We start from the raw sequence: 288,358 nt of genomic DNA, 5'->3' as shown, positions 1-288,358 counted from the left end.
AAAAAAATAAAAAAAAAATAAAAACAAACACAAAAAAAAGTGTGGCAGATAATAGCGGACAGACTGAATGATAGTCTAAAAATATACATTTATGAACTACTGCAACTACTACAACTGACACCATACAGTTGTTTATACCCCCACATCTATATGCTCACTTGTACCGTATAACTGTATATGTTACAGAGGGCTCTTAGATCCCTCTGATATGATTCAGAAGAGCCGGCTTCATATAGACTTCAGTGTACTCCCAGCACAGGCCTGGCAGTGTTGGAGAAAGCCTTGTGATGTGTGTCAGGTGTCTGACGTGTTGCTTTGATAGACCCTCATGGGTGGCACCGGAGGAGTCCTCCTACAAACCAGAACAAACAAACTGGCAAAAGCAGCGCAAATGTCAGAAGTGACATAATGAGGACGATGGGAGTACGTCTCTTACAACTGAACTACTGGATGCTGTCTGTGTTCATGAGACATGGTCGGAGTGTTGAAATTGTACCCCCTGACCTTTGTTACTTTGTAGTAAAGGAAACAAAACAAAGTGCATTGACAGAATCCTGGCTACGATCTTTGTCATAGACTGTTAAAGGGGTGATAGAATGATTATAAAGGGTATTTCACACTGTTCATTAAGGTCTCCTAATAGGGTATGTAACATTGGTTGGGCTGAAAATGGTCCAGGTGCTGTTCTATGCGCCCTAATGCAATCTTGTGAAATAGCCATAGAATGAAACGAGAGGTTTTGTCCCTTATATGGTATGCTCATGAATATTTAGATGAGCTGCGTGCTGATTGGTTAGTTTACAACGAGCAAAGCTGCACAGGGCTGCTGCACATGAAGAGAGAGGGGAGGGACTGTTCCTCTGCTCCTCAGTCACAGGACAGAAGAGAGAGGTGAATGTTTTGGCAACCAGAGGAGAGAAATACATTGCGTGCTCGTTGGACAATACTGGCGTCTTTTCTACAGAAAGTCGCTGTCTTTTGTACAGAAAGTCGCCAGATTTGTCACTAGTCGCTTTTGTGAAAAAAAAGTCACCAAGGGGGTCTGAAAAGTCGTTAAATCTAGCGACAAAGTCGCTAAGTTGGCAACACTGTGTGACAGTGCGCAGGCAGGTAGAAAGGGGAGAAGGGACAGGGGGAGGGGGCCGGTGTAGGTAGGAGAGACAGCAGGACGCGACGGGAGAAAGACGCCGCAGGTCAGGCCTTCTCAGCGCCACCTTTCCCTTTTCTTTTTTGGCTTTCCATCATTAGACTCACACACTGTCTGTTAACGTTACCAATAGACTTCCAAACGTGCGGCCGGGCAGCTGCCACTACGCCGCTTGAGCAGGAATGGCTGGAGCAGCAAAGGCCTGAGAAAATATCCCCGGCTGGCTTCAAACTTCATTTCTGCTCCGACACATTTAAACTTATCAACTAATGTTACTGGACAAAGCACCAGAGACACAGTTTAGTTACAGTTTAGTCATCCTCCAGCACACGCACACACACACACACACACACACACACACACACACACACACACACACACACACACACACACACACACACACACACACACACAAATGCAAAGTTTCGACACTTTCATTACAACTAGTGTTAGTGTTAACCGTTCCCTTGGGACATAAAAAAGCTCCACTTCCAGACAAGGAATCACAACTCGCGCTGTAGCTAGTTCAGTGTCTCAGCGCAGGAACATTTAGCAGAGAGTGAAGCCCACATGGGACAGTATTCTGTTGCACAGCCTGGAACACTGCATTTACAACCGTGGTTCATTTTCAATATCCTTGAAAAACTTCCAAACTTTCTTCTTTGTAATTTCCATACAGCTACATTCAGTGGTCTGTATGTAAATTTTGGGGTGTGACAAAAGGTACAGACCAGAGCCAATTAAGGTACAACCACCAAGTTAACGTCAACTATTAGCTTGGTTGGGATTTGCCCGTTTTCAGCAGCAGTTTCAAATTGTGAGATTTGCATAGTAAAGAGGTGTCAATGGGACTTTGAGGTTCTATGTATTGTATGTCCTATTTACCCACAGAACTATCGTTATTCAACTATGACAAGGTAAACTCGGTTTTGCATTCCATCACCCCTTCAAAACTAGATCTTTATATGATGTTGAATCAAGTACAACTCGACCATGACAGATAATTACAGTTTAGTTCTTTGAGGTCATTAGAATGACCATTTGTGTGGAAGACTATGGATGACTATATTAAAAAGGTGCTGGCTCAGAGCTCAGAGATTGTGAAATACAACTCATTTTTGATATTAACCGTCAAACATTGCCCAAGTCTACAAAGTCATTCATTGTCTGGGGAACAGCTCCAGTTTGTGTCTAACGGAACATCTGTCCGGTTTGATTCTAGCATCTGAGAAATGTCTTCATGTTCACAGGTTTAAACGGTCAACGATAATTGGAAAAACCTTCTCCATGTAAAATTTCATTACAATCTTTATTGTATGTGAAATCGCCATCGGCATGTTTTTTTTTTGTTTTTTTTACACAAATGCATCTCCTTCATGCTCCATTTTTTTTTCTGTAATTACACACAAGGGTTAATTGTCATGACTAATGCTCCATATTATTAAGGAGGAAATACAAGTTATATTCAAACCAGTGCTAGCAAGTGGATTTTAGTTCCATTGGTTATTAGAATATTGTGGTAGCGACAAAATAAAATAGTCTCTGCACAGCTTTCAAATAGCTCATTTAAAGATGGAAATGGTAAATGTGTGTATAAATTAAAACAACTAGGCCTTTATTAAGATTTTAAGTATGGAGTAATAATGACCCTGAGCAAAAATGAGTAGGGACCTGGGGTCTCATTTATAAACGTGGCGTACGCACAAAACGGGGCTGAAAATGTGCGTACGCCACTTCCCACGCAAAGGTTGTGATTTATAAAAAACAAACTTGACGGGAGAATGTCGCGTCCTCCACGCAAACTCTGACCCATGCGCATTTACATTTTGGAGACAAAATAGGAATTGGCGACGCAGATGGTGAGGTGGTGAACTGAAGTCAGACTGCAGAAAGTACATGTGGGAATAACGATTAGGCTACTCTTAATATGTTTAAGTATTAATGCCTAACGCACATTTCTTCACACCATAAAATGAAGATTGTACTGAGTGATAATTGTTCCATAACCACCTTCAACTCAAATCTTAAATAGAAATGTATTCTTAATATTTAATCGGCGCTGTCTCACCGTCACATTGTCCGATACGGAGCGCAGGAGGAGGAGATGGCCCAACTGCATGGAATACAGGATATCATCAAATACCCTACCATTAGATAATGGCAGAACACAGTGTAAATAACTAAATATCTGTCTTTAAAACTGTGCATATATCATCAAATGTCAAAGTCTGGAAATACAGCCGTTAAGCTCTCGCGCAATCGTTACGCTCTATGTCCTCGTTATCGGTCCGAACTTTAATACCATTAGTGACAAAACCTGCATGAAGAAAAGTGTGTTTGCCTATTACACTTTCTTTCGTCTTCAAATTGTATCTCGGGGTGGGGGATACCACTAGTTGATGCTGTGATTTTAGCAAGGTGTTAACAATCACAAATTGTTGTAGGCTAAACATATAAATACTGCAGTGAACCAGTGCGTAATGCTGCATGATGGCACTGCTGGCCCTGCAAGAGGACAGCAATGGAAGAATCAGGAGAAAAAGAGACTTCAGGGACCATGACGATGACTGGCTCATATGCCGATTTAAATTCCCTAATGTAGCTGTAATAGTAATATAGCTGCGCTCTTGGATCTATGTACTGAATTGGGTCCAGTAGAGAGGGCAACGCGCCGGAACCGTGCCATCCCGGTCCAAATACAGGTCCTCGCCACTCTGGGTGAAACCGGCTGTTTTCAGAGGGAAATGTCAGACAGCTAAGTGTTTTTTTAAAATAAATATTATATATAATCTTCAACTTCATCACTAAGGCTTGTTTGGATATAATATATAGTTCTGTTAAATCTAAAAAAATGAGTTTTTTTTTGTTTGTTTGTTTTCACTGCCAGTCGTCATGATTCGGCGTGTTTCGGTGTAACGATGAACAGCTGCCAGTGTCATTAACATACTGATCAGCATTCACGAGGTGCTTTGCATTGACTATTTATGGTTAAAAATGGGCGTGTACAGGGCGGAATAAGAGGTTGATCCATGTACGCACACTTGTAGTCAATCTGTGATTTAAAAAGGGAACATTGCTTACAGGTGTGCGTACACACGGTTTTATAAATCAGCCTTTTTTCCGGCGTACGCCAATTTGGGCTTTTGGGCGTACGTACACTTATAGTAAGGATCCTACGCACAGTTTTATAAATGAGACCCCTGGTCATACAGTAAAGCAATTGTTCAGTGGAAAGAGAGATTTCACCAGCGGCAAACTATAATAACAATTCACTCACCAACCCAGACTGCCTCGATCACATTACATTGGGTCAGAAACCAGTAAAGGTCGCTTTTAACTTTTTTTTAATATTCAAGCAAAATAGGCAGCATGTGTTTCCATTAAAGGAGAATTCCAGACAAAACATACAATGGGTAGACCTATAAAAAATTAGTTCCAGGTTGTAATAAGCAGAAATTATCCATTAATGAATTATTGAACACCAGCTGAAAATCTTGTTTTTGCTGACCTTCACTGGTTTAACTTCTCAACTTGCTGCTGTGATGAAGAAGTGTACTCCAGGGTGTGTGAGTACACAGACATCACATTGGGTGTGGTTACAGCGTAACTTTTAACCAGAGCCTCAAAAGAAACTTTTAAGGACACAATTTTTTTTTATTTAATGGAATGTGACGTGACTAAATAATGATAGTCTTTATTGTCCCATAGAGATAATCATTTCCACACATCATCCTCTTCTTTCCATAGCATAGCACCACATATAGAACACATAAAACATATAACACATATACAAAAACATCACATTAAGACACCCATATATAGACATATCAAATGTGCAAACTTTGCAAGGCAACTGAGATGGTGAGTGTAGTATTATAGTTTATTCAGCATTGTAATAGCAGTGGGGACAAAACCTTTTTTGAAATAGGCTGTAGTCCAGTTCAGTGCTCTGTATCTGCGGCCGGATGGAAGTAGTATAAAGAATGGATTCAGGGGATGGTCTGTGTCAGCCGCTATGGTACGTGCAGGGTGTGTGATGGCTGTGTCATTCATGTGTAATAGGCTGGGTGTGGGGAGACTATGTGTGATTTTAGTAAATGAAATAACAACGAACAAATTGATTCCAATCTCAAATATGAAGATTTCTGTGAGAATTGTCTGTAAAACAAATTGGACAATCATTCTAAAAATACCAGTAGATTGGATTTAAAAAAAAAAAAAATCGTTTAGCAATCGTTTATTGCAATTATGTAATAAAAGGTCACAAAAAAAGTATACATTTTCCAGACAAAATGTTTCCACATAATTTATAAAAACTATATATTATAAGTTTTATTTTTGGGTGAAAATTTTTTGTTTGTGCTGCATCACATCCAAAAGTAAAAGGAAACTTTCATCAAAGCATAGTTCATCTTTTAATGTTACAAATGGCAGTAATATTTTAAAATAAGTGGACAATTGCGAAAAAGAGGCTGGATCTGACAGTGTGCAGAAATAATAAAATAAAAAAATCCATCCAACCTATACTAGTTCCTTTCAAACTTACAGCCTTGCACCCAGCATTGTGTTTGTGAACTTTTGAATTGAGTGGATTTTTACAAGGCAGAGCGGCAGATGAAAATGGACTGTGTTTTGGGTTAAAGCTTGATAAGGCAGAAATTCATGTGGGGATACAGGAGGAAGGTGGGAGAGCAGTAGTGTGAAAGTTATGTTGTCAGGTAGTAGAACAACTGGAATGGACAGCGGAGGCAGGGAAGATAAGAAGCACAACAAAAATCATCATCTGTTTGTCAGGTTGCCTTGCTCTAACGCTCCACTAAAATGTATTGGTTTTTCTCATGTTTCTCTGCGAGCAGAGGTGAGGCAGGAGAGAGGGAGGGCAAAATAGAGCAACACTTTTTTTTGGCATTGACATCTACAAATAACTTTTTCGCTCTGTCTTGCCATCTGTGTTTTTATCATCAAAGACTCCCAGGAGTGCAAAACAAAATCCCCATGAGCTGCAACATAAACATTTATGCAGCATATACAATTATTACATCATCACTTTATTGAAAATGTGTCGGCATGTGTGCACATTTCTGATTTAGTACCCAACTCAACACAACCTTTATCCACAACTACTATGATTAAAACCTCCAACCAACCCCACATGAGACCACTTGATTGGATTGAAGTGGTGATGTCAGTTTTGGTTTCAAGGAAGGATGTCTTGACTTTGTGTAGGGCAAATTGATGTCAAGAATGGTGGTGGTAGTGATGGTGGGAGGGGGGGGGGGAAGCAGTGGTGGTGGGGTCTCCTGATGCATGCTAAAGTGCCAGTGAGTGGACTGGCATCTATTATTTATCTCACCTACCCACCATTAAGCCTGTAATGAGCTGGTTTAATTCACTGGGCAAACAGCCTTACAGCAGTCATGTATCAATAAATGTTAATTATCCTGGCTCCTGGCCGCGTCTCGGAGTGCCCCAACGCTACAGTCCGGGCCTGATTGCTCCAGCATGGAATCCAATATTTTAGATGTCAATGCCGCATCAAATGAGGAATGCAGTGTGTGTTGTTTAGACAATTAGGGCTACCCTCCCTAGTTTTGGTTTAGCATAATGGAGCAAGTCTTCTACTGCTACAGCAACGCTGGCTTATCTGGTTTCTCTGTCAACAGGGCTATTAATCTGGCGATAGATCAGTGTCAAATCATTGTCTTATTGCACTGAATTATGGATCATGTATTTTACATCCCGTACCAGGAATCCTTGAATTACTGGTGGAATGATGAAAAATTTACTAAATGCAAATAGTGTAATGTGTTTCTAAAATCAAACAAAGTATTTATTGGTTGTGAAACTGAGCAATCAAACTTAAGCTGCTTATCAAGATGCTAAGAGATCCTTTTTTTCCACAGTATGTTGATTTATGGCATAATACAGAGTGGATTATAATAAACCACTGCATTTGACAATACCTCACAGTCTTATAAAAGATGTTCAGTACATGTACAAACTGAATCACAATTGACACTTACTGAATCACTAGCATTTGGCCTTGGAGCTCACATCTGCTAAGATAAGGTAACCAGCTGCAGTCTGGAGGCTCATATGATACTGTAGAAGACAGATGAGACGGGTATCAATCTTCTCAACTAACTATCGGCAAGAAAGCAAATAGTCTATTTCAGAAAATGTCGAACTATTCCTTTGATCTGTACATTTTGAGCCTCATTGCGAACAGACCCTTGTGATGACACTGTCTTGCATTTTTTATTTATTGGTGTTTTTAGCAGATTGTGCAGAGTTCAAGATTGTGATTGTACAAGTATGTTCAGCATTTCCTTATAGAAAACAAAGGACAAGGGGTATGTGTATACCAGCACCTTGGCATAAAGCCTTTGGGTAAATAGCAGGGCAGTGGTTGCACACAAGGCACTTAAGCATGAAGTTTGTACTTATAAATACACAGAACACCCCCCTCCCCCAAAACAAAACAAAACAATAACCTCTTGTGTGGAAAACAATAAATCCAACTCCCAGCAGTCCGTTGAAAGAAGGACTCAGCTCTTGAGTCAGTCAAGATTCACAGCTCAGGGCCCTACAGATCACATGCCTCCGATTTATTCAGCTCCATGTAATTTAGTTTAAAAAGAACAATGTGTTTTGACATTTTTCTCACTCTTTGGGTGAAGACTTCATGTAGCAAGGCGTCACTTCTGAAACAGAATGTGAGAGATCTGTGCCCAACTTGCCTCTGTCAGGTTGAATCAGCGAGGGTGGCCGTTGGGAAAGAAAGAAAGAAAAAAAAAAATGTTTTGGATTAAGAATATACTTCAGAAGGAATAACATTACTTAAAAGGCAAGCATATCCTTTGGACTGTATTGCCAAGGTTCACAAGGGCGTAAATCCCAAGGGTTGGGGGGGGGGTCAGGACTAACGTTACCACGGCGATAAGCCTAACATTATGTGTGTGAACTGATATTAGGGTTATTATTAGGGCTGCAGCTATCGATTCTTTTTGTAATCGATTAATCTAGCACTTTATCGATTGATTAATCGGATATTTTTTTTTTTTTTTTTTTAAACAACAGAAACTAGGGGAAAAAAGCAACATTTTTGGAAAAAAGCAACATTTGTATTGCCTACATTGCTTAAAATATCATCTCTCAAAAAACTAAACATTAAGTGCATTTAAGTGCCATATTACGTTGTTTTTAAAGAATTTTTTTTCAAATGATATCAACCTCAAACTAAGGCATACATTAAACATACACAAACATTACATTAAGTTGTGTAACTTAACTTTCAGAACTACAAGTTTCAACCTGAGACTGATCTGTATATACAGTAGGCCTATATGTAAATATTAGTTATACTCAACGTATTTTCATTTATATATTTGATTATAATGTCACACAGCTCTGTTACACTTATGCTTTTAGATTGTTGATCAGCTCTTTCTCCGTAGAGAGAGAGAGAGAGAGAGAGAGAGAGACAACAATCAGCTGTTTTTCCGAAGGGATAGTCAACGCGCCAGCTCTTTAGATCAGATCGTGGTCACCACTACGTATTTTCTTGTCTTTGATTTTGGTAGTTGTTGTGTTTGGTGTAGTTTCATCGTTGGGTCCTCTTCGTGGAATGGAGGATTAAGTTAGACTCCATGTTTTCTGTTGAGATGCTAAAGCACTGACGTCGTGCTATTATCGTGCTAAGCTAGTTTGATTTTGCAGTAGACACACTGTACAGAGTTTTAGTTTTAATTACGTTTGAACGGATTCCAAACTATGGACACTTTCTGTCGTTTTCTCCAGCCTGTCTCTGGTCGTGTCGTAAAAGTGGATCTGTACCGTTAGCCCCTCGCTATTTACGCTCTGGCATGTGTCGCCAGCAGCAGACTGAGCCGCGTCTGTGCGACAGTAACCAGCAATTTCCACAGGATGCGGAACGTCGACGGAGTCATTATGTTTCCATTAAAATCAATCTGTGTATTTCCACTGACTGCGGAACGTCTGCGTCCCTACTCCGTCCCAGTTCCGTCAGTCCGCAGCCCTCCGGAGCAGATACGCAGAGCTTCTATTTTTGACGGACGGCGAAGAGCTGCGCAGCAATTCAGCACACGGCAGATAATGCGGGACAGGAAGTCGAGCACAGAAACAAAATAAATATCCGGTTAATTTTCAAAATAAAATACACAGTGCTCACGGCGGATCATATTTCCCTGCACTACACCTTGAAAACACAGCACAGAGTCGTTTCCCCTCTACTCCTCTGGATGGAAACAAACTGTTGTTGGTTTTGTGGTTCTATTCTACGTGAATTCGCGAGAACTTGTGGGTCCTCGTGACTACAGCTGTCAGTCACGGCCACAGCCGTTCCGCAACAAATCCGGACCCGGTGGGTATTGACGGACGGCGGAGCACGCAGCAGACATGCAGCGGAGCCGGTCCGCAGCAGTTACGCATCCAGTGGAAATCCCTGGTAATAATGCTCCGTGCGGAAACACCGTCCGTCAGCGATACAACGTTGGTAACATTGATTTAACGAAGCTTCGAGGCAAGTCATTTTGCATTGAGGATTTTTTGTAATCAAATTATTCGAGTTATTCAAGGAATCGTTTCAGCCCTAGTTATTATCATAGCTAGACTGTATATTGAAGATCTACAGGTGTGTTTTGTTCAATATGATGTTAAGTGGCTGATCAGTAGGTTTGCTGCAGACAGTGTGGCTCATGTGGCTGTCAGGGTGAGCAGATGAGCTTTACCAGTGGCTCACTAATTTACATCATGATCAGCTAATTTAACAAGTGTACAAATCATTGTATTTCTTTTATATGGGGACACTTTTTCAAAATAAGACATTATGTTTTAAGGTATTTTTGTGGCTTGATTGTAAACTTAAAAATAAATACATGGTTTTAAAGAAGAATATTTTGGTCAATTTAGTCAGCTTTTTCATTGAATCAAGAGACCCACTGAAAAGAATGATAATGGTACAGTCTCCATGCTACACTAATGAAAGTAGTAAGGCTTTCCTCTGTGTACACATGTCCTCTACAAGTATAATTGTGGCTGTATTATTTGTGTCCCCTTCAAAAATTGCTCTTCAGAAATGTTATGTTTATTGTCCCCCCCTACTGTTGGATCAGATTTACGCCCATGCTGGTGCATTCTTTCCAGTTCAAGTGCAGTTCAGTCCTCTTATCCCCTCAGCACTCCCTGAGGTTCGTCCAGTGACAGACGCATGACATGATTAATGCACAACAGAGGTGGTGGATGGGAAAAAAAGCCACAAACAGCATTAGGAGAAATTATAGACGAGGGTAAAAGGTAGAAAGTCAGTACAGGTGAAAAATGTCCCTCATTTAATTCTAGTTTGTTTTAAGATGTATCCATTTCATATTTTGGAATAAATTATTTTACTCTAAGATGGCTGGTTGAGAGTGGGGATTTTTTCGCTCTGTGTAATGTCTGCGCATGGTGGTTTGGTTAAAGTTGGCAGTCAGGTCTTGGAGTAGTCTGGCTATCACCAGACCAAGCTCAATCTTTTAAGATTGAAAATTAGTCTGGGGAGTCTGCACTGTATTTTCTACTGCACAAGAGGCGTGATCAACGGGCATAGTTTAAATGACTCTGTACGCAATTGGATAGTCCTTCAACCAATCAGACCAACGATACGAGTGACGTAGCAGCGACAGCGGCATCAACGGGTTGCTGAACTTTGGTGGCCGAATGTAAACAAGAAGCTGTTTGGTCGCTTCTCTATCGTCATCGTGTTAAACCTGCCAATAGTGCGCCAGGTGGATAAGCCAGTTTGTGATTGATCCACGCAAAATTGTAACGGAAGCAGGATAGATAAACGTACGGGTTTCCAGCCTGAACTGCAGGGCGAAATCAAAGCAGATTGGGCTGGGTTTACCCAGTCTAGTCTTGGAGAGTACTACAGCATATGTGAAATTAGTTGTATAAAGCCATTTATCGTTGCAGAAGAAGCCACACAAAATCTGATAGATTGCCTCATGTGATGTCACTTGAGTCAGCATCGGTTGGGGCTGAAGACTACGAGTTTGAAAATGGAAATTTGTGGGTCCACTCCTTATCTCTGATTGAAGCTAGCAGCTCGAGGCTACATTATCCGCTACTACCATATTACACCCAAATCTCTAACTAAGCGGTCGGTGGTTTAGTAGCATTGTGAGCACCAGGTTTTGTCAAAAAGACAATATCTCTGGTTGTGCTACATTAATTTAGATTTGTTGTAACTGTCCACTATGAGTCTAACGATGATATAGCAATGCTACATCTGTGCAGTACAATTTTAAGGTATGGTTAGGGCTAGGCAATAAATACATTTGGTTGAGGTTAGAAAGATTGTGGTTACAGTTAATAAAAAGGTGAACTGCTGGTCTGTGACAAGAGGTGAACTCCATGCAGACAGGCTACATGCACCATGTAGACCTTGGCGTCAGTGGCGGTTCTACACTGAATTACACCCATGGCGAGACTCCTTTCACTTAAATGTGCCAAAAATATATACAATCAGATATATAAAAAAATGTAACAAGAGCAGAGAGCAACAATAATATAAAATATTAAGAATATGCAAATACAATATAGAATAAATATTCTAAATAGCACAAATCCTTCATCACACAAGTGTGAAAACAGAATCAAGAGAATCTAATTATTACACTATAGGACTAAGAACAGAAAACGCAAACAAACTAAAACCTGACCTTTCTGGCCTTCCTTGATGCAAAATCATCAATAATGTTATCGTATGAAATCTGGTCCCCTATTGAGTGACTGATACGGACGGAAAGGCCAGTGAGCTGTTCCTGGGACATGGTTGACCTCAGGTATGACTTGATCAACTTTAGTTTTGAAAAGCTCCTCTCTGCTGGAGCCACATTGACTGGCAGAGTAAGTGCAATCCTGAGAGCAGTCCAAAAGTTGGGGTAAATCTCCAATAGATCCTTATCCCCCGTAAAAATAACAAATCTGAGTTCATGTTACCTGATCAGTACATTTTTAAACCAAAAATGAGGTGAAATAACCTCGCAAACATGACATCAAATCCATGTTCCATTCTCCTTGATGTAATTTGAACCAGCAGTGTCGTCACCATATAAAGAGAGCCAATTTGTGAGCATCTCCAGCACAGATATATGTATGCTTTTAATGGAGCATATTTCCTCTGAAGCATCATGAAATAATGTTTCCTGTGTATCCTGTCAAAAAGCCAACAAACAGGTATAATGGTGGTGGAGCAGAAGTTACGGGTAATTTCAATGGCCACCTGTAGATTTTGCACAGTGTTCACACTGACTTGTCACTGTTGTTGCATTATGTGTGTGTGTGTGTGTGTGGATGTATGTGTTTTATGTGACAGAGAGAAAGAGACAGGGGAGACTAAATGTGCCCCTCTAGCCTTTGTAATTATCTGCCAATTTTCTCTGCGTCAGTTGCCTTTATCATCCCTTTCAGATCTCACCTAGGGGTCGGAGACTGTCACTGTGTGGCACCTCCATCCCTCAGTGTGCCGGATGAAATGTAGAAGTCCTCCCATTGACCTCTGCCTGCCAGATCCCGCTTTCCTCTCCCCTTATTTGTTTCCTCGTAACAGGAGACATTTAGAGATAAGGATAATTATCAATCAGCAATCTCAGCAGCTATTTATGCAGCCACTGAAGAGGAGGCAGTGGATGGGTGTTACTTTCTGACACAGACTCAAGATGGCATCTGTATAAATTAGATTTTTTAAAGTATAATTGATTATTGATTGTAGTTTATTTTATTTGAGAGGAAGGGAATGGGGGTGAGGGACAAGGGGTAGAAACAGTTAAAATATGGAAAAAATTGATAGAATTATGAGCAATGAAATAGATAAGATATATTGAGTTCTTATATACTAATTTTGTAGGAAAAATGGATTAAGTAGGTATAAAGAAGAAATGAAAGGGGGGGGGGGCTATCTATTACAAGCTGATAAAATAGGGTATGTACATGCTTACATTGTTGGCTGACACCCTGATCTTAAAGATGTTTATAACAACAGTCACCTTGAGATATCACCCTGTTGTGTGGTGGTACAGATGGAACCTAATTTTTCTGTGTAGGTTTTTCTTATTTTTTGTGGTCCTTTTCTGTTCTTTTTTTTTTCTTTTTTATGTGTAATTTGAATGACGGTTTCATGGTTATCACACAAACGTATAAACATTTTCAAACTTCAAAATACATATAGGTGCATAGGTGTGTAAATGTAGGCACATATACACACACACACACACACAGACACTTGCACACCCTATATCTGCCTATACTATGATGTAGAAGTAAACCAGTTTTATATACTTAGATTAAAACAAAGAATAATTTTCTTCAAGGTTTATAGAATGTTTATCTTAAGGATTTGTAGTAAACAAAATGCAACAGAGAAAATCTTTGGTAGTCAGCCCATAGACCAATCAGATGTTTCATGTGCACTTTAAAGATAATATCTTTGAATGTTAATGGGATAAATAATGTCATAAAAAGAAAAAAAATGATGTTAGAGATGGAGAAAGATAAAGCGGATATAATCTATTTGCAAGAAACTCACTTGGAAAAACAGGAACATGAGAAATTAAAGAAAATAACAAAAAGCCATGTTTATTATAGCTCATATAACTCAAAGCAAAGAGGAGTAGCCATAATAATTAAATCTCATGTAGGTTTTGAGATAGAAGATTGTTTTACAGATAAAGAAGGGAGATATGTCGTAGTGGTTGGTAAAATAGAAGGAATGGATTTTTCTCTTCTAAATATTTATTATCCACCTGATATTGGTCTTGAACTTATGATACAATTGATAGATTTATTAGTTACAAAGACAAAGGGAGTTGTGATAATGGCAGGGGATTTAAACTTGGTGATGAATTCAAAATTAGATTCATCAAGCACTAAGTTACACAGAGCAGAGAAAAATGCCAGTGTATTGAGGAAAGCATGTTTGGAAATGGGGCTCATAGATATATGGAGAGAGTTACATCCAGATAAAAAAAGAATATATTTGCTACTGTAGGAGACATTCAGTTTATAACAGGCTTGATTTTTTTTTTTTTTTGTAGAAAAATAATGCAACATTAGTTAAAACATGTAATATTAGTTCAATAAACATATCAGATCATGCAGCCATCTCCCTGATAATAACATTACAGTCTAGTAAGGGCAAGTCCCTGTGGAGATTAAATAACTCACTTCTGTTAGAAACGGAGTTTATAGAAAAAATTAAAACAGAATTAAAAGTTTATTTGGAAATAAATGATACAGAAGAAATAGACCCAATTACATTATGGGAAGGAGCCAAAGCTGTAATGAGAGGACATATCATTTCGTATTCTTCAGCCAGGATAAAGGCAAGACGAGCGCAACAGAAACAGTTAATGGAGGATATAAAAGCAATAGAGAATAGACATAGTAAGACAAATAGTAACAAAGACAAGTTAGAACTAAAGTAAAAACGAATAAAATTAGAAAAAATACGTATATTTGAGATTGAAAAGCTAATGAGGTTTACAAAGCAAGAAAGTTATGATAGCGGGTGAAAGTCCTTAAAAATATTGGCTTACAAACCCAAGAATCAAATGAAGAAAGTACATATAACAAAATTAAAGACGGAACAAGCTGAAATAATAACTGATAAGGATCAGATTGCGGAAGAATTTGCTAGTTATTATGAAAAATTGTAAAAGACAGAGGTAAGCGTAGATAGAGAAGATATTCAGGCTTATTTGAGAAATTTTGAGCTACCAAAAGTAACAAGAAAATAATGCAATGTTAATAAAACCAATAACAATACAAGAGGTATACAAGCAAATACAGGGATTGAAAAATGGAAAATCTCCAGGTGATGACAGTTTTACAAATGAATTTTATAAAGTTTTTAATGATCAAGTAAGTCCTTTGTTGGTTAGAGCATATACAGTGAGGAAAATAAGTATTTGATCACCCTGCTATTTTGCAAGTTCTCCCACTTGGAAATCATGGAGGGGTCTGAAATTGTCATCGTAGGTGCATGTCAACTGTGAGAGACATAATCTAAAAAGAAAATCCAGAAATCCCAATATATGATTTTTTTAACTATTTATTTGTATGATACAGCTGCAAATAAGTATTTGAACACCTGTCTAGCAGCTAGAATTCTGACCCTCAAAGGCCTGTTAGTCTGCCTTTAAAATGTCCCTCTCCACTCCATTTATTATCCTAAATTAGATGTACCTGTTTGAGGTCGTTAGCTGCATAAAGACACCTGTCCACCCCATACAATCAGTAAGAATCCAACTACTAACATGGCCAAGACCAAAGAGCTGTCCAAAGACACTAGAGACAAAATTGTACACCTCCACAAGGCTGGAAAGGGCTATGGGGAAATTGCCAAGCAGCTTGGTGAAAAAAGGTCCACTGTTGGAGCAATCATTAGAAAATGGAAGAAGCTAAACATGACTGTCAAGCTCCCTCGAACTGGGGCTCCATGCAAGATCTCACCTCGTGGGGTTTCAATGATCCTAAGAAAGGTGAGAAAGCCCAAAACTACACGGGAGGAGCTGGTCAATGACCTGAAAAGAGCTGGGACCACCGTTTCCAAGGTTACTGTTGGTAATACAGACGTCATGGTTTGAAATCATGCATGGCACGGAAGGTTCCCCTGCTTAAACCAGTACATGTCCAGGCCCGTCTTAAGTTTGCCAATGACCATTTGCATGATCCAGAGGAGTCATGGGAGAAAGTCATGTGGTCAGATGAGACCAAAATAGAACTTTTTGGTCATAATTCCACTAACCGTGTTTGGAGGAAGAAGAATGATAAGTACCATCCCAAGAACACCATCCCTACTGTGAAGCATGGGGGTGGTAGCATCATGCTTTGGGGGTGTTTTCCTGCACATGGGACAGGGCAACTGCACTGTATTAAGGAGAGGATGACCGGGGCCATGTATTGCGAGATTTTGGGGAACAACCTCCTCCCCTCAGTTAGAGCATTGAAGATGGGTCGAGGCTGGGTCTTCCAACATGACAATGACCCGAAGCACACAGCCAGGATAACCAAGGAGTGGCTCTGTAAGAAGCATATCAAGGTTCTGGCGTGGCCTAGCCAGTCTCCAGACCTAAACCCAATAGAGAATCTTTGGAGGGAGCTCAAACTCCGTGTTTCTCAGCGACAGCCCAGAAACCTGACTGATCTAGAGAAGATCTGTGTGGAGGAGTGGGCCAAAATCCCTCCTGCAGTGTATGCAAACCTGGTGGGAAACTACAGGAAACGTTTGACCTCTGTACTTGCAAACAAAGGCTACTGTACCAAATATTAACATTGATTTTCTCAGGTGTTCAAATACTTATTTGCAGCTGTATCATACAAATAAATAGTTAAAAAATCATACACTGTGATTTCTGGATTTTTTTTTTTAGATTATATCTCTCACAGTTGACATGCACTTACGATGACAATTTCAGACCCCTCCATGATTTCTAAGTGGGAGAACTTGCAAAATAGCAGGGTGTTCAAATACTTATTTTCCTCACTGTAGGTACGCACTGGATACTGAAAAATGGAAAATGGGCGCAAACATGGGCATCATCTATAGCAATACTTATAAAGAAGGGAAAGATGCCACAAAATGTGCATCATATCGACCTATATCATTACTTAATACAGATCATAAAATAATATCAGCAATATTAGCCAATAGGTTAAAAAAGGTAATGATAGATATAATTACTCCTGATCAATGCGGTTTTATTCCAGGAAGGGTTTTGGCAGATAATATCAGAAGAACATTGGATATAAATGATTATGCACAAAAAAAGAATAAAGATCTTTTGATGACATTGGATGCTGAAAAAGCCTTTGATTTAGTTAGCTGGCCTTTTATGTTTGAGGCCATAAAGAGTTTTGGTATGAATGAAATATTTTGCCAATGGCTGCAAGCACTTTATAGTAAACCGATTTCAATAGTTAAAACAAATGGTACTCTGTCAAGGAGATTTGCTATTCAAAGAGGAACAAGACAAAGAGATCCTCTCTCACCACTCCTCTTCGCAATGTATATTGAGGTGCTGGCAATTGCCATAAGACAAAACACAGATATTAAAGGGATAAAGATAGGGAAAGAAATACATAAATTTGGGTTATATGCAGATGATATAATGATTTACTTAACATCACCTGATCTTTCAATGCAACATTTAATGCATGTGATTGATCAATATGGTACAGTTTCAGGATATAGAATAAATGAAAATAAATGTGAATCTATAACTATTGGAATACAGATGAAACAATCTTTCAAAAAATGTTATAAATTTAAATGGGACACAGAGCTTGTAAAATATTTAGGTATTTACATAGGCACAAATTTGGAAGAATTATATAAAAACAATTATTATACTCTAGAAAGAAAGATAAGACAGGATTTAAACAGGTGGAAACTAATACCAGACGAGTTATATAGTAGAGTGGACAGTCAAAATGATGGTACTCTCACAAATTCTTTTCCTATTTCAAGCATTACCACTTAGGCTACCAGAAACATATTTTAATACATGGAATAAAATGATTTCAAATTTTATTTGGAATAATAGAAAACAGAGTTAAATTTAAACTATTAACTCAACAGAAAGAGGGAGGAGGTTTAGGTGCTCCAAATATACAAAATTATTACTATGCAACACAAATTTTAACAATAATGAAGTGGATGAAATGTGATACAGAGGTAAAAGGGATAAACATAGAAAGAGAGTTAACAGCAGGGTTAATTGGAACATTGCCCTTTTTAAGAAAAAAATACACAAAAACAACCACCACAAGTATTTTGTATTGAGAATACCATAATGAATTGGAGGCAACTGTGCAAACGATTAAAAATACAAAGTGAGAATGTTCAACTTCGAGAAATGATTCATGACCCAGATGTTATACCTAATAGAACAGATAGGATCTTACAAGGGTGGGCTAGTAAGGGATTAATTTCATATTCACAATGTTTTACTAAAAATACAATGGACACATATGAAGCCCTGGTTTCTAGATATGGCTTGGAGCAAAAACACTTTTTTAAATATTTACAGGTAAGGAGTTACATTAAACAATATTCAGAAGAGAAAATGGGAAATGAATTACTATAATATTTGGCAGAAAATAGAAATAAAAGGCACAGGAAAACTTTCAGAGGTTTATAAAATATTGCAAAAACTAACAAACGTCGAGAGTAAAGCAAAAGAAAAATGGGAAATATAATTATCCATAAATATTTCAGGCGAGGCTTGGAGAGACTCCTTAAAAGATAATTTTAAAATAACTCAGTGAAAACATTGGAAAGAATTTGCTTGGAAAATAAGTCACAGATTTTTTTATTACACCTCATATCATGGGAAAAATGTCTCCAGCAGCAGGAGCTGGTTGCTGGAGAGAATGCGGGGAAAATAAAGCAAATCATACGCATATATTCTTTACATGTCCAGTAATAAAGAGCTTTTGGGAAGCGGTAGAAAAGGCCATGAAAGAAATTATAGATATTAAAGAATCCCTGACGTTAGAAAATTGTTTAGGTATTAATATACAATGTAAGATAAAAGCAAAGGATTTAAATATTTGTAATATGTTACGTTTAGAATTATATCTATGGTATAACACAATAGAACAAGTATTAGAAATGGAAAAGCTCACTTTCATAGCTAGTAATAGTAGGGGTGTGACGAGACGCTTACTCCACGAGACGAGACACATCACAAGATTGGGTTCACGAGAACGAGACTTTAAATTTTTGAATGATGAAATATATGAATGGAAAATAGTTTTTTTATTCAACTGAAAAATCACAAAATGCAAAACAATTTAGGTGCCTTTTGAAATCAACTATTAATGATGAATGTTATTTAACTTTTTTTTTACTATTTTAATGAATCATATGCAGTAAAGGACATGCAAACACTGCAAAATGTTTTGTATAAAATCTACCAACTGGCTTCTGCCCTGTGAAATCTAACTCCTTTCCACAAATCGAACATAAAAAAATAAACAGTATAAATAAAATAAATGTGTAAACAACAGAAAATGTTTAAATGCAAACAGTAAGTGTATCAATAACCAAAGTACTGCTCTCTCAAAACTACAAGTGCAAACAGAAACAATTTTTTTTTATAAGATAAACTACACAGAACAGCCTAAGATATGGTCATGTTATTTTCAAGAATATAAGCATGTCGACTATTTCTGGCAGCAGTTGAGACCTTTGGGCAGTAACTATGTCTCCTGCAGTAGAAAAAACACACTCACTTGGAACTGAGGTAGCAGGGATGGAAAGGTATGCTTTGGCAAGTGGAGACAGCAAAGGATATTTAGGAGTTGCCGAAATCCGACATTTTCCACCACAGAAAATGGCCTCATATCAGCTGCAATGAAAACGCCTATGTCCCTCGTTATTGCCGTGGCTCTTGCACTTACCGGTGGCAGAGATGCAAAGGCTTTTAGAGTTGTTTGGCCTTTTAATGTTTTCGTCGCGGGTGCTGTAGTTGGTAGAGAGCTGTGGTGGTGCTGTAAGTGTTTTTGCATAGTGCTCGTGTTAGCCGCGGTATACGGCATTTTTTTCTTACAATATTTACATATTGTGTTCGTCTTGTCTGTCACTCTTTCGCCGTTTATTATTTCCGCAGGAAAACCAAAATGTTTGCACACAAATGATTTAAAAGTGGCAGGGGGATCTTCAATAGTAATTTCACGCTCCATCACGCTGACATAACATCGCCTCACGAGACAACTTTTCACCTCGACGAGAAGTCTCGTCACGTTTTAATCTCGCGAGATCTCGTTTTACGAGATCTCGTCACACCCTTAAGTAATAGCTTAGAAAAGTGGAAGAAAATATATCCCAAACACATGTTAGATAAAATAACGAAGTATTTCAATGGCTTGATATAGGTTGTAGTGCATCCATATGCACATGCACGCACACACATACACATACAAGAGCATACACAAGCACACACGCACGTACACACATTCACATAACGTCTTTTATTTTTTATTTTATTTTTTTTTTAAGTTTTGTTTCTTTCTTTATGGGTTTCTTTTTGTGTTATTAAATAATATAAGACTGTAAAAAATTTAAGTTCAAAAGGAAAAAATATGTAACATGTGATTGGATATGAAAAGCACTACAATAAAGTAATAAAAAAAAAAAAAAAAAAAAAAAAAGATGGCATGATAGATTGTCTCTTCTTTTGTACGCAGGATGTCTCCTCCACATTTTCTTGTAGGAGATTTGACCATTAGGAATAAGCTGAAAATTAAGATTGTAGAGTCTTTTCACGTTAAGAAAAGCATGTGATGGCAATTTGAAAACAATCAAACCACTGTGAAAATATTGGCTTATGTCATTTTATCGTTTTGTTTTGGGTTCATTCTTAAAATTGCCAATAAACTTGACATTTTGCAGGCAGACTTTTGGATTACAGTAATGTCAGTGGCCTTACACTCATGCGGCAAGCCACTTTCACCCCAGCACTCCCTGACACACAAAACAAAACCCCCAATCTGATGTGACCTTTGGACAAGCAAAAGAAAGCATATGAGGCAAGAATTAAAAGCATTATCACTGGGTTGTGCATCGAGAACAGATTCCTACTTGGAATCATTTCAAAAATTACGATTTCATCGCTATTGTTTCTTTATTGGAATCGTTTGGAATAGTTTAGAGGATTTGGTTTCAAATCTGATTATGAGTTCCTAATTTAACATGCGCAAGTTTGGGTTTCTGTAGCAGCCAAGCGCTTGTTGTGTTGCAGCCATGGAGCACAGTAAGCGGTGCTCTAGTGTGGCTTTATTTTACGTTGAAAAAGCCCCGTCAAACTGCAACCCACCATTGAATCAAAATAAAACTTTCCTCTTATTTGTGAAAATAGGCACGTGAACCGTTTCAACTCCACCACTCAAAGAATCGGAATCGAGAATTGATAAGAACCGGAATCGAAAGGAAGAATCGGAATTGGAATCAGAATCGTTAGTATCCCAACGATGCCCAACCCTAATTATCACTGGGTTGAACATAGCTTTCCTTCCCATTATGCATCTTAGGGTCATACATTTGGAGGCAAACCCACTATAAGCCTTAATTGTCTGGCATCCCTCATTTTAACATGTCACAACTTTATTGCGCACAAAACATGTCTGTCAGCCAAAGGGGACAGGGCATAATTAGAAAATATGTTCAAGCTCAGGAAAACATGATTGAGCAAGATGCCTCTCGAGGTTTTCAACAGCATTGTTTTCCAAGACTCATTCAGGGAATAATGTCTTTTAAAAACAGCAGTTAATTTCGGGGGTAGCTCATCTGGCTTTTTTTCCTTTTCCTTTTAAACATGCTAAGATTTGAATAGCCTTGAGGATTCGTCTTAGTTTAAAGTGAGACAAAAAGTGGTTTTCTTGGAAACAGACATTGACAAACCAATTAGGTCAGCCTTGCTGCATGGTCAACCAAATGGGGCCCAACTGTCCCTATTACAGATGATTGATTCCTGCTTTGGCAGAGTAAAAAGACCAATTACATTTAATAGTTTGTTGTTGTTGTTGTTTTCAGACCCCAAAGGCAGTGATCCATACATATTAACCACTGACTAGGGCTGTGTATTGGAAAGAATCTGGCGATACGATACGTATCACAATACATGGGTCACGAATCAATATATTGCAATATATTTCGATATGTGCGTGTATGTACATATGTGCGTAAGGCGATATATTGGAATTTTTTTTTAAAGTATAATTTTAGAAAAACTAACATTAAAAAAAAAAAGACATGATGTTCATAAAAGTCAAAGATTACTTTAGGTAAACAATTCAGTACACAGAAAACCAAACTGCCAGTTTGGGATTGTGGTTCTTAGTGAGCAAATGTTTATATGCTAAAGTAGGCCAAAGTTCAGCCATAGCTACGTTGTTAGCTTCTAGCAAAAAGTCAGGCACTGCTAGGCACTGTTAGGCGGCGACACTAGTGGTACGTCTCAGCATAGCCATCTAGCGGTAGGGGGTTTACCACATAGACAGTATATAACGGACCAACAGACCCCGTTGCTCTGGACGGAGACCAGTGAAGGCTATTAGAAGCACTTTTCCGGTGATGGAACAGCTTTACTGCGCAGCCTCCAACTGAGAGAGACAACATAAATGTGACGTGAGCAATGTGTCTGAAAGTTGTAAGTCTTCTGGTAGCTGTGCCAAGAGAAATCTCAATCATTACCAATCTTGCAGAGACGGAGAGCGTAGGTATATGTAAGGAGATAACATGGGCACAGGCTAATTATTGCTAACTAAAATGCTAGTTAACATTAGTAATTAATCCTAAACAGCTCATGTAAGTCGAAACTGCCTGCAAGCTTAGCCTGTACTAATTCCTAGTAGTAGGAATTCCTCTACTAGTAATTCCTCTACTATGTGACACAATCGTTAGCCTATTTTTACAAAAATGTTTGCTACGGAGCCATAACGGGAGATACAAGGTAATGGAGCCTTTTATACATTGTCGTGTTTCTTTAGAACTAAACAATGGACAAATAGAGTCTTTAAACGCTTCAGATGTAAAGTTATTTGCTGTCAAGTGGCGCCAAAATGAATGCTAGTCAGTGGAATGCTAACGGGAGGTGAAGGCCAGGTAGCAACAAAATGACGCCATAGTATTGCTGGGCAATATGGACCGAAAGTCATATCCCGATATAATTTGGCTGAATATCGATATACAATATATATCCCAATATTTTTTTCCGCAAAGTGAGAGCAAATGTTCAGTCAAAGTCAAATATGACCTGTCACAAGTAGTTTCATAGAAACTGGCTATTTCAGTGAACAGTTGCAAAATCAAATTAATAAATAATAAACAGGTTTCTTCACCTGGTTCAATGCTCAGCTGTTCAAATAACAATAAAATGTAAATATAATTGATTAACTGATTAACCCTTGTTTTGCCTTCCCGTCAACCTTTGACGTTTTTAACGCCTTTTTTTCAGTTTATTTTAGTTTTTTCCAACGTTTTAAATTGTTAAATTTTTCTTCTACACATTTTCAGCGCTTATTTCTACGTCCCATATTTTCTGATATAGGGCTGGGCGATATAGAGAAAATCAGATATCACGATATTCTTGACCAAATACCTCGATATCGATATTGCGACGATATATTCTAGAGTTGACAGTTGGTGCTCTTGCAAAATATCTTCACACTTAGATTTTAGATAAATAATCATTAATAATAGAACAGCTAGAACAGTCAGGGAAGTTCAGAAAAGTACATCACTTCACTGTAATGCAGCCTTTAAAACCAGGAAAAGACACTTATGTCATATCACGATATTACAATATCCAAAATCTAAGACGATATTTAGTCTCATTTCACGATAGATATTAATATCGATATATCGCCCTACGCCATAGGAGGTTCGAGTTCTGAGGCGAAGCTTACGCCCTTGGTTTAAACACAAAATAAACTTGAACCACTGTATTATGTGATTATTTAACGTAAAAAAAAGAAAATTCAATACAGTATTGCAAAATAAAATATCGCAATATTCAAGTGTATCGATTTTTTCTTACACCCCTACCACTGACCATCATTTCTCCTATATAGGGTAAAATATAATTTGTAGTCAAATTGTATTTAAATAGCCTAATGCAGATGTGAAGTGGTGATAATGTGTGGGAAAAGTCTCTTTTCCTGAGTTATTCTGACAAAAAATGTTAAAAGTAGTTTGTAGATATTCATAACGTTTAAATATGCAACAAAATGTCAGCTGATATCTTGAAGGCTTGACAGTTAATGATGCAGTAGCAACACCTAAATGTTTATGTGTCACAATTCTGACAATTTTGTTCGGTCAGTGTCCTACCTGATGAATTTCCATGATCTTCTATCTTTCTAATAGAAGTTGAATGCTTGAGATTTAAGTGGAAGGGATTATTAAAAAGGTTCACTGCCTTTCAGGCAGAAATGCCTGTCTTGGAACTGAGACAAGCCAGCAGGGATTTAGACAGTTTGGATTACAATGGGTAGGTGTAGTCCATGTAGAGAGGGGTTATTACAACTAACGTTAGAGCCACATCTGCCTACTGCATGTCAAGTCAGGGTGACAAACTCCAGGCCGCAGAATTCTGGTTTTTAATTATAGTTTGTTGAAAGAAAGAAGCTACACAACTTTCAAGTATTGATAACTTCAATGTTTAAAAGAGGTAAACCAGAGCTTTCTAATCAAGAGTCAGTTTCAGTCACAATTATGCCTTTATTTAATTACAAAGTCTACAGTATAATGTAACAACTTTGCAATATATCTTTGTAATTGCTTGCTTTGATTGCTGTACATCACTTTCCACTTGATGTTTGTGCCAATAAATGCAGACGTTAGTTGCTTCTAATTTAGTTTTTAAAAAAAGGCTTCGTTTTTAACTATTATCCAATTAACCTGAATTGTTTGGGTCTATTCTAACATGATGCTGTAACCTGTCGGCTACAGCATGAAGATCTCGGTTGCCTCCACAATCCATTTTTACATCTGGAACCCCAGTTCCTTGTAGAAAAGCTGTCGAACATTATCTTGCCTATAGTTAGCATGGCTAATATCAACTGGTGTTGACATTCCCTTCTCTCATTACACTGTTATCACAACCTTGCAACCTTTGAATTAATTAGTTGCTGCAAGTCAATTAGCTTCCTCTGCAAACGCACCCTGCATGTCAAAACACCCTTCAAAGCTCAGAGCTCCAAATAATTTGAAATAATTACTTAAGGGTTTGAGCTTGGAAACTTTAATTTGTTTGTGAATTCTTAGTTTTGCTCACTGTGTGTGGGGCTCACCACAAATGAGGAGTAAAAGCATTTACTCTTTGCTGGCATTGAAAAAATATACACACAAAATAAAATACGGTTTAATTATTTGAAACGGTTAGTAATTGTACATCTAGCTCTGTTTTTGTTTATAAAACATGCATCACCATGCAGAATGCATATAAGATACTGTATATTCTCCTATTTTGATATGCGTGCATGGGTTTGGAGAAAGCCCCTGCTGTGAACTTGCAGCTTCTCCTGCAGTGAACTTTCTCTCAGAGGACTCTTCAGGTGTCCAGCTGTGTCCTCAGGCACTCTTATTAAAGACGGCGCATAGCAGTTACCCATTTTCTTCTGCTGCTAATAAAAGATTCAGTAGTCTTCAGGTTTTTTTTCAGCAGACCACACTTTATACTGCATGTATACAGTGGCTTCAAAAACACTCTTTGAAAAAGGTTCACAGAGAGAAACGGCATCATTTATAAATAAAACTGTGTCAAGGACGTGTTTCCTTTGTGGTTGACTTTTGTGTTTTCGCATTGTTTTTCATCCCATATGGATGTAATAACACGCTCCAACTGGGTCACTTGTGAAAGTCAGCATCACGAGGTTGATTTCTGTGCAGTGCGCTTGTACCCATTGGACTTGGGGAGTCGAGTATTGACCTTGTAAGTAATTAGTGAGCAGTTAAAAATTGTGGTGGTGGGGGAGGCAGAGGGAAAAACTGTGAAACCCCACACAGAATACAGAATACAGTTCCTCCCAGATCTTATAGGGGTACCGAATGGCTGCTTTGGCTTTCAGGTCATGCTTGCAATGGATTTATTTTCTGGCTGTTAAAGTCACTGACAACATGCCTCAACTGCCAAGAGCTGGATGGGAAATGGCGCCGTTAGACCTACAGCATGAAACAACTATTTATATCTTCACTGGTTTCACGGCGGGATTTATGATTCTTTTAACTTGTCTCTCCAAAAGGCAGCGCTGTCTGAAGCCCAGACATTGTAAAAACACATTATACTCTGCCGGAAGTTGGGGATGGGCACAGATAAAAAGTATATAAACTGCAACAATCTTTATCAGTCTGCTATTATACTGTATATTACAGAATACTCTATTGATAGTGTAACTTGAGCGTGTTCATCATCAGTTTTATAGTTACCAAAAATATGCATATCAGTATACTTTAATGACAGTAATAATTCCTCAAATGCATGGCAACATTATGATTCTCTCTCTCACTACTCTAATGCTTTGTCTCTTTAAGTTGCGGAATGTAACTAAGTACATGTACTCAAGTACTGTACTATAGTAGAAATTTGAGGTACACTACATTCCAGAGGGGGGTTGTCTGACTACTAGTTACTTTACAAATTAAGATAAAAAAAAAACAACATAAAAATATATAAAATATGATGCTTTGTAAACCACCCAATAGTATACACAATTGGAGATACAACAATTAGTTGTTTAATCTATTAGTCGATTGACAGAAAATGAATTGGCAACTGTTTAGATTTGTCATTTTCTATGCAAAAATGCCATTTTATTGTTCTGCTTTTCCTTGTAATTATGTTAATAGTCTTATTTTATTTAGTTCACAAGTAATGTGAAGGTGTCAATTTGGGCACTGGGTAGTTGTGAGTAACATTTCTCACTATTTACACATTTAAAGAAAAAACAATAAATCAATAGATTAATCAAGGAAATAATACGCAGATGAATCCATATTGAAAATAATTATTAGGTGCATAATAGTACTGTATAACAGTCACATGGGTTTTTCTGCATTGAGTACTTTACGTTTAATACTTTAAGTAATTTTTCCTGATTATACTTAAATACTTTTACTTTTCAGTAGAGGTGTGAATCTTCACTGATCTCCCGATTCGATTCCGATTATCATGTCAGCGATTCAATTCAATTCGATATCTCGATGCATCACGATGCGTCAAATACATTTTTACTATCAAAGCCATGTAGGATATTCAATTCATAGCTTTTCAAGCTCTAAAAACAAAACATTCTGCAGTGCTCTAATACTAAATAAATTGGATACATAAAACTACAGCACTGAGCATATGGCACTTCCTGAATGTGCAAAACATAACAGAATATGTAAACAGAAAGGTTGTTAGGCATATATTAAATTGTAAACAGAAATAATCGATTATGGCCCGGCCGATTATCGATGCAGCATCGTCCATGACCACGATTCGATGCATCGATTATTTGATCAATTTCAACACCTCTACTATTCAGTGCAGGACTTCGTTTTTGCAAAGTACTATTTTATTTAAGTAAAGGATCTAAATACTTCTCTACCACTGGTCTCTTTTCACTGGGCTTTGCACATGATGTCATAAATGTAATAAGTATATAACTATACAGTATTTTTGAAATGACTTGTGATTATAATCCAGACTTCTCAGTGTATTAATATAAAGCAACATACTATACTTTTGATACTATAGAGTGTCTGTGATTAATTCATTATTTCTTTACTGCACTTTTATTCTCTTAATTGCACCTGGTCAACGTATTACTGCACTATAACTGCATGTCTGGTCTAGTATTTTTTTTGTCCTTTTGTGCTTTAATGCATTTCTTCTCCCTATGTAAAGCACTTTGAATTGCCGCTGTGTCTGAAAGGTGCTGTACTTATAAACTGGCTTTCCCATGCCGTACACATACTGTATATATTCATCACTTAGAGTAAGGAGAAAGTATAATGTGGAAAACAGTGGTGGTGGGAGTGACAGACAGTTAAAGGTATTTATATACCTCCCGGCAAAAGCTAAAAAATCTTGACCTGCTGTCCAGCTGTCAAAACAGAACTGCTTGTCTTTCTACGTGGCTTTCTAATGTGCTTTTGCTGAGAATCATAGCCATAAAGACTTGAAATTCAACTTTTTGTGTGAGCAAATTCAATATTTGTGTAGTGTGGGGCTTGCCAGTAGACTCGTCTGTGTGCATGCATTGGTGCATTTTTGTGCAGAGCCATTTCTCAAGCTCGCACCTCATGCTGCTTTTATTGAATACATTGTCATATGAGATTCATATCCATTCCTTTCCCACACTACCAGGTGCCATCTGAATGGCTCTTTTGTATAAACAGCAAATCTGTATCCTGAAATATAGATCAAAACAGAGAGAAAGCAAAAGAACGGAGATGAAAAAAATGGCGCGTGAAAAGAGATGGATTTAGTCATGAATTTGAATAAGTGTGGAGGGAAATGGCACAGGTTAATAACAGGGATAAATCAAATCTTTCTCACAGCTTGGGGCTGTGGCTTGTCGATCCTTCGGTGTCGTTAGTCATCCACTCTCAAAGACCTGACACAAATACAAACGCATAAATAGAGGAGACAGAAATCTCTGGCAGCAAGTCTGACCTTGCTTCTAACAAAATCAAACAAACAAAATGGCTTAGATTTAAAAGCACACCGAGCAAAGGGGTTTTGCTCATAATATCGTAGCAGTTTTGTCTGTTTTCAGGACATTTTTTTTTAGTTACTTCTGCGGAGCAAAATGAGGTCCTCATAAAGAATACAATGTATTAAAAATACATTTTTGTCTTATTAATGAGAAATGCTAGCCTGACAAGCCAGACCCACATCAAGATGTTGGGTCTGGGAACTCACCGTTGACGGAGCTCAATCCGAGGGGCGGGATAAACTTCAAATTGTCTTTCAAATTCCCTCTGCACGTAATAGGATAGCGCTACAACCAGGCAGAGCAACGAAGAAGGTAGCGAAGCTAGTTGATAGATTAAACTTTTGCCGTCGGCAAAACTCCGAACACATCTTCCTTTTTTAAGAATAACTTCAGTGCCGTTCTTTGTTCTTTTCTCAAAAAAAAGCTTAACTCCAAGTCTTCCAGAAGACCGCCGTTCCCAGCAGCAGCAGCCATAAGCCCGCCCACCAACTCTATACACGATGTGATTGGCCTGACCAGAGTTTGGTTTTTCCAGCTCGCAAGTCAACAGAGAGTGCCTAGACCCCCCCTGGCTACAAATTAAATTTGCTGCCACTAGGGTGAGTCTAGAGGTCTAGGCTATAGAACTGCTATTTTTGTGAGAGAAAAACTTCAGAAAAAAAAAAAATTCAGAGCAACACTGAAAATGAGACACAAAACAAACTGCAAAGACACTCTGAGGTGTAGCTATCTAACTACAATTATATAAATACATCTTTAAATACTGTATGATTTCTTCATGTTCCAAAGTCAGATGCTACCTAGGTCAACACTTGACTCCCCTATTAATTTTGCATGACCAAGGATTCACAGGTAGCAAATTTCACAGCTCATCATTGCAAAGATTGTGTTTCAAGGAAACACAATAGCTCTGAAGAGATATGATATCCTCTGGGGTAAAGTGAGGTTAATAATGATAAAATGCAGTGGCTTTCTTGTGTCTTGGGGTCAGACTTTGTGTTCTCAAAGTGGTTAGAATCCGCTACAACAGATTCATAAGCCAGAGGGAAAATTGAGTGATTTATGCGGGCATATAGCCAATACTGAGGACTGTGTGCTGATATAGAAAAGAAGATTTGATGCAACATCCTGGGATGTTGTTATCTATAAGACCTCTGTGTGATTTCTCACTCTGAACCTCGTGGTGCAGCTATAGCCTGATTTACTGTCAGACAAAACTCAGAGCTGCGACAGTCAAGGTTTCCTTGTTGAGGTTTGCACTGAGCAGCAGAAAACTTCCCAGCGCTGTATATATCTCTGACATGCTATATGTTTAGCTGGTATTACCAGTGCTTATTAATTTAAGGTCAGCCTACAACATATCAAGATGAGATGCCGTCATCTGTGAAATATTAGCATTACTACTGTAGTGGTAAATGTCATTAATAGTCACAACTTATATGAAAACATGCAGCAGCTACACTTGAGCAGTGGAGGCTGTTATGCGTCAGATTTATAGCTAGTCTGCATTGCGAGAGTAAGCTAAACTCTCCAGCATACAGTACATCAATTATCTGGAGCAACTCACAGTAATTGCAACAGTACAATAAGGGGATTACCACTGCCAAAAGGTGAAGCAGAATGAAAACAAGTGTTGCACCATTCATAATCACAAGAAAACTAAGACAGTGCTATCTAGATAACAAAGCAACAGCGTGGATTGCATATACAATCTACACTAGGGGTGGGAGATATTGACAAAAATGAATATCTCGATATTTTTTTTCATTATCTCGATATTGATATTCAGACGATATTTTTGAAATCCTTCTAGAAGTTAAAAGAAGCCCTGTTCGGAGGCTATTTTGGTGGTTCTCTTGGGAAAATGTACAAGCAAGATGAAATCATAACAATAAACAAAGGGCTCTGTTGTATTTCCTTATTGGAAGCAGTCCTGGAGCTGGGACAGGGCCGGGTCAGACTAGGTTCTGATAGTCCTTGTACTTGGCTGTATAGTCCTTCTGACCGGGATTTATGCTGGGATCAGGAGTTGGATGTGAACTGACTGGCCCAGGTGAGGGAGAGGTGCAGTTCTGTGTGCTTTTTTGATGTTAGAGCATACATGGTCTAGTGCAGGGGTCGGCAACCTTAGGCACGCGTGCCACCATGGGCACGCGGGACCTTAACCAATGGCACGCTGGCAATATGTGTGCAAGAGAGTTATTGATGTGTTGAAATCATGGTTGAAATGCTGAAGCACTCATCCGCATGCCAAATTCCAACGTTCACAGTTGCCGACCTCATAGGTGGTGCCGATACCGTGGGTGCTCCGGAGCTTGAGCACCCAAACTACCCCAAACTACCCAAAACTACTGAGCACCCACGTGTGCCAGACTGCCAGTTCATTTTTATATTAATTTAATATTAAACATTGCAGGTGGTGCTAAGTGGAGCGTCTTTCATAGTGTGATTGGTCATGTCGGTGGCATTGATTTATAATTTCCCACGAAGCTGATTAAACTTCTCATCTCCAATCCTATCTGTGAGAAGTGGCGCTGTCCTGAGTTGAAAGCTAGCTTACTTTACGGCGTGTGTGTTCGTGTCGGCCGCTGTCCATTTCCTAAGGTTCTGAAATGCAAACATTGTTGACTACTTTTTTTTTTTAAACTGTGTGCGCGTGTGAGCACCCACGGAGGAAAACATAAATCGGCACCTGTGCGCGACCTGTTATTTACGGTAGTTTGATCGACCCATATCTCTGACTGGGAACAATACAAAGAGGATTACCAACGGCCGCTGGGGCAGATGAACTAAACGCTAGTCTCGTTACTGTAAGGAGGCTACAATTAAACCTTTGTTAGTTAAAAGTCAATACTTATCAATGCACTCACCTGTGTAGACCGGCATCAACATGTATAAAGCGATATTTCAATCTGCTCTGTCTGCTCAGTCCACTCTTGTCCACCGCACTGTTTTACGCAAACACAGCTCTACTCTAGTCTGCAAATAGCTAATTTTTACAAAACAAGCTAAAAGAAAAGCTGTCGGTTTGTAGTCTATTTTTCTTAGTTTGCAGGGAATCTTGAAATTTGGACTAATTCTTATAAACTTAAGCTGTCTGAAGAAACCATCCTCTCCGCTGGAGCGGTAAATATGGATGCATTATTAGACCAAAACAAATACATGTGGCTACTTAATATGCACGTGAATGACGCAATCGTTATGTTCTTCATTCTTGATAATGATGCTGGTTGTGTTATTATTTTGCCACAGCATCGTTTCATTGAAAATGAGGCTTACAGGACCTGCTAATCAGTCCATTCATCATTAAAGCTGGGCTTTTCCACAACTTTTCGCTTCAGGCTCTTTGACAGTGATATTTTTGTCAGCCCATTTTCCACCAATCAGGACTGCATACTAAAACCATGTTTCCATAATAATAATAATATACAATAATAATAATAATTACAAGGTCCTGATTATTACAGATTTCCTGGATATTACATTTTGATGTGATGTCATAAAAAAAATTAATGTTAACATGGCACACTAATAAACAAGAAATTTTGAAAAGGGCACTTCATATCAAAAAGGTTGCCGACCCCTGGTCTAGTGTGTTCTTCCCTCTAGTAACACAATCTACATGTTGGGAGAAAGCTGGAGGGGAACAGACTTTAAGGACGTCTTGTAAAAGTCCCCTGTATCCCGTATCCAGGTGATCGCGCTGCAGTTTGTTCACAATGGTTAGCAGTGAACCAAACTTTTGCTAACGTTTGCATCGAGGGCTACGTAGACGGCAGTGTCCTGTTTTCGTAGTAAATAAAATGGTCAGTATATTACCGACAGGGCTCCAGGTCAAGTGAGCTGTACTGGGCAACGATCCTGCAGTTGGTACTCCATTTATTGTTAACAAAAATGCAGTCCTCCGCCTCTGGTCGTGCCGGAGTTATTTTCTCATTCTGCCGGTAGATAGCTAGCTCGGCGTGCTAGCGCCGACAACAACCTGGAGGGCTCGGTCAGGCTATATCCTCCGGGATGTTATGAGCCGCCTGGAAGGCTCTCGTAACGGCTGTGTTGTATCGTGGTCCTGTATTGATTAGTGCAGTGTGGCTGTACGTACTTGTATAAATATACACCGACAGGAGAGCCGCTGGACAATCGCGCACCACCATCTTTGTTGACATGAGTGAACGTCCTAACGCACAGGTAAGAACTAGTAGCCGCTTACTCTCGTGCGGGACGATCGTGATTTTGTACAAAAAAATACAGTCAAACAAACCCTAAAATCGCTACATATAATTGTTTAGAAGGTTATAGTGTGCATTATTTGTTTTCTCTTTAACTTCCTTCAGCTCTTTTCATGTTTGGGGGGTCGGATTGTACAAATTATGAAATATTTGATATCCCAATTTTGCATATTGTCCAGACAACAATTTGGATATTATTGTCTAAATGATATATCGCCCACCTCTAATCTACACCTGCATAAGGTGTTAATTGACACATTTTTCCCCAGACCTTTAAAAAAAATGTACGTGTCTACGAGTTCCACGCTGGCTAAAAAGAAACGTCAAGCACATTGATTGGACGTGACAAGAATAATGGCGATCAGGCAAAAAAGTGGCACAAACTTTTAACGAGCAAAGAGTGTGAGTGTAAGATGGAGCTCCAGAATGATGTTTGAGCCATCGTGCATCCAAGACAGACTCAGCCACACACACACTGGCATTCACAGTTTCCATAGCAACACATCTTGGATTTTTGTGGTAAAAATATTACTTTTGGGGGTGTGTGTGGGGTGGGGGGGGGGGGGGGGACTGATAAAAATAAAACATAATTAATGCTTCAATCAATAGGAAGGATTATTTGAAATGTTGTATGTTTAAAAAAGTCACAGTCTTTTGTCACAGAGAGATTTGACAAAGTGACAAACTTCAAATGGCTTCGCTGGATGTGTCACTCTGTTCACTTTGCATTGCGGCTACACACTATACATTCAGACTGTATTACATCACAACATATATAGAAATACAATGATGCAGCCTGTATATACTTTCCAAGAAGTTACCCTCTACATGTGAGTTATATTTTCTTCTGCGGTAACATATTTTGCAAAGGTTGATTGTTAACAGGCATTACCAAGCTAAACTTGGTGTGTGCTTGGATCAAGATCATGATCCAATGTCGCTGAACTTTTAAAATCCCTGTAACACCAAAGAAAGTGGTGCGATAGCACAGTTGTGTTGTAACAGAGATAATCACTTAATGAAACACATCATCAGTGGAACTTCTACCTGCTTTATGGGTGCATGCTGTGTTTTCCACAGTGCTTTGGCTCAAAGCTGTGATCTCTAAGATGTGTGCGTTGCATAAAGAGTCGTGCAAACACATACCAAATAACACACAGATCCGGGCTCGCCAGATGTTCCTCCTGAGCAGCCACACTTTTGTTTGCACTTCACAATTATTGTGAGATTTCCAGCAACTTTCAACATCAGAATTTGACTATAGACACAGCAACACATGGATCCACTGCAAAACACCATTTAAGCTCCTACACTTGCTTGACAATTAACATTTTTACTTCAGGCATCAGCTTCCATTCATTGGGGATCACTTTCCTACACACCAACTGTTTTACAATCAATCAATCAATTAATATTCTTTGTCTGCACCCATACTGTATAAATAACTGGTACTACAAGTACAGTATTTCTAAATATATCATATTTTTATTTTGTTACCGTTTTCTTACTACAAAAAAGTCTTGTGTATTTTTCATGCATGACAAGAAGCATCTTGTAATTCCATGTGAGATGGGCCAAATGTTTGGCATGACAAAGAAATAAAGAGGTTGATTTACTATACTAATTAATATTTAGTGCAACTCAGCGACTCATGTATATGCAAGTGTGATAACATGCGCCTGTGCTAATTGAATTACTTAAAATTGCTAAAATGACCAATTAATAGTTCAGTGACAGATATTTATGCACTTTTCGCTACTCCTGTGAGGTTGCCTGGCAACCGACAAAGACTCCAGGACTTTATTGCACCTGACCGAGAAATGCCACATAACCCCTTGTAACGCAACAACGTGTAGTTTGTACACGTCTGTTACTCATCAAACAAACAAGATATTACATGCTAATTAGTGAGCTTAAGCATTGCTGGTAGGTGGATTGTGTTACCTTGTGACAGAGGAGCCAGGCTAGTAATTACACCGTTTGCAGTCTGTTTGTGCTAAGCTAAGCTAAGCTAAGCAGACTCTGGCTGTGTAACTTCATATTTAGCGCACAGACGTGACAGTGGTATCATTCTTCTTTCCCGACTCGGCAATAAAGCAAATAAGCCCCAAAATATCAAACTATTTCTGTCTTTGTGTGGTTCATGTTGGAAACAAAATGAAGAATTAAAGTCAACAGGGGCAGTTTTAATCGAAGCTCATATGAGGCAGGAACGAGGAGAGTGACAAAGTGTGATAAATTCTAAGCGGTGATGTTTGATTAAACAAATTAGACGAATAAGACTGCAAACAGACCGCCTGTTCTCTTCCAAGCTGCTGTTTCACCTCATGAATATCAATGAGGAGGTGGAAGGGGGTTATTTTATAGTTGAAGATTGAATGCAGGGTCTGTCCCTCTGCCTGATAATGCCCCTGTTTGTCTTCATGTGGCGATGGAGAGATGTTTACGCATACAGCTACAGAGCCCTAGCGTCACACCCAGCACCCGACACAGACAGAGGCAGAAAGGATAAAGAGAGCGAGAGTTATATTCATAGGCGATGCCGGATCAGGGGCACATAGACACAAATAAACACAGGCGCACACACAGACAACAGAGTGCACGTTAATGCAAGCCACAGTGCGTGGGCCATGCCCTTCTTGTGACGCCAGCTCAGTGGACACACAGCATGCAGGAGTCATCGCTGGCTGCCATGGATAATTACCACAATGAACGAAAACGGAGAGACACACAGACCCGGCCGCAAAAAATAGCCCACAAGCATTCACAAGAGAACAATCCTGACTGTCTTCTTGAAATAAAAATGAGGCATGTCAGGTATGAGGGTAATGTGACACACAAAGATTCCTTCTCAATAATTCTGCCATCTTATTGACATTTGGTATATTATTTATGGTTTAAACTGATGATGGAAAAGCTCTAAAATATAATATATATTGTGAGCGCTTAAATTTACAAAACTTGTATCTCTTCTCAAATGCTGAGATATTACCACTGGGCTCCACAGGACGTGCCTGCAATTGCCCTGCCAATGCTTTTTCAAAGTGTAAATAATCTTAAAGCGTCACAGATCTTACAGCGTTGTTGAATAATGCATGCTTGAAATTACAGTTGCTGTGATAGCCGCCTCTGTTGTATCAGGGCTCTCTCTCTTTCTCTGATTGATCGCAGCCCATAATTCCCTCTGTCTAAAAAGTGGGATGTCAGAGAGGACTCCGATAAGAGCTTTCTGCTTTGTCACCCTGAAAAAGGTCCCTCTATTTGTGGTCGCACTGCAAGCGGATATTGCACACTCCACCAATCCAAGGGTGTAAGGTTTAGGAATAATGCCTTTGGAAAAGCCTGAAGTAACCACTCAGAGGAAATACATATTGTTGCTGCAGGGCATTTCCTCTCTATTTAAAGTCTGTTTGCCTTATTTACCATAGATTGATCAACCAGGCATTTTTCTCCATGTAATTCGACAACTTCCTGCAAAAAAACAGTCCATAAACAAACCTATATCTTACCACTGAGGGCAGATCATGACCAATTCAAATACATGGGAGGTTGGCAGCCACCTTTAGTTGTGTATCTCAAAATTATTGGAAGCAGAATAACTGAAAAAGGTGACATCATAGCTTGAAACTAGACAATGCTGTGTAGTATTGATTCTTGTGTCCGTGTCTTTAATAATTTTCACTTTCATTTACACTACAAAAGTGAAAGAGAGTTAGAGCTGGGCGATATGGAGAAAATCAAATATCCCAATATTTTTGACCAAATACCTCAATATCGATATTGTGGCAATATTGTAGGGTTGATAATTGGTGCTTTCACAAAATATGCACACAATGAGATTTTTGATAAATAAAAATCAGTTATGTTGATATAATAACTATGTGGGTAAAGGCAAATAATTGAACAGCTAGAACAGTCTGGTATGTTCAGAAAATTACATTACTCTACTGTAATGCAGCCTTTAAAACCAGGAAAAGACAACACTTGTGTCATATCAGGATATTACGATATCCAAAATTTATGACGATATCTAGCCTCATATATCGATATAATATCAATATATTGCCCATCCCTAAAGAGAGTATAATTAGTTTGGCTCTTCAATATGATTTCTCCTAATATTATATTTATAATTAGCCTAATTGCTTTTTAGCAGCCATGCTTGAAAAGTCTTTCACCTTGATATTAGCAAACAAATATTTCTAACAAATTGTATTTGCAGTGCTGTCCTAAAATTCCACCTAAAATTTAGAAAGCAGCTTTAGTGCAATTCGTACTGAACAGACTTATTAACTTACTAACTATACTACTTACTAACTATACTTTAAAGTTATAATTCTTAGGATTTTCATATTATTTGTAGTCTGTCTTTTTTCAAGCAATGCATTCGTCACAAAGGTTAGCACTGACAGTGGTATGCATCTACAAAACAAGACAGTGGTCACATTTGGCAAATGTTTGACCGCTGGCCAGTTTTAAATATTGAAGGGAGTGATGTAACACGAAGGGAAAAAAAAGACAGACCTCCAACTCCTCAGCAAGATAACAAACTCCTTTCGCTGTGCTCCTGAATAATGTGGCAATTACTTTTGGGAAATTAACGTGTTACTGTAATTGCACTACTTAAATAATGTGTTGACACTATGTGCAGGACTACATGATGCCCCTGTGACCAAAGTAGTGATGAAGATTTGTAATTGTGTTGAAGGCTCTGGAAAGTTTTCCCGCTACTCTGCAGAACAGAAATGAGAGCGCCACAGTACAGACAACAAATTTCTCTGATAGTGGTGTGGTTTTATGACCTGCTGTGTTGTTTTCTGATTATACTCCACTCAGTGGCATGGACGCTTTCCAAAAACTGTATATACCGCTGAGCTACCTACTGTCTGGGGAGAGAGAAACACATGGTCCTTCAATAAAAGATAATAGAAATGACAATAAGATTTACCATCTTCATTCATCTTATTCATTACCATCGTCGAGATACTGGGAAGAAGCCAACCCACAAGCCTCACTAGCCCACCAGGTCTAGTGGAATACTGAGCATGTAAGGCGGCTGGTAATTCATTACATTTAATAGGATGCTACACTGCAGTTGTGCTTCAAGACTACTACTTATTCAGTCTTTGATAAGAGTTTTAAAGTCTTATGAATTCTGTGAATCTTATACAGCAAAATCTCTTAAGAACTCCTCGGAAAAGAAGCTATTGTATAACTAATACTCCTACTGTACGATAAATCAAATATACTGCATGCTTACACACTAAAACAAAAATATGTACTTTCATATATCTTGCGAACTGGGCTTATTTCCCTGTGTTAGTGTGTGGTGCCAGAGAGCAATGCCACCACAGTAGCCCTTCTTGTTTCCTACAGCACTCTACAGCAGTCAGAAGAAAATTGGTCCCCGCGGACAAAAGCAGCTTTCATGTACTGTAACTAATAAAATAAAATAAAAAATAAATAAAAAAAAGGTGTAGTGTATAGTGAAGTGTCTTTCCAAAAACATGACCCTGTCAAGGTGCTAGTAGCAACTGACACATAAATGCCAATCTTCTGGAGCTTTGAATGATGTCTGAAAACGCTCCCTCTGTCCAGGAATCATCACCAATGAATGATTACCCCACCTAGGTGTGACAAAGGCTGGGCGATATGGACAAAATCAGATATCACGATATTCTTGACCAAATACCTCGATGACGATATTTAAGGGTTGACAATTGGTGCTTTCACGATGAGATTTTAGATAAATTATCATTAATAATGCTGATATAATGACTACGTGGGTGAAGGCAAATAATGGAACAGCTAGAACAGTCTGGTAAGTTCAGAAAATTACATCACTTTACTGTAATGCAGCCTTTAAAACCAGGAAAAGACAACACTTATGCCATATTACAATGTTAGGATATCCAAAATCTAAGATGATATCTAGTCCCTTATCATGATATAGATATAATATCAATATATTGCCCAGCGCAAGGTGTGAAAGTAGAGCTCTTTACTGGAGCATGGAGCAAGAAGAGCTCGGCGAGAGGCCAATGATACTGTACCTCTTGATTTTTCCTTCATGTCCTGGCAAGGTCTGTTGGCTTAGAATGAGGGTTTGTGTGTCAATCAATGCAGAGCCACACAAACATGTTCTTTAAGTGTTCATACACACTCATTCTTCTTCTTTAGGGGCCTTTTTTTCCAAAGAGGGGGGAAGAAATGATTGACTGAAAATGGCTGTCTCGTGCATGCAACATACATATAGAACTGACTGAATTTCACACCCCGCCTTCTATAGAGCAGAATTAGGCTTCATCACAGCTGAATAAGTATGATGAGAAAGGACAGTGAGAGGCTTTCTAGTAATCGTGCATGTCTGAGGAGATTTCTTTCAGGCAGAAAATGTGGAGTTAAGAAGAAGGTGAAGTGCGAATAAACGAGGTAGGCAGGACTTGATGAATTCCAGAAGAGGATGGCTGACCACTAATTGAGCAAGAGGTGCCCCTGCTGTGTCTCGCTGCATGTCACCAAGACAACGGAGGGCAAATTAGGTTTCTTGAAGTCATACGGGAGATATAAGGTGTGATGGAGTATAATGGAGGCAAATGAAATGAGGTGATATAGACTGAAAGATGCAGAGGACACAGCTCCTTAGGGAAGCTTGCAACCACTGGAGTGTGAAAATTGGTATGAACTTAGGTATTATGAGCCCAGACAAGTCAAACTCTGTGTCCCTAACTTCTTATCATGGACAGTTGAGATGTCTCATCCAACATTACAGGTAAAGTTTGGCACGGAAGCCAATTCCACCTAGTCCACGCAATGTCAACAGTGGCGGGTGAACAATCAATGTCAATGTGTGTGTGTGTGTGTGTGTGTGTGTGTTGCATAATAAAGACAAGCAAAGTTAATTTCTATAGCCCCAAAATGTCTCAGTGGGCTTTACAGGTTTAAACAGCAACATATCCTGACCCACGCAAGAATAGCTAGAAAAGATTCTAAGACAGAAACTCCCCAACTGCCTTGCACAGCAATGAAAAAATGTCAATTATGAATAATGACAATTAGGAGTAATACAAAAGGTCAATGCTATTATAATCCAACATTATGATGATAACAGTTCAAATACCAATGCAGTTAAACCACGAGAAATTCATAGAATTGAGTTCAATAAATAAATAAATATGAAACTGTTTTCTGATCTTACACAATTATGGTAAAGGTTTGGTGAAAAGTGGCATGAACCACCACACCCCCTCGCCCATGTCCAAACCAACAATACATGTATATTCCATGTCTAGATGCACTTTGCAGCCTGAGCATACAACTTTTATCGATGATACAATTGGCTTCCTCAACGAAAACAAAACTGACAAACAATAAATAAAAACAGCTGCAACGTTATTAGAGCGTTACTAGGCAAAATTACAGAAATGAACATAGCCTGACTCAACAGCAAAATAAAACATCACCAAAGCAGACAATACCAGACTTCACAGCGAAGGTAGCCACAGTCACACACATACTGTATATAAGCAAAGAAGCAACTGCGGGTTTTATACACACACACACACACACACACACACACACACACACACACACACACACACACACACACACACACACACACACACACACACACACACACACACACACACACAGAGGAGTATACAGTGAGTTACAATTACCAGTTTGTTCTTGTACTCACCTGTTTTTGCAAGTCTTCTGCACCGTGAAGTCCTCCTCAGTCTGCTCCAGGTTCTTCTCAGCTCTTCATTCTCAGAGCATAACGTTAGCCAGTCCACTCAGCCTCTCTGTCCCAGTATAACCAGTCCTCAACCTTTTCAAACATGTTGAGCTGAATGAGGCTGACATGTGCATGTTAGCATTTCGCATGTTAGCCAAATCCAGAACGCACCTGTTAGTGACGCAGCGTCGTGGGTTTGTTTGTTTTGGGTCACGTGCTGGTGGTGCAATAAATCAATAATTAATTAAGGTAAATGCTACCTTTCTTAAATATACCGAGGTGCAATCATGCTAATGCTAACCAAAACCCATAATGATGTTATCCTTAATCTATAGCATTGTTGTGCTTTTTTCTTTTCTTTTCTTTTCTTTTAATATAATTAAAAAAACTTGTGTAGGCCTACTGTTCACTTACTATAAAATTCCGGCAGGGTGGTAGGGGAAGACTCAAGAATATTCATTAGGGAACTCATCCCTGATTGGCTCGCCCTGACATTCTTACCCTAACCATAACCAATCCCACTCCTCTTGCCTAAACCTAACCTAACCAACCCAACCAGAGCAGGCAGAGTACTAGCCATTCAGGGATGAGTTCCCTAATGAATATTCATGAGTCTTCCCCTACCACCCTGCAAAAAAATAAATAGGCGCCCCGGCCGCGATATTTTTCCCCCACTATGGCCACGCCAAGACCCGCCCTTCAATAGCTAATATTGGCTAGGTGTCCATGCTTACATGAGATAACGTAACCAGATTTGTTCAGGTCCTATCCCCTGACCAATCGGCTATCCTAACCTTAACCACTCAAAGTCAAATGCCTAACCCCAGAGCCATATCACTCTGCCTAACCCCAACCAATCGACCACGTGGGTCTTGGCGTGGCCATAGTGGGATTCGTAATTTTGCCCCCGGCCCGGGTGCGACCCGTGCGACCGCCCTACCCTCCTGGCTGACAGTTGGTGAGTGTCTCCTCTGTGGAGGTCTGCCCTCCTGCGGCCGCAGACACACCAGCAGCCTTTTCTATGCTACAGCTGCTGATTTATTTCTGGTTATCATGGCTTTTTCAGGTGTGTAACGTTATATAAACGTAGTCTAGACCAAGAAAACGTAGCTAATTTTTTCCAACACTATGAGGTAGCCGACTTCAATAACTCCATAAGCCAAAAACCCACGGATGTATTAAGAGAACCCCAAAACCCTGCCCAAACCATTCAATTGTCACCTTTTAGTGTCCCCTGGAAACAGTTTCTGTTGTGTGTGCTAGTTGCAGCGCGTTTCTGTATTTGGTGCTATGAGTTGTCAATTCGGTGAAGATGTTTTCTTCATTTGCTTGTGTTTTGTCTATTTGGATGTTTTTTTTTTTTTAATTATTTGCAGTTGAGCTCTCAGGGGCCAACATAAAATGCCTGTAAAGCAGGTGATGGAAACACAAGCACTTCCAAAAAGAGAGAAGAGCAGCAGGGAACCCTGGGAGTAGAGAAGACACAACTAGTCTGCGGTGTAATATTACAATTTATACACATTTTTCTATATGAATTATATACATGATCTATAATTGTAACAGAAGATTTTGACACCCAAACAATAGATCTCTCTGAATAATTCAGAGACATCAGATGCTGTCTGTAACCTGACTCCGCCAGATTGATTGCGTCGCATTTGCTCGGCATATCCATCTGGGAACTTTCTGTTGGAGAACTTTTGGGAAGGGGCGGAATACTGGTTATTTGATTGGATGAACCATCTGTCTATCACCTATGTTGGTGATAGACGGGCCAAATCAACCAATCAGATCCACAAAGCGTATGAAAATACAACCACAAGCCCGCCCCTGCTGCTGCAGGCAAAGCATAGCTCGTTAGCTCAGCATGCAAGCAACATGTCGGTAAAGGAGATTTGCCATTTGTGCAACAAGAATTTAGGAATGAAAGTCACCATTTCAGGTTCCCGGACCATATTCCAAAAGAAGGATCCAAGAGAAAAAAAGCATTAGCGAGCGGCTAACAGAATTAGGGCTACCTGGCTGATAATACTGGTTAGCTGATTGGATAAACCATCGGTCTATCACCACCTAACCCACCTCAAAACCAACGCTGATTGGCCCGGTCGTTTGGCTAACAGCTCCAAATTTTCTCTGCCTCAAGATGCCAGACTGATCTGCGAGTGGAAAACTGGACGGTCTCACGAGGCTATGCTGTCTGCGCTCTAACCCCCAATCAACTGTTAGCTGCTGCCATTTGTTTAAGAGTTTAGTTAGTTTAGTTAATTCCAAAATGTTACGAATGATTGTCCACGTGTAGCAGCAGTGCAGCAGCATTTTACAGAGAAATCAACCAAAGACACAAGTTTGCCGACAGTATTTAACCATGCTGTAGTACTGCAACACAACATACTCTACCACTATCAGCCTGAGCTTCTAACAGATAGAAGTATTTGAACGGTGCCTTCAGGGAACGTCACGATTATAATAAAGATAGTAATAAAGAAAGACAATGAGAGATAGAAACCCTCACTAAACACATAATACCCATCTGTGCTTATTGCCCCAGTGTGTGTGTGTGTGTGTGTGTGTGTTTAAATGCTTAGCAGTAATGGTGCACAGCATGCAAAAGGATCAAGTACTGTCATGGTGTAGAGCAGGACAAAGCCATTACAGTAATCAGTCTGTGTTGAGTGGAATTGAAAGAACCAAATATGCAGGCTTTCATGTTAGTGTTCCAACAGGATTTAAGAGTCGATTGTGTGATTATCTCTGGCCAAATGATGCCTTTTGCACCAGTTCTACTTGCCATTTTCATCCATTACGCTCTCTTGCCTTTTCACAACACATTGTGATGTAAAAGGACAATAAAATTTGGGTAGGGGGAGACATCAAAACCCCACAAAAGCACATTGGGTTTTGCCCAGGACTACAATATTTCTGCTTTGTAAAAAGCCAAAGATGGACAGCTCGGGGAGGAATCATCAAAAAACAAATCCAATGACACAAAGCAAGTGAAAGTGGTCTAAATCAGACATTGTTTTTTCCTATAATTCCAATCTCAGAGTGTGACGACCATGAGCAACTAGTCCTAAAACGCAGAATTTGTAGCAATGCAATGACTCCAATATAAAATTATGGAGATCAGCACAAGGACAGTGACATATTGGACCACATTATTATATATATGGTTAACCAAAGCAAAACTCCAAAACACATTATTATATTAAATCAATAAATATTTAAAATTAAGCTCTATATGTGATGACTTTTTCATACTAAAATATTAACTTCTATTATTTTTTTTCTTCACTTATGACATCACTTATAAATCAGTTATTCTGATGGTGATCGTTCCCTAGCAACCCCAATTGTAGTGCTTGACAGTAAGCGATGCATTTAATTTTAGCCATGCTAGAGATGGGTCGTAATGTTGGTTGGTCTCTTTGGTCCAGACTGCAATTCTCAACAACTATTGAATGGATTTAGGTACAGATATTCATGGTACCCAGAGGATGGAACATACTGTCTTTAGTGATCCCTGGACTTTTTGCTCTTTAGCTTGCCAAGTTCAGCTCACACAGCACACAATATTAGATCAACAAGTTATTGTAGCACGACTGCTTGTTTTCCAAGTTCACTATTATACATGACTGTATATGACCGTCTTATCACTGTATTACATCAACATGTAATGCTTTTTTAGTACATTTCAATGAGTGAACACTGCAAAACATGTTCACGCGTGTTGATATGGACCTTTCTGCAGAGTGCTAAGCATATCTCTCGTAAACAGCCATGAGGTTTCACAGCCACCAGCAGCATTTAGCTGCTGAGAGGCTGCCCATGAACCACTAAACCTACACTAATGGATACATGGCAAGTGGAATCGGTGTCACATACGATACACATTCTGTCCGACACACACAGATGAACATGGCTCTTACTCAGAATCTGGCTGCGGCAGGTGGCAACTGAATTCACACTTGATTGTCCCCGGTTAGAGCTACCATATTAATGAAGTTCAGCTGCAACTGTGTTTTGGACACGGTGGCGGTTGGTTACACCTGTCTTTTCAACGTGGCTTTTATCATTCAATCTGTGCTCATTAGCCTGATTGCTGCAACCAGGGAGGAACAACCAGGAAAGCATTTAAAATATGATGGATACTCAGATGAGTGTGTCTGGGGATAGATCTGTGTAGGATTGCAAACTGCGACTGAAATTAAAATGTAACAGAATTTGCTCTATCATGTCAGATACATCTAGAAACCCACATTTGACAAACAGTTGTCATTGCCTTCATCAAAATAATTATTGTAATATATCACAACACTGTAGCTTCTCTGGAGAAACACTACGGTCCTCCAGAATCATACTTTATCATACTTTATTTATTTCTTCAAGTGGGTTATTGCACCAAAGGGGTCCACTCTGACCCACTTACATCTGTGCATGATACTTTTTCATCTCAAACTTTAAACTGAGAGGTTTATTGGTTTATTTTGAGACATTTAAAGTCTTCCATGTTGCTAGAGCATTTTGGCCAGTCCAGTTCTGTAATGAATTATTTGACATGTACACCAGGATCAAAAGCCCTAATGCATCCTATGTGTGTTATGCAAATGGGTGTTTTAATGAAGGCACAATGAATAATTCAAGAGTGGTATTCCACGAGAAATGCACTGCAGGAACAAATTCATAGAAAAGAATTGCTTTGGAAAAACAAAAATTGACGTTGAAGTAGCTCTCCTTTTTGTTTGATATCCAGGGTGGCTCATCACTTGCTCATTAACAAACGTCCACCAACTGAAATAACCCATTTGATTAGTTTGTAAAGCACAGGATATGCACTCACTCTTTGTCCACTTCTCTCCTTCCGCCACCAGCCTTTTGTACTCTAATAATACTATAGCCGGTTTCAAACTCAATTTGTCTTTTTGGGGGGGGTTGTTTGAACAATACCAGAGTTTGAGATTACTGCCCAGAAAGAAAAAGAAAAGAAAGCCACACACTCTGCTGCACTTTGTTTTCCTACATTTTTTTTTTTTTTTTTTTTAAATAAACCAAGGATTTTGATGCACTAAAAATAACTTCACGCAGGTGGAGTGTTCAAACATGAACAAATGAGAAAGTCATTTTTGATTATGTTTCTTTAGCTGTGTGTTAAGGATGCCATTTTTCACGAGGCTCTGTCGCAGAGATTTCGAGCTGATTTACTTACAGTATATTGTGGATTGTGGTCTGTGCCAAGTTGTTGCTTTGACAGCCCCCGGCTAAGAAAGGAAGGTGAGAATTATTCACCACCCACACAGAACTTACAAGTCTCTTATCTAATCCTCCAGCAGTAGTTTTGATGAAATCCTTTGCTGGATCAAACTCAGACGCGTTGACTTAAAAGGGCCCAGACTGCATTTCTTAATGATATGAACACCTTGAGTCAAATCATCATTCATAAAGCTCCATTTTTGTTGATGTAAGTGTTGTCATTATCTGAACGACAGCAGAACAGTGCGAGCATCATTTTCACCACCTGTACTCGCTGCCACTCACTTACAGGTAGTAATGAAATGCAGACAAAGTACAACTGAACAACTCAGTGTCCACTTTGTCCTGTGCAGATGTCTCCAATGCCCCCTCCCCCGGTCTCTGACATAGCCAGGCTGACTTTGTAATCATATTACCAATGCATGTCTCATTAGTTTCTGCCATGGCTGAGTGTCCCTGCCTCATCCTGCTCTACTCATACCCTATTTCTCTCTCTCTCTCTCTCTCACACACACACACACACACTCAATTGCTGGCTGGCATTTGAGAGTGTCTGGGCTTGCATCTAAAGCAGTTTACCAGGGAAATAATAGTCCTCTAAAAGGATTCTCTGTATGCAGAATCATCCCATTCCATTTGCATTCTAGTGAGACAAATTAAATTTTAGCAGAAGGTGAGTGTAGCACTATGTTGAGATGACAAAAGAATGAGCAGGAGCGGAAAGAGCACGCCTGAGACTTACATTAGATGGTAGTTGTTCTGGGAGTGACTGTGCTTGGGAGAATTTTATTTCAGATATTGATGTATTTAAATTTTTTTTTAAGTGGAATCAATAGTAGTTAGGTTAGGAAGATGAGCGCGTCTAGATGTTGATATCCCGCGCGACGGCTGTCTGCTTTGGCTTTCATAAAAAAAAAAGTAAGCCCGGGCGTTCATCCCCACATCCACTTACAAAAATGCAGACAAAGAGTAAAAGCAATTGCCAGGAATATGTGAGATAAAACACTTTCATTCAGGTCAAGGTCATGAGCCGTCTTTCTGAGCTGCTTTTCTTCATCTGCAAAGTTGCTGTAGCAGGTTAAAGAGCCGCCAGTCAAATAACCTTCAATATGCAACCCCTCTTTTCTCCACCCACCCTTAACCTTCTTTCTGTGGTAAAGTGCTCAAATTTTGTCCTTGAGAGCGTTTGCGTGTGCTGCTCTCAATAGGCCCGACAGACTGTTTGTTTGACGCCTTGTCTTTGAGAAAGCGGGAACTGTGACATTGGTTTAACTATTGATGCCGATTCCTCTGCAAATGCATCCCTTCAAAAGCAGCCAAAGAGAAGAAGGTCCATAGGTCTTCCATTCCAGGAGCATCTTCCGAAACACCCATCACACTGACAGTGTTCATTATTGATGAGATCTTCATGGCCATAGTGTTACCTTCTTCTTTACTGGGTAGCTACAGCGTAAACTCCATACAGTATCTCGCACCTTGAGAAAATGTAAATCTTCCCTGCGTGCTACAGTGTCCTGTCCTTGCAGCATCTTCAGTTGGTATAAGGTTGATGCAACGCCAACGAGTAGTCACAGCCCATGGTTACTGGGCTGAACTCACAGTATGTGTCAGTATGCTATTGATTTCCTCCCAGCAGGCAATTTCCAGGGTACTAAATATCAGCTCCGATCAAATTGACTGAAATGGAGTGAGCTCGAATCTATGAGTTTGTGTGCAAGTGTGCAGCGATAACATGAGCAAAACACCACGCAAAACAAGGCTGTTCCATTTAACATGGATCCAAGTGATGTAGATGTCCCTACCCTTGCTCGTTCCAAAACAGGGCTAATATATTTGACTTTTATGAAAGGGTCACCTGCACGTCCTCCAGACAGATTTAGCAGAGCAAAAAAGCTGCTTGTGTGACACTTGGGTGGGGGGGACGGGAGTAATCTTTTGTTGTTGTTTAGAGGTTTTAACGTTCCACGGAGAAAGCAATTTTAAAACGGATGAGGGCATAATCCCCAACAATACAGGGATTATGTCTTTAAATGACCTTTATCTTGCCATGAAGCATTGAGTGCTTTTCAACTCTACTATCCCAAGTCTGGTTTGATTACAGCTACAATGCCTAGCCTATTTATAATCACCAGGCTATAGACAGACTATACAGCTGCAGGGAGACTGCATTCAAAATGGAAGATAAGGACCTCCAATTTATCTTAGAGATAGGCAATAAATCCATTGACAAAAGTGAGAGGAAGCTGATGTGAAGTAAAATAAGCATTTTATAATAGTTTTGTCCTTTAAGAAATGCTCAGACTCTGACTGAGATTTCTTCCTGCCTTTGAATGCATGATAATTTGAAATGTTTCATTTCACTCACAGTTGTTCACTTTGGTTTGGTTTGGAATTTTGGGACAAACAAATATGGTAAATAAGGGGGAAAAAAATCTTCCTTTTGAACCTCTGAGCTTTTTTTATGACAAGGCTCAAAAGTAATGGAGTGAATCAGAAGGGTAGTTGAGCGGTTTTAGAAGCTCCCACCAAATGATGGATGAGTCGATCATCATCTTTGTTAGTTGGGATTTCTGCCTCATCAAAGGTGCTATATTTTCTCCTCGGAAATTGAAGGGGAGAGCTGCTTTGTTTCAGATAACTGGAGCAATGTGACCTGGCTCCAATTATTTAAACCAAGTAATGGAAAACAGATTGACTTCAATGTTGACTATACTGTATATTTAATAGCTGAACTTTCTCGTACTTTTGCTTTTTGTCCTCAGTATCTTCAAAGCAACAACAAAATGCAGTTTGGTTGTTAAAGTTTCTCGGGTTTGCATTTCTATAGACCAAATGTCCTCTTACTTAAATATGAAATACAATATGCTATGTGGTTTGACAAAGTTAAACATCTAAGAATCTTCTTTGTTTTTAAAGAGGGCTTTGTATTTTAAAAGAGTCTAGTGGTGAATCTTTAAACATAAAAAATAAGCCTTGATAGCCAATGAAACATTTATTACTTTGTAGCTGGCATTGCTGCTGTATTCGGCATGGTTACATCTGTTTAAGGAAGATTGTTGAATTGGACAAATCTCAAATCTCAACATCCTTGATGAATATTTTAGCAACATTCACTATACATGTGAGGATTCATTGCATGTATTGCGACAAACTGCTTTAGTTTCAAAACCTCCTCTTAACCTCCTAACCCATTACTGGCGCTTTAAAGTGAATGCTCACCAATTAAGAGTTTAGATAAGTTGCTTAAATACATGTATTCATATTTCCTATCCAGAGATAAATGCAGCAATACACTTATCACTTTGACCGTCTTGCTAATTAATTTATATATCCTTGATGTAATTCCCCCAACTAACCAGGGGCATGGTTGGTTGGGCGAATTACAGCAAAGGAATTTGATACTTAAATTTGTTCTTGTGTCAATGTTATTTGTTTTAGTTAATGTTCTTATGTTTACGTTGTTGTCTCCTGATTGATAAAGCAATAAAAAAAGTTCCAAAATATGTTCGGTATAATGATATAAAATGTATCTTCAGCATGTTGATAATAAACAAACTATCAACTTTCACACTTTTGCATATCAACATGCATATTAACAAAAGTCAGAAACATAAAATTACATAAATAAAATAGACAGTAATGGACAGAAAATGACTACAGTAGATATTGATTCCACTGTGTGTTAAATGAATGAACACAGGTTGTACATGCATGTGTATTTATACTGCATGTGTCTCATCCACTGTGTAAAAAAAATACATACTGTACTGGACATTTTCATTGTTCAATATACACAGCTTAAGATCATGGCTTATAGATACAAAAACACTTTATTTTCATTAATAAAATCTTGAAAAACTCAAATGATACAGGTCATTCTCTTACAGTATGTACAAAGACTTACATGGTTTAATATGTACTGTATGGTGGGTGTATTCTTTCCTTTCCAGTCCCTGGGCAAAACTTCTGCACATTTGAGTCATTTTTATTTCCCCATATTTGGCTATTCAAGTTATATGTAATGCCAGTGAAGCTACATTTTAACCAGTATCTTGAAAAGAGTTTGAAAAGATTTGAAGCAGACTGTTTTCTCTGGAAGTAGGTTTTATGCAGTGACTGGTCTGGGTCCACTAGGCTCACTAACAGAGCCTCTGTGCTTGCGTCCGGAATATTCTCCAATAAATGAACCATCCTCACTGAATTCTCTTCCACCATCGGCATAGTCAACCAGGCTGTCTCTGCTGATGCTGTCTCCCAACGCGTCATTCAGGGAACACGAGCTACTGCCCTTCAGTGGCTTCTCTTCGCTGTCACTGCCATCAACAACAACAGAGAGGGATGGTCAGGGTCAGTGGTGCACTGCTTATGTTCACAATCAACGCTCATGGCACTTAGACGCTGACACACAAGCACACATACACAATATCATGTATAACCACACATAAACACCAGCATACAGAGCCAGTACAGTACTATTAAATGATAGCCTTCACAAACACACACACATGCATGCAGAAACGCGTGCACGCACAAACACACACACACAGACACACACACAAACGCTCCAAGTCACAAAGCGAGTTCTTGTGGTTTCAGTACATCACTACGGGTGGTAGGCAGGGGTGGATGCGGTGGCTGCACAGCAGGAAAGGGAGCACAAGGGAGGCGGGGAAGACTTGCTACAATCACTTCACTAATTGCTAATTGCCAAGGCTTCAAGACCAAAGGCAATTTCAAATCTCTTTAGAACCAGCAATGGAAATTGCCAGAGTGCAGTGAAAAAAAAAGACAAGTGGGAGGTTTGTGTGTGTGTGTGTGTGTGTGTGTGGGAGGTGGGGGGCTTAGATTGAGAAAAGGGAGAAAGGGGAAAGAGGTGGAGCATATGCAATCCCAGACAAACAGCCTGTCATTCCTGGTATTCCCGAGGGGCCCACACGCGGACCGAGGAGATTAGATGCCAATTTAAGGCTGGGCAAGTGGCCAACTCGCAGGTGTCTCACTATAAGATGCAGGGTCACCTCAAAACACTGAGGATATTTTCCCTCCCTGTCCTCTTTTCTAATTCTCTCTCTCTCTCTCTCTCTCTCTCTCTCTCTCTCTCTCTCTCTCTCTCTCTCTCTCTCTCTCTCTCTCTCTCTCTCTCTCTCTCTCTCTCTCTCTCTCTCTCTCTCTCTCCTCATAACACAGAGCATCTGCGTTCAGAGACAACACTCAGGTGGCTGGTATATGATAGTGCCATTTGAGGCGTACTGTAGTTGACACCTATGTCAAATACACGATTAACATTTTAAGAAGTGTTTCAGAGCAGAGACATGGTTCAAGCTACGATTACAAATCAGGTCTCCTTCACAGGGATTTTTTATAACCAATCTTATCTATCCTATTTCATGAGGCCCTTTACCATGCAAGCCACATATGGTCCGCATTTCAACTCTTATCAAACCTTTCTCTGACGACTCTCGCGCTGAAGATAAGTGGCCGTTATCTAAGAGCAGTGGAATGCCATAGCCGCCGCAGCACGCCCACAGTGACTTTGAATACAGTGATAAAAATGAGGCTGAGGGCTTTTGAGCCACAGCTCTCATTCAGGACCTTGGTGAGGATCCAGCTCAGTCTCAGCGGTTGCTGTGAAAAGGCTTTCCTTGAGCCTCACAAACAGGAGAGAGATGGAGGCACATCGCCAGACAGAAGGTAATTCAATTTGTCTTGCCATTGACCCATGCCGACTTGGTTTGGGGGCAGCACAGAAATGTCAGGTGGAAGGAGGATTTCTTTCCCCCTCTCTTTGCACCTGAAGTTGTATTTATTTTAGTTTGAAGGGGTCTATAGGAAAACCTCTCTGCTGCCATCTCCCTAATTGCACATGGAAATGAAGATGAGAGCTAAGATGAGAAAAAAGGAGGAGCAGGGGTAAAAATAGAAAATTACAGATAAATTAGCTGTGGACAAAATTGCATCACACTGTTGGCTAACAGCTAGGACACCTGCTGTTCTTGCAGTGGACAGAGGGGCAAGGCGGCAGAGGGCTGTCTCCAAAGAGAAATAATTTGAAGCATAATTACCACTTGTCAGCTCCACAGACACGTGACATACCAATGGCTGGTCTATTGCCGTCAGAGATTCAAAGAGCACAAGAGAGCCTTAAATGCAGCTCTTAAGCCAGGAGAACAACATCATAGTAAGGCTAAGGGCACTCTGGGGGGACAGTATTCAGAACAGCCTCATGAAACCAACCATGAGAGGCATCCTAAGTAGGTTGCTGCCAAACATATGCATCAGTTTACAAACTCACATTAGCATACATGTAGCTTCTTCTGCCTCATGCGCTCCAATGTGAACTTGGTATCAGAACTACAATCAAAAGTATATAAATTAATTTGGACAGCAGAATTGTGTGCTTTCCTGGGTCTTCCATCAGTGTTATAACTCATAGAAATGCTTAAAGTGTGTTTGAAAGCCACTTTAGCATTGGCTCGGCAATTGAGTCATTGGTATCGATCAACACCCTCTCCATTTACAAAAATATAGTAGTTTTAATTTATGGGACAGTAAAAACGTACTGATTACATCTTTAAGCTATATACAGTAATCTATAAAAAGGGCTGCATTATTTTCTGTTCAACAGAATTATAGACTTGGCAAGAATCACAGGAGTGCAATTGGCAGCAACCACACATTTATGAGTAATCATGTTCTAAATAATATGATGACGAGCAGAATCAAAGCGGACAGAAGAGGCTATTTTAAGTGATTTCTGTTGCGTGTGCACAAACAAACACGCCACTGTCACACAGTTGCTGCAGTGCTGTCAAGCAAAATAGGATTGAGCCGGTTTCCCTAAACTGTCACTGTAGCAGCAAAACAACGCAAACAATGGGAATTCAACAGCTATTATAAAGTACAATAGCTGTCTGCTTCGGGCTTTAAGGCCCCATTTTTCCACCCATTTGCCATGCTAACTTTGTGCCCATTTCATTGAATGTAAGACATATTAGAGGTACTTAAAACATAACCTTAATAGGTTTAGTAGGCAGCTGATATAAGAGTTTAAAATGTTTAATAGCATTACAGCTGTTGTCTAAGAACAGTCACACTTCCCTCAATCTTTTTGCTCAATCCTATCATTCACTTCAAGCAAAGTCCATGCAACTACTGAAAGTTTACTGTTTTGGTGCGAGCTTCAGCATTCCAGGAAACACAACATGGACAATAAAGTTAGTAAGTAATTAACTAAACTTACATGTCAAAGTTCACCTTTGTTCAGTTTTGACCTACGAATTGGTGGCATGGTTGGCCACTAGCCTGTTTTGTACAATATTACTGTATTGGCCTGAATGTAAGGCAATATTGTTCTAAGGTTTGGTGTTAAAGGTCCCATGGCATGAAAATTTCACTTTATGAGGTTTTTTAACATTAATATGAGTTCCCCCAGCCTGCCTATTGTCCCCCAGTGGCTAGAAATGGCGATAGGTGTAAACCAAGCCCTGGGTATCCTGCTCTGCCTTTGAGAAAATGAAAGCTCAGATGGGCCGATCTGGAATCTGCTCCTTATGAGGTCACAAGGTTACCTCCCCTTTCTCTGCTTTGCCCGCCCAGAGAATTTGGCCCACCCATGAGAGAGAGACATCATGGCTTTCAAACGTGCAAAGTGGCAGTTGGTCAAGGCCCCACCCCCACCCTCCACCTTGCCCCCCCTCTCTCCTCCTCAATAGCTACAGACACAGAAATGGCACATACTAAGGAAAGCTCATTGTGGAACTGGCTCTAGTGGCTGTAATTCTGCACCAAGGCTGAATTTCGGGAAAGAGACTTCAGATACAGTATTAGGGGACCAATAAGGTTTATATAAAAGCATCCAAAGATCACCATGTCATGGGACCTTTAAGGCCATAGTGCGTAGTTTCTGTGTCCCTCATGAGGAATTGTAAATAATGTTTCTGTGGTCGAAAGTCGCCGGATGACACCAATTTCTGAACATAGCCATACTGAGAAATACAGAGAGTTGTGTAGAGTGGATAGTCTAATTAGCTTTGTATCAACTCTTTTGGCAATGGATTGATTGTAACGGACGTTCATTTTTATAAAAAAAAGTTACGCACTAAAGCTTTAAGTGGGGGTTGACTAGACAATTACATATTTGTGGCTATGTTTTGTGATGATGTTTATCTCTGTCTGTCCGTCCTAAACATCAGACATTTTACATCAGACATTATCTAAATGCTAAAAAATACTAACAGCCAGAGAAAATCATTTTGACTGCTTCCAAGAGCCTGAGAGTGTGTGTGTGTGTGTGTGTGTGTGTGTGTGTGTGTGTGTGTGTGTGTGTGTGTGTGTGTGTACACAAACACGTGTTCATTATGCTTTAATTTTCATGTTTCACTTTTATAAACATATGCAAGCATTGTGTGCTGAAGTAGTTAGGTTTATATTATATCTGACATAATGTGTGTATACAGCACCATGTATTGGCTTTTCTTTCTTTTTTGTTTTCGCTTGCCTCTGAAGGTAATGTAAGTCGTGTCCTGTTCGCCCATGTGGGCCAATATTCATTCATTCATATATGTAGCATATGTACTGTATACACATGCAGACGCACACACAGTAACACACAAAATAAGCTAAAGCCAAGCTGACTCACTCACACACACACACACACACACACACACACACACACACACACACACACAATGTGATTGGAATATGACAACTAAATAATAGCACATATTTCCAACTAAAGGGGAGCAAAGCACATGTTTTTGTTCCCCACTACTCCTAACTACACCGTGTGATTACCTAGCCCATTAAATGATGAGAACAATGGCTTCTAGGCTGATCCTGGTAAAGCCCATGAATGCATGGTTTGCTTTTGGGATGGGAGAGAAAAACATTACTGTGACACATGACAAATGACTTTCTCAGGCAGAATATATTTAACATATGGTTGTTAGATTAATATTGCTCCAATGCAATGCATTTCAAGGAGATAAAAAAGTGGCATTTCCTTAGCACACTTTGGCACTGCAGCTCTCCTCTGCAAAGCAGGAGTACAGCTCACCTGTATTCACAGAAGGTGTCATCATTCATCCCTTGTGACTCTACGTCAGGGTGGAGGTCCTCCTTCTCTTTCACTGCAGGGGGAGCAGGACAGACATTTTAGTACCATTGTTAAAGAGCAGCACTTTCATCCATGGATGTAATTACAAATGATGTGTGGTAGGATTGTGTCTTTAACATTTCCAAAGGGAAACAGTAGCATCCGCCTCTGTTAGTTTTAATCGACCTCAGTGATTTTTGTCAGACGATTCTTGGCAACAAGAGCAACAGCAAACTCAACATTAATGCATAGATGTACAGGAATAAATAATCTGAAATGTCACTTGTGTGTATAAGAGTTGAAATTTAAAAGTAAGAACTGAAAAGCTTTTGAGAACAAGTCTACCACACTGAAAGCCTCACTTCTGTGCTACACAGCAGCTACACAGCAGCTCTTTGTGTAAATATGCCTTAAAAAAATACCAGTTGCTTTCAAGAGAGACAAAAGAAGGGTTCCATGAGAAGAGTTGTATGAGCAAAGGAGGGAATCCAAAGAAGCTGATGAAAAATTCAGTGCTTCATGTCAAAAGCTACAGGCAAAGAGGGGGAGTGGTGGGGATAAGACGAGAAAGCAGGTTAAGAGGAGAGAAACTGAGTGAGAAGACACGTCACAGGTAGGTACCAATGTGAGAATGAATTTGGCTCTGATACAAGACAGCACAAAGGTGCAGGAGAAGGTCTTCACAGGTGAGGGGTGGAGAGGTGTGGAACAAAGCCAACAGGTTCCCACTCGTCTGGCTTGACAAGGTAAGTAATCAGAGGTACAGGGCAAAACTAACCGGGCCAAGCAATGTTTTTGACAATGCAGTAAAGCCTATGGTAGCTGCATGCGTCTTGTGGACAGTTTATTTGCGGTTAATGATGTGGGGCTTGGCAGGGTTGGCATGCGTCATTGTCCCACATGCATGCATAATGCATTTCCAAATGGGGTTGGTGTATGGGGGGTCAGGGTTGAGGCCCAATGCACATTTTCATTCTTTTAGGAGGTCAACCAAAATTCTATCAAAAGTCAAATCAAAGCGCCGTCCTGTAAAACTGTTGATGTTTAAAGATTTTAGAGATAATTAAATTGCTTATAACCAAGTCAGACGGATATTGGCTACATGTATGCATGTCATGATTTGAATTTTGGTTGGCTTCCTGAAGCTAGACGACAAGGGGACCCAACCCTGGTCAAAGGCTAACTGACCTTTTTCCATGGAGAACATGTCTCGTCGCTGGGTCGGCGGCGGCGTACCTGCATACTTGCCACCTTTGTTTCTCCGCACAAAGCAGGCCATGAGTGTGACGAGGGTGAGGAGCGCCACAGCACACATGGTCCCAATGAACCAGCCCTGGGTCGAAAAAGTCGCTCCGCTGACCTGTTGCGCCTGCGAACAAAAACAGCAAAGAGACGCGCTACTTCAGACGCTGGTCTATTTGAGTATGATAGTCCCCTCAAGCGCTCCTCATACAACTTTATCTTTGACTGAAAACATGATGGATTCTAGTTTGAGAGGATGTTCTCACGTCGTATTTGACTCACATTCCCTTCAGCTACAACACTCTATCTCTTCTGAAAGAATATTAAATAGGAAAAAAACAAATGAACTCACATTTACCACAGTCAATATCAATTTTTCAATGGTATCCTTGTATTGTTATGACAGGTCAGAGCTCCAATCACTAAACTCTATTGACTGCGCCGCCTTTCTCTTCTCTCACCTTTGACTTGAGTCTCGATAACGTCTTCAAAAATGCTAGCGTTATCGAGCAGCCTCTTGGCCATGAGGCGCACGGTGTACATCGTCCCAGGTTTGAGCCCATCAATTACGTGGAAACTTTGAGAAGTGTTAACAGCCTCTGAAATCCGCCAGTTACCATCACCTACACAGCCAAGCACAAGGAGTGCACAAGCAGCAAGTCTGTATTAGCATTCATGGGATCGAAAAAGAAGATAGGATAAGCTATGCCAATTAATAAATAGTTCTTAAGTTATGAAATGTATTTGTTGTACTAAATATAACTTCAAATACATCTGCATACATTTTGAAGCAATCATGGGAAATGATGGAAGTAGCCATGTAGATGCTAGGCTTATAATATAATTTTAGATGTTTATATAAAAGCTTCTAGTTGTACACATGATGCACACTAACATTCCTATCTAATGTTTAGCAAGACAGGGACAGGAAAAGTAGCTTACGGTTATTCATATAAGCCACATAAAGCTCAGAGTCCTGCTGCTCTTCTCTGGCAGTCCAGCTGATTTTGGCAAAGGTGTCACTCACATAAGAGCTTATGTTCAACAGGGCTGGAACTGATAAGGAGAAGAAATAGTAGGAGGAAAATAAGGAGGAGAGGAAAACACAGACAGGCACAGAGAAAAGGAGAAAGAAGGCAAGGAAAGAGGATTAGCAGAGGCAAATAGGTTCCCGTGCAGTTTGAGAACAGTGCAGCTAGCAGAAACCCTTCAAGATGACAGTTCAAAAGGGAATGCTGGGCCCCAGACTTAATTGAGTGGAGCTGGATTTTGGCTCATAAAGGGTAGATATAGAGATCGTGGGCGGGAGTGACATCTAGTCTTCACTCTCTCTTAAGCAAAGCTGGCATTTCCTGACGCCTCCCCCACTATGAGCGAATATCAGAAAAGAATGAAACGACTCCCTGTCTCGAATCCCATTGTTAGTTTAAAGTTGAAGGTACATCAAGATGAGATCACAGGGATATAATTTGCTGTACATGTGTGAGTGTGAGCTATATACCTAAAGAAGGATGAGTAGAATTGCCTGCGATAGAGCTGGGAAAAGAGAGAGAGCAGTTGTGGCCTGAAATGAAAGAGAAGCCTCAGATGTTAGATTCCTGCAACAATGCTGTCGGGTCTAATACTTTAGATTGTGCAACAAGCAAGCTCTATAGACTACATGAAGGCAGGATTGTTAGAGCAACCGGGAAAACTTGATAAATGGAAGTAACTGCACAAGGGTTCGGGTCTACATAACTGAATTGCACATTTTAATTGCAATTGTCACATCATGACAAATCTGTAGAACTACATGTATAAAGGACAAACCTTACTGATGCTACAGCCAGATACACCAACACACCTACAACCATGTCTATCTCTACCACTACTTCTAAGTTAGCGAGCTGCAGCGGCTGCAGCAGGCAGTGATACATACTGCTCTGAACAGGGGCCACAGCTGGAGTCGGGGACAAATCTTCAGAGGGATAAAAAAGAAAATGAAATACAGCAGAAGATTACAGATATATGGAAAGCCAGCTTTAATGTTTATAGACCTGGCACAAACACAAACACACACACACACACACACACACACACACACACACACACACACACAGGTTTGTGGCACTATCTTTGTGGGGACAAATCATTGACATAATGTATTCCATAACCCCTTACCCTAACCTTAACCATCACAACTAAACGCCTAACCTCAACCCTTACCCTAACCATAACCTGATTCTAACCCTAATCCTTCAACCAAGTCTTAACCCTCAACCTTAACAGCCCTTTAAACTTGTGGGGTCCACCATTTTGGCCCCATAAAGCTGTCGGGACCCCACAACTATACTGGACTCCCAGTTTTTGGACCCCACGAATATAGTTAAACAAGCCCACACCCACACACACACACACAAATATGTGGGCGGTGCATCCTCACAAGTCCAACCACACAATGTCTGCACAAGTGATCTGTTTGTTCGTGGTATTTTGGATTTGGTGAATGGTGGGAAAGCTGCACCACCAGACGGAACTATGGAGACAAAAGATTGTCTTCGCAAATGAATTGAGTATGTAGTGTATTTCATGACAAATGCAGTACACTCTATTGATGTCAGTTGATTGGTTGTCATGTTGGTAGACAAAAATACCCCACAATGTAATGTATAAAAACATTAGGAAGCTACTCAAAAAATAACCCAGGAATATATTGGAGGTTTGGGGATCTTTGCATTTTTTTTCAATTTAGCATTTTGTTCACCAAAATTCCAAATTTGTAATTGTCAAGTTCTGAAATCAGATTGGATTGGATATCCACCGTCACACACATATCGTTTCTTAAACCTGCAGTAACTGGGTTATGCTTTACCACCTGGGGGCAGCTACTGGGTTTATTTGCCATTTGGTGCTGAGCAGATAGTATACTGAGTGTTTTGAGAGCTTTTTCACTCAAAAACAGCTCTGTGCTTTGGGTGGAAAAGCATGTGAGGGGTGAGAGTGATATACAACAGTAAATTTGCAGGCCAGACAACGAAGAGCTAAAACTTGCTATGAAGCTCCACAAAGAGGAATGTAGCTGCAGATTTAGGTGATAATGATCCATTTTTATATTGTCCCAGTGTTTGTTGATTTCATTGTTATTCCAAAAATATTGAGCAGCTTTAAATTAATTTCTTGCATACTGACTGCCAAACAGTATAATGTGCGGTATATAGTATTCATATATGCACTTTAACACATAAAGACAAGTGATTATTAAATAACTATTTATATACTAGAGTTTGGATTATTTGTCACTTAGTTAGATTTTTTTTTTCACAATGTTGGAGTCTGATAAACTGAGTTGGTATAATCCACACTCCTATACAGTGACAGACTCTTCTGCTCTGATTGCTGAATCCTGAGCTAACTGCAGTGAAGATGGATCAGCTCTTGACTATTATGTTTCTAACTAAACAAACATTAAGTCCAAGCCATTAGCAAATACATGTAGGCTTTGTCAGCGATAACAACTTGGGCGTTCAATGCAGGGAGCAAATAATTCAGTCTCTGGAGGAGCTGGTTATTTTTGTGTGACTTAAGAGGTATATGCTCCTCTGTGTTTTTTGTCATGTTTGCAGTCCGCTTTATCTCTTTTGCTTTATCTCATGAGACCTGATGGAGAAAAATAGATATTTGTTCTCTGTCTGCCACACTCTTCTGCTATAGCTATTTGCTGTTCTCTATCAGTTTTTCCTGCTTTCTCACAGATGCTTCACCCCATCCTTCTGTTTTTTTTTTTTTTTTTGTCTCTCACTTCAGCCACTCTCTTTTCATTATAAGCCTTTCAAACATAGAAACAAGGTCACACATCTGCTGATACCTCTATGGCTGTTTTTTTGTTCTAGTGTGTCACGCTGTCCAGATAATGTTAAAGCTACTGTTGTAAATGGCGATAAGCATTAAAAGCTTCTTCTGTCACAAAGGTGAAATCTAAAAGAAGCACTTCATAGACTGGGCTCACTTACTCACATGCATTGATTTTTTTTCAGTGTCACTCCATCACTCCCCATCAGCGAATCTAAATCATTGTGCCTCTGCTCCGTGTAATTGGCATCCATAAATCTGCTCTGCTGCATTGTGACTAGCATGCCCTGAGGATGGCGCTCCGAAACAGAACCATTTTATCCCCCCACCGAGCCGCTACTCAGCCACATTTACAAGCAATGCATCTAATGGCTCTCAGGCTGGACATCCACAAGATGCAGAGCCTCTCAAAGGAAATATAAAACCAGAGAGGAATGAATAACTTTTATTAAAACATTTAGAGATAGTGGAAACATATTTGTTGCATGCGTTCATATTTTCTTGCTTGCCGAGTAATGGATGGGGAAGTTTTCCAGGAACTTTGAACCGTTGGGAAATTCTAGCACAAATGTTCACCGTTTATAGTGAGGGCTGAAATAAACACCTGCCAAAAGCAGCTAAACTTAATGGTGTTAGGTAATGTTTTCAATGTTGTCTGAATTAAGTGTTAATAAAGAGCTAAACTAAAACAGACAGAATCTGCATTGCTTTGATTTATGAAAGACATAAATTAAAGTTACAATTTGTGCAGAATTTGAAAATGTTTGGCTTTGACACACCCTAGTGGTAGAATGCATATGCTGACAGCAAGACATACAGCGGACTGCACCAATTTGGATCAGGATTGTCTTATCCTTCTACAAAAACAAAAAGAAAACCCATTAGAATTATTAACATGATGCTGTAATCACATTTGACACATATTCGCTTTAATCTATTAATGTTTTAACAAAGAGGGATTGGCATGTAGTGGCTTAAAGCTGAAAGAGTATCTTTTTACTGTTCAGAATAGGATCAGAGATGCTCGAGCAGAGGTTTTGTTCTCTGAACTTATCAGCTCATTAATTCTCTCAGCGAGACCGAGCCTGTGACTGAAATGGATGACACCCTGAACAACAACCTGATAAACAGTCAAGGTCATTAAAGAGCTGTGTGACAACATGATTGATCAATTCTATTTGAGTACTAAAGAGATTGTGTAGAGCCACTGACAGGAAATGCAGAAAAGCTGAACTGGAGGTCCATGTTCATTTATAAAGAGCCCATAATTACCATATGCACTGAGAGCCTATTCTTCTGAGATAATCAGAGAAACAGTGGGAGTTCCCCAGGATTGCTCTATATGATAGATCAGCTGTTAAAACATGTCCCAACCTGTGATATTCACCATCCAGACTTGGCTGCAAAAAGTGAGATATTTGATAATTTGAAAAAGTAAGGTCCTAATTAGTTACAGGCACAAACCTCCCTTAAGTTATCTTTAAATCATCAGATTTATGAAATTAAACAATATTCTGGAGAAGTCCCAATCAGATTTTAGGACAAACCAAAGCACATACAATAGATACAATGGATCTAAATGTCAAGTTGCACAACACTGGCATTACCGTCAAAAATGTCTTTCTGATGTTGTTTTAAATTTGTTTTGTGCATACATCACTGGGAGGAATTTTTACATCTTCACAGCTATTTGGAAGAAACACTTCTTTTGTTGTAGCACTGGGAAGCTGCTTTGATCATGTCACTTTTAATGCCTCCTTTAGGTGATGTCTTCAGAGTGTCTAATGTCTATTTTCACAGCTTTGCAGATAACATATGGTCATACATTTCAGTAACGCCAAATGAAGAAACTGCCTTTATCTCACTCACATCCACAAACAAAAACTAGATTAAAAAATGATGGCTCAAAAAACTCCTACTAGGCCTCAATGCTAAAGTGATGCACTTTCCAAGAATCTCTGGTTCCCCAGATTGAATCAGAAGTCATTCTTTAAGTTTCTTTAAATCCAAACAAAGCTTTAAATCGCATGTCAGAGAGTGGCCAAAATAGCATTCTTTCATCTAATCAAGTTTATGTATAAGCCAACATCTCAGACAATGTGAGAAATATTGCAGGCACTCCTACGCTAGCAAGATGCCACAAAGCTTATTCATGCTTTCATCTCAAGCAGAATATTGCTACTTTTCACTGGTCTTCTTTAAAAGGGTATTTAGAGGATAAAAATGATTCACAATTTTGCTGCTAGACTTCAAAACAAAACTATAAAGAAGAAGCACAGCACTCCAGTTATAGATGGGCTACACTGGCTCCCGGTATCTTTTAGAAAATGTGAAAAAGAAAGTCCTCTAGTTTTTATATAAAGATTAAAATGGCTCAGTACCAGCCTAAACTGCAGAATCCTTGTTGTTTTATGCGACTTCAGGTTCACTTGAATCCTCCGCTGCTGTGGTTTGTTAGATGTTCACAGCTACTGTCATATGAAAACTGGAGATGAACCTTTTTATATGCTAACTGTAGAAAAGCATTTGCAAGGATATTAGGGAGACAATCTGAGCATTGTAAAGCAACAGCATGAAAGATAATATAGTTATTCAGTTAGTTCCCTATTAATCCTGATGTTATGCTATGCTTATTCCATTGTTACATTAGTGATGTTACTTTGAGTTTGTTTTTGCTCAACCATTTTCTTGTTTCTTTCCTCATTGTCTCTCCTGATTGTGAAGCAGTTTTAAACCTTTTTTGTGTTAAGGGTGCAATTGAAATAGTTTATTACCATTTCAAGAACACTGATTTGACAAGTGAAATGAATCCAATGAGGCAGGATTATGTGACAGAGAACTAATGCAAAGACCAATTCTTTACATCAGATGAAAAAGAAAATCCTTACTTTATTCAATGTGGCCCGAGATCCAAAAACACTGGTCCTATAATTCCTACAATGCAGTTCAATTGAGTCTTTTCATTTAACCATCCAGGCCTTGTAAACATCCAATATTTTAAAAACTCCATGGCACACTGCCTTTACGTAACACAAAATGAAGTTTCCAAACCCAGATAACTCTAATGACATCATCAAGGTTATTTTCTCAGACTTGATAAACTGTCCTCCAGAGCCACAGAAGACATGATACAAATGCTTTCAAAAGCCTGATTAGTACTTCCTGTAACTATATAAAGTTAATTTATGGTACAATCAATCATTATTATAAATATCTCAGCTTCGTATAAATTATTGCAAATATTGCAAAAACCATGTCAGTAGTAGGTTTCAAAAGGTGGTGGGACTTTCATACCCAAACCAATGCATATTATATCTTATGAGCCACCTTACCACGACAGAGACACTGATTTCATCCACTCACGTGCTTGAGCAACGGTGCTGCTCTCCTGAGCCAGCGCAGGTCCACAACCTGCTCGAGTGCAGGCACTGAGGTGGAAGCGGTAGAGTCTGCCCTCCTCTAAGCCCTGAACCTGCCACTGGGTGGTGTCAGCCTCAGTGATGTTCTTCTCCTGGGAATCAACCACCTCCAGTGTGGTCTCATTAACTATAGAGGAAGGAGAAAGATGTCAGGTCAGTTTACAAGGCATAAGTGAGCCTACGACGGATACACGCAGAAAACGTCATCGCCGTTGGTTCACGTTGTATGTTAATGGAACACAACTATAATGATGGTTAATGGTTAAGGGAGGGGGGGAGATGAAGAGATGTCATGCTAGCTCATGCAGAAAGTGAATGTAGCAGATACATGTCGTGACAGGTGAGGTGAAGAGGAATACATTATGAAGAAAGGGGTAGAGGAGATGAAAGGAGGAGATAAAGAGCTCAAGAGGACCTGGGGGGGAGGAGGGGATGAGTGGCAAGGGTGAGAAGAGGAGGAGGAGAGAGGAAAGAAGAAATGCAGAAGATATGAGGAAGGAAATACTGAAAAAAACATTGGTGTAAAAGAAATAAAACATTACAGTACAGGTGGAAAAAACAGAAGGCATACAGAAAGACAAAAGAAAAAAAATTAAACATAAGGCAGAAGCAGTAAAAAGGAAACCAGAGGAGTAGCAATCACAAGCTGCATAATATATCACCAAACTTGCATTATAGATCAAAGTACAGTTAGACTGAAGAAAGCAACACACTTTTCCTGAAACCCCCCACGTTAATGTCATTACTGTGCCAATGCTGAAATGCAGGTGAGAACTGAATATGTGCCAAGCCCATGCTGCCACTTCGGAAAATTGATTGTTTGCAGCACAGAAAACTGGATACTTCATGTGTTTGTGAACACCATCAGAAATATTCACTGACTGCATTCATGACTCAACTGCGTGTGCAGACTGTGCATATACTGTAATATGACATAAAATGGAATCATAGAATTAACAGAAAACTAAATTTAAAATATGCTAAAGTTACATGGTAAATCAATTCAACAACAACAAAAATACAGACAAAGTCTGACATCTGATATGGGAAAAGCAGAGGGGGACAGAGTGTATTGAAAAGCTGGCCAGACTCCATGGGTGCTGGTGGAGGCGGCCAGGGCTGACTCTGCCTTCACATTTATACACAAAAGATTTCAGAAATGTCAGCCAACAAGTGTGTAGGCTTTGAAAACAGAGAGGGCGTAAAGAAAAGCCCCTCACTCAGTTGTTCAACCTAAATGTTCTCCAGCATAAAGGTGGGTTGTTGTTTTGTTGCAAGATAAAATACTTCTGAGTGATAAATGCCAAAAAAAAATTGACAAGGGGTACAAACAGCATTGACTTAAATGATCCTTTTGGAAGAGAACCTGCAGTCCGTGAGGATACGAGATAAGGAACACTGAGGGAAACTGTCAAACCACAATGTGAAGATGCCTTGACAATCGGGCTGTTGCAGAGCATTGTGGAATGGGTCAATGTTAAACAGTGCAACCTAGTGTTTGGTATTATAACACAAGAGAGGAGAGGAGAGGAGAGGAGAGGAGAGGAGAGGGGAGGAGAGGAGAGGAGAGGAGTATAGATGATTGTGTGTAGTAGGTTTTCAAGTTTTCAACCTGCAGACTCAAAGATAAACAGTTGTATCTCAGATCCACCCACTCCACACTTCCTCCCCTTCGACCTGATCTTATCTCACCTACACACACTGCAGCCACACTTCGCCCACAGCGCCTCACACAACAGACAAAGCACTGCTCTACAGCAATGAGAATTCTATTAATGAAAAACCTCACATAGGGCCAAAGGTCTACATCGTTTAAGTCAGTGAGTAATTAGTCAAACAAGATTGTGTGTGTACATACTGAGGTGGTACTGCAGGAGATAACCAGTGAGGATGCCGTTTGTCTCCAGCGGTGGGCCCCATACCAGCAAAATGGAATCTTTCTGGGCATTGGAGGCAGTCAGGATGGGCAATTGCGCAGGAACTATGAAAATGACAGTAATGTTAATGCTCCTACTGTATAGACATGTTTCTCTTGCAGCTTGTTATTTATTTGGTGGTGGTTAAACATTAAACCAAAGTGCTGGTTTGTTGTAGTGTTAAAAAAAAAAAAAATTCAGTCATATCCAAATAAGTTAAGATTTCTCTCTCTCTCATGTCAAGAATATTTTTATTCTTGCTATATCGTCAGTGCTTTAAGCTTTCTTTTCCCTTTTGTTGAACAGATAAAAAACACATCATGTAACATTTGACAGTTTGCCTGTTCTAAGCAGCTTTTTCATTTCACAAGGTTGTAACGTTGAGCAGCCTTTAGAAATACTACCTTTGACAACTTCTTTATCTCCTGGTCTTAAAGATAGCATTGTATTGTAGCTATAATTTATTATTTCAGACATGCTTTGAAACATATACAAATACTTGAATTATTAGTTATGTCTATATTGTTTTTTCCTACAAAAAGTTCAATTACCTGGTTAACTTTTTAAAATTAAATACTCTTTCTACCTTATTGAAAAATCCAGAATATCTGAATATGTAAATTGTTTTCATTTCTAGAGTTTAACTACTGGACACAATGTCTCCTACTTCACTGAAAAGTCCATTATCAGTGTCACTGGAGGTTTTCAAGTGTCCGCATCACTCTGGTGTAAGTTGCATAATGGACCATGAACTAGTTGTGATGCCACAAATCATACTTGTAGGTACAAAGGTATGCTGCAACGTGAAGCTCAAACCTCCAGGTGAAGTAACTTATTTTGTAAGGGACTTTAATGTAAATGAAATGTGTGCTTTTGTTAAAATGCCTTGTTGCCCAAGTTAAATGGCATTACTGTATTGTTCTGCAAGCTTGAGCGTATAGTTTTTGTTTATTTAGCACAATCATTTCTAAATGTGAAAGAAGCACCCATTTGTTGTGTGTTGTATGTTTGCGTCACCTCACCTCCCTCTGGAGTGTTGAAGGTGACCGGGTCACTGTTGGGCCCATTGCCCTTCTTGTTGAAAACATTGACAGTGAGTCTGTACTCAGAGAAAGGTTTGAGGCCCGGTACAATGGCATGAGTCCTCTTCCCAGGAAAAGACATGGTCTGGCGCTCATCTAAAATCTTGTTGGGATTCAGCAAACTCCGTTTCCTTGACCAGTGAACCTGCAAGAGGGAAGTAATGGATAACGGTGATAAGGAAGTCTGAACAGAGACCACAGATAGGAGGGAGGGAAGAGAAAGACACAACAGTGAAATAAAAAATGTCGAGGAGCAGCAATTAATTGCTGGTTTACCATTTAATGAGGCAGAAATCTGAAATCAGACATCATATGAACTGTGAATCAGAGATGCACCTTTTGTTACCAATCACCTCAAGTGATGGTGTGTGACAGAGTAGCTGACACAATCCTGTTGTCATTGTCACTCTGTTAACCTCTGTAACACCCATATACTACCCAACACCTACACAGGTGACACAGTGAAGTTAAAGCTTAAGTGCGTAACTTTTTGATATTAATGAACATGTGTTATATTCAAGTCCTTGCCAAATGAGTTGCTACAAAGCTAATTAATTCTATCAGCTCCACACAACTCTCTCTGTATTTCTCAGTATGGCTATGTTCAGAAGATTGTGACGTCTTGTGACTTTCCTGTGCAGAAGCTTGAGTGAAGATAATTACCTCTTCTACAGAGTCCATTATGTTTTTTTAATCCTCCGTGTCCTTCTTGGCTATTTGCAACTGCGTCCACAGACAGACAGACAAACTTAGCACAAAAAGTAAGGAAATCTGTGTTTGGTAGATTATTTCTCTGTGGTAACAATGCTTTTTGGCAATAAATCTTATACTGTTGGAAACCCTGTTTAGTTCCCTTTCAAATGGTGCCCGATTTATAAGGAACATGCATTTGTGGGATGAGTAATGCCAATGCCAAACAGCTTATTCTGCCATTGACTCGTTTGGTGTTTGGTGGATTGGATGATTGAAGTTTGAAGGAACAAGACATATTGGCAATTTAACAACTTATTCATTTCACAAACAGGAGCCTCAGTAGCGTGTGGAAGAACCATACACAGCCACAACAGCCTGGCACGTCCTCCTCATGCTGGTCACCAGCCTGGTCACACACTGCTGTGGGATGGCATCCCATTCTTCAACCAGCATTTTATCATATTACAATTTCAGGGAATAATCTTTCTCTATGTGCTCATTACTATAATGGTTATGTCACTACCAGATATGCATTTGTCAAATTTAACTGACATATGCTTTTATTTTTAGGAAACTGTGAGTTTTATTGCTTTACAAGTGATGTCAATGTGTCACCCGTAATGTTTTGTTCAACCATAAATCAGCATCACATATTCACACTACTATGAAAGCTTGGCTTTAAAAACATGTACAGTACAGGCCAAAAGTTTGGACACACCTTCTCTTTCAATGTGTTTCTTTATTTTCATGACTATTTACATTGTAGATTCTCACTGAAGGCATCAAAACTATAAATGAACACATATGGAATTATGTACTTAACAAAAAAGTGTGAAATAACTGAAAACATGTCTTATATTTTAGATTCTTCAAAGTAGCCACCCTTTGCTTTTTTGATAACTCTGCAAACCCTTGGTGTTCTCTCAATGAGCTTCATGAGGTAGTCACCTGAAATGGTTTTCACTTCACAGGTGTGCTTTGTCAGGGTTAATTAGTGGAATTGTTTCCCTTATTAATAAAAAAGCAAAGGGTGGCTACTTTGAAGAATCTAAAATATAAGACATGTTTTCAGTTATTTCACACTTTTTTGTTAAGTACATAATTCCATATGTGTTCATTCATAGTTTTGAGGCCTTCAGTGAGAATCTACAGTGTAAATAGTCATGAAAATAAAAAGGAAACGCATTGAATGAGAAAGTGTGTCCAAACTTTTGGCCTGTATTGTATATCAGGGCTGAGTCTGGGACTATTGGGATAGTGAGAACATAATATTCACGGTTTTAAAATCACATAACAAACATTTTTGTATTAGCCATAGCCTACCTATTAAAACATTTGAAAATGATAAAAGACAAAACAGTGTCTCTCTCCTGGGGAGCTGCCTTTGGTGATGACACACAGAAGACAGACAAGTGAAAAGGGGTAAAGACCGGAAATATCTATTACAATAAGAAGACCTAGAATAAAGATCTAATTGCTCCAGGTAACCCAGGTAGAGGATGTTGACTCTAATTACCCCTTTGTATATTTCTCATGTAAACAAAGAGTAATTACTTTATTGTAAAATACTGTGAAGTGCTACAAAATTATTTCCGTTCTGAGTTCCTCTGTTGCCATTGAAGGTCCTTAGTTATACAATGTAGTCTGAAAGTCTGGTCCATTAAACTTACATCATAGCCCCCTAGATGACCTCTCGCTGTGGCAGGTGGAGCCGGGGTCCAGCTAACTCTCAGAACAGTGGTGTTGATCACCTCCACTGCTACGTCCCGTGGTTCGGCAGTCGGGACTGAAGAACACAGAGAGGAAGGTCAGGAATACAAACATACGGCAAACAACAGGCTACCTTTGCTTGCAGGTACAGAAATTGAAAGAAAAAAATAACCCTGTTGGACACAAACAGCCTAATTTGATGGTCTGAACGGTTATGTTAAAGGCGGAACAAAATGGTTTTGCTTTAGACTGTGCAAAATGATCTGTTGCTGGTTATGGTTGTAAATAAAAGCAGTGATGCTGGTAGATCACCATAAATGTGCACAAATATATACTCATCTGGACACCAAATGAGGCAGCTTTCTTTTTTTATTTGTGGTTTTCATTAGGGACAAATACAACACCAATCATAAAATTAAATTGCTCTTAATGTTTTTGCTCTACATGTTACTAAACTGGAAGTAGGAAAGGATAGAAGCACAGCAGACACAAGAGAGATAAACAGCCATTGTGCTAATAAGCCTACAGCAAAAAGTGTGTTGTGATCGGTCAAATCTCCCACAGCTTCTGAGACAGAAGTGGAAATTTGACATCGCTCTGCTCTACAAAGGTTATCTGCCACCTGCTGGATTGAGCAAAGGTGTTTTTCTTCTTCTTCAGGAGGGGAGGAAAAGTCACTACAGCACACCTGCACTGGGTTAAAAAACCATAGGCAAAAGGAAAAAAAGAAAGAACTTAACCTGACACATTTTCCCGCAGACAATGCCAAAAGACAACTGAAGACATATGGGTGGGATATGGTAACACACAAGTTCACAGTTAGTCATAAACAAAACAACAGCTACATGTGCGTGTTCAGCCTTAGGATATGTTTTAATGAAACAGTACAACTCAAGTGAGTTGCATATAAACACATATGGAAATATATTGAAAATTATTAATAGCACATACAGTAAAGTCATATTAAGTCTTTAACTCACCATCTTCACCAGAGTAACCAGTAACAACTTTAGGATCTGGTCCCCAGCCGTGGCTGTTCCTGCTCTGAATTTTGATCTCGTAGGGAATAAAAGTGGACGTGTTCCTCACGGTAAAGGAGTGTCTTTTGACCAGATGCTCCCTCCAGTCATCTTCCACCCCCAGTTTCCTGTAGCTCACCTTGTACTCCAGGCCTGGCCCATTGTGTTCAATAGGCAACAGCGGCTACAACAGGAAAGTGTACAGATGACTGAGAAATATTGAAATACGCCTCCATACTATAATGGTTTCTTGTTTTTGTTTATTTCAATCTTAGATAGATCAATATGCTCTTTCTCTTACCTCCCAGCTAATTTCCATTTCATGAGGAAGATGGCCTTGAATTTTGATGTTTTCTGGGTTCCTCTCAGGAGCTTTGAAGAGAGGTTGTATAATATTTATAAATGAAAAAAAAATAGCTAAACATGCAAAAATGCAAATATCTATCCATATTGTTCAGCTGAAACACTCTTTGACAATTGTAGTACAAGTCATTCATTTCATACATAAGCATATTCAAATAAGAGCCACGCTAATACTTTAAAGCCTTCGGAGACCTGGAAATATCCATACCCCCTACTGCTACAAAGCCCTGTGGCCAAAGGCTGGCCTCTCCACACTTTCGCTGCACATTTCAAAAGAAATGTTTAAACTTTACATGCTTTCACAATCAACAGGTAACCATAGCAGAACATGTTCATTAAAGGGAGCGAGCCTCACCAGCAGGGGGTGTTTTGTATCTCTCAGTGGGCTCACTGGGGGGTCCAGGTCCAACAGCATTAACAGCATACACTCTGAACTGGTAGTTAAGGTGTCCACGTAGTGATAGCTCGGCTGTTGCCTGGTTACCGGGAACTTTCTGTAGCTCCTTCCACCTGCCAGGCTCCCATTGGTTCTCCTCGTACTCCACTATAAATTCTGTGCTCATGGAGGAGACAAGAGACATGCACATTCAGTCATCGCCTTACAACAGATAATATTAATAATAATAATAATAATAATAATAATAATAATAATAATAAAAATTTTATTTATATAGCACTTTACATGGTACTCAAAGACACTTTACAGTAAAACCAGCACATTAAAACAGATAAGCAATAAAACCAACACATAAAACAAGCATATTAAAAGCAATTAAAAACAATAAAACCAGTAACTATCTGGTGAGAAATGTAAGACTATTGTAAGTGGAAAGCTAATCTGAAGAGGTGTGTTTTGATTAGTGTTTTGAATGTGTCCAGGTCAGTACAGTCACGGATGTGTATAGGTAGGGAGTTCCAGAGGGAGGGGGCTGCAATGGTGAAAGCTCTGTCACCCCAGGTACGGTGCTTGGTCCTGAGTGGTGAGGAGAGCAGGTTTGTGTCAGAGGAGCGGAGGTTACGGGGGGACTGTGGCGGTGGAGCAGGTCTGTGAGGTAGGAAGGAGCCTGTTTATGGAGGGCTTTGTGGGTGAAGAGGAGGACTTTAAACTGGATGCGTAGGGGAACAGGGAGCCAGTGGAGGTGCGATGTGATCATGGGAACGGGTGTGTGTGAGGAGACGGGCAGCAGAGTTTTGGATGTATTGAAGTTTATTTAAGGCTTTTGCAGATGAACCATAGAGGATGCTGTTGCAGTTGTCAATTCTAGAAGTGATGAAGGCGTAAATCAAAGTTTCGGCAGCAGAGAAGGTGAGTGATGGGCGGAGACGGGCAATGTTTTTGAGGAGTTTATGAGGTTGCTGTCGAAGAGACAGGGTGGAGTTGTTGACAGTGAGACCGAAGTTATGGGTGTTATTTGTGAGGGATTTCGGGCCGATGAAGATCAAGTTGGATTTACTGTAGTTGAGTTGGAGGAAGTTGGTTTTCATATAGGTTTGAATATCAGTGAGGCAGTTGGTCAGGGTGAAGGATTTAGCTGTGATGATGGATTTGGTAGAAATGTAGATCTGGACATCATCGGCGTAGCAGTGGAAGTGAAGACCACGTTTGCGTATGATATTTCCAAATGGCAGGATGTAAAGGATGAAAAGGAGAGGACCAAGCACCGAACCTTGGGGGACCTTGGAGGAGGTGCAGTTGTTGTGTATGAACTGTTGTCTGTTGGTGAGATAGGAACGGAGCCAGGAGAATGCAGTGCCAGTGATGTTGCAGTAGGTTTCCAGTCAGGACAGGAGGATGGAGTGGTTGAAGGTGTCGAAGGCTGCAGTGAGGTCGAGCATGATAAGAATGGTGAGGTGGCCAGAGTCAGAGGAGAGGAGGAGGTTTTGGTGACTTCCTCCTCTCACAATTTCTGAGAAAGCATGCCATTAGATTCCTTTTATTTGTTTCACTAACTGCACAGTCCACTATACATTATTGATACATTATCTACAGTACATGTTCAACACTTTCACTAAACTAATAAAGGAACAGTTCAACATTCTGAAAAAGTTTATTTAGATCATAAAATAAAGTGAATATTGGACAGGTGACCAGAAACAAATTAATGATAATATTGTTCTGTAACTGCAATTGTTCCTGAGATGTGTGAATTCGTTATGCCACACTACACCTGTAAGTGTGTCGAAATGATAATGATTCATAGGTGTCCAAAATTGGAGTTAAATACTTGCTAAGAGTACCCAACTGAATGTCAGGAATGTCATTTATCATAACAAATGAGTAAACACGGGAGTGATTTCAGGCACAGCCATAGCTTTTGGCAATTTCCATGGCAAAATAATTAAAATGAATATTTCTACACACACACATCCACCTGGTGCTGAGCCAAACTGATCCATAAATATTGAGAAAAGAGCTGGCCTCACAACCCATGTCTTTTGCTCCAAGATGTTTAATTAAACAAATAAAAATGACAGCACATTTCGGCCGCACAAAGGATCTTCTTCAGACATTTTTATTCTAATTTCTGATCATAGATAACACATTTCAAAGCTAATAAACACTACAAGGATACATCAACTGATGTAAATTCTTATCATCCTTAAGTTCCAAAAATAAATTAGTCCTTTTTTAAAGCATAAATGAGACACAAGCTTCCCTGCCAGGATCCTCAGCACTTCATATTTGCAGCCATCACTTGTTAAAGAACCTTAGTTAGCACTCAACAGTGATCACAGCAGCAGAATCAGAGGAGACATGACAGTGTTTTGTGATGTCAGTTCAACCTATATCTGTGTAAGAGATCTTTTATCCACACAGCAGTCACTGAACAAAATCAGCTGAAAGTGCCAGGTTCCTAAGCAGTGTGTGCATGTAAAGTATATTCTTAATACACTATGAAGTTGTGTATTGTCTACGGTGAGTGAAGAAAACTTCCCAATGGATAAAAAACTTGGATCTATTCTACTGTTCAGTCTGGGTGTTTCTTAGGGATGGTGAGAGTTGGCATGGGCCCACAAGCATAATTTCCTCACTCTAATTATTTTGAAATTACACCATCATTACATCGTAATTACATCATTATGTAGGCTGTAAACTTAAGTGTAACAACTAACAGTCACAACAGTATACAAGCATAGAATGTAAAAAATAATATATAATATGTTTACAGTCTATGTATACAAGCAACTGTTGACGATCTCTGAGAAGATGTCATTTCTCTTTTGCATTATTAAGCTTTATCTACTTCATTAACTTTTACCTGTTACAGAGCTGTTGTGATCACTCCCAGGTATCCAAGACAGGTGAACATTTCTCGGACTCTTGAGTTCAGATATCTTTATATTTTTTGGAGCATCAGGAATGTCTGCAACACAAAATACATACAACAACATTAGATGCTCAGTAGCAACTGCTTTTTTAATATCCATAACATCTGGAGAGTTTAAACGTGATAATGATACCTAAACCCAGGGACTGAAATGAACACCCGACCACGCGCCAAATGCGGGTGAAACTGTCAATCTATGTGCCATGTTGGTGGGAAGCCAATTAGAATTGAGTGATTCATTAGTTGTTTTTTGCACATTACCGGGGTAAAGATGCCGGCTGAAACAAGCAACCAACAAAAAGATGAATGATTCAAAAAAAAGTAAAAGGCGTTTTAATACCAAGTGGACAGTTGGTGACGACAACAAGGTCCGTGAATGGCTGATTAACAGCAGTACAGAACAAATGTACTGCAGTGCAGTATTGTTTTTAGTTATATTGTTTGTATATATTGTTCCATATAGTGCAGTATTGATTTCCTTAATAACTTAACAGCACTTAAGTGTGTATTTGGAACAAGTTCATGAACGATGCCTGGGCATTTCCTGTATTTCACCTTTATGAGGCAAAACAAATTTGGCTTGTAAAAAGCCTCTGTAGCTAGAGGATTTTAAAATCAACCTGCCACAGTGGCAAGTGACCAAAAAAAAACTTCAGGCCCTGTCCAAACCACAAGGCAACACCCTGTTTTAAATCATTCATATACCTGTCTATGCTCTAAGTCCTTTCAAAGAATTATTTACAAAAGAAATAATTGGTTATTTACAAAACCAGCTTACCCAGCACGGTGAGTAGTGCAGTAGCATTGTCCTCGTCTATGCTGGTTCTAGCAATGCATGTGTATATTCCCTGATCGCTCTGGTTCACATTCATGATCTGCAGCATGCCATCGTCCACAAAGTATCTGAACGTATAAGCAAATTCGTTAGTATGAAGCTGTAATATATATTTAATCAATCAAGTAAGTAAGCATAAAGTACCTCTGCCAAAGCTGCACAATCCTCTACATTGCTATTGTGCCAGTTTTTCCTCATTCAAATGAGTGCAGTAGTTTCTGCTATGGCCTCACTTTCCAACAACTGTTACTGAAACTGTAGAATTTTTTTTTAGATAATCGGGCAATAATCTATAATCAGGCAAACAAAAATATAACATCCTTGGCAGAGGTAATCAGTCAATTCATTAAGCATACAAAAGACCAGCTGGATAAGACACAAAGCTTTTGGGACTTTTCATGCATTTATTCTTCCCTAGCATTAGCATAGAGATAATGCCACTGAACAAAGCCATCTTAAGGAAAAACACACCTGAAAACTAATGGAAGCACTATCAAACGACAGCAACCTACCTGGAATGTTCCTCAAAGGAAAGTGGGATCTCCTCACCATCCTTCCTCCATACCACCTCAAAGGCACCCCGCAGGCTTTTATCATACTCTGCCTGGCACTTCAACTGGGCTGTGGTCCCACTGATGATCTGCAAGTCCTGAGGTGGAATTACTATTTTTGTAGGGTCTAAAGATAAAAAAGAAAACGCCAGGGACAAAAGTGCATACATAAAACAGATAAGATAATATTTGTCTTAAGTAAGTCTGCTGCAAAAGAAAATAATTATTCATAATTCCTGCAGGATTCAAATAAGATGTGAATATTTGAAGTTGAGCCACATTATTTACTTTATAAATGAGTCCCTCTCACAGTAACTGCCTCTGTGATTTGTGAAATGAGTAATCAAAATGGAAATGTCTTGATATTGCTCAATAAATTTCCATGGTGATTTGCATTTACAAAAACATATCCATGAAAAAATTATTCTTAAATGTGTTTCACCACATTATTATGTATTCTGCAGCTCTTCATAACATCAATGATTCTAAGATATGTACTGGCTGTTCAGCATAAGCATGTTTCAAAAGGACAGAGCACCTAGTTTTACTTTAATCAATCACAGCAGAGCGTGTTAAAAAGGATTCAACCTTCCAGATCTCAAACTGTTTTTGCTATGTGGTTTTGCATACAAGCCAAAGCCTTCTATTGAACAATTGAACTAAAAATATGTTGCCTCCACCCGTAATCTAGCCAAGCAGATAGAAACATTTTAAAACTGTTTGTCATTTGGGTGAAGTGGCACTGGAAGAGGAATAATCGTGTGCAGTGACTAATATATAGAAAGGACTTATGTTGCTGAGATACCTTTCACATCCAGATAAGCAGTGACAGCTGACTTGCCCTCTGTGTTAGAGGCGACACACACATATTTCCCACTGTCGTTTTTTTCTGCACCAATGATTTGCAAAGATCCACTCAGAGCAAGAAATCGTTCTCCCTCGATGGCTTTATCATCATTGGACCTAGGAGAGAAAGTTTTTACACCTCTTTTAACATGTATACAACTCATTCGATATGAATCGCAAATTGTAGTTTGCCAATTAAAGCTATAGTGCGTAGTTTGAGGAATTCTAAGTATGACAACAACACTGGACAACACAATCTTCTGAACAAAGCCATACTGCAAAATACAGAGAGTTGTGTGGAGCTGATAGTCTTGATTAGCTTTATAGCAACTCATCTGGCAATGGCTTTAGTGTAACGGACATTAATCTCAAAATGTTATGCACTAAAGCTTTAAGATGCAACAGTTTCTTGTTTTTATCAACCAAGTACTTGGTTTAGGTCAGATTTATTATTATTATTATTATTATTATTATTATTATTATTATTATTATTATTATTAATAATAACTTTCTACATAGCGCCTTTCACAAAACCCAAGGACACTCTACAGAATTATTGGGGAACCAGAGCTAAGTGAGGTTGTAGGCTGTGGTGAACAGGTGGTGTTTCTATTTGATTTCTCTTCCATATTGTATATAATCTTCAGTATATCATATATTATTTATCCATACTTAATTGTGTACCTTTGAATTTAAATTAATTGAAATAACAATGTTGCCAACTTCTTTTTGAAACAAGGTGGAATATCATCTAATAGAATCAGAAGAAGTATCCTCATGTTCTGAGGGTCTTTGTAAAAATTAAAATTAATTTTGTCATGGACTGTGAGATCCTATTTCCCTTTTTGTAAAACTGTAGCAGAGCTGCAGTGATTGTTCATAGATTTAAGTAGCCCAATTTCAAGGAACAGAAGAGGATCAGAAGATGTCTCATTAAACAGACATGAAGTGTCATAATTTGTCATGCAGACACCTGAAGCACTGTGCGATTACTAGCATGAGTTACTACGCTGATGCAGTATGTGCTCTTGTTTTTTCTTGAGACAACAGCACAAACATCTGTAAATTGCACAGGACTATTACCAGAAGAAAACACATTACACTGAATAAAAGTGTGAAGTTCTCCTGTCTTATGTGTCAAATGTTCAAAAACTTCTCATAGACTGAAAGATGTCACCAAGACTACAAATATACCTGCTCTTATCACTTACCATGATATGTTTGATGGTGGAGAGCTGAAAACACTGCAGTTCATGATGACATCCCCTCCTAGTACTACAGCGTACTCTTGGTTATCCCTTGTCAATATCCGAGGAGCCATATCTAAGAACAAGGGGAGGGAGGAGAGATTACAGCTGCTCAAATGTCAACTTATTGCCCATGAAAAAAAAAAAGAAATCTGACAGAAGAGCAGAAGACTAAAAACACAGATATAATTCAGACGCTCTTGTAACGCAGGAGATATAAGATTGAATAAGAATAATATAACCTCTTGAATAACTTGAATGAGAATAAACCACCTCAAAAGCAGACACAAACTACACAACATTACCCCGAGCCAGGTGTACCTGATAAAAGTGGCCATTGTGTTTATTAGGTAGTAACTATGTACTCACTGGCTGTGCAAGGTTTAAGTCTTGCTGTAATACTCACTTATGACCATGATGTTAATGTTGGCCAGAACACTGCCATGATCATTGGAGGCTTCACACTGGTAGACAGCACTGTCCTCTGGTCTGGCATTATGGAGCACCACAGTGTCATCGAGCACTCGCCTGTTGTTCTCTGGGTCATCTGACAGCAACATACATAAATAAAAACATCTAAATTGTTCCTCAAGGTCTACACTATATTTAAAAGTTTAAAAAATCTGATAAAAATATGAGCTTAAATGATAGTTGATTGATTAGCTGATTGTCAGAAAGTTGGCAACAATTGTTAGAATCAGTCAATTGTATAATGACATTCTCTAGTTCCAGTTTTTTCTTTTATATGAAGATTTGCTCTTTTTCCCGGTTAGGAAATTGGCATGGGCATTGTTCATTTTTTTGACAAGTGATTAATCATTTAATGGGGAAAATAAGCGGCAGATTGATAATGATTAAAATATATATTAGCCAATATTACTTTTTGACAAGAACACTTTACATAAAGAAAGACACATACAAGTACTGAGGCAGGAAGTTTTACAGCAGAACAAAAGGCGATACTATCACATACGGCCTAACAGTAAATATGAGGTGATGGTAAATCTTGAACAGTAAACTTCAGTGGAAATCAACCAGATTGTCTTGCATTCTCTGCTGAGAAATGTAATAATAATTAGAATAAATCCTTCTTACCCTACATTTCTGCAAGAAGACATTGTAAAAAGTACTTATAATTAACTAAAATTACTTTTAATGGAATCAGTGTCTAAATTGTGGTAAACAAATCATTCCCTGTCAAGGAGTCAAGCTTGTCTCAAAGGACACTTGGCAGAACAGCTGCTTTTCGACTTTAACTTGTGTGGTTGAAGTTTTGTGGTTGAAGTTTTGTGTCTCTGTCCTCCTGCCCGTTAGACAAAGATGCATAAACCACAGCTAGAATTATTCCCACTCACCTCTGAAAAACTCTCCATTCCTCCTCCATGTTATCTCTGGCTGTGGCTTTCCACTGACCGAGCACTTGATGTAAACATCAGACCCGATCACGGTCAGCTGGCTCGGAGGAGGCTCTGTCTGCCACTTTGGTGGCTCTGGGAGATATTAAGAAGACAAGTGTCGGTCTGAATAAAAAAGAAAAAAACTCCACAAAACGCCATCTCAGCTTTCTCTTTGAAGCAAAAACAAAAACATAATTAGCTCCTACCTTCCACTATTACATCAAAGTAGTGAACAGCCTCTCCAGCAGAGTTTTGGGCTTTACACAAGTATTTCCCAGCATCTCTCTCATCTACACCAGATAAGGACAACACCTTTCCAAAGTTGTCATATTTTGTCCGTGGAGGCAGCTTTTCTCCCATTTTCATCCAGCTTATCTTTGGAGTGGGACTACAACATGAAACAACATGTTATAAGCCCCAATGGCAGATAAATATGATACTATACATATACACACATATATATATATATATACACACACACACACACATATATATATATATATATATATATATATATATATATATATATATATATATATATATATATATATATATATATATATATATATATATATATATATATATATATATATATATATATATATATATATATATATATATATATATATATGTGTGTATATATATATATATATATATATATATATATATATATATATATATATATATATATATATATATATATATATATATATATATATATATATATATATATATATATATATATATATATATATATATATATATATATATATATATATATATATATATATATATATATATATATATATATATATATATATATATATATATATATATATATATATATATAGTGATAATGTGACGATACCGCATGTATACATACTATCCCTGTGGTATACACTCAAGCTGGAGATGCTCTCCCTTCAACAGCACCATCTCTGTCTGAACACCAGAGGGCAGCAGCAGGCCAGGCATTCTCAGTGCAGGGGCTTCAGCTGTGTTGAACATAGGGAATGGTCTTCCTCAGCCATATTTATAATTTTAATCATGGTTAAAATTATCTAAACACAAGTTTATAATCTGTCAATCTGTTACCGTGCAAACCAACTATGCTGCTGGTTCACATGATATGAAATGTGTTTTAATTTATACTGTGAAGGCTTTGATGTGTGGATATCACTCACTGGCATTGTCACTGTCAGCAGATTCATTGCCACGTTTCACTAGAACAAAAACAAAATACAGTGAGAATGATACTGGTAGTGATGGTTTGTCTTCCCCAACATGTATTGCTCAATTCCGTGTCATAACAGAGTTTCCTTGAGCATAAACATGACAAGACAAGCCCTGCTTCTTTGTATGCAGTAGAGGAACATCTTCAATATAACAGTAAAACTACCTGGATTTGTATAAACATTTTCTTTTCACTTTTCGGGGATCTGTCCTTGATGTCATTTTCTACAAGTGAACTACAGCAGTACCGCTGGCTGGATATTGGTTCAAGCCACACAGACTATTTTGTAAACCTACAGCTCTTGACCACGACAGCCATGGCGGTTTTCTGGGCGATGGTGCGTATTTTGGAGAAGGCAGCAAAGCAACAGTAGTCCTGACGAGTGTCTTTCTGTAAGGCATTAGAGAAGTACAGGTTGCCATCAATGCCCATGGAAACCCTCTCATCCTGCTCAATGTGCTCGAGACCTGGAAAAGAACACATTTGTATCAATGACATGCTACCAACGTAAACAATGTCTGTTTTTCAGATTAATTTTGGCTGGAAAGAAAGCAGGAGAGTTAAAGGTAAAAATGATTTTATCAATAACCAAATAATGATACTCAGGTCTCAATACAGTGTAGCTTAATATACACCAGACATTTATGGAAATGCCCTGAATAGTTTCCTTGTATAGAGCCAGTGGACTCATAAGTGCACTGTGACAGCATATTTTGTTTACATAGAGCAATTATATATGTCACAAGTCAATGACGCTCCTTGGTCAGCCCATTTTTCACAGCTTCACGTAAGACATAGCCTTTAGTCATTGGTTGTTTAGTCAATGATCAAGACAAACTGATAAAAAAAGGATCTTCTATCATGTGCAATGTATTGATTGGTGTGATAATATTTGGAAATATAAATGTGTGAAAGTAAAACTTTGAGTGAAAAACAAAGATTTTAAACAATTTTAAACAAGAGTGCACAAGTGTTTTCATTCACTCTTCTCCATGCCTCTAGGCCCCATCCACCTAAAAGCACATAAAAAAACTCTGTTTTCTTTCTGACATCAGTCAGGTTTGTTGCCGGTTGAGGAGCTCTCGAGGGGTTGGACCGAAAACTCAGCCCCTATTGACAAAGCACTTCAGACAGAACTGAGGTGACTTTTTTCACAGTACATCACTTTCTTTGGGAGTGGTGGGAAGAAACTTTGTGGGCCTCAAGTGTGTACCTTTCCCTGACTGTCCTTCTTATTGTCACTGCTAAGATCACTGATGCCCATGGGAGGGTGAGGGCAGCCACGTGCCTCTTCCAAAGCACATGGTGTGGCCAGCTAGTTTTTTTCATCTGTGAGAAAATTTAGTAAGGTGGGACACAGACAGACCTTCACACTACCCACACCACCCCACCTGAGAACCCTGCAGGGCGCTATAGCGCAATGACATGAACGTGAACCCTAGTTACTGCCGAAAACTGCAGTAATTGGGGAGTGTTTTGCCCCTTCATCCCCTTAACCACCAACGTAACAAAAACAACTGAAAGTTGTCTTTCTGTCAGCGAACCAAACAGACATGTCCACCAAATAAATTACAAGCATAAACATTTGCTTCTTGACTTACCAAGGGTCATCCAGTAGATCTTACGTGGGGCCACGCCTTCTGGAGGGTTACACTCCAGGGTGATTGGCTCTCCCTCCTTAACAACAATAGGGGAATTATACTCCTTCGGAAATTTGGGGACACCTAATAAAAAAAAAAAAAAAACAGACAATAAACAAAAGGAAATCCTTATCATGAAAAGGAAATTGACCTATATGGTGACTTTGAAAAGTATTAGTCAGCAATTTCACATAACAGATGAACTTCTTATGTATGGTTTACTCACTAGGAACTCTCAGTTCAATCTCCTCAGTCATGGCAGTTCCCAGCTTGTTAGAAGTGTAGCATCTGTATTTACCGCGATACTTTTCAAGGTGCTCGATTTGAAGCACTAAAGTTCCATTTGTGTGGTCTGTTTCTTTGCCATCTTTTGTCCATCTGTATCTGTTGGAGCAAAATAAACAATAGGTTTCCATCAATCCATCAATGATATACAGAATGTTATGTGACACAGATATGATTTTTTTTTGGTCAAAGTTTATCTTTAGTCAGTGATTTTATTATTATGACAGAGATCATGTTGATGTCACTTACTCTGGTGGAGGGTTGCCCCTGGCTTCACACCTGATAGTAATGGTCTTGTCAAAAGGAAGGGCAATAATGGGACCAGCTGTGTGAGTTATTATAGTTGGAGGCTGCTCCACTATAATATGAAGACACATGCACATAAAATTATCACAAAGGTGTTAATTGTTAACATTGGTGATCACGTTTCTGTTACAAGATCACACTGCAAAAGAGAAAATAGCCTACAACTCTTTTGTATTTTTCCTCTGCTCTCCTATTCTTTCCTACTGCCTTGTATGAAGCGGAGAAGTCAGGGACACAGCACAGTTGTACACCAACAAAACTATTAACTAATCTGGACAAATAAGGTGCCTTAGATAGACACTAAACTATAACAGCACACCATGACTGATTGATTGCAAGGCATTCAAAGCCCTAAACAAACAAAAAAACTCAGCTGCAATACTTATTTGTTAGTCATAATTTTACAAAGCTGTTAACATTTGCACTCAAGCGGGATGGACAGCATAAAAATATGAACACACACTTTTGAAAAATGTAGAACAAAGACAGAGGGGAAATTAAAGATGACATATTGAGCAATCAGTTCGACTTACAATTCCTTGTAATATTCCTTGTAAATGGACTTCATTTACAGATAATCAGATAAGTACTGATTAAGTAAGCATGCCCTTAATCGGTATTATGAGACTCCTACCTTCCAGAGGGATGTTGAGGTCTGTGGCTGTGGAGGTCAAGGCCAAAAGCAGAACAAGCTGCAGGCTCCCAACCCCCCTCATCTCCCTCCACTGGTTGATGGAGAATCTAGAGATCAGGAGAATGTGTTGATGCAGATCAACTGGCGTCACTTGGGATTTGTAAGGCACAGAAGACCTGGAAGAGTCAGAATAAAAACTAAATGGATATAGTCATTAATTGACTAAATCAACTTGGGGGTTGGAGGGGAGACAACAGATTGACCAACAATGGTAAAGTCTTCTTCTTCTTCTTCTTTTGCAAATGGAAACCAACTGAATACCTCTTCCCTCATCCCTCCCTTTCCAAGCATGTAGTAGACTTTAAAACATGAAAGGCCCTCTCTAGAGCCAGCGTTTGGTTTGTCTGTAAAAACATGCAGGCTCCGTGGAAGACGACCCACTCACTAGGAAGTTATGAAGGGCTCATTCTAGCTAATGGGTAGCATTGTTGAAAACAGGCCACTTCATAACGTGGCTGACTGCCAAGTGAAAGTAACAAAAACCCATAGATAAACAAAATCTGACAACATGAAAACCTGTCAAACCCATATACTTTGCAGGGTTTTCTGTGATAATCCCAATTAAAATCCATTAAAGATTCATTCTGTTCTGTTTTGATGATTTCCTTTTAAAAGTGCTGGGCCTCAGGGTAAGAATAATGTTCTTTATGAGGTTTTGCAAGCAAATGTAGATTACCTAAAGGGCATTTTTTTAACGCTCAGGAACCTAAGGCCATTTTTACAATTACTTTTCCGTCTGGTTTTATTTTCTAAAAAAGCTTGTAAAACATCAACCCTGTTGTCCACAGTCAATCAATGTACATCATTTTTTTCAGGAAAAACTGGGCTTTTAGAATATTTGTGCTGTAGTGAGGTCAATTGAATGTAAAAAAAGGTTGTATGACCTTAAAAACAAATAAATAAATAAAACGGAAAATGATTCTCACAGATATTTATTGATTTCACACACAGAACAATAAAAGGTAAGCCAATCTCCTGTCTAAATCAGTTCCCATATGTCTTGGGTGTCAAACTGTGAAGAAATAAACATTATAACTTATAAAGTTGACAAAATATATAAATTTTTTCAAAAAAAGTCCAGACGCTTTTGCCAATAATCAAAATAATAATGTCAAATGTATTGATATCACACACAGAGAAATGGTACACAAGAATTTGTGTAGTCTATAACAGTTCTCCTATATATTTGGAGTCATCCAGTGCAAAAATAAACATAATGAACGTTATAACTCATATAAATGACAAACTATTTACATTTCTTCAAAAAAAGGCCCAAATGTAACATCTCACTTTACTGTTTGTTCTCGCTTGATTTTCGAAGACGGTCAAAGAACATCCCACTTTCTGTGACGGACGTCCATTGATGAAAAACGTAAACACACTTGCAAAGCATCATGGGAGATTTATACTACACGGCAGCACCCTGTAACAGAGACCCAGCTGCAGAAATGACCGAAAACGAGATGAATTACGGACATCAAGTGGATAAATCTTGGATGTAAGAGTGTGGATTTATTGCTGAACAACTCCGTAAAGAGGCACAACTTCCAGGCTGGATATAAAACCTTCTGTAAAGGCTACAAAGACACCAAAGACACGTTCGCGATGCCTAGCTTCTTAGCTTGTAGCAGAAAAAAACGGTAAGCAGCTACATTAAAGTGTTATGAAATTATCTAAATATTAATCGGAGGTGCCGTGGCTGGATCGTGCATGATCTAGTCGGTCTCTGATATGAAAGCTTAGCACTCAAAGGCAGAACAGTCACAAAGGAGTAGTAGAGAGCAATGGACATATTAAAGGTGCCGTAGGTAGGATTGCGAAAATCCAGGACTTAGCCAAAAAATGTGAACATCGACAACTTCTCAGTCCCTCCCCCCTTTCCGCTAAAGCCCAAAATGGTCTCCTAAGCCCCTCCTCCCACAAGGGAGAATGAATGCGTGTGCATGAGCAGTGATTGACACGCAGTTAGACATCCCCCTCTGGCCCTGATCGGTGCATCTGAACAGGGAGCTGTGGATTTTTGCAAATCGCACTACAGGCTGTAGGTGGTGCCAGAGGAGCCGGATTGTTGTTTTTATTACCTGCTTCATGTAGTTCTACTCTAACATAGGGTCAGTTTCAGCAAATTTGACAGAAAGTTAGTTTTATAAGTCTTACCTACTGCACCTTTAAGTATTTAAAATCCTTAATTTTTACTTTAATTAGATTAATCAAATTTCAGCAGTTTGCATTATTTATTTTTATGTATGAAAAAGAAGAAACGTAAAGCTCTATAAAAAGGGCCATTTAAAATGGTGCCTAATGTATGCCAAAATAACCAAGTCCCATTGAGGGCTATTCAGCGTTAGTTGTCCCTCATTGTTGTGATGTCGTAGCACAACACAGCAAAACACTTGTCTGGAGATTACCCTTTGAACTGTAGAGCCTGGCTGGTGGCATCACATGGCATGCTTACAGTAAACCTGACTGGCACAAAGCTGCTGTCTGCTACGATTGCTAGATCCAAGATGGCAGACTATAAATTGGTCTAAGCCTGTCAGTTCACGGCTTAGTTCTCACAGTGCTGAGACTGTGGCGGCAGCACTGGCAATGCCAAATGGGTTCACCCTAGCTAATCCTGCTATCAAGAGAATGAAGGCGGGGAGCTCCGGCAGTCTTGCTTAACAGTGACAGAGTGCTACTTAAGGTTCTTCTAAGGACGCAAAGCTGCATGTGTTGTCCCTTCTTAGTGGGAAAGGTTAATGTGGTAATTGTTGTAGACTAGATGCATGATTAAGCTGCTTAAATTTAGAATCAATTAAACAAATTGAGAGATTGTGGCAGAGTATTATTTGCAATAAAGGACTTTTTGTGATTATCTTCCACTGGATTGAATGGTAAACAAAGCTGATTAGATGTTTGTTCCAGTGGAGTAAACATGCATTTTCCACTTGTCATAAAGTTGGACGTCTCTCTCATTCTCAGTCTGGTGCTATTGTATACTGTCTTTCACACACAGAGACACACGCACATGCCCACATGTGCACGCCCGCACATGCCCACATGTGCACGCCCGCACACACAGTTACAGCTTTGCTTTAGAGATCACCTACATAAGTCAAAACTTTAGTGACAGTGTTGTGATTTATTTATCACAGACAGAAACCCACATCAGAGCAGGCAGAGACCTTGTTAGGTAGGAGGCCTACAGTCCACCAGTGACATGAGAAGTGGACCTTTTATTGGGTTGATCCTGGCAACACGGCAACAACCAAACAGGCAACTTTCATTCATGCGCAGCAAATCTCCTGCCTGATGCACACCCAAGGAACCTTTGTGGGTTAGGCAGATTACAAAATGTTATATGCACGTGGAGATCTGCAAACCTGCCACTTTAATAACTCAGACAAAGCTGACAGAGTCAAAGAGTCTGTTTAAAAGGCGAACTCTTTAGAGCGTAAAATGGGGTGGAGTCCCTATGTAAACAGATAACAAAGCATTTGTTTTGGGAGTCCAGGGATCTGTTACCTGAACGCATGGCAGATCATAGCCACAAATCTGCAGGGATTGTGTATCCTAAACCAATAGTTGGCCAGGGCACTAAGAGTGTGACTACTACATGACTAATCCCTGCCAACACACACAGTGTGTAATTGTATACAGTATACAATTACCCCCGCCCTCTCTTTAAACTCAAACTTTGTTCAACCTCCCTCACGCAAGCCAGCGCCCCTACAGACTTTGAATGTGTAGCTGCAAAGTAATGCAGAAATGTTCGGCACACATTACTCTACTCAATTACATACAGTAAGTACAGAAAGAGACTAATGACAATACACTTTTCATGAAGTAACCAATACTTACTCCTTTTTGAGTCATTCTACATATTAAGTCCAGCTCTAGCAGAGGCCCAATGCAGCTGCACTACAAGTCCATAAAAAAATAGTACGAGACAGAACCATCAAGGGATCATTCCAACAACTCTCTCTGAACTAACATCTGACATGTCCTTCCTCCTCAACCTCACGTTGTTCCTCTCCTGGTGCACAGGCACGCCTCCCTGCCCGCCCCTCCACTCAAGCGGCTAAAAGGAGCGACAGGAGACTCACTGAAGTGACATATGTCGCCAAAGCCTCTCACTTGGCAAAGAGGCTCTCTAAGCCTGTGACAATGACTGGGACAAAGCCTGCACTGCGGGGCTACTCAGTGAGCATTAAAGAATGGGCGGAGAGGAAGTACCGGGATGTCTCTCCCTCTCTTTCTTTCTTACTCCCTCTCTCTATCTGTCTGTCTTTAACTGGATCCCTCCATCCTGCCTTCGACAAACTATGCATGCCCATTTACACCCAGCTCCATCTCAATGATTTTAATCATTGAGAAGGGAGTCATTTTCTCTCAGAGGACCAGAGCTTTTGTGTACTTTCATTTCTATACAGTGCTCCAGGGTATTGATTGATGGAGGCATGGGAGAATATGCCTGAAATAAACATGATGTTGTTGATAGCATGCTTATAGGATCTCTATGATTTGGCTTTTCCTTTCCATTTTCTTTCTTGTAAAGATGTTTAACGTGCAAGCAGAGTTTCTTATCTGGAGATATGTAAAGAAATGACTCAGTTTAATCTGTATTTCTCCTGAAACTATTCAAACAACTTAAATATCCCTTTTATGCATAGGTCTCCAGATGTTATCTGTCTGAAATTCTCTCAATCGGTACATTTATATTCCAAGAAGTAAAGCCAGGATTTGTGATGCATACAGGTGGCTCAACAGACACCGTTCAGAGTCTCCAGGTTTGCATTTTATTTAGGAATAAAGTAGATTGTATCTACAACATCATTTCTTAAGCCTAATGGAGACATAACTATCACACCAATAGGGTAAGCAATGCCAACACTGCCCTGCAGGAAGAACATTTTGTACATTTTAAAGTTACATGCATCAATCTGGTGCACTTTAAGAGCAAAATTAAGAGGATAGATTTATGTAGAATCTGTGCTCTTGTAAACAATGTTGTGTTCTTGTAAGCGATTTAACCATAAACACATTTTTGTGTAGCATACATTTGAGTCATAAAAAAGAAATTAAACAAACCAGATTACCTGTGTTGAACTACTTTATTTTCTATTTATTACGGGTAGGCTAGAGGACAGGGTAGGGATCAACTTGAAAAATAAAAAATGACTAATGTATTCTGTTCTAATGCTCCCTACGTCAAAAGGACAAGCTTTGCACGCTAAATTTGGACATTTAATTTTATAAATACTTATTACATATAGAGCATCCAATCTGTACATTTAATATTAATTTTGTGAAACAAGGACCTTAAGCACTCGAAAAGTACGTGTCAGGATGAAATCTGAAGGAAAGCATTTCATTCTCACGTTATTAGACCGTTCTGTGAGACAGCGAAGGCAAGAGGATCTGCAGCTTAAGTCAAAAGCATCACTTAAACCTAACAGACATCCATTAGACATAATTTTTAATCTCAGTCTATTGATCCAAAGTGCTAGCCTAGAAATCTAGAAGCACCCTAGCGGCAGCAAATTTAATTGCAGCCAGGGGGGGTCTAGGCACTCTCCGTTGGCTTGCAAGCTGGAAAAAACAAACTCTAGTCAGGCCAATCACATCATGTATAGAGTCGGTGGGCGGGCTTATGGCTGCTGCTGCTAGGAACAGCGGTCTTCTGATTCTGTTTTGCCGACCACATAAGGCAAAAGTTTAATCTATCAACTAGCTTCGCTACCTTCTTCGTTGCTCTGCCTGGTTGTAGCGCTATCCTATTGCGTGCAGAGGGAATTTGAAAGACAACCGTTTATCCCGCCCCTCGGATTGAGCTCCGTCAATGGTGAGTTCCCAGACCCAACATCTTGATGTGGGTCTGGCTTGTCAGGCTACCAAAGTGCAGCAGATCAAATAAATTAACAGCTATTGAATTAAAATAGTTTCTACTAGATGATCCCTGACAGGTCATATGGTGAAAATAAATTACAAATGTACTTTACTTGGGCAAAAGAGTAAAGGTAATCCAGTTCACTGTCTGAAGTTAAACAGACAACTTATGGTGGACAATAAGATATATTATTTTCTAACTCTCCCTAACTCCCTTTTGACAAACGTTGCACCCTAATTTTGGACATTTAATGTTACTGGGCTTTGAGAAGAACAGCTCAAATGCCCTCTGGGCTCGACCCAGTGTAATTTAAGGTAAATACAGTTAGCTAAATTAATGGAAAAAGGTGCAATTGGAGCACACTGTCAGTACTCATATTTTTGATTTTATGTAGTTATTATTATGTAGTTTGTCATGTAAGTTAGTTAATGTTTACTGCAATGAGGGGAAGCCAAACTCCGTTCATCTCACACTGCAAAGAAACAAACACCGGTGGAAAATTGGTATAGTTTATTACGTAATTTAACTACATATAACATTACAAACGTTATAAATCGTTTGTCATGACAAGCTGGAGGGGAGACTTAACTTATGTTAATTTAGCTAACGTTAGTAAATGATCACGTTAATTATTATCAATGATAACTTCTTCAGTAACGAATTTCACCAAAAGGTGAGGTGTTTGCTTGCCTGATTAAAGGCTGAAATTTGGTAGTGCAAGCTCCATGCTAGTCTAACCCTGTGATGAATTTTAAAAGTCAAGAATGGCAGACTAACATTTTAAAGAAAGCTTTGGTGAGCAGTTCTGTAGGAAAAAAAAACAACCTTAACTGCATTTACTCTGCCTCAAAAAGAAATTACAAGTGTCTTGTAAAATACAATCTTGCTTTTTTGTTGTATTTATTTTTGTAAATTAACTATGAAGCGATACATTTTATTTTAAACCAGTGACTGTGACAGTGACTTTCTCCGTTTCTGTCAAATAACTCAATTTTCAATTGTTTCATATGTTTTAGGTTTTCTCTTTTTGTAATGGAAACCATTTAACAATTTTTGTACAAAACAGAATAATGTTTAAACTTAGAAATCAACACACTGACACGATCATACGATATTGGAAAGGACTACATATTTGCAATGTAATTGTGCAAAAAAAAACGTGTATTAAAAATATGCATATAAAATACTAATATTAATATATTTCAGATTAAAAGTATAATCGTTCTAATTATGACTCGCAGCTGACGGATGACAACAAGACACTCACACAAGGAATTAACAAAAGGGAATAAGTAGGGCTTTGCCAAGTGTTTTCAGGGTCTCTACTCATGACCCGTTTCATTGTGCTTGTTAAATTAACGAAATGGTTAAAACAAACAAGAGACAACTAGGGTTGGGCATCGTTTGGATTTGAACAATTCTTATTCCGATTCTTCCTTTCGATTCCGGTTGTTATCAATTCTCGATTCCGATTCTTTGAAGGGTGGTTTGCAGTTTAACAGGGCTTTTTCAATGTAAAATAAAGCCAGACTAGAGCGCTGCTTACTGTGCTCCATGGCTGCAACGCAGCAAGTGACTGGCCGCTTCGGAAACCCAAACTTGCGCATATTAAATTGGGAAGCGATGATTGGATTTGAAACCAAATCCTCTAAACGATTCCAAACAATTCCAATAAAGAAACGATTCTACTGGAATCGTAATTTTTGAAACGATTCCAAGTAGGAATCGATTCTCGATGCCCAATCCTTCAGACAATGCCATTTGTGAATTCAAACTTCACTTCTCCACTGACCTCTCAATCCCCTGTAATGACTGAAAGGTTGCCCTGCCCCGTGTCTTTGTTATGATGCATTTCCTCCACAACGGTCCTTGCCTTTTGTGCTTTCTGCTAATTACAAGTCTTTTGCTTCTGTCTGTATGACTGGGTTAAAATATCTGTAAACATATATGTGCGTGTGTGTAATGAGTATAATCAAAGAAAGAAGGGAAGGTCACCGGGACACACCTAAGTATGTACAGTAAATCTATTACAACAGCTGCTAAGGATGTGAACCATTTATAGTTCTATTACATTCTCAAACATTGTCTGAAATCACAATAGAAAATATTTCAGCTAACAGTTCACCCAAACGGACATACAACTGCAGACACAAAAGATAGGCATCATGACAAGCTTTGCTGTCAACACAGAGAATGACAGCAATGAAGGAGGAGGCTTCAGACGTCTGCACAAATCTGGTGGGACTGACAGCCTTTAGACAAACTCTATTCATGAACAAATACTAAAGTGCTTTTGCCAACAAAATAAAACCTCCCCCTGCTTACTTTGGGTTTTTTTTTTTTAAGCAAAGTACACAATTTAACAGCCTATGGCCGTGTTTTCCTCTAGACACATCAAGGTTTTAAGCCAGTCAAGGTCATAAAACTTCCCTTACCTCGACTCCAACGCGTCTTCGTCATTACTTAATGGTGCAGTGTGCCTCGTCTCTGTTCTGGTCCCCCGAGCACTTAAACAAGCTAGTAATCATGTAAGTCTGGAAATCACACAACCAGCTCTCTGAGACACAAACACATTCACATCTAACCTGTGCTTCCAGTGTTATGTAAACGTCTACACTAAGCAAAAAAGGTTTACGGTAAAAGTGTGTAGCAGCTCATATTTCAAAACCTTAAAACCCTCAACAACAAAAACACTATCAATAACATCATTTATTTTTTGCAGTGTGGATAGTTGTCATTTACAGTAAGTGCCACTAAGCTTTAAGTGGTTCCTGTGCTGGCACACAGTTGAGGAGTAACATGTGAAGCGCCACCTCTATAAACAGGAACCAGCCTGGCACGCAAACAGTTGGCAACCTTACCTCCCTAATACCAAAACACAGATCATACATTAAGATTACGCATTTCCTATACAAGCAAAGATTCTCTCTCCTCTCCTAGCTTTTTTTCCCCACACACAGAAATCATAGGGATATCTTAATGAATTATTGCAAAAAAAGAAATTTCCATAAAAAAAAATAAAAAATCTGTTGAGTGACACTAGCTAGAAAACATAATGAATCACTATAGAAACACGTCCCTTGCAGAAGTGAAGAGTGACAAAGAGTGGCATTCAGGCACTTAATTAGTTTGCCACAGCTAGCAGCACAGTGAGAGACAGTGTGGAGACAAACAGTCACACTCAGTTTCCTCCCTTCAAAAACACGAGGCCACAAGAAGTCCTCTTCACACCTTGCTTCACCCTGACACAACACAATGTTTATCACTGTTGCAGAGAAGCAGATAAGGGAGCAGTGCTGTGCTCTATGGCTTGAATTAAGCTGGTAATTAGTTTATGGGATAATCTTGAATGCCTAAAGTGGTATTTAGTTGGGTTGGTAAAGTCTTTTTTTAAGAAGTCCAAAAAAATAGAAGATATTTTTCTTCAAAACCCGTGTTTGTGAAGGTCCAACCCTTCAGTATTTTTGACCAAAGTTTGCAAAAGTTTGACTTCAACATAAACATTTAATGGAATTACAGTGCTGTGTTTACAAATATTAGTTATTAATGAACATTGTAATGAAATAATAACTCATATTTCAATATTTCATTTTATAGTGATAATTTAAATTTTTTATCAGTTTTGGGTGTCATAATAGGTTCCACTCCTGTGTTTTGAATGTTGGTGGTGGGGAGACTAGCTGGCATTGTGTGTGTGTGTGTGTGTGTCTGTGTCTATTTATGTACAGGATAAGCCCCAATGACACGAGACACTAGCTGTGAGAATTCAGTTTTTAAACACAATGCATTCCTCCAAGAAGAGTTTAAACTTTTTTTTTTTTTTTTCCATTCTTTATTCTTTTTTTGTTTTGCTTAATGGATCAAGTGAGTTGTGACGGGTCTACTTTTCTTATGTAGTTCTGCTTGTGTGAGTATATAAAGGCAAGCCTATGCATTTATTACTCCAATACGCTAACTGCTAAGCCAACTATTGGTTTAGCTAGAAGACATACAACAATCAACAGCACATATCCACCCAATACAAAGTCTTATGTCCATACTCCAATACGCTAACTGCTAACTGCTACGCCAACTATAGGTTTAGCTATAAGATATACAACAATCAACAGCACATATCCACCCAATACAAAGTCTTATGTCCATAGGTAACAGAGGTACACCTGTGAGGACATACTTTTCAACTCTTTCAATCTCACCTTTCTTCTCATTGGCGGGAGAAAAAGTAAGAACTGAAAATAACAGCCACCCATGAAGCTTGAGAGACTTCCATGTACTTAGTGACAAGTTGTGATAAATGCCATTTTATGATGTTTAGAAATTACAGCTGTTGTTGGATCCCAAGGCTTAGCATTCATCTCCAAAAGGGCTTGGAAACAGAAAGTCATGAAGCCTCACTTCAGGACGAAACCTGCCTGGTCTTGTAGCACACACACATCATTGTTAACACTCTCACTCTCCCACCTCTCCTTTTAAAACACAAACAACACAGTTTGTGGATGTCATTACTAAAGCTTTAGGTAGACTAAAAGAAAAGGAAAAAATAAAAGAGCAATTTTTCTGTCACTTTAAAAAAAAAAGACATTTTGATCTTTCTTCAAACAGCTTGCACCTGCAGCTTAGTTTCTTTTCAAACAAGACAAAAACGATTGACCAGTAATACTTCTACCTTAATATTTGTTTGTCTGGATGAAGGGAGACTGAGCCAAGACTCCAATCCCATAAGTGTGTGCGACATTAGGAGGGATCATGCATAATCTGCGCAAATTAAAAAAAAAATAGGATACCTGGCATAAGGGACAATACTGATACACATTCAAATGCATAATAGCATTCTACAAATACTAAATAAAAGTCAAATATTTCTGTGTTGGCAGTTAATTGCTGAAATTCTCTACATTAACTATGCTTGTGGGAGAGAAAAAAAACAGCAATTTATCTGGCATGGTATCTACTGCATTTACAAAATGATCACCCTTGTGAGAAAGTCTTAGAAATAAATTACTTATGCGCTTACTCATGATGCGTTATGAGTTATGAAGCATCTGCTGCAACATGTCCCAAAAGACTAAGCTCTGAGTCACCATGCCCAAGTGCACCATTAAAGTGGTTTCTTAAACATCATTACATGTAAAGCAAGCTCTGACATGGGCTCACAAGTAGTATAACAGTACGTACAAGCTTTTCTTGAAATTGAAATGTAATGAAGAAAATAGACCACTTAATTTGTGAGTTATATTATCTCAATACGTGAGAAAAGTCAACTGAAAACACAATCATGGTCATTATAATATAAGAGTAACTGATGGTGGATAAAACGAGCTATTATTACAGCACTAAAGGCAGCTAAGGCATTTCATGTTCCGTTTTTTTGGAAACGGATTCCAAGTTTCCATTTCATCTTGTTTTAACCCAGTTTGTCCTTAATCTGTTACATCAATGCTCTGGCTCAGAGCCAATAGCGCTTGAGGAGACTCATCAACTTGGTAGGTCTAAATTACTCTTGGGACAGGAAACATAGGAATTGTACCTTGCATCCTGTGTGAGTGATAGGCTCACTGCTGCCTAACACAGACCCATGACAGGGGTATCTCTGTGAAAGTGTCAGGGCCTTGCCTCATTAGCATTTCTGGAACACCATGAATGAAATTGTTTGTTCTGGTTTGTGCGCCCAATTGAAAGGGTCCATTAAAGAGTGTTTTAGGGGTTTCACTGTTTTGTGTCAGAGGTTTGGGAGTTGGTGTACGGAGGGAAGTGCCAGAGCAAAGAAAAAAATGTTCTGAATGACATGCAGATGATACACTGCTTGACATCTTTCAGCGTGTGAACAGGTGAGCCACAGAACATGTGACAATATCAATCAGGTTAATAAATGTTTTGAAACAGACGCTGAACTTGGCAGGTTGTGATTAAATGATTAAAAACTCATTGAAGCTTGTCTTACAACTAGAGCCAAGTATCAACTGAAGCATGTTTACTGTAAGTCAGAGATTGCAACATCCCTCCCTGGCAACTCTGCTGACTAACAATAATCAAATACCTAATTTTCACATTCAGAGGACACCTTTCTACTACTGAGTGTGTTCTGTGTGTACTGAACATCCAACACGCAGCTGTTAAATAGTTCCAAATGAATGCTCATATACAGACTGTGTGTCATGTGTGTGTGCATTTGGATACCAAGCTAGTAGGGCTGTACCCTATTCAGAGATTTGACCATATGTTCCTTTTTTTATATGGACTATCTGTCAATCAGAAAATCCATTGCCATGAGTTTCAGTGATGATTTCAACCACATTAACAGCCAAATGTGGTCCAGCACAGTTTTATAATAAATTGAATACCAGAATTATGTTCACAATGTACTCATATACAATTTAAACAGACCCCTATGAGCCAACCATTAAGTATTTCTGTCAGTATTTTCTGGGGCCAGGGTATAATTATAGTTACCAGTCCTTCACTTTTAAGGTAACAAAAATACTATTACTATATAACTATTTTGCACTTTGATGTGCAGATTCCTTCCACAAGAAAGTCCGATATTCAAGTCACCTAAAAACATCTGAGAGAATTTTCAAGCTGCCTCATGTTTATCTATTCATTAGAAAAAGCATTTCAGACAAGCAGGGAGATGCATGCTGATGTTGATTCATATCAACACCTGCTGTAAAGGTAGAACTGTATACAAGAGTCTTGTGTAAGATTACCGTTGTGACCCCGCGTGCATCAAAGTTCGGGAGCAGGAGAGACAATAACAGACAGAAAGCGAGAGGGGGGAGGCAGAGAGTTTTGGGGGCGATATCTACGGCACAGGAGAGAGAAATCCATGGGAATTCGACTAATTTGCATATGAATGAAATTCCTGCAGCAGGAAAAGACAGACATTCAGTTCAGAGACGGTTGTTAGGAATACCAGCAGTGGATGAGCAAAATCATTGGGCTGCAGTGCACTGCAGAGGCCTGGGGAGAATGTGATAAAGATTAAATAACATATATCACCATCAAACACTTAGAATTCAAACAAGCTTGTACAACACTTGCGCAACATGCTCACCATTGGGGTGAAAATGAAAAAGGCTGCTGCTTCTAATGGTTATAAAAGAAGCTTTTAAGATATGTTTCAACATATGTGTTAATTAAATGCATTGACTACCCTTTCTGCGCTTTAGTTTGATAATGGAATAATTGTTTCAGTCAAAAAGGTCAAAGGTGCTTCTTACAGCCTCTAAAATGAGAAAGTTTTATCCTCTTTGTCATAATAAACTGAATACCTTTTGGTTTGTTTGACTGTTGGTTGGACAAAACAAGATATCAGAAAACGAACAGGCATTTATCAAATAATGTATGTACAATAAAGTTATCCTAAACTATGATAATATAACACACTTGGATGAGTACTTTTGATACTTTAAGTGCATTTTGCTGAGGAAACTTGTGATGAAACTCACGTAGATCATCCCAGTCTTAAAGCAGGGGAACATGTACGAACCTGGAAAACGTGCGTCATAGACAAATTCTTTACTCAAACACAGAAGGCATATTATTATTTTTCCATACATATGTGCCTGCTGTACAATCAAATTAAGTGTTGATCGTGAGACACATCTTGATTTTGAACAAGCTAAAGTTGCTCCTTCTCTACAGGTTCCAGGACCAAATCAAAACAAATTTTGCTATGATTTACTCAGAAATCAGCAGGCGGTTACCACACACAGAGAGGATGTTTACTTCATCATTCGTCTGGCAACTGGGACGCACTGTCACTGTCAACAAGACGATGCGCTGTATATGTCACAACTTATTTCTGTATTTTTTATGTCAAAGTGAGCGTTTGTCTCAAAAGAGGAGTCTTAACAGTGAGGGCACTGTTCAAAAGAAAGAGTCCATATGAATGCCGTGAGCATTTCAAGTGCCAGCAAACCATGTTCCTCACTTGCTAGGAGGAATGCAGCCTATTGTCAATTTAACTTGTACAAAAGCTCCTGAAAGTGCAGCACGGGGGGTAGAGGGTGGCTGAGGACAGCATACGTGACCGCCCTCAAAGCCAGATCATCCCGCTCCTCTTGTGCTCACTGGAGAAACTTCAGTTGCTCCAATTCAGATGGAGTGCAAAGTTATTTGTGCCCCCTGTGTGGGGCGTTGATTTCACAAAACAGTTGTCGGCTGGAGCGGTCATGACCTTTGCTCTTGGTTGTTAGGAACTGCCAGAACTGGGAGGCAGAAAGACAGACACCATGGTAACAACACTGCTGGTATCTATGCTGGAAAGATTTACTGGGAATTTGAAAGACATTTCCACAGGATACAAGTGTAATCCCTTGACGGGTGAAAGTTTGATGCAAACAAATCTGTCAACAAATGTGAAAAGGCAGACAGGATAGACAGGCTGAAGACACAATCAGTTTCTGACATTGACCACTCTATTTTAAACCGCAGTGTTGATGGCGGCGAGTTCCAGTGTCAGTGACTCCTGTAAATATTTCACAAGCATTCCAAATGTGGACTGGCCGTCCTCGAGGAGAGCAATAAAATCCCTCACCAAATACATACATCAGTGTTCAACCCGTGTAGTTTCTCTTTCATGGTCATCTTCTGATGAAAGCCAACCAAGCATCATTAAATTATGGACTGAGTAGTGGGAAGAGATTCCTGTGTGTCCTTCTATGGCACAGAAGCAGGGAATTACTACACAAACTAATACTCACAACAGGAATGACCATGGGAACAAAACAGCAGAACCATCTGCCATTCTTTATCAAATGTAAAAATTCCCCTTTAGATCCTTTATATCCATTAGTTTTGTATTGAGGGGCTGGTTGATAATGGATGGCACTGTGGTACTGAAGACAGGACCTAATATAAAAAGACGCCGTTTTAGTTTCAACATCATTTAAACATGCAAAAATCAATTATGGCACTTTATTTCTGACAGCTGTTATCTTAAATTCTCAACTACACAGGCTGCTAAATTAATTCATGTATGCTGCATTCTCAGATTATCTTCTTAAACAGTACTTAAACAGTTAATCCACATGAATGCTTTCTCTGAGGCTATTGATATGTAAAATATGGGATTATTGTGCTTTTCTAGAAAAGCAAACACAATCACTTTTTTTTTTCAAATGCATTCTTTGCTTTGGGAATAAGAGATATTTTGCCTTTACCAACTCCTTTAAAGCACTCTTTGCATTTTGTTTCCCACGGAAAATGTTGTTGAATTGATAAATATATAAATTATTTGAAAGCAAAATTGCGTCTCATTCAGAATATATGGTGATAGTGGATAGTTTACCATAGTATGGCTGTTAAACAACTTTTATATTTTGCAGAGATAAGCTGCCTTTAATTGCTTTATACAAATTGATTGTCTTCCTATACTTTCTAATTAAGGGAATCCCCAACTGTGTCTGCCTCGTCAATACAGTTCCAACACAGAGATTGATTCCTAGTGGCTCTAAGAGTTCCATAACAAATGCCCACATTTAACCATCTAAAATCCTTCTGGAAGTTATTTGCAATATGGACAGTTTGTTCTACCACTAAATTAGATGATTAGGTTATGTTATATTCTTTATACTTTAAAGAATAAAGTTTTTAAAAAAGATTAACGTTTAAAGCAGCGGCTGCATGTTGATAGCACATTGTTGTTGACTATAAGTGACTGGCATGGAGTTTTACTCTTCCCAGTGCGTCACTGATTCAGTGGCTGAAAAACTCACCCCCTGCCTGGTAAGGCTCTTACACCGCACTATCTGCTCCTAATGGATAACAATGAGCTGCTCAGATGCTGACAGCAGCTAAATATATGCTGTTCTGTCACGACACATTTGGTAGCATTTCAAACCCATTCAATTAATTATACAGTAACAGAATACTGCATCAATATGCTACATACAATATTTAATAATCATACAATAATAATAATAATATCATATTTTTTCCAACAAATTCCAAGTTTTTGAAGTGTTGTTGTCAGTTTACCCCTCGTGTAAAGCCAGGGTTTTAACTAGAACTGTAGTACTGAGTGAATAAAGTAGAACCCCTCTGACAGGCTACAATTATACAATCACAGAGGTTGCTGAGAAGCTATTATCTCTTCTTTTTTTGCTGGAAGGCAAGTTAGAGAGGTGGAGACAACATGCCTGGCATGTGGCAACACATTCTGGACATACTTATTCCAGAGTGACTGTCTGTCAAATCTCTAAAATGTACTACTGGTTTTACTGGGACACTTACATTTATGTTCTCCCATTGTTGCCACTTGGGACCTATTTGTCTCGGAAAGTTTTGATTTCCATTTCACGTTGTCAAAGCATTATGACATTTCCAGCATGAATCTCCCGTCAGTTTGCATTCAATTGCTTGCTTCGTGAGAAGGGCACTCAGACAAACCACTCACCATCTGACATTTAAAATGTATCATCCTTTCTCTGCCTCTAATAAACCAAAAAATGCCGGTGAGCCATGGATTTAGAAGGATCAATTCATATTTGTAGAGAACCCTTTAAATCAACACAACTTGCGTGATATACACTGTTTTTAGAGAGAGAGAAAAATATTTGAATCTGAAGTGGACTATTGGATCCAAGAAGAGCAACAGATTTCATAATCCCCGCATTTTTGTTGCAAAAAAAGTCACATATATATCTTAGCAGAAAGTTGAAAAATGTTGCGTTTACTTCACACAGGAGCAGCCATTTACCATGGGAATGTTATGAAGTGACGTAATTACGCGACGTGAACATCATCGAAAAGCAGGGTGTTGGGGGGAATCACTTTTTTTTCTCTTTTTCATCAAACCGCAGTTTTTGCAAGTTCCCGCAATTTTTGCAAGTTCGCAATTTCATCGAATAAAACTGCATAAATATCCCGCATATTCCATCGCATTTTTTAAGAAAACATGCCGCATAATCAAGGATTTTTAACCGCAACAATCACAAAAAAACTCATTCCAGAATATTTTTCTGGAATGACTGATCCTATAGTTGTTTATTAGCTCTGTTAGCTAATGTAGTTTGGCAGTTAGCGGTGGCTTCTCTCTCTCACTCTACGGCTCTCGGTGTTAAATGTATAGCTATTCATCTGCCTCCTAATATGATAATTGTACATGTAATACTTATAGTTTATTTGTCGTGTTGGAGGCGAAGCTCCGCACCAGGGAAACTCAACCGGTAACATTACCTGCCGTTAGTCCCCAGTAACGTTAATCGGTACAGGCTGACCTAATGTAGCTCCCATTACCCTGGCGGCAGCCGGAAAGGTTGTGAGGCTGGTTGAAGCGCAGCCCAGCAGGTGTCAGACTCATGGAAAAGACACGGAAAACTGCTTTGTAATTAACGTTAAGGATTTAAAATTCACTCGTCATTCGTGCTGATTAACGTGGCTCAGCGGGCGGACTTACCGCTCCACCAGAAAATAAACAGTAGGGTGTAGATTGTTGGTAGAGCAGGCGCACGTCTTCCCCCTCTCTCCTCTTTCATATCTAGCTGTCCTATCAATGGCCGATTTTAGACCCTTTTTAGGGGGGCTCAAGCCCCCTAATAATAAAACAATTTTTTTTTTTAACAAACTTGTTGCCAACTTGTCTGTTAGTTAAAAGGGCTTGGAACAGGTTTAATATCCTGCGTGTCTGTCGCCAATGCTATGCACCTGTAACCCAGTCAAGGAAAGGGTCAACAGAAACATAGTTTTGGCCAATCGGAGGAGGTTGTGCCAGACTCCCGCCTTTGGCTGAGTCTCGCTCTATCTAATCTGTCTGAGGGAGAGCAAGAGTGTGGTTCTGAAGTTTAACGTTGCTAGTCCCCAGAAGAAGTTGGTCATTTCATGTTGCAAACACTGTTGCATGCACTATATTTGTGTCACATTCTCATTGCAATATATCCATGTCACATTCTCATTAAGGGCTGAGGCCCCCTAAAGGTCAGATCCTAGAATCGCCCCTGGTCCTATCCATTAAAAAGCAGAAATGCCCCAAAAAAATTATCTTTAAAAAAATATATACGCATAGGAAAAAACTATCACCGATCATTCCTCTAATTGTCGTTATACGCTCTGATCGCCAATCGGTACAAGCCTAGTTAACATGCTAAAGTTTACCGTAGCTGAGGCTAATGGAATTACTGTTATCATTTTTAAAGGTATCCTCTTATGAAGCGTTAAGACTTGTGGAAATGTTGTCCTGTTTGTGGCACTACATGACCAACGGTACAAAACTGAGCCAGGGTCAGTTAAGACACCCTGTACATGACCCTGTACATGTGAAGGGGAGAGAATCTGAGCGAGATCACACAACGCCTGAATAAACACATATCTGGATGTTTTTCAAAGTTGAAATTAACAGCTGACCTGTTTCTCATATAACAACTTGTTGTACTGTAAATGAATGTATTGAAAACTTGGCCCGAACATCGCCACAGGGAGTGAAAATCCCAGGATTCCTCAATTACCACATTTCGGTCAAGTTGGGTCACACAAAGAGAGAGAGATTCGACCCATTTCGCTATGACAAAGCTGCAGAGGCTTGAATGGGCTGCTTCACAGGGCTGAGTGTGGCCAATGCTCTGGGCAACTCTTCACTCTCTGAGTGGCCAGATAGAAGGGACAGAGACAGGATGTGATCTCACTATGTACCATTAAAATTCATGTAAGGGAGTCAGAATTTTGAAAGAGGTAGAAAGCAAGTGAGAAAGTGAGTTTAACACAACTGTACAGAAAAATCACCTATGTTTATGCAAATCTGTAACGGTCACAAAACTCAGAACCACTGTTCATGAAAACCCTAACTCTAATTAACACTCTGCAAAGAAAGGTCAATAGTAATTAGCACAGCTACAAGAGTGAAAAGTGGTACAAACTTCATGACGCTCCTAACTTTCAGACAAGTTTACAAACCATGGGTCACAAAATCCAATAATCTTTGACTGAGGGGTAAAAATGTCAATGATTTTGATAAAGCCATGCTGCACAATTATATTAAATATTAATGGGAGAATGTTTTTACACAGCTGCAGGTACTCATGTTCCAATAAAAAAAGCATTTCATTCATTTTGTAGATAAGAATGCCTGCTCTCCAGAGTGAGGGAGAAGCCCTATATCTCCAGCACAGACAATGAATAGCCAAGATAAAAATCTGAACTTGTTTTTTTATTTCTGATCATTCAATGCAAGATTGTACACCTTGGCTACAATAACCTGCATCACAGGGATCGGACAGCTCACAGCTGAAATATTTACCTGAGAACTGCCTCTGATCTAAGTTGATAAACAAGACTTTCAACTTTCAGGGTGATGGTTTGATGGAGATGGAGGGCGGTGGCTTTAACTTGTTTTTACTTTACTTTTTCACCATAGCCTCTATGTAAACGCTGAATGGCTTTTTCCTGTCACAAACCTGAACAAAACAACATTATAAAGTGAACATTTAGATGTGCAGCTTACCCATTAGACGAGCAACTGGAGTAATGTGAAGAGTCTTCTACCTATCAAGTGTCGTCTTCAGTTCCCTCAGGAGAAGCTCGTTTTGTCCAAAAGTTACAAGTTATGCGAACTTTGTGTCCGCGATAAGACAAACATCGCAACTCCTGCAGCAAAACGTTTCACGTATTACGTAGCTACTTCACCTCAGAAGCCCAACGTGCCAAACTCTTTGACTGACGGCCAAAACTGCGCAGTCAACAACTGCAACTCTGACTCAAGTCTCCACAAGGTCCTTTCTCTATTTTAGAAGCGACAGAGGTCAAAGGACACGCAGTGACTCTGAAGACGGTGCTCGTGGAATGACTGCTGTCATACACTATAACCAGCGGGCACCCATAGGCTTCAGTAAAATATGTGCGTATTCAAAACATGGGGAATCATTTCACAGCACGTGTGCGCGCGAGCGGCGTCATCACCCCCCCACCCACCCCTCTTCAAAACAGGGGAGTATAAGCTACCTGTGCACAGTTCTGATAAGCGAGAAACGCAGTTGAGCTTTCTTATTAAAGTCACTTACATTTGTTATTGATTTCAAAGATCAATCGCTGCTCATCCATGCACATAATTGCCCTTTGTATTTGTATAAAGACGATGGATGCCTGCTGAGTGGACTTCTCTCATCCTCTCTCTGCTTTATTTGCCTGCCCAAATGTAAATGTGACACAGCCGAAGTATAATATAATTTCAATGGACAAGTGCCTCTGTGCAATGATATCTCTCATGCACACTTAGAACGAGTATAGGTGAACACATACAGCTATTCCAGTGTTTGTACAGAATGACACACCCATCTGAGTTCAGTTAACACTCCAGCTGCAGCAGAACAGAGTCATATCAGCTCTGAGTGAACAAACACAATTCACACTAAGGAAGGAAATATTTGTTATGTATTTTTCTGTCCCAGAGTTGAAACATTCTGTCACCTGCGGTGCTTGTTTGCATGTCAGATGAATGTAAAGTGGAGGTATGTGGAGAGAGTGCATTCTTGGAGATAAACACAGACTTACACATACACAAGTAGCAAGCAACACAACACGCTATAAGTTCAGATGCTCTTAGCTATAGATGTAAAACTTTAGAAAAAAATAAATTGTATGATCCAGACCATTTGAACAAACACATCAGCAGCTTTAACTAGTAGCTAAGACCAGTCCCCAGATGATGTACCAGGGATTTTAAGATACTGTAAGATTACACCTGAAACAATAAGTGAATTAATTATCATGATCGATTGATCATTTCAGTCCTTTCTTAGGAAAAGTCACTGCTTCTAGCTTCTCAAATATGAATATTTATTTGTCTTCTAGTGAATATATTAACGTGGGCTTTAGAAAATTCTGATTTTGACCACTATTTGTTGATATTTTATAAATGATTCATTGATTACTAAAAGAAGATCATTGTCAGATCAATCACTAGGCCTAATTAAAAGATTACTTCATTGCAGGCCTCTCTGGCATTTACTGTAATGCATATAACAAATACACCTACATACATCTTATTGACACAAGTTAACCTTACAGATGCTGAATAGTACCTGGTTTCTTTTGTATAGCAGTGACATTAAAAGTACACATTTCTGTGATTGTGATATTGTTATTATTGAAGACCTCAAATCTAACCAATTCTGTGACAATTATACATGCCCTTGATTGAATTGAATTTATTTTTTCAGATTCAGCTTCACCAGACACAATTCACCTTGTTTTGTCATGAATATACTGACAACACAGACTAAGCGTTTTAGTAGTCTTTGTTGATACTCTCTGTGTAATCAAATGACTAAATCACACAATCACTCTCCTCTAAACTGTGTAAAAATAGACTTTTGTTAACAAGTGGTCTTAGTTGGACTCTACATTTGAGATTGAAATTTCCAGGCATACTTTGACAATAAAGGTAATGTTAGGCCTTTAAAAATGCTTTGATTAGTTAACCAACAGGCCAAGGACCCCTTAGCTGAAAGAGAGAATGAGCAGAGAACCCTTACATATATTGCATAGAATTAAGCATATTAAACTGGGCCAGATGGATAAAAATGGATGGATGGATGTTCATATACTATTTTTACATCATGTTTTAATGTTAAACATATGTGGAAGGCACAGTGAATCCTTAAGCTTAACTGGCTACCATATTGGCTATCTTACCTTACTTAGTAAGGATATTATCTGTTAAAAAAAAGTTTTTTATTATTATTTTCAGACATATTACAATTTTTGAAAAAAGAAAACTAGGGGGTCACAGACCCCTGTTGAAGATCTCTGTACTAGAAAACTAAAAAGTTTACATAGATCAACCATAGACCATAGATAAAGCTCTTCACTCTCAAGTTGTCCTTGCCATGCTACATTCCCACAAGGTCCAAACTTGATTGTAAGGCAATAGAGAAGAAGATACATTCCAATTACCACTCAAACCAGCAGTGAACACTGTGTCTTGAACCTTGACATTACCTTCCAAAGAGAGAGAGAAACTGGAGCACAGCTTGGGGGTCACCACATTTTCATTATAAGGCCATTGTGCTCCGCTGACCTGTACTCTTGACCTCAACTTCTGTTTCTCTCTGGCTCAAAGCACTTCACTGCAGATAAGTGAGATCTATTGATTCCTCTCCACATATACAGTACATATACATAGAAGTAATTCTATTAATTCAAATAATTCAAACAACGTTTTGCTCAAACTGAAAACTCATTCAAACTCTTATTGCCTCAGGTATATAAAGCAACTTTTTCCATAAATAATTCCATATCTATTTCAGCACCCTTTGCACTATTGTCTTACTGTCTACAAATGTCATTATATTGTTGTTTATATACATGTATATACACTTTTATTATATATATATATCAAACTGGACACAAATTCCTTGTGAATGCACACATTTACTTGGCCAATAAAGCTTATTGTGATTCAAGTGTTGAGTCTGACATCTCATCGCAATTAATTTTTATATATATATAATATATTCAATCCCAATGGCAGTTCATTGACCTCTGCCCTGTGTTTTTGAACTGCAGAGAAAGCACGCAAAATATATTTCACAGAGGAAGGAGTGTAGAAAATATCGTTGCCATAGTAATGGATGTATAGTTTACTGGTGGCAGGTCTTTCCTCCTGTGGTATAACAATGCCCCCTAGTGACATCTCTGATGGCCTTGCACAGCAGGGAAGCAGCAACACAATCTAGGAATAGTATTTTCGCAGCCTTACTCCAGCAAGCTCTGGAAGATTGAAATAATTTACCAGGCTTTATGTTAATGTAGTAAATATTAGGTACATCACTTTGACATTGTTGATGTCATCTGATTTTAGAGAAGCAAATGTAAGCTGACTGATTAATCCAAATGAAAATTTATAAATTTAGCACACAAATTAAGGACATTTGTGTTTGGTAGATTATGTCCCTGTGGTAACAATGCTTTTTGGCAATAAATCGTATACCGTTGGAAACCCTGTTTAGTTCTCTTTCAAATGGTGCCCCATTTGTAAGGAACATGCATTTGTGGGATGAGCAACAGCGCTGAGTATGTGGGTTGAGCCCATGAAAAATTTGCCAAATCTTCTCCGCCAATGCCAAACAGCTTATTCTGCCATTGACTCGTTTGGTGTTTGGTGGATTGGATGATTGAAGTTTGAAGGAACAAGACATATTGGCAATTTAACAACTTATTCATTTCACAAACAGGAGCCTCAGTAGCGTGTGGAAGAACCATACACAGCCACAACAGCCTGGCACATCCTCCTCATGCTGGTCACCAGCCTGGTCACACACTGCTGTGGGATGGCATCCCATTCTTCAACCAGCATTTTTTGCAAGTCATCCAATGTGGTTATGTTGGTCACTCTGGCACGAACAGCACGCCCAAGCTAATCCCACAAATGTTCAATGGGGTTGAGGTCAGGTTTGCTGGCAGGCCATTCCATCCTCTCCACTCCCACATTCTGGAGGTAGTCTCTGATAAACCCCGCCCTGTGGGGGCGAGCGTTCTCATCTTGGAGGATAGAGTTCGGTCCCAGACTGTGGAGATATGGGATTGCCACTGGTTGCAGAATCTCATCTCTATATCTCTCTGCATTGAGTCATCCAATGATGACAAGCCTCAAAACAAGTGTCAATAGCAACAGCAAAATAACCTGTTTGGCAATGGCAGAGAAGATTTGGCAATTTTTTCATGGGGCAACCCACATGCCCCTCCCACAAATGCATGTTCCTTACAAATGGGGGCAACATTTGATAGGGAACTAAACAGGCTTTCCAACGGTATAAGATTTATTGCCAAAAACGCATTGTTACCACAGATAAATAATCTACCAAACACAAATTTCCTTAATTTTTGTGCTAAGTTTATTATTATATATTATATATTATTATATCAACTTTTGATATTACAAAAGATGATATGTGTACTTTACAGTATCAACAATGTAAAACTCATGGACAGTGTTCGTCTTTTCTAAGGTGCATTTGAGCATGAAACATAATGTCTACCAGCTGCCCCACAACTGCTTCTCCCAGTGTTTTGTTCTTGGTTGAATGTAAAAGATATGTGTGGATTCTTTCAGTTGGTTAAGAAAGAAATATTATTTTGCTGTTTCTACTGCTGGATCTGTTGTGCATATATTTTATTTTTTAGAGTTAAACACTAGAGGGAGCTTCTGAGTTCTGAGTTCATTTCCATACTGCTGTCTGTTAAGTTATTTCAGCCATCCAGGTAGTGTTTTGACATGAGATTAAAAACTATCAAAACTATAGTCAAATCACCAAATCCCAATGCAGTTAAGGAACATTTGATTTTCATCCAAAATAACTCTTCATTCTTTCAAGTTTTTTTAAAGGACTGGGGTCTCCCTGGTGGCTTAGTGGTTTAAGACCCACACAGTACATTTTTACCGATGCACCACAGTGATTACACTAACTGACCAGGTAGTCAATCATACATCACCTTGTCTGATTTAACACATACCATCTACTACATCAAACTTGCGACATCCTTAGTGGCCTTCAGATAATTATTAAGGAAGGTGAATGAAGCTGAATGCAAAAAAAAGAAAGTGTAACGTGGACAAAACTCTTTTCAATTTCAGGGGCTAGGAAAACATTCAAGGTCGGCTCTTTAAAATAACAATAAATACATTGTATGAATTTTAAAATAATTGTATTAATTAATTCATCTTGTTGCCTATTTTTAAATGGCAGATTAATATCAAATGATTTGTATCGATATTGGTGCAATAAAAATGTTTAAAAAAGAGAGTGTAGAATTCGACTGATGTATGCTCCTCTCAACAGATATCTGGCTGAAATGCAAACTAAATGCATTGGTAAAAATGTTGTTCAGATGAGATTTGAATCATAGATCATATGATTCACAACTAAAGAGGTTTCCTCAGCCATACAACCAACATTTCAGTGGGATTCTGCACTGCCATCAGCTTTTGATTGATAGTCCCTTTTGCTATTGTAAGGCTATCATTCAGACTGTGAATATTAGCAGTGCTTCAATGATTTTAGCACAAGGCTGAACTACTGCTTTGTATGAAAGTATCCAATTTTAAGTTTCTTTGTGCTGAGGACCAGCATGTGGGTGCCTTGACCTACAGATGTCAGGGATCTTTCTTTGCATTCATTCCTTTCATGGAAAGAAAGGGCTGTGGAAAGAAGGGAGATGAAGCTGTGCAGAGCAATGCTCTCTCTGAAGAAGAATGCTTCAGGGAATACAGAACAGTTTACAGAACGCAGCACAGTTTCTTGTATCGGATAAGAATGCTTATACTTTACATTAGATGTGAATTAGCTGACACTTTTATCCAAAGCGACTTACAATTGCTCTATATGTTGGAGGTTGCACGATGATGTACCAGTGGGAATTGAACCCAGATCTCCCACACCAAAGGCATATGTCATATCCACTGCACCATCACCACTATACTGCATGCATTTTTAATGACGTATTGTGTGTAATCGTATTGTGTAGACTACATTACACTTCAAATGCCTTATGAAAAAAATTCCGTTGTACTGGCAATAGATAATCTGATATTTGCTGCCCAATAAGATAACAGCATTGATGAGTGCTAAATGGACATGGACAGGGAATAAATGTTGACTGATAAGTGCAATCAAAGCCAGCTGCCTTCATTTATGGACTTAAGACCCACAGGTTTGAGTGTGTGTGAGAATGTGTATAATATTAGTGTTGCATTGGAATACGAGACGTTACATCATCACCACGTAACAGTATAACAGGCAGCTCGCTAGACTATTGGTGCCCAAGGGAAAAAATTTAATTGAAATGTTAAATGACTTTAAAACACGTGCACATTGGGAATATGTGACTAAGGGTTGCAGTTATGCTTTGTTGAGTTGTTCTGGGCTCTGCTTTGAATATTTATGTGTGTGTGTGTGTGTGTGTGTGTGTGTGTGTGTGTGTGTGTGAGAGAGAGAGACAGAGGGATAGAGTTAGCATGGGTACGAATGTGTGTTTTCATAAGCACTTTCCTTACTTTATATAGTGCAGTAGGAAAAAAGAATGTTTTATCTGCCATGCAAATAGGAACAGGTTGATTTAATGTTGCAGCATTGTGTGTGGGTCAAACAGCCAACACTTTTGTTTTGTCTAAACTGATACACATAGTCCTTTTCTGCTGAATCCTTTTCAGAATTACAGTTTTTGAATAAGTACAGGTACCAGTGGATGGAAAAAAAAAAAGGATATTCCATATAATGGACGCTTTGACGATTGGTGCAAAGTCAAGGCCTTGTGCATTGTATCTGCAGTTTCTTTAGCCCACTGATAAAATCCTTGTACAATAATAGCTGTGAAGATACATAATTCCTTATTTACCATCCATAAAAAAAGCTTTAAATACAAGTTGAAATACTAATGTAGAGAACTGGAAATATTAAAAGCACATTGGAAGTAAAAATTGGGTACGTACAGTATATAATGAATCTCTATGAACATTGCGAATCATATAATTTCATTTTAGTTCAGCTTTCTTTAGGTTACATCCATCCATCCATCTTCGTCCGCTTATCCGGTGTCGGGTCGCGGGGGGAGCAGCTCCAGCAGGGGACCCCAAACTTCCCTTTCCCGAGCAACATTAACCAGTTCCGACTGGGGGATCCCGAGGCGTTCCCAGGCCAGGTTGGAGATATAATCCCTCCACCTAGTCCTGGGTCTTCCCCGAGGCCTCCTCCCAGATGGACGTGCCTGGAACACCTCCCTAGGGAGGCGCCCAGGGGGCATCCTTACCAGATGCCCGAACCACCTCAACTGGCTCCTTTCGACGCAAAGGAGCAGCGGCTCTACTCCGAGCTCCTCACGGATGACTGAGCTTCTCACCCTATCTCTAAGGGAGACGCCAGCCACCCTCCTGAGGAAACCCATTTCGGCCGCTTGTACCCTGGATCTCGTTCTTTCGGTCATGACCCAGCCTTCATGACCATAGGTGAGGGTAGGAACGAAAACTGACCGGTAGATCGAGAGCTTTGCCTTCTGGCTCAGCTCTCTTTTCGTCACAACAGTGCGATAGATTGAATGCAATACCGCACCCGCTGCGCCGATTCTCCGACCAATCTCCCGCTCCATTGTCCCCTCACTCGCGAACAAAACCCCAAGGTACTTGAACTCCTTCACTTGGGGTAAGGACTCATTCCCTAACTGGAGAAGGCATTCCATCGGTTTCCTGCTGAGAACCATGGCCTCAGATTTAGAGGTGCTGATCCTCATCCCAACCGCTTCACACTCGGTTGCGAACCGATCCAGTGAGTGCTGAAGGTCGCAGGCCGATGATGCCATCAGGACCACATCATCTGCAAAGAGCAGTGATGAGATCCCCAGCCCACCAAACTGCAACCCCTCCCCACCCCGACTACGCCTCGATATCCTGTCCATAAATATTACAAACAGGATTGGTGACAAAGCGCAGCCCTGGCGGAGGCCAACCCTCACCTGAAACGAGTCTGACTTACTACCGAGAACCCGGACACAGCTCTCACTTTGGTCATACAGAGATTGGATGGCCCTGAGTAGAGACCCCCTCACCCCATACTCCCGCAGCACCTCCCACAGTATCTCCCGGGGACCCGGTCATACGCCTTCTCCAAATCCACAAAACACATGTAGACCGGTTGGGCATACTCCCAGGCTCCCTCCAGGATCCTTGCGAGTGAAGAGCTGGTCCGTTGTTCCACGACCAGGACGGAATCCGCATTGTTCCTCCTCAACCCGAGGTTCGACTATCGGCCGAACCCTCCTTTCCAGCACCTTGGAGTAGACTTTACCAGGGAGGCTGAGAAGTGTGATACCCTGTAATTGGCACACACCCTCTGGTCCCCCTTTTTAAAAAGGGGAACCACCACCCCAGTCTGCCACTCCTTTGGCACCGTCCCAGACTTCCACGCAATGTTGAAGAGGCGTGTCAACCAGGACAGCCCCTCCACACCCAGAGCCTTGAGCATTTCTGGACGGATCTCATCAATCCCCGGGGCTTTGCCACTGTGGAGTTGTTTGACTACATCAGTGACTTCTGCCTGGGAAATCGACGACAATCCCCCGTTATTCTCCAGCTCTGCCTCTAACATAGAGGGCGTATTAGTCGGATTCAGGAGTTCCTCAAAGTGCTCCTTCCACCGCCCTATTACCCCCTCAGTTGAGGTCAACAGTGTCCCATCCTTACTGTACACAGCTTGGATGGTTCCCTGCTTCCCCCTCCTGAGGTGGCGAACAGTTTTCCAGAAGCACTTTGGTGCCGACCGAAAGTCCTTCTCCATGTCTTCTCCAAACTTTTCCCACACCCGCTGCTTTGCCTCTTTCACGGCAGAGGCTGCAGCCCTTCGGGCCCTTTGGTACCCTGCAACTGCCTCCGGAGTCCTCCGGGATAACATATCCCGGAAAGACTCCTTCTTCAGTCGGACGGCTTCCCTGACCACCGGTGTCCACCACGGTGTTCGTGGGTTACCGCCCCTTGAGGCACCTAAGACCCTAAGACCACAGCTCCTCGCCGCAGCTTCAGCAATGGAAACTTTGAACATTGTCCACTCGGGTTCAATGCCCCCAGCCTCCACAGGGATGCGCGAAAAGCTCCGCCGGAGGTGTGAGTTGAAAGTCTGTCGGACAGGGGCCTCCTCCAGACGTTCCCAATTTACCCGCACTACACGTTTGGGCTTACCAGGTCTGTCCAGAGTCTTCCCCCACCCCCTGACCCAACTCACCACCAGATGGTGATCGGTTGACAGCTCTGCCCCTCTCTCTACCCGAGTGTCCAAAACATACGGCCTCAGATCAGATGAAACGATTATGAAATCGATCATTGACCTTCGGCCTAGGGTGCTCTGGTACCAGGTACACTTATGAGCATCCCTATGTTCGAACATGGTGTTCGTTATAGACAATCCATGACTAGCACAGAAATCCAACAACAAACAACCACTCTGGTTTAGATCAGGGAGGCCGTTCCTCCCAATCACACCTCTCCAGGTGTCTCCTCATTGCCCACGTGTGCGTTGAAGTCCCCCAGCAGAACAATGGAGTCCCCCACTGGAGCCCCATGCAGGACTCCAGTCAAGGTCTCCAAGAAGGCCAAATACTCCGAACTCCTGTTTGGTGCATATGCACAAACAACAGTCAGAGTTTTCCCCCCCACAACCCGCAGGCGTAGGGAGGCGACCCTCTCGTCCACCGGGGTAAACTCCAACACAGCGGCGCTCAGCCGGGGGCTTGTGAGTATCCCCACTCCCGCCCGGTGCCTCACACCCTGGGCAACTCCGGAGAAGAAAAGAGTCCAACCCTTATCCAGGAGTATGGTTCCAGAACCAAGACTGTGCGTAGAGGTAAGCCCCACCAGATCTAACCGGTAGCGCTCCACCTCCCGCACCAGTTCCGGCTCCTTCCCCCACAGAGAGGTGACGTTCCACGTCCCCAGAGCCAGCGTCTGCCGCCCAGGTCTGGTCCGTCGAGGCCCCTGACCTTCACTGCCACCCATGTGGCATCGCACCCGACCGGTTCCTCCCACAGGTGGTGGGCCCATGGGCTGGAGAGATGGGAGCCACGTAGCTTGTTCGGGCTGTGCCCGGCCGGGCTCCGTGGCAAACCCGGCCACCAGGCGCTCGCCGACAAGCCCGCCGTCTGGGCCTGGCTCCAGACGGGGGCCCCGGGCTTCCTCCGGGCAAGGTCACTCCATCTCTACCTTGCTTATTCATTGGGGTTTTTGAACCATTTTTTGTCTGGCCCCTCACCTGAGACCACTTTGCCTTGGGAGACCCTACCAGGAGCACAAAGCTCCAGACAACACAGCCCTCAGGTTCACAGAGACACACAAACCTCTCCACCACGATAAGGTGATGGTTCACGGAGAAGTGATGGTTCACGGAGAAGGTTTAGGTTACAGTAGTATGTATTTGTAATGAATCAATTGCAGTTCTAATAACAAGTAAGTTTCCTTACAGTGCAACAACAAAGTTTTGTCTTCATAAACTTGTAATATAGATTTTGTTTTTAATGTACATTCATAAGTCAGCATGTTGACCATTAAGGGATCATTTATGTTAATTAGCATGTTTGAATAATTCATGTGTTTGACGTCCTTAATGCTAAGCTTGGCAAAGGCATCGGGAGACAGATGTGTTCACCCTTAACCAGCTAATGGTTATCCATGAAAACGAGAGCCAAGCAGATCCACCACTGTTCATGGTGGCCTTAATGGAAAAAAAAACATCGCCATTTCACACTATTTCTGCATCATTTGTCACCAAAAAATGTGCAAGTTAACACTTGAGAAGTGCAGAGTAGTCACTCGTTACCAGCTGTTTGAGGTTGATTGTGTTTTTGCATTTTCTTAAATGTGCTGATGAGACCATTTGTGTACTGCATGTTGTGAGTTGGTGTTGGTGTCTAATTGCAACTAAAGCACATCTTTAAAAAACAGCCACAATAAGTTTTGATTTTAAACAGAATCTTATATGCTTGTAGCTTTTACTGTTATTTATGCTAAGTGCAGGGGATCGTTGTGTCATTGACAAGTAGAGAGTAAAAACATTCATTAGGAGGAGACTATTCTACAGGAGGAAAATCCATACAGTGGTCTGAGCCTTGGACCTCTGCATATGTAAATCCCAATCACCTAGCATAGATCTTAACATGGAAAATTTGACTAGCTGCACATCCATGATGTTGTTGATGTGCAGGAGCCCTCTGGAAAGGAAAAGTATGGGAGAGAATCCATTTTGGTGAGATCCCCATTGTTTGTTCCATTTTACTGCATGGTTCACTTACGTATAAGCCTGTAATGCTTTCAAAATGAAATCAAACACAGCTCCCAACTGCCTTCTATTCTCATGAAGGAGGCAAACATTTCATGTAAAGAGGCACACTACAGGGCCAGGCTGCACTTGGTGGGTTAAGCCAATTGTGAAGCTGGAGAATTTTCAACTCAACACAATTTTCTCCCTCATAGATGGGTTTATATGGTTACTAGAGCCCTGTGTTTAATTTTAAAAAGCAAAGTCTATTTGCAAGGTATTCGAAAGATGTCTGCATATACCTCAAATAATATGCATGTAAGTTTATATTAAATAATGAATATTAATGCATTGATTTGCATTTATTTTGAGTATGTTAAATAAATATAAAAGAGAAGAAAATGTGATCCTGCAGTCAACCAAAGACCATGTGTGATTGTGTAGATTCATGGAGCTTCATATGAGAGAAGAATTGCCAATCTCATGAGAGGTAGGCTGACCTTGTTGGTTCAATAGCTTTATTGATTGCAGATGTCAGACAACCTAATACTGGGCAGCAAAATTGAACCCTGGCGCGCGCGCACACACACACACACACACACACACACACACACACACACACACACACACAGATGAGTTAATGGAAAGCTGGTGAAATGAGAGCTAAAATATTTATAGGTAATGCCTATTCAGCTGAGAGTACTCTAGTATCATCCCCCACAACAATTTTACAGTTACATTTATAGCTGCTTAAATAAATGGAACAGCCACACAACCTAAACATTGGGATGTCTGGTGAGTATAAGCTCGCTGTACATGAGGCTCTTCGGTCTCTATGGATTCAAAGAATTCAGTTGTCTAAAGCATGATATAAATGTGTACGTCTCCTTCATGCGTCAAATAAAGTACCTGTGAATAAGAGAGCAGGACAGATTTCCTGACATTCTGTCTTCAAATTCACAACACGTGGCAAGTTGTTCCATCAATCTCATCTTCTCAGCCTTTACCACACTTAACACCTGGCCCTTCCCCAGCTGAAACGGAAGCATTAAAGCAATTTGGCAGAATGTATAACCAAATGAGCTGCACTAAAAAAATGTCCGCTCAGATTGACACAAGGACGTGGGCACTAATGTCTGCTGCCACCTGCTCCTTTTCCCAATGTTTTCTGCTCAGCAGTGCAAGGCCACAGGCAGCGAGTTTAATTTTGTCTGCACTGTGAGTTCAAAATTTAGGGACCTTTTATCAGGGCCGTAAAGGCATCGGGAGATGATGATGTCAATGCAATTTCATCTTGTCAAAACTTCAAGGTTGGCCCAGAGGTAAAGATACTGACTATCAACAAACTACTGCAGGAACTCTGTTGAGTTGATTCCTGGCACTGGGGGAGGAGTGTTGGGCTATTAAATGTTGCACATTATCAACTGCAAGGTGTCTGTTGTTACAGACTACAAACACTGCTTAAGAGCCCTTGAGTAAGACACTAAACCCCAAATTACTGTGAGGGTGATGTACTGCTGCTAAGAGCAGTGTAAGAGACTGTTTGCCCTGTTTTTGCCTCTTTCAGCTGCTTTACTTTGGCTTGATCACTGTGATTTTCAGATCTCTGGTGCAATTAATCTGGCACTCAGTTCAGAAATGACTCACACGTGTGAAGCTGCTTTTTTGTGTCAGCAGTTGTCACTGTGTCACAAACACCGTGATATTATATAATTTAAAAGGGACTTCTCAATAAATACATTCCACACACAGGTAAACTGCTCGAACAAAGAGAAGCAGTGGTTACAAGTAGACCCTCGTTAGCGCTGACAAAAAAACACTTAACAGGACATTTGCTTAATAACACTACAAACCACTGCCTCTAAATGACCATCAAGTTGAATCAACACCTTTGACAGCCTCGAGCACAACTGTCCATCATGAGCTTCACCAAATGTGTCTGTATTTTGTTATTTTGCCCAAATGGATTCATTTAGAGCTGCAACTGTTAGTATGCCATTTTAATCAATGTATCATTGTTTGGCCTTTTTACTGCAATCAATATGTCATTGTTGTAGTCAATTACTTGAATTACCTTGATATCATTAATGCACAATGCAACTGTGGTAATGATCATTAGCATAGCCTCTGTTGCACACAGAGGTCTTGTAAGTGCTGGTAAATTATGATCCAGATTATAACCACATTTTCAATAAACGAAAATAACTAACTAGAGTAATGTGTAAAATAAAGTTGGACTAATGTAAGTACACAGGCACCAAGGGACAAAGTATTTTCAATCATTCATATTAAATATAATAATTCATGGTAAATGCTACATACAGCACCTTTACTTGATGGAATTGACAAATGTAGGTTATATCGAGGTCACATCAAACTTATGAAAATTTTATAATTTAAGGTATTTTATATGCGACCCATGCTTATTAAGATTAATGAATAGTTCTTTTAAATTAGATATTACCTATGAGGATCCATAGCTATAGATGAATAGATGGAGAGAGAGAGAGAGAGAGAGAGAGAGAGAGAGAGAGAGAGAGAGAGAGAGAGAGAGAGAGAGAGAGGTGCATCTCTGTGCTGAATTTACTGGACTTACCCCAGGTCAGACCTCAAAAGCTGGTTTCTAATTGCAGGTCTCTTCTGTAGCCAAGCAAAGTTTTTATTGGCCTACAGCAGGATTTATTTCAAAGTGGATCTTTCCCGTCATTAGCCCCTAGCAAGGCCTCCCTATCAGCAGCAGTAAAGAGTAAATTCTTGAATGTCTAAAGTAATGGACCTCCACAGTCATGGAATTGCAGTATGCAATAAAAGGTATGTTGGACCATTAGTCTTCTATGCAACAGCCTGGCTAATGAACTAGGGCTACCAGAAATGTAAAAAATAAACTTACAACTTACAAAGAAACTTACTGAGTCAATACGAGAGAGAGAAAGAGAGAGCATCCCTACCAGTGTCTGTGTGATATATTTAAGTGAACTGCAGACAACATCCAAATTGTTTTAGATTGACAACCACATAGCTGAGCGATGTGTATGTTCAGATAACGGGTGTAAAAAAAAAAGGATGATGATTTGTGGTTTTGTGAAAAGTGATTACAACAAAAGTGAAAGGGATGCAAGTTTACATATTTGAAGCAATAGCTGTTAAATTGTTCATGAAATAATGAAGTAGGCTATATAGTGTTTCCTCCAGTGCTGACAAATTACTTACAAGTGACAAATTGCCTTCCATTTCTACCTCTGTGTGTGTGTGTGTGTGTGTGTGTTTTTGTGCGTGTGTCCTCTTCAAATAAGAGCCTCCACTTCCCAGTCTTCAAATGCACGCATTTTCCACACAAAGCCTGAGGAATTTCTGTCAGGTGTGCAGTCAGGAGTTGAGCAATGTTCTGTGATGAAAAAACATCATAATTAACATCTTAAATCCCATTTGAAGTGTGTGCATTTGAGATTTCCTCCGCTACTTGGTGTGAAATTGCTGTTTCGCTGTCTGTTAACCGAGCTGCGGAGTTAGCAAATTAAGCGGTGATGTTTTCTTCTATAAAACTGGGTTAAACATGGGGGTCGCTGCATTGTGCGATAAGCACAGATCTTGCAACCATTTGCACTTTTCTTTGTGCTCTCCCAAAATTAGACCAGCTAATAATACAGGAGCATTTACATTGCATCCTCTGAATGGTTGAGAAATAAGACCTAATGACTTCTGCAGCTTAACACACATTTAGGGCACAATGCACACACACACACACACGCACTGAAGAAAGTAATATCTTCAGGGGGTTGCTATTAAGATGGTTAATCCGTGGGCCTCAGGAGGAGCAGAATAAAATATTCCTGGAGGAATCTTTTTCACAACAAGCTCCTAGGATCAAGTGTATGAATAAATTACAGACATAATTAAAGGAAATGTCAAATGGCTGCTGTATGGAGCATTATTAACGATGCCCTGGCCATGTTGAAGGAACCTGGGCCTGAAATGAGGATGATCAATGTAGGTTTAATGGGGCCCCTAGTAGACTGAGGGACTATGGGACCTACGTTAATACGGTTAGGCTTCACTGAGGCCCAGTACACATATTAGACATTGTGTTGATGTACACAAGGGTAACATGACTGTGGTAGTAAAGAAGAGGGATTCACTTTTTGTGATGATTTGTGATTTGTGAGTGAGGGAAAGAAAGAGAGAGACAGACAAAGAGGAATGAAGGGCAGCTGAGAGTGTGCATGAGAGAGGGAGGAAGAGAGTTGGAAGAGAGAGCAGTTTCTTCCCAGTCTTGTCATGGGAAATACATCCTTTCACCATTAACCAATGCAGTCAGCAGATGCTTATCAAAAAACAGTGAAACGTCAGCCTTCTGCAACTCCATAGCAACCCAATTTCTTTCATTGGCGAATGCAGTTTTGAATTATAGTCAAGTTCAGTGAAGTACATTTTCTTTATAGAGCCCAAAATGGCGAATTTGTCTCAGAGGGCTTTACAATATGTACAACATACAACACCCTTCATTTATCCCTAGACACTCCATTCAGATAAGAAAATACAGAAACACGGAGTGAAAAAAGAGAAACCTCAGGAAGAGTAACAGAGGACGATTCCCTCTTCCCAGATAGACAGACATGCAAAAGCTGACGTTTATACAGAGTATAGACAAAGGTAGCAGTTTTAGAATTAGATTTGTAGGTGTATAATGTAACAGTAGATAATCAAGTAAAGTAAATAATTATGTAAATATTAACAGAGTTTTAGGCAAAATGTAAGTGTTATCAAACTCCTGTTAGAATAGTCAGGTAGTAGCATAAACACATTTTTTTTTTTTAAAGTAGACATATTGGCTTGTCATAGCACGGAAAGCACAAGTGTAACTAGTAACATTAACAATGGCTCCATTCTATTTAATACTAGCATCCTGAAACTGCCATCATTTTAATATTTCAAGATCAAGATTCAAGATTTATATCTGTTTTCCCTACTTTGACATGTCCCAATTTCAGTAAAAAAGGACAATTAAAAAGGGAGAAATGTCACCAATATTAATATCATCAATTTGTACCTGCTCCATTACATTTCCATAACAACCAGGTCCATTGTTTGTGGCAGAGTGGAAAACAGGTTCAGTTGTACCCACAACACTTCAGTCTCCTCCAATCACAAAACTAGTTTGAGTGATGTCACTCAGCCCACAAGCATGCCCCGCTTGCACACAAAGAAGAAGCCACACTCACACATTTTCGGGTAATTTTAACACCCCACTCTGCAGCTCTATATTTTCAGCATCTTGCAGCTCATTATATTGGTTGCCTGGTACATGTATGCTTCAGTCCCGATGGCTCTCACTGACCTCACATATTATAACTGGCAGCCACTCCTAGCTCATAAGCTCACACAAGCTGATTGTATGCTGCCTGCCTACAGTGAAATGAACATCTTGCTGAAGAAAACAAGTGACTGGTAAAGAAAATGACCAAGACCTATATCTTGCAGGAGTTCGTTTTTGAGACTTTATGCCCCCTAGTGGTCAGAAATCTCTTAATGTTGCTTTAATACTGTCAAGCCAAGCCAAGTATTGGTGTCTTTCCTACATAGGCTGTCCTGGCTAGCATCTGGGGTTTCTCATAGCAGCCCTGCCTCCTAAAAAATTACGTTCCAATACAATGAAACTGCATTTTAAATAATTTCTGAAGGAAACGTATTTTGTCTTTGATGTATAACAAATATGTTTCTAATCAAAGTCTGTGAAAGTCCATGAAGGGAGATCGGGGTGGATGGATGGGTCAAACTAACAAAGGACATTCTCCCAGGACACCGCTGTTCTTGTCCCATGTGAAACCAAAAGTCAATGTAGTTTACGTGACGTACTTAACTTATGTACCAAACTTAAATTACGTAACAAACATACTTATTTTAACCCAAACCATCATATGTTTTAACCTAACCAAGTAGTTTCGTTTCAATTCACAACATTAACCACAACAACCAGACAGGGTTCAGAGCGTCTCCTTCATTTGTCTTTCTGAAAAGCGGAAATATATTCCTCTCTATATTCTTTTATTTTGCTAAAATGATAGCTAATTGCATGTTACTAGCCTACGGTTGTAGAGACCAATTTAACTTGAAAGAAATATGGTTTGCAACTCAAATGCTGTGAGTTTGGTCTGGAGAATAGCTTATAGTGGTCAAATATTGCTTATTGCAGCTTTAATGTTCCACTTTTATGAGAAATTATACATGCTTGCAGAATTTTTCTGTGATTCAGTATCAACTCCGGTTCATGTTTTAATTACACTTCATGATCTGGACTAGAGTTTTTTTTTTTTAAATACTGTTGTTCTTGGCTATAGACATACAGTCTTTGGTGCAAAGGCACCTAAGTATAGGCTGCATGTGGGCCAGGAGGACCTTACCAAATAAATTATATCTACAAGTTAACCCTTTAGAAATTAGCTTGCTGCTTACTTTTTGTTGTCTAAGCTTGGGAGAAATACCTTATAAAGAACGAAAATACAAATGACCCTACTCCCCTAATAGTGGGTGAATCAGGCTCCCTGTTTCTTCGCAATATTGTGGTCTGACGCAGGGGGGCGCAGTTCCCCGCCAGGTGCGTCTTCCTCCCTCCCGCACCTTCCTATCCCAGCGCTGCTGGTTCTGGCTGCTCCATCATCGCCTCTCGCCGCCGTACAGCCCACTTCTTCTTCGCAGCGAGAGCTGACTTGATGCGCATAATAAATCATCACTACAAGATTCCCCTTCAAGCCCAATTTCAGACCTACGCGTTTTGGATTTGAGAGCGTTAACACAGGCGAGAGTCGAGCCTCTTAACTGGGGATGTTTCAAATGTAATTTAGCACGGCAAACAACGTGGGTGTTGTGTGTGCGTGCGTGTGTGTGTGTGTGTGTGTGTGTATTTTTTGGTGGGGAGTGGAGGAGAAGGGGGAGAGCAGCGATATGAAACGCGTGTGTTTATGTCTCCTGTGTTACCCGTTATCTTTGACTGATCACCGGATTTTTCACCTGTATGAACGACCTTGCGATTCTGACCGAAATTTTTCCTAAAAGGGTTTCCATGGAGGATCAATCTGTCGCTTTTTCCGTGAGGGCTGAATTTGTTTTCTGCTGGTCTCAAGATATTTCAAGATAAGAGGTAAGACAAAAAAATAATAAATAAATAAAAAATAGCCCATGAGCGCGCTTGACAATTGTGAACGTGCAGAAATAGAGAAAGCTACATTATTTACACAGTGATATTTATATGCTAAAATATTTATTCACTTTAAAAGGCGTATATATGTCGGCCTGGCTTGCCTGCTGTCCAATTTGGCCCATCAATTTCTAATGCTATTTATTTGAAAATAATTGTTTAGGCTGGAGTAACGTGACGTGCCCTCCCAACTGCAGCCAATTCCTCCACTCCGGGTAGTCTGACTTTGGAGGGGCATGCATTCAGACACAGGCACTGTGCTATTTTGTTTTAAATAGTTGTTGTTCTGTGGCTTAGCCGTGCCTTTCTTTGTCAAACTGATGTAGAGATGGTGCTTCATTACTCACGTAGTGGTAATTTAGCCTCTAACTGCTCCTGTGGTTCCTACCTGGTGTGGTGCCATACACTGCAGCTTGGCTTCACCTCACCCTCTGAAATGTGTTGCTACATGCCAACACAAAAAAATCTGAATGTATGGTGCTGGTGTGCACAAAATACTTGAAATGTATCCAAGTGTTACCAAGGACCCTCTTCCAAAGGAATTAGTAGGTAAAAATGCCTTCAGCAAACCTTGACAAGTGTCGCGACAATGATGAGGCTGTATGCCTCCTGAGATACAGTAAGTGTAGAAGGTACACACACACACACACACACACACACACACACACACACACACACACACACACACACACACACACACACACACACGAAAACCATTTCTACCCTGCAACATTCACCATGTAATTGCATACTGGTATGTCACAATGTCAGCTGAAATATTTGTGATGAATGCAGCGAAGGCCTTCAAGTAAGTAGGCTACACTCCCACTCTGCCAGCTGGGCTATTTGTTCAACCAGCGTGTTACTTGGATGCTGGTGGAGTGTGATGGAGGTGCTAGATATCGTGATTATACATTATTTAACCCAGTGGTGTCTTGATACAGGAAGGTACCCTCTGTGATTGAGAGTGTTTCACCCTGCAAAGCGTTCTCACCACTTTCTATCACACTCATCGTTATTATCCATGAGTGCAAGCTGTGTGTGTGTGTGTGTGTGTGTGTGTGTGTGTGTGTGTGTGTGTGTGTGTGTGTGTGTGTGTGTGTGTGTGTGAAATCTTATACATTATGTACATGCAAACCACTGAGTGATCTGCTCTGTTTCATATCACTGACAGAATCCTGTAACTCTGTATTTTGCATTTGCAAATGATTTATTAGACCTGCATGGAGAAAAAGGAACACATTGCATCAGCTGATACAGTTGTGCCATCCCTGACAAAACCCCATTACAAATGCAAACCATAACATGCAAAGTCGACAGTAGTGTGATACCCACTGTACCTTCCACACACCAATCCTCAGTCCTGAGGTGCCAGCAGTTTGCACACTGGGGGCCTATCACTTAGGTATGGCATGCAGGACTCGTCTTGAGAGAAGGCATACCAATCCAATTTTGCAGACTTTGGGGGAAGAAAAAGGGCTGAGCAAACATGAAAGGTAGGGAAGAAAATTCTGGCTGAGACCCCACATGTCTGATTTGATATCCAGGTGGCTGATAAACAATTAGACCCTCCATAAGCAGTGCTCTGAACCAGGCTCGCCCCGGCATTAGGACACAAATGAGCCGCACATCCCGGCTTATGTCTTCTAAATGGAAAGCCAGTGTGTGTGGAGCGGGGGTGTTATCCTAAAGTGAGTGTTGTGTGTAGGTAGATATGTGTGGGTTGGGTGACATTTAGCAGATTGGTGTTATTATCTGTCTCTGCCCTTAATATATCTTGAGCACCTCTTGAAGAAATTTGTGATTCTGTGTTTGTGTTCATGTGCATGCTTTTATGCAGGTACACACTATTCTACACAGATCTGCATATACTACTCCAACCACGTGAATGTGTGTGTGTGTGTGTGTGTGTGTGTGTGTGTGTGTGTGTGTGTGTGTGTGTGTGTGTGTGTGTGCTCACTTAACTCCTGTGTTTTTGCTAGTTCCCCGTTGTGTGTATGTTTGACATTTCATAATTGCATAATTTCTCGCTTAGTCTCCTGCAAGAAGTGGTTGCATCACAATTTGCAGCACATGCTACAAGCAGGCAGACACTTGCCCTTGATTATGGACCTGGGTGGAATGGCTTTCTCATCAGGCTGTCTTGATTCACCGCAGCATGTGGGGAGACACATGCTGCTGTGGGTGAATCTAATTGATTGGATGGCACCCAATTCCCAGGTCCAAGTCTCCTCAGGCAGCCAGAATAAATCCGTCCAAGTAAAGGATGAGCTTAGGCGTTGGTCACCCTCCCCTAATAGATTGGCATGCATTGCTTCTTCCCATATGCCTCTGGTATCACCCTCAGACATCTCTGGGTGCAAGTTGCCTGAAGCTCAGGGCACAAAGTGAGGATCCTCACTGATCAGAAATGTGAGAATGGACAGAAGTAATGAGACGCATCCTGCACCAAACTCCACATCCAATTTGATCATAGTTATAGTTACACTACTAAAATATAAACTTGCCCTGTCTTCTCCTGATGGGTGATAAAAAGACATAATTTTGAAAGTGCAATGAAAATATCGGGGGTTGGTGAGTTGTTTTACAACAAAATTCTTGTTCAAACAGGTCAAGCTCCCCTCTCTCGGAGAACAAGAGTGCCATTTCGAAGCTTATTGGATGAAAGTCTCATTTGCCCTTCGCTGCCAAAGATGACGTTGCCATGGAAACAGCTTTTACTGTTATCAATCATCGAATGTCTAGCAGGTAAACCACCTTTTTATATGAGTAATGATTCTTTCACGTTTGGACATTTACAGTTGTGGGATGATGGCTCAAGAGCCGAAAATCATGTCAGTGTCAGAGATGATAGGATGGCCCCGGTTTAAAGGGACACTCCTCAGTATTGACTTCCATTCACAACACAGACACAATGCTCTCAATCTTCCTCTTTATGACTGTGATTGTAACCTGATGAAAAAGCATTTGCTGTTGTTTATGTTCACCAAGAACAGAGTCCAAAGATGGTTCCTGTAAAGTCAAAACACACATTTTTTGACATATATTGTACAACAATTTACCAAGAAATTATTATATTTTATCATATGTAAATGCAGTTGTTTTTAAATACTGGAAAAGCAACATTTCTACTTTTAAATTCTCAGGAATGTAGGAAAGCTTTTTGCACACCTCTTTTGTCGGACAGGTGCGCAGGATATGATCAAAAGTAGCAGATCAAAAAGTTTTATCTGATGAAGGTCTGAGACCGAAACGTTGTATTTTTCTTCTAAATAAATTATTGCTTGCGTAATGGTCAGTGTGCGGGATTTTCTCTAAAAATTCACAGGAATGGCATCCTGTTAATATTATTTAGCTTATTCTTTTGGAAGAATCTGCACTTTGCAACATCTCAAGAAATCAAGTAACTTCCCATGTTTAGTAACGTCCAACCTCCCATTTTGATAGAGCCTCCCTGTTAGACCAGGATATCCAATTTCCACCAGAAGTACAGGGAATTATGGTGGCCGAACTCTGCTATCAAAATGCTCAGGCTGTTACTGTTTCTCTGACAGATTGTCTGGACAGTGGATCATACCATGGTCCAAAATGGAGGATGGAGCCAGGTGACTTGTTCATTCCTGTCGACTCCATAGAAGAAGAAGCTACTCTGACCTGTGATGCAAAGGGAATGCCACCTCCTCAGTACAGGTAAGACCACATCCAAATGAAGGCGAGTGTGTGTGTGTGTGTGTGTGTGTGTGTGTGTGTGTGTGTGTGTGTGTGTGTGTTAGTGTGTGTTTGTGTGTATGTGTTTGCATGTGTGTGTGTACGATAAAGATGCGGCTCATTATTTGAGAAACGTTTACTTTTAACTATTAAACTACGAGAAAATCACTAATCCCAAAATCAGTCTCAAAGCTCAGAATCAGCAGCACTCTTTCATCACTGTAAGCATTTTCTGAGGTGTCAATCTCACAAGAGGACCACAAAAATGTAAAGTACTGTCTGTGATAAGTGCAGGGAAAATAACTTATGTATGTACTATATATGTATATATTCTGTATATACATATACGTATATGTGTGTGTGTGGTGTACATAGATACATACATATTACTGTTTGCCTTGCAGTTACCATTCATGTAGGGCCCATTTCACTCATTCACAGGACTGTAAATAAGGATTTATAAAGATTTATCATATGGAATAGGCAGGTGCTTGCTCCCATTTTCTCCAAATTAGACTGAAATGCACACAGACAGCAGTGGCGTCATTATGGCTTTACTAATTCATATTGACTAACACGCTGCCAATCTGCCTCTCGTCTCGCCTGAAATTATCTTAGCAACACACGTGTAGCATCTTAATGCATCTTAAATCTCCTCTTAGAAAACGCTGTGAGACCAATGCAGGTTGTTAGACACCAGTTGGCGCCAACAGGCATTGATTGCAAGTGTCTTTGGCGTTCACCAGTGGACTTACTGCGACACAGCCAGCACAGACAAGCTGAAAGATAGTGATGAGGAGTACGTACGCTCATTATTTCAGGCTTTTCACATTCCCCGCCTAAAACCAGCTATTTCCATGTACTGATTAAAGGTGAAATGAGCATGTTTAACGTGGTGTCTTGTCAAACTGGCTGTGCTAGGCTCTGCAAGCTCTCAGCACCTCTCTGGCTTCTCTCTTGAAGTGTAAATAGAATCACGCTGCTCCCTCCCCCGTCCTCTCTTTTCTCTCTTCTCCTTTCCTCTGTCAGTCCTGTCACTCACAAAGATGAGACTTTTGTAGTATGCACACTGTGGCAGCATAATAACTCATAGGAGAAAAACAAATATTGTATGGAAAAGCATCTTCTCCACAGCAGGTCATAAAAGTGATGCAATTTAAAAACAACAACAACAACATCTAAACCTAACCTTTACTTGACCTGAGGTTTGAAGCCTGTGGGCTCAGGGCTGCAGGATGATTCAAAATGCTTGAGTTTGTCTGTGGTCAGATGTTCAGACAACATGTGTTCACAAAATGAGTCTCAAGCAGAGTAATTCAGTTTTGGAGTTGGTATTCAATCACCTGCCCAATGTTCAGGGCACCACTGAACAGCAAAGGCACTTCAGAACAGGTCAAAAAGAGGTGAAAATGGTGACTATGGGATAAAGAGCTGAATGCACTCCAGTGGGCACAGACACCTAACCACACACATACACAAGTATCACTATATCTGAGCCAACCCTGTAGGTATTTATCATACAGACAGTCTTTCAAACTGTATAGCCTTACGAAGTAGGCTTAACTGCAGTACATGCAGAAACACAGCTATCAAGTGTCAAGAGTTTGGCAGCAAGCACTTATTGACGCATAGTGTTTTGGATATTCTTTAAAAATTGGAGATTATTATCATTTTGGAGGTTAGACTCGAATACTTTTTGGACATTTGGCCAATATGGCCTCCACGTCTTTCATTTCCACTTAAGAGAAGTAGAATAGCAAAATGTGACAAAGTGAAAAAGCCCAAAGTCCACCCCAAAGGGACTTACCATCTCCAAAAGAAAACACTGTTCACAAACTGTACCAAACAACTCTATTGTAGTCCAGCCTTTACTTCCGTGACAAACGTGCGTCACTTTGTAACACATGTTATAATACTCGCCTAGCTGGCAGCTGTGGCACGCCCTCATACTCCCAACAAAGATGGAACAGAAGTGAGATGCCTCACTCGGTAGCTGAAACAGAGAGCTCAACACACAGGGTGAAAAGAGGAGCTGCAGCAATGTGCAGTACAACAAAAATATGGTGTTTTTTGAAAATTACACCATGTAAACCTATTCTGGTACAACCTCAAAATATAATTATGAACCTGAAAATGAGCATAATATGAGCACTTCAACCTCTGCTTCATTTATTTGATAGCACAATCTGAAGCATTTTTTTTTTAATTCCCACACTTAGTGCTAAGTGTGGGAAAGATGTAATAGAAGGGGAAAAGGAGTGTAAAATGCCTCCTTTGTTACATCAGTCTACTGTTACCTCTTGCCAAGTGTTAATGTTTTGTCCTAATGAGAAGTCAAAAGTGGAATAATGTCACATTATGTAAATATAATGTGACAGAGAGGAGGTGATTAAGGTTAAGACTGATGATGATATCTAGGATGGCTTCTAAAACCTTTATCTTGTGCTTCCCTTAAATAGCAGAAGACAGCTTTGTGTATGATACTCTAAGATTAAAATTTAATGATCCCTGTGGGGAAAATGGGATCACTGCAGCAGCAAATAGTGGTAGAGCTAAATAAAGAAAAATAGAATAGAAACAGAAGAATACTATATAAATGAGAAATGTGCATTTTAAGGGTAAAATAAACACGTAACCGATAACACTAGAGCCATAATGGATTACAGAATTACTAGATTACAGGGACAAAACAATATTCAACAATCATGAAATGTGCAGAATATGATAGAAGCATGAAATCATCAACCACACTTGCAGTTTTTGTCAATAATATAGGACTGTAAAGATCAACTGTCAAGTCCAACTCTTTATGACTTTAGAAAATGCTTTTGTTTGAAACTTTGGAAAGTTGAAGTACTGCAGGAAACAAATTAACCGTAAGATTAATGCTGTTCATGCTACAACCTGCGAGCCTGTGAATTCCTCGAAACCAGCACAAATGTACAGTATATTATTCTGACTTCAAGTGAGTTACTACAGTGAGTTGTGTTCTCCACCCGCCTCCTGTCAGACCACCTTGGTTGGTAGAAAGAAATGGACGGTGCATTTTTCCAGGGACTGATGGTGTCTTTGCCCTCACAGATGGTCATTGAATGGGACTCTCATAAATCTGAGCCTGGATCGCCGGCGGCGTCTGTCTGGGGGCAACCTCATTATAAGCAGTCTGGACCGCTACCAGGATGTAGGCATGTACCAGTGCATGGCGTTCAACACTGTAGGAGCTATCCTCAGCAGGAGAGCAAGTCTGCAGTTTGCCTGTAAGTTGAAGTTTGTTTTTGTAATTTTTTATTAAGAAATAGTATGGAAGTGTAACTGCGCTTAGCAAATAAAGAAGCCGCACACTGAACTAGGTGGGTGATATTTGCAATATTTATGAGTCCTGCAACTTTGAAGCAACATTAAATGCTGGAGTAACACGGGAGCAGTTTGAGTGTGACGACTTTTCTTTAATGACTACTTCACTTTTCGTCGCTTAGCTCGATCAAAAGTCATTGTTTATTGTTTTTATTGGATGTACTCTGGGGTAGTGTATAAAGAATACCTCAGTAAGGATTTTAAACCAACGTTTACTTTGACTGGAACATAATATGCCGGTACTGTTATGAAATGTAATGCAAATGAATAAAATAAACAGTGCAAACATTGCTTTGAAAGGCTGTACATAATACATTGTGATTTATCTCGCATCACATATATTTGGTGGCGAAATCAGCAAACGTCTCAAATGAATAATATTTATATGCTATTCATTAAGGCTTCTATTCATCAGGTCGCAACTAAACATCTTTTCACACCTTCTCTGGCAGGTATCTGGCCATGCAGATATTTTTGGTTGTATTTGACATGTTTTTAAGATAGGCAATGCTAAGACATACTGACATAAAAAACTCAAGAACAATGAGTGTTAGCAGAAATAATATATTGGTTACGCTGGATAATCTACACACCTCACTGATGAAAGGTTTTCTCATTTTCAACTTTAAATGAAAATCGAAAACTTTGAAACTGATTAAGCGAAGTTATTGGATTATACAGAGTACCTGGCACATACCTGCATAGCTGAATACCACCAGAGGTGAAATAAACGTCTTTTTATTAAAGCATACGATTCAACATACATTTCACTTGTACATTCTGAGAATTCTTTGGCTGAAGTATTGCTTTTAAATACTTTCTTTAGTGTTTTCAACCTTTTCTTGTTGTTTTATGGCCTTGGTTTGGATTGCAACATATCCCATCATGCCATGCTCATGTGGTTACTCATCTTTCATAGAAATGAACACAACTAGAGTTATGAAATGCACTGTATTTGTGTATTTGTGCTTTACAAAAAAAAACTCATATCAACAAGCTCCTCTCTCTCTTTCTCTCAGGCATAGCATAAATGCAGTTCCCATGACAATTTCCTTATGGGTTTGTGTCAGTGTTTTGCTGAAAGCTTTTGCTCAGCTCTGATATGTGAGATCCTGCGGTGATCTTTCTTTTCATTTTTTGTTTCCCTTAGACCTGGATCATTTCAAAGTCCACACCAGAAGCGCAGTGTCTGTCCGTGAGGGACAAGGAGTGGTGTTGCTTTGTGGAACGCCCACTTCCTCAGGAGGTAAAACCTTCATCAACTCCAACAGTTCTTTAAAGTTCTCATGTTTTGACAAGATGAAAGTATAATCTTGTCACTATTGTTTAGCCTTTTTATAATCACATGTAATACTCTTAATCACATTTAAAGGCTAACTTTCTTTTTTTCTTCAACCTGGACCATATTTCCCTATGTTCTTTTGTGTTTGAGTGACTGATGGGAAGGACAATCTTTGACTACTATCAAGTTAAATGGTATCCATGATTAGCTCATATGTTTGTCTTCCAGACCTTACGTATGCATGGGTCTTCAATGAGTACCCGTACTTTGTTCAACAAGACAATCGGCGTTTCGTCTCCCAGCAGACAGGAAACCTTTACATTGCCAAGGTGGAGCCCTCTGATGTGGGTAACTACACTTGTGTCGTGATGAACAGCATCACAAAGGGCAAAGTTCAGAGCTCACCCACGTCTCTGATCCTCAGGACAGATGGTAAGACGCAGCTCACGGCCATGATGTGACAAGTGTGCCTTTTCAGCCGTGTGTTAAGGACCTTTCCTTTCAAGGTGGCTTTAATCATCGTACTTGCATGAGTGCTTGTGCCTCGCTGTAGTTGAGTCACCAAGTGCTAATGCTTGTAAGTAAATAGTTGCTGCTCAATGTAGGCCAGCAAACAAAGCACCCAAATCTCTTCTTTGCTGACTTGGCTTTCCTATAATTCGCATTCCCTTTAAAAGCTTTCCCTGTGCTTTCACATGAATTTTCAAGTCGGTTTTCTTTGGTCCGTTGTTCTATTCTCTTTTACGCCTTCATAGAAAGAGTGAATAAAGATTGCCTTCGAATGAATTAAACATAAGCCATACATCACTGGACCATTACATTGAGTGTTCTGGTGGCTCAACCAGTTAGTTGCCACTCAGTGTACTATACATGTAGCTGCATAAATTTAAATCCCATCGCATTGCTTTCTGATCCTGGCCTTGACTGTCTTAAATACTGATATAAACAATAAAACACCAAAGGTTGGGAACTGCCCACTCAAGCTTTGAAATAATAGATAAACAGCCATACTAGCTGGAAAGACAGATATTTCAAATTCTACTGTCTATTCCACCAAAAGAAGATTTTAATTATTCCTTGCTGGTATTTCACTGCACTCTGGCGACTGCACATTTAAGTGATGTACTACTTTGAGTTTACCCATGAGAGAATGTTTGCTTGTGTGTCTTTTATTTTTCCTCTGTTAGTTTTACAGTGCTATTGTTTGGCCCGTAATGCGAGCCATATTGCTTGTAAGTCATGAATAATGGACGACTGAGCAAGTTCTTGTGCTTGCTCCTCATAGGAGTGATGGGTGAATACGAGCCGAAAATAGAAGTTAATTTCCCAGACAATGTACCCGCCGCAAAAGGATCAACAGTTACGCTGGAGTGTTTCGCCCTTGGGAAGTAAGCTGGATTCCTTCAAGCATGTTTTCAATCTTGTGCTGTCGCTCATTCCAGATTTCTGGATTTCTATATAGTAAAGTTACTGTGGCAATTATATTTCTTAGAGTGTGGCATCAAGCCATGATAGGTCTGAAACCCACGTGAGACAGGGTTTTTTTGTTGCCGGTTTGGGTTAACTCTAAACCATTCATCCGCCAAATAAATACAGTGAAGAATAGGCTTTTTAAGCTCCATCAAACACTATTGCAGTAGTATTACAGAGACCTGCAAAATGATGCGATAATCTTACAATTTTTACAGAGCTTGAATCAGAATCTCCGCTGAGGTTTTCTTCCTCTGTCTCTTCCAGCCCTGTCCCTGAAATCACCTGGAAGAGGGCTAACGGCGTTCCCTTCCCCAGCAAAGTCAAAATGAAGTACTCAAATGCTGTGCTGGAGATCCCCAGCTTTCAGCAGGATGATACAGGAGGATACGAGTGTGTGGCTGAGAACAAGATGGGCAAGAACACAGCTACTGGTCGACTGGCCTTTTATGGTACTGAGACTTTTGTTTGGCTTGCTAAGAGCATGACAACACAAAACATGTTACTAAACTATTACGAATTGTGTAAGATCTTTGCTGTTGCTGTTATATGTGACATCAAGAATTTGTTTAAGTGGTTAAGGTTAAGAGTTGCTTTTTTGGTAAAATAATTGTTTTTAGCATTTAACGTTTTAGCAGCTCATTGTTATATACTCAGCTGGGAAAGAAAGTCATTACTTTCCTCCCAAAGAATTTTTTTTAATGCATTTTTTATATTTTGGGGTTCTTGGCTTACTTAACCCCCTATGACTTTGTCAGAGAGAAAATGACACACTTTACAGTATGTACTATAAAGTGCCTACGAAGTGAGCTGCGCTTTTTATGAGCACAACACTCTACCCATGAAAAGCCCTGAAAAGCTGTAACTATGTAAGAGGTAAGATGCCAGGGAGTTGTGTGCTAGATGTTTATTATACACAGAATTAAGGTGACAGGGTGGGGTGAGCGGTGATGTCAGGTGCACTTCAGCCATCATGAGAGCTTCCTGCTTGGTGGCGCTGTGTTTCGTGCCATGGGCTGCTGACACATTTTAAGTGATTAAAGTGAGTGATACCCTACGTTCACTTCTCGCTCCTCTTTAAAGACAAATCCGACGCTTACTCATTTCCAATTATTTGAGCTGTCAACCTACACATGCTTTCCTTTTCCTTTATTTTGGATGCAGAATATTTCGTGAGATAATTCTGCTCCTACAATACAGATACAAAAATAAATAAATAAGTCCCCCTGGTTTCACATTAGATATTTCACTGGAGTATATTTCTGTTCCCTCAGCCAAGCCTCAGTGGATGCAGGCCATGAAGGACATGGCCCAGGCCATAGAGGAGAGACTATACTGGGAATGCCGAGCCAATGGCAAGCCCAAACCCTCCTACACGTGGCTGAAGAATGGCCAACAGCTACTCTCAGAGGTAAATTAGTGCCCGTCTTCTGCCACTTACCAATGTTTCATTTGAAAGACTTAATCCTCAGCTTCAGCTCGTCCTTTCATTTTAGAGAGCCTGTCGTCCAACACATGGCTGTTTTTCAGAGTGCAATTTAGAGTGAGATGAGAGAGGAGTGTAAACATCTTACTGAGGTGTGCCAGTGATGAGACATGGATGTAACTGTCTCTTATTCTGCTCTACCTTGGCAGATTACACAGTCTTAGAGAGTGGATCAGTGTAGTCCCTAGGAAATTGCTCCATTTCATTTGAAAGGAGTCAGTGGTTGTTTTTCATTATTCATGGTGCATGTTTTAGCTCCTCCAGATTTAAGGACAATGGGTTTAATCCACTGTGAAATACACTGTATATAGCTGCACACCTTATCCCAGACCACCAGGGAAATGCATAGCTTCAAACTTGACTTTAACATGTTGCTGTTGCTTTATTTTCTTAGTAGAATTTGATACGGCTCAGGGCGTGGCTTCTGCAAGTATAACCTGTTTGATGTATTATTAAAAATACCTTTTTTAAATGTCATTCTTTAATTTGATTTTTTAGAATATATTCACTGTTGCAAGATTTGAATATCGTTTTCCTTTTTAACATTAAAAGGGCAGTATTGTCTGTTTTCATTGTTTCAGTTTCAGTGTATGGCTCATGATGAGCATACTGTTCTTAAATTCAATGCAAACACCTTACATGTAGCACCTCAAACGAAATCTATTCGGGTTAAATTATTCATCAAAAGTGTCTGATGATGCATGCCTATGCGGAATAAAATTCTTTTTATAACAAGGCCCTTAATTTAGGCACACATACACACAATCTTGCACACTCAGTTTTCCCTTCAGGATATCATTACACGCTGTAAAGAGTGATTTACATGATGGTGAGAACAAGCATATTTGGAAAACCAAAATGTGGTCTGTGCACTGACTGATTCATTCACTGCAACATAATCCTGATTTGATCTACGACCATTGACAATGCCTCTAACCCAACCCAATGCTTATTGAGCTTTGTCAGAGCGCGCTGAGCAAAGCAAAAGCTGCCTTTAAGTCTTAAGCAATAAATTGCTTTTCTTTCATCTGTTTTTTCACAGGAAAGAATCCATGTGGAGGACGGAGTACTGTCAGTGTCGGAGCTGACACTATCTGACGCCGGCATGTACCAGTGTGTGGCTGAGAATAAACACGGAGCAATATATTTTGCTGCTGAACTAATGGTTTTAGGTAGGATGGCATTTATCTCTGCCTTAAATCCTCCAATCATTGTTGTCAAAGAATCTTAAAGGTCATCTTACTGTCATTGTTAAAGGTTGTCTGGATTATCGGATAATGGGATCAGTGAGGAGGGTTTTGTGGGGCCAAACACATTTAAAAAATTATTTTCCCCTTCATGATATCCTGATTTACATTGATGTTAAGGTGAGGATGGGGTGATATACCGGTATGCAGAATTCCCAGTTTGACAATAAATATGATTCATTTATTTTATATATTTTTTTACAGTTAAACCAATTAAAAGATACACGCTTGTTTGTATTCAGATAGGCTTTCCTCGTAAATCCATTTTCTACAAAATAAATGGAACAAAAAAATCACCAGCAGAGTGATTTGATTTTATATTTATTTTTTCCCCATCACAAATGTTTCAAATGTCTATCTCCATTACTTTACGATTTGATGATTTCCACAAATCACACAAAAGCCTGCTTCAAATGCCCTGTGAGATTTGCTGCAGTGTTGTACTAAAGTCAGTTTACTGTTTTCCATCAGCCTCTCCTCCAGACTTCACAGGGAACGTCCTCAGAGCTTTGCTCAAAGCCAAGGCAGGAACCACAGTGACTTTAGAGTGTAAACCCCAGGCCTATCCCATCGCCAGCATTTTATGGAAGAAAGGAAACCTGCCTATCCACACCAGTGACAGGTAATGACTGAACTGAAAATTGCTGTATGTGTATCTGAAACCACAGCAAAAGGCTGATGGCTGTACAAAGTAGTGATAGTAATAGAACTTAACCAATCCAGTATTTCTTCTGTTTAGGTATCAGAGCGGATGCATTATTCATCCCACATGCGCTCTTTTCATTTGGTGTAAATGATGATGCAGAACGCTGCCATTTAGACAAATCCAGAATATAATGATGAAATCATTTGTTTTGTTCTTGGAAGTTGGATTGCAAACTGCTGTCTCTGTATGTACACTCCTATAGAATCACACTTTCCCCAGATGGAACATTGAGGCTTGCCAACGTGAGCAAGTCTGATGCAGGCAGCTATACGTGCTTCGCTAGGAATAGATTTGGCATGTCGAGCACAACTGGACGGCTCCTTGTGACCGGTAAGCTCTGCTGTAAAATGGCAGAATGTTTGTGCATCCAACTTAGTAAGCAGAATTTATAGATTAATGCAATAGAGAGCTACTGTACCGTGAGGACTTGGAGTCAATAACTGGTGGGTAGAAAACATAAACAAACTTGATGATTTGCTCTGAGGAGCGTGTCAAAACTTTGGGATGTCTCTAATCTTTTTTTTTCATATATTTTATTGGATACAACATTCAAACAATATTTACAACATAGTACAACATAAGTCTCCATTTTGTGTTTTCAGAATGAACAATTCTTCACAACAAATGTCCTTTTGTGGTTTCATCCCATATCCTCCCCCACTGGTAGCCAGTTAGACACAAAAAAGAACAACAAAAAGGAATAAATAATAATAAGAAATAAAAAGTAAGTAAATCAATTACTAGACATACAGTATATGCGTATACACACATACGCATATGTACACACGCACATACATACATACATAGCCTATAGCTCTTAGAGAGCGAAATCAGGAAACAAATCAACAAATAAATAAAATAAATGAGTAAGTTAGGAGGACTGAGTGAACTGTAGAAAAAGGTTAGTAGTTGCTGACACCCAGGGCGCTGCGCCAGGTTGCTAGGATTCATGGACCAGCAGGGTCTCAGTTACACCTATAATGCAGCTGATTGTGTGGCGGGCAGCCAGTGAGGTATAGCGAGGTAGGAACCTATGCAGACAAATAGCGTACTAAATTTGCCAGTCAGTGGTTTCCAATGAGAATAAAATGTATCAGTAGAGCCTCTGAGAGTAAACTTTATCTTCTCAAGTTTTAAGAAAGACAGTGTGTCACATAGCCAGGCTTTAAACGAGGGTGACTTCCATAGAGTCCGAATTTTCCTACGAGCAATTAGAGAGGTAAAAGCAATAACATTAACTTGAGTTGTTGTCAATTTGAGTCTGTCCAGAGGTCTGCCAAAGATCGCTATATGGGGGAGGGACAGATCCTCAACGCCAAAACCTTCGAGATTGCGTCGAATTATAGCTGCCAGAAGTTAAAGAATTTGGGGCATGACCAGAACATATGGGTCAAATCTAGGGCTGCCACCTCTTAGTCGATTAGTCGACTAATCGGTCGTTTTGGTCTTAGTCGACTAAGATTTCTTGAGTCGATTAGTCATTTTTTATGCTTATTCATGCTTAATTACTTATTTCCAAGAAACTTCTGAGCACATTTATGGTAAACACAAGATTTAAAGTGGTGCTTTTGCAGGATTAATTGTGGAGAAACTCAGTTTTACAGATGGTTAATTAACTACATTTATATTGTGCTTTTCTAGCCTTAACCACCTCTCAAAGCGCACAGCTCTGTCAATTAAATCAACTAATCGATTAGTCAACAAAATCCTATAAGTGTTATCGGCAATTTCCACTGGATGCGGAACGTCTCCGGAACGTCGACGGAGTCATTATGTTTCCATTAGAGTCAATCTGTGTATTTCCACTGACTGCGGAACGTCTGCGTCCCTACGCCGTCCCAGTTCCGTCAGTCCGCAGCCCTCCGGAGCAGATACGCAGAGCTTCTATTTTTGACGTACGACGGAGAGCTCCCCAGCAATTCAGCACACGGCAGATAGTGCGGGACAGGAAGTGGAGCACAGAAACAAAATAAATATCTGGTTATTTTTCAAAATAAAATACACCGTGCTCATGGCGGATCATATTTCCCCGCACTACACCTTGAAAACACAGCACAGTCGTTTCCCCTCTACTCCTCTGAATGGAAACAAACTGTTGTTGGTTTTGTGGTTCAATTCTACCTGAATTTGTGAGATCTCGTTGGGTCCTCGTGACTACAGCTGTCAGTCATGGCCGCATCCGTTCCGCAACAAATCTGGACCCGGTGGGTATTGACGGACGGCGGAGCACGCAGCAGACATGCAGCGGAGCCGGTCCGCAGCCGTTCCGCATCCAGTGGAAATCCCCGGTTAAGAATTTCTTTAGTCGAGGACAGCCCTAGTCAAATCACAAGTGGTCTGAGAACATTTAATGCATCCCTCGTCCGGGCCACCCGGATAAATCTTGGCAAGCCTGGCCTTGCTAAAGTGAATGGGATGTCTCTAATCTTGAGTGACTTTGCATAATTAAGAAACAGCTCTTAAATGTGTTTGGATACATTTTTTTAAATGTCTTTTTTGTTTATTTAGTTATTTGAGGAGGTGTAATGGTTACCCAAACTCAATTGCAACTTGAAACACAAACTCTTGTCTTTCGGTTTAATTCTATTGAGTTGTTTTGCGCCGCTGCACTTGGAAGGTGTTGGAGAAAATACTCGATCATTGTTTTCCTCAAAGCAGTTGAAACAACCAATTTATAGCAACAAATTAAAGTGCCCTGAGTGGAGGCAATGAGGAGGTGTTACAGATGCTGTTATTGTCAAGCGTGTGTTTTCAGTGGAGTGATAGTTGAGTGTTCTCTTATTGGTTTTATTAATGTGCCCAATGCTATTGTCTGCCGCTGTAACCGCCAACGGCAGTTATCTTTTTAAATGGCTGGGGTATTTCTTTCAAGGCCATAATGCAGTCAGTGACACAAAGCCCTGACCCAGTCATTGATTATTACTTGCTTAAGAACTGAGGGGACACTTTTAACACATGGTTGTCTTATCCCTCAACAGTCTATATAAGGTAAGATGTAAGAGTGCAAATCCTCTTCCTTTGTGCGGCACCTTCTTTATTTGATTCCAGCCGATTCATTATCTCGACTTTTGAAGCACAGCAGACTTAGCCAAATGATTGCTATTGTAGACTTTGAAGCAGCGCCCTTCATTTTTGTGCTGGATGCACAGAGCAGCCCATTACATGAAGTTTTATCTAATCCGCAGTGTATTGTAATTGCTATCAGGATTTCAGAAGATTATTCTAGCTGTGTCAGCTTGGAGTATTAGGCCATTTTAGTAGTGGCAGGTTGCGTGTTATCATATTATTCGACTAAGACTTTCATGAGGCCTTCCTTTATATAGATAATACTCTGCCTGTGACTTAGTGTATTACAGAGCATGTTCCTGTAAGTGTTGTCTCTCTATTGAGCCTCTTTCAGAAAATAATACATTACATTGCACATCTGGTTTCATCTCGCAATGAAATGTCTCATGTTCTGTGTGAGATTGGCAGTCGCCACGTCAGAAATGACTCCCTCCCACAAATTCTTTTCTGGGGCAGATCCAACCAGAATCACCCAGGGGCCAGTGGACATGGAGATCATTGTGGGCGAGAGCATCGTGTTACCTTGTCAGGTCGCCAGTGACCCCGTCCTTGACGTTTCTTTCTCCTGGGCCTTCAATGGACAGCTCATCGCCAAGGGAGACGGTCACTTTGAGCTAGTGGGTGGGGTGAGTGACCCGCAGTCATACTTCCTCAGAACATGTGAATGGGCAGTTGGCACCTCTTCCCATTTTGCTTCACTTCACCCCTGCCATTAGTTAAAAGAGACAGCTTGTGGTTTGACGTTATGGTATTTCTTGGAGAGATTTACTGTGGCTAGTTTTTCTGAAATGGTTGTGATACCATCCTTTTTTTGCAATTCTAAAAGTCTCCTCGCAGGCATAATAAGTTGTGTGTAAATCTTTGGAAAGATGCACTATTAGATCATTCAGCCCCTCTAAGATTCCAATTGTACTTTTGTGAATGGGAATATGGCTATGCTACGTCAAAATACACTTCCTAAATAAAAACCGTCATGTAGGTAATGCGTTAATTGCTCAGCCACTCATGTGGCTGAGCATGAGCTCATGCCACTTAACGCGTTACTTGTAACATGTTACTCTAATCTGACCACTTTTTTCAGTAACGAGTAATCTAACGCGTTACTATTTCCAAACCAGTAATCAGATTAAAGTTATTTATCCAAGTCACTGTGCGTTACTATTTTTGTCCTTTGTAAAAATATATATTTTTGCTTTCTTTTTGCGTCTCGGGGAGTGAAGTCACATATGCGACAAGTCACGTTTTCAGCATGTGGACAGTTCACGTGTACAACGCAGCGACACAAACGTAAACAACAATGGAGGGAGGAGAGAGATGCGCGCTTCTAGCTGGAAATACAGTCACTATTTTGAGTTTGTGCCAGCTAAAGACGGCAATATTAAGGTTGGTTGTACACTCTGTGCTGGTGGCGACAAAGTGCTATCTAGCTACAAAAACACTACGTCAAATCTGAAGAACCATTTGGAGTCGCAGCGCTGCAGTCAAACTTACAGAGCAAGTCCCAGCAGGTGGAGCGAAGCAGAGAGAAGGAGGTCCCCCACCACCAAACAACAAAAGCTGGACTTCGGTGCAAAACCAGTAAGTGGAGAGTTGAAGAAGTTGGTCGGGCAGTTACTCCTACGTTGTAGCGGAAATGCTGCCCTTAAACACGGCTGACTCGCTCTCTTTCGTGCCAAACCAGATCCTACTACTGGCAACGCTGAGCTGCCTCACAGTAAACCGGTTGTCATTTTTATGTTGAGGCTGTGGGGGTGTTGTCGGCAGCTGCTGCATGTAACTAATAAAGTAACTTGTAATCTAACTTCGTTACTTTTAAAATCAAGTAATCTGTAAAGTAACTTCGTTACTTTTAAAATCAAGTAATCTGTAAAGTAACTAAGTTACTTTTTCAAAGTAACTGTGGCAACACTGGTTACAGGTTGTCATCTTTTTCAGTAAACTTCTCTTACTCAAGCTCAGCCTTCTGAAGTAATCTATATTTTAATACTTTGGCCGGTCTTGAATTCTTTTCAAATCCTACTTTGTCATAGCCTGCTGCACAGCTCCTCATGACAGAAAGGGGATACACATCATTAGAGGTGTCTTGGCAGAGCCCCAAATGACAAAACACTTTTTAGAGCAACCCTCACACCCTTCGAGATTAACCATTCTTCCTGTGTGTGTTTGACTGACACAATGTTCTTATCTGAAAAGAGACTTCCCCAGAAATGCTAGAATGTCCCCAGTCCAAAGAGATTATAAACTTAACTTTGCTGCTTCAAGGAATCTAATTTCCCTAATTAAACCACGTTGGCTCTACTGCCACATTTCTCTGCCAATGCCAGTAGAACGATTTCACCACTAATTTACCATTTGCTGCTTGCGGGTGTTCTCTCGGATGAGAATCTGGGCCTTTTTCCCCTCTCCGATTGAGGAAAAACAGGCTGAACTCAATAGTAATAGCTTATTTGTGTAATTTCTCGAAGGTCATGATGATGACCTCCGTAAAAAGCAAGGGAAATAGCCGAGGCCTTGTCATACACAAAAATTCCATTTGCTGCATACAATCTGTGTGAATTTTGGCCCTGATCCTTTTCATCCGAGCTCATCTTGGACAGAAGTATGCGACTAAAAGGTTCTGTCATATTCAGAAATTTTTCATTATGTTTATGGCTTTGACTTCAAGAACTGTCAAGATGTATGTGTCAAATATCTTTTTTTAAAAACAGGCCTGATTTTTCTCTGCAAAGACCTACAGTATAGCTAAATAACTGCAGTATCTGCAAACGGCTTTTGGCACTGCTTTTTACTCCACCTTATATATGCTTCACTACATTCTTTAATAAGCTGTCACAAGGTCTGTTATCTTTCATGCTACATAAAGCTTTCTTTCCTCCTTGGTAGAGAACAGCAGGAGATCTGATGATCAGGAACATTCAGCTTTACCATGCCGGAAAATATATCTGTGTGGTGGACACGGATGTGGAGAGCCTGTCAGCCGTGGCTGTATTGATTGTCAAAGGTAAGAAAACCTCCACTCTGTTCAGCAGTGACTAATTAAAACAGGGCTTACAGCCAGGATTGTTTTTGGGTTCAAGCGTTAACTGTACATGGTAGATGATAAATGGACTGTTCTTATATAGCGCTTTTCTACCTTAAAATACAAAACGCTTGACAATTTGCCTCTCATTCATCCATTTACACGCTCACACGCCGATGGCGGCAGAGCTGTCATGCAAGGCGCTGGCCTGTCCTTTGGGAGCAACTTGGGGTTCAGTGTCTTGCTCAAGGACACTTGTACATTTAATAGCTGTGAAGTGGGTGATAGATGTAACCAACAACCCACAATAAAACAATGTCTCTACACTGTATAGGTTACCGAATAAAGCTGTATTACAACAAATAAAGGAAGTATATATCTTTAGAGACATTATATGAATATGCTTTACTGAGAATATAAAGAATGCTCGACTACCGGGGCGTATAATGTTCACTTAGGGTTTTAAACTCAAATGGGCTGTGTTTCAGCCGGTGATTGCAGTGTGACCAGAATGCTCATATCCTCATGAAAATGATTCTGGATGTCATCAGAGAGTCTACAGTTTTTATGCCCTGCTTATTTCTTGCAGCAGTCACTTGATTACATCAAACACTTTTCTTTTATATCGCATTGGATGAAAAAAACTTGACAAAACTGAGTGAAAATGTTCTCCCTCTTTTTAATGACCAATTTTCAATATTGTTGCAATGTACTTGACAGTGGAATGTTTAGATGCCTGTCTGTGCTCACTCATGCAGTATGTATAGCTCCAGAGAGACACTATTGTCAAGAGTTACATTGGGCAGAACAAAATAGAACAACTTTTGTTATGTGTTTCAGGGAGAGGCAGATTTGTGTTGCGTGCAGACAGAGTGAGAGTAGGGATGTTTCTGGCTTTGATCAATATGTCAAATAGCCCAGCACATTGACACTACGCAAATATGTTAACTGTCAGATGAGGTGAGGGATGATATTGGTGTTTATCTTTATCTTGTAAGGATACCCACCAGTGATTCAGCTTGGCAAGTTAAAGATCTTCTAGGCAAATGGCATTAATAAGCACTCCTTTACAATTGGTTGAGGACTAAGTGGAAATAAGGCTGTTTCTCAAGCAAAAGCAATATCAAGGTCATGGAAATGGATTGGCCTAATATTGACTGGAGAGAAACTTGTCTGTGATTCAGAATGTGCATTATTTACACTTCCTGCTCACGGCAGCTGTCATGGACGTCTCATTGCTTGGATCGAACGTCTCCAAATGTTGGGCGACAAAGCATGAAGCTGGATAGAAAAGCAGTCATAGAGGGCAAAGAATGGCTTCGCTTGATCACAACTCCAGTCCTCTAACAAACCCCCACTGCCTTTATACCTTGACCCATAAAGGACACAAGTAGCACTTTTAAATAATGTGCAACACCATACTAAGCACATACAGTGTTAGTATACTGTATGGGCTTCTTTGTCCTCCATGACTGCTTTTCTATCCAGCTTCCAAGCTGTGGTCACCTAGTTTACAAATAACCATGCTTTTTTACTCACCTCCAGCGGTGCCATGCAGGTATTTTTTATGTGCCCAGGTTGGTCTCTGAGATGACTGCCGCCACCTCAGTACAATGGACATTAATCAGTGATACTCAGATCCTTAGCTTAAGTAAAAGTATCAATACAACAATGCAAAAATTATTTATCACAATTAAAAGTGCTGCATACAATGCAGTGTTATATTCAAGACCACCTAAACCGAGAGCAAGTCATCACGGCAACATGGACTTTTATGATTGTACTTGCAGTAATGCTGATTATTGGTGTTTTATGGACGCATTATTACTATCATGTAATATTGGCCAATGATAGGAGCTCAGTCATTTTTGCAGGGTACCATTTCCGATCGTGTCTCGCTCCACTCCTCTTGCAGCACTGAAGGTCAATGATAATCGCTCCTGACACAAAGACTCTTGAGTGATCATCTGGATTCTTGTATTTTTACAATGAAACATGTTTTAGATGCCACTCCATGATGCCTCACAAACCCTCCACCGGGTGGTGGTGGTTATGGAGAAGGTCATGTTATACGAATAACATTGTGGTCATTAGTATTCCAACCACTTGGTGAGCATTTGTGCTTGTTGACAGTTGCATCATCATCATCATCGTCATCAACCTGGAAGAGAGTACATAGGGAAAAACACCTACTATGACAGTACAACACAACGTGTTTTATCATTATTATTTCATCACTTTTATAAGTTTCTTATATTTATATCCACTTCTGACATGTGTGACGTTGTTTATTACAAATTTGGTTAATATTCACTACAAATCAAAACAATTTCACCGTGTCTGTAAGTATTCATAATACAGACAGATATTAATTTGCCCTGTGCCAAGTACACAATAAAAGCCCAGACAGTCTGTCAATATTAATAACCGATTATTTGAACACCCTCAAGACACTGACAGCACCCTCTTGCCTCGGCCAGTGAAATATAATTAAGAGGATAAGGAATTGATCCTTGATTGTGTGCTCCATTAATATGTATTACTTAAGCCAGTGTATTAAAGTTTTTTTTTAATCAGGAGCTGCTAATGAGTTTTACAAAGATCAATATCTCTAAAGCCAGGGTATGAGGCCAAATGGATTTGGGCAGCACGTTCAAGGCTTCTGTAAACAACAAAAAATGTAGTTCAGCAGTTACTTGTTTTGCATACATGCATTTCTACCATTGATTGTGTATTAAAATAATCATTTAACACTATACTAATTTGAATATTTTGCTTCAGATTAGAAATCCCTTCAGAGGCCGATAGGAGTGTGAGCAAGGCTAGGGGCGTTATTATTCTCCGGTCTGTCTCACAGCTCTCTAGTGGTCTATTATTTCTGATGAGCCGACACAAGAATGAGCCGTTCATTAGAACAGGAAACAGTAGATGAGGCTAAAGTAAAACATCACACCGCTTAATTGGTGGGATAATGAAAATAAATGATAAAACTCTGGTTCTAAGGGCTATGAGGCCCTTTTCATCTTTTACCTTTTCATTTGACTCCCTGAATCTACTTACATCTGCTGTTTCATTGATCAATTACCGGGGGGACCATGAAAGGAAAGGATTACGAGTCAGTTGAATATTGGAGGATAAATCTTAAATTAACTTTTAATTCCTTTCGAAGGGCACAACTTCTCCTCAAACTCAAAGCTTTTTAAAAATGATTTTCTCCTGCCAATGTTGATTTCAAGATATAAAGGCATAGTGATCTCAAATACCTTTGCGGTTCATGTTGTCCTTGCAGTACCTGTGAGTACACACATTTACATCCACATTCTGCAGACTCGTCTGTGCCTCTGCATGTGCAAGTACCTCAAGTACAGTGTCTGTTCCTGTGATTGAGCCAGGCCCCCCCAGTCCTCCAGATGCTGTGACGGTGGAGGAGGTGACAGACAGTACAGCCCAGCTGGCCTGGAGTCCCGGCAGAGACAACGGCAGCCCCATCACCAATTACCTTATCCAGACCAGGACTCCCTTCACTGTGGGCTGGCAGAGGGTTAACACAGGTAGGCAGCACTTGAAGATGAATTTTCGTCTTATACCACATGTGATGCTATTCAGATAATTCATGGATCCCCACAGGGTAATTCTCTTACTTCTCTTCCCGCTTCAGCTGTGAGGTCAGAGCATAGGGTCAGCTACAGAACGAAGGCTCTGGAGATGGGAGGGATTCAGGGTCTTACTCAAGAGAACTAGAGGTCATTGTTGCTGCTTTTACATGATCTCATTTAAACCACTTTAATGACCTTTACTCCCGCCTCAGTCAAGACCCAAATCCTTTGCATCTGCATAAGTCAAGCCAAGTCTGTGTGGATGACATATAGCTCTTGTTCCTATGGAGATTGAATGCACTTATTGCAAGTTGCTTCCGACAAAAGCGCCTGCTTTTATATAAATAGATTATCAGACAGGGACAGTGCTCTCTGATCGATGGAAGAATTGTTGTCCTTCATAAAAAAAACACCCAAGAAAAGGACAAAACAAGTTATATATATTTATCTCTTTTACAATTCATATACACACCCTAAAGTACAGTAAACATCCACTAATAAGTAATGCTGCAATGTAACACAGTCGTTAGCTGCAATCCCTACTAAACAAAGAAATAAGAGTACAAAAAAATAAAAGCTGCTATAATCAATATTTTTATTTTAACAAGGGATCAAATGACTATGTGTAATTTTATAAGGGGTCACTTGTAATGATGAACCCAAAGATAATTATCACCCAACACTTCAGTTCTGCAGAGCATTTTTGCATCTTTCAGCTCATTGCACAACTTTACTGTTTTGGTTTACTCTCATCATTCTTGTTAACATTTTAGCCACAGCTGCCAGGGGATTTAAGTGAAAAAGGTAAAAACTAGCTGGTGAACATCAGCAGCGGCATTTAGCGCCTTAAGAGCCAGACATTTCTCTCAGGAGTTGGTGGAGACCTTACAGGACCTTAGCTTATCTTTTGCAGTTCACCCATTGTTAGTATTAGGAGCAGTGAGTAGCCACGTTGCAACGTCCTCCTCTGAGGTCATACAGTCTCTTGTAGCATCCTCACACTTGCATGTCAGTTAAAGAGTTTATTTTAAGGTATTGCTGCACAACACAAGGTAAGGAAAGCACAGTCAGTTTTTAGCTCTGTGACTGTTGAGACTCAAAACCAAAGCTCACCCTACATTCATCAGAAAGACTCTATTTTTTTATTTTATTTAGTTATTTTGTAATTGTGTATAGATTTAGTTATCTTGTTTTAGTGTTATTCTACATGTTCAGCTATTTTTATGTGTGTAAATATTGTATGTTTTCTGGCTTTTTTTTCCAGTCCCTGAGATTATCGACGGCAGCACACTGACAGCCACTGTAGTGGATCTCAATGCCTGGGTGGAGTATGAGTTTCGGGTTTTGGCCAAAAACAGTGTTGGGGTTGGAGAACCTAGCCCCGTGTCAGTCAAGACCAGGACCGAGGACGCAGGTACAGTAAATGAGATGATTCATCATGATCAGACAGAAACTATGATCTGCAAAAAGAGAGATAGTTTAGGGATTATACTACCAACTCTTTTTCTACAACTTTCTCAAGCCTAAATTGTTTCTTATATGGAGGTGTGAGTGAACAAGGGTCTGTGTTGTGTAGTTCCTGACGCAGCGCCAGGTGACGTGGGTGGAGGAGGTGGAAGCAGATCGGAACTGGTCATCACATGGGAGGTAAGTCATCAGTCTTATGTTCTAGTCTGTTATTCAAAGTGCCTGCAGTTAATAAATATATATATATATATATATATATATATATATATATATTTTTTTTTTTTTTTTTTTTTATCCTTGAGTGAGTTGCTTAATATTTCTCTCTAAATCAAACCCCCTGCTCTGTTTGGCTTGTGGGTGTCTTACATTTTCGGTCAATTGAAGTCTGGCGCTGCAGTCGTTGTAAAGAGTTTGCATGTAAGGCAGCAGCAATGTATACACAAGCACCACTTAATCTGACAGTTATTGTCATTTATGAGGCTTTGATCTGTGGTGAGTTATTGTACAGCCAACTCTGCAATGCTCAAATCTAGCAATGAAGTAAACCATTCTGGTAGTTGAAAAATAATAGAATAATGTGGATATTGAAGAAGTCATTAGTTGGCTAAAGCTATCTTCTCGTTTCATTAACCCTCGTATTATGTTAAGGGTCAATTTGACCCATTTGCGTTTTTGTGTTGACCAAAATACTGGTTAACCTATCTTTTTCTTGATGAAATTGTATGACATTTCCTCATTTAGGGTCATGAACTTGTTCATAAAATCTGGACACACTGATGTGTAGTGTAATGTCTGTTCAGAGTTTGTATACAAAGATGATGTTGCGGGTCATTTTGACCCAGAGACTTTCAACACCCATTTAGAAGTGTGTGTGTGTGTGTGTGTGTGTGTGTGTGTGTGTGTGTGTGTGTGTGTGTGTGTGTGTGTGTGTGTGTGTGTGTGTGTGTGTGTGTGTGTGTGTGTGTGTGTGTGTGTGTGTGTGTGTGTGTGTGTGTGTGTGTGTGTGTGTGTGTGTGTGTGTGTGTGTGTGGGTGTGTGGGTGTGTGGGTGTGTGTGGAGGAGCTTTCTCGCGCTTGTCCTCTTCTCTGTTGTAATGTCATCTCTTTGACACGCACACTACAAAATGAGCTCCAAAAGGTTTGCAACTGAAGAAGTTTCAGCACAGATTTTTGATGGTAATAGTGATGTAGAGGAAGAGATTTCAGAGTCAGAGGGACTAGTCTGGTGTAGTCTCTACATTAGCTGAAAACAATGGACAGCAATCATCCTCAACATGGACAGCTAAAGATGGTAACATAAAATGGTCAACATCACCACACAGACTGACTGACTGTCATCAAAATGACTCCAAGCCCCACAAGATTTCTGCCACACTAGTTGTTGATATTCAATCCCCAATTTATTCTCTTCATATCCCAACCAACAGATAGGATCATAGTGGACATGACCAACTTGTAGGGGAGGTGTGTATTTCAAGAGAAATGGAAGCCACTGGATCAGATTGACTTGCATGCATACATTGAAATCCTAGTCCTGCTGCATCCGCAGCATCCACCCATGCTCTGCAGTGCCATGTTACATCCCGCAACACCCTGCTGTGATGTTCATATGCACAGAGTAGTCAGGATCCGGTATTGGAGACTGCACTACTCTAAAGTACGACACAATGTGCCCTGCTATGACATGAACTTCCATGACTACCTCGAAGTCACTGTTCCAGTATCTCTAATGTGACTATTATTTGCCACTGTTCATCACATAAGCAACCGGCCCCGTCAGACACCGCCTACCAAGAGTCTGGGTCTGCCGAGGTTTCTTCCTAAAAGGGAGTTTTTCCTCGCCACTGTCGCAACAGCCACTGATAATGCTTGCTCTTGGGGGATTACTGTAATTGTTGGGGTTTTGGAATTTATTAGTGTGGTCTAGACCTACTCTATCTGTAAAGTGTCTTGAGATAACTCTTGTTATGATTTGATACTATAAATCAAATTGAATTGAATTAAATTGAATAGTATTAGCTGGAGTGTACAAGTCAAAGGGAGAAGCAACTGCCAGTCTGTGGAATGACGAGAGTGGAAGGCCAATATTTCTAACAACAATGTCTTTGGAGTCAATTCATATGAAAGCTTGGGTGTTCCACAACATTAGAGCTGGTCGACATGAAAGAGACAAACTAGCTGAGATCAGAGATGTATGGGATAAATGGGTCACATTTTTACCTGTCTTGTACAATCCTGGTCCCCATGTCACTGTAGATGAACACCTTGTTCCATTCAGGGGGCCCTGTCCCTTCTGACAGTACATGCCCAACAAGCCTGCCAAGTATGGCATCAAAATATGGGCATCCTAGGATGCCAAATCTAGCTATGCATGGAATATGCAAGTGTATACCGGAAATATTTTCACTAAATAATTGGTAAAAACAGTTTTGGGGGAAAAAATGTTTGTGATGAGGAAAAAAAGTTTGTTTTGAGTGTATTTACACTGTACGGGTCATTTTGACCCGTAACATCATCAATTTAATTTTTTTTCAACATAATACGAGGGTTAAATGCAGAACTAACTTTTCATTTTAAACGCTGTATGGATGTTTTGTAATGAGTTTAGAATTTTTTTTTAATGCCATTTTACTGCTCATTTCATTTTGTCAGGTGGTTCACAAAAGCAATTTGTGGGTCATGCACTTCTTTTCCCACAATGAGAGTGGGTGGTGATTGTGTCAGCCCAGCGGCGGGATGAACGTGAGTGGCTTGTATATGTTTTAATATCACTATAGTTTTGTGTTTCACTCTCAGCCTGTCCCTGAAGAACTACAAAATGGTGAGAGCTTTGGTTACATCATTGCTTTCCGCGCTTTCGGAGAAGTTAGCTGGACTCACGTGGCCACCTCAGCCCCCGGTGCATCGCGCTACGTGTACCGCAACGACAGCATCGCCCCCTTCTCTCCATTTCATGTCAAGGTTGGCACTTACAACAGCAAAGGACAGGGTCCCTTCAGCCCCGTGATCACCATCTACTCTGCAGAAATAGGTGAGGGAATGGACGTAAATGGTTTTTAGCAAAGCTACAAAGCTTTCTCAGTTTTTGAAAAGGACAAAGATCATGAAAATGGTTTTATTGCATCTACTGGGCTGAAAGTGCTTGATAGATAAAGAAACATGCTGGAAAATTATTTTGTAAATAAAAGGGTAGAAAATTTCTTTAAAAAATAACACGTTTATGTAAGGATAGGCAGATTGCCTCAAAATATCACCACTCTTTTAAATGGATATGCTGATGTTAAAACCAGTTGGCATTTAGATCTATGCTACCTCTCAGCATGTTGAGAGGGGGTCAGTCTGTAATGTAGAATTGGTCTATTTACCAGCAGCACCTGCGTGTGATGATTCATCCAAGTAAAGATCACAAGAACGCCACACAGTCATTTATGTAGAAATTGAAAAGATTTGTTCTGCTCGTCTCTGTGCTGTTGGACGAAGGCAGCAATGCTCAGTCTCCTGTTGTCTGTTTTCAGAACCAAGCGGGATGCCAGCGGGAGTTTGGGCCAGAAGTGTCTCAGCCTCTGAGATTGAGGTGAATTGGCAGGCTCTCTCCTTCACCTCTGAAAGGGTCCTGGGCTATGAGGTACATTTTACCCTTTTAAATGGAAATAGAAATCACACAACACAATTCAAATGCTTGTCATCACCCCTGTTGTACCTCAAAGCCATCACTTCCCAACTCTGTGTCGCCATGGAAATGGCTGTTTCAGTTGGGCGACTGTTATAGCCCAAATTATACAGTTCTTTGTCCCGACTTGACAGGAAAACATGCCAGAGTGTTTTCAAGAGAATAAAAGAAAATTGCCTGTCCACATGCCTTTTCAAGTTGCTGTCAGTTATGGAGTATCATGATACAGAGCTCATGATAGTCTGCAATACCAGACCTTGTGTCAGAATACCAAGAAATGCCATCATACCACACCAAAAACAGAGCAATGATACTGAAAACTGTCTTCTGTGGTTTGTTTTTACAGTCTAACACAGTTAGTCGTTAGTTGCATTCTATTTTACCTTCAAAAACTGGGACAGCCGAATTGCCTCGCCTGCATACTTTTGACTTAATCATCAGGGTGATCAAAGGGCTTAATTATAAGATGTTGTTGTTGTTATTCTTTTGCTCAATAAAATCAAAGTTGTTTCAATATTTCATTTGGGAAAGTGAGCTTTTCATGTCTGAGCTACTATACCTTAGTGAAGTCAATAGCAGCTAAGATTAAACAATGATGACAGAAAGGTAGATAGCTGTAGTTTGTGGTAATATAATATATCTTTAGTTTAATGCTTTGATTGGTAACTTTAGTTTGTATTTGATCTGTAATATTTTCATTTAAATGCATATCATAATTAGCTAGATTTTCATTAGTAGAAAAATAAATATTACATGCCGTATTACGCAACCCAGATTAATGTATTGTAGCGCTGAAACGATTACACAATAAATCCATTAGTCGAGCGACAAAGAAATCTTGATTGTTCATTTCGATAATTGATGAATTTGAAGTTTCTGTCATCAAGCAAAAATGCAAAGCTGGTTCTACTTCTTACATGCAGTCATATGATGCTTCTCTGTTTTTTATGATTGTAAATTAAATATCTTTGTGTTTTCAAGTGCTGATTAGACACATTAAGAATTTCGATGGTGTCACCTTAGGCGTTGCAAAATATGAATTACCTTTTTTTCTTTTGTATTTGTGACATTTTAATAATTACATTGTTTATTAATTACTCAAACAAAATCAGTAGGTAAAGGATAATTAATTTCTTCCCTATTGCCACACTCTCAGTAGTATCTGAACATAGTTAAACAATCAACAAGGAGTTGTAAAAGTACATTAACAAAGACTTTTTAATGTCAGATCAAATATCCTGCTGGAAAGGTTGTGATCTCTCTTAAGAGGATACACCCAGAGGCGATCGTTTAACAAAATCACATTTCTCCTAAGACATCAAATACAACTACAAATACGTTGTTGTGCTCTATGTGATTAAAAATGCATGCTACTGATTTACACGTTTTTGCTCCAATCCAAAGCAATACATCACGATTAAAGCCCAGGTGACACGCTCTCTGTCTCAAACAGGTGGTATACTGGGAAGATGACACTAAACCAGAGACCATGGGAAAGGTTAGGGTGCCTTGGAACCAAACCTCGGTCACAGTGAGTGGCTTGGCAGGAAACACGCAGTATTTCTTAACAGTCAGCGCCTTCAACACAGCAGGCACCGGCCCCTTCCTTCCTGCAATCAATGTCACTATGAAAAAGCCACGTAAGTTGCAGCACCAGAGACGCCCCGCTGCTACCCGGGTGTTAGATTTGGAATCCACACTGGTTGTAATTCAAGTCAGATGTAGAAACAACATCTTCTTCTAATGTCATTCTTTGAAGTAGTATTATCATATTAGAGAAATATGATAATTCCTGTAGAATGATGTGACATTAATATGTTTCTGTGCTGACATATAGAAATTCATTATTTTTATATCATGCAGCACCAGCCCAACCACCGCTGAATGTCGAATGGACCCTAATTGGCTCTCAGCTGTCTCTTTACTGGGAACCTGTGGTGGCAATGGAATCGGAGTCAGAAGTTACAGGCTACCAAGTGAGTTTTACTTCATCAATATTGTTAAGAAAAAACTCAGGAGCAGCACAACTCTTTTCACATACTTGAAGAAAGTTCGGGAGACTTATGACTTACACAGAAGCATTTAATGAACACTAAATTCAGGAGACAATTAAGTAGTAGCAGTGCAGTTTAACCATGATGTGTAATTGTGCAGTGCCGTCCCAACTCTCTGAAGTTCCTGTCCTCCTGAAGGTGTATTTAAACTCATGCTGGAGGCTTTATGTTTAGCTGAACCTTTAAGGTAAACACAAAGATATTGCCAGTCTCATAAACAAAGAGCCTCGTTTAGCCTATTTCTCTCTCTCTCTGGGAAGTATGCTAAAGTGTGGCAGGCCCACCGACCTCCAAAAGGAGACAGTCCTGAGACAAAACATCCCCTTATCATTCAGCTGCCTAGATTCCCTGAATCTGTAGAGAGGCAAACATAATTATACAACAACAGGTTTGGTTATTAGTAGTCTCGCTTTGCCAGGCTTTCCTCCACCACAGCGCTGCGGAGGAGGGTCTGGCAAGTCCACACAGCAATCCGGGATGGGATAAAAACGTGCTCTGGTTTATTGGTATTTCTTTAAACCAGTCACAATCGCCTTGGGCAGTGCTAAGCAATGGGAAAAGCGGCAGTGCCGTGGCCAAATAGCCTGGGGAAGGAACTTGTTTTGGTGGAACATGTGTACGTTTAAGTCGTGCAACAGAAATCTCAGATTTGACAGATAGTCTAGCTAGCTGTCTGGATTTAACCTGCAGAGATCTGAGAAAAGGTTAACCATAGTCCTCATGAATCAACCAGAGTTTAAAATGCCAGCATAAAGGAAGCCCAAGGCAACCAATATCTTGCCCAAATGAGTGAAATCCGGGGGAAATTCCATTGGCAATGGAGCAATCCCGGAAGTGGAACGTCAAGGATATAGACTAGGTTATTAGAGACTGGCAGAATATTCTCGTCCCCTGACCATGGGACATATGAATGACCTGATGTTGTCTAAGCTTTCCCTTCAGTCTCATCATGCCACAACATGGTGTTTCTGGAAATTCCACCACAAATATGCTCCACAGTAACATGTTTATTCCTATTATGTATCAGACTGAGTGAAAGCGTGGTGGTGGCTCACTCCAAGCTGTCAGGCTGTAAGACTACATGTTTACAATGTGTCACCCACCTTGTTTCTCTCTTCCCCATTCAGCTGTCATACAGGAGACAGAGGCACAAAGAGGTTAACACACTCACAACAACCAATTCAACAGCAGAGCTGACCCTCCTCGAGGAGGATGACGACTACATCATCCACATTCAGACGATGACTGAAGGAGGGCTGGGCCCGGCCTCTGATCCCATACGTATCCACCAACTAAGTAAGCTCATTATTCACGGTTGTAGTGGTTTTCTAACTAAAATGGTAGGAGTCTGCATGTCTGTCCTTCGCTTTTCTCAACAACTATTCATCCAATCGACCTCACACTTGGCAGGTGTATTGCTGAGGGAAGTGCTGTGTCAAATGCGAGCTCTTGAAATCTACGGAACATATTTATTTGTAGTGCATTATGTACACAATGTGTAGTGTATTGAGAGGGTGGACTCCTAGTTACTGTTACACCACCAAACGGCATGCTGGGTACAGCTCGCTCTCCATCGCTCGCTACAGAACATTCACGAACAGATGAAGAAAGAGAGACCGAAGATGTTACATTGTATCAAATTTAAGCATTTAAAGAATCAGTGATGTAATCATCTTTTGTTCCTGGAAATAGCATGGTCCCAAATAGCTAGCTGTTAGTATATGACGCATCTACTCTAGCATTGCTAGGGGACGCAACTACTGTATGTCATGGCAGGTGTTTTGCTCAGGACCCAAGGAAACGCAGTGTCGAGTGTGAAGTTGTTTGCACAGCGGGAATGCATCGAGAATATATATATATATATATATATATAATATATACCGGAGGCCAAAAAAAAGGCCCGTTCCGAACAGGCACATTTTGAAGGGGCACTGCAATAGTTTGGTTAAAACTTGGAAAGTTCATGGAATAGTTTGAGTTAAGCTTGCCTCTAAGATTGAAGAAAAAAAACACTATTTTCAGTTTTCAGCCGTAGCACTGAAATACGTTGATGCCACCATGTTCTAGAGAAACACAACAGAACAGAAGCATTTGACATATAGATTCACCGGGACCTCAATCTCTCAGAACTTCTATTTTTTATTATTTACCCTCTCCTGTAAATGAATTCACTTAGCACTTTTTAAACCTGACAGGGACATTTTGTCCTCCTCTTGACCAACCATTGTCCCCAGCCACCCTCATTGGGCTCTTCCAGGCATATATTTTGCTAAAATATGCAGCGCGATCCGTCTCTGTCGCAAAGGTTGACTTCCTCTTTTACTAGATGCTATTACTGTCCTGTGGGACTCCAAGGGGGCTCGTCCTGTGCTCTAAATGCTAATTTGCATTGTTGATATTCTGTGTTGAATCCCTGAAAACAGCATTTGAGAGAGATAGAATTCCACACTGGCTTTTTTTTTTATTCCATTTGAAAAATAGGCTACTTTTTTATCCAGAGATTCTTTGCATACTGCAAAGAAAGAGGTGTGGGCAAAACCCATTAGCAGGCAAAACAGAGTGCTGTGTTTATAGAAAGTAGTACTTCTGAAACATCAGAAGTGGTTCAGGAGGTTTCTTTTGCATAAATAATATATTTATTTTCTTCCAGGAAAGGATTTTATATGGATGTCATTACAGGAAAATCGTCAGTGATCCATAAGAGCTAATTGACTAACTTAAATCATACATGAGAAACTGGAGAGCAAACTACATCAGCTTTACTTACAATTGCACTCATAAGCCAGGACATAAATACTTGTTTTATAACATTTTAAGTACCCCTGTGAAACATCTGTATGCATGTTTTATGATTTGAAAATGTAAGTATCTAATTTTCAGTCATGGGCAAGTCTGTTATCGGCTGTATCTATAGGTAACATAGCGGAGAGCTCAAACTTAAGATAAGGTATGAAATTGATATCCGTCTGCAGGTTTTACATCAGTTTATTGTTTATCAGTTGTTTTTTTTGTTTCAGGTATGAGTGCCCGCGGCTCGAGAGCCTGGAGTGCGGACATCTCCCCCCTCTCCCTGCTGCTCGCCATCGCAATATCAACATTCAGGTCAACGTGACACAAAGACAAACTCTGCTCTGTTTTTCAACCTTATTATTGGTATTTTTTCTTTCTTGAATTTGTGAAAGTTGCTGGTTTTTTTTCTCTCTCTCATTTTTGGAGGTGACCACATACTATTTTGCAGTGGTAGATTGCAGGTATGAGGCAGCACAAGACTGGAGCGTACTGTCAGACACTTAATTAACAGTAAATGCTTGAGCTTTTTTTTTTATTTACGTAGGTCTGAAATTTTTGCCGGTTGGAACAATGCTCCATTTCAACTCTTTTTTTCAACTCCAGATTGATACAGATGCCTTACTTCCATCCATGTGCCAAAGTAGTTTCTTCTCGTTGTTGTTATTGCTCAGATAGCTACATGCTTTCCTCAACATTATTATTGAAGGTCTCAGCGAACCTTGTAGAGGGCCGTGATGAGAAGTAATATTTTGTATTTTTGAATATTTTCAGTTTTCCTCTCCACATCTGTATTGGTGAGTAGGAACATGTTCATTCACCCGTGGCCGTGCCTTTGGAGATTCTTGTAAAGCCGTCACTTATAGACACTAGTCAGTGATGCTCCATGTTTCAGAACATACTGCAGCCGCCTTCATCTTTACAGTACGTGTTCCATTAAAAGTTGTCCCAGATGAAACTCATAAAACAGCTCATAGTGCCAGTGTTAGCCATTTACCTTTTATTTATTTGACTGTGGAGAACTGAATGTGGACCATGAGGGTTCTTACAGGTTTTAATGCCTCAGACCAGTTATTGTGATAGCCTGCTGATCGATGGATTGGACTTTACTCTGCATTCTTGAAGATTACATCTGCCTATATACAGCAGTAGTGGGAGAGTTATACGACTGCCACTGTATTTCCTTCAACACTAATGCTGAAACAATCAGTCAGTCAACAGAAAGTAATCAACAAGTCATTTAAGTCATTTATCAAGAAAAAATGCCAAACATACCCGACAAGGTGTGCTTTCAATTGCAATACATTTGCCTCCACAGAATCCAACGGAGGGTATTATCCTGCTTTATACCATGGCCACATGCCAATAAACTGCTATATGTCAACAAAATAAAAATATCATTTAGTCATTCAGTTACTTATATAACAATATTTTATATAACTTTTCTGTTTTTACAGTAATAACAATAATTATCCTGACTTTAAACAATTATCGCATCCATATCACCCCTCGCTGTAACGGCTGGCTTTTCACCATTCAGAACAGCTATAAACACTTTCGCGTTCCAACGTACTGTAAGCATTTTTCCCAAAATGTGGAACCAATTCCTTCAAAGTGTGTTTTGACTGGTTGCACTCAAATAATTTTATTATTATTATTATTCATTTTGTTTTTAAGATTATTATATAGCCTCTGTACATATGGAGCACGCTTTACCAGGTGAGCTACCCAGGCGCCCCAGTTTAATACATTTTGAGCGTGAAAATTAATTCTTGATCTCTGGAACAAGATGTACTTACTAGCTTTCAGCCTCATCTATATCAGCAAATGGAGCATGCTCAGGAGCCATGGATTATCACATGAAGTGAGTAAACTCCATTTGCTGATGAAAACAGAGATGTGGTTGAAAGATAATCTAAAAATATTAAAGGTGCGATATGTAATACTGACAGCTAGTGTTTAAAATAGTTACCGCAGTACAAATTCAAAACACTGAAGAGAGTAGACACTTTATTGTCTTACGGCAACAATCGCTAAACACACTGCAAACTCACGGGCCACGGCCCTCTTTTCCCAATTTACAGCTGCCTTCTAATGGCTTAAAATAACTCACTGTTGTCGGCTACGGCCGCTGAACAGGCTACACTTTGTAAACAGCCGTGGCCCACTTGCCTGGTCCTCCGGTAACATTAGCAGGGGTAGCATGGCGGCGTTAGCCAGGACCAGTCGCAACCACTTTACTGGCTGTGTCTTAATTTGTTTTTGCGAGTAACCAACTCGACAGTGTGAGTACACAAATGTTGAAATGACATAAAATGACCGTCCTTTGTAGCCGTGATCAATTAGCCTGAAGGTAATGCTTACCTGTTCAGTAGGAAATAGCCAACTCGGCATCCTTTTGGGCTCCAAGCTGTCTCCATCTTTCAGATACATCTCCAATATTTACCTGGGATTTGTAACTTCTCTGGTCACGCAACTGTTAGAAACATGCTGGGGTTTAGGTCAGGTAGAATTTATCTCTGTTGATCCCGCGCTGGGTTTACGTTTTTACAGGTAGGCTATATCTGGCAACCCAGTCTGGCTGTCAAACTGGGCAGTTGATAACAACACAGAGGCCGAAACACAAATAGAAATTCTGAAACGGAACGGAAATTTCGAAAGGAGAAAATACTGGCATTAACATTGTTGTCAGAAAAGTAGTAGTAAAGTAATATAGTAATAGTATTGCAACTTAGCATGTTTCCTTAATATCTGATGACGCAATGGGGTCATTTTTGGATTTTCAGTAAATTTACCTTGAGTTAGGATTATTTTTGTCAAATCCATTTAATACTGGTGCATTCATTTATAATAGCAAACAAACAATGTGTCAGAAGTGTCTGGTTACCAGACATAAAGCGACACCTGCCAGTCAATCAGGATCCAGAATTCTCAGTGGCCATGGTATCCATAGATATAAAACATTTGGTTTTTTGATTGTTTTATATTTATGATGGTGTCCATGGTATGGTATCTTCGGGTTTTAGACTGTTGTTAAGACAAAACAACATATACATGGCCTCTGGGTAATTGTGATGTGCATTTCTTTTCAATTTTCTGACATTTTGTAGACTGACTGATTGATCAATAAATAATCATTAGTTGGAGCCCTAGTAGGCTACATCCATCTGGGCAACACACAGTAGTCATGCCAGTCAACGTGCACAATCAGCCATTGCAGTCGAGACGAGGGGTTTTAAGTGCTGCCAATTGTGCCAGTCTGATAATTGAAATCTAGCCACCAGCTTAGACATTATTTGGCAAAATGTATGGTCAGCTGTGTTTTAATACTTTGTGAATCTGTCCTTTCTTGTCAGTTGTATTGGCTTTTTTATGTGGTAAGTGTTGGCATTGTTTATTTAATGTATTTCAGCGAAACCCCACTGCTCAGGTATTCAGACCTGCTTCACCCTACCTTTCAATAGCCCAAAAGTGGCAGGAGCAGATAGATCTGTAATCTGTCAGCACACAACGCAAGGGTCTATTTAACAGTCTGACTTGACAAATGGAAAGCCTGATATGCGCCATGATTTAGAAGACATTTAAACATCTTAATGAATTAGAGCAGGCCTGAGGGGCTTTTGTGGGAAAGGGCATAGGAGTAATGGTACTAATGACACCCACACAAGACTAATGTATCAGGATTTAGGGAGGACTAAATCAGGACAATCCCATCAAGATGACACCAGGAAGGTGTGTGTGTGTGTGTGTGTGTCTGTCTGTGTCTGTCTGTGTCTGTCTGTGTCTGTCTGTGTCTGTCTGTGTCTGTCTGTGTCTGTCTGTGTCTGTCTGTGTGTGTCTGTGTGTGTCTGTGTGTGTCTGTGTGTGTGGTTAATACCTTACCCTACGGTGTCATGGACAGCTGTTTTCAAGAAAACCATTCTGCTGTGTGGGGGGAAAAAATGTTTAAACTCATTTAGCTGTGGTTCAGGGCTTTGGGCAACTGAAGCATTGAGGACATTCAAATAGAGTAATACAAGGTCAATATGGGAGGTAGAAAAAACGAGTTTAATGTCTGTTTTTCTATCAAATTACCATGGATTGCCAGTTCAAAGGAACACGTGGGGAAAAAAAGCTCATGAATCCAAGGCCAGGTCAGGTACAAGTTTGTATTAAAAGTCTTTGAATCCTCTTTTATTGTTTTTGTGGCTTTACGTGTGGTTAATCTGTATACATTCTTTCATCACAGAATGTCATTGTTAAGCTAACAAATGTTTACACAGGAAATGCATCTTTATGGCTGATTTATTGATTATATGAACTGAAAAAAGACAACATTACGCAGTTTATTAACTTGTTTCTTGGGTACATAGAAGCATTGCCAATCTCTTTTGTAATGTATCAGTACTGTGGAGTTGTTTTGATTTTGACTTTCTCTTTTTTATGTTTGATATGGTTCCTGGTTGTTTTATTTTGTTTCTTCTAAATATTCTGCACAAAGGTCAAGTGTTGCTTTAAAATAACAATTAAGAGCCAGTGTGATGACATCTCTTTTGCCTTCATGCAGTAAACTGTACATACTGTATGTATTTTGTTGTGATTTGAAGCAACGCCCCCAAATGGGAGACCAAACTGTGGTGTCCTACTTCCAATTGTAATTCTCTGTCAAACCCAGAATCTGAAAAATAGATGAGCAGAGAAAAACATTTCTTCGCAGCTGCTATCACACACAGCCTTTTGGTGCAATGACACACACAAACACTACCTGTTACAAGGTAGTCGGCCAGTGCACAGTAGATAATACAAGTCGTATTATCTCCTAGTACTTCTTGTCTTTTTATACCAATACAACTTTACAATTTTCTTGCTACTTTCAAGATCAGGAAAGGCAGAATTATTCAGAAATAAATGAGTTGCCCAAAAATTTGTAATTCCATAAAGACTGATGAAGAAATAGAATTAGAGCTCTGGGTGACAACGCTTGGCCTTTCTGTTGTGACTCCTCAGTATTTTGATGTCCGGTGATCTCTGTGAGATCGTGGCAGTAACGTTTTCACATTGAAAAGTCATCAGCTGATCTTGATATGCTGAAGCTGTGCATGTACGATATTGTTTGGTGCATTTGTGTTTTCTAAATGAGGGAGTTAATAAAAACAATTCACTGAGGATTTTCTCTTGCATTTCTTTGAATTATGTGTGGCATGCTGTCATTTTCAGCATCAGCAATTTTAGTGTCTTTCACTGCAGGAAGAATTTGAGTGGTGCCTTGGGGCACCATCAAAGCTATAAAATCCATAATATTATGAAAAAGCATTTAAATGAGAGTAAATGGCAGCAGTAATGTCCTATCCAGTGAAAAAGAACACATTTTCAAAGGGTTTTGCTCTATAGTATACTAATTGTGTTATTATATAATACTACAAATATCTATCAATGTGACGCTAAGGTTTTGAATCTAATCTAAAAGAATACACAAAACGTAGTTGGCTTGGTGCAGTAGCTTTTGCAAAGAATGCTGATTCATTTCTCTGGATTATTAGAGCATATATCTGCTGAAGTTCAGATGCCTTCCACTAAAACAAGGCAATGACATGGAAAGCTACTGTGAAATATTGATTGAGCCAGTGTTGCAGAGATGCTTTTAAGATAATAAGAGGGAGAGGACCCTGTGAAGAGATCAATAGGAAGGGGAAGTGAAGAAAAGAGAGGTTTCTCCCTACACACCACAAATCATCCATAATGAGCTGGTGTGTCAATACTTTGGCGATGGCTCTTTGCATGCTATTGACCACTGAATCACAACACTATGCTACTGTAACTTCTTTTTACACCACACAATGAAGGCAGGCTATTTCTGTTTGATTAGTATACCCACAGCATCCCCTCTATTGCAAAAAAAATTATTTAGATACGGCTTCAATAGCTCTAACTGAGATATTGTCTAAGACATGATTGGTGTATATAATTTCTCCCTGTAGCCAACCAACTCAATGCAGTTGCAGTATAGTTGCTGCAGATTGCAAATGTCAATACTGCCCCCTCATGGTACCAGCATCCTGGTGAAACACTGGTCAGGTTGGATGGGTGAGCCAACACAGGGGGTTGTGTCTGCATTGTCACTGCACTGAACGGGAACATTGAGGACCAGAGCTTGGCCATGCAGTGGAATTAATTACATGATGAATTTCAATCTGAGTGAAAGTAATCAACACAACATTAAAACAAAGACAGCTCATGTGAAATAACATTTATAAAAGTCAGGAATAAGTTCAGTTGTGAATTCAAACATTTTGCATGTGGTTATGTAGCAATATTTCTCTTAAATTTGTAGAAAACACAGTCCGTCCTTTCGCGGCCCGTCCACTCCACGGCGTTAGGTGGCGCTGTCTCCCTCGGCTCCCTTCCTGGCAGCTCACGAGAAAACAGTGAGGAACGGGGGCTGCTTCCTGCTGCTCACATCACACAGCAGCACCAAACTGACTATGGATTCTTCAAAGAGTAAAGACTCCACAAACAGCGGCCTTCAAGAAACCAATTCAGACACCAACGACGAGAAAAAAAAAACACTTGTGTCCCGGCTTTAAAGACGCGGATGCTTTTGTTAAAGTAAGTGAACGTAAAACTAACCAAGCTGCACGCAGAGTTTTTAAGTTCAGGCTAGCACTCAGGTGGGCAACGTGTGCTTGTTGGCTACGAGCTGTAACGCTCACATTAGCTCTGTGTTGGTAGAAAACATTCACAGTTATCCGTTGACACAAGATCTGATGTTGTTATCTTTATAGTATAAGTAATTGATAAGGTATTGGTCTTTTATTAAAATAGTTGAGCCTCTTTAGTGTTTTAACTTCATTAGACGAAAAATATGCCTGTCTCAAGGCAAATGTTTTAATGTAACGTTAACCTTCGAGCTACGTTTCAACTAACGTTAATATATAGCTAGATTGTGTAGATTAATGGTTTCGTCACAAAATATTGACACGTCTCAAATTTGAGTTTACGGCTGAGGTTAATAATATCTAACTTCGCTAACAAATATACACATTTGAGAAGCTGTCACCAGCAGATTTCTTTTTTTTTTAAAGAAATAGCTAAAACTTAAAAAAAATGAAGAAAAAAAACACATTTTCTGTCATTCCACTAGTTAAATATCAATTAATTGTTTAAACACTGCATTCGTGTAAATTAAAATACGTAACTGCCATGTTTAATTGAATAGGACTAACCGTGGCGTTAAAATCCTCATATTAGACATTTGTTAAACTAGAAAGCAATGTAAACACTACATTTTGACACCCTTCCGTAAATTTTTATTTTACTACATTGTATTGTGTTAGTGTTGACTAACACTAACGCCTGTCTCTCCTCTGCAGTATGGATTGGGTGCTGTATTATCCGCCACCAAAGCATCCGCCGGCTTGCCTCAAACTGGAGATGAATATGATTTCTATCGGAGCTTCCCGGGCTTCCAGGAGTTCTGTGAAAGTCAAGGAGATAAGCTCTTGCACTGGTAAGTATATATACACTACACAAGTCAAACGTTTTAGAACATCCTCATTTTTTCTTGTTTTTATTTCAATTTAAGCAGTTCATGTCTAGAGAATAACTTTAAATGGTACAAAGGTAAGTGGTAAGCTGCCCAAGGTTGAGCAAAAAAAGAAGTTAAAATCACCAAAAAACTTTCATAAAAAACAGTCCTTTTCAGAGATTAAGAAATTAGTTAATTTACAGCTTTCCGGCAGAAATGGAATTAAATTATGCTTTCAAAGTTAATGCAAACAATACCTACAGGTGCCCTAACTTTTGGGGATTACATACAAACTAAAGTAGTTGTAGTTTATATTGCAATCAGAATGCTGTGATAAAGACAGTTAACAAAGGAAGATGGACTGGATTTGTCAGCGGTTCATCCAACAGCAAGTTAATGACCTTAAAACATTAGATGAAAAGAACTAGACGGTAGGCTTCAAATGATGGTAGACCAGCACAGTCTCTCCAGACTGAACTCCCATCGAGGTGGTTTGGGATGAACTGCTCAGACTGGTGAAAGCTAAGTAAGTAAAATTTATTTATAAAGCGCTTTTCACAGATAAAATCACAAAGTGCTGTACAAAAGAATAGGTAAAACAAACAATATAAAAATGTATATACATATGTAAAATTAAAGTGAAACTAGTGAAAACCCATCAACCAAAAGCTTTCCTAAATAAACATGTTTTCAGATCCTTTTTAAAAGAGACAACAGAGTCTGCCAGACGCATGGACAGGGGCAGGGCGTTCCACAGTCTGGGAGCAACAGACTGAAAAGCAAACTACCATGGCAACAAATTTGTGGGAACTTCTGCAACACTTTTGGGACGAACTTTCAAATCAATGTTTCATTTCCGTTGTAGGAAGAATGCCACAAGTGTGTTCGGCTGCTGAATGATTTAGGATTTTAGAATTTAGGATTTAATATTGCGTGATTCCTTTTTTTAATTTTATTATTTGTTCTGTGCTTTAATTTCAGAGTACGCAGAGACATTACAATATGTACATTTCAGTAACTGGAACATTTTTCTAAAACAGTGTCGCTTCTGTGGAGTTTTGACTCAGTCAGACTTGCAGCTGTTTCTGCCCATGTAGACTCTTCCTCTCTTTCGATTACGTTAAAGCCCATGTGTCTGAAAATTAAAGGATACGTTTACGCTTGACAGGAGCTGTGGACCTTTGGCACATTCGCAGGTCAAAGTTCACCTTTGTTAAACTTAGACTTGAATTTGGTCAAGAGAAAGAACCTTGTTTTGATGTGTCTTGCCTTTGGAAATGGTGGGGGGGATTGATTCTAGTGTTGTCACATCACCCCACTTAGTACACTAACAGACTACATACTGCAACTAGGGTTGGGTACCTTTCACATCTGAACCAATACCACTACTGATACCGGTACGTGGATTTCGGTTCCGGTACCTAACGGTACTTTATTTCTTTCCCTCTGTAATTACATTTTTTATATTTCTTTCCCTCTGTAATTACATTTTTTATATATATATATATATATATATATATATATATATATATATATATATATAAATTGAAAATAATTCCAAACCTATTTACTTAGAGCATTATGTTATTTATTTAGAATATTTTACACTGACAGAAATTAAACAAACTTTATCGGCATTGCCGTGACTCACTGTGACTTCAACAAAACTGCAGAGCCGACGTTGCTCCGTCCGACCTCTGCTCTCTGTCAACGTGCAGAGAGGACCGATAAGCTTGCGCTTACTCTCAGGTACCGAAATTTGGCACCGTTTGATTTCACGTGAACCAATACTTGGTAGTACTGAAGTAATTCGGTCGGTACTGGTAAAAGTACCGGGTTCGGTACCCAACCCTAACTGCAACATCACTCTCATAGTCTATTCACAGTCTATAGCTGCATCTCATGGCCCTTATTTGATAGCTCCTCAACTCCTCGGCTGAACCAGAAGTTGTTCTGTCCCTCCTCGGTGAAGGCCGTCTGAAAGCTCTTATTTCTGCCCCGAGGAGCAATTGGATCATCGAGGAGCTATAGGCGAGGATACACGAGAACAGCCTTCCCGGTAGCCGTGCAGTTGAAGGAGTTGCTAACTCCGCCCAAACAGCTGACAAATTCATGTGACGCTTCAGAGGAAAGGACGTCTCATCCCTCTAAAACACATTAGCGTGTTTTCTCTCTCCTCCGATGATTTCCTTGCATCTCTCCCGTGCCTCCTCGGTGGGAGGGACTAAGGGCCGGGACACATCAGGTCGATTATCGGTCGTGGGACAGTCTGGTGAGGTCAGTGACTGAAATCTGTTCGGTGTGTCCCGTGCCGTTGTCCGTCTGAGGGGCTGTCGGCGTTCTTTTTGGCCGACCTGACCTGTTCGGTCAGCGGCAGGGCCGTCGGGACTCACCCGGAAATGGCGAGCGGAATGAGGTGACTACAGTCTCTCAAAATCTGATGAAAATCTTTTAAACTGACCTTTGTCGAGCTGATATGAAGACAGATTCAGCAACTGCACGGCCTATTTTTCGCTTAAAATGTTTTCAGAAACTATTTTAGTATAATATGAGATCGTATTCTGAACGGCGGCCATGACAGTCCATGTCTGAATTTCCGGAGAAAACAAACCCATGTGATGCGTTCGTCCAATCAGCTGCCGGTTTTCATTTCTTGGGCAACATTACAGATTAGCGCCGCCTGCTGTTATAGAGACGTATTACGTCTCCTCTCGTCTTTTTGGTCTGTTCTGTGGCAGTTTTTTGGACCTCGGGGACGCGACTGATCATATCGACGGGGTTTTCTGTCAACGGTCGGCCGTCGGCTATATGTGTCTACACCATAAGACGTGAGGAAGGGAGCCAAGTGGAGGAGGCAATTTAAGCGACATGAGGAGAAGCACCTTATGATTGCTCCACTCAATAGTTCCTGGTTACTTTTGTCCGAACAATGACATCACATCCTGTTTCAATGCTAAGACAATTTTGCTATATTTAAAGCAAGTCTGACTGAGCTTTAGACATGCAAACAGAAGAGCGGGTTTGCTGATTAACCTGCCACTTGCTGTTTCTCAATAAGAGAAATAAGTTCTTTTCACTGTGTCCCTGTGTCAGCATGAGTCAGATAATGCAGCACCATGGCTGCAGATCTCGCATGAGAGACCGGAATAAGCTGACGGGGCTGGAGGAAAGGTTTGACTTGGTTGTGGACTCGAACGACGTCATCCTCGAACGAGTGGTATGGACCTACGGCTTTGGTGTTGTACAAATTTCTTCATAAAAAAGTCTTTGTAAACCAACCGAGCTCTTGCATCTGTTTTCCAGGGGATTCTTCTCGATGAAGCTGATGGGGTGAACAGGAACCAGCAGCCTGTCATGCCTGCAGAGTTTCAGCCTCCCAAGATTGTTGTTTCCAGCTGGAATCGCATGGTTGGCTAATTAACCTCTCAGCTCTAATTCTGCAGTATTTTGTGGGGTGGGGGAGGACACCGCATTCAAGCTTAAACATGTGCCAGTCCTGGCATTTAAGCATTTAAAACACCGGAACATTTTATTTATTTTTAACACTTGCATACTCATGCTTCACACCTTTTTGTCAACAATGCTTTTATTTATCAGGGTTCAAGCTCTGGCAGTCGTTCTGAGACGTTCCGACTGCTCCAAGCCAAGAATATTGCTAGGCCTCAGATGAAATTCAAGGAAAAAGTTGACAACAGCAACACACCATTTATTCCCAAGATCTTCATCAAACCCAATGCAGTAAAGCCTCTTCCTTCATGTAAGATACTTCTCACTCTTATGTTCTTCCCATCTGTTGTTTTCATAAACATTTGTAACATATTTCCTCTCCAATCGTAGATTTCACCAACAAACAAATCCGTAAAGAGAGACCTGAGGACCTTGATGTCCCGGCTGCTCTGGCTGACTTCATTCACCAGCAGAGAACTCAGGAACATGTTGAAGACATGTAAGACTGGTCTCTTTTGTAATAACATTGTGTCTTTTTCCTAATTCCTTTGTCCATCTAAATTTGTGATTCTGATCCATGTAGGTTTGCACACCCATACCAATATGAACTGGATCATCTTACAATACCAGAAAGTGTTCTGTCCAAGCCAGAACCGCAGGTACATTATTATAATCCTATAATATGATTCGCTCATTGTCACTTGGGATTCTACTAAATCTGTCGTTTGTGGATTTTTCTTTTTTTTTTTTTTTAGATGTACAAACCGTTGACTGAGACCAAGTGCTCCTTCATTGACACACTGGAGGATCTGGTGGCTCTGAATGAGAAGCTTTGCAAATTGTCTGAATTTGCAGTGGACCTTGAGGTACAGGATTAGAAAAAGTTCTTAAATGTACAGGTGGTGGGCACAATATCTATGTGATCCAATACAACAGCCAAGCAGGAAGGCACTGATTCAGTTCTGTGGTTAAAGCTTTAGAGCGTAACTTTTTGATATTATTGAACCTCCGTTACATTCTAGGCGTTGCCAAATGAGTTGCTACAAAGCTAATTAAGACTATCAGCTCCACACAACTCTCTCTGTATTTCTCAGTATGGCTATGTTCAGAAACTGCTGTCATCCGGTGACTTTCCCGCGCAGAAACTTGAGTGAAGATAATTATCTCTTCTGAAGAGTCCATGTTTTCTTTAATTCTCCGTGTCGTCCTTGGCTACTAGCAACTGCTTGGACCTTGTTGGTCACGGAAGACTTGTATTATATGGACGCGCCAACCGTTTTGTTGTCATTACTTAGAATTCCTCATGGGGGAGACGAACTACGCACTATAGCTTTAATTCTGATTACAAAGCCTGTAGATCAGTGTTTTGTTAACACTCTGTTCTCTGTCGCAGCACCACTCCTACAGGAGTTTCCTCGGCCTCACCTGTCTGATACAGATCTCCAGCAGAGAGGAGGACTTCCTCATCGACGCCATTGAGCTCCGCAGCGAGTTGTACATCCTCAACGAGGCATTCACTGACCCGGCTATTGTCAAGGTAATGGAACTGCTCCACAAATGATTTGTTCCTGTATCCTGTTGTATGACTTTCACTGTCTAAAGGGAAGATGAGATTACCATCTGATTCGAGTTGACACCTAAACGACGACACCAAAAACCAAGATCACGTTTTTTTAGTTTGGATATTGGATGTGAAAAGAAGGAAACGGTTCTAACATTGCACTTTAGATGTGTGTGAATTTCCCACACCAGGAGTAATTTATATAGTTCTATTTTATAGTGATCCATTATCTGTTCAAAAAATTTTCTATTAAAGAAAAGAAAAAATGAAATCGGAATCGGCTAAAATCGGTATCTGCTGGCCTAACTCAAAGAAAATCGGAATCTGCCTAGAAAGTTGCAATCGGTGCATCTCTATTAAAAATCTGAGGACATGACAACTCTGCTAGACACATCTTTGCAGATGCACAGAGCAACCACACCACAGATTTTCAATAAGCACACATCACAGGGCTCCAGACTGCGACCAAATGGTCGCATTTTGTGACCAAAATTTAAGAGTGTGCGACTGAATTTTACATCCAGTCGCACATGTGCGACCAGTAAATTTGCCCCCTTTTTTACACGTTAAACGTTGAAATTTCGGTACCTGAGAGCGCGTAAGTGCAAGCTTATCTGTCCTCTCTGAAAATTGACAAAGCAGAGCTCTGACACAAACGCACACACGCAGAGCTGCAGACGGTGCAAACTACGGCGGCTCTGCAGTTTTGTTGAAGTCACAGTGAGTCACGGAAATGCCTAATAAAGTGGTTTCAAGTGTGGTTACAGTTTTTCATAACTTCACGCAGACAAAGTTTGCTGCGATATGATATTAATGGCGAGCCGAAAGCGGTCGCGGTGCTGTTGATGTTATAGCCGAGACACACCAACCAGACGGCCGACCGTCGACAGAAAAGCCAGTGGAAATGATCAGTCGGGTCCCCGAGGTCCAAAAAACTGCCTCGGGACACACTGAGGCGACTACGACTTGAGAAACGTAATACGTCTCCATAGCAGCAGGCGGCGCTAACTGTGCTCCTAGTGAAAAAAGTTAGTCTGGAGCCCTGTATCATATAAACACTTGAAGCATGTATGCTAAACTGTCCAAATCTTTTAGATCTTGCAGAGCTAACTCCTAGTTCAACTTTGACCAAATTGCCATATAGTAGTTGTGTGCACAAGGAGTTTTACAATGCAGTGGAAAAATATGACGGATATTTCTGGTGCAGTCCCTTTGAGTTTTACTTCCAAATAAGTGGTTTAGATAATTAAACTGAGCATATTTAAAGAGAACCTGTCTGGTTGTCTCACCACTCTCGCCCTGTCGGTCGGCGTTGCAAAGCTGTGTCTAGCTTTGTCATTGTAATCCCAAATCTCAGCAATTTAAATGGCCTCAGGGGATTTCTTTTTCTTTTTTAAGCAGGTGAAATTAAAGATGGCTCAGACTACCTTATGAACTGGTTGCATCCGTCTAATCATCTCCTATTGAAATCCGAACGTACCCTGGAGAGGAAAAATCCCCACCAGTGTAGTAATGTGAAGTTTGTGAAGATTTAATCTTGAAAACGTCTGAGTTTCTTAAGGTGTCTCGGAGCTCCAAAGTTTTCAAACATGTTTTGATAAAGTTAGCGGGTGTCCTGTGGTGTGTGGGAGCCACCGTGACTCACACACTGTAGGATACCTGTGAAAGTGTGTTGTGTGGGCTTGAACTGCTGAGAGATCTGTGAAAAAATAATCCAAATGGAAGAGCAAAACATGTCACATCTCATTTTGGTTCATATTTTTTTTTTTTCTGTATCTAAGCATTGCTTAAAGCAATTTCATTTTTTCTTTAAAATAATTTGGTACCTCTGCAGAGAGGTTTCAACCCAATGTACTTTCTCTCCTTTTCTCAGGTATTTCACGGTGCTGACTCTGACATTGAGTGGCTCCAGAGGGACTTTGGCTTGTATGTCGTCAACCTGTTTGACACGCATCAGGCCAGCCGAGCTCTGAACCTGGCCAGACATTCCCTTGACCAACTGCTCAAACACTTCTGCAATGTGAACTCAGAGAAACGCTACCAGCTGGCTGACTGGAGGATTCGGTATGGAGATGGCAGGGCCATTTGATGCTTCATTCTGTAGTTTTTGTTCAGGTTTAACGGAGGGATAGTTTCTTTTAATCTCTTTTAAATTCCTTTTTAAAGGACAATCCATCATAGTATTTAAGAATTGTTTGTAATATTACTCTTAAAAAAAAAGATTATGATTGACTTATGAAACATGTTCCATAACTCGGCCCTGTAGCCCTTTGCCAGATGAGATGGTGCAGTACGCCCGGATGGACACCCACTACCTCCTTTACATCTATGACTGTGTGAGGGTGCAGCTGCTGGACTTTAAACACGGGCAGCCTGGCCTGCTGCAGAGTGTCTGGAACAAGAGCAAAGACATTTCTCTGAAGGTGAGCACAAATCTCACGTCGGACACCATTAGGATTAAATTATCACTTAAAAACACGCTTCTATACTTTTGTTCCACTGTTCTCTATCCACTAGTTTCTTGGATATCTTATATATTTCTACATTTCCACACCATAATTTCTTGCATTTTCTGTCATTTTCTGTCATTTAATATGATTCACAGTGTGCCTTCCTTCCATACAGAAATACACGAAGCCTATATTTACAGAGGAGTCATATTTGGAGCTGCAGAGGAAGCAGAAAAGGTCTTTTAACACCCAGCAGCTCACTGCCTTCAGACTGCTATTTGCCTGGAGGGACAAGCTGGCCAGGCAGGAAGATGAAAGCACCGGGTAGGCTGTTTGGAAATGGATGGACTCACTGTTCTGGCAATCCGTTAGAGCTGTTTTTCTATTTATAGTTTGTGCCCAGCCAGATTTTCCGTCACACATCTCCATGCTTTTACAATCATTCATAGTTTTTCTACATCTGCCTTATTTTAATATAGTGTTATTTTTGCATTTTTAGATTTACCCTGCCCACTCACATGATGAACAAGATATCTGAGGAGCTGCCCAAGTAAGTTGATTAGATTTCCAAATTTTCCATGTTGTTCTCTCACTTCAGTGCAGGTGAGTTTAGTGTTTTTATTCATAACCTCCAGCACAGTATTTTGTCTTTATTTACTCAGAGAGCCTCAGGGCATCATTGCCTGCTGTAACCCTGTACCCCCGCTGGTCAGGCAGCAGGTCAATGAGCTCCATTTGTTAGTGCAGCAGGCAAGAGAAATGCCTCTTCTTAAGGTAAGAGAAGATGGATGTCAGAAGTGGGAATGCAATGTCAATATTTGTGTTGTTAACTCCTTGTCAATAAAAATACCTTAATCAAACATCGCAATGTTTTCTGCACTTCACACAGGCTGAGATTGCAGCTGAAAAGAAGAAAGGACTCACACCCATAAAAAAGGTTGGTTAAAAACTGACCAGATAGAATTTTTAGTTTTTGCAATCCGTATTTGTCGAAGAAACCACGACTGGGATGAGAATTAATGTGGTTTTGTGTCATTCTCCAGCCCGAGGTCACAATGTTTGGTCCTCATGATACATCCAGGGTCTCTGAAAGCGATCTCCAGCACTGTTCTCCTGATGGTAAGCTTGATACTCTGATACTACTGATTATTCTGCTGATTTTAGTATTTTAGGCCTCAAACAAATGTATTTATTTTCAGAACTGCCTGTCAAACAAGGGGTGCTCTTCGCAGAGGATGAGCCCAAGATGGATGTTGATGTGCAGAAAACAAGTGGTCTTATGGCAGCAGCTAAAATCACACAGTTCGAGGTAGGGATCAACTTTTAGTTTCCTTTATTAAGCCGGTCGATTTGTATGCAACGCTGATACCTAATGTGGGAACTCTGCCTCCTTTCTGAAGGAGCTGGAAACACAGAATGACCACGAGTCCCTCTCTGTGGCTCAGATGAAAGCCAGACGTATCATTGAGTGTTTTGAAAACCCTTTTAGAATGGTAAGAGATGATCAGTGATCACACTCAGTATCGTTTGTATTTTATTTAATCAGACACCGCGTATTCAGCTATCTTCCTTGTGATTTCAGTACTTACCCTCCAGTGATGTGCACATCAGCAAGAATGCCAAGTTTGACCCATCTTCAAAAATATTTGAGGTAATCAAAGAGCTCCATACATCCAGACTTATTTGTGTTGTCGTCCTGGCTACATGTTTGAATGTTCATAGCTGTACCATCTCACGTTTACAGATTAGTAAAAGATGGAAACTGCTGAGTATGGAACAGCAACAGAAGGAGTTGGAGGCCAAGAAGGAGGCCAATAGGAAAGCCAAGGAAGAAGCAAAGGAACACACAAAGAAAGTGGCAGGTAATGGGGTGAAACTTGCTCTAAATTTGCACTTTTTAAAGTAACGTCTCTCATTGTGTTATCTTGTTGATTTCCACAGAGGAAAGAAACCAGGCTAAACAGAGCTACCAGGAGTCTCTCCAGAACGTTGCCACTGTTCGCCAGCAGGCAGCGGTGAGTCATTCGCTCTCCAGTTCTTCAATTTCCTCTATGCCAGGGGTTTTCAATAGGTGAGGCGTGCCTCCCCTGGGGGGGGCACCAAAGAGCCACAGGGGAGGTGCGACACACGAAGAAAAAAATAACTGTATGCAGCTCTATTGATATTGGTAATTGTACGTGCGTGTATTAGCTTTAAAATGCATTGTGTGCTTGTCCCAAGTCAACAGAAGTCAGTATTAAGGGAGGAGACAGGACCCAACAAAAAACGTAGGAAATAGTTTTATAAAGTTAAATATGAGTTAAAGTTAGGTTTCACCTGGTCGGGGTCCTGGGTTGCACCTCTGCCTCAGTGTGACACAGACTGGGAGAAATGCCGATCACGCGTTTATGGTTGTCTGTGGAGAGCGAGTTCCCCCAGGTCTCCACTAAGGCTATGAAAGTCCTAATCCCCTTCCACCTCCACCTACTTGTGCGAGTGTGGGTTTTCCGCACTGACCCTGATTTAAAAACAAATACAGATCAAGGCTGCAGGTGGAGGACAACTTGCGTTTATTTCTTTCTGCATTGCAGCCCTGCATCGAGCCCGGCCTCATTGTTCCCACTGTCACAGACGTGGCATCGGCTGATTTTGCCAGGGCTTCAGCCCCAAATGTTTTGAGTGTAGCCCCGAATGTATTTTGAAAAGTTGACTGACAAATATAAAACCAGACATCGCTTAGTGTCCACTCTCGCTGTAAAAAGCTGTGCAGCTTCAGGTTTATAAAGGACGCGGTCTGCTGTGGTCCTGCTGCGGCAGATGTGTTGCGTTTGAGCTCTGTGTATTTCTGCAGTAGTTTCGGTTTTCCATCTCCGATGTAGAGCAGCGTACAGCCACTTCCCTAAACTTTGTCTCATTCAGAGACCCAAACGGGGCTCAGAAGGTCTGAGATCTACCGTATCAGCAGAGCAATCGCGTATTGCACAGCAGACTATGGTGCAGGTAGATTATTTTTTGAAAATAGTGACTTTACTCTTGTAATAACCTATTATAACTTAACTTTTCACAAAATATCACGACTCCTCCAAATCTGAGCAGAAATCTTGCTCTAACATCTGAAATATTACAGTCCAGAGGTTTATTAATAAATTAAAATGAATAATGTATAATTGAGGTTACTTCCTCAACAAAAGATGCAAAAGAGGAGGGAAGAGTAAATGATGCTAGGCTACATGTGTGCTGACTCAGATATAATTAGAAAAGCAGATCTACAGGAGAATAAATAGATGAATGCAATACAGAATGCCTGAGAGCCTTACTGCAATATATTCCATTATGGTTTTATATTTGGATTGTAATCGGTTTCCCTTTTACATAAGATGTTTCTAGCAAATTGATTCAGAAAAAGGTTGAAATAGGTGAATAAAAATTCACCAGAATGCAGGAAATTAAGTGTTTAATGCTCAACATTACACATGTTAAGCATGTTTTGTTGACTTGTGGATAGGCCCACTGATGCAATGCCCCCCATTTTCTGAAGACATGGCTGATATTTCTACACATAAATATGGTGACTCACAAGCGGGTGAGCCACTGCTGCCAATCTGCAGCACCGGCATGTCAGTGGCCTTGTAAAATTTATATCCGTCACATGATGTGCCTGGGGAACGAGAATGCACAGCGTGGGCTTGCAGCATTAGAGACATGTCCTCCACTCATCAAATGCTTTTCTTCCCTCCTGGGGAACAACAATCTCTAATATCTTTCTTTCTGCCCAAAAGCCCATTTCCTGTTCGCTCCATCTGTCTGGAGTATTGCTTGGCACCCTCCCGCTTGGTTTCTTCTACATGCTCATGCCACCATATGTTGTTTCCACTTTGTTGTAAATGCTCCGTTAGACCAAAGTCTCAGGACTTTGACTCCTGTCCGCGGTGTTGGAGAACAAAAAGAATAGTCCCCACTGTTTGACTCTCGCCTCTGACCCTGCTGATGGCACCACTTCGCCTCTGCCTTTCACTGTGTGAGCTTTGGGCCATCAGTTGCTACTGCACACTGTAATGGCGTGCACCACAGCAAATCTATTGTGTGATGATGGCTTATGTGAAAAGTTTGGTTTAGGCTAAAACGGCGGCTTCAAATAAGCATGTTGGCACCCTGTGGTGGCATGCATTATAGTCAGAAGTGTTGGCAGCAGCACTTGTAAGTAACTCTCCTCAACCTGCCAACTGCAGGCAGATACTGTCAGTTTCAGCCGGCACTTTGGCAGTGAAGTGTTATTGTCTAATATCAGTTTGAAAGGTTTCCTAAGCTTCTACTGCACTGATATAATGATTGAAAATTATGAAGGGTGTGTGCTGTGATTGTGTTCCAACATCACAGGTTTTCTATTTTGCCTGCGTCCTGGTTATCAAAAAATAATGAACTGTCATCAGGTAAAATTAAGCCTGTTGGATGAATAAATCAGAAATGATCCCAGGGAGGTTATATCGCAAAAAACATATGTCACGCTCAGAAGTTTGATGTCCAGCTATGAAAAATGATTTAGCAAATTAGTATTGTTAATTGGAACAACTGATGTTACTGTTACATAGTTTCAACATTGGTAAAGATTAACGGTAGATTCTGGGATATTGGCATACAGTTGCGGCTTCAACCACTAACCTGATGGCTAGATAACTAGTACTGTAGAAGTCAACATTTTAACTTAACTAAGCACAGTCAGTTGACGATGCCAAACAGTGATCTTTCTTGGATTCAGTCAACAAAGAGAATAGTTTAACCTTTAGATGGCAGCAAAGCTGGATTTTCAACTTCAGACTGTTAAATCACTAAGTGAATTTAATGTTGACTTAAATAGGTCACTGCAATATAATTCTTTCAATCAGAGGCCCGTACAGTATGACATTGGTGTGTGGGGTAAAACTAAATGTCTGCCAAGTATATAGCAAAGAAAAACATGTTTGGAAAATGTTGGTTATTATGGATCTATTTTAATTTCTTAATGACCCCCCTTGATGTATGTTACTTTATGCCATTCATTGGCAAACCATACATGGATAAACCCCAAAATATTAAAATATCAAAAATAAATAAAAAAGAGAGCTGTTTGATGACTTGTTGATAAAACTTTACATGCAGTTGCCCCATAGCTGGGAACAGTCTTCCAACATTGCTCATTGTCTTGCTAGTTTAATAAAATACATCCATTCAAGAATGCATTCATCAAAATGTTTATTTTGAGAATTGAATATAATGTTGCTAACCGATTTCATTAGGAATCTGCAAAAGGTGGCGGAAAGAAAAGAGAGAGGGTCGCCAGTGAGGTTGGAGAGTCGACTCCCAAACCGAGTAAGAAGCAGATGAAATCGGCAGAGAAGCCCCAAAAGACAGAACCGCCGCCCCAAGACAGCTTCAAGCCTTTTGACTACAGTCAGTCAAACCTCAAAGTCTTTGCTGGTATGTATTTGTGATTTTTCTTTTTTACATTCAGATACAGTTGTTGTACGTTGTAAAAATGAATTCAGCTCAGTGCACCCCTTTTTTTATTTACAGGTACAAAATCCAAAGACAACACCCAGTTTGATCCAAACCAACAAGCCCATGGTTTTAAGAAAAAGGTATTGGATTGTTAATTAATTTGTTTATTCAACAATATGTCTTTTATGAGTGAGTGAGTGAATTAAAAAATTTCACCCAACAGAAAACTCCCAGGGGACAAAAATCCAATAGTGGAGCTGGAAGCCGAAGTATGTCGTACATGGCTGGAAAATCTGATAGGTAAACATGCACAGTATACAGTAGTTTCTTTGCTTATGCAAATAAAATAAAAAAATGCGTTAATCACTTTGTTTCCTGCATGCTGGAGAATTTGTAATGCTAAAATTTATAGTACAATTGTCTTTTTGTGTAAAGAAAAACACTAAATTCATGCAGCAGGTGACAATTCAAAATATAAAAATATAATGGAATATATTGCAGTCAGGCTCTCAGGCATTCAGTATTGCTTTTAAATATTTATTCTCCTATAAATCAACTTTTGTCATGTAATGTTATCCCTGCTGAGTCAACACACATGGAGGCATGATTTACTCTTCTCCTCCTCCTTTGTGTCTTGTTTGTAGAAGTAACCTCTTTAAATGTGCCTGTTCACAGCATTTTAATTCATTTATAAACCCTTGGACTTGAATAGCTCAGATATGTTTCAGCAAGATTTCTGCTCACGTTCAAAACTTTCTGTACATTTAAAACGTATTTCACATATCTGTTTTCAAAAAACATTTAAACAACTTTGCTTTTAAAAAGAGATGGGGACATAAGCAACCATTTCAGAAAGTGGTAGGGACAAGTCCCCAGTGTAAATGACACCCATGCAAACATCACAGTATGTTAACCATTCTGTCTTGTTCTTCTCTACAGAGGATTCCGGCACAACTGGCCCAAAAGATAAACTCTTTGATACTATTTTCTGTCGTATTTTAAAACTTTTTTTTCATCCTGCAGAAACAATGTTTCCATTTTTTCCTTCTTGCAAGTGAAATTCAGTATTTCAATATTTTATGAATTTCAAAGTGTATTTTCTTCTATCTGTGGAAAAGTTTACCCTGTAAATATGTGGAAGCACAGACCTCTTTATTAAAGATGATTTTAGAGGAAAAAGGTCTTGCTTACATTTTTTGGTGGAGCAGTATCCTAATCAGACCTTTCTTCAGAACTATCACCACTGATATCAACTTTAAAGTAATAGATGTGGAGTGCCTGTAGGGATAGATAGTTTGACTACATCAATTTTTTATTTACTTTATCCTCTGGATAAAACGTTTTCTGTTCGGTTTGTTCTTCAGAACTAACCTTTTAAAGTAACTGATGTGTAGTGGCAGTGTGGAGTGGGGAAACTCAAACAAACTTTTTGGTTTACTTTAGCGAGTCCATCCCGCTAGACTGCTTAAAGGTTATGCATAATTAAGGACATTTGAGTGACAGGTGAGTGGCACAGGTGGCTAGCATATAGGCTTTGTTTGGCCCGCCGCAGCTTCATCCACGTTCCACGTCTTTGCCCATTTTTGCATTAGCTGGGAGTTAGGCTGAGTCAGGCACTGCCAATATTGCGACGGCTGGACCCACCCACAAAAAGCTTTACATTGGCTCTTCAGTAACCTATAGTGACATCACGGAGACTATACATAAAGTCTATGGGTCTATACTGTCTATATAAAGTCTATACTGTCAGAAAAATAATCAGGTGCTACAAATGGAAACCTTTCAAGAAACAGCACATTGCACTTCTACTGCTCTGCACGGTTATAAACCATAACCTCATCATTATCGACTCTGTCTTCATCTTTTTCTCCAGACTCGACATTCTTGTCGTCTTGCTCTTCTTGCTGTGAGAGTGTTGCATTAGTACTATCATAGCTTTTGCAGTAGCTGGTACGGGCCAGTCCTACAACTGTGCAGTTGCATTTTGCGGTTGCTGTACATTGCCATCGCCAAATTTGGATGGGACAAGAAAGAAGTAGAGGAAGTCCTCCTGCCCATCCTAGATGCAATCCCAGTTGTTGCTTCTCCTGTACTGTTGGACATTATCAACTGTAGCTGCAAAGTGATGGTGATAGAAGATGTTGCAACCCGCTCACACTCCGATCAAAGAGAAAAGGTGACGAGAATGTAGTCTGGAGAACAGACAGTGAGAGAGACAGTGAGGATGAGGCTGATGATGAGGATATGGTTTATAACAACCAATCAATGAATTCATGTCACATTAAATAATATAAGATACAATTCCAGTGAAATGTTATTCTGTCAGTTCCATCAATTTGTGCATTAAAAAGAGTGTAATATGTATGATGGGGAGCACGTGGTTCAGTGGTTAGCACTTTGCCTCACAGCACGAAGGTTCTGGGTTTGATCCCAGGTCGTCTCAGGCCTTTCTGTGTGGAGTTTGCATGTTCTCCCCGTGCTTGCGTGTGTTTCCTCCGGGTGCTCCGGTTTTTCCCCACCATAAAGACACGTATGCTAGGCAACTAGGACTACAGAAATGTTCATTAATTACACGACAATTCAAAGACCTATACGACTGCAATTTCAAACTGTTGCTAGAGCGCACCAAACAGGATTTCCATAGATGGTCTGCACTCCCTGTTACACTGGCAGGCCGAGTAAACCCAGTAAAGATGACAATCTCGACTCTTATATCTATTTCAGATGATCCCCATCATATTAACCAAGTCCTGGTTCAAAAAGTTGAATAGTAATATTACATCCTTTATTTGGAACAACTCCACCCCACGAATCAATAGAGGTTATCTGGAGATGCCTAAGGAAGCAGGAGGACTGGGTCTGCCTAATTTTTAGGGCCCGAGCGCCGACAGTGGCGAAGGCCCTATTGAAACTGAAGGAATTATTATTTTCCCGTCAAATGAATTGGCTTTTTGAGGGGCTTAATATATGCAAAAACTCACCAAATTTGGCGGTCGCATCAAGTCTGGTGAAAATTTACGTATTTTAAGGGTTTCGGGAATAGGCGCACAGAAATGGCTCGCTAGCGCCCCCTAGAAAGTTAAGAAAATTGAGCCCCTGCAGTGCGTTTAACATAGGCTCACGAAACTTGGTACACATATGTAACATGTCAAGATGTACAAAACACTTCATTAGAGCCATACCCTAAACCCAACAGGAAGTCCGCCATTTTGAATTAAATGTTCGAAATTAGTGCGATTTTGGCCATTTCCACATCACGTCGTACTTTAACGAACTCCTCCTAGAGATTTCAACCGTGGCAACAGGAAGTAGGCCTAAAAGTCAAGGTGCTATACTTTAACGAACTCCTCCTAGAGATTTCATCCGATGGACTTCAAACTTGGTCTGTACCATCCCAACACCTTAACGATAAAAAGTTATTAAAAGAAAAACTTTTCGTCAGACGGTGTGGGCGTGGCGTGGCGGCCATTTTAAGTGTTTAGCGATGAATAAAGAAGTTGTTGACTTGAGTGTACGTTGTCGTATCTGCCCGAAATTTCTCACAATTGACAAGGGTCCAGGCCTGAGGACACCTGCAGGCCAAAATTGACTTTTGGTCATAGCGCCCCCCGCTGGCAACAGGAAATCTGCCTTATATGACAAACATCATCCGATTTGCATAAAACTCAGAATGTGTGGTCTAGGTGTGATACTGAGCCGCCCCCTATAATATGGCCATGCCCACGTACTCAGGCCACGCCCCCTTTCATAACATTTGAACCGTTTAAGGTAGAGTCTTGTGTGAGGTGTCATTGAACTCAGCAGAGAGTTCCTTCTTTATTGGTGATGGTTTGGCCCGCCCCCTATGTTCAAGCCACGCCCCCTTTTATTACTAATGGCCCGATTGATGTAAACACTTGTGTGAGGTATCACTGAACTCAGCAGAGACTTCCTTCTTCATTGGTGATGGTTTGGCCCGCCCCCTATGTTTAAGCCACGCCCCCTTTCATACATGCTGACCCATTTAAGGTAGAGTCTTGTGTGAGGTATCATTCATCTCAGCAGAGGCTTCATTTTTAATTGGTGATGGTTGGACCCGCCCCCTATGCTTTGGCCACGCCCCCTTTCACAGCTAATGAACCGTATGACGTAGAGTCTTGTGTGAGGTATCGTTGAACTCGGCGGGGAGTTCCCTTTTCATTGGTGATGATTTGCGGCGTCTGAGTGCCGCGCAAATGCACGGTCGCAAGGAGCGCCGTCCGCCGGTAACCCCGTCGTGCGCAGAGTGGTGGGTTGGGACAGGTTTGTAATACATTGTATCTTTGTTGTTTCTTGTTTTGTAATTTGAAAATCTATAAATAAAGTACTCAAAAAAAAAGAAATGTTCATTAATGTGCATTGTCCTAATCAAATAAATAAACATGCAGTGCAGTCATAGGCAGTGTCCTCATTTAGGAACCTAGTGTCCTGAGTGTAGGATCTCCTCCAGACCCTCTCAGTGCTCGCCTGGTGTATCTGGTTCCTTCTTCCTGACCTCAACGAGGAGAAAAGGCTGTTATCCAGGTGGCTGACTCGCCTAGCCTTATTCTTGCAGTGGCCTGGTATAAATATCCTTTAGGCAGGGTAGGGCACTGTGCTATCTATTGTGTGTTCAGCCGATCAAACCACTCTTTGCAAGGCCCTGAGGTCCTTTAAATTAAAAAAAAAAGACATGATGTTCATAAAAGTCAAAGATTACTTTAGGTAAACAATTCAGTACACAGAAAATCAAACTGCCAGTTTGGGATTTGATTGTGGTTCACAGGTTCTTAGTGAGCAAATGTTTATATGCTATATAATAAATTTACATCTGAAGCGTTTAAAGACTCTATTTGTCCATTGTTTATTTCTAAAGAAACACGATATAAAAGGCTCCATTACCTTGTATCTCATGTTATGGCTCTGTAGCAGAATCTTTTATAAAAATAGGCTAACGATTGTGTCACATAGAGGAATTACCGCATAGTACAGGAGAAGCTCGCAGGCAGTTTGGACTCACATTAGCTTATGTTAACTAGCATTTTAGTTAGCAATAATTAGCCTGTGCCCATGTTATCTCCTTACATATACCTACGCTCTCCGTCTCTGCAAAATTGGGAATGATTGAGATTTCTCTTGGCACAGCTACCAGAAGACTTACAACTTTCAGACATGTTGCTCACATCACATTTACACATAGTCTCTCTCTCAGTTGGAGGCTGCGTAGTAACCTTGTATGTCAATGGTAGTAACGCTCAGCGCTCACCGGAAAAGTGCTTCTAATATCTTCTCTTTATATCTATATAGCCTACTGTCTGTGGGCACTGCTAGGCACTGTTAGGCAAGGACACTGCGTCTCAGCATAGCCATCTAGTGGTAGGGGGTTTAAACACAACATAAACGTGAATCACTGTCTTACATGAATATTTTTGAACATAAAAAACATAAATAAATCGATATTCCCTTTTTGAAAATCGATACAATATTGCAAAATAAAATATTGCGATATTCAAGTGTATCGATTTTTTCTTACAGCCCTAATAGGGACCCTTCTTTTCCCAGTGAAATATGGTGGTGTGGAGGATGTGTGCTATGGTGTCTCTCATTGATTGGTTGAGACGGTAGAATAACTGTAGTGGGTCCAGTGTGCTGGGTAGCCTACTAATGAGCAGATGTAACTTAATAGTGCACGTAGTTTTCTGTTCTGATAAATAGATGTCAAAAAACCTGTTGCAGGACTCATGTCTTCTGCCTGTTCAACATTTTTACTTGTGTAATACTTCCTTCTCAACTTTACATGAGGTATTATTTAGCTGTAGTCATTATTCTATTTTGGTAGGGCCTATTTATCTTTGTTCCAATACCCAGTTGTGAGTTACCTCAATGCATAACGGTCTGTGAATTAAAATATACATGACAATCAATCCTCTAAAACTTCTAAAATCCACTTGAGTCTGAATGCTGGGTGGGGACCCATACTGTACATTTCCAACATAAAACTTTGAAGTACTCAACATTTCCAGGTTCACAATAGGGCTCTATGGGCTGGCAAATAGAGAATAAAATAATAGATGTGGACTGCCAGCGGGGAAACTCAAGCTTTTGGTTTACTTTACCCTCTGGATAACGTTCTCTGTTGTGTAAAGTTACGCATCAGGGCCCGCCTTGTGTAGCTAAACCTAAACAGACAAAAACAAACACTCTTAGGCTTGTGTTTAAAGGCTATAGAGGGTGTTGGGCTGTTTAATATAAACACATTGGAAAACTCCTTATTTTAAAATAAAACCGCAGTACCACCGAGGTTTAGCTTCACGTGGGCTCCAGCTAGAGCCCAGATGCAGCCACTGGGCTCTTGGTGGGCGGCACGATGGGCGGTGCTGGTGGTGTGAAGTCAAACAAACTATACACGAACCGGTTCATCCTGGCACCCCATTGGCTCGCATAATGATAAAGCAGAATCCCATTCGCTATATTGTGAGGCATCACGTTTAGCTGTCAAACAACGGTCAAGTGTCACACATTGCCACACTTACAAACACGTTAGTACTATTATTTGTGGCCGTAGTCAGCTGTCATGGAGTACATAAAGGATGGGTGGTTTACGGAAACATGCACGCTATGGCCGGGGCAAGCGATGAGCCTCCAAGTGGAAGAAGTCCTCTACCACAAGAAATCCAAATTTCAAGATGTTATGGTTTTCAAGAGGTGAGTACTTCAGCTAAAAAACTTGGCTAACGTTGCTAGCTGTTAGCGTCTACTAGCAGTGAATGAGCAACCTGAAGCTCGTGGGATCTTGACAAGTTTATTCAGCTGGTAACGTTTGCTTCCCTGTGGGTTGTTAGCTAGTACCTTTGTAGGTCTGGCAATGCGAGAAAATTAATTTAGTCCCGAAACAGGTTTTAGCTCACAAACAAACTAGCTAGCGGTAGCGAAGTAATTACAGAGAGGTAGCCAAGGTGGTAACGTAATTAAGTAACTCTGGGTTGATGGAGAGTAACGTTAACAGTAAACGTTACAGACCGGGCGGTCACGGTAGCAATCTTTTATTTATTTAGCTATGTTCTCAAAGAACTGTAGCGATCATGTACTAGACAGCTGCTGCATCTTGGCATAAGTTATACACATTCCGAGTTAGTCAGTTTAGCTTCAGCTTTCAAATGTGCCTCTCATACTTTTCTGTAACATCACTCTTCAGTAAAACCTATGGGAATGTCTTGGTGCTGGATGGAGTGATCCAATGCACAGAGAGAGATGAGTTTGCCTATCAAGAGATGATTGCGAACCTTCCCCTGTGCAGTCACCCTTGCCCCAAGAAGGTATGTGAGATCTATTGTTGGAAAATGAATGAACCCGCAGTATGACTCCGGATGAGTCCTGTTTCTTTGTCTTGGTAGTCAGCCTGTTTCCCTTTTTATACAGGTGCTGATTATTGGCGGTGGAGATGGTGGCGTGCTAAGGGAAGTGGTGAAGAATCCTCTGGTGGAATCGGTGGTTCTGTGTGAGATAGATGAGGTGGGAGCAACAAACACAGACAAGGATTCTAGCTTCTCTATAGAGCAGGGATCTTCAATAGGGGGTCTGGGACCCCTACGGGGTCCTCAGAGTCAATGCAGGGGGGCTTCCAAATTAGTCTTAATTTTTGAAGTTTAAAAAAAAAGTGTTAACATGAATCTAACATATTATTAGCAAATATAATTCCCCAATGATGATATGCTTACTGGCCTAAAATACTAGTCCCTAAAATAGCCATCCACATGTATGTTTTAACATTAAAACATGATTTATAAAACCATGCCAACAATTAAAAGGCTATTTAATAGTTTAGTGTTCTATGCACTTAAAGTATGTTTAAAGGCTTTATGCCGCTGTACACATTATTATAGGCCCAGTTTAATATGTAACTCACTTTTATACAATATACTGTATGGGGTCCCTGCTTCATCTCTCTTTCAGTTAAGGGGTCCTTGGGTTACTTACTGTTTTTTCCCTAATACTGCACCTGAGTAATGTCTGCGCTTATCCCTGTTGATGTCTGCTCTGTAGGATGTCATTAATGCATCCAAGAAGTTCCTCCCTGGGATGGCCAAAGGGTTTTACAGTCCCAAGCTCATCCTCCATGTTGGAGACGGCTTTGAATTCATGAAGAAGAACCAGGATGCCTTCGACATCATTATAACCGATTCCTCAGACCCTGTTGGTAGGTGCCGCTTTTAAAAAAAAAAAAAATTGTTAAAACACTTTTTTTGCAAACTGTTAAAAAAGGCATATTTTTGTTGCAGGACCTGCTGAGAGTTTGTTCAAGGAGTCTTACTATCAACTGATGAAGGCAGCGTTGAGAAACGGTGGAATTCTTTGTTCCCAGGGTAACTTTATATTTCACCACAGTTTTTTTGTTAAATGAAGACGCCGACTTATTGGGACTTTAGCTTATTTACCGTAAACCCCAGAGTTAAGTTGATACATACCCTTCTCATCTCCGTTTGTGTTGTAACTCTGTCTGACGCCCCCAGCGCTAGCTAAGCCTAGCACAGATCCTGGAGCTAACTGGTTCCAATTAGCCCACTGCTCCGAATAAGTGACAAAATAAAGCCAACATGTTCTTGTTTACATGTTGTTGTGATTTGTATAGTCCCAGGGTGTACAAATAACAAGGTCACATGAGACACAGCCGTCTTCTAACCGTATACAAACTGGGAACTATAGTCTCAGACAGGCGAAGCACTGCTGCTTCTGCTACTTGGACGGAGTGATTTGCTAGCAGCACCTGAAGCCCTGTGGTGAGGAGCAGAGAGTTCGCTTGGAGTTTGCTCAGAGTTGGAGTAATAGAGTCAACAATTACTAGATAGTAAAAGCATAGTGACCTTGTTATTTGTACACCCTGTGACTATACAAATCGATAGTTACGTTATTGTAACTCCAGATTCTATGAGTATAGGCGTAGCCCTCTAAGCCACGCTATGGGGTTTATCCCTTTGCGCATGCGCAGTCGTGAAGATTTTCTTTCCCGCCCTTGCGTGCCGCACAGGCTTCAATTACGTCCGCAACTACTGTATAAAAACAGGGCAGACCCGTTGCTCTGCTCCCAACATCAGCTTTTTCTTCAGCTAATGCAATAGGAGCAGGTGGCCCGAATCTTAGAGGGCTACGCCTATACTCATAGAATCTGGAGTTACAATAACGTAACTATCGTTCTATTTCGTATAGGCTTCGCCCTCTAAGCCACGCTATGGGTTAGGGCGAAGCTGATGTAGTCAATGCCACCTGCGACAGATCCCACAAGTGGAACATAGACTAACTATTTTCCCTTACTGTCACTTTATCTCTCATGTGCCGCCATGGCAACGACCTGTTAGCTGGCTGAAAGCCCAAGCCAAGAATGCAGGCGTGCATGATTGATGAGGGAAATACATGATTGATAATTATGGGACAAGTTCCTCCCAGACACCCAGAGTAGGGGGGGAGGGGATGGGGCAGAAGAAAACATAAAGCGGCACATGTCGTGATTGTATAATAGTGACAAAAACATATACATATGTACATAATATATACAATTATACAGACGACGGGGCCTCATCCGTCGTCGTGAGAAGAGAGGACCGAGTGAGTCAGGGAAGGCTCAGACACATCCCGCAAATAGAAGCGGATGAAAGGGCACGGAGATGCCCAAGAGGCCGCAGCACAGATTTCGGCCACTGGCATGCCTCTGAACAGGGCTGTTGATGTAGACAGAGCCCGTGTAGAATGTGCCCGAATGCCCTAAGGGGGCACCGCCCCCTCCGTGTTATAGGCCTGGGTGATAGCCTCGCACAGCCAGTGGGACAGGCGTTGTTTCGACAGGGCCGCCCCTTGGGAGTGTTCCCTGTAGTGAACAAACAGCTGCTGTGTCCGCCGTGCGTAAAACATACTGTGATAACGCACGCACCGGGCACAATCTGTGGGAAGCCTCCTCTGCGTCGTTGTTATGAGGCGGGGGGAAAAAACCCTGGAGGGAAAAAACCCTCGACCGAAAGGAATTTGTTAAACTTTTTGGTGTGAAGGAAGGGTTGGGCTGTAGGGTGGCTGCGCTTCCGTCCCCTCTGATTGAGAGACAGGACGGCGAGACTGACAGCGCCCATAAGTCGCTCACTCGCTTGGCTGATGTCAGTGCAAGGAGGAGTGCCGTTTTTAGAGACCGCAACCTGAGAGGGGCTTGTGCCAGGGGCTCAAAAGGGGACTTCCCCAGAGCTCGGAGTACCAGGGTCAGATCCCATTGGGGCTTGAGAGAACGCACGGCGGGTTTCTGCCGTCGGACCCCTTTCAAAAAAACGTTTAACTAGGGGGTGCCCAAAAACCATTCTCTCTCCATAGCCTTCGTGGCAAGATGAAATGGCCGCCGCGTAAGCTTTGACCGTGGATGGAGCCAAGTTGTTATCTACCAGTGTTTGGAGATAAGTCAGTACGACGGGCAGGGGGCACGATATGGGGTCTGACTCCCTCTCCGTGCACCAGCGCTGGAAAGCGGACCAACGCGCCGCGTAACACGCTGTTGTAGAGGGAGCTCTCGCGCTCTGAATGGTGCGCACCACGGCAGGTGGCAAGCCTAACCTCTGCAAGCGTTCCTGCTCAGCGGCCAGCCCCACAGTCGCTGGGTTATCACCGGGGGGTGGGCTATCGCGCCGTCCAGCTGTGACAGGGCGTCCTCGTGCCACGGCAATTGCCAGGGGGGAGCCACCAGCAGCTGGACCAGCGTTGGGAACCAGGATGCGTTTGTGCGCTCCGGTGCCACCAGGATGACCGACAGGCCTTCCTCCTGGATGCGTTCCAGGAGGCGAGGGATCAGAGGGACCGGGGGGAAAGCGTATAGGAGGGTTCTGGACCAGGGATGGTGGGAGAAAGCGTCCGCGCCCAGGGGTGGGTTGTCCCGTGAGCTCAAGGAAAACCACAGAGCGCAATTTGTGTTTTCTCGTGAGGCGAACAGGTCCACCTCCGCTTCCCCGAACCTGCTACACAGCTTCCGAACGATAGTGGGATTCAATTTCCACTCGTTGTGAGAAGGTGCCCGGTTTAGTATCCCGGGGATGTGGACGGCCCTGAGGGACAGCAGGAGGCTCCCGGCTATTTCCAATAGCCGGGCCTAGCATACGCCACCCTGGCGATTTATGAACGCCGCTGCTGTGACGTTGTCTGTCTGCACCACAACATGTCTCCCTGCTACCTTCGGGGCGAAGTGTTTCAAGACCTTCAGCACCGTGGACAGCTCCAGGCAGTTTATGTGTGGGAGGGGAGGAGGGGGCCATTCCCCTCCCACCACCTGTGATTCGCACATTCCTCCCCAGCCAGTGAGGGACGCATCCCTGTACACTGTCACGTATGACGTCACTCTGCCCAGGGGAACCCCAGCTGACAGGGTCTGGGGGTTTCCCCAGTATGACAGGTCTGACTGCAGAGAGGGAGGGATAGTCAGCATTTGCCACTTGTGGCGTATGGGGTCGATGTGCTGACGAAGGAACCACCTCTGGATTTTCCTCATGTGGAGAAGACCCAGGGGTACTACCATGTAGCCCGCGGACATCATAACCAGAAGGCGCATGATAGACAGCGCTGACACCTTTGCGCGGGGCGTGGTGCGCGACAGGAGAGAAAGCAGCGCATCTTGCCTCGGTGTTGACAGCCTGGCCCTCATAACAATCGAGTTTAGCACTACACCCAGATAAACTATCGATTGTGAGGGAACCAATGCGCTTTTCTGCCAGTTTATGGCAAAACCGAGTGTCTGCAGGTGCTGCAGGACTGACATGGTGTGTAGCACCGCCGTTTCCTGAGAGGGAGCCAGGATGAGCAAATCGTCCAGATAAAACAGGACTCTGACGCCTTTTTTCCGCAACGGCTGAAGCGCCGTCTCCATGCACTTGGAAAAAGTGCGCGGGGCCAGTGAGTAACCAAAAGGCAGTCGGTTGTACTGAAAAGGAGCCCCTATGAAAAAGAAGCGCAGGAACTTCCTGTGTCTGGGGATGACTTGGATGTGAAAGTAAGCGTCTTTCAGATCCACGGATGCAAACCACTCCTGGTGGCGCACGTATTCCAACACGTTTGATAGTCAACATGTGGAATGGACGTACCATGACGCACCGGTTGAACTGGGACAGGTCGAGGATGGGGCGAAACCCGCCTGACTTTTTTGGAGTGAGAAAGTATCTGGAGTAAAAACCCTCGTTCTCCTCCCCCGGAGGAACTCGGGAAATTGCTCCCTTTGAGAGCAGTTCCCGTAATTCTGACATCATGGCGTCCGATTCGCCTGGGACGACACAGTTGTCTCCAACACGCCTGCGAAAAGCGAGGCGGGGGGGAGGCGAACTGGAGTGTGTAGCCCCGTGATATCAGTTTTGACATCCACGGGTCCATGTGTGTTAGTCTGATCCATGCCGCGCTGTGCTCTGAGAGCGGGCGCGCGCATGTCTGTGTGTTGTTCACAAACATAGCTAGCAGGAAGCGCAGAGCCTGTCCCGCCGCTGGGTGAGACGTGGATAGAACGTGTCGCCCAGCCCATGGTAGGGCCCTGTAGAAAGGGTGGCGGGTCATCGTCGTCCTCATCCCGCTGGCATAGCCAGGGGGAGGAGAACTGAGCAGCGCTAAGTGTAGCGGCATGGCGTCTGCTCCCGCTGTCTGCATAGTGAGAGAGCGGTGCAGCTTCGCGAGCAGCGGTGACCTGGTGTGTGCTTGTGTGGGGAACATCTGTCATATTATCAGCGTAGTGTTCAGTGGGAACAAGAGCTGCTAGGTTGAGGGGAAACTGCTTTTTAGAAAGACTTGAGTGGCCCTTAAAAGGGCCGTTGTGTTTCCGATTCTCAACCGTGGAGGGACAGACGTTCCCCGCGCCCCGTCATTGCCACCGTCGCCGCTGCTTGGTGGGTGGCTCCGGGGCCGGGTTAGACCAGGTGGGGGCCGCCTTCATGATCTTTCGACCCCGTGAAGCCTGCCGGTCAGTGGCCGGCTGTCGCTGCGGTGGGGCAGGCGGAGGGGCAGGCGGAGGGGCGGAGGTCGAAGCCTGGGAGGGCGCAGCCGCAGCAGAGGCTGTGGGGCGTTTCCTCTTATGGCGGTTGGTGGAGCGGTGGCGCTGTTGTTGAGGTGCCGCCTTCCAGGAGCCAAGCCGCCGTAGCCGCTCCGCCTCTTCGGCTGCCTGGTGGAGGTGGGATGTGGCCGTCTGTAGACGAGATCCAAATAGTCCATCGGGAGCTATGGGACCGTACAGAAGCTCGCGCCTGACCTCCATGGGTAGCTGTGACATGTGGAGCCAGATATTTCGCTGGGCCACAGTCTGCCACGCCTGGATCCTCGACAACGCCACCGTGGTCGCCGTGCTGAGGGTGAGGATGGTGGTCATAGCCTTGCCGATCTCCGTAGTTAGCTCCGGAGGAAGCGCCTCCGGGTTGGTGGCCATGGCGGAGACGGCGGAGGCTAGCAAGGCTATGTTGTTTTGCGCCGCTAAGCCCTGGGCCGCACACTGGTGAGACCGGTCAGTGACTTGGGCACAAACCTGGTCCTGGGGGGACGTGGGGGTCGGCTTCCGGTGGCCAAAGAAGGTAGCCTTCAGAAGCAGGATCGACGCCAGGCTATGCTCCAGAGGGGGGACCGAAGGAAAACCTGCCTCTGTGTTGCCATGAACCCGTGTGAACGGGGCATAGCGCGAGACTGGCGCCCTCAGTTTCCCTGGCTGAGAGAGAGCCTCCTCCACGAACGGCCGAAGCTCCGTGAAGCGCGGCCAGAGTGGGGCCCGTTTGGACGGCGGCTCCTGAGAGTAGATGTCACCGCTCAGGAGGCCGCGAGAGGGGGCTGGCGGCTCCGCTGGAAGCGCTATGCCCCTTGGGTCCACCGCCCTTTTTATGATCTCCGGCAGGTCCATAAAAAGAGCCTTGGTGGTGGAGGGTGGAGCCAACTGCGGCAGAGGGGAAGACCGCTGAGGCGGTGCCCCTGGCCGTTCTGGAGACTGGGAGAGCCGTAGCGGAAAGGCATCGATCCCCGTCTCCAGATCCAGTCCTCCCAGTGGGGAGGAAGGAAACCCGGTGAGAGAGTCGTCGTTCGGGGGAGACGAGTCATCGGACTCGTGCCCGTCGAAGACGCCCTCTTCCAGCGGTTCCAGGGCGTCGACGGTGTCGCGGCCGGTCCGCCCAGCTGCCGCCCCTCTCCGTCGACCTCAAAGGCCAGAAAAGCGTCCGCCCGCCGTTGAAGCTCTTTAGAAGGCAGGCGGGCGCAGAACGGGCAGGAGGCGTCGGAGGTGAGAGCCTTGCCGGCATGAGAGGCGTGAAGAAGTAGCCGGCCTCGCAGGAGGGGCAGAGGCGGATGCCGCTGGAGCTGGTAGTCTTCATTACCTTCTTCATAACTGCTCTTGCTTGAAGAAAAAGTGGGAGCAGAGCAACAGGTCCGCCCTGTTTTTAAACAGTAGTTGCGGACGTAGTTGAAGCCCGTGCGGCACGCAAGGGCGGGAAAGAAAATCTTCACGACTGCGCATGCGCGAAGGGATAAACCCCATAGCGTGGCTTAGAGGGCGAAGCCTATACGAAATAGAACACAACCTGTAAACAGGAACATGTTGGCGTTATTGTCACTTATTGGGAGCAGTAGGCTAGTTGGAACCTGTTACATCCAGGATCTGTGCTAGGCTTAGCTAGCGCTGGGGGCATCAGACAGAGTTACAACACGCACGGAGATGAGAAGGGTATGTATGGACTATGGTGAATAAGCTAAAGTCCCAATAAGTCGGGGTGTTCCTTTTTAAATGTTTGAGAAAGGCTGTTGAGTAATTTTAGTAAAGTGCTGAATTGAGTAAAAGTCATAACTATGCTACTAAATGACAATTCTTCCAAAAAAAGTCTTCCAAAATAACTGATTATTATGGCTTTTATTACCTCCGATGGTGCTGTTATGTTCCCATTTATATAGTCTGTTTTCCAACTACCTCGAGATGGAATGAATGTTTTAATAAAAGGCAGACAGGAAATGAACATGTCCTTTCCTCTGCTCTTGTGTCAATTTCACAGGAGAGTGTCAATGGCTCCATTTGGAGCTGATAAAGGAGATGCGAACCTTCTGCAAGACCCTATTCCCTGTGGTGGACTATGCCTACAGCACCATCCCCACATATCCCAGTGGGCAAATTGGATTCATGCTCTGCAGTACAAATCCTGTGAGTGTGCTCGTCATTCTCCATTTCCCATCCACCACACGCCTGATTGTTGTCGGATTGCCTATAAAATGCCAGTGGCGTATTGTAAAAACATTTTGTAGCACAAGAACTTGTCTGCTATTTCTTGGTGATTGGTAATGTCCATCAAATGACGAGGCTCTCCTTCACTTTTTAATTAGGAAACAAATTTCATGGAACCAATGAGAGCGCTGTCAAAAGAAGAAATGGAAAATATGAACCTTAGATATTACAACCCTGAAATTCACAAAGCATCCTTCGTCCTGCCTGAGTTTGCAAAAAAGGTAAATGTAAATTTTTTTTTGAGTGCAATTCAAAACTGTTATTTGCATATTTGCTACTTTTCACTTTGTATCTTCTTGATCATTGACAGGTACTCAATGAAGCATGACCAAAAACAACAGACCACTATGTTCAACCTCCTAGCTGGCACTCAGACCACAGATCAACAACCTTGTTCTACGGCTTCTTCACCTCCTCAACACAGTTCAGCACCACTAAAGAGAGTAGCCTCCTAAAGATTTTATGGCTGGGGGTACCTAATAATCAGTGGGTGGGAACGCACTGAGTGATACAGTGAAAGTGTTTGTTCCAATGTTTTCTTCCTTCCAGTCTTACACGCACTTGGTGTTTATATTTATTTTACTGATGTATGTTTTTTTTTTTTTTTTTTTTTTTTTTTTGTCATTTTTACTCTGTAATTGTTTTATCAGCGTTTTGCAGAGAGCAATTTAATGGGCTGGGCTGAGTGGGGAAGAGCATTGCCGTCAAATCTGACCTCACTCTGAAACTGTGTACTGTCTATCGGATTCAATGCATCTACACATTATGTAATACATTACATACCACATAGAGGTTGTACATGTAATGTATTGCTGTACTTTTATTTGTAATATTTAATATCTGTTTGTGCTCATAGGAAAATACACAGTTGCCATCATGTCATGACTGTATATTCAGAATACTAATGTGTCCTCTATACACATGAACCCTATAGTGCCTGAAATTGGTTGTTGATTTAAAAAAAAAAAAAAAAAAAAAAATGACTTGTTATGTATCGATTAAAGTGTACCGGGCACATATAGTGGCCTAGAAGAAAGCTCAAGTGTCAATAGTTGAGAAAAGTGTCCCTTTTAAAAAATATCACCAATTTAACGTTAAATAAATCTGTCAGCTGTGACTTATCAATTTGATATGGAATTATTTGTTACAGTGTTAAAATGCAAATTAAGCAAACATGTAAAATGGCACTGGAGCTTTGCAATGTGGGAAATGTAAATGAATTATGCAGTGATTAACTTGCTGTATTGGTTATTGACTACCTGTGGTGGGCTTGTACTGTGGTGAGCCTGTATGCTGAGTCATTACATGGTCAAACATCTTCAGTTACTACCTGTTACAAGTCTACTTAGAATCGGTTGAGAAATGGTGTCAAATACCTGAGCAATGAATTTGTGACTTTTATAAGAACTGTAATAAATTGGTAACATAAAATGGTTAACGTAATGCAGGACTACTTTGCGTCTCTATCCCCTAAGCCTGTCTTATTTTTATTTTTTTTTAGCTAACCTTTACCAAGTGCAGCATAACTTTTCAACCAAATGCAGGTTAATATGTGATGTGTTTCAGCTGCTGTTCACTGAAAACAGTGGTTAACCATAAAGTCTTATAGGTGCTGGTATGAACAGCTGTAGTACCAGTGAGGTTCAAGTGCAGTTTCCGTATTTAGGCACAAGAGGGCAATCTTTAATCAGTTATGTACAGCATAGTTTCACATTGTAGAGCTATAAAGGAATGCATTTATATTGTACTGTTCAAATTCACCAAATATATATTCAGAGAATATAACTTTGCATTTAATGTTTCTTAGAATTTGAATGAAAAGCCCCTTGGCTCCATTAAGTCTTTCAGATCAGTCAGTGTTTTGCAGTGCGAAGCATCACTGTTGCCCTCAGTTGCATCAACTCTAGTGATTGTATAAGACTTCAGCCCTCACTGGTTTTCTATTAAAATGTGACCAACCTGCGAGAGTGTAGAAAATTATTATCATAGTGCGTAAAGGTGGCTGTACCCAAGGATCTTTGTGTTTGTGAGTGTCCACAAATTGTAATATAGGAAATAGGAAACGTCCACTGTCTTACATTGAGACCATTGAAGGGGTACCCATGAATATGTAATTTGATATTTATGTGTTTTAATGATAATATCGCTGCAGTAACAGACGTTTGAAGACAGTGTATTACTTGTCTTTTTTTAAACTATTATGTAAGTCAAATTTAAATGTTTTTCCAGTCCAGTAAGACAAATGTACCCACATGTCCAGATTCACCTGTGTAACAGATAGCACTGAACACATAATCCTCTGATGATATCTGAGCCAGTGTTCCTTTGTGATCCCTTTCAGAGAGCTGTTTAGTTGTTGCTGGAAGCCATACGTGAAGTAGATGTAGTGAAAATGGAGACTTCCATGCACATTAATAAGATCTGGGAGCACCCAGACCTGTCGTCATGCCATGCTGACGTTTTTCCCAGTTTCAAGTCTCTTTCAGGTCTCTGTTGTAGATTCTTCAAACACACTGAATTGCTAATATATAGGCGTTTCAGCAGTCAGCTAATCTTTGGCTCTGGGCCTTTTTGAGATCAGCAGTGTACGGAGAAAATACCCCAAACACTGTTTTGAAAGCTCAACAAATCCCTTTCAACACATCAACCAAGACGTACTAAAATATAAGCGCTGTATGTTCCCCGCCCGTAGCACTCTTTAAAGACGTTAACAACAGTAAACCCCATTCATGGTGCTATTTCAGTGATCTATCCTAAAGGGCAGGTTCTCAAACACTTGACAAGAGTGTATGTTTTATGCTGTAATCAACTCCCCATAATCAGTTTATCTCATATAAACCAGTATGATTGGGTTTGGCAGTAGTTTGGTAGTAATATGCTATCTAGCTACATACAAAGGCCACACTATTTAGAAATAAAGGAGCCTTTATGGAAGCTGCAACATATGTTTTTGTATAACGTCCACATTATATCAGACAAATGCATACAAAATAATTTGTTGCCACACTGTACAAAGATGAGCAATGTATTCTACTTCATTAATATTTCAGTTAATGCTATATAAATCATATGAACAGTGTCCAAAAAAAGGCAATTTACTCTGAATGTGCACTTGTAGCCAGAAACCACTCACTAGTTTAATCCAAACAGCTTAGTCTATAGTGTGAATTTAATTGAACAGCAGCTACAGCCTATACTTTATTTTCTTGGAATATACTGTGCTCCCAAAGTCATTGTTACTTGCAAAATGAGAGTCCAGGCATTAACGTGACGTTTGTTTGTATAAGATGTAGTATAGTTTGTATTTGGTGATACACTGCTGAAATCAGTCATTCTTTTCCCGAAACCTACAAATAGCTATCCTGAACCAAAGGCAATTGTTTTGTGTTTAATTCAGACAAGCAAATACAAAATCTATTCAATTTAAACCACTAAACTGCCCATGTTAATTTAGACCAAAGTTAACCATCTACTCAATTATATAGCACTACATTGCTGAAGAAGAAATGCTTCTTCATTTTCTTTTAACAACTATGTTTACTCCACTACATTGGTGGTGTGCATTTCCTGAAGGCACTTCCTCCAGTCATGGTGAGTGTCAGACCGCTCAATTGTAATCTGCAGGTGTCACAGAGGCACTGTGACAGGAATCGGATGTTGACAGAAGTACAGAGCCAAACACTCGGATGTCTAATGATAAGTCAGCTTGTGGTGAGTTTGTATTTCTTTTAGGTTTTCTTCATTGCTGCTACAAGGAAATGTGACCATTTTATCTTGATTGTTAAGAACAGTTGGACTGTATCACACAGTTGATGAGTTGTGGAATTGTCCGTCCCCCTTGTCTGAAGAGGTCTTGTTTGAGATTGTCTATCATAACTGTCGATACATTAGTTAACATGTTGATGTCAAAACCTGCTTTTAGCCCAATGACGGCGTTGCCCTCTGCAGATGTTCCCAATTTGTCAAAAAGGTTAAGTGTTCAGCGATTCCATTTCTTCTGTCCTGAACCCTTCATCTCCCCTCCTCTTTCACACTCATGAACACATCCCTCCTTCCCCACACACTAACACCCCAACACACCCATACACCCTCCGTCATACACCCACCACCCTGTACGTCAGTGGCAGACAGGGGTAGAGGTATAAAAGAGTGAGGGACTTTGGAGGTAGAGCAGAATAAACATCAGTGGTTTCCAAATCTTGTGACCAGCTGCCAGCAACTGCACTTCCTCCACCACTTTCCTCTGGATCTCTGAGCTGCTCAGACTCTCTCTCTCTTTCTCCAACACACACTCACACACTCTTATCTCTGTGAGCCTCCTGTGACTGTAGCCCTGGTCCGTCACCTGCACTCCTGCCACAGCATGCAGCTTCTGGTGGTGTTAGCAGCTCTCATGGGGGTTCTGTTCAGCGTTAGAGCAGCCGCCGTGCTCCCTGTGGAGGATAGGAGCTCCATCCATGTTGACAGGGTGAGGACATTTTTATCCTTCATATGTAGTTCATGGGGAATTTTCTCTTAACATCAATTGTTATTCACACTATTATTCATAGATTTGTCAATTTATTTGTTGGGAAAGATGTAATAATAATTATAACTTTCAAAAGAACGACCCTAAGCCTGTGATATGTCTAATTTGCATTTTAAATAATTTGCAATATAAAGTTAATAGTCTTTAATTCATCCTGTTAATTCATACCGTCTTAAATGTGAAGTCAAAAAGAATAATACTTTAGTACTTGAGCTAGCTATAAGATGTTAAATGTTCACATTTTCCATGATCTAGGCTCTTTAATAATATGTTTAATAATAATATATGTATTTGATTTTTGGTCAGGAGCTGAGCAAAGAGCGCAAGGATCTGATTCTGAAGCTGGTGTCTGGCTTGTTGGATGGAGCTCTGGACACCAACATGTTGCCGGGGGAAGCTGCACTTGTGGATCTTGAGGAGCCGCTGGAGTCCCGTCTGGAGGAGAGGGCCGTCTACAACAGGCTATCACTGCCTCAGCGCGACCGCAAAGCCCCCTGTAAAAACTTCTTCTGGAAAACGTTCACCTCCTGCTAACAGTGCCCCAAAACACCCGGCTCTGCCTGCCTACTGTACGCCTTCCCTGCCAGCTCCACATGAACTGTAGTAGACCTCAGCTGTACATATCATCTACACCTGTCAGATATGCGGCATCGATGGACTTCACTGACACAGTGTGTCTGTTTGAATATTAATTATTAATGTATCTATTTATGTATACAATGTATGTATTTATGTATGTAGCCGTTTCTTTCAGGGTCAATAAAGCATGGATATAACATTTGAGATGGTAATCACAGTGAATTGCTTTTGTAAATTGTACACAAATGAAAAGGTCATATTTTCCACCTGCTTCTACAATATAAATGCAAAGTCAGATTTCACGCAAAAATTGTGACTGTACTTTTATTGAGGGAGAGAATATTTACTACACTTTAATTGTGGAAATATCAGGTATATATTTCTATATCTACTAAAAAACAAGTTGCTGTTGTCAATGGCACACTGTGGATACAGAGACAATTTCATTCATTTCATGAAAAGCCAATTTGAGCAACAGAGCGCAGTTCATTACGTGGGTATCTTACTTATTCTGGTTTGTACTTGTTGCTGTATAACTGTATTTCCAGTTTATAGGCAAAACAACATTATATTATACTTATTGCATAAGAAAACATTTCATATTCCAATTTAGAAACAAAATTGGAATAAAATTGCCACAATTAGATTGTTAAATTAAAAGCCTAATACTGATTTCTAAATACAAACTATACAATTACTGTATTAAATCAAAATAATGATATTGTGCCTTAATGCTTTATAAATATAGATAAACATATACATATATTTTAACCCAGCTTGGTGGTGAGAGTCTGCAATGTAAAAGAATTATACATGTCTTTTAACATGTTTTATCAATAGCGAGACAGTGGTCCTTAATTAATTCATGGTCACAAGTTAAGGGAGACGCTTCAGTGAATTATCACAGGTCATTAAATATGTCAGTAAGATAGGAAGGTAAATTAGTCAGAAGATTCCCCCTGTATTCACTCAATGCTGTCAGTAATAGCAGCAGTTGACTATGTGTAGTCTGGAAGGTATAAACCTGTTGAACAATAAAACAGTGAAAAAAGTGTGTAGTGTTGATATGAATCTGACCTCACTGATAATAGTGAAAGCACAAACAAAGCTGTTCTTGGATGTTCGGATAATGGAGTTTTTCCTTTTGTCACCTTATCGACTGGTTTTCGATTCTTGCTGCAAACAAGACTCTGCTTTGGCTACCGGCGGCCGGTCCTCAATCAGTCACACTACCACACACTCTCACAGCCCTTCGGCATGTATGACCATTGGGATATGTGTGTCTTTTAACCTCTTACTGAGTTGTGGAGTGGAGTAGGTGCTGGACACAATCAAGTATTGATTTTCAAGCTGGGCCCACAGTCCCAATTAGTGAACTGATGGATTTCATGTGGGAAATTACCAACCTAAAATACCCTGTGGTTTGACAAACACGTTGCATTAAATAGAGGACTGAATAATGGAAGCAAATAGCTGAATTATATAAGCATGTTCAGTACATTATTGATTAATATATAACAAAACTAATATAAAACACACACATACATTCTGGCAACTTCTTTGGCTCGATCTGAGAATTAAAATAAAATGTGTGTGTGTGATTATTATTTCGATTTTTTTTTTTTTTTTTTGAGCTCTATATTAAAACTTGAGATGTAACTGTTGTTCCTGTTAACATCGATGAGTAGAAAATAGCTCACAGTAGATCTGTAAAAACTAAATGATACAACCATCCCCTGGTGAATATTGTGTCGGACGTTTCCTGCCAGCAGTAATTTATCCCCGCTGCTTGAAAGATGTTTGGCACTGGGCAATAATCAAATGAAAGACTTATTGGTGAATTCTTAAATAACCTACAATAATGTACCAGACACTGTAGAAAAAAATCCTAAGCAGCCAGAGGAGAAGCAAAGCTCAGAGTAGTTTCCATACACTTTTATCAACTGGGGTTTTTGTCTCATTATCTTCCTGAACAGGATGAATAGGAGATAATGGCTCATAAATGTGCTTGTTTCACCGGTGCCAAGACATGAGTTAACATAAATTCACAGTACAGATTTAATTACAGTCAAAAAACATTTTTTCCTTTTATTGACAGTACAGAGAAAAGCTCTTGAATGATCCATCCTAGCTTTTATTGAACAAGGCTGCATAATCCCCTGAAAACACCATCTGATGGGGAGTTACAGTTCCACATATTTCAAAGCGATGTAATTACATGGTTTCCTCGCACCGCTGGGAACTCTGCTCCGTCGCTCCCTTTAATGACACTGAATAGACAAAGGCTCCTGTGGGCTTACTTGATTACAGTTCATCATGCAGCATCTTTCGTTCTGACCTGCGGTAAAAAAAAACACCATATCAAAATGACACATTCAGGTTTACGGCTTGTGGGAGAATAACTAGACTAGAACAAAGGCAACAATGATTTTGATGAATAGAGAGAAATGTCAAACATAAAAGATGTGTATACTCCTAAAAAAGCAGCATCTGATGCCAATCAGTTTACCGGGGGCTGAGATTGTAAACACAAAACAATTTGATGTTGGTAGAGGTGCTGTCCACTCCTGACTTTATGCCCTTGGGCTTAAATGAGCATGCAGTGGAGCAACATCAAAGCTGATGCCTGCAAGCAAAGCATTTTATTGGCTTTCCTTTTGATCTGAAGGAGGAGGGTAAGGAGTGCTCAGGCCTGACTGTGTAATTCAAATTTAAATTTGACTTCATATGTGCCGGTGTTTAAAATTACAAAGACTTAGGTTTTGTTGGTGCTCTTCATAGGAGGAAAAACAACTTCAAAGTGAACCCACTGTGGTTACATAAATGCAGAGAATAGTTGTAAACTTTTTGGAATGTGACTATATATGGTGTGATTTGTGCATGTTATGTATGTTTGTGTTTATGTATTTGTATATGGCTCATGATTTATGGCTATTTCATGGTGGAGATTATTTTCTCTCAGTGCAAAAAAAGTCAGCATAAGTCATCTGGGGAATGACTTCTAACGATCAATATTACATTTGTAAATACATACAACCACAAATGAATATTAAGACAAGAGGACTGGCGGAAAACTTGTAAAGAAAAATATTCCATCAATCAATATATTTTTATATTAACATTTATTCATATCACTATGTGTAATATGAAAGGGGTCAGTATTAGAGATGGTCCAATACCATCTTTTGCTTCCTGATACCGATTCCGATACCTGAACTTGCGTATCAGCCAATACCGAGTACCGATCCGATACCAGTGTGTCATATATTTTATTATGTTTTAACAACTGTATACTACTATCCCTGTATGGATGTGATATCATTTTATCTTTGTTGTCTGTCAGGTTAAACTTTTTGTAAAACATGAACAAACAACGAACACCACAGAACTTTCTTTTATTATCCAGTTTGACAATCAGTTATAAAGGGAAAAAGAACATAAATAAACTACTTTAACATAGATTTTCTTTAGGGCTTTATTACGTGGTATCGGATCGGTGCGTAAACTCCAGTACTTCCCGATACCGATACCAGCGTTTTAGGCAGTATCGGAGCCTAAACCATCGCTAGTCAGTATACAAACAAAGCCACAGATAATTATTATTCATCTATTTTTATAGCGATGTTATCTACAAATACATATTATACTACATATTATACTATACATGATTGTACCCTGCCTCACTGAATGCTACTTGATCACTGTGTTTGTCTGTGTTTGTGTTTCATGCATGTGTCAGAACTCATTTTCATCCTCCCACTAGTGAGAATTTAGAAACGGTTAACATCAAACGCTTCTCTAACCTGGCCTCGACCGGTCAAGACAGGCCAAATTAACACACAGCGATCTGCTAATGCTTCTGTGGAAAAGTGTGAACAGGCAGGTTGTCTCCTCTTTACGACAAACACCATCGACAAAAAGTTACACTATGCTGATAGAAAAAAATTCTTTACATAAAAGAGACTTGAATGATCTTTCAATGAAATGTTTTACAGGTACTGCAGCTGATTGTTAATAGAATGTGTACTCAAAGCACATACTGATTCAATGTGAGTAAATTGGAAATAACCACGTTAAATTTACATCTCAGCTAGAAAGGAAAAACACTCATCATACCCTTCCTAAATTGCATGCATTACACAGTGAATGTACATGTTTTGTTTGAGAAAAAAAAATATGAGATGGAAGTTCTGTGCAGTCTGTAGACATGTACTTGTACTTTATTAACCCAGTGACTCTGGACACAGTGCCTGCAGCAGCCTTATTCATCTCTGTCAGCCAGGCTCAATTTGTTTAGTTGTGACATTTGAGATTGTATTCAGAACACAGTATGGCTGACAAGCTGAGGCATTTTGAAGTAAAATAAAAAACGTTCTCGGGAAAAGGACGTGCCCAGTGGGAATAATGGACCTGTTTCTCTGTGTATGCAGCAGGTTTGCATCACTCTGATGAGAGATCATTAGAACCTTTTCAGGGCCTATTCTCTATTCAGTTGAAAGTTTTATGTCTTCCTGCTGTTAAAATGTTGTTGCCTCCTTATTTTTTTTTAATCAAGATTTTAGCGAGTAAGTGTTAACAGAAAAACAGGCAACCAGATGTCTCTGATTAAATGAGTTATGCTTTTCCAAGGCATCATAAAGAGCTACATCATCAGAATTAGGAAGTCTTTGACCGCTAAATTATGCCCCATTGTGCCGGAGCAATGTATTCTGTCAGACATAACACACAGGCTAAAGTGTCCTCTGATGTATTTTTTCTCAAAGAGTTCTCCTGTTTGGGAGCACCAATGGGAATGGAGAGATTGTTTTCCCCAGCAGGGTCTAATGATGCCTGATGGCTTATTCAGCCACCCAGTGCCAGCGCTAAAAGCTGATCATTATAGGGCCCTCTGCTCTTTCCGTGGTAAAGCCATGGCTCCGAAAATGAGCTGTCACCAGCGTGAGGAAGGGATGCAGCACGCCGGTCATGATAGTGACCCTGTTTATTGTGGATGCCACTACTTTGGGAAGCTGGGCAGATTTATGGTGAGAAAGCAAAACACGGGGTTTCAAACATTTAGTTAACGATGACCTTAAAATGCTTTAGGATGCAAACCACAGGTTACATTTATTGTAGCAAAGACTAGCAATCGTATCAGTTTAATATAAGATGTCTAAAACTATGGCTCATTAGTGTGCTGAAGATGACAACTACCTCAAGTTTCTTTTTCTTTCACAGTGTAATTAGGACTACCAGTTAAAAGAATAAATAGGAATAACAACTTAAAATGTTTTGACTGGATTATCCCCAATGACTATGTTGAAAAAAGACTACAGCCATGGTAGCGGCTTTGTGAGGCTTAACGTGTTTAGCACTTAACACAAGGTATAGCTGTCATTAGTTTTGAATGTCTGCACAAAATGTCATTGCTAGCTTGTCTAAAACCATGTACACAGTAAATGCAGTTATTATTAAGAAAATATTACAAGTCTATTAAAACAGACGTCATTACACTTCACTTTGGCCTAAAATAATCTCTCTATTTTGGGCATTTTTTTAGTGTTCACTCAACAGCCACACAGGAAATGTGTGGAGAGAGAGAAAAGAGAGAGAGAGAGAGAGAGAGAGAGAGGGGAGATGATATGCACCAGAGGTCCCTGCATGGCCAGATTTGGAACATTGCAGCTACACATTTTAGACCTCTATGCCACCATGACACCATAGCCTAAAATAATCCTTTGTGAAAACACAAAACGTTTTTGTCACAGGAGCCAGTCTAACTATATATAAATATACAGGCCTATATTGCCAGTACAATATACCCATTTAAAACATCATCATTTATGAGACATAATGCTTTATATCTTTATAATATGCAGTTCATGACATCCTTCCCTTTTGAACCTTTCCATACTAATTTAGACCAGTGGACTATAACCACTTTGATGGCAAATCAACCTAAAATTGCTCAGCAGGTTATATTCTGATTTTGCAGCTAAAGGCAATTTTACACTTACCAGACCTACAAAAACAATGAGATCAGTTTATAGAACACTACAATGCCAGACATAAAATGCTGCATAGAAACAGTTATTTGCACAATGCATATTTCATATTTTAATTTTGAAAGCTAAATATTTCATCCACAAACCATTAAATGTGAGTCAAGTTAAGCAGCAAGTGTATGATCAGAGGCGCAGAGGAATTGTGCTGCGAGAGTGGGGTTGTACTTTTGGAAGCAATGCAAAACATGTAAAGATTAATTGTTTTGTGCTTCGCTGACCAACTGAATGACTCTCTTCACTGATAACTAATCACTTTATCTGTTTGTATTTGTCTCAACGTTGTGAAGACCAAATATGAACTCCTTCAGTCTGTGAGCCTCAAGACCAATTTCCACTGGAGTCATTATGGTTTAGAAAGTTAGAAAAATACTTACAGTTGTATAGTATTGATATAAGGATAGGGCTGGGCAATATATTGATACTATATCTAGCCTTATATATCATCTTAGATTTTGGGTATCGTGATATCACACAAGTGTTGTCTTTTCCTGGTTTTAAAGGCTGCATTACGGTAAAGTGATATCATTTTCTGAACTTACCTGACTTACTAGCTGTTTTATTATTTGCCTTTACCCACTTAGTCATTGTATCCACATTATTGGTGATTATTTATCAAAACTTTCATTGTGTTAATATTTTGTGAAAGCACTAAAAGTCAACCCTATAGGGTAACAGTTAGGGTTAATCCCCTAGAATATTGCCGCAATATCGACATTGATGTATTTGGTCAAACATATGGTGAGATTTGATTTTTTCCATATTGCCCAGCTCTATCTTAGGATGAGTGAAGCTGATTAAAACCACAAATTGTGCTTAAAGAAAGAAATACTCAAGTCATATACATTGTCATATAGCCCCTATCTATAACTTTATATTGCTAAGTGCAGCTGTATAGTTATTTAACTTCTATCAGAGTATCCATTGTGATATGGCGGTGGGAGTTACCATCACAGTTCATTAGTTTGGCTTTGACACGAAGCGTCAGACTCATGACCAGGAGCCACTCATGTTGATAGTGTCATTAGAAGAATAGGACTGAAGGGACGGAGGAAAGCGCCACAAGATTGTATTGACTGTCTTGTTTGAACACTCCAGTGTCTTGTATGATGTGTACAATATAGGTATCTAATCACAAGGGTGACACTCCTGTGATTAGCTACCAGGACTGTCCATGTTTGGCTCAGCCTTTTCACCTGTAATAGATGTGGCAGCAGATGAGGATCTCAAGTAGTATTATTTTCTCATGTGTAGTGCTCCTTAAGACTATTTTAAGGACAATTGGGCCCCTTGTGGGATGGCAATACACCTGATTGCAGTTGCTCTAACAGCACAAAATCCCTGTGGTCTAGCCGCGATGCAGAGACACACACACACACAAAAAAAAGATCCTAAATGTTACCACAGCATTACGGGTGACAGTGATGGTTTTCATTTATTAATGGCATGTGAAGTCCTGGCTGCTGCCGACGAGAGAGTCATGCCATTACTCATATCGGAAATCCATGTTTAATGTTCAGGCTGACCATCATTTTTCTCAAGCCTAACAGACCCGAAAATGTTTAATCAATTGTACAAGAAATAACCCACCATTAATATTTCTACTGCAGTTATTGAGTCATGACCTGTCAGCACTGTTATCTAGTTTCATATTTATATATTTTAATATATGAGTCAATGTATTTTATGTTATCAAAAGAAATAATCCCTGCTGATCACTTGCAGACTTACCAAGAACCTAATAAGAGGTGAGTAATTTTTTTCTTTGAGGCATTTTCTGACTTGTGAAAGTAAGTTGGGTGAGCAAGTTACAAATTCTCCCCTAGCCTTAAATTGTAATTCAGTAGTTTTGTAAAGGAGAGCTGTTTGAAACATAATGAAGGGAAATGTGCGGTGGCGCTGAGGCACCCTAATGAAGGAAAGGATTCAGGGCCGAGAGCAGCACCTGTGTGCCATTTCTCATCATTGCCTGTTCGTACCAACGTCACTGAATGCTTTACTGCCTTATGGCAGTCCACTGAATTGCTAAAGCTGGAGCCTGTTTGAATTAGCAAGGAAATGACCGTATTTGTTATCTGTGAAAAAGACCCATGCCGGTGCCAAATCGAAAGAGTAATGGGCCTGACGTCAGGAATGAAATCCAGCACAAAAAGGCTCAACATCAATTCATCAGGAGACATTATTTATAATTAGCATCTGGGGATGCTGGGAACCAGGATGAGCAATAAATTATACACTGAACACTAGCGTTTGGGACACTTTGTGGTAAATGCAGCAGGTCTTGCAACCCTTAAAATATTTCCCCCCCAATAATTGTTTATGAATAGAGGTGTATTGGAACAATATTCCATACAATAATTATAACAAAATAACCACATTTACTAAAAAGTGGTGGTTTTTACAAAAACAATGTGCAGCATTCACCAGCATGCACCACCATCACTAAACAAGGTAATTTGTTGTGTCTTGTTACGTTAGAACCAAAAATAACAAGAAAGTAAAAATGTTACAAATGTTTCTAAATAAAATTTCACAAGCCGAACAATCTGGATTCATTCAGATTATATATTTGTAAATGTTGGCAATTTTCATTTATTGAAAATTTCCAATTGAATATAATTTTGTCAGATAATTTGGGCAGATTTCCCCCTGTGTATTCTCCTTGAACATTGATTGCACCAACCAAGATGACAGCACAGCACCAATAGCATTTTTTCTTTGCAAGTCCCATTTTTACTTTTCTCTAAAACCACCCCTAAAGACAGCTCTCGCTGCTGAAAAACATGCAGGAAATTGAAGCGAGTCTTTGGCAAGAAATCCCTATGAGGGCATTTCCAGGTGTATTTAATATATTCTCTGTGCCCACGCACAATAAGCAATAACAATGGCAGTGTTAATGGAAACATTAAACGAAAACCTGCTGCTCCCCACAGAACAAAGAAAAATATTAATATATATTGACGGCATTCAATCAATTCTGTGTCTTTTGGCTCGTGAACATCTGGCCTCGAGGCAGCAGCAGAGTGAGTTCCTGGAACGGCCAGAAGTGACATTTGAAACCTATTTTTTATATTTTGTGAATTAAATGTGGGTGTTCCTGCCAGAAACATTTTACATTTCTGCATTAAAAGTTCAGACACTGACAAATGACTGAATAAGTATCTGACACTAAGAGACATCTTGTATCTGTGCTGCTTTTAAACCATCTTTAATTTGCAGGAGATAGTGTACTATGGAAGCCTAAACCCTATCGTATCTGCATATAACTACAGTGGACGAGCAAATTACAGTGGATTAACTCTACATTGTTCCTCTGTGTTCAGCTAAAATGACACTTCCACACTTATTCAAGTCCTTAATTATAGTTTACAGAATGTGGGTGCATGGTTGAGTGCTATACTGTGATTGCAGCCAGTGGAAAGGAAGAAGAGAAAGAGGATGAGGATGGCAGAATTATGTCGTAGAGAGGGTAAATACACTTACAAAGTGTGTTAGCATGTCTGGGAGTTTACTTTTGTTTCCAAACACAAGATGTTCAGAGAGATGTGTAAATAGTGCAAAATGAGAAAAAAATGAAAGAAACTTTCCTTTTTTTGTTTTCTTCCAGCATCTTCTTCCACATTGATTTGAAGCTCTCTCTCTTCCTGCATCCTCCATCACCGCCTTTTATTAACTCTCCAGATACAACTAGCTACTGTCCTTTTGTCTTTTCAGTTGATCTCAGGTGGCCTATCCTTTATTTAATGACTGACTGACTTCTTATAAGGAAGCAATTCATTAAGGCATGGCACAGCGAGCAGGTGAAACAGCGCTGTGAGGACAGCGTCTGTCTTGCGCACATGGACCTTCAAGATTTGATCATGCTGAAATCAAAACGCCCTGTGCCTTGTGTTTCCGCACGTTTTGAGTGAATGCTCAGCTCTCTCTCTGTGTGTGTGTGTGTGTGTGTGTTTGTGTGTGTGTGTGTGTGTGTGTGTGTGTGTGTGTGTGTGTGTGTGTGTGTGAATTATCTATGGTACATGCACAATCACACCACTGAGTTTAGTTTTGCAAATGTGCTTTTTTCATGACACACATATACAGCACTTGTCCCAATTTTCATATGTACCCTGAAGCCTTTATAATGAATGTTTTTGCTTTGAGGATGGGATTCAGAGTTGCTTGATTTAGGTTAAGCTCTTCAGGTAACACAGGAAACATCTACGTACATGAAGCTATTAACATTCAGAATCTGGCCATTGCAGGTGCAAATGCTAACTCATCAATGTTGCATCAAAAAAAGTATCTGATCATCAACAATAACAACAACAACAACAACAACAACACACAACTACAGAGGGCTATTTCACAAAAACCTAGATAGCGGATTAAGCCAGGATTTCCCAGTTATCCTGGCTCAATTTAGCCTTGACTCTATACAAGCCTTTTTTTACAAGTTTCACACAAGCAGAGGCACCTAAGTTACCCTGGAAAGTTCTCGCGAGAGCACAATTTGAATTTGCTCAGTCACTCTGGCATTCAGTAATGATGCTCATTAACTATGGCCTTGTACCCATGCTGCACCATCAGGTGTATCTGATATAGGCAGGCCAGAGGCGAGCTAAACAGATGACGCAATTGGATAACACGTAAATTACCATGGAGATTTATTCTGTGCAGCTAGCCTACTCCTGACCAGGCTAACAGTCAGGATTTATTAATCCTGGGGCCTTTTCTGTTCACTCAGTAATGGTTTTTACCTTGTTATCAGCCTGCATTAAAATACAACAGGTGCATATTGCTTTATATTGCTGTAATTGTATAATCCTCCCAAATTATAGACTTAGTTCACTGGACCAGTAGTGTTGTAGGCTACTGTCCATATATGTAACAACAGGGAGAGGACACCTCAATGGTTTTTGACCTTATATTTTGATGGGGAGAAATAACTGATGAATATACTCTGTTACATTCTTGTTTGTAGTGAGCATTGAATTTATCACTTAATCATCTTTATAGTTTCTAGATTTTAGAGTCCAATTTATTCAGTGTCTTTCTTTTCTATGTCCATATACTGTATATGAGGGAGCAAAGCATTTAATATGTAAAGAAGGAAACTCTTGCCTTTGTAAAAAAAAAAAAGAGAAAAAACATGGCAGATAATAGCGGACCGACTGAATGATAGTCCAAAAATATACATTTACAAACTACTGCTCTTAACTGAAACCATTCAATGAGTCACTTGTCATTTGCAAAAACGAACAGTTGTACACTTTGCATTAAAAGCGAGCAGTGGAAGTTAATATGACTTAGGTCATTTATACTTTAGCCCATGAGAGAGAGGGAGAAACAGAGTGAAAGAGATATTTACGCACCATATTCTAGCGTTGTAGAAAATTGATCTTCATGGAAAATTTTCTGTGTAACATTATCTTCCGCTTACTTTTAAGGCAAAGAGTACAATTGTTAATTTGTGCAAAGGATTATTAGCCTAATCCTTGAATGGTATGATTATAACGGTTTCAATTCAGAGCAGTGGTCAGTTAATGTATATTTCCACAAGAAGCTGCTGCTCACTCTGTATAAGGTGTACAATGCGTATTCTCCATTTTAGCATCAGTAAATCTGTGATCGACCTTGCGGTCTGTTAAGGAAAGCCGTGAAGGCGCATCTATCCGAATTACTTCAGCCTGGCTCGACCTAGTCGCTCCTCCTCAGCCTGGCTTGGCCGCGGTGAAACGCCCCACGCCAGGGTGCACAGATTAGACTAGGTCAAGCCTCGCTTTATTAGTTATCCTGGATTTATAAATTCTGCTTTTGTGAAACAGCCCCCAGGTAAGACTCTTTTTAATGCATTACAGTTTCGAAAAAAAAAGTTAACTAACTTCTTTAAATGGAAAATCCACCACACGTTATGCTATTGGTTTTTGATAGAAAGATAGAAAAGGTTCCTCTATTGCAGGAAATCGGAGCATGGAGATTTGAATTGATGGTGCTCTCATGGGTGACAATTTTTGGAGTCATTTCTTTGAAAGTTAATTAGTGAACAGGTCTGTGGCTTTTGTTTGAGGCATTTCGTCCACCCAAGTGACTTTTATTTGAATAAAAGGCTCCCAGCTGCAAATCAGGAGATGTCCTCATATCCAGTAAAATCTCCACTGCTGCTGTCATTGTGTCAGCAGCAGTTGTTCCATTATTCACCATCTATAATAGAGCAGCTCCAGGTTTTGTCTTCATATGACATCGTCACTTAAGTCAGTCTGTCTCTCGGCCTAAAGAGAGACAATATTTAAAATAAAATAATACTTTCCGATTATTGCAGTGGTCCCCCCCCTACTTATGTCTAAAAAAAGCTGAAACCAAAGTTGAGGTAACTCTCGAGATAGAGCCTTACTTTCTTTTTTGATACAGAGGAGTTATCAGCACTTTTACAAAATTTACATTTCTCTGCTATGTTTTAGTCATAAAATAGTGATGCCGTGGCGGCAAGAAAAACGAGGAGGATAGCAGCTATAGCAGCTGACCAGATGACAGCAAGGGTCCCAGGTTAAGAGGTCCCGGAGGTTTGGCCTACTAAGTAGGCTGCCTATAATTTTAAGCGAGAACAAAAATGTATAGTTTTTATACAGACTTTTGTATACATTATATATTCTAGTGTATTATCATAATTTGTTTAACATGTGCACATTTTTTTTTTTACCTCAAACTTAAACCAGATAAAGACTTGCGCACCCCCTGTGATCTTTGCCGCCCCCCTGAGGGGTGCCCGGACCCCAGGTTGGGAACCACTGGATTATTGGGTTTGATTCCTTGTATTTAATTTTTTGTGTGTCTTTTATTTTATTTATATTTTTTTGTTTTCGGATACAATAATATTGCCTCATGGACCTCAACATTTCACTATTGTCCAGAATTCAAATTTAAGGTTTAATATATTGATTATGATATTATCCTCTTCATTATCACTTGAATACTGCCTCCAGTCCACAGCTAGCAACAATAAAATGAAAGGTTTTTAACACCTTAAGGTGTAACATAAGGGTGTGAAAGGCAGGAACTTAGGGTGTAAAAAGGTTATAAAGCTGTGCAGCTACAAAAAGCACGCAATGGAAAAGGTGCTGCTGTTTGTAGCTGCATTTTAGAGGAATAGGTTACTAAAACGTTTGTGTCAATAAAGCAAACAAGCAGCACATTATAAAGGATTGGCTGCCCTGCAACTTTTAATTACTACAGACATAGTATTTCAGTGCCAATCACTGCAATGCCAAATTTCCCATTTTTTGGGGATCAATAAAAAAAAAAAATCTATCTATTTAGAAAGTTACCCTCAGCAAAGGCACACCTTTAAAAAATAAATTATTCTGTGATTGCTTTTAATGCACTTTTCAGTAATTTTGTGACAAATGCTCTTGGGGTAATTACTGGAATTGTTGGGTCTTTGTAAATTATAGAGTGTGGTCTAGACCAACTCTATCTGTAAAATATCTTGAGATAACTCTTGTTATGAATCGATACTATAAATAAAATTGAATTGAATTGAGGTCTTATTAGTTGTTCTGTTTGCGCGGTTGGAGAGACAGTTCATATGGAGTTTGAAGGAAGCTGTCAGTTGCTGTTGTGTGTGCTTGCAGCTATTTGTAAGTGCCACTGCCAAACCTTTGTTTGTTTAATTATCTGTTCCTCCCAATTTAGTATAGTCGTTTAAATAAGGGTTCTTCAACGTTTGTTAAGCCAAGGACCCCTCAACTGAAAGAGAGACAGAGCAGGGACCCCCTATATTGTATAGTATGAAGTTTAATATTAAACTGGGCCTACAATAACGTGTAGGGCTGCCTAAAGCCTTTATACCTATCTTTTTGCATGGAATACTAAGCTATTAAAATAGCCTACTAATTGTTGGCATGATTTTAGAAATAATGGGGGGGCAAGGTGGAGAATGGGGGTGTGGCCTTGACCAACTGCCACTTTGGTCGTTTGAAAGCCATGATGTCTCTCTCTCATGGGCGGGCCAAATTCTCTGGGCGGGCAAGCAGAGAAAAGGGAGGTAACCTTGCTTCTTAGGAGCTCATAAGGAGCAGATTCCAGATCAGCCCATTTGAGCTTTCAGATGGGCTGTTTAAAAAACATTATAAAGTGAAATTTTCATGCCATGGGACCTTTAACAAATATTGCATTTATTCCATTTTAATATTTCATATTTTCAGTTGCTGCTAATAAGAGTAAGCAATAGAAGCTGTCATATATTTTTGCTACTGGTTATGTTTATTAGCCATTGTGTAGATATCGAGATTTGCTTATTGTCAGGGTTTATTTAATCTAGGCAGAATGAGCTTGGTTTATAGCTTTTGCTAATTTATTCTCTTCTCCACGTCACGTAAGGAGCCCAAGTTGGAGCAGAGGAGCTACTCCTGACTTTGTTGGTAAAGGTCATTCAAGTCCAAGAAAGAAACAGCACATATTCTTTCATGAGGGAGTTTAGAGAGGACATCTCTGTACCAAATATTAAAACTGGGTGGAATATGTTTAAAGCAATTGTGCAAAATGCACTTAAGGCCAAAAAGTGGAGGTTTACAGTGTTGGGTGATGCAGCTCTTTGAAGGTTATGCCTAAATGGGAAAAGCCCATCTTTCTCTATTTTCACCTTTAGGATCTCACTGAGTTCTCTGGAAATAAAGCCGAGAAGCTTGAAATTAATTTCCACTCCCAAAGGCAATGGAAATGAGACCCTAGGTCTGAATGTAGCATAGAGCATAAACGCCACAATTATTAAATTTTTTGTTTGTTCAGTGTCAGAGGGTGTTGTTTTTTTTCAATGCCTGAGTGGCAGCTGGAAGAAATCCAAGAGGAGAACATCTGCCATCAATATAGACTCCACAGTGGCTCAACCACCAGCTCACAATCATGCAAAAAGGAAAAGGTTATGGCACCATTTAAAAAGAGTTCCATCAGAGAGGTCATTTACGTTGATAATAACTGTAATTCACTTCAAATACTAGCCATTTGTGCTTTAGTGTTGGGGGAATGGGTGTTGGTTATCGCAAGCTTACTTATCATGTCACTGGTTGAAATGCCCTGTCACTTCTAAATAACATCAATATCCACATTCCATCAAAAACAGACAGCAGGAATGCTCTGTAATTATCTCATTATAAAAGCCTTTACAATGAAGTCTGACCTTGAATTCAGCATTTTGCAGACGTAAAAAAAAACAAACATGATGCAATCTGGTTTAATTTACTGGGAAACTGTTAATGTACCACTGACGGTTTCTGTCCAGTAATAATGGTAAATGGACTGCACTTATAAAGAGCTTTTGTAGCTTTACAGACAAAGTGCTTCACAATTTGCCTCTTATTCACCCATTCACACACACACACACACACACTCACACACACACACACACACACACACACACACACACACACACACACACACACACACACACTTAAACACCAATGGCGACAGAGCATGGCTGGTCAGAGATCAAACTGCCAACCATGTGATTAGTGGAAGACCTCCTGAGCTTTTTTGTCGGTAGGACTTTCTAGTTGGTTGGTTGTTTTGCCTGGCCTGGTTCTCTCCTCTCACTCCCCAGAACTGCCATCCTCGAACCCACTTTCCTCATCAGCCATGCAATATATAACTGGCCCTTTTCCACCCACTCCTTGCCAGTTTGGCAAAGTTGCCATGTGCCATGTCTTTGCTTTGTGGCATCTTCTGGCTGTTCTTTGAATTTATGATTCTTTGCCTAACCCTTTTTGATAAGTTTGCCTGTTTAAACCCCCTCCCGGTTTGGATCCTTGCCTGCCTTTTGGCTCAGTTTTTTTCAATCTCGCCAATGAATCATTGAACTGATCCTGTCTGTCTGCGTTTGGGCCCTTCCCTTGTTGCCTGAATCGAATCTCATGCAAACAAAAACGGTTGGGCAGTTAAATGTTGTGGGTACAGTGTATTTATTATTCTGAAGCTTTTTTTAACAGCTGTACTGCTCAGCAATCATGGGAGCGGGGTCTGAAATAATTAGCGGCTTAAGTCTGATCTGATCAGCATCACTGTCACTGTCACAGTACTATAGCGTGATACAAGTTATAAGTGATCTCCATTTTTATAAAAAAAATTTAAATTTAAGAAATGTATGTTTAAAAAAGTCTATTTAAAAATCACAATGAATACATTTTACCGATTAAAGGTGATAAAATCTATAGAAAATTGTGTTTTTTTAGATTTAGTTTGATTTGAACAACCAAGTCAGTGCTGTCGTCTTCCTTTCTGTGTTTGGTGAATGCAATGAATCTCAAGGTAATAGTAGTTAGTGTCATATTCTTCCAAACTGTCATTTACCCACATGTAGAAATTTGAGGTGACAATAAGAAAAATAGTTTAACAGATTACAATGAATATAAATGATTCTGGCATTTATCAGTTTGATTTCTGTGACCGGGGGAGGTGGGGGATGATGACAGACTGATCATGTGCCTGTCTCACTTTGTTTATCTAAATGTCTGCCTGGGTTCATTTACCCTCAGATCACTGAGGGTGAACCGTTCCAAAACACACAAATATATCTGGGGACTGTAAATTCAACATGACCAGGTGAGTGTCACTTAGCATTTGTTTTTGCAAAATAATCCTTGAAACTGCTGCCATCACACCTAATTTTGCCTAGTGGGTGCTGTGTATTTGTCCTATTTTCCCTCCTCCATGTCTCGCTGAGTGTGATAATGACAGGATTATATGGCAGCTTCACCTCCCCTAACTTCCCCCAGCCATACCCTGACAACCAGCTCCTAGTGTGGAACATCACTGTCCCAGATGGCCACAGGGTCAAACTCTACTTCAGCCACTTCAGCATGGAACCCTCAAACCAGTGTGAATATGACTACATCCAGGTAACAAAGAAAATGTAACTCCCTGTATCTGCACACGATACTGTAGCTTGCTCACTAAAAGGACTCTGACCTTGTCAAATCAGGTTTTGACAGAGGGGAATGAAACCTTGCGGTTCTGCGGTGAGGAAGAGAAGAACTATGAAAGCACCCCAAGGAACACCATCATCCTTTCAGCCGGAAACCTCATGTCAGTGGTCTTTAGGAGTGACTACTCTAACGAGGGCCGATTCACGGGCTTCCAAGCATTTTACACCTCAGAAGGTGATTCAGAATAGTGACGTTTGTTGCCAGAAGGCAGATACATTTTTGGTTGCTGTCATTGTAGCAATGTGTATTGGAAGTTCTAGAAGAATAAGAGCAGGATTATATGCACAGTAATGTTTTAAAATCCAGATTTAGACAGAAAGAGGCTATTAAAAACAGAAATGCAGTAGTAATAAAACAATGGCACACAATGTTAATGAAGTACCACATAAATTACTACAAAGCACTTAATTTACATATAACTTTTGTGTCTTTTTTTAAATTACAAAGCAGGTTGAGGTGCTATATAAATACTGTGAAAGTATCAAAACAGAAATGCACACTCTCCATATTTAGAAATTGTGCCTTTAAATGAGCCATCAAGACTTCCGTTTGGTTGTAATGAAAAAAAAGAATCATGTATTATCTGACTGCGTTCCCTGAGTCACATTTAGGATTAACAAGACATTCATATAAAAACACTTCCACCTTCCCCATTTAAAGTAAGAAAAATACACATTTACTGTGTAGTATTTCTCTCTCTAACCTTTCTTTCTCTTACAGACATTAACGAGTGTCTGTCCAAGATAGATGGGGAAAGAGTGTGTGATCATTTTTGCCACAATTACATTGGTGGATATTACTGCACGTGCAGACAAGGGTACCTTCTCCATGACAACAAAAGATCCTGCACAGGTAAGAGCCATGCAGAGTAAAGCTTGAGAGGCATGTTCATCTAAGCTCAGTGAGTCAAAAGCTGTATAGGGAGGTTCAGTGTTAAGAGATTGTGTTTGACTGTATATTAATCTCTCTTAATTCAGTATATTGTGTTTCTCAAGCTAAATACACTAGTGCTCAGCTCCTCACTAACAGACAGATATACTGTAGATAGGCAGATATTAATGGCAAAAAAGAAAAAACAAATTCCAGCAGTGTGCACTGACTTCTGTTTAATGTATTTGGCTTCAACATGCTTTATTTCCTCAGCTTTTATTGATTATATAATCAAATAATGGTCAAGTTAGGGTTACAGGAGGCACAATTTGTCAGTGGGGTATTGGGGTGTTGAAATTGAAATGCGGCTAATTTCAGACTTTTAAGTGTGGCTGGAAACATGAGATCAGATTGCTATATTGTAAACTTGTAATAAATCTAATTATTGGAATATTATATAATTGTTGGCCATTTGTCTTTCAAAATGTCTGCAATATTTAACAGTACTGCAGTTTACAATTTTCTGACATTTCACACAGGGCACAGTTGACAGTGTTCTAGATTGGATTTCATTCTATCATAGCTGGCCTATGCTAACTTATTTCAGACTGAAAAGGCACACTGATGCATAAAGTAGTTGATCTCTGCCAGCTGGTGTAAGGCAAGGTTAATTACTGTCGATTCCCAAGGGAAAAGCATCATCAAAATTGCATTAAAAATTGATAACTGTGTGCAGCACAAATAGTGTACTGACACTAGGTAATCAATCACAATTACCAGTTGATGTGCCTTAAATTATAATGCTTTGCCAGAAGAAAAAAGGTGACAAAACAAATCATGCAATCAATTGGGAAAAATTATTATGTGCCTACAGATTGTACTAATTATATGAATTACAGAAACTCAGCCTCTTTGCGATATTTATTTATTTTTGGCTGGGACAACATCTGCACGCTTGCCGGGGCAATATTGCTAACCGAAATGAATCCCATCATTTATGATGCCAGGAAATGTCTCAATAGACATTAAAAATATATATTTTCTTCTAAACAAAAAAACTACAAAAAAGTACAGGTAGATCATAATACTCATCAGTATTCAAATTAACAAACAAGGGCTTCAAACAGTTAAGACTGGACAGAATCTAATCTAAACACACCTCAAAATGTTTAAGTGGGGGGTGACCTCTAGCTCACCCAGTAAGAGCATTCACCCCACGTTGGCTGAGTCCTGCAGGGTTCGAATCCGACCTGCTGCCCTTTGCTGCGTGTCATTCCCCATCTCTCTCCCACTTTCATATCTATCCACTGTCTAATAAAGGGAAAAGCCCCAAAAAATAATCTTAAAAAAAAAATTTTTAAGTGGGATTTTAATAACTGTGTGAGTCTTCCCTACAGTGCCATGCCACAGCCAAGTGTTGACCTCACTCTCAGGGGTTCTGACCAGTCCGGGCTACCCGGGCCCCTACCCTTCAATGAGTCAATGTGACCACACCATCCGTCTGCCAGAGGGCTACAGAATAATCTTGGACTTCATGGAACCCTTTGACGTAGAGGCACACTCGGATGTCCCTTGTCCGTACGACATGTTGAAGGTTAGTCATGTGATTTTAGAGCATGAAGATGAATAAGCAATGTATTCCTGCTCATGCCTGTGGAGGCAGTCTGTTACCGACTTGTCCTCCTTGGGTGATATACTATGCCGTTTCCTGCATAATTAAGTTTGGCTGGACATAAATCAGTCAGGCATTTAATGAATCTTCTTATTTGATGTTCCCCTTTCACAAGATTTCAACAGCTGGACAAGATTATGGACCCTTCTGCGGATCAATGCCACCGGGTCGCATTGACACAGGAAGTTACCAAGTGCATGTTGCGTTCAGATCCGACCCTAGTGGGAAAAACAAGGGATGGAAGATCAAGTATACCAGTGTTAAGGCTGAATCCTGATGGCTTGTTGACATGAACAATTTATGTGTTTATATGCTATCTGAAAATTTGGTGCTACAAAAATTTCAATCTAATTTCTAATCTAATTGTCATTGTTTTATTTCTTTGTTTTGTGAGATGATGCCATAATCTCAATAGCACAATCCTCTTTTAACCACTTTTGCATGGGCCGTTTTATTGTTTTGTTACTTGACATGCAAATTAAGGAAGACTCAAAAGACACTTTGACTTATGAATATATATATATATATATATATATATATATATATATATATTAGATAAGAAAAAGTTCTTTAAAATACTGTTTAATAAACCATAACATACAACCTGAAGCCACATGTGATCAGACAAGCATTTTAATTAAACAAGAGTGAGTATTCCTCACTCTTAGTAGTACTGTTCTGCTCTTATCCAGCTAAAGACAAAAACACATTTTAATGCTCTGGCAGAAATAACAAATCAATTCCATGCAGTATTCTGGAAGTCAGTCAGTTGGGTCTGAGAAAGCAGCGCATCTTAGTTGTTTAACCTTCATACATTATCGTGTTCATTATAGGGTTCTTCAGTCCCATGACATAGCCTCTTATTTGACACTTTTGCATTCACTCGCTAACATTTCCTCCATCTGTGGACCCCAAGGGGGGCAAAAGAGCACGCCTGAATGTGAGAAAGAAACGCACTTATGTTGATTCATGTTTCTGCTACTGCAGTGTTTGATTTTTTTTAAACCTCATTATGCTAACTTTTAACTGAACTGGTATGCTGCTAACATACTTTGTATTTTGAAGGCCACCACAACTCGGCAAGGCAAGGTATGTACTGACCCATACATCACCTTGACATTTGTAACCCAACAGAATAGCAAGGCCTTAGGTGGAGATGTGTTCTCTGAAAGTCATCTGAACACATGGGATAAGGTTTGTTCTTCCAGCATGAAATGACAGACCTCAGGGCAACTGGGTACTTACAGAGCAAACTTGCAGTTGTTACTTGAGCACTGTTTACTCATAATCTAATCCACCAAGACAGTGTGACACATGTGCAACCGACTGCTCCCATACCCCACTCGATTCCAACTGTTCAGCCTAGTCAGAGCCATTTCCACAGGAATTACGCACACCATGAAACCCATTAACCAACAGTTGGAAAATATCTAGCAGCAGCATGCAGCCAGTAGGCTTATAGCTAACATGCCCATCACTGTTATGTTGACAACCCTATGTTGTGCATGAACTTACCACACTGTAAACCGAGATTTAGTTGTAAACGTTTTAGTGGTCACTACTTATTCTTTCATGTTTTGTAAAAAAACATATTCATTACTAAATCACATTAGTTGTTTGTAATAATCAGTTTAAAAAAAAACTGTACTGTTTTTTTCTTATTGTCAATAATGTTTCTGAATATGGAAAAGCATTCATTAATCGGTATACTCACTACTCAATGGTCGACTTCTAAGTCTTAGAGGAAGTTGAGTCTCAAGAATACAGAATTGTGTCAGTCAGTGAGATGTGTCAGTGCGTAATTCTACATAAATGTAATATTCATTTATAAAGGAAAACAGCACGGTCAAAAGTTTGAGGGCTGGTTTATTTTAGAAAAACACCTTTCAACATGTTTATAAAAGCCAACCTAAATTACATAACGTACACTCATATACAACTTCCTTTGCAACGTTTGTCCTGCATGTTTAAATTAAATACAAAGTGTGAGGAAACTGACACATGACAATTCTAACAGGGTTATAAAACAGCAGAGTGACAGCTTAATTTTGGTGAAACCGTGTGACGTAGACACAGTACTGACTAAATAGGAGACCTTGATAAATGCTCGACTTTTCCCTGTATTTAATACTAAAGTACAAGCCGGTGGTGACATCTCAATCTCACCACAACACAAAAAGATGACCCCTCTGCAAATTCATCCACCATCATATGTGTTTCTTGTTCAAGAGGCCGATGATGAGATGACATGCATGACAAAGGCTATCTTCTACATGGCCTATGAGTCACACAGACCTGGACTCACTGTACACATCATCTTACATTACGCAGCCACTAGACTGATACAGAACTTCAAAAATAGTATGTAATAGATGGTCTTAAAGGAGTGCTCATCCAGAAATATTGGTTCTATGCAACTCAAAGAGGAAGCTTTATCATTCCCACCCACCATGTGTTCAGTGAAGCTTTCCTGTATGGAGTGATACACATCTTATCTTGTTGTACTCTTTATTGATAGAAATAATAATTTGTCTAATTACCACATTCAAATTCAGCTTTTATAAATATATTTGGTTGATTTGCATATATCTCAGAAACAATTTTCTCTTTCAGTATAAACCTGCCTGCAGTTTTTGTCTGCACTCCATGTCACTCTAACCCAGTGCTGTACACGTTACTTTAGTTTTGTGCCCTGGGTAGAGAGTTCCTGCACTCATCATATTTAGGTAATCCTACCATTGTTCTAGGCAGAGCTTTTCTATATGGTCACTCAGTTAATGATGACATTTCACACAAAGGTGCACATACACTATGGTACAAAATGAAAAGGATTCGTTTATATTTACAAACATGTTTTTGTTCCCTATAGGTCCACAGGTAGGCATAATTCATGAGCTTAGTACGAAGCCAGGCTGGCCATTTCCCCGTTTCCAGTCTTTATGCTAAGCTAAGCTAAGCTAGCTGGGTGCTGGCACATGAGAGTGGTATCAATCCTCTCAAACCAACTCTCAGCAAGAAAGCGAATAAGCATATTTCTCAAAATGTTTTGCTTTAAGTTTCATATGGATATGTTTATCTGTGATTATTTTCACAGCATGGCACTCATCAAAAAAAGGAGCCAATAGTAAGCTGATGCCCGTGGTTAACACCAGCATGTCTTTGATAAACATGACTTGTGCAAATGACTCTTCCTCTTGAGGCAAAAGCATTCAAGTGGTTTGCAAGTTTTACTAAATGAAGCAAACATCAACATCATAAACATTCACGGATTGCAGCATTATGGATATTACCAGTAACATAGGGTAAATCACATTCAAACCCCGAGGCAGGTAGTGTAAATTCTTAGCAGTCTCTGCTCAGGTGAAGTCTTGGTCTAGTTGCTGCCTTGGGCTGGCGTTTCTGCACCCTCCTCCTCCGCACGCTGCACCCTGTCCAACTGTGTGTTGCTCCTGATGGACTGCATGGCCTGAACCTGCTGGAGACGCCCGGTCAGCTCGGCTTCACAGGCCTGCAGCAGCGCAGACGTCCTCCTTCTGTCCCAGCCCAGCACCTTCTCCATAGCTTCCATCCCTCTGGTCACTACCATCTAAAGACACGTGGAAGAGGCTTCATTTCAAACACTGGAAATGTGAGCATGTGAGACTTCATACTGGCTTATCATTTTTAGATACACTTATACAAACTAATGCAATCCAATCAGACATCCCTGTAATAAATCCTATCCTTTGTGAAGCTTATAATGTTCAGTTTCTGAATTAGATTAAAAGGTGCTTTTTATATTTTGCTCTCCTTGTCTATGTAAATGAGGGACACAATCTTATACTTGCATTTTAGCTTAGGTAAATGCCCTTCAAATCATATAGCAGAGTCACTAATAAAGTATGGGTTGTGTATGTGGCCTTGCAGATTTCAACTGCTACATAATTGTTACAGCTGCTGGATTACGGTGCATGCAGATCGCATATGGAAGAAGTTATGCTTCAGGGATTTCTGCCAGAAAGCCCTTTTTAACTAGCCTGAGTAAACCCTGACGAACTTCCGGCAAATTTGAGATTTGCTCTGCAAGTCAGTCTGGCGAAGAGCCCATTCAAACCCATTTCCAACGTCCCCAAAATCGAGGCACCTCACACAAGCTTCCTCACTCTGACATCTCTCTATTAGTGCATGTATAGGTCCTGGGCACATGTGTAATAACTAACAACCGAGTGGAAAAATGTAATTTCCCCTTGCGAGATCAATAAAGTGTGTCTTAATCTTAACAAGCTAATGTTAGCTTGCTACCTACATTTTTGCAGAAAATGCTGAGTTACTATTAACTTTACCATTAGCCCCTTATCAGTTTTTGTCTGCTGAATGAACTGTTGTATCACTGGCAGCTAGTAAGATAAACCATGTTTTTTGTGAAAAGTGTTAGTGATGTTAGCTAATAATAATAATAACAATTGTCTGCAGTGGTGGATGAAGTATTTAGGTCCTTTACTTAAGTAAACGTACAAACGCCCCACTGTAAAATACTCTGTTACAAGTAAAAGTCCTGCATTGAAAATGCAACTTAAAGCAAAACTATGTAACTTTTAGACCTACAGGTTGTCTCATTGGACCTACAACTCGCGCTACCCGACGCAAGTTGTAGTTCCAATGAGACAACCTGTAGGGGGACCGTCCCCCTACAGGTTGTCTCATTGGAACTACAGTGGCAGCTAAAAGTTACATAGTGTTGCTTTAAGTAAAGTATGTAAGTATCATCAGGAAAATGTACTTAAAGTATTAAAAAGGAAAAGTACTCAATGCTGGAAACGATCCAAACAGTTCTGTCAATCAGCTAAATGTTTAATCTGCTCATAATTTCAGTTTGCCTTGTAGGCCGCTCTATTGTTGGGTAGTTTAATTTATAATAAAACATTGTATTTTATAAACTGTAATGTGTTTGTTTTGTAAAGTAACTAAAGCTGTCCGATTAATGTAGTGGAGTATAAAGTACAATATTTCTCTCTGAAATGTAGCGAAGTAGAAGTAGAAAGTGACATGAAAAGAAAAGACTCAAGTAAAGTACAAGTACCTCAAATTTGCACTTAAGTACAGTACTTGAGTAAATGTACTTAGTTACATCCCACCACTGATTGTCTGACAGAAAGGCTAGTGCATTTATCACTGGTAGCTAGGGCTGTAACGGTACAGTATGCAACACTGGTTCGGTACGCCCTGTGACCCAAAAATAGTCTATGTCGACTACTTGCACACACGAACAGATATTCTGGAGTGTGAGTCTTACCCGGAAAGTTTAGGCAGCGCACTTGTTGTCTATCAGCTGTAGCATGTTAGTCAATTTAGCCCGGTTAGCCGGGTCAGTCAAGCTAACTATCAAGCTATTTAATTAAACAGTATACTGTAAAGTAAATAACTTCAATACTTTCGAACAGGCCCGGTTCTAGACTGCATGAGATTGGGGGATAGTAAGAGATGCTGGTTGTGCAACAATGACTAGTGTTAATTCATGATTTTAAGACTAAGAATGGGCCTTTGGGGGACACATTAAGAAGGGGGTCAGGGAGGCCTCCTCCAAGAAATGTTGGGCATCAAACACTTCATTTCTTGCCTTTGGATACATTTTTTTTATGCACCAATTTATGGTGGAAAGATCTTTATTTATGTGAAGTAAAATAGAGGTGAAAATTCAAAATATAACAATATAATGGAATATAAGGCAGTAAGGTGGAGACCTGGGCCTGGATCAGAGTACACTTGACCCCAAGTCCTGTTCGTTTGATTATGTAAACATGATCTGTGCCCAAGTCCACTTGAAAAGGTGGTCTTGAGTAGCCTACAGTTCATGTGTAGTCTACCGTGACTACGAGACGTTTTTAACTGATTATGAAACTGTCTCAATTTAATACTGATGCCACTATATCAGACGGCAGCACAGCCCGGCATGGACAGACCCAGATCCAATTCGCTGCCACCTTCGAGCTTCGGGCTCCTCCTCTGACCAGGATCAGTGCTTCACCTCATTAAATCCCTTTTCTTTCTTCAATGCAGTTTTCCAATTATTACATCTTTGCCTGGTGAACACTATATCTCGGTCATTAAATGTGCTGAATTTGCAACAAGGGAAACAGAAACATCAATCTAGCTTTGTAGATAGAGTACTCCAGCCACGGTCTACCACCATACTTGCTCGGGTTTACGCGCATGCAGTCTGGCCAAAGTTACGCTTTAGGGAAAACCAACTCATCAGAAAAGTGTCACGCTCTCTTGTTTTGTCTCCATGTTTTAAAAGGCAATTCAGATATTAGTAAAACATATTATTTCCATGTGGTATTTTTATGATTGGTTGAATGGAGGACAAAATAAAATAATAAATTTGGGGTGAAGGAGGGATATTGGTGTTAGGGGGGCAGGCGGAGCATTTGAAGGGGGGGGCACTGCCTAGAACCAGGTAACGCTTACGAATGAAGCAAGCTCTGGATGGTTGCTTGGGGTGCAACTTCTCCCAATACCGGTTGGAGCAGATTGGGACTGAAAGTGAAAACGGCACGTCATTGGCTAAAGCCTTGTTTGATTATATTGGCTGCTGGAGGAAAGGGGTGGGATTTCTTTCAGAAAGGACTTTCTGGCAGAAATCCCTGAAGGATAATTTATCCCATGTAATTGTGAGTGGATTACCTGCAGTTCCTCAGTGGAGAGTCTGGTCTCTGGGCTTGTTTTGCCTTTCAGGACCATCAGTGTCCTGGACATGAATCCGGATGCAGAGTCCACCTCCACCGCATCCACCGCATCCACGTCTCCAGCCCCTGACACATTAAAATGGATTCTCTTTCAGAATCATTTCTTGTATAAGGGTAGAGTTGCAATAAATCACCACAAAAGGTGGGATTATTCAGGAGCAACAATGGTTCCATCTGGTGGCCAAAAGGCACAAGCAGAGCTCTCTTCTTATGAGCCAACCAAATACAATAAGGCACCAGAGGGAATAGACTGATTATTACTGATTTAGCAGTAAGAGCTGGCACTAAGAAAAATAACATCTAAATAAATAATATATACAGTTGTTTTCATTCCATGCATGTTTTAATTAAAAAGCTATTGTTTTAAGTTGACTTCTTCCTGTTTGATTCATTATTTTGTTGTGACTACATGCTTTGCCACTCTGCACTTACAAAAAACTAAAGGATGTATTCAAATATGGAATACAAATACGGTTTTTAGTTCTTCAGAGTTCTCGATTCCTCAGAATTTCTTATTGTGATAAGATATTGATATATTGATTAAGATTTTGTCACTGATGTACCCGACCCTTGTCAACAGAACAGGCTGTTTTTGGGTCATTACCTTCCTGCCGGCTACACAATCAATGGTTAATATTGATTATTTTGCTGAATGTTGTAGTCATGCTAATGGTTCACAGCTATTCATTTGAATTTGTATAGGATAAAGGGAAGATAAGTATATGGGCACCTCTGGCATTTTAAGACTCAAAAACGTATATTATTTTTACAGCAAACATCCTATGTACAAATATTATGTATTATTATTAACATTTGTTACGTTATTGTTATAGACTAATTTAGGTCTGAAAAAAAAACAACCTGATACAATAAAAAAATTAAACAAAGGAAAGAAAGAGGATAAACCAAGATTAACCATTTCCAAATTTCCACATAAAAACCACCACACAATGACGTAGCCGTACGTTCCTGACTGGGCTGGCTTGGCACTTCCTGCTGTTGGTCCTCTTTCACTGCAGCTTTGAGGTAGAGCTGGAGCAGTTCCTTGGACTGCCTCTCCTCCTCTCGTCGGTCCAAAACTCCCTGCAGTGTCTCCTGCAGATCCTCTGCCTTCTTCTCTTCAAAGCCCATAGCAGAGGCTAGCTCAGGGCATGGGGCATCCACTAAGGCCTGGAACAGCAGGTGACACAAAGCAATAACATACTATAACTTTGAGAAGTCTACAGCAAGTCTGGTGCTTCACAGCAACAACAAATAATAATGGAACAACAATCCCAGAATGGAATGAACAGGAAAGCTAAAAGTATAGCAGATACAATCTTCTACAATATGTTTTTTTTATTATTGAAGATTGCTTTTTCACAGTCTGAAGGAAGTTTTAAAGTAGAGTCGAGATTCGTGATAAATATTACACAGTGAACTTGATCAACTAAAAAAGTAAAAAAACAGACCCTTCAGCCATAAGTCAAATATTGCATACTTTAGCTTTAAATGATAAGGCTGGGGTTATATGTAGGGTTGGGTATCGTTTGGATTTTAACGATTCTAAAACCTGAATGCACCATTAAGTCCCTGTCTGTCAGTGCCCACACACTTTACCATTCGTTGTTTACATAACTGAAGGAAAAATGTTGCCACACTGGTAACTCGAGGGAAGCAGGAGGTTTATCTGACATTTCTGACTCCAGCAGCAGCCGCGGTGTCTCGAAAAGTGCAGTTGCAGGCTACCAGTAATCTAACGTTATCCTGTGTCTTTCTTTAGCTGCAGACTGTTGCATGTCGATGTTACTACATCTGCTATTCTCTCCGAGACTTCCCTCTGCTCCGTCTGTCAGCGCGCCGCACGGAGACAGACACACGCCGGCTTGTTTCCTTCATAAATTAAATGGGGGGTCAGTACAAACAACATAGGAGCTAAAACGCAAAACTACAAAACTTTAAAACTACACTTATTTGTGTAGAAACAAATAAGCTGAACAAACATTTTAATTTCTTAATGAATTAAGGAATTTTGGAACCGGTTCTCGATACCCAACCCTAGTTTTATATATCTTTTTATTTACAACAAATCCCATTAAAAGACCAAAACCAACAATGTGTTAGTGTGGCTCTCAATACTTTCTGACTCCTCTACCCTGTCTGTGACCCCATAGGTTCCTAATGATGATGTAAATCTTTAAAAATGGGTAACATCATTATTTAAAAGGCTCAGTAATTTCCTATTAAGTAAATAGTAAATACTGCATTTGTTGGAGACTATTTTAGCGAGATCGGTTAATAATCAACAATAAACAACAATGCCCATCTTACTGAAGGAACATGCCACCCAATCATTTTTGGCTAACAATGGTGGTAGTCTCGCATTGGCAGACCTTCCTCCACAGCACTGTGAAGGGGGGTCTGGCGAGTCCACACAGCATTCCGGGATTGGAGAAAAACATGCTCTGGTTTATGAACAAGTGGAACGTTGTGGATATAAACTACAATGAAGGTCTATGTTGTAACGATGACACCCCTCTTGCTGTCTTGGGGGCTGTCCTGGCCAACCTCTGCAGTCAATTTGCTGACATGAGAGGGTTGCCAGCTTATTAGACTCAACAGGGCCCTTGAGCTATAAATGTTGTTCCTCCCTTTCTACAGCTGGCATCCATCCTGCATCACTGTCTTTTGGTTTTGCACATTCAACACCTCCACAGCAGACACGTGACAAACATCCAGGCACTGCTTTCACTGCAGACATTGCTGATCTACCCACTCCATTGTCTGTTTTGTGTTAACCCTAGTATAATAAATTATGTTTGTTTTACGTAAATTTCTTGTGTGGACTCTCTCCTTGTCACATTCCCTGAGCTAGTTTGTGACAAGGGCAAAAAGGAATAAGCTATATCAGGCTTTAGCCGAACAGATAATTTATTGTTTCCATGGGATTTGTTGACAATAAGAAACAGAACAAAGATTACAAATCTGATAGTGACAACTGAGGAAAGTTGTTTTCTTACAAGTGCATGCTGGGATGGATGTGACAGCAAAAACTGTTGGTGAAATAAGGAATAATGCTGTTACCTGTAAGTCTGCCTCAGACATGAGGATGATGCTGGCAAGGTCCTGCTTTAGTTGCTGAGCCAGGTGCCACCAGTGTGCTGCAGCACTGGAGCTGTCCACAGTATCGACCTCCAGCAGCATAGAATCCCTGGCCATCCATGCCGTGCCACCATCCACTGCAATCAAAAGTAAATTATCACCAAAACACAATGATGTGCATTTCATGTTAAAAGAATCAATCCAGAATCTAGATCAAATCTCAGACATAATTAAACCTGCTTACTCCTGCAACCTGGAGACCATGTCTCTTTTTCATGCAACAGCATGAACTTTGTGTTTGAAGGTAAACACAAAAAGTAGGCTTGATCCTGTACTATCGTCCCATCATCCTCTAAGACCACTGTGACCGGCTCACCAGGGCTGAACCCAAGAAACTCACATCCTGCGGGAAGGACAGAGAAATGACAGAATTTACAAATACTTATTTGAGTTACCCTTTATCACAAGTGCCACAGAAAACTGGTGATACTCTTTAGCCATATAACCATACCTTATAGCAAAAATAATCAGGACAACCAGTCCCAAAGTTGTATATAAGTTAAATATTTCAGGCAGTAACCACTCACACACACCACCTGACCATTTGAGGATTCAAGCAAATGCCAATGACTTCTGTTCTTCTGTTAATAAGTCAATTCAGTTAAATTGACACCTCTTCTTTCATCACAGCTGTTACTATTGTCACTGCTGTTGAGTGGTTGTGATGCTCACTCCCTCTGTCAACCTTAAGCTAGCCTTAAAAAGTATGAATATAATGATACATTTGTATTTCAGCAATGTGTCTGTTGGATTTGCCTCTGGTATGTTTGGTTGCAGTCCCCACTGAATTTGTACTTAGATTTTTGAATTGTGAATGTTAAGCATCCTGGTGGTAAATACAATTGAAACCCTTTATGGTTTCAACTTCACAACCAATTGGGTTGTTAATCACCACCAGATTTAGGCCTGTAGAGCAACATACATATATAGATACACAAACAATACATTTTTTAAATGGATGTGCTCTCTGATACAGTTCAAAATTAAATTACAAAATCCAGTACTGCCTAATCCCCGTAACAACACATTTGGTTGTAATGTTTAACTTTACAGAAAAGGTAAAAATGGTGAATTTGGGAATGGAAATTTTCCAGTAAACATTCCAGGCTTTGTGCCATCTGCAGTTACAGGACTTTATCAAGATAAAAAATAACATAATATCCGAGATGTAAATGGTTTTTAAAAAATAATGGCACAAACTTGGCACTGTCCATTAGAACTTGTATTTTAGATAAATCTGAGACCTTGAAGTGTGCATAGATCTTGGCAACGCCTGCTGACAAGCATTCTAGAAAAGAGCAGGACAGGACAGGACGGAGGTCTTGCCTGACTTTTCATGTAGCTAAGCTCCTGCGAGTTTAAACACGATGAAACTGTTTCTACAGTCAGCTCGTTGGAGATCGGATAAGCGGTCTTAAACTGTGCGGCAAAACCCCAATGGCGGTAACGTTAATAATAGTGACTGACAACAATGCTGAAGACCATTACTGTAACCTACATCACAACATTTAGTTTCACCATAGACAGCAAGCATCCTTGACTAATACAGTATCAAATTGTTAACCGATTTGTCTTGTATAATTACCGTTTTATTAAAATGGAAGCCGTACAATTATACTTTCACTCTTCGGACACGTTTACGACTTGAAAACAAATACACAGCTAACTCACCTTTTATCTTCAGATCATCCAAAGAGGGAACTACCAAACCGTATGATTTCTGTCGTGTGAAATTGCACACCTTACACGGTTTCCTATCTGTCATTCTAGGCTTTATGTGGAGAAACGTATTTTGTTTTACTGAACAGTTTCAAATACCGTCAGTAGTTCTCGCCAGTCTTGTCTTTGCAGTTTTCAACCAGTTTTCAACACGGAACCGCCGCCTGGTGAATACATGCTAGAACGTAGTTACCGAACGAAAACTATTGCTTTCCGGCAGACTAGGCACTGCTGCCTCCTACTGGTGAAAAGGACAGTCCAGCAGCTTACATTAGAGCTCTTGCATGGATGTATTAAGAGAACCTCTTGGACCTATATTTTCCAATAATTTAGGTCTACTGGCATACTGCTTCAACACTTAAGGGTCACATGATGAAGGGTTAAGGCCATAGACATATAGCTAGGCATACGGGTTAAGGCTAAGTTCAGGGTTTGTGTCATGTACAATGTATTATAAAGTAGGTTTTGCTGCGTTTGGCCTCATATTTATTCACTACAACGACGCGTTGTAGCAGGGTTTAAACCATGGTTCAAACAGAGACGGTCAAATACCAAATACACCCTATGCGTGTTGACGCCTGCGCAGTATGCCTGTGTTGTCGTTTGGCACATTCTTACATTCCATGGATGTGTCATTCCATAGGTACATTCTAGCGTCTACGTGGCTTGTTCTTCTTCTTTGAGGTTTAAAGGCAGCTTGCATCCTTAGTGTTGCATCACTGCCATCTTCTGGAGTTAGTTAACTCCTACAGTGTCCTGTTTGTCCGATTTCTTTGTACTCCAATGCTCTTTTACCCTGCTGTTAGCCGTCATCTTTTCATTTCTTCCATCATATCCTTCCTCTCTGAATTTCCCGCAACTAACCAGCCACATGTTGACAGTGTTCACAGACTGGTTGGATGCTTCCCTATTGTGATGTTTGTCATTCAGATTACTGTACTACTACCTCACCTCTTATTTTCAATTTCCTTCCTTCCTGATCCCAGCTGCCATCCGATTTTGAAAAGTTTAGTAGGGATGTCTGTTCTGTTTGTTTGGCTATAGTTTGTCCACTCTCTCATTACCTAGAATGCCAACAACAGGAACCAAAATGAATGTGCCCTCAGTGCCTTGTTTGATTACTGCTATTGAATGTATTGCCATCATTTCAAATAGTAAATCCCTGGTTATTACTGGACACACCTGACTTAAAACTGGACAGAGTAGAGCGGCACTACAGACTAGAACTTTGTTTGGTTTGATTTGTTCAACCCATATCAAAGCCACCAAAGGGGCGTACAGCTCAACAGTATACACACTTGAATTCTTTTTTTTTGTTTGCATATCCCAGCTCTGTGTTTATAACTGCAGATGCAGAACCTGTACAATCTGTTAATGTATTGGATCTTTCAATCCAGGTAAAAACTGCACATATAATATAAAAAATAATTCCAAATCCAACACAGAGTTTCTAGTAACCACACACACAGGGATTATAGGCCATATGGAGGGTGGGGGTAATAATAAGCCTGGACTCCCCTCTGGCCTATGGCAGGTATTTTTGTAACATAGAAAAAAAACAAGTCATGTTGTATCGTCGGACCCCTATCATGTATTGATATGTATTAATAAAAATGGAAGTGATGAAAATGCATGAATTTGAAATAAAAAAATGTAATGATAAATTATCAAGCGATTTGATTAATTTAAATCCAATTTGATTAAAACAGTCAACCCTTTAATGTAAAACGACTCATTTAAATAAGTAGAGAAATTTAAATTTTATAGTGCCTTTTATCCAGAAAAATGTAACACCCCCAACTACTTGTATTTGTTTACAGGCCAAAATGGCGGACGCATTGACATATTCCAGCAACAGGCCGAAGCCTTCTCATGTTAAGTTCTCTTAATACATCCATGGGCTTCGCGCCCAGTTCTCTTAATACATCAATGTCCAAAGCAGTCAACGGCTAGGGTTCCGGAAATGAATTCCCCATTCATTCACATACTCCATTAACATTTCAGAAAATCCATATATAAAGAGTTTTAATTCTGCAACTAAGCACACTAACTATGAGATGAATCAGGACCATAAAAACATTTGATTTGGCAAAAAAAAAAAAGGCAAAGGTAGGCTACAAGACTGTAAGTTAATATTAATGGACAGTGCATGTGTGACGTCACCCATTGGTTTGTGAAGATCTGCTATGAGTCGTCGAGTTTGCCGTTACAGGCGCAGCCATCTTGGTTGTGGATGTGATGATTTTAGATGAGAGGGAGGAGTGAGGGAGGAGCCATAGACTGTTACACACTTTCACTGGCAGTCACATCATAGCCACACCGTAAAACATCCCCTGCTTTATTGCCAATTTTAAAATCAACTAGACCATAATTCAAAAAATTAACATCATTCTGTATTGCAGAAGACTTAAAACTAGCGATTGAGACCATAAACTCATTATGAAAATGTTTACTTAGGTAATAAATCAAGTGAGAAGTGGGTCACTTTCTCACTTCTACAGAAACCGACTTCCTTTTGCAACCGCATGTGTCGCCCCCTGCTGGAATTCAGATAGAATGCAGTTTTAAGGCACTTCCGCATTTGCAGCACTTCGCCGAACCGGATGCTTTGTCCATTAATATTAACAGTCTATGTCGCAGGCGAGTGCAAAATGAATGGGACTCTATGGAGCTAGACGGCAAAATTTGTCTCTTTCGCCTGATTGCCGTTGAGAAATCTCAGATTTGATTGTAGTTTTCGCAAGGTCAATATGGATTATAGGTCTAAAGTTGAATGAACGAGTACTTTTCCTTTTGATTTCTTACAGGTTGAGTCGTTGTTGCCCATAACACGCTAGCACTCTGCTAATGAATGCTGATTGGTCAGTGATTACGACCAGAGATCCCGCTTGATGGCATCCGAAGCAGAACCAGAATGTCAGAGTGACTATTTCGGCGTGGTCTTTAAAACATAAGCAAACCTCTTTCTAGCATGTGTATTGACACAGAGAGCCTAACCTGTCAGCTGTGTTGTCGATGCCTCGAGAGAAAAAAGGAAGTGACTCAGAGTTTGCCGTAAAGCAGTATCTCTGGCCGTACGTATGTCATTGACATTTTAAAAGGCTTTTTAGAACAAAAAATGACGAAAAAATCTAACACCCAGCAGTGTGTATTTTCTTAGCCTCCCCTTTCGAATGCAACATTCAAATTACTAGGCAAAAAATTATATCCTTAGAAAAGTGGATTTTGAGGGCTACAGCTCCATAGAAGGCCATTCATTCTGCATTCGCCCGTAAATGCACCCTAATGGAACCAGAGTGGAACTGCAGCCAGTTCAGAAGCCGGAAGTATCGAGAGAGTGAAACTTCTCTAGCCTGACAAGCCAGACCCACATCAAGATGTTGGGTCTGGGAACTCACCATTGACAGAGGTCAATCCGAGGGGTGGGATAAACGGTTGTCTTTCAAATTACCTCTGCACGTAATAGCATAGCACTAAAACCAGGCAGAGCAACGAAGAAGGTAGCGAAGCTTGTTGGTAGATTAAACTTTTGCCGTGTCCGGTCGGCAAAACTCTGAACACATCTTCCTTTTTTAAGAATGACTTCAGTGCCGTTCTTTGTTTTTTTCTCAAAGAAAGTCTTCCAGAAGACCGCCATTCCCAGCAGCAGCAGCAGCAGCCATAAGCCCGCCCACCGACTCTATACACAATGTGATTGGCCTGACCAGAGTTTGGTTTTTCCAGCTCGCAAGTCAACGGAGAGTGCCTAGACCCCCCCTGGCTGCAAATTAAATTTGCTGCCGCTAGGGTGTGTCTAGATTTCTAGGCTAGAACTTCTCCCCTTATTAGAAATTCTCTGGTAGAGTTCAGGCATAGATATCGTGTTTATTGTGTAGTGTTTATATCTATGGTTTAGGGGTAGCAGTAACTCACTAGCAAGTTGGCAGGTTTGTGCGTGTGGTAAACATTCCCATGGTAATAGCGAGCTCCACCAATCAGAGACGTTGCTTTTGGATTGTGGGTAGTGTACTTCTCAATGACATTGTGAATTAAAACATGTTTTTCTTAAAACAAGGTTGATATCATAAGGCTTGTGGCTTTTACAGGAGCATAAACCATTGTTTCACAATCTCATAGCTTGTGGTAAATCTACCTTGGATGGTAAGACATTATGGCTATTAATCAAATCCATATGAATGTGATTTTGACATCCAGAACCTCACTGTTGAGCTCTATACAGTCTATGGTTTGCACTTTCAACTGAAGTCAACGCTGAAGTAGCCTACTTTAAGATGCAATACCACTAATTGCCACTAGATGCCGATTCACAAACACTATGTCCAAAATCATGCCGTTGTTCACCGTTTTCACTAATCTCTATATAATGGCCATTGAATAGTTTACTCAAATATATTTCTGACACTTATTTTGCCTCATCACTGATAGCTGAAGAGTCAACTGTAGCACAAAAGTAATTTTGCATCTGAAAAATGCATTGTGGCATTGTTAGCATAAAGTATTGTAGGCCTTAAATCGGACACTATCTACTTTTTTATTCTGTTGTTAACTTTTTTAGTGCTCTATAGTGGATACATCTACAGTATACACATCATTTAGACTCTCAAATGAAATGACGACATTACTGTCGTCATTTCATTTGAGAGTCTAATGTACATGTAGTGCACTATATAATAAATATGGAGTGATTTTTGACATCCTCTCTCTTTAATGGAGTCTTACTTGAAATGTGTCTGTCAACTTCTCTCGGGAAATATAAAGACAGCATTGTCTTTCCACAAGACATTATGGTAACAGTAGTTAATTGGACTTCTTTTAATGTGTCACTTGGTGGCAATTATAAAGATTAATGTTCCATTATCATTGCATTTTGTATAGGAACACATCCGTCATACTGGCCCAGATTGACAGGATTGTCTTGAGCAGTCAGACTGCGAGTCAAGGCTGGAATATGAAAAGGACAAAGGGGACAACTGCTTCAGGGAGACCTGATGACCCTAGTTTCTCTATTTTTTCTGTTGTTTTGATTTATTACAAATGTGTGTAGGAAAATGCACCCCTAAAGCACAATATCTCCTGAAACAATGGACATCTTAAAGTGCTGTTCCTGCATTATTAATCAATTGGGACCATTGTAGAGGGGCTCTGTGTCAAAATATAATTTTACTAATAATGTTTTTAAATTTTTTTATTTATTAAGATTTTCTGGTTTGCTTGCTTGTAAACACCAGGGGCTCCGGGCCAAATGTGAACTCTACATGGATGTTGACTCAAGTCTATGTTGATAGCATTCAGAAAAAGTAATCGAGCGTGGCTCACTCGAGCAGCCTGTAAGCAAACGAGGGATAGGAAGATGGCATCCACCGACCAACCTGATCCTTCAACACAGGTCTCCATTTATGCAACTAAAACATTTACCTCTTGATGTCCAGATACGAAAATGGAGTCTCATAATGTGTTTAGATGTCGTGATCCTTGAATGCCTTCATTTTCTTTAGTTACCTTTAACTGTTCTGCTAGCGAAGGTTAGCATGCTTGCTAGTTAGCATGTTAGCTAGCTCCTGCAACGCTTCAAAAGTTGCCTCTCAGACTTGTGTTCACAAGTGGACACGAAGGGCCAATCCGACGTTTTTGTGCTTCACCACATGTTGCCAAACTCGTGTGGCTTGCTTACCGAGTCGGCTAGCTATTTTCCATGACCAAATGTACGTGTAACGTTATCCGTCTCTGTCTCTTATTATGTGCATTAATGACATGATGTAGAAAGGTTACTGTAAGCCAAACAAGCCTAGTGGATTGTAGTCGGCTCTTTGCTAACACTGTGTTGACATAGCTGACAAGCATTGATCATTCCGAGAAAACGCATGTTATAGAAAGTTGTGGCTCATACATGTAGCCAGGTACAGCTTTACACATATACAATGCTTTTATCCTGTATGCTATCCAGAATCAAAATGTGCATAGTTTAAAACCGAATCATCCAAAGGTAGATTTTATGTTGACCAAACCCAGAGACTGATGAAGCAGGAAGGAATGTTAACGAAGGATCTGAACTCATGATTGTAATCATGCAAGCTGACATTTACACAAAAATTACTTCCTTACAAATCAATCAACAGGTGCATGAACACAGGTATCCAAAATATATGTAGGCCCTATTATGCACATGTATGATTATGTCTTGCTATTTTCTTTACTAATCTATATTAAATGGGACAAAAGGTTAAAGGCAAATGCAATGCCAATGGCCGTTTTTACTGTATTTTCATATTTACATAACTAGAATGTAGGTGCATTCAGCAAATTATCAAGCAGTTGAAATAGGTTGTTTTCTGAATCAATTCTGATTCACAAGGTTCCGCATCGATTGTATTCCCGATGAGATTTTATTTTTGATTGAATATAAATTATGTTAGGAACATTTCAGTTACAATACAAATTTAGCTTGTATATAAAAGAGATTCTACAACTGTACAAGGTTCCCTCTAACCTGCTGCATTTATAGAAGTATCAATGTTTACATTAAGAACTGACCCCAAAGCAGTTACATTAATGTATTTTTTATTTAACATGAACACACAATAAAGTGCTCTCTTCCGACTACAGTATTGAGTGACATTTCATTCAAGTGTCTTGAGCTGACAGAGGCACCCCTTTTGAAAATGGCTATACCATTTTTTCCTTTCACCAAAATGTAGCCTAACTTTGGAGGGTTATTTAACCCCTTTCCCGACAAGCTAGCATTACATAGTTGGTAGACCGATTCTTGGATTTTATCAATCGATTTAAATCGGGAAATCAATTTTTTTATACCCAGCCCTAGTTGTTAATGACTATGTTGTTAAAGTCAAATGACATAGATGTTACCGTCTTCTACTCTCCTGCCAGACTGACACGTTGTTTGAAGCTGACAAATCTATCATGTCAAAGGTGTTCATGTTTGAAATATTTGTAGTTTTTCTTTTATTAATTTCAGCAGCATTAATATGTGAGATAGATAGGCCTACGTCAGTTGATGAGTGCTCATTGCATATTTCACTGCTATCCGCAAGTACTTTTACAAAAGTAGCAATACCGTGGTGTAGGACTACTCTTTTACAAGTAAAGTGCCTGCATTCTAATTTTACTGAAGTAAACGCAAAAGTATTCATATCATAATTTACTTTATAAGTACCAAAAGAACCCATTATGCAAAATTGCCCATTATGTTGCTATTATAATTATTGATATTGTTATGTGTACATCAATTTAATATTGTAGATGGTAATGGTGGGACTAATTTGAATAACTTCTTTATGCTGTTTGGTAGTTTATGAATTTCCCGCCAGCCCAGGACCAATAAAATCTTGACTTAACCGATGATAGAATATCACAATTTATTTGTTGATTATATTTTGTATTTTGAGTCTAAATATGCAAACTAACTAGTAGCTGAAGGTATTAAATAAATGTAGTGTGGTTAAAAAACAAAGTACAATATTATTATCTAAATTGTAGTAGAGTAGAACTGAAAAGTAGCAGAACATCGAAATACTCAACGCACAAGTACCTCAACATTGTTCTTCAGTACTAGAGTAAATGTAGTTAGTTACTTTCCACCACTGCTGCAGTCTAAACATTGGCTGTGTTAAACCAGCACAGCCTCTGTCCTCCAGTAGATGGCACTCTAATACAAGTGTTTATTTATTTTCTCAGCCTGGCCTTCCACCTGGAGATGAAGCGGCAGCTCCCCCCAGAGAAGCACTGGTAAGGACTCCGTATTTAATACAAATGACTTGACTGATAAAGGCAATATGGACTAGAATAACAAAATCGTTGAAGTATGCCTATTTGATGTAAGTGCATTAGATAGATATAGCAGGTTAGATGAAATGATAGTCACATTTCACTCAGTCAAAAAAGTTTTCTTTATTAAATGCTAATTTTCAAATATTGATAAATGCTGCGTGCCATTAATCTCGTGTACTATCGATGCTACAAAGTATGCAAGTTTGTAAACACTTAAGCAACTGGTTTCACTGGTCAGAACCTTTGCTCTGATTGTGTGCTAGCCAGTGAAATCAGCCGCCAAAGTGTTTGTAGAGAATTAACGTCAGCATACTCTTGGCAATTGATGACGCATAGTTGAGGAACAGTGAGTTTGTTTTTTATGATCTAGTGACTGAAAGAAGTTTGTTTTTTATCTTTTCATCAACAAACTACTTTTCCTTGGCTAATCAGATCATATTACACATTCCCCAGTGAGATCAAGTGTTGAAGGCTTCCAATTAGCAGCCAGTCACTTTAGCACCACATTGATGTCCCCAAACCCATAATGAGAGTGTACTTTATGTTCCTTGTCTTGAGAGAGTAAAAAACATGTAGGAAAGGTCTATTTTAGCAGTCACAATGGTTTCACATTTGCTTTAATCATGTTTAGCATAACACTTTTACCACATAGGTCTGTGGTTTAGCCTATTGCTTTTCAGTATGGGTTGTCACCCACAATTGGGTCCAGGACGTGTTTGAATTAGAAAAGAAAATACTATTTAAACAAAAATTTAGACACACAGCATGCCAACTATCCTCCCTGTGCCTGTAAGAAAGGATCTCTTTATCATCATTCTTGAAGATGTAGATGAAATTAAAATAATATTTTAATATCACCGCATCTGTAAATATTGCTTCATTGATGCATTACAGTAATATAGTAATGAATATTCAGTTAGAAGAAATATTATTCTATATGAATAATGTTTTTGTTACCCCTTTAACTTTAAGGGTTTCTGGAGTCTCTAGAGTTCTCATAAGTTGTCTAAGTTGTGAATACATACAAAGCCAGTAACATTTAATAACAATAAACATCGGACGTCTTTCAAAAATGTGTGAAGGAAAGTGTTAATTAGACATTGGCTCAAAAGTGATGACAATGATTATAGCCAGGACTGTCTTTTTGCTAAGTGGGATGGAATACATCACAGGCACATTCGCTGTCCTTGTATGGACACAGCATCCAGGTTATAGGAGTGCTGTATTGTTCAGCCTACATGTCTCAATGTCATTCACCACCATTCACTCTTCATCCTCCCCCCATCATCCCTTCATGCCAAGGCTAATTTAATCCTGGGGTTATTGATTGTGGGAGCATTCTCCCAGGCTTTCTTTCAATTTACTTCAATTTCATCATCCCAGTGCGCTTCAAGACTGCCTCCTCAAAAAGGGAAGAAATTCTTGTTATGAGGGTCCTGATTCGAGACCGGTTGACAAGTCTCCCCCGCACCACCACCACCCTCACCCTCACTTCCAACCCCTTTTCTCCTTTCTCTTTTTGATGAGCTGCTCTTTCCCAGTTAAGTGGATTATTACAGTAGGGATAATTCTTGTCACATGGCATTATTTGGATGAGGTGAATAATTGAAATTTATGTCTGAAAGGATTTTATCTGGATGAGAGGAAAGGGAGTGCTGGCAGGGTTGGGAGGGCAGAGAGAGAGAGGGAGAGAGAGAGCGAGCATACACGTTTGTATAACATTTCTGTGCACATGTGCACGTCAGACAAGCCAGTGTGTCAGGCTGGGGACACCAGTCATGTTAACAGGTTCTGACTCACCTCGCCCAGATCAGCAGGCCCTGGCACACTGCACGGCATGGGCTCTCCTCTGTAGCAAGAGGGCCCTGCTCAGGGGCCGGTGCCACAGCCTTTGCCACCATCCAGGCCAGAGGGGGAGGTCTGGACCTGCAGTTGAGAGAGAGAGAGAGAGAGCCTGTTTGAGTGTGTGTGTGTGTGTGTGTGTGTGTGTGTGTGTGTGTTCCATGGTTGACTGGTATACCAGTCGTTGCCAGCCGCTGCTGTTGCCTCTGGCGCTGCTCTTTACTTGCTCTAACCCCGGCTTGCTTCTTCTCCGTCTATAACTCCCCTCCCCCCTCCCACCTTCCACTCATCGCTGCTATGGCCATTGCCCCTGCCAGTCTCTTGCCGGTGTCTCCCTAGTCTTTGTGCTTTCTCCCTACAGTGACACCTGTGCTCACTGCTCACCCCTCGTCTTCTCCGATTACTCTGTCCTCATTGCTTTGAAATCCACCCAAACACACATAACTAACGATAATTAGTGTACACATCCCTTTGATCACATGATAAAAAAACTGGGTGAAACCAGGAAGTACATTAACATAATATCCAGTAGCATAGGAGTATATTGTGATATACGACTAGCTATTGTATGGGATTAAAATTAAATGTATTTCTTTTCTCATCATGTGCTAAGCTGTAAACTGCATTATAATTGCATTAAGTGACTTATTTGACTGCTGTGAGTGAAATGCAAATGGCCACCTGACATGCTGGCCATGTCTTGGCTATAGTTTAAACTTTAGATAAAAAAAATAAAATAAAAAAAGATTACTACTACATTCATAGCTAAGGTATTTTGTCATTGTCTATTTGGAGATGAGGGCTGCAACTAATTATTATTTTCATTATCGATTAATCTGCTTTATTTTCCTGATTAATCTTTTGTCTATAAAATGTCAGGGCATTTATCATATTGAAAAACGCCCTTCACAATTTATCGGAGTCCAATGTGAAATCTTCAAATTCCTTGTTTTATCTCACCATCAGCCCAAAAACCAAAGACTTTCCCTCCCTATCTCATAAAAGCAGCAAAACACAGGACCACAGTTCATCCCTGATATTTAATGTGAACATCCAGCACAAAAAAAGGTGTGTGTGTGTGTGTGTGTGTGTGTGTGTGTGTGTGTGTGTGTGTGTGTGTGTGTAGGCTTGTGTGTAGGCTTGTGTGTGTGTGCAGCTGGTCTACAGGAGAGTGTACCCCTCACCAAATAGGATTCTAATTCTTTTGGGTATGCCTTGCAGAATTAGGCCTGTCCTTTACTCTCGTCACACTGAAAAATCACAGTCACAGGATGCAAGCGTGTGGTTTATGTGTGCGCAGGAGGTGCATCTGTACCATTTTCACACTTCTGTGTGTGCATGTGGTCATACGTATTGTTAACTTAGTCTGTATATGTATTTAGGTTTGGGGGTTTTAGTACAGCAGAGGGAGGGTGGAAATGGGAGGGGAAAAAGAATTGTACGAAGAACATCCCCGGTCTCACAGCAACTTCAAAAGCTCCCCTTCCCTAGGATATTAAGCGACTGTGATGAAAAATTTAGCAAGCGTTAAATAAGCCGCTTTGAAGTGATCTGTTTTGGCTCAGCAGTCTCCAAATTTCCGTAGCCTCTCTGCAATAGCCATCATACTATAGAGGGGGGTAAAAAGAACAGTGTGTTAAGTGCAGGAGTTTTGAGGTACCTGGCAGGTTGGCAGAGGACGTGGCAACAATTATCGGTCCAGCCAGCGACATGAAGGCACCACCGCTGCTATTGTTTTTTTGTGGCTCTTTTTCTCCTCAGTTCACCTCCCTTTCTCCCTGACGGCTCTTCTGCTGAGCCTCATAAGTCGCAGGCAGACAGATGTTCCTCATATGTTAGCTCTGAAAAGAGATTTTTTCTTTTTCACTTATGCATGGGTGTAACACACATTTAACACAGTCAGAGGTTACTCATGGGTCTTGTTTTTTGTCCTTAATGACTTCCCCCATGAAACATGTTTGTGGAAATGTATGTCCCTTTAACACCAATCTATTGTGTGTGTGTGTGTGTGTGTGTGTGTGTGTGTGTTCACTGGATTGTATGACTTGTACAATAAAAAAAAGAAAAATGAAAATACAGTACATTTTAAGTCATTCGAACCGTTTTACACTTTCACCACTATAAAGCAAAACTAACAAGAAGTTAATCTCTTATTTGATTATTCATATTTCAATTCATTTCACATTCATCACTTTCAAAACCATTATTTTAATTTTTGAGGACTCCAGGTTTCAGCACGCCCAAATTAATTATTGGGGCAGAATAAGAAATGGGAGCCAGTAATGAGTCTGGTATGGTAACGCCATTCTGTCAAGAAACTAGGCTACCATTTAGTTAGTCAAGGGAACCTTCTCTGAGATTTTCCTTTTTTCCTCTTTGCTCATTACTTTAATTGTAATTGTAATCCTTTATTGGAGCTGTCTGCAGTAAAGGAGAGTTATGGTCCGAGTGGGGGCGCGAGCCATAGAAATATTTCATGATTATTGGAGAAGACGGTCACTAGGTGGCAGCCACTAGTTGGGCCTCGCTGTAATTACTCGGTGGGAAGTGATGGCGAGAAACTATGTGTACGCCTGCGAGGGTGTGTGAAGAGATATTTTTCAGATTCTAACACACTCCTTGAAAGAGAAAAGTGGAATAAATCTGATCACCTGCCATCTCACAGTCAATATATTCAGTATCCTGTCACATTGACTGTAAACATGCTACACGCTCTGCAGAACAAAGGCGAGTATGGAATGCATTCATCTTCATACTCTTATGTTTAATTTCAAATAAGTAAACTTATTTAGAATTATCTGATGAATTATATTAGTTCTCTGAAAACTGTGTTTCACAGTGTGGGCTAATGCAGAGTGATGTAGGATATGGTGATGACACATTTTATTTACCATGCCAATAGTGAAACATCTGCACATGACAGTTTGTTTCAGTGGTCGTGGTGAAGTTTTCTCTTTGAAAAGCATAAAAGCTCAATTCTCTGTTTCTCAGTGCAACACTCATTGTGCATCATGCGCTGTTTGTTTCAGTGGTTAATGATACAGGAAGAGCCCTCCGTTTTATTATTGCTGTGTTGCACTTTTTCCCCTCCTCGCCCAACCCAGCAGCTAGCCTCCTTAGAGGACTCTGTATGAATTCTCACTGTCATGTCCAAGGACGAGTGGCGCAGGGTCAGCTAATTGCTTTTATGATTATGATTTCACGTCAGATTTATCGTGCGTGCTCGGAGCACATCTTCCAGGTCCTGCCGACGTTGCTGGCTCGGATGGGGAAAATGAGTTTACAGCTTCTGGCTGTGACTTCTTGTTTAAGTGCAGGTCACATTTTTTGACTCATTAGAGTTGAACGCAAAGGGTGAATCACACAAGCTTTTCCTGTAAAAGCCCTTTTTTCTATGTCAGTAAATTAGTGCATTTCTTTACTTTGTTTTCAACATGTGCTAAAGTTTGGAGGTCATGAGTGAGGAATGACACAGATGAGAATTTTTGGTTTTTCTGTCTTTTGAACTTTTTTACGAGCCATAAATCTCTCATCTTTGTTTCTGTTTGCAGATGAAATCATCACGCTTACTACCCTCAGAGAATGCCAGTTATCGGTTGACTTCTTTTTGATGTTGGTGACTTTTTTTTCTATTGGTTCCTCCCATCTCTTTGAAAACGATGAGCACAGAAAAGTCCAACCCATTGTATAAATTGTATTTATTTTGTGGTTTCTGCCTCATGTGCTAAGCCGGACTAGATCTGCATTGCCAACCCCGACAATAGCGACTTTATCTTTGGATTTTGATGAGAGCATTGAAAATCCTTTAATGTACTGTAAAGTTCATAGTAAATGAAGAAGCTGTTGTCGGTGTATGTCAATAATACGCATATTTTATGTAGATATTGTCTCGTGTCGTGGCCCGGGGCTCTTGGTTTGTTACAGTAATTTGACCTCGCTCTGACCTGCCTGGCTGGGCCGCAGTGTGACTAGTAACAGATGCAGCCTGGGAATATGGTTTGGATAGTTTTCCAATGCTCAGAGGAATGTTAAAGCTAGTTTTACCCAAAGTTCATTCTGGAGACACATGTAAAGTCTGTGATTAAGCCAAATTCTATAAACTTTAATGAATACTTAGGGCTTTATTTGTAGGGTTTTCGTCTCAGCAAGTACATTAATGTAAACAGCATGGTAGCAGAGCTGTAATTTCCTATTCTCCCACAATTTAGTGAACTGTCATAATATGTTTACTTAAGAAATGATAGAAATACGACACCAGTTTAATTACAGCGCAGTCATTTTGCCTCAATATACTTGGGAAAGTGGCCTTATTGAGTTGAGCTTCCTTTATACTCTCTATTCTGCTTTGTAATTACTTCAGCTTGATTTATCGTCTTTTCTTTGTGTTTATGGTTGTAAACTGCTCAAGTGAGTAACTTGGTCTGAGAGTGGCTTGTCTCCTCGTAGCGAGGCTGGAAATCTCCCGATGAATCTGAGATGTCTCCGCTGTCAAGACTGCTCACATCGCTCTCAGCCTCCAATGTCACTTTCAAGGCATAATTACACAAGTTGTGTTGATTAGTATGAGAAGCAATTACGCTGGCTTTCCGCAGCAAATGGAGAATGTGATGGCTCTTGATTGACAGGAAGCATCCTGGCTTTAATAAGTAAATGACTATGGTAATTCAGGTACTGAGACCCTTTGATTTGTCAGCATCTTTCTAATTTTTGTGATGTCCTCTGATTTTAATGAACATGAATTTGATTGAATCCCCCTTCATTTCCCCCTGTCCCTGCACCCGTCCGTCTGTCTCTCTCCTCTCTGACCAGCAAGTGCTCTCACAAGGGAGCCATACGATTATGCTTTCGGAGCTATCCTAAACAATCCCGCTGCTTAATTATTTCTGTAAAAAAATAGAAATAAACGAACAACATGCAGTTTTGGCACACTATTCAAAATGTGTTTTAGCACATCATGCCTACACAAGTGTGGGGAATCAGAGGAAAAATGATTTGTAATTGACACTTTGGGGAATGTTTTTTCTCTTTTATCTGGCTTCCCAGCAAGTTATTAGCTGTTAATTTGTCGGCAAGCTCCCCTACAGCGCCAGATATTTGTTCAAATGCTGGGATCCCCTCAGTGCATTTGTAACTACACTTCTGAAAATGCTGCCCTGTCTAATTATGTAATATAATACTGCCTTTTAGGCAAGTTTCTTTTAATTGAATAATATTAGTTCTAGCTCAGCGTAAGCTATTGGAACAGCAATACTTAAAAGAGCTCTTTATAGATTATACAATACACAGTAGTCTACTGTAAAATGTAGCTAAAACAGAGTCTGCAGTTTACTCATTTTATAAATACATCAATCTTATCGATCTTTAGCTTTTACACTAAGATCTGTGTATTTTAGATTTTTTTTGAATTGAGGCCAAATATTTAAATAAATGCTCAAATTTGATTGGCCCAACCTTCAGTCTCATATTTCTTTCTTTGTTAACCACAGTTGGCCTAATCAAGTAATTCCCTGTTTGTCTTAGTAACCCCCTATAGAGTCATACATGCATAAATATAATAAAATAATTTGCTCTTGCACTCCCTAGCCCAGCTGTAATTTATATGGATTGAATGAGTGCTGCATTGTGGAAAAGCACGAGTGGACCAAATGCTCGTTTGTCACCTCTAATAAATGTTGGAATGTAAATTATGAAGTTATGCTTCAGATGTAAATGCACTTTATTCCAGTCCTTTAATGTAAACAGCTCACTCCAATACATTAAGGGGGGAGGAAGGGCAGAGGGGGATTTGACTTGGAATTTTGACTGTTTTCACAATCAATAATAAACAAAAAAGAGCATAGATGGGAACGTTATAACATATCTAAAGTCTGGTTCATAAATTATTGCATGAAAGCAGGCTTGTACACCAAAAATGTAAATACATTAATGTTATTAATAATGTAGTGACTAATAGTTCTATCAAGACTGTAATAGCAGTTTAATGGAATATGACAGCAAGAATGTATTACACTTCTTACATTTAGACGGGACCTCACATGACATTTATCAGGGATTTCTAAAACATTTTTTTTTATTATTTTGTTAAGTTAATTGCTTCTTTTCCCTCCCCCCAACGTCTTCTCTGGGAGGGGGGCAAAAAACTGGTAATGGATATTAATTAATATGCGTCAGTTTTCTGGGTTTGATTAAAAATAATGAAAGCAAAATGCTAATGGGATTTCAGAGTTTCTCTGTGTGTGGCACCCTGAGATTGTGGCTTTATCTGGGGAATCTGAAAAAAAGAGATAGTGGGCTACTCTCCGGGCTAAAATGAAAGTGACAGAATACTAAAACTGAGATAAATGTATCATAAAACCTGCAAAAAGTGCACTTAAGTGAAAAAATTGCACTCTAATTAGCCTAACTTTAGATGTGTGATAGAGAGGTACATTGATAGTAAACTGTAAAGTTGTCAGTGTGTTTTTTAAATGAAAGGTTCAGCCTGATTTACAATTCATCCCTTCCTCTCAGAATAATGTTATCCTCACCTGCAAATGGAGTTTTATTTCTGAATAAAAGAAACACGAGAATCATTTCTGACAAGTTGCTGTCAGAAACTGTAAATATGGGCTTGTTTTTAAGAAAGTTTACCAAGCCTGTGTGTTTTTTCAAGTGTTGTTTGGCCTTTCATTACAATTAGACACTCCTCATGCTTCTTTAAAATTGAGCTACACTTCACTTGGCACTGATTATAGCAGGACGTCTAAGCCTTCATCTATAGTCCACTACAGTTGGCATGGAGAAACCCTTGCCAAGACTTCTTTGTGTCTGTATGCAGTCTTCAGCAGAAAGAGGACTTTTAAAAGCTATCATTAAGGTGGGGCACAAGTGTAGACCAGCAGTGAAACAGAGGTTGGCACAGTAAAAAAAGCAACTGTAGCCACTTGCACAACTGACAATTATCCAACACCTGGACTGGCTCCGCTCCCTGGCATGTGCGTCAAGACTGTCGACTTCTTGTTAATGCAGTGATTAACAGGAAGATTGCATTTGTTTTCGTGTGCGGCTTTCCTGGCAGCCGTACTTTGCTTTCTCTTTGATTAAAATAGTAAATGGATGAATGCATTGTAGCTCTGTCATGAACTTCAAAAGAAAGGGTGAGATTGAGATGATAGGAACAGAATAAATAGAAGAGAAGCTGAGGCCTTTTTTTCCCTTTACAGATTTACAGTGCTTACTGTTGAATTTGGGATTTTAAGGGAGGTATTGGTGGCCTGCAATCCTGTGGAAAGCGCAAACGCTCTTTGGTTGTCTGCAAATGTGACTCAGTATTAGATTTTTGTATATCTCTCTCGGTTTTTTTCTTATTTATTGTCACTACGTGACTTGCCTTCTGTCCTTCCCTCCTCATGTCTATTGGACTACGTCATGGTTTTCTCCCTTTCCATACTGTGAGGAAAGTAGCTTTAGGTATCAGGGGGACGAGAAAAAGGGAAAGCGAAGGGTCTTCGTCAAACAGCCTGTACTTTTGAAATGCAGAGAGTGGCATTGTCATGTGTTTTCTGTGTCAAGGTCGACAGAAAATGTCAGAACAGGTGCTTGTCTGCTGCTGAGCTGCTTGCCAACTCAGCCCCTCTGCTGTAACACGCCACCCCGTGTGACATTATAGTGGTTCGCTGTGGGTTGTCTCCTCTCCTCTTTCTTTTAGAGGAGCCTGGTAAAACATGTATTTTCCACCGTCACCACATGAGTTGATGTAGAGTTCAGATGGGTGTTGACGCCTAAACTTTGACCACTGCCTCTGATTGTCACATAGTCACAACAAGTATGGGTGCTGTGCAGGTATCACGTGCAACATTCCTTTCTGAATACTCCTTTTTTTCTGGTGTTTTGATCTGATTAAATCTTCCCATTTCAGGAGACACACTTACATACTTTAAAAGGAGCCCTGTTTTTTTCAAGAAGACGGTACATTTAAAAAAAAAAAATCTAATAATCTGAGATCTAAAGATCCACAGAGAGATCCAAAGGAAGAACATAAATATGTGAACATTGCGTGACATCTGTGATTTAAGGTGTGCTGATTCATTATCATTGTCATGTCACATATATTCTTAACAATCTACAATGCATCAAGCAAACATGTTGCAAAACCAGAAAATTCTGTCTGAACTTCTCAGAAGAGGTGGATTATGTTTAGATGTGGCATAAACAAAATGTCACACATGCTTTTGTCACTTTATGAAATTTCATAACCAATGAAATCTCCAGCGTTACTGTCTCAGAAAGGTTGAAATGAAGAATAATCATTGAATCCGACGAGGTGTCGTGTTTGTATCCTCTCTGGCATCGGGTTAAATGAGAAGAAAGCAAACTGCTACTTCTGCGACCCTGATGAGTGTTGTCTTCTGACGCTGTCAGCACCACACTCTTTTTATGCTTATCCTACTCTCGAGGTTAGATTCTTACTGGCAGCTGGAAGCCTCCAGAAAAGGAGAATTAGCCAACATTTTTCTTTGTCACTTAGTGTGATCAGGAACAGACTCTGTCTGCTCTCTTTCTTCAAAACCAAACCAAAGCATACTGCTCTAAGTTGCTTCCCTCATTTGACGGTGATTTCAGTTTGACTTATCTGCCGCTGTAGATGTGTGGCCCATTGTCTTGGCAAGTGTCTCTAAATGTTTCTGACAGGTCTCAGGTCTCGAAAAGACAGGCCGCAAGGGTGAACTGCTGGGCTTTCCTCCCCCCTTTGACTCCAACCGTACCACCCCTGACCAGTAGATGGCGATGTTAATCTTCTCTGGCTCCACTCCTGCCTTGATGCGTCTCCCTTAACACCATACTTCTCCTCTCTTTCTCTCTGGGGCACTCGCTGAGGAAAGAGGGGTCTCACCCCGTGTGGAGGGTCATGCCACCAATTCCTCGCCCCCTTTGAAGACCATGAAATTACTGATCCTAGACGCACGATTAGTGCATTCAGCCTATTGACTGGAGACGGGTTGACGCGCGATTATAATGTCATTGGAATGTCACAATCTGCCTGGTTGTCTTTGTGAGCATACTCTCATCCGGTGGCACAGTGTACCCAAGAAGGAATAATTTGATCAATAAAAGGACACCTCTCTCTATTATCACTGGCCTCTCTATTCTAGTTTTATTAGTCAATTTGGCAGAATGAAAGGACTGCACACAAAACTGATGCCAACTTGCTGCATCTTCACCACAGCTCCCTGCTTTATTTGCCTATCGCAGTGGTTCACTTCAAGGTGCTTTGCTTTGTGTGGATTGCAGGGTGTGCGTGTGTGTGTCTTTGGGTGGGTGCTGCCTGAGTGTGAGGAGCAGTTTGGATCAACAGAGGAGGATAGGCTTGTCATTGTAAGTTGCTTGTGACGGAGGCAGCTCTTCTTCCGACACCACAACACAACTTCTGTGGTGTGTCGCTTGGACACAAGCTTCACGTTGTTTGCTGCTGGTGCCGCTTGCGTTTTTCCTCAATCAACTAATTGAATGTGAAAGGCTGGTGGGCCTTGATGATATGAAGGACAACACACAGAGCGGTGGCAGTTTTAGGAAAAGCCTTTGTGTTCGTTTTTTTTTTTACTGTAGCAGGTTGCTTCTCCCATTTCAACTGACTGGTTTTCAACCTCAGATCTGTTTATTGTGGCTAAAATTATATTTTAAAATGTAAAAGTCTGAACCGTTTTTCTTGACCTCAGTGCAGTTTTTGTTCCTTTTTTAAAGATGTGTATACATTGAGTTATAAAATGATGATTAAAGTGTGTAATTTGTCATGTTTTTTATGAAATTCAATGAAGCACCCAATGATGAGTCTGCAAAGTTTTGTCATATATTTTATGTCTTAAGACTTTTGGTAACGCATGTATAAATCACTTTATAAGCACATTTTTAGTCATTCAACTGTGTTTGGTAATAAACACAAACATAACACACATACTAAGACATGTTGAGCTGCTCTTCACAGAAAATGTCTTTGACATTCACCTCGCTACAGTTTTTGTTTGCATTTCAAAAATTGTGCACAATTATTTTGTGAAATAAATGTCATTTTTATGTTGAGAACATTTAAGTCAGCAAGCAAAGATCAGTGACCATAGTTTACACACAGTGTTGTGTTTTTATAGTCTGACTTCTGTTTTTCAACAAAACCTTTCATACAGTACAAAATACTGTATTTCCAAACCAAAATATAGCCACATTATTGAGCAAATTCCACTGGCTTAAAGTTTCATTGTGAACACTCCTGTGTTAAGTAACACTCATTCCCCATACTGAAGAGCACTGCTTGTCACAGAATGTCATCAATGGCTGTAAAAAAAGAAAAAGAAAAGCTTTGAATTACAGGAAAGAGGCACTGCATTAAAGAACAAAAGAGATCGATCGCAGTACATTACATTTTATGCGAATGAAAAAAAAATCAACTAATTAAAATTGATTACTCCTGCTTTGTAAATGTGTTTCTGAATTAAATTATTGTATGAAAACATTTTGACCAATCGAGGAGCTGAGGAAGTATCCATTACTGGATTGCAGCTGAGAAGGGGCTGGAATGTTTTGTGGTGGCTAAGTAGTTTGTTGTGCTCCGCTGCGACTCCCCTCTTGCTCCCCCACTGCTAAAGTGCCATGGGTTAATCTCTGATGACCCTCATCTCTCAGAGCAGCTCAGACTCATGGTTTGGGCCTTTTACCTGAATTAAAAGGAATTTGTGGGCTATATAAGTATTTTTGTCCAAAGTGGGTGAAAGTGAGGTGTCACTGACGGAGACACTGCTCTTTAGTCATCGAGGCTCTCAGGGCCCCGCTGGGGACGTCCTTATCTAAACAGTCATCTGTCTCGCTAGTTTAGCAAGGGCAACCCCAGTCGCACGACTGACAGTTACACATTAAGAAATGTCAGACTCTGCTTTAAACCGAATCTCTCAAGCTAGTTTTGAATTGGCTGGATGCCACATGTTTCTCTTTAGGTTTAGATCCTACAAGAATAAAAGAAATGCTCTGCTTTGTTGTTGGTTCATCTTATTTATTCTTTTTAAAACACTTTGCTGCTAGCATGATGAACTTATGTTACTTCATGCTGCACTAAAATTGCTTTGTTTTTTTTATTTTGTTTATCCAAATCTTGAAAGAGGCTGAATTCTTAAAAAAACACTTGTTGACCCTATTTCTTAGTTTTGAGCCATATCATAATTTATATCTACAATATGAAGGGAGTGAAGCAATCACATGACCTCATCATGCATACCCAACATATTGAATCATAAAATACGTGGCTACAGTTTTGACATATCATTTTACAAAAAATGCTTTCTCTATCTCCAATTGAGAAGGGGGAAATGAACTGGGCAACTTTTCGTTTTCCTTCATAGCCTTAGTATAACTCCAAAGGCTGTTTTTATCTCTATTCATCAGTACTTTGCACAGTTTTTACAGTTTGATGATGTCCTCGGTTGAATGTACTTTAACCCTTAGTGTTTCTTACCGCTGAACCTACTCAACTTTTCCATGTTTGTGATGACAGAGCTGTGATAGAGAAATGCTGCTGACTGGAAAGTTTGGTCTGTACACGCAGTGGACTTGAAAAAAGCTTGATTTCCGTCCACCAACCCCCCCTTTACAAAAATTGCATAATGCGCTTTTGATGTCATGATTGTAGCCTTGCCCATGGCTCTAACACTGACACTCATACAGCGCTGTATGTTATTTTTAAACCTTTGCAAAACAAATGTCAATGAAGTTTTCCATGACCCTTTTTCAACTATGTGGACTCTGATCTTTAAATTTGAAAAGTTACAATCATTCAATAACGATTGACCACATTCAGAGAAGAGAATAAGACACACACAACCAAACCAAACCACTGTATCTACCCTTCTACGCGCTATACATTTTGTTGTAAAAAGGTTTTCTCATAGTTTATCAGAAGAAGAAGAAAAAAGCCCATGTTTCACCCGTACTCCTTTATCAGATTTTACTGAGGTTGAGTTTCAGTAATGGTTGTTCATTTAATTTCTTCACATTGTCGCTTTTCCGAAAAGCACTGCCCAAAAGAGAAGAAGACACACAAAGTTCCTTTTGTACAGTCATTGTCAGAATGGTTCAGCTCCAGCAGAGCTGTTGAAGCTCATGCAGTGTCTGAATGAGAGTGGATGTGGAGGTTAGCTAAATGGTCTGGTCTGCACCTCACTTCCTGATGTCTCTCGGGGTCAATAATTCCCTATTGCTGCTCCCATGAGGCCTTACTTCCTCCGCTAAAGGTCACATCATGGCGGGAAAGATGTCACAGTTAGAAGGGCATTTAAAGCTGCTCTTTTAAAAAAAATTAAAAAGCACTGCTGGCCACATCAAGCAGTCAGGCGACTAAAGGAAACCCAATAATTGCATAAAAACTTCATTCCTTTTTGGTAAGGCTCTGGTATCAGAAAGGTATTTGGTTAAGTCATTTAAGACAGCTGCCCCTGCTAGCAAATCATCCATGAAAGCACCAAATTAATATAGAGCTTCATTTTTCGCCATCTCTGACTTTCTCTCGCTTTTGGTCCTCCAAACGTGTGTTTGGGGGGGAAATTTGAGACCAGCCTAACACAATTTTTGTTCGTGTCTATCAGTCTGTTATTATATCAGGGGCACTTCTCCACAAATGTACAGGCCGGGGCAATTTGGAATGAATTGATTCACACTGAGACTGAATCCTATACTTGCTAATGATTTCCTTTTAGCCCCCCCACCCAACTTCTCGTTCCATCATGTCCTCTGAATGTCTTCATTGTTGCAGACAAAATGTGTCCATATACTTTTTTGTGGAATAGATGACATGAATTACGGTTTTGCAGTGCATGGGAATTTATTTTTCTGTAAAAAATAAATAAATTGAAAAGCAGATGTGACTTTTGGAGACGTAAGATGTATCGTATTTTAATCAAAATGTCTAAGTTCAAAAGACTCAGAGATGACAACATGATGCGTTGAACACACTTTCACTTTTAGAGTAATTGTTAGTTAACTGGGTGGCTTGGATTGGCCCAAATAATTATGACCAAAAACAAGAGTCTTGAATTAGTTTTAGTTTAATTTATTTTGTTTATATTTTGTTAAAAAATGTAATAAAAACAACAGATAAATAAGAACATTTCACACAATATTCCAAAATTATTGGAAATGATTCAAATAAGAAATTCCCATATTCTTAAAGGAGAAGGAAGAAGTTAAAAAAACTTTTCTGGTCCTACCCCCTTTTTCTATTTTTATACTTTAGTTAAATCCAAAACAATTTGATGCTTCACTTATTTACAGTATACATAGACACACATGCATGCATTCACACAAACACATTTTTTCTTTTTCATACATCTACTTCAAACCGAATAATAACCCATCCAAACTAGACATGGTATATAAGCCCAGCAACCGTACCGACAGTCACCTCAAGTCCTTTTCGTATCCATTCAATATATTCATTTTTTTATAGTTTCTTAAAATTCCTCATTGTTGTACATTATTTCATCTCTTCACTGCAGCTTTTCCATAAATTAACTCCTTTGGTTGTGATGCAGTGATATTTAGCATTTGTTCTTGTTCTATAAGTTTCCTTTTAAACGCACAAGTTAAGTGATGTTTGATCTCTCTTATTTGAAACAACCCTTGGATACTGTCCGATAACTGTTGATTATTTAATTTGTACATGATTTGTGCAGTTTTAAAGTCAACAATATCTTTGAATTTTAGTGGATTAGTTGGTGCTCTGTACGTGTTGTTGTTTTTTTGTTTTTTTTACACAATTCTTAAGGCTCTCTTTTGAAGGATGAATATAGGTTCAGTGTTTGTTTTGTAAGTGTTTCCCCATACTTCCAAACAGTAAGTAATGTATGGCAGTATGAAGGAACAATACAACGTGTACAATGAACGTGGATTAAATAGGTATTTGGTTTTTATAAAGTATTGCAATTGATTTGGATATTTTGGCCTTAATATGATTTATATGTGGCTTCCAACTTAATGAAAAATAATGAATAATTTCTTGTGAGGCATCTTTTAAATCTGTTGTGGTTCAAATGTTGTTCTGCAGTTCATTTCAAATACCGAAACTTACTGTAACTTCAAATAGGCTACCGAAACCAGCCAGAAGCACCAATCGTAAGGCATACAGTTAGTTGCTGTTTTAGTATAGAAAGTTTGAATTTCCCAACTGCTTATCCTGAAACCCCATAATGCACACCTGCATAATATTAATAAGTATTATAGTTAAGTGCTGTTACTAGCTAGAGCAAAAATATACAACTGGTTACATGGATTTCCTCAGGCATCCAACCATGTGGTTCGAACATAATTGGATTTTATCCTCATTTCTCATAATCCAAAGAATCACAATTGTAATTTTCAGACAAGTGCAGTGCAAAGTCTTGTCCAATTCAAACTCAATAAAATTCCTGTAATCTTGTCCGTTCATCAACTTCACTCTCTTTAAGTGTGTTGGTTAATATTATCTCTTCCTATGATTGAGTTTTTGCCTCTTTTTCAGTTTTACCTGACACTTTATTGGTTATCTGGTTTGTAAAGATTATTACGCTTAACATGGAGCACTTCGGTGCATTAGCAGTCTTTACAAGTTTTACAAAAAGCTTTACAGAAGAGCCTAATTGTTGATTTGAATGATTCACTAGTTTTCCAAAAGGAAGAAAATTCACAACATTTTTATTTTAGTTATTCACACTGACGACCTAAATGTGCCTTGTATTGTTACCCATCGTAACCCCCTAAAAGCCCCGTTGTGTGCTACTCAACACTATAACTGCAATGATCCATAAGTCAATAACAAGACAAGACTGAAATCTGTGCAATGTGGTTATAATTGATTGAGATGTCTGGGTTGAACTTGTGCAAAGCATCTATGTCATCTGCTAAGAAGTGCACTTTTCCTCTCCCTGAAGATCTACCACTACAGTTTTAACCAAATGGACATTTGCCTCATTAGTTTGCCGCTGAGCTAGCTGCGGTGCTTACTAAGATGTCATACTTATGCCTATTAACATTGACACAGTTTTTCTGTCAATGTTGTGCTATTGGAATTTTAAAAGAATGTAAACAAGGTTTGCTCATTCAGCATATTCTTCCTCTATTAGGTCATTACCTCTCCCAGGGTCTACATCACTCTGTTATTTACTGGAATAAATATTAGAATATTAGATTTCAGTGTGTTTATCTCTGGTTTCTGCCTTTACCACAAGTATTCACATTGACTCACTTACTTGAACAGTAAGAGCTTTGCCAAGAGCAGGATGATTTTGTCTTGTTATCAAAGGGATATTTTCTGTGTTTTGACTGTATCTTTTGGCCCAGAACATGAGTTGGGGGTTCACCATGCAAATGGTTTAATCTGCTTGTCACAATGAAGGTTCCGGGTGACTGACTTTAATAAGCCCTCAGCATATAGGGATACAGGAAATTCCATATCCCTTGCGTAACCCATGTGTACATCAAGGTCACGGAAGTGTCACAGTAAAATGGTTGATTAGTGTCTAAATAAATTGTGCCAGCATCTCTTGGGATGAATCTGGTACATTTTAATAAAATTCACCGTTGAAGTTGCATTACTGTATTTAACTTAAAGTATATTTACAAAGTAGTATAAATCTGATGATGCTGCATGGTATATTATATGCGTGTACACTACCGGTCAAAAGTTTGGGGTCACTTAGAAATTTCCATTATAGACCGAATACCAGCTGAGATCAGTTGCATTGTCTTTTTAACCAGGGCAGCAGTTTTCAGATTACATTATGTCCTTACATAATTGCAAAAGGGTTCTCCAATGTTTTCTCAGTTAGCCTTTTAAAATGATATCAGATTAGTAAACAGAATGTGCCTTTGGAACATTGGATGAATGGTTCCTGATAATAAAGAAGATAAATAAAGATCAGCCACTTCTTTCAACCCTTTTGCAATTATGTAAGCACATAATGTAATCTGAAAACTGCTGCCCTGATTAAAAAAACAATGCAACTGATCTCAGCTGGTATTCTGTCTGTAATGGAGTGGAATGGAAATTTCTAAGTGACCCCAAACTTTTGACCGGTAGTGTACCTAATTAGAATACAAGTGTTATTAAGTTGCTTTTGAGCTTATTCATGATCTTCTAAAGAAAAGTTGAATATATTTTCATAAGTTCCATAAAGTTGCCTGTGCCGTGATCCTCTACTGTACCGAGTGTTTGTCACAGAAATCTTGCTCTTTATGCAGCCTCTCTGCCACACCTACCCTTTGGACAAGTTTAAACTGTAATTCTTTTGGATTGAAACAGGTTCATAGTATATGCAATGCATTACCCAAAACGAATTACCACTGGCAGGGCGCTCAATCACTTTGTATCTTTCAACACTAAGAGAAAAGAAGAGTAATCAAAACCTTTCAACCTATTAGAGGGATGACTTTTACAATTGAATCACAGGGACCACAGGTGCGATAATAAGTCATCTAAACCTCCCCTCCAGTGTGTTTCCCCTTTCTCTGTGTTCTTACATATTTATCTATTTTAGAATGCGCCACTTCATGGCGCCCACTTCAAATTTATGTTTTAATGCCATTTGAGGAAGATTTTTTTTTTTCTCCCTCCAATTCTTGGAAATGCATACTGGGGTGGAAAATTAAGGTGCATCTCGAAGGAAAACATAATAGAATCGATGAATGCAGTGCACTTAAAACTACTGATGTTCTGATGCTATTTAACGTTCTAGTGCATTAACGTTTCAAGTCATTACAACATTCAGGCTGGGTGATTTGATCATGGCAGGTTTTTAACTGGAAGAATTACAGAAGTTTTCAGCCTCGGATTCTCAAGTTATTAGATACAAATGATCACCTCTGCATTAAGTATAGATTTTCTTCCACTGCGCACTTAAGAATGGAAGTTTGTCTTTAAGAGGGTAATAGCAAATTAAGCTCCATACTCCATTTGTCCAGCACTCTTGATGGGCTAATTTTATAACTGCTGATTTGGTCATTCCCCACATTTAGCTGGAAAGTGGTCAGGTGGTCTTTCTCCTCACAGCTGGGTGTGGGGGCTTAGAAGCAACTATCAAATGGAATCCATTTATGTTTTTGTCTGGATTTATAACGAACATTTTTTTCTTAAAGAAGGTCTAGACTGTTGTTTGTACTGTTAAAAGCTCACTTTCCTGCAGACGTTTTCTTCTTCCTCTTACATTATATCATTATGAGGAATTAAATCACATTTGTCTCTTCCCAGATTACCACTGCTGTAAAATTTCTACAGAACCCAAAAGTACGTCAGAGTCCCTTGGCCACCAGAAAGGCCTTCTTGAAGAAAAAAGGTGAGACATTTGATTTGCTTTTGATTTCTGTTGCAGGCAATGCAGGAAGCCCTACAAAAATTCAATATAGATTTGTGAAAATATTGTATTTACATTTTAATCCACGTTTGTTTACAAAATGTGGTTGGCCAGGGATGCACGCACTGTTTTGTTTTTTGTGTGATAAGTCTATAAGGGTCAAAGGTTGTGGCTGTAGCTCTTTACCCTGGGGGTCTAACAGGGGTGGTCGATTTAGCTTCAGAGTGCATGATTCAGGCCCTGTGAATAAATGACACACCAGTTGGGATGCTCCTTTGGGTTTAGGAAAATTAATATTGACAAACTCCCTCTGCATTTTCAATGGAATTATCAATATTGCCTTCCAGCATTTTAACCCTTTTACTTAATTTAACGGTTATCGTAAATTTGAGGCATGACACAGAGAGGTTTTCTAAGCAGGGATGGTGGCAGTGTTTGCTGGCTCTTCAGTTTCTTTGCAATTCATTGAGATTATTTCTGACACATTGTTTGTGCAATAAAACTTGCAAAAAGCTTTATTACTCTGAACTCATTTAGGTCTGTTCTATATAAGGTGGCGGTGGAAATGTGCAGTGTTATGCCATGAATTTTTCACAGTCTGCATAAGATGAGCAATGTTAATATGTACAGAGAGAGTATTTGGTTTTACTTCAGATAAGCTATTTGTGGTAAGTAGTTTTATTTCAGTTCTTCACAAAACAGTTCTGTTCTTGGGGGACTGTACCTCTGCAGTGCTGGGGGACTTTGTCTCCAGCATTAGAGTAGCCAAACATTGAAAAGTGAGCCTAAAAGCTCCATGACAAGGGAAGGTAACCTGAAACCAAATCCATGGTTGCCGGCTGCTACTACACACATCTCATGTGGCTCTAATGACTCTTGATATCTTTTGAAATTTCTTCGTCTTTGTGTCTCATTATTGACAACTAAGGCATGTTCATAATCTACTGTTGGATATCTCAAATGTAATAAGGCCTCATCAATACCACATGATGTCATACTATGCCACATTTTCTTCTTACTTTCTGCTTTGTTATAAGCTCTACAGAGCTCCGCTATCCAAAATGGTTTGCTCTTACTGCACTTTAAGTCAATGAAATATGTATGATGCTTTAATGCAGATTTATTTTGGAAAGTCTGTTTCACTGTAGATCTAAACAAGAACCCTCAATTTGCATAAGAACATTGATCTCAGAGAGAAAGCAATGAAACACTAAGCACAAAGTATGTTTGAGTAGCACTCTGCAGTATTCATACTGTAGGATAACTCTTGGTTTGTATGGTATAGTCATATAACAGTGAACCTGGAAATCTTGTACATTCATACTTGATCTTCCCTGAGTTGTTTCAGGAAAGTATTTCAACACACTGATGTCAATGTGAGAGCAGTATTTGTAAATGTTTGTTACAGGAAATTGTGTCAAGAAAGGCAATGGTAAGCTCCACCTTGAACATTCCCGTAGTAATTATCTAACTGAGTGGCATTTAGAAAATAACTAATCTAATTTGAAAGGAGTACAAGTTAAATTTAAGTTTCTATGTTGACAAGAGTCCCTCTTGAAATGACCACTTTTCCCCAATAGAAATGTCCATATGTTGATATAAGATAGTAATAGAACATGATCGGTCATGATGATTTCCGATTAGTTGCTTCCTTTTCTGTCTCACTTGAGCCATATTAGACTTTTGCATAGACATAGCAGCAGGCCAGTATTCAGTCCCTGTGTTTGTAGACCCAGCATGAATTGTCCTCTCAACCCTTTGACCTAGAAACTCAATCATCCTCCTCCTCCACAGTCACCACAGCAAATGTGTCAGTCTTAATTTCTAATACAGTTTAATGTCATATTTATGTAAATACTTCTGGATTTTACTCTATATTAACAGCCAGAAATGTCAAAGCACACATAAAATGAAACAATACCATCTCCCGGTAGAGTGGATTTTAAATTGGATTCCTCTTGCTGCCACTACTTACGCTGGACAGCTGATGAAGGGGAAAATAGGGCCCACTTTGATTGCATGTTGCAGAATCTTTACACAATAATCTTGCTCCTGCATATTATTTCCCTGCACATTTGTGCTCTAATCTGCACTGAAGAATGTCTCTCTGGGTTACATCTCCTTTTTTTCCCCCAACGAGATCCTAATAGTGTGGTTTATTTCAATATTCATTGAAAAATATAATTTTCAATGAAAGTTTTCCTTCAACTGTCAGTTTCAGGTTATGAATTGGCAATTATGCAGTCCAATATTTCTAGCTGCCCTTCTTGAGTCCTTGTTGAATAAACTGGCTGAAATATTGAAACTTTGTCACTTAGATGTAATATGAATCAAGGTTTAAACTCAGATGTTTTTCTTTCTTTCTTCTGCAGACAAGTCGGGAAATGAGTTGTAGCCATATCGAAGCAATTTTGCTTTACTTGTTCCTTGCCAAAATCAAGTAAATTTTATTGTGTTTGAGTGAAATATAATGTGCTCCAGTCTCATCTAGTGAATTGTGCCATCTATGTCCTCTACAATTAACAGATCTAACAACTAAAGAGCGTTGAGCCCAATTTTGGCACCACCATTAAGCCCAGACAATTAGCAGTTACACACATAATTACCAAAAAAAATCAAATTCTCAGGACAAAGTCAACAACATTTTCCAGCTTTCAACATGTCACTTTGACCGTGGCCCCTAAACTGACATCACTGGGGCGCACCCAGACTACCAAACTGAGTGCTGCTTGTTTGGGAGAGTAATGCGCAGAGACTACATGTAGCATTACAGGTAAATACAATATTAAATGCATTACAGGCACAGTACATTCTCTGTCAGAGAGACATAAATGATGGCTTGACTTATTTCTTTTTAATGCCGTCCCAATTGTTATTGAGTTGAATAAATAATGCTAATAGATTTCACCCTGAGTAGAGGGCCAGTGATCGAGGGTCAAAGGGAACACAGGTATGCTTTTGGTCTATTACCATACCATGTTTGAAGGTAAGGGTAAGGATAAGGTTCATCATCCCAGATATTAATAGGATGCTGTTTGTAAGTGGGGTTATGTGACTCACCTCTCGGACAAAAATGACAATGACCAAGGCCTCCATAGAAGGTAAAGGGATTGATGTGGTTATAAATTACTCCACGGCGCCACCTAGCCTAGGCCTTGCCTACTTTGTCATCAGTACAAGGCGATAAAGCAGGGAAATGAGAGCAGAGTCCCCTTTTTTAATACATAAATGAATACTCTATGAGAGTGGTCATTATTTAGGGCATGCTGTTTTCAAGCAGTTGTACTGGACCAAATGACATGTAGAATCTCCCTCGCCAGCACAGCATGAGAAGTTGCACTCGACTTCTTAATAACCCATTGACCTCCATCTATTTATGACCCCTGCCATGCCTTTTTTTTTCTTCTTAATACGATATTCAAAATGTAATTTTCACTCAAGGGCAACTTCATAATTCAGGCCTTAGACAACAGTGAAAAAGGCATTCACCTTTTAACACCCAAAATATTTTTGTAAGCAATTTTTATAATTGGCTGTCCGGCCTAGGTGTTGACCCTTAAAGTCCAGAAGTGCCAGAATTGTAGAAATGAATTAAATGTAAGAGCCTTGCTGCCTCTTTGCCCTTTAAAAATACCCAGAGAATATGAGCCACTGAAAATAGAGCTGTAAATAACCCGACGAGCAATGGGTTTTCCTTTAAATAAATACCGATCAGGTTTATGTTGAAAGACAATAGAAAACGTAGCCCAGATATGCAGTTTACAGTATTTATAGCTGTAATATCGAGGTGCCAGCACCGTAATTTCATGCCCCAATGAGAATGGCAAGGTCAAAGCAAATGCTTCGGCTGAGCATCTGCTAATACGGTGACTCATAAACAGGCACTGCGTGTATCAGGTGCACCAAATAATACAGTATAATGAAATACAGAATAGCTTTCCATTATTGTTCTTTTTTATGGTGTCGTCATTAGGTGTAATTTATGTCTTAAAAAATTCATCTCCCAGCAGGTCGATCTGAAATAGGGGTCCAGGGGTCATTCCACAGGTTTTGGAACCCATAATAAATTTCAACATCCTTTTTTTGTCTTTTCCCTTTTATATGTAAAACTCACTTTCACCTTGTTCCCTTTTCTTTTGGATCTAAGGACTCTTTCATTTGCTGTTGTCTTCTCCTCAACAATAAACAGATCAGAGCATACAACACAACTTAGCAAGCTGTAATTTGACTAGTAAACAGCTTCAGAAATTTCCATTTTTTTTGTTGATGCAAGGTACAAAAACCTTTTTATTTGGGGCATAACCATCATCAAAGATGTAAACAGACATTAAGATGTACATACATTAAGCTCAATAGCAGCATAAATGTGGATTTAAAAGAGACTACATTTCAAGGTGAAAGGAAAAAAACCTGAAGCATGTTTTTATTTCTTGTCATTCAGTGAAACTGAGATCTTTGCATGTCTCACTCAATAGTCTGCCACCATGTAGTCTGCTGTGGTCAGATGAATCAGGAGTCCAGGGACACATTATTGCTTATTTGACAGTGCAGTCTGACTGCACAAACTCAGCACATGGCGCTCACCACTTCCTGGCACTCAGGACCTGCTGTAGACTACAGGCCGGCCAATATTTGCCTTCAATTATTCAACAATTTTCATGGCCATTTGAAGTCCTCGGAGCATTTAAATAGGTGACGGCAGGGACCTCCTCTTGGCATAAACTGTGTGGTAGATTATCAAAGGATTTCTTTATGCTTTTGGGCTGCTCATATAGGGATAGGTTAAAGTGGGATTTCTGATCAAGGTCTGACCTGCTATTCAGATATTTCAAATGGGAGGTTTTGGTTATGATATCTTATCAACCTTAAGCAATGGAACGTTCTGCTTTACATGTTTACACTGTTTATATTATAAATACTCCACAAGGGTGTTACTGTATTCTTCTTTTGTGAAGACCACTCTGGAGGTCAGTACCAGAGATATTAGAATCGGGCTTTGCGCGCTTAATGCAAACATAAAGCCATCTCTTGCAAATGATCTCTTCCAACACTGCAAATGAACCTTTTCCAATTGCTTGATTTCTCTCAAAGGATGAAGGAAGTGTATTCTGATTCTTATTATCTAAATCCTCAGGGAATAGTGCAAGTAAAATGCTTTCTTACAAAGGGGATTTTCTGTAAATAAGCAAGGGAAATGGCTAAAGGAAGTTTTGGTAAGATGTTACTTACTGAGAGACACTGTCAGGCCACAATGAGCAATGCAAAACATAATGATACAGACTTTGCGGATTTGTTTATAAGGTAAACCATGCTTATTAATGAGCTGAGAGCTGCTGTACTTACTAGTATTGGTTCTTTGTCTTTAGCTTTCTCCTAATTTTGTTATAAATTGGTTAATGTTTTTTTAATGTAGTTCATCAAAAGTTGTAATTATTTTCCTTTGTTTGGACTAAGTCGCTCATTAAAAGAAGAGACCCACAGCAATGGCAGCATATGGCGCCTGAAATAAAATCCTTTCTTGCCACAAAAGGAGATGTTCATATTAGATTTTTTAGCTCCCTTTAGATTCTCCATCAGGGAGCCCTTTGCAATTTAATCATCACTAAAATCATTAAAAAGATCTGAAGATTAAATTATATTGGCATTTGCAAAATTATGTAATACATTTACATTACAATGAAGAAATTAAAATAATGCATTTTCGCTGTCTGGGGTGTATGAAATCTCCACATGGGAAATATAACTGGAGAAGTGGACAGACTCTTATTTTCTTTGCCTTTGGTGGCAGTTAATAGGCTAGCAGAGTTTCAGATTTCATTGTGTGAACCTTTCTACACTATCTTCTTTTGATGGATGTCCCTGAAACGGAAACTCTCAGTGGAATTTTTGAATTATGAAATGAAAATGTATTTTTGAGAAGAGGTCAGGTAAAATTGAATGAAGATTTGTCATACTTTTTCTAAATTGTACTTAAAAGATTTGTGGGCAGCTTGGGAAGTATTTAAGCATGCATTATGGTAGCCAAGGAGCCATTTGGTGTTCCCATTAACACCCAGTAACTACTGTATACCCCCTCCGAATGTCTTAAAGGTGTGTGTCTTGATTCCAGGGCTGACAGATGAGGAGGTGAATTTGTCCATCCTGCGCTCTGGCAGCACAGAAGAAATCCTCCCTCTGAGCCCTGTGGGGCCCCCACATCCACTCCACGCAACTCAGCTGGCTCTTGCACCACACAGTGAGTGCACACATCCTTTTCTCCCCTTTGATACCTGGTAGATATACATAATATTAATATGTATGTGCACATCCTCACCTAACAAAAAAAGAGGCTAATTCAAAACTTAAAGCCTTCTTCAGGTTTGCTGTTCCCTCTTGTTTTTATTAATTTAAATCCACTAAACAGGATTATCGGTCGCTTACCAAATACCAGGAACTTTACAAGTGTTACCATACAACATTTGCCTTGATTGTGAATTCAGATACAGGGATATGACATTGCACTGCACAAGCTCATGAAGTCTCTTGCCATTCTGTTTTAAGGGGTTCCACACTGGTATGACCCCACACCGCAACCTGTATCTTTATTACCCCAGGAGGTTATGAGTGCTGTCCACTGATTTACCAATGCAGAATGAAGTCCGTGTAATGCTTAACCCATATGACAATGATTCCAGATATATTCCACCCTCATTTATTACCACACTGTCCTTGACTCCCCTGGCATCTCATGTTTTGTAATGAAAGTGATGTTGATGGGATGGCCATGTAGTTAGGGAGACTCGCGGCTCTCCGTCCATAGTGGGGGGTTTTATATCAAAACGGCTATAAGGGAGCTGCATAATGAGGTGAGAGCGGGGATTCTTGTGTGGGGGGTCATGCTGAAAAGAGGGGGCTACCTTCCTTTGATGTCCTTGTTATGGGGACGGTGCACAGGGACCCGCATCCATCTCTGTCGAAGTAATGGATACTCTGATCTCTATTTCCACGCGGTAGAAGGACAGGAAGGCCTCCACTGAACCCAATAAATTTGAGAGGAGATTGGAAAAACGGGGGATGGATACCTCAGTTCCACAGCTTAAGTGACCAAATAAAAAAAGGAAGATGGCAGAGTGGAAGTGGTAGAGGAAAAAGGAGAGACAGAGAAAGAATGAAAGGTCCTAACGGGGGGGAAAAGAGCAAGTGAAGACCCCTGGTGATGCAGTGAGGCTTGTTCAGGGTCAACCACCTATCCCAAGGACTCCCAGGCCTTTCAGAAGCACGGTATTCTGGGATAGGTGATAGTCTATTGCAGCTATAATGTTGATGAAGACCCAAATTTATGTGGTTACCATATGGATGCTGGAGAATGACTCAAAATGTTCGATAGGAAAGGTTACAGGTTCATCCCTCAATGCTGCAGCAGCGATGAAATGTGCCCTTGAGTAAGGAGAATAAAACGGCATTCACCTTGAAGATATACCATATAGTCCAATGTGACAGCAGGTCTCTCATTTTATTTGCATGTCAAATCACACAAGTGGTAAAGCACAAGATCAATCTGGTTTACTTACTTAAGCCAGTAAACATGTACCACATAAGCCATTAGGTGAAATCAGACCTGTAATAGAATATCAGTGGCGTATTTTAGTGGCCTAGCCGCTAATAATTTCATATTCATTTGGGCCCCACCAGAGTAAATAAAAGTAAAACTCACACTGTATTTCATTCAGACCTTGTTTGTTGTTTAGTGACATTTTCAGTTGAATGCCTCTCTTATGTGGGGAATTTCCACTTTGACAGACAGTTGGCCTACCCAGATGACAGCTTGCACAATGACACACTTTCACATTATCTGTCACTCAGCAAGGAATTCAACTTCTAAATACACACACACAGACACAGACACACACACACACACACACACACACACACACACACACACACACACACACACACACACACACACACACACACACACACAAACTTTTACCTTTTTGTATGTTTTAGTTGTTTTAAACGTTTGCATGCAAACACTGTATTAGGCCCAACCCCAAAATAAGGGGACAACAATGGTGTCCTTTCTGGAAGAGCAGGATAGAGAGTGCTTGTTAGCTCTGTAGACTTTACCCTTTATAGACTAGACATTTTGCGTCAAACAGATGGATAAATAGATTGAGTGATTGTAATGTCACAAAGAGATAGATTGCATTGCGTTGTGCTCAATCATTTAAAAAGGAAATTTCTAAAACTTCAATTTCTTCATCTTAAAGGAATGCATCAGTGGTTTTGTATTCACATACAGTACCTACATTAACTACAAATTGTGTATCATTGAGAAATAAATGTAGTTTAAATGATTTATACTTTAGAGCTAAAACTTCAACTTCACATTCAGCTCATGGGATTCATCCTCCTCTCCAGGTCCAGCAGGGTACAGATGGAGAGACTATGGTGCCCTCACTATCATTATGGTGGGCATCGCCTTTGGCTTTCATCAGCTTTACAAAGTAAGTTACAGCCTGTTTCCTCACTGACTTTGCTTTCACAGTTAATCTTTCTAAAATGTGTTGTACAAATTATCCTTTGCATCCTAAGATCTGTCAGTACTGCCTCTCCCTGATTTTACATTAAAATTGGTGGGCTTAGCAAGTACATCAGTTTATGATGAATTATGGTGCTAGAATAGAAGGCGCCTCTGCAGTATGTAACATCACTCTGGTCTTGTTATTAAAGCAACCCTGCTTTACGTCAAAGCATGATCTCATTTGAACCCCTTCATTTTAACTCTCTCCCCCCCGCCCCCCCTTCTCAGATATATTTTTTCCCTTTTAAAAAATATAGTTGCTAACACAGCACACAACCATTTTTGTGACGTCCTACCGTCTAAAAATAATCACCCTGGTTTTTATCGGGCTTAGCAGCCCTTGAACATGAGCTCATGAGGCCCCTTGTCCCCGGTGACATTAATCCCATAGTGGTTGTTAGTAGTAGTCTGAGTGGCATGTGGAAGCCATTACTCTCGTTTTAGAGGAGGACAGGAGCTCTAGCAGTAGCTCTCACCCTGGATGACAGGCCGTTCTCCTCTGTGTGTGCAAGAGAGAGAGAAAGGGAGCGTGTATCATGTACTTGCATATGCCTACCTGACCCTGTCGGACGTACTGGCTTCTCTATGGATCCTGTTACGTCCTAATATTTCATCCTTCTTTACACAGCCTTTCACAAGGCTGCACATGCACATTCACGGTCTTCTGCCCCTTATTCCACTGTCCCTGTGGTCTTTGACTGACAAAAACACACACTGCACCAGTCCACTGTTTCCTACGTGCAGCAGGGTTTGCCAGCCACTGGTCGTCTGGGAGGTGGGATTCCCTGGCGGGACGGCGCAGGTTGCTGTCATGTCACTGGAGCGTAGCGCCAGTCGCACCATATGTCCAGGCTTCTGCCCATACTTTATTTATGTTATGGCGCACCTTGTAAACACCACACTCCCAGCAACCCACTTATTAATTACCACGTGTTGACACTCATTTAATCTTTTTCTCTAAAAAGTGTTTATTACTGGCACTGGTGTGGCTGTGCCACCTGAGTTGGAGAGAAAACCTGGCTCAGGCAGCAGAGCGCTGCAAACCGGCTGTGAGGGATTAAGCGATCCTTATTCAGCGTTAAAAAAAACAAACACCTTATGCAGTTCAATGGGGCCCTCCAGGGTCACACGGACCGGATCAATTTTATTTGGTGAGCTCGGCTCCATGCACATACAGTACGTAAAGGATTCCGTGAGACACTCACAAGCTGCTCATCTGATTAACACTCACACTGGATAACAAACATCCTCATTTGGCTGTCAGACATCCATATCATTTCGGTAAAGTTCTGTTTATTCAGTGGCAGAGAGATGATAAACAACATGCATTGTTTTTGGCTTTGTAAGACTATTTTCAGTGTTTACCACCATGTTTTTCCCTGTAGGCCTGTCGTATTTTCACTGTCCCTTCCTGGGTTTCATTCAATTTTTTTGCCCGGAATATGTTTTTAGGGCATCATCTAACAAGTTACTTTCATTATAGTTTAGTCTGATTTATTTTTTGTTTGTTTTAATAAATGGTAGAAAACTGTGATCATTTCTCAGAATCCAAAGTTGCATCTTGCTTTTATCTAAAGGCCAAAGATATTTCATTTATAATGGTATGAAATAGAGATGGCAGCAAATCTAGAACTAGCAACTATTTGAACGATTATGTTTGATAAATAACTTTTAAAAACATTGTTTTTATTAAAAATGTGGGTTCATTTTGTAATCGACTAATGGTTTTAACACTAGATGTGTGCACGTGCCTCTATCACTTGATTGGACACTGCCGCAGAAATGCATGCACCTGATCAGGCATTTTAAACAGTGAGCCACTAGTCCAATAAAATAATGCCTTTGACCGTCCACTGCCAAGTCTAGGTGGCCCAGTCTTTTTCTCATCTTCTGCCTGATCCAACCAGGGAGAAATGTAATATTGTGTCATGCTTTTAATTGCAGAAATACATCCTTCCCCTCATTATGGGCAGCCGGGAGGACAAGAAGCATCTGCAGAGGATGGAGAGCAACATTGCGGCAATGAGTGGCACGCTGACACAGACAGGTGAAGATTAATATCTTCATCACTTTCTCCCTCCTTAACATTTTCCCTCATTTATCTGTCGCCAAAATCGGGGGGCCCCGCACGTTTTTAACAAATGACGCCGCTGTCATTTCGCTTTAATTTGAAATTGCTTGTTTACTGTCAGACTCTAGCTCAATTAATTACGTTTCGCTGAAAAGCTCTTAACCTCAGAATATTAATGAGTAGTTGGGAAATGACAACTTACCTCCCTCCCCCCGCCCATCCTCTCTCACTCCCCCCTTCCATCCGTCTCCCCCTGCGCCAACCTCACCCCCATCCAAACCTCCACTGCCATCATCATCATCCACCCTCTTCCCTGTAGGTTGGGAGAAAGTTCATTTTAATTTTCTGTGTGTGTGTGTGTGTGTGTGTGTGTGCATGGCACTGTGTGGCGTCTGGGCTCAGCACTGGCCCTGGTGTGATTAAGTGCACGGTGACAGGTGCGGCTCCCATGTTGGACAGGTGAGGAATCTCAACCTGGCTGTCAGACATGGAGAGAGAGAGAAGCAGGGAGATGCTTTCCTAGCTCTTCGTCAGTATAATTAAAAATCCAGGGAGGCGTAAATGAGAGAGGCACTCTGAGAAAGTTTGGTCTCGTTAGCAGTGCTGTTGATCTGGAGTGTGTTTTTACCTGAAAGGTATTAATATTTGAGATAGGTAGCCTGGCAGAAATAAAGACACAGTAGAAACTCCAGTTTAAAAAAACAACAGCTAAAAAGTAATTTTTGTACACTCTAAATTAGTCCTTTTCAAGATACTCAAAGGCGGTTTACATAACAAGTTAAATAAAAGAACCTAGAGACATGAAGTAACAGGACATTAAATCAAAATTAAAAGAAGTTCTAAAAAGTTTTTAGCAACTTTGGGGGGAATTATAGCGCTTTGAGGGCATATTTATTACATAATTTAGCGTTTTAACGTAAATTTTTGAATTATGAAAACGTTAAATCAAAATGTGTATTTCAAAGACTGGGCCACCTAGAATTAATTTCAATCAAATTAATTTTCTTTTAAATTGAATTAAGTCACATTCAAGTGTACGTGAGCAGTGCGCGCCTGTCTGTATCAGATATCAAAGAAAGTAAAAACTTTCCCTCTGGAGTTTTTTTATGCCTAAAGATATTGTGAGAACTGTATGAATAACCATCATGCAGGTGTATACAGGGTTTTGAGCTGCAGAGAGAAAAAAAAAAGCCAGACTGTTTCCACCACAGTCTGTACAAATGTAATTTCCCCTTGGGCGATCAATGAAGTATGTTCTGCTTCTTCTTATGTATTCTTAACTTGTATCATAAGTATGGCCTTGTCAGTTTCTATACAAGTATCCTTTGTTTGTATTTCTCTTGTTCTCCAAATTAAAACAAATTAAGTACTTGAGTTTACAGCTCCTGTCACGAATCCACATACTGTAGATGAAAATATGGCTGTTATCATTTTATCCAGTCACACCCATGCTATTGTTTTCTGGCTGGCTAAAGTAGGTGGAGGGCAGCAATTTTGTGAGATTGCGTGCGAGGTGTGCCACCCTGAATCTGATTAACAAATATATGCTCTTTTATGGTCATTTTCTCCCAACTATGCAAACACATTTCCTCTGGCTATTCCACTACCCCTTCTTGATCTACTTATCACTTTCTGGCCATTTGCCAACTTACAAACCCTGTTTTGTTTGTCAGTATAGACAGGATTTCACAGTAAGAGTCGTCCTGTGCTTTGCAGCGAGCAGAGCACAGGTGAGCGAGGTGAGCCTCCAGTTGAAAAAAAAAAGAACCCATCTCAATCAAAAATCTTTTCCTCAGCCATTGTGGGGAACTAATTTGCTATGACTGCAGTAGCCAAGCTGCTATTGTAGTTAATGACTGTTGTAGTTGGGGAGAGGGGTTGCAATTACACTGAGAGTTTTCTCCCTCTGCTTTCCCCTTTGTCTTCCTCTCCCTCCCGCTCCCTCTCTCCTCGCTGCACTGAGTAATAGCGACCGACTGCCTCGCCGCTGCCAATTGCTTGAACCCCCTTTTGTTAAAGTTCATGTATTTCTCTAGTGCCGGGCGCAATGAGGTGATGTATCCTTTTGAATGGTGACCACAGCTCGAGAGTAGGGGCCTTGACTCCCATTATGATTTGCCTACAACTTCACACAGACAATTAATGAATGGATCTTGGAACTACTTCAGCGCACCCAGGCTGTAATGGAATTGTGCGGCTGTTTGGGCACTCTTTGTTGGTGGGAGCCATATTGGTGACCAGCTGGCCATTAAAGACAGAGACAGGCATGGACATATGTAGTGTACATTATATCGAGGTATTTACTGAATAATTTACTGAATACACAATGTGCACCCTCCTCACAGCAGCTGCAAGCCTCATGCATCATCTTGTCTCAGATTCTCACACACACACACACACACACACACACACACACACACACACACACACACACACACACACACACACACACACACACACACACACACACACACACACACACACACACACACACATTGCAGCTACAGCCTCCTTTTGATTCATGCTTGGCCAAAGTCATTGACTTCATTATTCTTGGCTTCATATCTGTGATAACTGAGGATATGAAGTTATGCATTTTTGTCAAGTGTCTGAACAGTACAAAGAAGTCAACTTTGTGGAGATACATGAAATGAATTGGACTGTTTGGCTGCATGAAGTGGCTGAAAAAGCGGTGCCCCTGGTAATTCAGGAGGCACAGCATTATAGGCTGGCAGACTGGCACACACATCTGGATAAGCTGTTTTGTGGTGAGGTGGAATCGGAGACTAATAGGGCAGCTCTTGGTTTAGCGTGCACACCCTGTCATAGTAACACCTTTTTTAAGCAGGGATGGCCGCGGTATTTTAGTTTTATTACCGTCTTCAGAAAGGCTGGTCACACTATGGAGCACAAACAGAGTAACAAACTCTAATTGTTTGCGGTTTTTGGCCCAAACCAACGATCCTGCTCAAACTTGTGTTCCATAGCATTTTGCAAGTATGAAAAGATCAAACGTTTTAGCGCCCCACCTATATTGATACAACTCCACCCATTTAAACACAGGTGTCACTGCAAGATATTAGCTTCTTTGAAAGATCAAATATTTTGTCTGTGTTGTTTTTTCAAAAGAAACACAGCCTCTGAGCCGGGCTCTGTCTTTTGTCCTGGCCTGGGTTAATGTGAGAGGAAGGTTCTTTACATCCCATCCAGCCGGCTGTAGCTCAGGCTTTTAACCATTGGCCTGACAACCTCAGCAGTGGACCGCCACAATATCTGTTGATGTTAATCCTATTAGGCTTGATTTAACACTTTACACGCCCATGATTTATATGAATGTTTATTGGTTTTCTGTAATATAATCAGCTCAGGGAAACTTAATGCATTGTTTGGTAATACACGCGTGACTGGAAGCAGGGGGCAACAAACTCTGCCCAGTGTTATTTGAAATCATACACCCTCGTCCAACACCAACACTTGAACTAATTCAATCTTCAAAGTCAATGGAAAAAGAACAATATTTATTAGGATTAGGGGGGACATTTTGTCTGGCAGCCTCCTCCCAAATGAGAGCCTTGTTTTTTCCTTTGTTGATCGTTTGAGGATTTAAGATGCATTAGAAGGCAGTGTCTGGGTGGATAATGGAAGGTTAGAGACTGTTATTTGATTTAAGTTCAGGCACTAGAGATTAATATCTCCATCCTATGTGCCCCTCCACCTTCTTCCCACCCCCTACCCTCAGTACCTCGGACCAAAAAGCCGCAACTAAAGTTACCGGTTATTAGCTTTGATTACAATTCTTAGAGGACAGCTTTGATCAGTGACACAAGTTGAGTTCCGTCAGTTCTGTCAAATTGTTCAGTTCTGTGGCACCACAACGACACGATCTAACTTGCCTTTAAGTTCGCTAAATTTGCCATCTGTTTTTCTGCTTGTTTCCACAGTCAGCCAGCTGCAGCAGACCCTGGTCTCTGTCCAGGAGCTCCTGATCCAGCAGCAGCAGAGGATCCAGGAGCTCTCTCAGGAACTGGCTGCAGCCGAGGTACAGTAGCTACCATCTCATCAGCAACTCCGCAGCGCCCTTCACTTACCCTCACAGTTTGCAATTTCCTGGAATATCAGTGATTTCAGTTAGACCTATGAGATTCTACCTATTTATCATTCAGACTTTCTTTTTGTTTTACATCACCTTATCCTTCTACATTGTTCATACTGGAATTCAGTTACAGCAGCACATTTGTTGCATTTGGAGGTGCCCCTAAATGTTAATATAGTGTGTCAAGACACACCTGTTTGTTTGAAACCACCAGGACCATCTAACTTAATTATTTCAGAAACAACATTTTTGTGTTATTATATCTTGATGGAACAACAACAACAACATGAAACAACTTTACAAAGCTGGCAGGAAGTGTATCTTTACTGTAGTTTGAACATGAAAGTTACGGACGGCACCTTCAAGGTCTGTTATGTATGATTAATGTTTTTGAGGAAAGCTAGACAGGCAGTAACTTTGAAATTACAGAAGAGCTCCGTAAATGTAAAGTTGCAGGTTGAAATCTCCAGATTGATGAGGAGAGAGAAAAGGTTTCTCTGTGGCCTCTGTGTACTAAAACCTCTTGCGCAGCCCCGAGTCATAACTACCTAAGACAGACAGCCTTATTATACTGTATATCATCAGAACACAAGCTGCAAAAAAGTATGGTGCATCTCATCATGAGACCATAATCTTTAACCATATTGCCTCCTCGCCTTGATTTTTATAGACAGTGTTCATAATCTACTCAGAATTGGAAGTGTTTAGGTGAATCGGAGTGAATGACTGGTCTAAAAACTTATATGCAGGGATGAAATGTTGCTTGCTTTTTATAACACCGCTCATAAATCGCTTTATGATCTCTGGGCTCTAAAAAAGTGCCTTGGAAGGGACAATCTTAGACAATGTTTTATGTCCACAGCTTGTTTAGCACATGATGTTTCACTGTAGCATCTGGATATTGCAGGAAAACATATGCGGACACATCTGCTTCGGCACAAACGAGGAAGAAAATATGAATCTCTTCACTGGACGAGGTTCAGCAAAAACTGACTACTCATAGCTCATTTTGTGCTGTTTCAAGTTCTAAGCCACACGGTCTCTCTGAGCAGTATCGAAAGCGGCGGCGGCCCAAATCAGCATATGTGAGCGATGATCTGATTTGGCCCATGCTGGTCTGAAATCTGAAAACTATCTAAGGCTTTCTGTCAGGCAGGCTGTAGGCCCCCTTTAAATGATGACTTCCCTCCGGCATGAAGGGACAAGGGATGTTCCCCCCCCCTCCCCCATCGCATTTGTCATCTCCAAATCACAGATTTGATTAAAAAAAAATTTGCCTACTTCATTTGCTATGAGTGCCTTGTAGGGCAGCGGTAGTGTATAAAAAGTATAATTCACATCAAAACACCCATTAAACAAATCATAAACTAGCTTTATAGCTATAGTGTTGATCTTAAATTTTCCCTGCGAGTCGGCACAAGGCCCTCTGTTGTCTCAGGCCACGGGGGAAATTGGGAAATTGTTTTCAGGTCCGGGATGTTTGATGAAAAACACATGTTGGAGCTGGCGAGCCACTTATCATTCACCGTTTGCGGCTTTCGGGGTTTGCCTCACCACTCCGCTCAAAGTGCGCCAGGCTTAGCAATTATACCTCTCAACGCGGAAATGTGCCTTTAACCCGAAACACATGGACACTTCTGTTTCCTCAGCTGCTAAGTAAACATTTCTAGTAGTTTGGAAACCGCTCAATTGCGGAGTGCGTTTACTGTCCCTAAACTGGAGACGTCATTATAGAAGGGAGTTTAGACACACTGACTCTCGTCCACACGCACACACACAGAGCACGCACTGATGCTGCACATTTCCAGAGACAGTTCCTCTCTTTTTCACTATTCTCAGTTACTGTATCATGACTCTCTCAGAGACATGCTGCTGTATTCTACCCTTGGTGTAAAGGATGTATTTGCCCGAGGATGATTCAGCCCTGATGTTAAGCAGCCTAGTCGATTTCTGCTCCATTATCATTACAAATCTGCCTGTTAACTGTGTTTTCCCTGCTGTCTCAACTCACTGATCGTTCTCTTTATTTGTGTATACTACATAGAAGATTAGAAACCGCCTTCTTGCTTGCGCGAGACGAACTGCCAGTGGGAAAGTGCATAAATAGAGTGAAATCAATTGCACTGTACCAGTGTTTCCACTCAAAAACACTCCTCTGGGGACTTCCTTTTAACTAATTCCATCATAAATATACATGCGTTACACTAAAACACACTGTCTGCCGGCGGAGTAACTGTGAATTAATTTGCCTTCAGACACTCTTAAACAAGCCTTGTTAAAGATCTTATCTTGTTGCTAATGGTCCACAGGCATTTATCTTCATTTAGCCAGATGCGTTGCCGTCCTTGGGTGCTACTAGAGTTGATAGTTTTTATTTTTTTCTTAGCTTGTAATATTATTTTTTACTTATTTATTTTTTCACTTTGTTAACAAGCAGAAAGAAGTCAACCCCTATTACACCCAGGCCCCCACCCAAGACATATTAGTTACAAGGCTTTTAAACCAGTTACACGAAATCTTTACGATGCACAGTATGTACATAGTGAAAAAACAAAAACACATTGAGTGGTGGTTGATGACATAAGAGGTGGCACTCTCAAAGTTTGAGTTGTTATTTTGGTTTTGCTTGGTTGGTTCATTTGTTTGTTGTTTATTTGTTCATGCATGATGCTTTTTGCGATGTGCAGTGCCAAGCGGAGAATTATGTTCTCGACTGTGTAGGCCACACAGAGCCCTTAGAGCCCTGCACCTGTACACCAGGAAGTATGGTAGAAGTCAAATACCAGATGAAAGAGCAGAAAGATGTGCACTCATAACTCTTAATCTTTTTATTTTTAAATCTATGATTCAGTTTTGCACATATTGCCTTCTTCAGGGTAAAATTGTCAAAGCTAGTCTTAAGGACAGGTGGGTCAAATAAATGATATAATGGCATAAACATTGAATAATAATGTATGCAGCCAAGAAAGGCCTCTTAACATATACATATGTCCACATCATAGGAACCAGCAGCAGCAGAAGTTGAGCATTTAAATCTACAACAAAAAATACAAAATGCAATATTTAAGATTAATGAAAAAGATTTTTGGTTGTAATAGCATTTAGATAAGATTATAAGAAAATGCAAAAATATTGACGTCAAGCAAAAAAAACAAGAATCTTTGTTATTACTGGTAAAATAATAGTAGGAATATTAATCGTCTCATTCTGCATAGCAAGTCAAACAAGAACTGCCATATAGCCACAGACCTAGTAAGTATTTTCTTGTTGACTGTGCTTTTGTAATCAAAGCCACAAAATCATTGCAGAAGTTAAATATTTTGATCAGCCGTTTGCTAAAGCATCAAATCGTACACACGCGTGCGGTCTATTGGATATGTGTCAGCACTTCAGGTGGGGCTTTTAAAGTCAGCGGTGTTTCTTTCAATCTCTCCAGTCACTGATACCCCTCCACTCAAGCAGCCAGTGCACTTAACACAAGATTCTTACACAATGTGTGTGTATACACACTCACATAATGTATCTCAAAGCTGAAATCCAGTCCTGGCCCAGCATTTAATTAGGTTTCTTCAGACTTAATAAGACATATGTCAGTGGTAGTGTTGTGTGACACGTCTTGATGTGAGATATTATATGCCGCTGCTCGGTAGATAATGCACATTACGTAGCTGGCTGTTAACTATTCTACTCTCACGCTTTTGTTTCTTCTGTTAAGTGATATAAGTATATAGAAATAATTTTCAGTTATTTGGAGCAATTTGCATATTTCTTAAGCTGATTCTATGCCTTGGAAGTCTTTTAGCTCAGCCCATAGAGCAATTAAATTTTTCCGATGTAAAATGAGAGAGAAGCAGAATCCAGCCTTATTATACGGGTGCCTTGGGGAGGCGAAGGATTAAGATGGTTCTAATGAGGTGACGGCTGTAATAAGAGTGTCTTCAGCAGGCCTCCTATGCACCACCTCTAAAACAGGGCTCCTTATCAACGAGGTTTAGGAGTCGATAAGAGCCACAAAAAAAGCCTCTTTTTTTTTGTCTTCTTGTTACTTCTCCTCCTCTGCCTCCCTTCTTCCACTGTAAATGAGTCTGATCCTTTTCAGATGTGATTCAATTAATTTCTCTTAGATTTAATTACAAGCGAAAGAGTCCAAGTTATCCCTTTCCCCTCTATAGGGGGTCCACGCTTCCTAACAAGCTTCCTCTGGTGAGTCAGGAGAGTCTTAATTACAGTTTTACTTTTCTTTTATCCCACTTTTTCCCGTGTCTCCTCCCTCTTGTCTCATCAGTCTATCCCCCTGTTCTCGCACATGTTTGTGTTTTTTATCCAGGAATGGATTGCGGATGCGGAGCAATTATCTACTATTATCAATTATCACTGGTTCCCAACCTTTTTGGGTTGATGCCCCTTCACAGGTTGCATTTGTCTATGAGCAGTTCAGGCAATGATTGTTTCATTTGGAGTATTTTGAGCGCCCTGAGGAGGTACAACAGGCAAAATGCAGTGCTTTATTTAGTAGAAATGTTTTTTTTCTTTCCTTTTGTTAATAAGGGACCCCCTCGAAAATGAGATGATACATCTCAAGGGGCTTATCCTAATAAACAAATTTGAACACAATAATCTCACAAACTCTCAGATTAATCTAGATCACCATGTTGGGCTTTTAATGTATGCCCTATTTGAGTTGCTGTTAGATTTTCTTTTTTTTTTTTTTTTTTTTTTGCATTGAACCAATAGTCTAAAAGGCTATACAGCAGTTGTAGTCCAGTGTTATCATTATATTTGACTGTTGCCATGTTTTGTTTATGTTGGACAAAGGCCTGTCCGTCCGTCTGTCCCATTCTTGTGAATGCAATATCTCAGAAACCCCTGAAGGGAATTTTAAAAAACATCCTTTTGGTTTCAAGGATGAACTGATTAGATTGTGATGTCACAAAACACGTTTTTGGCCATAAATCAAGAATTCCTATGCTAAATATGACAACTTTTCAATAGTCAGACAATAGTCTGGATAGATAGATAACTGCAACTTGACTGGTTGGCGAAGGCATACAACCGCAAGGTGGTAATTCTAGGCAGTCCCTCCAGAAAAACGTGATTATGCGATCGCATAATTCAATGCAGAATCCGCCAAAGTCTGCATATTTATGCGGGGGCTGCATTTTTTTCAAATACGCTGCACTTTCGCCGCATAAATTGCAGACTTCCACGCAAAATATGCGGAGCTTGCATGATTTCATAATCCCCGCATTTTCGTTGCAAAAAAGTCACATATATCTTAGCAGAAAGTTGAAAAATGTTGCATTTACTTCACACAAGAGCAGCCATTTTCCCTTGTTGCCATGGAATGTTAGGAAGTGACGTAATTATGCGATGTGAACATCATCGAAAAGCAAGGGTGTTGTCCTTCCAGAAAAATGCGTCGAGTTTTTTTGTGATTGTTGCAAAAATCGTCGGGCAAAAATCCTTGATTATGAGGCACGTTTTCTTAAAAAATGCAATGGAATATGCAGGATATTTATGCAATTTTATGAAATTGCGGGAAAAACTACGGTTTGATGAAAAAGAGAAAAAAAAGCAATTCCCCAAACACCCTGATTTTTGATGATGTTCACGTAGCTTCATAACGTTCCCATGGCAACAGGGGAAAATGGCAGCTCTTGTGTGAAGTAAATGCAACATTTTTCAACTTTCTGCTAAGATACGTATATGTGACTTTTTTGCAACGAAAATGCGGGGATTATGAAATCATGCAAGCCCCGCATATTTTGCGCGGAAATCGGCAATTTATGCGGCGAAAGTGTGGCGTATTTGAAAAAATGCGGCCCCCGCATACATATGCAGATTTTTGGCTCATTATGCATTGAATTATGCAATCGCATAATCAAGTTTTTCTGGAGGGATTGGTTGGTGTAATCACTTTTTTTTTTCTCTTTTTCATCAAACTTTTTATTTTTTTTGCAAGTTCCCGCAATTTTTGCAAGTTCCTGCAATTTCATTGCATAAGTATTTTTGCTGCAACAATCACAAAAAAACTCATCTTTCTGGAAGGACTGTCTAGGCCTTTATTAGAACTTGTCATTTTGTAGCTCTATTTGTCAAAGGTCAGCCTATCCCTAAAAACGTGTTGCAGGGACAGATTTTCGGCAGCAATTTGCCATTCAAATATTTGCCATTATACCCTGTATCATTTCATGCCACACCAGTGTTATCACACACACATGCCTTTGATAAAAGACAAAAAGAACAAAACAAACTGCTAAACTATGGTCTGCCTTCATGAATGTGGCCATTGTTTAAGATAAAGTAATTATCCAAAACACTGGACAACAACGATCTTTTCTAGATAGTATGGAAATTATGTAAAAACAGCATGATCCACTGGACTTTCTGAGCAGTCGAGGCCATACATGTGACTAATGGGATTGTTTGACCTCTTTTCTGTCATCACCAGCAGTCGGCCGTTGTGAGGTTGTCATGGTGACAAATGACCTGACTACACAAAAACGTGGCTTTTAGCATTTGCATTCATATTTGTTTACCTTGTACCCTACGTCCTTTTTTTCCAAACAAAGCTTTTTTGTATTGTTTCACGTTGTTGAGTCGGAGTACAGAGGAGTTGTTGAAAGACAGATGTTGACATTGTGCTGCGACCCTGCATGTTACATGAACAGCGCTTGTGTGTGTCTGTGACGTTTGTTGTGCGTTTCCTATAGGCATCGTCTTCAACTAACCGAGTCCTGGACAACCAAACCGTTGGAGAGCTGAAGGCTGAGATTGTCTCTTTGAAGGGCTTACTGCTCAGCAGGTAACAAAGTTATCCAGACCCCGTCACTGTGTGTGTGTGTGTGTGTGTGTGTGTGTGTGTGTGTGTGTGTGTGTGTGTGTGTGTGTGTGTGTGTGTGTGTGTGTGTGTGTGTGTGTGTGTGTGTGTGTGTGTGTGTGTGTGTGTGTGTGTGTGTGTGTGTGTGTGACCTTTGGCCATATTTCATTTATGCCTGACATTAAAATACTTTCTCTCATGTTGCTCTTTAAAATGACTCTTGTACTTATCAGAGGTGTCAAAAGTATTCACATTCATTACTCAAGTAGAAGTATAGATACTAGGGTTTGAAAAGACTTTTGTTGAAGTATCAACTCAAGCTTTTTACTTAAGTAACAGTGTACTGGTTTCGAAACTACTTGAATTATAAAAGTAATATAAGGCAGATATCTTCAACAAGGGGTCCTCAGAGTCATTGCAGGGGGACCTCCAAATTTTTGTAAATTTTTTAGTCTTAAAAAAAAAATAAAATAAAATAAAATTAAAATGCCTTAACATTATTCCAACATATTTTTAGCTAATATAAATTCCGACTGATGATAGGCTTACTGGCCTATAGGTAAGGTAGTCACTAAGATATCAGCCCACATATACAGTTAATCCTAGATTTACTGTGCCACGTATGTAACATTAAAATATGATTTATAAAATCATGCCAACAATTAATATTTTAATAGCTTATGAAAAAAGGGTATGTAAGAAGGCTTTAGGTTGCCCTTACAGTTATTGTAGGCCCAGTTTAATATGCAACTTAATTTCATACAATATGTAGTAGGGGGTCCCTGCTACATCTCACTTTAAGTTAAGGGGTCCTTGGCTTAAAAAACCTTGAAGACCCCTGATGTAAGGGGGAAAAAATGCCATTAAGGACAAAAGCTTAGCCCCAAACAAAAAACATTTTTCTAAATGCCACAATAACTATAATAATGTTATATTAAAAGCATACCTGCAAACTCAGAAGGGCTGAAAAAGGTGACATATCTCTTCTGTGTCTTTCAGACAACGATAGTTACTGTCTGGTGACCCACTTTTAAACCGTTTAGCTGTCAGCATTTTAACCGTGTTTACTCAAGCTGCTAGCTAACCGTAGGGTAACGTTACCTGCTGTCAACTGTAGCGTTAACTAGCGTCCCATGCGGCGATGTTTCAGTTCCCTCTAACGTCCGTTTTTGGAGCATCAGAGAGAAGGGCAGGCATTTAAGTGGCACCTAAATAAGGCACCGAAATCCTTGTTGCTATTCGGTCCGGTAGATAACGGTCATTAAAGCACCGGTGCCGTATTAGCACCGGGTTTGTGCAGGTGCGATGGATCGCGTACAAACCAATAGGGTGTTTGGAATAGTATATGTTTATACTTCTCATCCAACCACAATCACATTCACTCTCTCTGGATGGTGCGTTTTGGATAGTTTTTTTTTTGTGTGTGTGTTTTTGAACGATGACGAGCCGGAATGAAAACAAGCCGAACTGAAATAGGAGTAACGAGGCTATTTTTAAAACGTAAGGAGTAGAAAGTACAGATAATTGTGTGAAAATGTAAGGAGTAGAAGTAAAAAGTATGCTGTAAAATAATTACTCCAGTAAAGTATAGATACCCAAAATTTCTACTTAAGTAAGGTAACAAAGTATTTGTGCTTCATTACTTGACACCTCTGGTACTTATTGTGTTTATTTTTTGGTTTCCACATGTTAAAACAGCGTGACAGATTAAGACACAAATAACTGAAAGCGAAGTTTGGCCGTATCGTCAACTGTCATTTTTTTTTTTCACCCCACTGGAGTTTGCAGACCTGAACTTAACTGCGTAAACCCCATCTGCTGAGGAAGACTGCAAGATGTGGTTGAAAGCTCTGGGAAAGCTACTAGGTTGACTTTAAGATTCAGTGTAGTTTCTGGAGTTTTGAGTTTAAATCTCAAAAACAACTACAAAACAGCAATTGTCTTTGCATACTGTCTTCTATATTACAGTACTGTTGATAGCCTGAAAAGTTTGTGGTTGGGACTCAGTAAATAAAAGAAAAGAACACATAATGTCACATCTTCCAAATTACTCGCACACCACACGTAAAGCATAATCCTTCATCTCAAATATGTTTAATCTCACAGACAGTAGAGGTTATAATAGTGATTGCACCATTTCTTTTACATCACAACTTGCCTCAGCTGATTAGCATACTGCAGGCTGCATATCAGCTGGTCTTCTGTGTTTTAATGCTTTTATTGGTAAGCAAGATAACCACACATGTGCATAATTCCTCATATGCAACTTCAGTCATTTTATGAGTGCAACATGACACAAAACAGTGAGAGAAATGATTTATAGGAACTGAAAAATCAGCTGTGTCCTGATAAAACATAGATACTTTTCAATCAATCTTGCGAGGGTAAAATCTGAATGTACCTACCACATGTTAATGCAAGGTGTAAAGTATTTTGTGTTTTTTAAAAGTCTCAATGTATACTGCCAGACATCCCCTCATTCTTCCCATCTTTGTTCCTCAATCTAGTCAGGCAGTGTCCAGCTCAGTCAGGCCCATTAGCATGCATGATTATGTATCCGTGTCTATAATGAAGCCTGAAGTAAGTGTGTACATCAGAAAACCAGCAAGGATGAAAATTGCCTCAGAACTGTCTAGTTGAGCATGTTTTGTTCCCCCCGTACATGCTAATCAGTGATAATCCCTTTGTCATTTGCTTTCTTGACTTCATCCTGACTCTCACAATGAGTTTTCTGGCAAAGGCTTGAATCACAAACTAAAAGCTCTGTATCACCATCTGTCTCCAAACGTGTTCCCTTTCTGTTCAAATGATCCAAATCATCTCTAAACTGTTTTTTTTTTTAAACCACCAAGAAGTGCTTATCCCATTACGATTCAACATTGTCTTTTTGATCTTAAAAGCTGCAGTTGATGTAATTAAAAAAAAATCTTAGAGCTTTTTTACCAGGTGTGACAAACATCTGGCTGTTTTGGGGGGGGGGGAGGAGGAGAAGCTATTTTCTCTGCTGTAATTATGAGAATTACATAGGGTGCTTTGTGTGTGTGGCTGCATGCTTAAATTTCAATAAAATTGTATTTATAGTATCAAATCATAACAAGAGTTATTTCAAGACACTTTACAGATAGAGTAGGTCTAGACCACACTCTATAATATACAAAGACCCAACAATTCCAGTGATTCCCCCAAGAGCAAGCATTTAGTGCGACAGTGGCGAGGAAAAACTTCCCTTTAGGGAGAAACCTCGGACAGACCCAGGCTCTTGGTAGGCGGTGTCTGACGGTGCCGGTTGGGGGTGTGATGAACAGTGGCAAATAATAGTCACAATAGCAGTTGTGGTAGTTCATGGTGTAGCAGGGCACTGCAGAGCGTAGCCGGGTGTAGCAGGGCATACAGAGCAGGACCACAGCGACCGCTGCAACCATAATTTAGGTGTGACTGTAAACTACTGTTGAGGATATGTTCTCATTCAACACCTGACATAGGAAGCTATATATAGTGTTGTGGTTGCAGTATGCCTAATTATGGCTGATTACATCGTGGGATGTTTTATTTATTTATTTGTTTTTTAAGATTTGTTTTGGACATTTCAGCCTTTAATGGAAAGGACAGCTAGATGTGAAAGGGGAGAGAAAGGGGGAAGACATGCAGGAAATCGTCCAGGTCGGGCTCAAACCCTGGACCTTCTGCATCGAGGCATACACCTTTTATATATGTGCGCCTGCTCTACCAACTGAGCCAACACGGCCACACAGAAGTGTGTTTTTTTTTTATTTATTTTTTTATGAGGTTGTGATCAGGCCTAATTTTTTTCCTCTCTCTTGTCTGTACCCCTTCCACAGGAGACAATTCCCTTCCACTCCCACTATTCCTAAAATCCCCTCATGGCAGATTCCCCTGAAGCCGCCATCAGCACCTGGCTCGCCGCCAGTCAATCACACCAACAGTAGCAGCGACATCTCCCCCGTCAGTAACGAGTCTGCCAACTCCTCCCCCATTAAAGATGGACACCACTGCCCCCAGGATGCAGTGGGAGGGCCCGATGGAGCGCATGGTATCAGTGGAGATGACGGCACCGTGGGCCTCGGCGCAACGCTGACCCTGGACCTAAAGGACCAGGTCCGCATGGAGGTGCAGAGGGAAGAGGAGAAGAAGGAGGCGGAAGAGGAGGAGGAGGATGATGTCAGCCACGTAGAGGAGGAGAAAGAGGAGGAGGCGGATCCTGTAAGCATGCAGACAGTGGCTCGGCGAGGTGGGGATGGACAGATTAATGAACAGGTGGACAAACTGAGGCGGCCCGAGGGTGCCAGCAATGAGAGCGAGGTGGATTAGATAGCAGTAGAAAGCACAAAGACACTCTCCAAACACGGCTTCTCGTCTCAGCTGACGGCTTTGTTATATTCTGCTCCTCTCTGCTCACACTTGTTTTTTATTGTTGTTGTTTTTAATCCATCCTCACTGTCTGTTTCCACTTGTTTTTGATATATTTTAAGCTTGAGCAAAATGAGGAGTAGGCATGAGAAGATACAAAACTGACAACTATTGGAGTGTCTAGTTGACACACGGCTTACCTCGATTTACTTTTCATTATGCAAACTAAATGACTGCATGCAGAGCCAAATACCATGCTGTGACGTTTCTTTGAAAGGAGAAATGACAAGCAGTAGTCAAATCAGAATGACTTTAAAAGGCTGTGTTCAGTACTATCCGTGTGTGACTGACAGCTTTACATTTTCATAATTTGATCAGATAATTCACAGCTTTGCCTTGGTGTGCTTGTAATTGTACCAAGGCTCGTCTCATCCAGACCAAAGAGGCAGAGCTGCAGAGAATATCTCTTCTGTATAGAGCAGCTGTAGGTCAGGAGTCATATGTTGGTACTTCAGTCTCAAAGTTACCATGAGCTTCCAGAAAAGCATTAGCAGAGGTTTTCTCCCTGTTGATGGCTATAGGAGAGGACAAGCTCTTCCAGGGCCGGAGCTTTTAGCCTCTTTTATGTGTCCTTTCGCATTGGTGTCAGTCTGTCAATAATTCACAAGGCCAGCAGGGTGGCATTTGGGTGAAATAAAAGCCCTGAAATTCGAGATTAGAATGTGATGACGGGCTTTGTTCCATGCCGGTGTCAGGGTGCTCATACGCTCAAAGGAGGGAGAGATAAATGTTCCCCCCTACTTTTTCCCTGAGGGCTGAATTGTGCATCTTTTGCGAGTGTGTTTGCGCGTGGCAGGCGAGAAAACCCAGACTGTCTGCTGAGCTGTATCTGTGTCTCCAGCAGGGCAGCTGATTTGGTTTGTGAAGTATGTTAATAATCAAATGATCAACAAATAACAGATGTATTAGTTCATGCAGCTTGAAATGTCAAGGAGGCTAAAAGCGGAAATCTAATACAGAAAGCCCAGTTGCATTGTATCATTTTCTGTGACAAACCCTGCGGTCCAAATTATGTAGGGCCTCCTACAGTGAGTAATCTTTACAGAAAACGGCGCCAATATTTTGTAATTAAGCTGCAGTAAGACAACTAGAGCTGCCACAGATGGAAGTTGCAGAACTTGTATGACTTTTTTTTCTCAGTGTGGAGGTGGATGGGGGAAGTTAGAAAAACATTGCCCCGTGATTGAAAAGGAAAGTAATAAATGAATACTTGACTTATTGAATTACTCACTCTGTCTCCAGCTAACAAGAAGAGTCCATGAGTGAGAAGAAGGGATAACAGCTCTGGTGCCATTTCCACTTCCATCACATGGCCTTCATAGAACAACAGAAAAGGTAGACGGGCACTGCACATTTCTGTGTGACACCTGTCCTAACCTACAGATTGTTTATGTTGATTGAGTCTCTGTTAAACGTGTCGAATGATGAGAAAATAGCAATGCAGTATGCTGTAAAATATATTTTTTGATTTAGTAGAAAAGAATTTGTATGGATGAATAAGGTTGGGTAAAAGAAGTACATAATCACAAGGTGTAACTTATGCTACTTAGCCACTGTAGAACCAGTGATTGGTACTCTGTAACCTACTGATTACTGTCTGAATGTCAGCCAAAATTGTACATAATGTAATAAATCTGGTTTATCTCAAGTAGAATCTGTTATCTTCATTTTAAACCAACTGGACACTAAATGCATGCTACTGTATGTTGTTATTAAAGGCTAAACCTAGTATTATAGGGATTTTCATGTTTATATTTTTCCCTTCAGTTACATAAGTATATATTTTGAAACACACACACAGCTAAATACTTGACTTGCATTAAAGAACAGGGTGCCAATTCTAAATCATAATTGAGTCAAATGTACCTTATTTGTATTTCCAGCCATCCAATGAACATTGAAAGAAAGATGCACAATAACAATGTCAAATCACAAACATGTAGGTCTTTAAGTGAATTCTGCAGTTTTTATTTTGAATCTCTCTGAGATGTTTGTGTGAATGCGGTTGTGTATAATGTTCAGGTGCAGGAAGGTTTTCTGTAACATTCATATTAGATACCAATCTGTAGTATTTTTTTCTGTTTGGCTAAAAAATTGAGTTTGGTAATAATAAAATCTGAAAAATGAGACTTTCCATTGTATGAGAAAATGTTTTTGTCACATTTGTTTACGATGTTTGAGCATTATACGTCCAGTAACTTCAGCACTGAAAATCTTTGACATTTGCAAGAAAACCAACATTTCTGAAATAACCAAACTATTCAGGTCAAAGTTTGTGATTTAATCTTTGTGGTTCCTGAACTTTCTGTTTTTGTGTCACATCTCCAAACCAGCTGTAATGTATCTGTAAGACCAGATACAGATGAGAATACTACAGTACTTTTCAGAAAGCGTGACAAGGCAGGGACTTTCAGCTTTTTTTCAGCTTTCTCTCTGGAAATGAGTAAGTCACATAGTTACACATTATAAGTGTGAAGTGTTGTTTATTTCTGTAGGTGGATCGTTAGTGTACCTTTTGGTTTCTGTTGTGGGAGTAGGGCCTTCTCGAAAAGGGTTTCCTATTCTATTTTGAATACATTGAAGAAGACGAAGATAGCCATTATAGACTTAAATGTAATTTTTTAAAAGTGCTTCATTTTTAAATAAATATTTTTTGTTTAATCCAACAGTAAAGACAACTGTGAGACAGGCAGAGAGAAGGAAAAGAAAGGAGGTGGTATAATGATTGCAAAGACCAAAGGTAAGCTTGGATTGTTCACAGTAATCTGATGTCACCAGGGTGAAAAGAGGGACCAGTATCATTTATTGACAATAAGTGTTTGAGAGTGGCCTGTTGAACTAATAACACACTAGCAGCCTTGTGAGGCTGTAATGCTTAGACTAAATGACAGAATTGCTAAATCGATGCTAAATGTAGAGATTGTTTTGCTACGTGGCGCAAAATATGTCAAGGTTGGCATGAGGTGGCGCCAGAGAAAAGCCTTGTTGCCTAAATCCGATTGGTTTATCCCCATGGTTTATCCTCTTTCTTTACAGTGGCCATTTTAGGACATCTCAGAGTCTGCTTGTCAGACGGGCAGCTTTACATTGTCAAACTTTCAGCAGTCTAAGCTGTTCCTTCTCATTCCCAGCTAAACTTAGTTACACTGTTAATATGCTAAGCATAATAAGCCCTAAGTTAAGGCAAGCTATACCAATGCTAAATATGGTTCCGCATAGTTACATGCATAATTGTTGCTAACTTAAATAAGAAGCTTACTTTTACCAAACTTGCATGCATTAGCTATTACCATGCTAGTGCATGTAACGTATGAATATTTGTATGAAATTTAAGACCACTTTTCCAATTACGCATTAGCACTCTATTGTCTTTTTATTTCACACGTTCTTTCTTGTCAAAACCTGAAGCCTATATTACCCACAATGTAGTCTATATCCACGACGTTCCACTTTCAGGATTTCACTCTTTTCGGCCGGATGTCCATTACCTTCTGCTTTCTTTGTGTTGGCATTTCAAACTCCTGTCGATTTATGAGGACTATGGTTAACTGCTCCTCAGATCTCTGCAGGGTAAATCCAGACAGCAAGCTAGACTGTCCAATCTGAGTTTTCTGTTGCACGACTAAAACAACTTTTGAACGTACACGTTCCACCAAAACAAGTTCCTTCCCGAAGCTATTTTGCCGTGGCTCTGCCCGGTGCTTATGCCGTCCATGACAATTGTGATTGGTTTAAAGAAATGCCAACAAACCAGAGCACGTTTTTCTCCCATCACAGAATGCTGTGTGGACTAGCCAGATCCTACTCCGCTCCGCAGCGTGTGGATAGTCTGGCACAGCGAGACTACCCACAATGCAACTCAGAGTGTGTTATGCTAGTAGCGGCTTATGTAGCCCAGAGCCGCTAGCCTATCATCAGATTCCATACAGCTCCCTTCAGAGCCAGATAGAGCTACACCTGAAACTTATCCCCACACTGACAGATGTCACATAGATTTTCATTCAACTGTATCTTGGCTTTAGGTGGAATCCATCTTTTGTTACATAAGCGGACAGCAAAGTTTATGAAACTGTGCACATTTCATTTTAAGTAACAATCCTCAGAATCTCAACTTCAATCATCTATTATGATTTACATTTGAGCGAAAAAGGGTGGATGCTGTTCACACAGGTTGCTGATAATTCTAAGATTCCTAAGAGCATTGACCATACAGCTCAAATCACACACTGCCAAAGTCAGTTTTTTTAATATGCAATTTTCTACTGTCAAGGTCCCACCATATATCGTCATCCCAAAGAAAAGCTGGGCTGAAAAAGCCAATTTTGCCTCATCTGGGGATCTCTGAATATTGCCATCCATTATCAAGTGTATGAATTTAATTTATCAGGGTCTAAATGATCAATAGCGTTTCACATATTGATGATGTGTATAAACTTCTCTGAGGTTCGATACCACATCCCTTTGTAATCCATTAACCTCTCCCTGGAGTTCAGGCCAACCTTAGATTTATAGGGACCTACTGTAATAAATCCACTTGTACATCATTTAGTGTCTTTGGGGATTTGCAGTGCATTCCTGTCCAGAAAGCGCCATCTATCCTACCCTCATATTCTCATCTACATTTTAAGTCGTAACAACATTCACCGCAGTCTGCATACCCTTTCAGAAACTTTGTGCCTGTATAAAATACCCTTCCTGGGTAGAGTTTGTGTATTAGCCAATAACCAGCGCATCTCAGTCTGGCAGTGCACTGAGGGATTATTTGTCCAAAGCAACACCTTGGTTTTGACACCATTTGGCTCCCCGGTTGGGAGCCTTAACCTCATCAATCTTGCTGCTAAACGGAGAGTACTCGATAGGGTACTGTATTGACTCGCTCTGAACTCCATTGTTCACTGGAACTGAGCACTCAGCAGGTTAGAGGGCTGAGTGTCTCTTTGGATCAATGCAAGGGTTGTTAGCCCATAGCAGCCAGTCAGAGGGCTACCATGACTCTGTCTGCACCATGCTCACATCATCTCGACTCGTTTAAAACTCCTTCTTGAGTCCTTGAGCATTGATCCCGGTCCAGCTTTTGTTTTCTCATCACACTGATTCAAGACAATTCACATTCTAGCAGCGTAGGTCCAGTTCTTGAAGCTTCAAGCGCCACGCAACATGGCTTCCTGACATCTCTCTCTTAGGGGAAGCGATCTTTGAAGATTTGCATAGGAAAGGTCATGGACAATGCAGGAAGAGGGGGCCTGAGGATGAAATGCTTCTTCTTCCTCTTCCATGTGAGATAAGATGTATGTGGCTGGGAGCTATCTGATGTAATACTTGATTTGTGACAAGGCCTGTGGAACTCCACCAGTTGCTTTACCCCTTTGGAAATATCCCTTTACTCCTCAGGAATACTCATCTGGACTGACATTATCAACATCTGCAGTGAAAGTCTGTTAACCGTCTCTCAAGATGTTTTCTCTTATATTCTATATTTTTGGTGGTCTGTGCAATTTTTTTAGCCACACTAGCAGCGTGCCTGTAGGAAAGGCAACGTCAGTCGGTTGGTCGGTCCACCAGTTTGGTCAAGATAGATTTCTACAACTATTAAATGGATTGCCATGAAAGCATCATTCATGGTGCCCAGAGAATGAATCCTGACTTTGGTGATCCCCTGATCTTTTATCTAGCACCACCATTAAGTCAAAGCTTTCATTTATCAGTGGATTATCTCAACATCTACTGGATGGATTGATACAAAATGTTGTGCTGGTATTAATGTTTATCAGATGATGTATCCTTATGACTTTGGTGATCCGGACTATTCCTCCTGCCCACCACAAGGTTGACATTTGTTGTTTTTAGTGAAACGTCTTCATCTTGACAACTATTGGATGGTGGGCATTGCTGTGAAATTGGGTACACACGTTAATGTCCCTCTCAGGATGAATTGTAATAACTTTGGAAATCTCTTTAATTTGTCAAATAGTTTGGTTTATGACCAAATACTTGCAAAACGAATGACAATGTCAGCTTCAGTTGTACTTGTTGTTGTTTAGTTCTAATTAGCTAATGTTAGCATGCTAACATGCCAAAATTAGGATGGTGACCATGGTAAACATTAAACCTGCTGAATGTCCGCATGTTGCATTATTGTCATTGTGAGCATGTTAGCATGCTGATGTTAGCATTTAGTTCAAAGCACCGCTGTGCCTGAGTTCAGCCTTGGAGAGCCGCTAGCTTGGCCGTAGACTCTTAGCCATGCTAAAAATATTCTAGATAGGCTCATAGTTCTGTGGGCAGAGTTCTTTCTCTGACTGATGCATTTCCTCAATAGTGTTTTCAGCAGTGAAAGTAAGGAAGCATGGGCCACCTCCAAAAGCTCTCCGCTGCTGTCTCTCTAAAAGCAGCTTCCCAGCTCTGAGCCGTAGCTGAACACTGGCTCCTTCCTGGTAAAAATGAGAACATTTGACAAGCCAAGGTCACCAGGGGGCTTTGCCTGTATAAGGCTTCAATCGCTGGGCCCAGCGAACACTGCAAAGTCATAAAGCACTTTGTCATCACTCGCTATATAAACTCTCAACAATCAAGTGGGATCACATTCCCTCCCTCCCACTCTGTGTGGCCTGTGTCACTTGATTTTCTGCTGGCGCTGTTTCAAATCCAAATGGAGTATGTGGATACTGGAAGGCTGTCATGTGGAAGGCTGTTGGGCCTCTCGAACCTGAAGGAAAGCTTTACTCACCGTATTGGCAGGTGGAGGAAGGCGCTAGGGAGAAGCAGTGAGGCTGTAAAAAAAAACAGGGAGGTGGGTACTGGCAGTATTTATGAATGGTCCAATAATGAGCCATCAGGAGCATGGTGGCCATGAGAACACGAAGGGAGACAAGAGGTAGAAAAAATGAATGCCCTTGTCCTGCGCTGGTGGAGAGCAGCAACGCCGTTGCGCGGAGATTGGATTATCCGAGGGAAGGCCTGTCAGCCTGCTGAGGGACCGCGGCTGCAGGCGGCGCAGGGGCAACAGGTGTGGCGCTCGCCAGCGTTTGTGCAAATTAGACTAATCACAGGGCCTGACTGTGGAACACCTGAAGCATGCTAGCGGGCAGGAGAAGGGAGGGGCGGGGGGGTTGGTGATGGGAGAAGAAAAAGGTGGATAGAGAGTTCAAGCACTGCCTTTTTCATGGCTTGTTCTGTTAACTATAGTCAACTCGTAGAACTTAACTTTTACGTACATAAACAAGTCTACAGCAGTTCCTGTGACTCTGTGAAGCTGCACTGAGACACAGCGTTGCTCGAGTTAACTGCTGAGGTCAGCATGCTAACATCCTCTCACATTGTATATGCTAACATGGTAACAGGTATAATGTTCACACTAAGTAGCTAAACACTATACAGCCGAGGCTGATAGTTAGTTTTTCAAGGATTCGGTCAAAAGTTGCAAGTTAAACATTTGACCTGATGATGGTGCTAGATGAAAAGTGTAACCCACCATAAGCCTTGTGTGAGAATTGATGCGTAAAGTAGGGTGGTCTGTGAAATTCACTGACCTTGTCCTCCAAAATTAGCATGGATTGTCACAGCGAAATACAACCCACATTTCCATGCCCTTAGTGAGGAGGAGAGCAAGTGAAAAAAAAATAATCCCAAAATCCCTCAGTGGACACCCAATGTCTTGTTTTGGAGGTGTCTGTGGTACTCACAGAATTCTTCTGGTAACAGAAACCCACAGTGAATGATGGACGTTTTCTATTATTAGCAACAGCAGAATCTCCCCAACCTTTGCTTCTTCCATGCTACAAATATCACATTGCTGATGTATTCCATATTAAATTACTGAGTTTTAACCGAGCGGGGCTGTTCGAGCGGGGCTGTTCAGTGTCAACAACCATAATGTGGAAGATTAGCACACACATGATGCCCACCTGTTGTCTAGCTCTGTTTTATGAAGGTCACAGCTGTGATACTGAAACCGGTCTTTTTAAAGGCTCTGGTGATGTTTATGTGGGGGGGCTGGTGATATTCAACAGAAATAAAGCTGATTGTAATGCTTTAACTTTAAATGTATTGCAACAGTTGTGACAAACAGCCAAAAATACAAAACTTCCAAACTTTGACCTGCTGCAACCTGCTAAGTATTTTCTTTAGTTCCAGTCTCACCACATGCTGGCTTTTAAATGCCACATTTGACACGTTTCTGTTAACCCCCACGGTATTTACCCTCATTACCACCCAGACAATGCCGACCACGTGGATGCAGTGACATAAATGCTTTTTTCAAACTATATTTCCATATCAAATATACTTAGTAAAACCCAAGAAATGTTGTTGCTACTCATATGATCTTTTGCAACATCATTATAAGATGGGGAAATCAGTATGAAGAAAATAAAGCCCAGCCTGTGTCAGAGTAGGATATTATTATTATTATTATTATTATTATTATTATTATTATTAACCACAGCTAACCATTCTTGTGAGATTCATTCACCATCTGTTATGTTGTCACTGCAAACTTTGCTAGTGATCACATTTAAGCAAAGCAAATAGATTAATCAATGTTTTGATCATGTTTGAGAATGGCCAGTACATTGATGTAATGGGCCAAAGTATATAAAAAAAGATTATATTACATCAATAGTCTGCCCATTTATTTATTTATTTTATAGATACTAAGCATCATCACATTTAGTAATTACCAACTTCCTTGTGTGTACAAACAGACAAACCACTTTAAGCCGCTTTGGGAGAAAATCATCATTTTCTTTCACAGAAATTACACTGAAAAGGCTTTTACAGTATTAACATAAGAATGAGTCACAGAGCGCCAGTGCCAGAGTCAAACGGTTTTACAGCTCTGTCAAATGCTGTCCGCTGTGTGTTCCAGCCATCATCGCCGAGCAGAAACACCATGTTGGACCGTTCCAGCTTATTGTCAGCCAATATGCCAGGCTTTTTCCCTGAAAGAAAATGATCCCATTCCCCTCGGACTCACGTCAAATTAAGCAAATTTACAGCTTAGCACTTAAGAATTCTCCGTTTGCCAAGAAAGCAGCAGCAGCAGCGGGCCTCACTTGCCAGTTAGCGGTGCTGCGCTGTGGCAATTGAAGTGGAATGAGAATTACTCTGGCCTCAGAGAGAGCGCCGGGCCATTAGATTTTCTTTTTTTGCTCCAAGCTCTCCCCTTTCCGATAGGACTTATAAAGTGATAAAACATTCCCACTCAGCTCTGGAGACCTCTGGTCCAATTCTGAAGCAAACTACTTGAAGGGTAATGGCCGCGTGGCTACGAGCCAGCCTGGATCAACTGTTTTATGCACTTGTTTCTGGTTGCTGTCTGCTACTAGTTGTTTGTTCTGCTGGCAAAGTCGTGTTTAACTGTGGGAATGACTAATCTCTGGCAATGGGCAAACTTGAGGCAAAGTAAAACAAATAGAACACAATGTTTGGTATTTCTTAGTAAACATTTATGTAACAGAGTTGACAGGAGGCTCGTTTTTTTTTTTTTTCAAGCTGTTTAAAGGGCCAACGCTAATCTTTCCACTGGATTCTGTTTGTAAGATGATAACTGCATGTTTACCAAATAACATCTCCCCTGTAACATTACACCCCCTCCCCCCCTTTGAAAATGTGTTCACTTGAAACACAGCTCACACAAATACAGGAACTGTGTTTGTTCCCACACCAGCACACGTTCATTTGGAGCTTGACGGCCACATTTGAACTTGTAGTCAAAGACCTGAACACCCTAACTTTTTCATTTTGAATCAAACATCCACCAGCATTTAAAACGCACCAGGTGTTAAGTACCTGATTGTCTCTTCTAGAGAGATCTTCTCTTCTAGGAAATAATGCATTTTCGTTTTCAGGAAACTTCATCTAAAGGCCAAACTCATAATCTAAAATGCTAAAATGTCAAGAAAAGCTGTAGCCCCGACTAACCTGCAACACCTTCACATCTACAATAAAGTCATATAGATTCATATTGTTCTCATTAGCCATGATGAGCATCGCATCCATTTTCTGCAAGAATTCCTGGCTGCGAACAAACCCTGACCTCTGTGCAGAGATGAAAACAAAAATAATGACGTTTTATTAAAGAGAAACAGATAATGTGGGCCATAACCATGATGACTGTTTGCTTCTTTTCTGTGTGAACTGGCCAGAGTTGATTCCAGTTTTTCTGGTTTTTGAAGTTAATAACCACACCACTGTTGTTTGTTTTCACTGACTGAATGTTCCGACAAAACTGTGAGAAGAATGCCTTTGTAATCTCTATGTCCCAACGGAAGAAAAATGTGTTGAAAGACAAAGATTTCTAGATACACCACCCTCTAAAGAATGCAAGGTGTGTTTATGGAAAAAAAAAAGAGAAGATGAAAAAACCTACCCAGCCAGAAACGAAACGCACAGGTGTTGCACAAGAGAAAAATATCTGATTGAAAACCTGCTGAGCACATACAGAAGCAGATCTGTGCTTCATGGGACCTCGAAAGGAT

General features: G+C 40.2%; 9 protein-coding genes across 19 annotated transcripts in view; 6 read left to right on the top strand and 3 right to left on the bottom strand.

Moving 5' to 3' along the window:
- The window catches only part of cntn3a.1 (contactin 3a, tandem duplicate 1), a 138,704-nt gene extending 98,137 nt beyond the window's left edge, over positions 1–40,567 (bottom strand). Inside the window, exon 1 of one of the 2 annotated variants that reach the window (XM_028582439.1) lies at positions 40,340–40,567. The gene's annotated coding sequence lies outside the window, so the exon portion shown is untranslated. The remainder of the gene's footprint in view (positions 1–40,339) is intronic. The other variant, XM_028582440.1, reaches the window with a different exon arrangement.
- An 8,035-nt stretch (positions 40,568–48,602) lies between these two features.
- chl1a (cell adhesion molecule L1-like a) lies at positions 48,603–102,085 on the bottom strand. 8 transcript variants are annotated; one of them, XM_028582331.1, is made up of 29 exons: positions 101,666–102,085; positions 82,296–82,471; positions 81,605–81,713; positions 81,297–81,454; positions 81,032–81,154; positions 79,727–79,897; positions 79,381–79,419; positions 79,080–79,191; positions 78,403–78,584; positions 78,155–78,289; positions 77,206–77,346; positions 76,764–76,875; positions 75,512–75,669; positions 74,668–74,833; positions 74,099–74,223; positions 73,252–73,356; positions 70,347–70,544; positions 69,930–70,000; positions 69,590–69,812; positions 68,570–68,685; positions 66,147–66,351; positions 65,067–65,189; positions 63,153–63,335; positions 57,463–57,525; positions 56,904–57,017; positions 56,423–56,584; positions 55,908–56,088; positions 54,681–54,753; positions 49,853–49,938 (listed from the first exon to the last, which is right to left on the bottom strand). In XM_028582331.1, exons 2-28 carry the CDS (start codon positions 82,375–82,377, stop codon positions 54,726–54,728), a joined length of 3,585 nt encoding a protein of 1,194 aa, XP_028438132.1. In that variant the 5' UTR covers positions 82,378–82,471; positions 101,666–102,085; the 3' UTR covers positions 49,853–49,938; positions 54,681–54,725. The 8 variants fall into 8 exon arrangements, with proteins under 8 accessions (XP_028438139.1, XP_028438132.1, XP_028438134.1 ...); XM_028582333.1 differs by having other exon boundaries at positions 55,956–56,088; XM_028582332.1 differs by lacking the exon at positions 101,666–102,085 and adding an exon at positions 86,199–86,331.
- Positions 102,086–122,829: 20,744 nt separating this feature from the next.
- Positions 122,830–155,211, top strand: cntn3a.2 (contactin 3a, tandem duplicate 2). The gene is made up of 22 exons (XM_028582959.1): positions 122,830–122,892; positions 123,699–123,834; positions 126,934–127,109; positions 128,357–128,452; positions 128,717–128,920; positions 129,774–129,876; positions 130,226–130,410; positions 131,233–131,369; positions 132,487–132,616; positions 133,163–133,313; positions 133,600–133,727; positions 136,920–137,089; positions 139,347–139,464; positions 142,875–143,033; positions 144,343–144,492; positions 144,655–144,725; positions 147,341–147,575; positions 148,060–148,169; positions 149,668–149,854; positions 150,078–150,190; positions 151,396–151,564; positions 153,286–155,211. Exons 1-22 carry the CDS (start codon positions 122,838–122,840, stop codon positions 153,378–153,380), a joined length of 3,078 nt encoding a protein of 1,025 aa, XP_028438760.1. The 5' UTR covers positions 122,830–122,837; the 3' UTR covers positions 153,381–155,211.
- A 4,303-nt stretch (positions 155,212–159,514) lies between these two features.
- exosc10 (exosome component 10) lies at positions 159,515–174,650 on the top strand (the record flags this gene model as incomplete). The annotated part of the gene is made up of 25 exons (XM_028582601.1): positions 159,515–159,640; positions 160,405–160,541; positions 163,653–163,776; positions 163,863–163,967; positions 164,157–164,316; positions 164,397–164,505; positions 164,590–164,665; positions 164,762–164,872; positions 165,400–165,543; positions 167,441–167,631; positions 167,834–167,990; positions 168,193–168,341; positions 168,517–168,567; positions 168,680–168,791; positions 168,907–168,954; positions 169,061–169,136; positions 169,217–169,326; positions 169,418–169,510; positions 169,600–169,668; positions 169,762–169,879; positions 169,959–170,032; positions 173,270–173,450; positions 173,547–173,611; positions 173,695–173,771; positions 174,411–174,650. Coding segments are annotated over 25 exons (2,694 nt in total), but the record flags the coding sequence as incomplete, so codon positions are not given.
- Positions 174,651–179,939: 5,289 nt separating this feature from the next.
- On the top strand, positions 179,940–190,152 carry srm (spermidine synthase). The gene is made up of 8 exons (XM_028583379.1): positions 179,940–180,173; positions 180,664–180,784; positions 180,888–180,980; positions 181,512–181,665; positions 181,748–181,831; positions 188,483–188,628; positions 188,808–188,930; positions 189,020–190,152. The coding sequence occupies exons 1-8, from the start codon at positions 180,043–180,045 to the stop codon at positions 189,035–189,037; spliced, it is 870 nt and encodes a 289-aa protein (XP_028439180.1). The 5' UTR covers positions 179,940–180,042; the 3' UTR covers positions 189,038–190,152.
- A 2,920-nt stretch (positions 190,153–193,072) lies between these two features.
- On the top strand, positions 193,073–193,771 carry sst6.1 (somatostatin family member 6.1). Its single transcript, XM_028584049.1, has 2 exons — positions 193,073–193,177; positions 193,544–193,771. The coding sequence occupies exons 1-2, from the start codon at positions 193,073–193,075 to the stop codon at positions 193,769–193,771; spliced, it is 333 nt and encodes a 110-aa protein (XP_028439850.1).
- A 16,650-nt stretch (positions 193,772–210,421) lies between these two features.
- On the top strand, positions 210,422–214,159 carry masp2 (MBL associated serine protease 2). Its single transcript, XM_028582600.1, has 7 exons — positions 210,422–210,429; positions 210,503–210,725; positions 210,809–210,986; positions 211,533–211,664; positions 213,080–213,276; positions 213,470–213,613; positions 214,124–214,159. Exons 1-7 carry the CDS (start codon positions 210,422–210,424, stop codon positions 214,157–214,159), a joined length of 918 nt encoding a protein of 305 aa, XP_028438401.1.
- Positions 214,160–215,200: 1,041 nt separating this feature from the next.
- On the bottom strand, positions 215,201–227,188 carry dffa (DNA fragmentation factor, alpha polypeptide). 2 transcript variants are annotated; one of them, XM_028583071.1, is made up of 6 exons: positions 227,103–227,188; positions 223,405–223,563; positions 223,143–223,297; positions 221,045–221,249; positions 220,018–220,145; positions 215,201–216,940 (listed from the first exon to the last, which is right to left on the bottom strand). In XM_028583071.1, the coding sequence occupies exons 1-6, from the start codon at positions 227,104–227,106 to the stop codon at positions 216,728–216,730; spliced, it is 864 nt and encodes a 287-aa protein (XP_028438872.1). In that variant the 5' UTR covers positions 227,107–227,188; the 3' UTR covers positions 215,201–216,727. The 2 variants fall into 2 exon arrangements, with proteins under 2 accessions (XP_028438872.1, XP_028438871.1); XM_028583070.1 differs by lacking the exon at positions 227,103–227,188 and adding an exon at positions 224,892–225,487.
- Positions 227,189–230,185: 2,997 nt separating this feature from the next.
- pex14 (peroxisomal biogenesis factor 14) lies at positions 230,186–279,531 on the top strand. Of its 2 annotated transcripts, XM_028584030.1 has the most exons (10): positions 230,186–230,325; positions 232,632–232,682; positions 251,803–251,887; positions 258,015–258,140; positions 260,306–260,391; positions 262,413–262,515; positions 266,481–266,578; positions 273,346–273,437; positions 277,292–277,673; positions 279,123–279,531. In XM_028584030.1, exons 1-10 carry the CDS (start codon positions 230,215–230,217, stop codon positions 279,144–279,146), a joined length of 1,158 nt encoding a protein of 385 aa, XP_028439831.1. In that variant the 5' UTR covers positions 230,186–230,214; the 3' UTR covers positions 279,147–279,531. The 2 variants fall into 2 exon arrangements, with proteins under 2 accessions (XP_028439831.1, XP_028439830.1); XM_028584029.1 differs by having other exon boundaries at positions 230,187–230,325; positions 277,292–279,531.
- Positions 279,532–288,358: the final 8,827 nt, after the last annotated feature.

This window comes from Perca flavescens, chromosome 7, assembly GCF_004354835.1.
Source record: "Perca flavescens isolate YP-PL-M2 chromosome 7, PFLA_1.0, whole genome shotgun sequence".
Lineage (NCBI taxonomy): Eukaryota > Metazoa > Chordata > Actinopteri > Perciformes > Percidae > Perca > Perca flavescens.
The sequence above is the reverse complement of the archived record's forward strand: the minus strand, read 5'-3'. Positions and strand labels throughout refer to the sequence as shown.

Excerpts from the sequence above, each read along its gene's own strand:
- chl1a (XM_028582338.1), bottom strand. The coding sequence starts at position 82,377 with ATGAGGGGGGTTGGGAGCCTGCAGCTTGTTCTGCTTTTGGCCTTGACC. Across the intron at positions 74,834-75,511 it reads TGCTTATCTGGATGTGAAAG|ACCCTACAAAAATAGTAATT; the intron begins GTATCTCAGCAA and ends TTTTATCTTTAG. Across the intron at positions 66,352-68,569 it reads GTCATCTAGGGGGCTATGAT|GTTCACTGGTCAAGGAAACG; the intron begins GTAAGTTTAATG and ends TCCCTCTTGCAG.
- cntn3a.2 (XM_028582959.1), top strand. The coding sequence starts at position 122,838 with ATGACGTTGCCATGGAAACAGCTTTTACTGTTATCAATCATCGAATGT. Across the intron at positions 122,893-123,698 it reads AATCATCGAATGTCTAGCAG|ATTGTCTGGACAGTGGATCA; the intron begins GTAAACCACCTT and ends TTTCTCTGACAG. Across the intron at positions 139,465-142,874 it reads GGCTGTATTGATTGTCAAAG|GCCCCCCCAGTCCTCCAGAT; the intron begins GTAAGAAAACCT and ends TGATTGAGCCAG.
- srm (XM_028583379.1), top strand. The coding sequence starts at position 180,043 with ATGGAGTACATAAAGGATGGGTGGTTTACGGAAACATGCACGCTATGG. Across the intron at positions 180,174-180,663 it reads GATGTTATGGTTTTCAAGAG|TAAAACCTATGGGAATGTCT; the intron begins GTGAGTACTTCA and ends ATCACTCTTCAG. Across the intron at positions 188,629-188,807 it reads TGCTCTGCAGTACAAATCCT|GAAACAAATTTCATGGAACC; the intron begins GTGAGTGTGCTC and ends CTTTTTAATTAG.
- sst6.1 (XM_028584049.1), top strand. The coding sequence starts at position 193,073 with ATGCAGCTTCTGGTGGTGTTAGCAGCTCTCATGGGGGTTCTGTTCAGC. Across the intron at positions 193,178-193,543 it reads GCTCCATCCATGTTGACAGG|GAGCTGAGCAAAGAGCGCAA; the intron begins GTGAGGACATTT and ends ATTTTTGGTCAG.
- masp2 (XM_028582600.1), top strand. Across the intron at positions 210,726-210,808 it reads GTGAATATGACTACATCCAG|GTTTTGACAGAGGGGAATGA; the intron begins GTAACAAAGAAA and ends TTGTCAAATCAG. Across the intron at positions 213,614-214,123 it reads GGAAGATCAAGTATACCAGT|TTGGGTCTGAGAAAGCAGCG; the intron begins GTTAAGGCTGAA and ends GAAGTCAGTCAG.
- dffa (XM_028583070.1), bottom strand. The coding sequence starts at position 224,985 with ATGACAGATAGGAAACCGTGTAAGGTGTGCAATTTCACACGACAGAAA. Across the intron at positions 223,564-224,891 it reads GGATGATCTGAAGATAAAAG|GATGTGAGTTTCTTGGGTTC; the intron begins GTGAGTTAGCTG and ends TCCTTCCCGCAG. Across the intron at positions 216,941-220,017 it reads TCTCCACTGAGGAACTGCAG|ATGGTAGTGACCAGAGGGAT; the intron begins GTAATCCACTCA and ends ACGTGTCTTTAG.
- pex14 (XM_028584029.1), top strand. The coding sequence starts at position 230,215 with ATGTTGATAGCATTCAGAAAAAGTAATCGAGCGTGGCTCACTCGAGCA. Across the intron at positions 230,326-232,631 it reads AACCTGATCCTTCAACACAG|CCTGGCCTTCCACCTGGAGA; the intron begins GTCTCCATTTAT and ends TTATTTTCTCAG. Across the intron at positions 258,141-260,305 it reads GCTGGCTCTTGCACCACACA|GTCCAGCAGGGTACAGATGG; the intron begins GTGAGTGCACAC and ends CCTCCTCTCCAG.